The sequence below is a fragment of the Macrotis lagotis genome, chromosome 6, assembly GCF_037893015.1.
Source record: "Macrotis lagotis isolate mMagLag1 chromosome 6, bilby.v1.9.chrom.fasta, whole genome shotgun sequence".
Taxonomy (NCBI): domain Eukaryota; kingdom Metazoa; phylum Chordata; class Mammalia; order Peramelemorphia; family Peramelidae; genus Macrotis; species Macrotis lagotis.
In genome coordinates this window covers 196,339,522-196,627,879 of record NC_133663.1, presented here as the reverse complement: position 1 = coordinate 196,627,879, position 288,358 = coordinate 196,339,522, and the positions used below count along the sequence as shown (strand labels likewise).

General features: G+C 34.6%; 3 protein-coding genes, 1 long non-coding RNA gene and 1 other non-coding gene across 8 annotated transcripts in view; 2 read left to right on the top strand and 3 right to left on the bottom strand.

Annotated features, from left to right (window-relative positions):
• Positions 1-87,053, top strand: part of SLC9A2 (solute carrier family 9 member A2) — a 143,056-nt gene extending 56,003 nt beyond the window's left edge. The window contains exons 4-12 of the mRNA XM_074192203.1: positions 24,351-24,568; positions 32,063-32,265; positions 50,725-50,814; positions 51,389-51,459; positions 62,590-62,751; positions 71,747-71,843; positions 74,396-74,527; positions 75,954-76,044; positions 78,630-87,053. Of these exons, the coding sequence (XP_074048304.1) occupies positions 24,351-24,568; positions 32,063-32,265; positions 50,725-50,814; positions 51,389-51,459; positions 62,590-62,751; positions 71,747-71,843; positions 74,396-74,527; positions 75,954-76,044; positions 78,630-78,997 (1,432 nt within the window). The 3' untranslated portion in view covers positions 78,998-87,053. The remainder of the gene's footprint in view (positions 1-24,350; positions 24,569-32,062; positions 32,266-50,724; positions 50,815-51,388; positions 51,460-62,589; positions 62,752-71,746; positions 71,844-74,395; positions 74,528-75,953; positions 76,045-78,629) is intronic.
• Positions 10,180-10,286, bottom strand: LOC141492452 (U6 spliceosomal RNA). Its single transcript, XR_012469918.1, has one exon. It is a non-coding gene; the product is annotated as a U6 spliceosomal RNA (small nuclear RNA).
• Positions 87,054-97,384: 10,331 nt separating the features above from the next.
• Positions 97,385-120,455, bottom strand: MFSD9 (major facilitator superfamily domain containing 9). The gene is made up of 6 exons (XM_074192204.1): positions 120,293-120,455; positions 117,243-117,330; positions 110,832-110,875; positions 105,719-105,848; positions 101,999-102,208; positions 97,385-100,360 (listed from the first exon to the last, which is right to left on the bottom strand). Exons 1-6 carry the CDS (start codon positions 120,410-120,412, stop codon positions 99,564-99,566), a joined length of 1,389 nt encoding a protein of 462 aa, XP_074048305.1. The 5' UTR covers positions 120,413-120,455; the 3' UTR covers positions 97,385-99,563.
• Positions 120,292-230,037, top strand: TMEM182 (transmembrane protein 182). 4 transcript variants are annotated; one of them, XM_074192205.1, is made up of 7 exons: positions 120,292-120,307; positions 138,406-138,669; positions 139,585-139,740; positions 139,998-140,097; positions 143,456-143,554; positions 177,597-177,734; positions 225,139-230,037. In XM_074192205.1, the coding sequence occupies exons 3-7, from the start codon at positions 139,609-139,611 to the stop codon at positions 225,357-225,359; spliced, it is 690 nt and encodes a 229-aa protein (XP_074048306.1). In that variant the 5' UTR covers positions 120,292-120,307; positions 138,406-138,669; positions 139,585-139,608; the 3' UTR covers positions 225,360-230,037. The 4 variants fall into 4 exon arrangements, with proteins under 4 accessions (XP_074048306.1, XP_074048307.1, XP_074048308.1 ...); XM_074192206.1 differs by lacking the exon at positions 120,292-120,307 and adding an exon at positions 124,261-124,877; XM_074192207.1 differs by lacking the exons at positions 120,292-120,307; positions 138,406-138,669 and adding an exon at positions 139,257-139,471.
• LOC141491349 (uncharacterized) lies at positions 163,909-250,179 on the bottom strand. The gene is made up of 3 exons (XR_012469570.1): positions 250,094-250,179; positions 220,377-220,435; positions 163,909-163,987 (listed from the first exon to the last, which is right to left on the bottom strand). It is a non-coding gene; the product is annotated as an uncharacterized LOC141491349 (long non-coding RNA).
• Between the last annotated feature and the right edge of the window lie 38,179 nt (positions 250,180-288,358).

Sequence of the window (288,358 nt, the reverse complement as noted above, 5' to 3'; positions counted from 1 at the left end):
AAAATGCATGTATGCAAACTTCATGTAAGATGTTATATCTTATAAGTTTAAATTTTTTCTGAGTTTCAAGATTCTTAAAACTTGTTTTTGGGGAAGGAGACAAGATGTCATTGGCATAAAGAATTTCTAGTAACATGACTCCCTCTACCAATGCAGATCGAAGCAAGCTCTGAAGCTTTTTAGTCCCATAAAGTTGCCTGAGGTATCAAGAGATTAAGTTACTTGTCCAATGTGGACAAGGAGAGAGGGAGAAGTGTGCTGATAAATGGTTTAAGAATTGAATTTCTGTAAAAGAGGAAATTCCCTTGGTATTAATATTATTTTGTTTACTCTACATTATTAACATTTTCCCATCATTACTTAATTCTAGACATTTAAGAAAACAAATCAAGTCCTTATTTGTAGTATTTTGCTAGTTTCTTTTTTTTTTGTTTGTTATTTTTCAAGGCAATGGGTTTAACTGATTTGCCCAAAGTCACACAGCTAAGTAAGTATTATGTGTTTGAGGCTGGATTTAAACTCATGTCCTCCTACCTCCAGGGCTGATATTCTATTCACTGTACCATCTAACTGGCCCCATCAACTTCTTTTTGTTAGATAATAATTAACCCCCCCCAATTACATGTAAAGAAAACTTTAAGCATTCATATTTTAAAGATTCAGAGTTTGAAATTTTTCTTCCTTCTTCCCTTTCTTTTCTTCTGAAAATAGAAAGTAATTTGAAATAGGTTATATATGTGCTATCATGTAAAATATATTTCTATATTAGTCACAATTGTGAAAGAATAAAGATCAAAGGGAAAATAACATGAAAAAGAATAAGTTAACTGAAAAAAATGCTTTGATATACATTGAGTCCTTCAATTCTATATCTGATGTGGAAAGCATTTTTCTTTATGAACCCTTTGTACTTATCTTGTATTATTGTGTTGCTGAAAAGAGCTGAGTCATTCCTATTTGACTGATAACCATACAATGTTGCTGAAGTCTTCATAGGTTTTTTCTGAAATTTGCCTGTTCATTATTTCTTATTGCACAGTTGTATTTCATTACATTACTATATCATGGCTTGTTCAAGTATTGCCCAACTGATTGGCAACTCCTCAATTTCTTCCACAAAAAATATAAATATTTTGCATGACATTTTTATGATTTCTTGGTGATACAGACCTGTATATTGCTGTATCAAAGGATATATACACAATTTGGTTACTCTTTGGGTATAGTTCCAAATTACTCTCCAAAGTAGTTGGATCTGTTCACAACTCCATCAACAACATAGCAATGTTCCCATTTTTCCACATTCTCTCCATCATTTATCATTTCCTTTTTTGTCATTATCTAACATCATAGGTATGAAGTGATACCTGAGAGTTGCTTTAATTTGCATTTCTCTAATCAAACTGATTTAGAGCATTTCTTCATATGCCTATAGATAACTTTGATTTCTTCATCTCAAAACTGCAAGTTCATTTCCTTTGATCATTCATCAATTGAGGAATGATTTGTATTCTTATAAATTTGACTCAATTCTCAACATATTTGAGAAATGAGATCTTTATCAGAAATGCTTTTGGTAAATGTTTAAGAATCCAAATCCAGTTTTCTGCTTTCCCCTTTTTTTTTTTTTAGTTTTTGCTAGGTAATGGGGTTAAGTGGCTTTCCCAAGGCCATACAACTAGGTAATTATTAAGTATCTGAGGCCAGATTTGAACTGAGGTACTCCTAACTCCAGGGCCTTTGCCTATCTAGCTGCCCCTCTGCTTTCCTTTTAATCTTGGTTTCATTGATTTTATTCATACAAAACCTTTTAATTTAATGTAGTCAAAATTATTTATTAATCTATTAATAAAATTAATAATTTATTAATACATTTCACAATGCTCTCTATCTTTTTGGACCATGAATTCTTCCCTTCCACATAGATCTGCCAGGTAGACTATTCCTTGCTCTTCTGTTTTGCTCATGGTATCACCCTTTATGTCTAAATCATTTTGATCTTATCCTATGTAGGATGTGAGATGTTGGTTTAAATGTAGTTTGCATCCTATTGTTTTCTAGTTTTCCAAGTAGTTTTGCTCAAATAAAGAGTTCTTATTTCAAAAGCTGGGGTTGGTTCTTTGGTTTCTGAGAGAGACCACTGACCATCAATTTTTTAATTATTTGCTAGCATAATTCTTAATGATTATCAATTATTCAGAAACCCTGTCTCTCAAACTTTTCAGTTATCTATCAAAAGAAAGTCAATGTTTTGGAAGATTTTTCACCTTTCAATTTGCAAATGTAGTATTCATTCAAGCACAAATATTTAAACTTGAAAACTCCTTTCTCTCCTCTTCAGGAAAATCTTTAGTTGCTGACTGACAGGTCTATTAATTTCAGGTGTGTTCTTTCCCTACTCTCACAAGATATATCTAAGTTCACATCAATAAACAATTCTTGGTACAAACCTCTTATTCAGGGAGGTGTCTTCACAAGTGCCACCCATGCTCACATTCCCCAAATCCCTACTAGAATTAGAGATGAAGAGCTCCCAGAGACTCTGAGAAAGAAAGAAAGGAAAGGAAGAAAGAAGGAAAGGAAGGAAAGGAAGGAAGGAAGGAAGGAAGGAAGGAAGGAAGGAAGGAAGGAAGGAAGGAAGGAAGGAAGGAAGGAAGGAAAGAAAGGAAGGAAGGAAGGAAGGAAGGAAGGAAGAAGGGAGAGAGAGAGAGAGAGAGAGAGAGAGAGAGAGAGAGAGAGAGAGAGAGAGAGAGAGAGAAGGTCTCCAATTAAGAATCCAAATTACACTACCAAACAGAATTCAGGGCAAAATATAGTCAAATATATGGGAAAGGATAGCTTAGATCAAACTGTGAATCTCTCATTCTTGGTCAAATTCAGATGCAGGTAGAGTCCAGATGGTGGTGTGAAGCTAACATGCTCCTGGAACTTTTCCCTACCAAAGATAAATGAAACCTCTACTCTGACATTCACACTACAGATCCCACCAAAAAAAAGTCAGGGTTCACAGAAGTTTTCAATGGTAGACTTTGTGGATGATCTTCAGTGAAGGTCTGTCTCTCTCTTTGAGGGGAGAAAAGGGGTAGTAAAGTCCAGGAGGCAGGAAAGTGGGAAAGCCACAGGAGGCTCTTAGCCACAATGCAGTCCAGGTTCATACAAACAGCAGAGGTTCTGACAGCTAGATAGCAAGCCAGCAGGGAGGATCCCAACTCCAAACAAAATCTGAACCCTGAAAACACCGGGGTAAAAGACAGTATTGGATTGGGAACAAACCACTGTTATATCAGAACCTGGACATAAAGGAGCAACAAAACCTCTGCAAAGGCAAGACCTGGACTGCATAGGCAACATGTCGGCCAACAACAAGCCAGGGATCAGACCCCAGCCCCAGCAAAAAAAAAAAGAGCTTGGATCTTTATTCCGTATACTCCAGGAGCAGAGCAAAAATAATAAAGATGAACAAAAAAACTAAAAGAGCACTCACTAGAGAAACTACTTTACAGACAAAGATAATAACAATGCCACATCTGAAGAAGAAAGCAGTGGAAAATCACTCACAAGGGAAGTGTCAAAACAGTGTATAAATTGGACTCAAATATAAAAGCTCATTGAAGAGCTTAAAAAGAATTTAAAATGGTAAAAAGAAATGAAAGTTATGCAGGAAAATTATGAAAAATTGACCAAAGAAATCAATTCCTTTAAAAGTAAAAATAACCAACTGGAAAAGGAATCACAGAAGCTAATTGAAGAAAATAAAACCCTGAAAATCAGAATTGAATGAATAGAAACCAATGAATCTACAAGACTCCATAAAGCAAAACAAAAAGGTGAAAAAAATGAAAATGTAAAATACCATTTATGGCAAAGGAATGACCTGTAAAATAGATCCAAGAGAGACAATTTACAAATCATTGGACTACTAGAAAGCCTGGACCAAAAAAATAACCTGGAAAACATCACGGAGAAAATTATAAGGGAAAACTTCTCCAATCTACTAGAACAAGAACCCCTCTAAAAAAGACCCCAGGATAAAAACTAAAAGGGCTATAATAGCCAAATTCTAGAACCCTCAAATAAAGGAGAGAATATTACAAGCAGCAAAAAGAAAATAATTCAAATACAAAGGAAATACAATCAGACTCACACAGGAGAGGACCTGAAAAAAAAAAGGTGGGGTCATTGAGTTTATCAAACTCTGGGTTACTGTGGTCATTGTCTTCTGTATTTTGTGTGCTAATCTATTCCATTGATCCAATACGATTTCTTAGCCTAAACCCAGATTCTTTTGATGACTACTGCTTTATAATATGAAACCAGATGTTGCTAGGTCATCTTTCTTTGTATTTCCCCCCATAAATTTTCTTGATATTTTTGATCTTTTTGCTCTTCCAGATGAATTTTATAATTTTTTTCTAGCTCTGTCTAATAATTTTTTGGTAGTTTGATTTCTAAGGTACTGAATAATAATATGACAAAAAAAGAAAAATGATAAATTTTGGAGAGGATGTGGAAAAACTGGGATACAGACTATTTGTGGAATCAAACTGATTCTGGAGAGAAATTGGAGCTGTGTGCAAAGGGAAACTAAACTGCATGACTGTAATTTTTATTATATTAACTCAGCCTATCCATAAATAATCGATATTTTTCCATTTGTTTAGATCTGATTTTATTTGTGTGGAAAGTATTTTGTAATTGTGTTCATATAATTCCTGGGTTTGTCTTGGCAAGTGGACTTCCAAATATTTTGTTGTTTACAATTATTTTAAATGGAATTTCTCTGTATGTCTTGATGCTGGACTTTGTTGTTCATGTAAAGAAATCTGATGATCTGTATGGATTTGTTTCATAATCTACAACATTTCTAAAGTTGTATTGAGTAGTTTTTTAGTTGATTCTCTAGGGTTCTCTAAACGTACCATTATATCATTTGCAAAGAATGATAGTTTTGTTTCCTCATTGCCCATTCTAATGCCTTTAATTTCTAGCTAGCATTTCCAGAATTATTAATATAATAGTGGTGATAATAGTCATTCTTGCTTCACGATCTTATTGGGAAGACTTTGAGGTTTATTCTCATTACAGATGTTTGCTGGTGACTTTTGATAGATATTGCTTATCATTTTCAGGAGTGTTTATCATTTTCAGGAGTTCTCTTTTTATTCCTGTGATTTATATTGTTTTTATAGGAGTGGGTACTACATTTTGTCAAGATTTTTTTTTAGGCTTTTTCAAGGCAAATGGGGTTAAGTGGCTTAACCAAGTCCACACAGCTAGGTAATTATTGTCTGAGGCCAAAATTGAACTCAGGTACTCCTGACTTCAGGGCCGGTGCTCTATCCACTGCACCACCTAGCCACCCCATGCCACCTAGCCACCACTTTGTCAAGATTTTTTTAGCATCTCTTGTTGTTTTGTTATTTGATATGGACAATTATATTGACAGCTTTCCTAATATTGAACAAATTCTGCATTCCTAATCATAGTGTATAATCTTTGTGATATATTACTGTAACCACCTTGCTAGTATTTTGTTCAAAATATTTGCATAAGGATTCATTAGGGAAGTTAGTTTATAATTTTCTGTATTGGCTCTACCTGATTTAGGAATCAGTCCCGTATTTGTATCATAAAAGGAATTTGGTAAGATTCTTTCTCTGACTGTGTAGTTTATATAGTATTGGAATTAATTGTTCTTTTTATGTTTTTAGAATTAATTCATGAACCTGTTGGTCCTGGGGATTTTTTCCCTAGGGAGTTAATTAATGACTTGTTCTATTTCTTTTTCTAAGATGAAGTTATTTAAGCATTCCATTTCCTAAGCTTTATACTCTTTCTGTTGTTTCAGAACTTGCTTTGCTGTGCTAATCAGTTTTTGCCAGTATAATCTAGATCAAGCCCCTCATTGGCTACACAAGAAGTCATCTTGACTTTGAGTTCTCCATCATGCAATTTTTCTTCTCTTATATACCTAACTACAACTGCAATGTGCTTTTTGACTTTTAAAAACAAATGTTAAGACTAATGAAGTTTTATATATATATATATATATATATATATATATATATATATATGTATATATACAGAGTATGTCTTATGTGTTTACTGATGTCTCTTCCTTAAGGTAGGTAGGGAACAAGTGTAACAAAAACCTATGAATAAACAGGAATTTTCAAATCAGTTAAAAATAGATAATACATTCATTCTGAATTTCCCTTTATTCTTTCCCTCCCCCACTCCATCTTTTCCTTTCTTCTCTTTCTCTTCCTGTCCTCCCTCTTTTTCCTCCTTTCCTTTTTCCCTTCCTCCCTCCCTTCTTCCTTCCTTCCTTCCTTCCTTCCTTCCTTCCTTCCTTCCTTCCTTCCTTCCTTCCTTCCTTCCTTCCTTTCTTTCTTCCTTCCTTCCTTCCTTCCATCTCCTCTCCTTTTTTTGCAAGCCTTTTTGAGCACATAATCTTTGGTTTAGATTTACTCAATTTTTTATTCAGCATATACTATTTAGTTTACTCAGTAAGAATGCAGTTTAATAGGAGTCATTCCAATGAAGCCTATCTGCATGAATAGTACAAAACTTAGGTTTAAGTTAGATCAGTGTCTCAGGTAGAAAGCACTGAGCAAGGGGTGGCTAGGTGGTGTAGTGGATAAAGCACTTACCCTGGAGTCAGGAGTACCTGGGTTCAAATCTGGTCTCAGACACTTAATAATTACCTAGCTGTGTGGCCTTAGGCAAGCCACTTAACCCCATTTGCCTTGCAAAAAAAAAAAAAAAAAAAAAAGAAAGCTCTGGGCATGATTTCATTGCATGGATGCCAAGAGCAGTACACACCTTGTATTTACAAAGTCTGCTGTTTCTGCCTTAGTCATTTGTTTTCCCCTTGTGAAACTGATTTCTATTGATTGTACATTGGATTATATCTGTTCCTCCAGGCTATAATATATGCTGTTTAGGAAGAGATATTTGAGATCTATTTTCAACAGGAAAACAAGATTGATTATTTTCAAAATGATCCTTGGTAACAAAGTAAATTCCTTTAAACATATTTCAAAAGTTGTAAGATAATTTATACTTAAATCTCTTGTCTGAATTCAGGAAAACTTTATAACCTTCAAGCCACATAAGGGAGATGAATGATTGAATGAAAAAATATTTACTAAATTCTTACTCTGTGTCAATCATGGTCCTAACTGCTGAAGACAGATGAGGAAAGTGATAGTCCCTGCTCTTGAGGAGCTAATAGGGTTAGAAAAAAATGTAGGAGGGAAAACTGAATGCAGATTAGTCAGGATGAAGTAACTTCTTCCTTTTTTTACGCTATACTCTGTTCCCCATTGAAACTATAGCAGGATAGGTTGTTGTATCATGGAAGCTTGTTTATGTGTGTATGTATATACACATTGGGTATCCTAAAAGTCACATATACGCATTATTTTTCTCCCATTTCTTTTTTTTTTTTAGGTTTTTGCAAGGCAAATGGGGTTAAGTGGCTTGCCCAGGGCCACACAGCTAGGTAATTATTAAGTGTCTGAGGCCAGATTTGAACCCAGGTACTCCTGACTCTAGGGCCGGTGCTCTATCCACTGCACCACAAAACTCTATAAATGTTTAGATATAAATATGTAGATATAGATATATCTCTGTGTATGCTTATATGTATTTATGTGTGTATGTTTATGTATACAGTAGACATCAACACATACTAGCTAGATAAAAAATGTCTTAACTACACTTAAATTAATTTTCCTGGCAATTTTATCAATAGTAATAATCAACCTCACTGAACAATGTAGGAAGATATATCTCCTTGTGCCCTGTCACCCAAGAAAACAGAGACAGTATATTTTGTGGCTCATAATAAAGTTAGTGTTTAAATTTATACTACATTTGCACTCTTTTCTAGGCAATTAGGAGGTGCTGAGCATGATGTCAGGAAGAGTCATCTTTGGGAGTTCATATTTGATCTCAGACACTTAATAATTTTGCAACCTTGGGCAAGTCACTTAACCTTGTTTGCCTCAGTGAAATTAGTAAAATCAGTAAAATGAGCTGGAGAAGGAAATGGCAAACTAATATCTTTACCAAGATAAACCCCAAATGGGGCCAAGAAAAATCAGACATGACTGAAAAACAACAAGAGCAATATATATCTTATTGTATACATGAGAGGTATTTTATACCACCATATGAATATATAATCAGAATAAGGATATGATTTAATAGTAATTGAGAAACACAATGGTTCGTGTTCTTTGATTGAGTCAAGAAGGGAATAACTTGATGGCTAACCAAATAAGCTAATACTGTCTCTAGGGACTTTTAATAGAGAAATTTCTTCTTTTGGGGGGGGAGGGGCAGCAAGAAAAGATCTAGATTTTAATTCACATGTTGCAAAAAAGTTTTACAGGTTACTACAAAAAGTTCATAAGTTACTACATAAAGTTCCTAGGTGACTTAAAAAAGTTCACAGGTCAAGTTCTTTGGAGAAGCAACAACGTAGTGAGATTTAATAGAAGTAGTGAAGTTAAGTTTGAAATAACCACAAGCTGGGCTGGTGAGAATATCAAGGACTGCTAAGTAAGAGGAAAGAATGTGAAATTATTTAGGGGATCACATTGGAAGACAAGCAAGCAGGGGATAAATAGTAGAGAAGAGCAAGGGAGTGAGGGATCATGCTCTCCCAGAGTAGGTTGCCTGCTAAAGACAGAGGAGCACTAATAGAGAAATTTCGACAGAAATCCTAGCAGTGGTCTGTTGAGTGGTAGAAAATCCTGTGATGATAGACTTCTGAGAAGATATTGTTCTCAGGCAGAAAGGAGCAGGTTCTTTTCCCTCCTATCTCCATTGACCAAGTAATGACCTTGTAAACTTCCAAAAGTCAAAAGATCTGGAATTTATTTTGGAGCAGTACAGTCAGAGCATCAGCAACTGATAGCAACATTTACATTAGAAGCAGAAAGAGAAACTAAATACAAAGTAGATACACTGAAAGAAAGACAACATTAGGGCTCTACAAGAGCACTGACCCCAAGACCCCAGTTAAGAACTGCAACTAAGAGAAACTTCATGAAGACTCTATAAAGGGAGAAAATGATTTACAGGAGCTGTTTTCCTTTTGGCTACTTATACTCTTGAAATTTGATACCACTCCTCAGAGATGTTGTGTGTGTATAAGGGGAGAATATTCCCCCAGTTTGGGATGATTCCCCCCCCCCCATATTGGGAAGATAACAATTGCTTTGTTAAATTGCATAGAAAATCTTCTTTCTAAAAATTAATTAATTTGATAATATAGAGCAATCTGGTAGAGTATCAAGAACAAGAATATTATAGCAAAGGCCTCATTTCTCAAATATAAGGGGAACTGAGCCAAATTTATAAGAATACAAGCCATTCACCCAATTGGTAAATGCTCAAAGGCAATTTTGAGAAGATATCAAAACTAGTTATAGTCGTATGAAGAAGTGCTGTAAATCACTTTTGATTATTTGACAAAATGCAAATTAAAATACCTTTGAAATACCTCCTCACACCTATCAGATTGGACAATATGACAAAAAAGGAAGATGATAAATGTTGGAGAAGATGTGGGAATATTGGTACACTAATGCATTGTTGGTGGAGTTGTGAACCTGTCCAATCATTCTGTAAGAGCAATTTGGAACTACACCCAAAGGTATAAACTAACCCAAATTGTATACCCTGTGATTTAGCAATACTGCTATTAATTCTCTATCCTAAAGAGATCACAAAAAAAGGAAAAATGAACTACATGAGCAAAAATATTTATAGCAGCTCTTTTTGTGATTGCAAAATATTGGAAGGTAAGGAGATGCCTATTAGTTGAAAAATGGCAAAACAAGCAGTAGTATATGAATGCAATGAAATGCTATTGTGCAATAAGAAGTGATAAGCAGGCGATACCTGGAAAGACCTGTCCAAACTGAAGCCAAGTGAAATGAACAGAACCTGAAAAATAATGTACACAGTATCAACAACATTTGTGTGGTAATCAACTATTTTAGCACTTCTTAGAAATATAATGGAATTTGATTGCAAATCAAACTATATTTTTAAATTTATTTTATTTACTTTGGTTTTTTCTTTTGATTTCTTTGTTCTACAACTGAGACTTACATGAAAATATATTTTATATGAGATTGCATATATAAACTATATCAAACTACCTACCATTTTTGCTTCACGAATTTACATGTCATCCTTGTGCAGGGGCCATGCTAATCTTCTCTATATTATTGCAATTTTAGTAAAGGTGCTGCCAAAGTGAGCACTACCTATCATTTTCAGAGGGGGAGGGAAAGAGAAAAATTGGGAATTTGAAATCTTGTAAAAATTAATGCTAAAAATTTTCTTGACATGTAATTCAAAGAAAATAAAATGCTATTAAAAGAGAAAAATTTAAAAACAAACTTAAAAAAGTACTAGAAACCCCAGTTCTTCACAGTTACTCCTAGAACTCTATAAATTAGGAAAGTAAGCCCAAGAAAGATAAATTTAAGCATATCTATTTGGAAGTTGAACTCCATTTCTATTTTTTAAAACAATGCCAAATATATTGTCACAAAGATGATATAAAGAAATTTCTTAGATGAAAGATTGTAAAAGAAAGCCCTTTATATTCTGTCATACATGTGAATGATTTTAAATGACAGTTCCAAGTGATTAACCAATTTCTTGTCAGATTAAAGTAAGATCCTTCAAATTGCCTTTATTCTTTACTCACAAGAAGTCTTCAGTTATTTAGAACAAGGATGCTATTTGCAATTTTCCAAAATAACTTGGTATTGCATGTTTTTGAGTCATGACAGTGTTGAATTCTAGAAGCACAAGATATGTAGCCAGAGCAAACTAACTTTGTGATGTATTTGTCACTATCTTAGTCTCTCTGAGCCTCACAGAATCATATAATTTCAGACAAGAATTCCATATATGAAAAGTGGCCATACTATTTTTGCCTAAAAGTATCAAATGATGTCTATATCTAACCTGTTTCACTAATTGTTGGGAAATTTTGCCTTATATGAAGCCTGTTTTAGCCTTCAATTTTCAATCTTTTCTATCCTATTTGCTTATTTTCTTTAAGTCAACTGAAAGCTAGTTCTTATTCCACATGATAGACTTAAGTATATTTAAAGACAGCTGTTATGTTCCAACTTATAAGTTATTGCTTCTCCTGTTAAACAGTTCTCATTCGTTCAACTGATCCATGAAGGGTGTGAATTCAAGGCTCTCCTGATCACTCTTTTCTTGACAAACTCTAGTTTATCATTTTCTTTTCTAAAATGCAACAACCAGAACTGAAGAGAAGGCCCTAAGTCTGACCAAGGTGGAATACAGAGAGACTACACCTCTTTTAATTTAGATTGACTTTTTCTTCTCTGAAATATCACATTGTTGATTCATGAAATATACACTATCCTAAAACTACTGCATCTTTTTCAGACAAAATAGTGTCTAGTCAAGCTTACCACTCTTGTATTTGTGAAGGTAACTTTTTAAACCCAAATATAATACTCTGCTAATCCTTAATAAATTTCATTAAATTTTAGGTTCATTAAAATATTACAAACTTGCAAGATTACTTTGAATCCGGACTGCCATTTTCTGTTATTTGCAAATATGATAAACATTCTGGACATTACCAAATAGATACTTTGACAAATGATGTTAAATAGCATGAAAATATAAATATCCCCTCATCTCCCCCCAATTGGGAGTTATATTGAAGAGTTTCTTCCAGATTCACATAAGACCAATGGTATCAATCCATTGAAATGTACTAACTTCTAATCTTTATCTTATATTTATCTTTTCCATACAGATATTTAACAAGAGTTTTGATGAAATCTAAGTAAATTATATATACAACATTCACTTGACTAATAACTTTGTCAGAAAAATAAAATTAGATTAACTTGACCTGTTTTTTATGTTTCTATGCTGATGTTTGTATTTTTTTAACTAGGTGTTCATTTACCATATCCCTTTACTAATGCATTATATAGTTTTGCCAGTAATCAAATTCAACATCATTTATTTACTCATTGGTATAGACTCTCTAGACTGCTGCTCTTTGTGAGAAACAAGACATTTGCCCTTGTCATGTTCTATGGTAGCTCTCATTCTAGCTAGACTGCCTTTTAGGAATTATTGACAGGTGCTCAATTATCACATCTGATTATTTTTTCATTTTTTATTGATATAGTTCATTGAGGCTATGTGACCTGAATCCATCAAGATTGGTTAGGTGCTTTCTTGCTTTCCTTATCTTGATTATCAATTTTCTGTTGACTATATTTGCTCTTTCCCTTCTGATCCAAAGACCATTCTCCTTGCCAGAGAAAATGGAAGGAAAATTAGAACATAGTGGCCTTCTGTCTGTAATCAGTTAGCATTGCTTCATTCAATCCAAATAGTAATCCTATCCCTTCTTTGATCCTCTTCTTTTCAGTATAGCCAGAAAAAATCCTTTTTCCATTTATGCTTCAGTTCATTCTAATCATTTGAATTCCTAACACTAATTTTATAGGAATTTTCTAACCTTTTTTAATATTCTTCTTTTATATTGATTTCTATACATTTCTTCAGAAAACCGAGATAGTTGCTGAGTTCCCAGACGTCCAGATGCTTCTCTTTATAGACAACTTCTTTTTTCACTCCTTCTCATCAGAATTAAAAAAGAAAATGTCTTTAAAATTTCCTTACTGAGAGATTCCACTATCTCCTGGTCTGATTTCTCCTGAAGAATTTCAGTCTGTGAAATTATACTTCTCCTTTTTCCTAATCTATAGAAGTCTGCTTTTCCAAAGTCTGTTCTCTATGTCAAATGATTCCCAGTTTCTGTCTCCTAATCCATTACACATTCTGTATAGAGTACTCATTTCATTAGGGCAGGCAGGTGGCATGGTGGCTAGAATGGGTCTGGAGTCAGGATAACCCATCTTTCTCAGTTCAGATCTGACTTCAGACATGTAATAGATGTGTGACCCAGAACAAGTCATTTAATTATATTTGCTTCAGTTTCCTCATTTATAAAATGAACTGGAGAAGGAAATAGCAAATTATTTCAGTTTCTTTGCCAAGCAATATCCTATGAGTCATGGAGAATCGAACACAACTGAAAAAAATGACTAAGCAATGAAATTCATTTAAATGTACAGTTCCTACCATCTCTTTGTTTAAAAATAAACAAAAAAGGGGCAGCTAGGTGGAGCAGTGGATAGAGCACCAGACCTGGAGTCAGGAGGACCTGAGTTCAAATCCAGCCTCAGAAACTGTGTGACCTTGGGCAAGTCACTTAGCCCCATTGGCTTGTTTAAAAAAAGTCAATAAAAGTGAACAAAAAGTTTGATGCATTTTTATGACTTTTTTCCAGTGTATTTCCTCTTGTCATTAATGTCTCCTTTGTGATAAAGAAAGTGTTCATAAAACCAATCAGCAAAATAACTTCAACTCACAGCATATATGCACCATTCTGTCCCTGTGGACCCACTCAGTTGAGTGGAAGAAAATGTTTTTCAGCATCTGACCTCAAGGACCAAAATTATTCATTGAAATTAATCTGAATTTAGCTTCTTTTTGGTGTTTTCTTGTCTTTGAAGTTTTCCCATATTTTTCTATTGCCTCTTAGTAATTGTTCCTCTCAGTACAATGTAATTAGATAGATGGTACCAATGAGTTGTTTAATAAAGTCTCTAAGAACCCAAGTTTATTTCCCTAAAACAATTATGCATCAGAGTAATGCTTTTTTGGTAATATTACTTTTGTTTACCCTCAACAAATAGTTAATTATTGACTCATCAATATGTGATCTTTGTCTAATGATTAAGATCATATTTTAAGATCCAGAAGGAGCCTTAGAGGTCATCTAGTCTTCTTTCATTTTATAGATAAACAAACTAAGGAACAGAGAGTTAAAGTGATTTGACCAAATAAACAGCAGAGGCTGGATGTGAACTGATTCCAAATTCAGTACTCTGAATTATATATACTCACACCTCCCCAGTGAGTAGATCTAATACTATCTCTAATGAATAGATGTATTACTAGCGGAAACTTCTGTGAGTAAATATGTTAACTGAAGAAATCACATCTGATTGAATTTCTTGGCATAAACGAAACTGCATAAAAAATAAAGAAAAACTGTAGTTAAATAAAGAGATGGTTTTCTGGTTTCCCTTGAAGAGGTAAATAAAGGAGTCAGAGGAGTTGGTTTGATTGTGTACCCAAAGGAAACAAGAAACATCATTTCATGGAACACTTGATCGTCTTGCCTTGCAGTACTCATGAAAGACATAAACAAACAGAAACCACAGATTCTGCCAACTTCTGTTACAGAGGATAAAGAAGTGAAGAAATTCTATGAAATACATATAACCTGATACTCAGTGACTTAAATGTGAAGATGTACAGGAAGTGCAATGAAAATTATGTTAGAAATAAAATTTGGTACTCATAACTTAAATTAATCAGAATTTTGTAAACTGAATTGTAAAATTTACAGAAGTTTCATACTACCTTCTCACCCCTAAATATTTTTGTGAAGAGAAGAGGCACCAAAACTGATGAGCACAGAATAGCAGAAAATTAATGTTACTTAACAAACAGGAAAATTTCTGATGGTCACTCAGAATAGACTAGAGGATAGGAACCTGTCTATAAGCAGGAAATGGCTTTGGTAGAGTCTAGTGTCAGTACTATAAGAAAGTGATGAAAGTAAGAATTGATGGCACTATAATTCTAAAAAATATTAAAAGAAGCCAAATTATGAGAATATAGCTGTATCTTTGGCCTGTATTTGATTGTTGCAAATAGGTAATTGAGCAAGGGTCAGTGAACTCAGAGTAGGAGTGAGTAAAATGTGTGCCAGGAAGAGAGCAGGTGAATCTGAAAGTCAGGGAATAACTCTGGCATATATATTGCTCAATTTCTGTCTGTTGTGGCATATTACAGTGTTGCTGATGTCTGTGACCCAAAAAAGTGACTTTTAACTTGACAGTCTCATTTTATGTTAAAACTCAAAGAATTTGTATTGATTTTTAATTTATGAAACAAATTACCAAAATAATTTCCATAACAATGCCATTTGCATTGTTTGCTCATTAACTGGAAAATTTACTTTCCATCACATTTATGTGTTTAATTTCATTTTTGACTTAAGATAATGAAAAAGAAAGTCATTTCACTCATTTCTATTCTAACAGCAATGTTGCTTCATATTTGTATCATTTTTCTAATCCACTTTTAATCCACTGGCACAGTATCTTAGGAGCCCAATAAACATGAAAAACTCTTACTTTTCATGAAGAAAGTGAAACAGAGAAGCTAAATGCTTGCTCAAGGTTATACAGCAAATTAAATCAGAGTTAGGTAAGAACACTGTATTATAGAATCCTCTGTGGCCAGACCACTTTGTGTTATTTAAAAATGATCATCACCTAATTGCTATTAGGTAATAATGCTATAACTGTCTAGAAAAGTCAATGGGACATAGAAAAATGAAACATTCATCCAGATAATTGAATTAAAGCCTCATATTTGTCCCCAATTTTCTGGATACCATATGAAAAAGACTTTCACCTTTAAGATTTTTGTTATTATTTTGTTTCTATTATTTAGATCATTACCTTAGTTCTCTCTGGTTCATATCCCATTTCTGACACACCAACCTCTGTGACCTTGGGCAAGTCATTTAACCTCAGGTTCTTCATGAATAAAATGAGGCAGTAGTAATAAATGGCTTCTAAAATTTCTTCTGGCTCTAGATCTATCATTCTATGTTATATTCTTTGCTTTGTTTCTTGAGGTTTGCCAAACTGCATTGTGTTGAGTGGAAAAGAATTTATCTACATCTAATTCTATTTTAAATTTAATGATTCATGAAAGCAGGTGCAAATGGTTATTGTGAGATTGTTCTCCTCAGGCAAATGTTGGGTACAAGCTCTTTGATCAAAGACTTCCAACATGAGCATATACTTGATTCCTTACAATTAAGGACTTGAGGCCATGAGTGATGATACTTGAGTTAAATTAGAAGACACCTCATTTTAATCTGACTATCTTTCATTACTCATTTATGCCCTGGGGATTGAAAAATTTCCTGAAAAGTATATTTGCCTTCTTTTTCACTACTTCAAAATGAACTGTGATTTCACCTGTATATTACTCCCTTTATTTATGTAGCACAAAACCATTCCATGTTTTAGATTAATAAATTTGTTTTGGGGAAAAAATATAGTCTTAATTTTTTGGCCAACATTCTGGTCTCTAATTTTGGCTAGACAAGTTCTCCAATAACAATTCATCTCCTGAGCCTTTGTTTTAAAGTATTTTTCTATTTTTTAAAGATATAACAGAGATTAAAGTCTGTTGGAACAGCCTTTAAGAACAAAGAGTGACTTCCATTCAATGATTAGACATTAGAGGAAAATGTAGTGGAGATTTTCCCCCCTTGTGACAAATTAAAAGAAATATTTGAACACCAAAACTAATGTGAAATGGATAAATGGGAGAGGGGAGGAAACTTCTTTTGAAAAGGATTGATTATTGCATTGGAAATGAGGATCAGTGTTTAAATTCTGGATCTCTTTGATCTTGGACAAATCACTCAAAGTCTCCTGGTCTCATTTTTTTTTAATTGGTGAAATGAGGAGTTTAGACAAGATGGCCTCCATAGTTTCTTCTATTTCTGAATGTTGTTGATGTAGTAGATAAAGTATAAGTCCTGAATTCAGATTTTCTCTCAGAGACTTGAAATCCTGGATAAATCAGTTAAACTCCTTCAGCCTTGGTTTCTTCATTTTCTTTTACCTTAATGGATATTTCTTTGGGTTCTGGAGAAGTTTAAAAAAAAGGTGATAGACAACAGAAAGAAGGGGAAGACAGAAAGGTGGCATCAGATTTCCTTATGCTAACTTGGAAATTTGAGAGTGGTTTTAAAGCTGATCAAGAGAAACAGAAAAACTATTGCCTTATATTCTCCCTATCAAGTGCCCTTTGACATGTAATCTTTTTTTTAATTTCTTTTAGGTTTTTTTTTTGCAAGGCAATGGGGTTAAGTGGCTTGCCCAAGGCCACGCACAGCTAGGCAATTACTAAGTGTTTGAGGCCGGATTTGAACTCAGGTAGTCCTGACTCTGGGACCGGTGCTCTATCCACTGTGCCACCTAGCCACCCCTTGACATGTAATCTTACAAAACTTTACTGAGTCCTGAAAATCTGCCCAAGGATGCCTTTGAATCCCAGTGGTCTACAGATTGGCAAAATAAACAAATGTGAAGTAGATAAAGTTATAAGTATAGTTTTTTTTACTGAGTTGAGATTTTTTTTTACCTTTGTATCATTTTTTACAAGGCAAAAATACCATTATATTGTCTCTGCTCCTGCCCCTTTGGTTTATTAGGTGTTTATTCTAAAAGTTTCATATTCAAATGCAAAGTACATACTATATAATCCTCTTCTTATAGAATCCTGATTTAGAATTGCACATAAGTTTTATATTACAGAAATTATGTATGTCTTAAATTTACTATGTATAATTATGTATTTTGGGGTGTACTAAATGTGTTGAACCTTAGAAATATTGTTTTAAAAACAAAAAATAACTATCATAATAAATGCTACTATAATTTGGTTTCACGGAACACACTTTTAAAGAAGCTTTATAGCAGTTAGCAGTAAAGTTGTAATTATTATGCTTCCTGCCTCAATCATTGTGGCTGCTTCTTAGGTGTGTCATTCCCAAGGAATTTTATACTAGCAGCTACCAGCAAGTGTTCAAATTTATACATACACATATACATATATGGGACATGCAACTATAAATATATATATATATACACACACACATGCTTATATGTGTAAACCTTTAACATAAATTTAATGTAAGTCTTTAGCAATATAATTGCCACTCAATTATCTGAATTGGAATTATATGGTTTTCAGATTTTCTAGAGCAATATTTTAAAAATCTCAAACTTGTTGCTGCCTAGCATGTTTATGTATAAGCTCCCCTGTTCTTTACCTCCATAAACTGGGGTCTGCAAAAGAAATGCCTATGCACTTTAATTTTAGCACAAGAAAAACATAATTAAGAAAATAAGTTTCTTGGGAAGAAAATTACAGGGAGCACCAAAGCCCAAAGATCTAGCTAAATGATGTGGCATTGGTTCATCAAGATCTATCAGTTTAAGGTTGGGAGTGAAAAATTAGAATGAATACCAATTTTGGTTTGTTTGTTGTATACGATTATCCACCACTGATTCTCTCAGTATAGCTATTTTAGGACTTTTTTAAGTAAAATTTTTCTGTAGTTCCTTTGAGAAAGAAATTCACTGAGAAACTTAAATGCATCTTTTTCAATATTTAGTTTTTTTTCCCTTTAATTTTCTTTACCTTTTGTTTCAGTTTAAGTTTCTATTTCTCTCCCTTCCACCATGGACTGGAGAGGCCACTATCTGTTAGATAGATCTTTAAATGGATCTAGATAAAATCATCCAATGCACACATCATTTCTTAGAAGTTAATGATTCAAATCCAGTCTCAAACACTTAATAATTACCTAGCTGTGTGGCCTTGGGCAAGCCACTTAACCCCCTTTGCCTTGCAAAAACCTAAAAAAAAAAAAGAATTTAATGAAAGATTAGGAATTTATCAGAATAGGAAAATCCCAATTCTGTTCTTAATCGCTTTGAAGCATGGCAAGTGCCTCAGTGACCTGATAACTAATGACCTGATGAAGGTCTGAAATTTAATAACACTTTGAAGGACAAAACTTTTAATTGATGGAGTGTATATATTTTAATCAATAAAGCAAAGAAAAAATAGAGGATGAAAATAATAGCATGCAATTTTTTAAATAAATTAATAATATTGTAAATTACTTATCTGCTTAGAGTGATGAGAGATCATTTGGGTCATGTGATTATTTTTGCCTAAACATTTCCTTAGTTCCCACTAATCCCCCCCCAAAAATAAAAGAATTTTGTGCCAGAACAATTTCAAAGGAATCCAAAGAATCCAAACTAAGCAAAATTCACTAATTATGAATTAATATTAGAAATACAGATGGAGAATGAACTGGGCTCAGAGTTTTAAAAAGAGTAGAAAAGATTTTGGGAAAATTACAATATACTCAGATCCAGAATTTCTCATTTTTTTGCTATTTTACTGATGTTGCTGTTTGTAAGAAAGACCAGGAATGCCATTGCCTCTGACACTGCACACAGAGGACAATAAAGCAAGGGGATTGGGAAACCTGTAACAAATAACCAATGAAGTACTCTCAAAAGAACAGGAGTAAAAGATGTCATCAATAAATTACATAGAAGAAAGAGAAGATGAACAGCTCCCATAGTAACAGTGAGGAGTAACAGCTGAAGAGTATTCCACTGACACCTTTGTGATGTTGGGAGAAAGTGAGGAAGACTGATGTTATGTCATATAATCTTGTCATAAATGTTTGGGATCCTATGGATGAGAACCACATAGAATAGGCAGAACTAAGTAGTATGGAATTTGTTGTGAATTTTAGTTTCATGTGGAGGAACAGCAAGTGGGTTAATGTTCCTGGATTGTAGAAGAGTTTTAAAAGCCAAATAGATGATTATATTTGATCTCATAGGCAATAGGCAGTCACTGGTATTTATACAATAGGGATATGATGTGGTTAGACTTGTACTTTATGAAAATGGTTTTGGAGGTTGAGTGGAGGATGGATTGGAGTGGGAAGGGACTTGAGGCAGGGAGATAAATCAGGAGACCATTATATTGGGTCAGACATGAGCTTATGAAGACCCGTATGGGGTTGGTAGCTGGTTTGGATGAATAGAAGAGGTAGTTTTAAAGTATAATTGAAAAAGTTGATAATGAATTGATGTTTGAGAGAGGGAAGGGTCAAGGATGACATTGGGGTTGTGAATCCTTGATAATTGGGATGTTGCATTCCTTAACTATAATAGGAAAATTCTGAAGAGAGGAGGACTTGGGAGGAAAGACTTGTGTTTTGCATATATTGAGTTTCAGATATCAATGAGACATCTATTATGAGATAGTCAAAAGAAAGTTGGAGATGCCAGCCTGGTAATAAGTTTAGAGGTTAGGGCTGCATATGCAGATTTGAAAATTATCTCATAAAGATAGTAACTGAACCTATGGAAGCTGATAATCACCAAGTGAATAATATAGGGGGAGAAAAGAGAAGAGGAAACAGGACAGAGCCTTGATGGAAATTCTTGGTTACGGGGCATTACCTGAAAGAAGATCTAGCAAAGGAGACCGAGAAGAAACAATCAGGTGGCAGAACTATGAAAAAAAGTATCTAGGAGAGAAGATGTTAGAGATGCTAGAGATGTTGCAGAAGGAATTGCAAATGAAGGCATTTGATAGGAGGTTGGACTAGATAATCCCTAAGGTGTATCCCAGGTTACAGACTCAAAATATTCTTGTTGTTTCTTAAAGAAGATTATTTATTCCATTCCCTATTCTTTTTTTTTCAAGGCAATGGAGTTGAGTGGCTTGCCCAAGGCCACACACAGCTAGGTAATTACTAAGTGTCTTAGGTCAAATTTGAACTCAGGTACTCCTGACTCCAGGGCCGGTGCTCTATCCACTGCGCCACTTAGCTGCCCTTCTATTCTATTACCTATTGCACACAACATCAGAGTTACACAGAACTCTCCTCAAGGAGGGAGTAGAAACTTGAGATCAAGCTATTTAAAAAAACAAACAAACTTCTAAATAGTGAATATGGTCATAAAATGGATTAACTGTAATATAACTCCATAACTACAGGTATCTAACTAACTGTAGAAAGAATGACTGTTTGAAAGTCATGGCAAAAAAATGTGCCTTGTGACCTATAATCCTACTTCATCCCTGTGCTCCATCTGTATGAAGGGTACTATATCATTTGTATATTGATTGACTTTCCATTTAGGCATAGCTTTAGAAGAACAGACATTTAAATAAGAAGCCTATAGTAGTTGTTAATGAGCTTGCTATTTGTTAGATGAAAAATTTTAAATTATTTTTATTAAAGTCATATATGAGATAGAATGTTGAATTTGTAAATATGAAAACCTGAGCTTATCATAGACCTAGTGGATAGTGTCAGAGAAATCTGAACTCAGATCTGATCTCATATATGTACTAGTTGTGTGACCTTGGGCAAGTCACTTAACCTCTGCAGGTTTTAATTTCATCATCTATCAAATGGAAATAATAATGGCACTTCCATGCCAAGATTAATTTGAAGGTCAAATGAGAAATTTGTAAAGTGCTTAGGACAGTGCCCAGCACCCTAGAGGTACTATATAAATCTAAATGCTCTCTTAATTCAGAACCTTTCCTCTGTTAATTTTCTCCATTTATTCTCTATATAGCTACCCTTGTATATATTTACTTGTATGTTGTATCCCTCATTAGAGTATAAGCTCCTTAAGGGCAAAAACACATTGGGGAGTTTTATTGAATATTGTTTGTTTGCTATTATTATAGTATTGTTTTACCCTGGAGAAGTCACTTAACCTTGATTTGTTCCTTTTGTGAAATAAATCAATAGTAACATCTAATTCTCAGGATTGGCATAAGCATTAAGTGAAATTGTTTGCTTTTCAAAACTTGAAGTGTAATATAAATTTCCATGTTGTTGTAAAATTGATAATTATGGAAACTATAGATAGAGGAAATCTTTTTTTTCTCCAATGGAATTTGAAAGTACTATGAATTGCAGGAATTATGCCTTAGTTTTTACGGCATTAAGAACATTATGATTATTAGTCTTAGCAATTTTAATCAATATATATTAAATATATAAAATATTTTATAATTTTTCATTTAGGGACCCCAGATTAATGACATGAGCTTTTCTTGTTTTTTTTTTTAATCCAACCCTAGGAGTCATGATTTTTTAATGTACCAAATGTACATATAAAGACAATTAGTCTAAAAGTCATCAACCCACTCTAGTCAAGGTCTGAAAATATAGCGTAGACAGCAATAAGCCATGGATGACCTGGGTGTCCTCCTGAAATAAACGTTCTTGAAGGAGCCACCAAATCAATGTTGTATGAAGGATAAAAGCTTTGCTTATATTGAGGACTTTGAAGAAAGAAGCTTTTCATTGGCCTGGTTTTGGTGAAGAGGTGAAAAAGTCTTTCTCTCTTCTTTTTCCATCCCCTATTTGTCCATGGGCAGATATCAGGGATTTACTAATCCAGTCTGTTGCAGAATTTAGCCAGAAATTTCCATTTCTAGTTAAGTTGACAATATTATTGGTCTATCTCAGCTCTTTTTAATAATCCTAGGCTCATCTTTTTACCATTCTGAATTATATACCTTGTCATATAAGGGTAAGTTACTATTGTTACTATTCCCCCAAAAAATTTGTCATTTTTGTTGTGGGGTCAAAGGGTATGCACATTTTTTGTTGCCCTTTGGGCATAATCCCAAATTGCTCTTCAGAAAGGCTGGATAAGTTCACAGCTCCACCAACAATGTATTAGTACCACATCTGTTCTACACTGCACTGTTAATATGTGTCCAAGTCTTTTAATCCATCCCCATATTTCCCAACATAGACTGAAATTTTCTTTTAGGGTTCTCCTGCTCTTTTAAGTCTTAATTGATATCTTGGCTTTTTCAGCATCCATATTTCCTTACATTTTTCCTCTTTCCTTTACCATTTCCAGTGAGTTATATCTTAAAACAAAGAATAAAATGGAGGGAAGGAAAGCTTTTCAGTTAAAACTAACCAATACTGTGAAAAAGTCCAAAATTACATATTCATTGTTATATACCTGAAGTCCATCACCAAAAAGGAAGCAAGGACAGTGCCTTCTATATTATCTTTTCCTTAAGACTGAGCTTAGTTATTATAATTTCAAAGCATTTAAATATAATTGCTTAGTGGTTGTTGTTTCCATTGATATTGTTTTACCTTCTCTGCTTCTTGTCTGTCTTCTATTTTACCATTTCATACCCTACAATATTCAAAACAGTGCTTTACCCATTGATGGATACTCAATAGAGCAAAAACACCCATGGAACATTAGAGTTAAAAAAAACCCATTTAGATTGGCCTTGTTTTTAGATGAGGAAGCCCAGGTTCAGAGAAATAAGTGAGCTGAAAATTATCTATCCAAGGTCATGAACTTTTCTCCCTTAAATTCCAATCCAGTGCACTTCTTGCTACACTGAATTACTCTTTATTGAATTTAGTCAACTCATGATATCAAGCAAAATGCATGAACTTTGTATTCATTATTGCAATCTTTCTAGATAGATGTAATTGCTCATTGTGGATGAGTGGGTTGATGACTTTTTGACTGTCTTTATATATACATTTACTACATTAAAAAATTATGATTTTTAGGGTTGGATTAAAAAAACAGAAGAGTTCATGTCATTAATCTTGGGTTCCTAAATGAAAGATTATAAAATATTTTACATATTTAATATATAAATGTCGTCATATAGCCAGGATGACATGTTTTCAGCTGGAATCCAAGGAAAAAACCTCTTAGTAGAAGTTGGGTCACCTGGATGTTACTCAAAGATTAGATCAGGAAGTCAGTGAGGAATATTAAAAGAATATGGCTTAGAACTTTGCTTATCTATGAATCATATATTACTGTGTAATTAATAGAATGAGTAAGTTACTTGGGAACCTCACTGTACTACTTTATAATGCTAACAACAGGTTATTTTCATAACTAGTCAGAAACTTATAGTCTCTTTTGAACAGGTTTTAAGATCGAGTCTTACATCAAATTCTGCTATTTTAAAAACTACAGTGTGGTCATCTCATTCTGTGTATTTATAGGCTACCTTTGAATGAGAACACATTGAAATGAGGGACTTTTTTTGTCTTTGTTTCACTAATTTCTAATTCAGTGCCTGGCACACAGATTTTAATATATTCTTATTTCCTTGCTTGATTGAGGTAAGTTCAAGGCTCAATTTAACATACTGCTCCTGAAGTTTTTAAATCAAAGTATTATTTAGAAAAAGATGATAATTCTTATGAAAAATATAAAAGTGCTTAGTAAATTCAAGAAGATTTGAATATGGAATCAGGGATCTCTGTTCCTTACATTTAAAATATGAATCTAGAATAAACATTTTTAAGAAAGTCAATCTAAAATTTATTGTGTCATGTCACTAAGAAAACCTTTTAAAGACATTAATAATGGAAAGATAAAACTGGATCCTCTAATAAATGAGTGATTAATTCCTCGATATTTTTGAATGTATATCTGCTAATCAGAAATAAAGGATTGAATGACTTCATGACTATTATTATCGTTTTCAAACCTAAGGTTTATTTCCTCTTTTAGGATAACAGCTTGTGCTATGACCATGAATAAATATGTGGAAGAAAATGTATCTCAAAAATCCTATACAACAATCAAGTATTTCATGAAGATGCTGAGCAGTGTCAGTGAGACCTTGATCTTTATCTTCATGGGAGTGTCAACAGTTGGAAAAAACCATGAGTGGAACTGGGCCTTTGTCTGCTTCACCCTAATCTTCTGCCTAATCTGGCGTGCCCTAGGTAATGAGCTCCTGATAGCCTAGATCAGGGGTGGGGAAACTTTTTTTCTGCCAAGGGCCATTTGGATATTTACAACATCATTCAAGGGCCATAAAGAATTATCAGCTTAAAATTTAGCCTGCTGTGTTTTGTCAAACATTTAATTGATTAACCCTTAAAAAGCTCCTGGGTTTAATGAGTTTCAAGTCCCACCTGCAGATGCCTTGGCAGTACTAGACCAAATGATTTCTTGAACCACATATGGCCTTCCCTACTCCTGGCCTAGATCATGCTACAGAATCATTTACCAGGAAAATTTCTTTTAAATTTTTATTGTGAAAAATGAAGTTCAAAAAAAATATTTAGTGACTAAAAGGAATGAACATAGGAAGGTGATATTTTCATGAATTCTAACTTAAAAGAAATCAAAATATCCTATTAATTTACTAGGGAATTAGGAGGCACAGTGGAAAGAGTGCCAGACCTGGAATCAGGAAGACTCATCTTGCTGAGTTCAAATCCAGCCTCAGACACTTCCTAGCTGTGTCACTGTGGGCAATTATTTAACCCTGTTTGCCTCAGTTTCTTCTTTTATGAAATGTGCTAAAGAAGGAAATGGTAAACCTATCCTTTCTCTTTGCCAAGCAAACCTCAAAATGGAGTTTAGAAGAGTTGAATGTTTCTCAAATTGACTGAACAATTTTTCAGTTTAATGTAACTGAAATCCTTTTGTTTGTCTTCTGTGATCATTAAGTATTTGTTTCATTAAGAATTCAGTCCCTATTTGTGACTGTGAAGAGAATATGATGTGTCATGATGCTCATTTTTTATGGTATAATCTTTAATATTTGGGTAACATTTTGAATTTATTTTATTAAATAGTATATGTTGATCTAAACAAACAACATTGTCAAATTGGTTGTGCTTTTCCAGATAATTTTTGTCTTTGAGTTTATTGAAAACGAAGTTTTTGGTTTTAGTTATTTTATCTATTTTATACAGAGCTACAAAGTATTTCTTTGTAATAGCATTGTATGTAACTTAATTTTCATGGTATTATACTTTAACTTTTTATGTTTCTGTTGTTTGGATGTTTACAGGTTGCATATTCTGCTTATGTCTAGGACTTGGAATCTGGTTTCTTTTTTTCTATCATTTCATTGATCAGAATTCTTAATTCTTTTGAAATTATTTTTATTATAATATTGTTGTCATTGTATAAATTTATTTCTTGGTTTTGTTCATTCCACTGTTCATTAGTTCTTATGACCTAGGATTTTCTGCAATCATCTTTGATCATTTTTTACATTGCAGTAATATTTTATTGCATTGATATAATTTAATTTATTCAGTCATTCTACAATTGCCTAAGAGGAAATATGAGGTACAATCTAGATTCTACTTCTTTGTTTTTTTTTCCATTTTTAATTCTCTCTTTAGGATCTGGAAGCTTGTTCATTTGCCCCCATCTTCAATGTTCTCTTTGATTTTGTTGTTTTCCTAGACATAATTCCATTTGTATACATGTGTTTAAGTGTATGTGTGTTTTAAGGTAAGATTGAAGATCTTTAATGACCTCTTCCTCCAGTGAGGAATGAAATCACTTCCTCTATTCTTACATATCCCAATTAGGTATGTATAATATTTTTACCCTCCCTTCTTTTTATTCTTTTCAAAACCTTAAAGAACAGAACCAATCTAACCTAAATAGAGTCTCTGTTTTTCTTTAACTCTTTGAAGACATTACATCTCTGAATCAACACTTTTTTCTTTTTTCCCTGTTAAAATGTTAACATAAGATCATCATATTGTTTGCTCAAAAATTTACCTTTCTGAGTTTTTCTCAACTTTTCTCTTTCTATTTTAAAATTCTTATTCAGCTTTGTATTTTTTTTTTAACATAAATGCTTAACAATCCTCTATTTCATCAAAGATCCATTTGAATATATTTAACTTTTTAGGGCAAGTTGTTATCAGTTATGAGCCTCTATTTGCTTTTTGGAATAAAAATAAAACAATAAAATCTCTTCCTACTTATAGTAGAAGCTATTACATCTTAACTGTAGCTCCTTGGTATTTGAATTTACTTTCTCAACATGGGAGTCATTCATTATTTTTTGTTCTAGTCTAGATTTTAGGGATTCCATTTTTAGTTAAGGTTTATCACTTTTAACTTTTAAAGTCTTTGTGGTAACTCTACCTTTTCATTTATGGTTTTTCTTCCAGTTGTTATGAAACCACTCTCTTCTCATTTGAATGGCAGATTTATAACAATTTTTGGTCTGGGGTGCTTGCCATGAACAGTGTCAGTGTGCCTGCATAAAGCTTCCCAACTCTCCACTGTAGGGCTTTCTGACCATACTAGGACATCCTGATAGGAACCTTCTGCTCTTTTTTTCCTCAATTGATATTTTGTTTTAATTTTCTAATTACATATTATGAAAATTTTTAACATTCATCCACATATGCATATTTATATTACATAATTTCCTTTTACTGTCCCTTGCCACCCCCTCTCCCCTCTCCCCTCAGTGGAAAACAGTCTGGTAAACAGTGTACATATTTGTGTTTAACATGTTTACAGATTAGTCATTTTCTATAAGAGAATTAGGACTAAGGGGAAAAGAAAGAAAACCATAGGACAGGAAAGAAAAACATGAGAAATTCTTAAAAAGTAAATGTAGTACTCATTCTTATTCTGTAGGTTTTTCTTTGTTTTGTTTTATTTTTCTTCCTCTGGATGTAGATGACATTGCCCATAATAGATCTCTCAGGGCTGTTTATAGCTCTCTGGACAGCAGAGAGAAGCTACATCAAGTTCGATCAACTTAAAGTTGTTGTTGTTGTTGTTGTTGTTAATTTTCTCTTAGTTCTTCTCTCTTCTCTCAGTATCAGTTACTGTAATTTGTTTCTTGCTTCTTTAGTCTGACCATCGATGGTTTCTTATAGAATAATAGTACTCCGTAATATTTATATACCATAACTTGTTCAGTAATTCCTTTATTGATGAGCATCCCCTCAATTTCCTATTCTTTGCCTCTAAAAAAAAGAGCTGTTCTGAATATATTGGAACATGTAGGATTTTGACCATGTTTAAGATTTCTTCTGGACATGACTAGTATTAGTATTGCTGAGTCAAAGAGTTTGATAAGTTTTATTGCTTTTTGGACATAATTCCATAGTGCTCTCCAGAATGATTGGATCAGTTCACAACTCCACTAACAGGGCAATCCTCCCACAACTTCAATATTGATAGCTTTCCCTTTTTGCCTTCTTAGCCAATCTGATAGGTGTGAAGTGATACCTCATTATTGTTTTAATTTCCATTTCTCTAATCAGTAGTGATTTGGAACATTTTTCATATGATCATTTATATATATATATATATATATATATATATATATATATATATATATCTTTAATTTCTTCATTTGATAAACACCTATTCATGTCCTTTGACTGAACCCTCTGCTCTTGATATTATGGCATTCTTTGTAGCCCTTCTTTTGTCAGACTGGCATGTTATCCTTCATTGGTACTAACTTTGCTTTATGACATTTCTTATGGAATTCTGTGATGGAAGAAACAACTTACTTTTATTAAATTTTTAAATTATTATTTGGTTTGATGTTAACTTCATGTTTTGCTGAAGTAAACATTTGGGAAGTGGGTGGTCTGTGTCCATTCAAGCAGGCAGTGTACAGTTGAAGGTATTAAAAAAAATTACTTTCAACTTAATAGAAATCACATTAAATTAAACAATTTTTTAAATGTAAATTTAAATTACTTCATTTTAATATATAACATCATAACATTTCAGTGACTGACCATTTCTTTCAGTAGTTTTATCCATTCATTCTTATTCACTTTTCTCATGTGGTAGTAGTGTAAATCAATTATTTTTTATGTATTATGTTTCTTTTGCTTTGCATTATTTTTAAAAGATCTTTCCATACCTCTTTGCATTCATCATACTTCAGTATATTTGTGTCATAATTTATTTAATTTATTATTGAACTACAATTTAAATGTCTTCCTTTTCCCTGACCAAGTACAAGTAGTGTTATTTTGAAAATGTCAGAATAAATATATTTTGCTTTTCCTAACACTCAGAAGATGATTACAAACATGGAATTGGATCAAAAAGTATTATTGTTATTACTGTACCTTTTAATGTGCATTGAAAAAAATCATCTCAGAAAATATTCTACAAGTTTACCACAGTTCCACTCAAATTATTTACTTTTTTTAGCCAATTTTATGGGTATAAATTTATTTTTTGTTTGAAATTTTGTATTGTCCCATACTGGTTTAATTTATTTATTACTTTTTTGAGATTGAGCATATTTTAAAGTGGATATTAGCAATTTTTATGACTTTTTTTTTGAAAATAGATTTTCATTGGGGCAGCTAGGTGGCACAATGGATAGAGCACCGGCCTTGGAGTCAGGAGTACCTGGGTTCAAATACACTCCAGATACTTAATAATTACCTAGCTGTGTGGCCTTGGGCAAGCCACTTAACCCCATTGCCTTGCAAAATCTTTTTTAAAAAAATAGATTTTCATGTGCTTTGTGCCAACACTGTTCTGAGTGCTAAGAATAAAAAGACAAAACAAAATTGTCTTTTCTGCAAAGGTATTTATATTGTTAGTAAGAGAAGCATTCAGCAAAAATTCACTGAGGTAGATGATATGAGAATTAAATATTAATTCATTTTCTACTAAATTGACAACCAGTTTCCATTTGTTAAATAATTTATCCTTTCCCCACTTTTTTCTTGTAAGTTATATTAGTATTTCTATTACATTCTATAGACCTGTTTCTTTATCCTTTTCCCACTACCAGATAGGTTTGGTGGGTTTAAAAATATATGATCCTATAATAAATACATTTTTTCCATTTCTATAAATAAACTTCTAGTTTTTTTTAATGGATTTCCAATAATTATATAAATCTAATCAGAAAATTTTGCCATTTTCATTATATTAATTTGACTGATTCATGATATCAGGCAGTTAGGTTGCAGAGTGGATTGAACACCAGTCCTGGAGTCAGGAAAATTTGAGTTCAAATCTGACTTCAGACAGTTATTACTTGTGTGAACCCGAGCAAGTCTCTTGCTTCAGTTTCCTCATCTGTAAAATGTTCTGGATAGAGAAATAGCAAATAACTCCAGTATCTTTGCCAAAAGAATCAAATGGGATCAGTCATGAAGAGTTGGATGTGGCTGAAACATTTGAAGAACAATAACATCCATGATAAAGAAATGTTCTTCCAATTAGTTATGTCTTCCTTTCTTTCATTGATTATTAGTCATCTGTATAGCCTATGTATTTCTAGATAGGTTAATTTCTAAATATTTTATGGGTTTTTATCCATCAGATTCTATACCTTTTACATTACGTATCTCCTTGAAATAATGTAGAAATTTCTCTTTTACATTGCTCCAGTTGAAATGAAAATGAAGAAGAGAGATTGCTACAATTGAATTGTATTTTGATTAGTTTTATGATTATCTTTACTAAATCTTTACTATCTTTACTAAAATTAAGTGCATCTTCTCTGTGAGAAAAAATTTTAAAATAAGAAATCTCTTAAATTCATGACATTATCCTCATTATTTATTTTGTTAATAGTTCATTACTGATATTGCATGAATGACATTTGGGGGATTCATGCCAGTAGATGGTGCTGACATTGCACCATAGAACACCACCAATTATCAGTGACGAGTTAGTAGTAGGGGTACCATGAAAGATAATTATCAATTTTCCTTTACTGACAGTTTTGATCTCAAGATAAAACTACCATGAAACTACCATAAACTGACTTAAACCATAAACCATAAACTGACTTACTCTCAAAAATACTATAAAGCATATAGGCAGTCCTGGCAGTTCTCTTCCCAATAACTAGCACTTCCTTACTAGATGTTTTGATGTCTAGTCTCTCTCTTCCTTTGTCTTCTCTCTGGGCGGGGGGAAGCTACGGGGTATTGGATTCAGTTAGGGTTGTTATATTAGTGCTATCTGGGGCCACATAGCTAATATATTTCTGAGAAGGATTTGAATTAGAATTTGAAATACTCTTGTCTACTGTGATAAATGTTTCATTCATTTTAGTTAGGTGCCAGTTTTCCATGACTTGATTTGGCATTTTCTTGGCAAAGATACTAGAGGGTTTGTCATTTCCTTCTCCAGCTCATTTTAAGAAGAAGATGAAGAAAATGAGGCACACAAGGTTAAATGACTTGCCCAGGTTATATAGTAGTTAGTGTCTATGATAGGTTTGAACTTAGGAAGATGAGTTTTCTTGCTTCTAGGTCTGACATTCCATTCACTGAACCATCTAACTGCCACTGTGATAACGGGGAATGGTTAAACAAATTGTGGCATATAAATGAAATGAAATATTATTGAGTCAGAAGCTAAATTGAAATAAACAATCTTGCAGGAAACTAGGGAGAATTCCATGAACTGATGTAGAATGAATTGAGCAAAAAAATTTATAAAATTTTAACAATATTATAGAGGAAAAACAATTTCAAAGATTTCAATACAATGGTAAACCACAAATCAAGAATGAAAATGAAACATACCACTTAATTCTTCACAAAGAGGTAATGAATTGAAGATACAGAGAGACATTCATTTTTTTGCCAGAGAATGAATCTATGTATTGAGGACTTTGATTTTAATGGTTATTTGTTCATTTTTTAAAAATGTGTTCACTGTTGGGTTTTGGGAGAGGGTAGTAGGAGGGAGAGATTCATTTGAAAAATTCTTTTTAAATTGAAAAAAAATGAAAGTAAAAATATTTATTTCATAAATACTATACTTGGAGTTAGAAGAACTTGGGTACAAATCCCATCTTTGACATTAAGTGGCATAGAGCAAGTAACTTAATCTTTCTAAATTGCTATTTCCTCAATTGTTAAATGGAAATAATAATAGCATCCTCTCACAGTGTTGTGAGAATCAAGAGAAATAGTTTATGCAAAACAGTTCTACCTGTTATTGCTTCAGCATGACACAGTGATATGGAATTAGATTTGGAGTCAGGAGGACCTCCATTGAAGCCCAAAATTCTCAGTTAACTGCCCTCAGCCTCTGACTACTCATTTGTAAAACAGGTATAAATATAGGTAGATCTTTTCCCTTACAAGGTGCTCTGAGGATCAAATATGATAATATATGTAGAACACTTTGGAGACAATAAAGCACTATAGGAATGTCAGTTATTATTATTATTACTTTCCCATTCAGGCAGATGTCATCAGTGTTTGATTTAGGGAAATCTTAGGGATTGCCTGAGGCATTTAGAGGTTAAATGATTTGCCCAGGTTGACATATGTCAGAAGCCACATTTGAACTTGGGTCTATCTGATTCTAATCCATTATTCTAACCACTGCCTGTCACTATCACTTTAGTTACTATACATTTTGATTCTTCCTGGGTACATGTCAGAATATTAAGCAATATGACTTAATTTTGATTTTATCATCTTCCTCAGGTGTCTTTGTTTTGACTCAGATCATTAACTGGTTCCGGACAATACCTCTGACTTTCAAAGATCAGTTCATCATTGCCTATGGAGGATTACGAGGAGCCATATGTTTTGCGTTGGTTTTCCTTCTTCCTGCTGCAGTGTTTCCTAGGAAAAAACTGTTCATTACAGCTGCCATTGTGGTCATATTCTTTACAGTCTTCATTCAGGTGAGTACAGTTCTCATACCTTGGAGATACTCTTGCCCCACCACTACACTCTAAAGAAACAAGATTTTTTTGGCACATTCAAGAAAACCACTTTCATAGAAGATAGAATGAACTTGTATTCTCAGTACACTGTGACCTTAATGTGACAAAGATATGTTGAACATTTGTGAAGTACTTAAAGATACAAGGAAATCAATAATGAATTTAGAGCATTTTTTCATATGACTAGAGAAAGCTTTAATTTCTTTGTTCTGGAAACTACCTGATCATTTGCTTTGGTAGTTTATCAATTGGGAAATGACTTGTATTCTTATAAATTTGACTCAGTTGTCTATGTATTTTAGAAATGAGTCCTATATCAGAAACAACTAGCTGTGAAAATTGTTTCCCACCCTTCCCTTTTAATATTGGTTGCATTGGTTTTATTTGTGTAGAATCATTTTACTTTAATGGATTTAAAATTATCCATTTTTTTATAATGTTCTCTATCTCTTGTTTGGTCATAAACTCTTTTCTTCTTCATAGATCTGATAGATAAACTATTCTTTGTTCTCTTAATTGACTTTTAGTACATCTTTTATGTCTAAATCCTGTACCCATTTCAATCTTATCTTGGTAGAGGGTGTGAGATATTAGTCTATGCCTAGTTTGTACCATATTGTTTTCTAGTTTTCTCAGCAGTTTTTGTAAAATAGTGAGTTATTAGCCCAGAAACTGGAGACTTTGAGTTATCAAATAGTAGATTACTATAGCTATTTACTATAGTTTCTTTTGTACCTAATCTGTTCCACTGACCTATCACTCTGTTTCTTTGTCAGTAAAAAAAAATTTTGATGACTGCTGCTTTATAATATAATTTTAGCCCTGGTATGACTAGGGCAACTTAATTTGCATTTTTTCATTAATTCATTTGATATTCCCCTCAAGATAATTTTAATTACTTTTTCCAATTGGTATTTTATTTTATTTTTCCAATCATTCATTCACATGCATATGCATATTTTTAAGTTACATAATTTCCTTCATCCTTCTTTCCTACTCCCCTCCCCTCAGTGGTGAATAGTCTGGTGAATATTGTAATATACACACTTATGTTTAACATGTTTACAGATCAGTCATTTTTCTGTATGAGGTATTAGGATTAAGGCAACAGAAATAAAAACATAAAATAAGAAAGTAAAACATAAGAGAAAATTTTTAAAAAGTGAATGTAGGGTTCATTCAGATTCTGTAGGCTTTTTTGGTTTGGTTTTGTTCTGTTTTTCTTTCTCTGAATGTCAACAGCATTGTCCATAGCAGGTCTCCTAGGGTTGTCTTAGCTCTGAACTGCTGAGAGGAAACTGCATCCATCAAGGTTGATCGGCTCACAATGTGTACAATGTTCTCTTGGTTCTTTTCTCCTTTCTCTCAGGATCTTCTTAAAAGACACCATAGGCAATGAAGCTATATCGTTATTGAACATTTTTGCACCAAGTGGGATAGTGTCCAGTTTTGCTAGAGGAGAAGCTGAATGAATTACAAGGAGATATAGCAAAACTTTTATGATGAAGGACGTCAACCTCCCTCTCTCAAAACTAGATAAATCTATCCACAAAATAAATAAGAAGGAAGTTAAGAAGATGAATATAATCTTAGAAAACTTAGATATGATTAATCTCTGGAGGAAACAATGGGAATAGAAAAGAATATACTTTTTTTTTTTTTGCAGTACATGACACCGATACCAAAATTGACTATATACTAAGGCATCAAAACCTTACAATCAAATGCAGAAATAAATGCAGATTTTTGAGATCATGATGTAATAAAAATAATTACTATTTTTATAGTGCTATAAAATAATTTTGTAGCAGTTAGATTGTATGGCACTAAATAAGTAATTTAATTTAGGTAGAATTGTCATTTTTTATTAGATTAGCTTGATTTACCAACAAGCAATTGACATTTTCCCAATTATTTAGGTCAGATTTTATTAGTGTGAAAAGTGTTTTATAATTCTTTTCATCTAGTTTCTTGGTTTGTCTTGGTAGACAGATTCCCAATTATTTTTTGTTGTCTACAGTTACTTTAAATGAAATTTCTCTGTCTCTTCCTGCTGTACTTTGTCGGTAATATATAGAAACGCTGATGATTTCTGTGGGTTTATTTTATATCCTTCAACTTTGCCAAAGTTGTTCATTGGTTCAGGTAGTTTTTTTTTAGTTGATTTTATAGGATTTTCTAATTATACCATCATATCATCTACAAAGAATGAGAATTTTCTTTTCTTATTGTCTAATTCCTTCAATTTCTTTTTCCTTCTATTACAGCTAAACCTAACATTTCTAATACTGAATAACAGTGGTGATAAATGGCATCAGTGTTCCACCACTGATCTTATTGGGAATGCTTCTACCTTATCCCTATTAGGTAATGCTGGCTGATGGTTTTAGATAGATTCTATTTATCATTTTAAGGGAAATTCATTCAATCCTAGGCTCTAATTTTTTTAATAGGAATACTTATTGTATTATGTCAAAATGTTTTTCAGTATCTATTGAGATAATCATAAGATTTCATTTAGTTTTGTAATTGATATGGTCAGTTATGCTGATAGATTTCCTAATATTGAATCAACCCTACATTCCTTGAATAAATCCTACCTCATTATAGTGATTATTGCAGTAATTATTTAATAGAATCTCTTTGCTAATATTTTATTTATATTTTTTGTATCAAGATTCATTGAGGAAATTGATCTAAAATTTTCCTTCTTTGTTTTGACTCTTCTTAGTTTAGGTATCAGCACCATATTGGTATCATAAAAGGAATTTGGTAGAACTTCTTTGCCTGTTTTTCCAAAACTTTACATAGAATTGGAATTAATTGTTCTTTAGTTTTTGGTAGAATGCAGTTTTAAATCCATCTGGCCCTGGAGATTTTTTCATAGGGAATTCATTGATGAATTGTTTGATTTCTTTTTTGAAATAGAGTTATTTAAGTATTTTATTTCTTCTTCTGTTGATCTGAGCAATTTAAAATTTTGTGAATATTTATGCATTTCCCTCTAATTGCCAAATTTATTGGCCTACAGTTGGTCAAAACAACTCGAATTATTACTTTAGTTTTCTCTATTTAGTGGGAAATTTACCTTTTCATTTTTGATACTGGTAATTTGATTTTTTTCTTTCTTTTTTTAATCAAATTAACCAAATGTTTATCTGTTTTGTTGGTTATTTTTCATAGTTTTATTTTTTAGTTCAATAATTTCTTACTTTATAATGTCACCTTTGATTTTCAGAATTTATAATTTGGTATTTAATTTTGTTCCTTTTTTAACTATTTTAGTTGTATACCCAGTTCATTGATCTCCTCTTTCTCTATTTTATTCATGTAAGAATTTAGAAATATAAAATTTCCTCTATTAATGGCTTTGGCTACATCCCACAAGTTTTGATAGATTGTCTCATTATTGTCATTGCCTTGATTGAAATTATTTCTGTGATTTGCTTTTTTGATCTATTAATTATTTAAAATTAGGTTGTTTAATTTACAATTAATTTTTAATTTATCTTTCCATGTGATTTTTATTGCACATGATTTTTATTGCATTATGATTTGAAAAGGGTGTATTTAATTTCTACCTTTCTGTATTTAATTGTGAGGTTTTTATGCCCCAATATATATATATACCATAGAGAAGAAAGTTTATTCCTTTTTTCTCCCCATTCAGTTTTCTCCAGAAATCTACAATGTCTAATTTTTCTAAAATTCTATTCATCTCCTTAATTTCTTCTTGTTTATTTTGTGGTTAAATTTATCTAATTCTGAGAGAGGGTAGTTACTGTATATGTCTAATTGTAACTCATTGTTTCTTTAAAAATTTGGTGCTATGCCACTTGGTGAAGGTATAATTAGTATTGATATTACTCCATTGTCTATGGTAACTTTTAAGAAGATGTAATTTCCTTCTCTATCCCTTTTAATCAGATTTATTTTTGCTTTTGCTTTGTCTGAGCATATTCCTCTCTATCATTTTCTCTTTACTGTCTGTGTGTCTCTGCTTTTTTTTTTTTATAAACAACATATTGTAAGATTCTGATTTTAAATTCATCATGGTATTTGCTTCCATTTTATGGGAGAGTTCATCCCATTCATACGGATATTTATGATTACTAAGTCTGCTTTACCTTTCTTCCTATTTCCCATCCATTTTTTACTTTTCTCTCTCCTTTGATGTTTTTCCTCCTTACAATTTTTCCAATTGCATGCTTTGGTAATTTTTGAACAATCATTCATTTACTCATTTAAAATTTTATAATTTAAAATTATTTATTTTTCTACCTTCCTTCTTTCCTCATTACTTTATCAGTGAACAGTCTGGTAAATATTTTATATCTACATATAGATACTACATATACATTTGTGTTTAACCTATTTATATATTAGTCATTTTGAATAAACAGAATTAGGACTAAGGTAAAAGAAAGAAAAATCAAGAGAGGAATGAAAAACATAAGGGAAGTTTTAAAAAGGTGGACAAAGTATATAAATTCATACACCATGGTTTTGTTTTTGTTTTTTTGATTTTTTCCTCTGCATCATAGCTGATTAATTCACAATGTTGTTAATGTGTACAATGTTCTCTTGGTTCTGCTTCCCTAGCTCAGCCTCATTTCATGTAATTCTTTCCATGCTTCTTCAAAGTCTGGTTTCTTGTAGAACAATACTTCTCTATAATATTCATATACCATAATTTGTTCCACTATTCCCCAATTGATGGATATCCCCTCAATTTCCAGTCCTTTGCTACTACAAAAAGAACTACTATAAATATTTTTGAAGATAAATTTCTTTTTTTGTTTTTTAGGTTTTTGCAAGGCAAATGGGGTTAAGTGGCTTGCCCAAGGCCACACAACTAGGTAATTATTAAGTGTCTGAGACCAGATTTGAACCCAGGTATTCCTGACTCCAGGGCCAGTGCTTTATCCACTATGCCACCTAGCTGCCCCGAAGATAAATTTCTAAACTCAATTAAGTGTATGCATTATTTCCTCTTTGAGATGAACATAAGATTCAAGAATTTTCACTCCCTCCCTTCTTTTTTCTCTACTGTAATAAGTCTTTTGCACTTCTTCGTATTTTACTCCATCTTGCCATCTCCTTCCTCGTATCACAGTACTATCCCCTTTTTTAATGTCCTAATTTTTATATCATCCTAGCTAAATCAACTTATGCCATAGCTTCTGTTCAAATGAACTTCCTCTGATAGAGAGTTCTGAAGAGTTAGGAGACTAATCCATACAGAGATTATTCTTATTGAATAACTTTCTTTTTCTTTTTCCCGTTTATCTTTTTGTGTATCTTTTGAGGCGCATGTTTGAAGATCGAATTTTTTTATTTTCAGTTCTCATATTTTCATCAGGAAAATTTGAAAGTAACCTATTTTGTTAAATGTCCATCTTTTCCCCTGAAAGAGCATGCTTAATTTTGCTATATGATTGATTTTTGGTTGTAATTTTGCCCTCCAGAATATCATTTTCTAGGTCCTTTGAGCCTTTATGATTGATACCTGTGCAATCCTGACTGTGACTCCATGGTATTTGAATTGTTTTTTCTAGCTACTAAGTCTTTTCTTCTTACCCTGATGATTCTGAAACTTGACTTAAATATTCCTTGGCATTTTCATTTGGAGATTCCTTTCAAATGCTCTTCTATTGGTTATCTCTCATCAACTGTTTTACCCCTCTGCTTCTAGGGTATCAAGGAAATTTTCCTTGATGATTTCTTTTTCTTTTTTTCTTTTTTTAGTTTTTGCAAGGCAATGGGGTTAAGTGACTTGCCAAAGGCACACAGCTAGGTAATTATTAAGTTTCTGAGGTCATATTTGAACTCAGGTCCTCCTGACTCCCAGGCCAGTACTCTATCCACTTTGCCACCTAGCTGCACCCCCCCCCCGCCCTTGGTGATTTCTTGGCAGATGTTGTCCATGCTCTGTTTTTAATCATGGCTTTCAGGTAGTCTAATAATTCATAAAATATCTCTACTAGATCTTTTTCCAGTTGTTTTTCCAATGAGATAGTTCACATTTTCACTTTTGTTTGATTGATTCTTGATGTCCCATAGAGACATTAGCTTCTATTGCCCAATTCTATTTTTCAAAGAATTATTTTCAGTTAGCTTTTGAATCTCTTTTTCCATTTGGTCAGTTCTATTTTTAAAAATACTTCCTAAAAGTTACAAAAAACCTGAAAAAGCCCCTTCCTTTTTCCATTTGACCAATTTTATGACTACTTACAGTAGATTATTCAATTCAGGTAATGTTTATTGTGCAGCAGTGATATGCTAGGCAGAGTACTAGAGATTGGAGTTAGAGAGACAAAAATGAAAACAATTCTTGTCCTCAAATAGCATATATTCCATTGGAGGGCAACAGTATGTAAATGTTTGTAAAAATGAAATGAATAATTATGTAGGGTTAGGGGTTCAACAACTGAGATCAAGAAAGACTTTATTGGTGATGGGACTTGAACTGAATCATGCAGAGTTAATAGGGAGCCACTGAAACTTCTTGAGCAGGAAGGTGACATGGTTAGACATGTGCTTTAGGAACATCAATTTGGCAGTTATTTAGAAAATGAGTTAGAAGGGGTGTAGGTTTGGACCTGAGATATAGAAAGGTATTCCAATAGTCTTAAGAGGGAATTGATAAGATTATGACCCAGATTTGTGAATGGAAAGATGGGGAAAGAAGTGAGGAAGTTATAGAAGTACATTCACGAAGACTTAACAATTGGTTGGATAGGTAGGGGTTGAGTAAAAGTGATATCTAGATGACTACAGGGATGTTGGATTCTTGTCAGAAATTAGGAGGAGGAGTAAGTGAGGTCTGTAATGTTTCATTTGATCTCATTCAAACCTTACCTTCTACCTTCTGCCTCCTCCCACAAACAGCTAACGTGATAAATGAACACTTTTCATAGTAGTCTGCTATATTAATGGGAAGGCCAGTTCTAAGTAAATGGGGCCAAGGAAAGATAAAGGTCACTGCTAGGGGTAACTAAGTGGCACAGTGTATAGAGCACTGTCCTTGGAGTCAGGAGGACCTGTGTTCAAATTGAGCCACAGACACTTAATAATTGCCTAGCTGTGTGACCTTGGGCAAATCACTTAACCCTACTGCCTTGCAAAAACAAAAACAATATAAAACCCCCCAAAAACAAATAGAGGTCACTGATAACATATTAGGGACTATAATAGTAAAAATTTCAAAGTAGTTAGAAGAAGACGGCAGAACTAAGAAGTCAAGTGAAGATGTGTTTTTATATCCATAAGTCATAAAATAGGGAAAATCATAATTAGTAATTTTTACACATAAGTAAAGTAGCAAAACATACATTTTGAGGGAGAATGGTAGAGGAGAAAGTAAGAGGAAGTAGGCCTGGGAAGAAGTAAGCCTGGGTATGGCTCAGGAGAAAGTGTCTTTGGCCATTGATAGCTTCATTTTTAACTATTTAATCTTGTTAACTAAAGTCTAAACTAACTTGTTTCTAGTTGTTTATTTAGGAAAAAGACTTGGCAGAGTTTGTCTTTCTAATATCCATATTCCTAGATTTACTCTTCTCAGTGCTCTGGATAAAACAACAAAAACATTTATGAAAATCTGCAGAAAAAATTTTCATAGATTACAATTTTATATATATATATATGTTCATGTATATGCACATATATATATATATATATATACATACAGAAATATATTTTTTCTAATAGCAGCAATATGGTGTCATGAATTGAATATTAGCTCTGCAGTCAGGAAAGCCTGGGTTTTGATTCTACTTCTTATAATGGCTGTGTGACCCCAGAGCAATCATTTAACCTCTCTAGATCTTGATTGGTTCATCTGTCAAATGAGAGGGATGGTCCAAATAAGCTCTAAAGTCCTTTTCAATTCTAAATTTATGATATTGTGAGTTCTTCAAAGAGCATCTGAATTGAGTCAACTTGAGAAAAAGACTCAATTACTCTATGCTGGTGATAGCTCTATAAACAGAGAGTTATCTACCTAAAATAAATCTAACTTGTTGTAAGGGTGAAGAATGTACTTTGCAAAGCAATATTGCCTGAAGTTCATGAGAGCTGATTGATCACACTACTGAGTTTTCCTTACTTCCTTTCAGTGCGAATTAAAATCCTTTTTTCTACAGGAAGCCTTCCCTTAACTCTCTTAATAGCAATGCTTATTTCCTATTTTTCCTGTATATAGCTTTCTTTGGTCTATTTGTATGTTGTCTCCCTCACTGAATTTTAAGTTCCTCGATCAGGGATTGTCTTTTGCCTCTTTTTTTATCCCAGCATTTAGCATGGTTCTTGGCACATAGTAGGGCTTAATTACTGATTGATTGTAACTTTCTTCCCCAAGGCATATCATTTTTGTGAACTAGAGTGAGACAAATACTCTTACTTATATTCCTTGCTATGGCAGTTTTTAGCACCTCCTTCTGTTTTTTTTTTAACCTTACCCTCCTGCTTCTTTATAAAACTTGTGTGGGAGGGAAACTTTGGACTTATATGCATATTCTTTGGGAAAGATCTCTTCCTGTCAGTAGAAATAAATAATTGAGGGACATAGAGGAGGCAGTCTGCCAGAAAGTACTTAATGGATTACAAATATACTAGAAATTATGAATTATATATCTATGCATACAATTCTGTCTTCTGTGCAGTAATGCTACCTACTCTTATTTGAGTGGCTCCTTTTATACAGATGAAGCTTTTATAATCATTTCTTTTTTATTCTTTGCTTCAGTTCAGTGTTTTGAGTGGAGCAAATTGCTTTATCTCAAATACTGAGTTAGTAATGTTTTCTGAAAAGAACCCCATGTGAAACATGTTTATTCCTGATACCAAAAAGCTCTAATGAAGAATTTAATATAGGATTGTGTTGAATATGAGAGAAGATAATCTTTTCTTGATGGGACATAAAGCCCATTATATCAAAAATAGATATTGATGACTAGTCAAACCAGATTCCCTCTGACTTGCACATTTCCTTTCCTTTAAATAGTGATGACTGGTAATATAACGTAGTGGTCTTAAATATTACATTGATTATGGCATAAAATAATCTTGACAGAAGTTTTTTTTATTACATTTAAAGTTTTAGCTACTATTGGTTAAAGTTCCATATTAAATAAAAATACATTATAGAAAAGAAAGAGTCAAAAGAGTAGTCTTCAAACATGGTCTTCTGGTTGACTGAGAGGAAAGGTGAAGTAGTTTACATATATTCATTAGTCATTAAGTATTTGTAGATAGAAGTTGCAAAACTAAGAGCAGGAAATAAGAACAGAGCAAGAAAAGGTATATTTCATTGAAACTTATTAATATGGATCTTAGAGGTCATTCAGTATACTCTTTGAACCAATGAAGAAATCTCCTTAGTAATGTCCCTGAGATGATCATTCTTTTTGAACAGCTACAGCAAAAAAGAACTCAATTTTTTTCTTTTTTCTCATGAATTTTTTTCTTTATTTTATTTTATTTTTTATTCTCATTTTATACAAATGGTTTTTTTACATTAATAAAATATTCTTGTTTAAGAGTAAATGAAATACCCCCTCCCCCCATGAATATAGACTTGCTTGAGCGATAAAGTAAAGGGGAGAGAAAAAAAATAAATTAAAAAAAATAATAATTGTAGGTATGGCCAGGTGGCACAATGGACAAAGCACCAGCCCTGGAGCCACGAGCACCTGAGCCCACATCTAGCCCCGTAGATGCAACAATCACCCAGCCGTGTGACATGCAAGCCACCCGATCCCCACTGCCCTGCAAAAATCAAAAAGAAGAAAAAAAAAGACCCAAAATAAAATAAAATAGTAATAATAGTAGGGGTGGCTGGGTGGCGGACAGAGCATTGGCCCTTGAGCCATGAGCACCTGGGTCCAAATCTGGCCTCAGATACCCAAAGATCACCCTGCTACATGGCCCTAGGCAGGCCACCCAGCCCCATTTGCCCTGCACCCTCCCCCAAATAATAATAATAAAAAATGTGCTTCAGTATTTGTTCCAACACCAACAGCTCTGTCATGGGTGGATCACATTCTTTATGGTTAGTCCATCGCAAAAGTTACTTCCATATTTTTCCACTGTTGCCATTGCTGATCGCAACTCCCTCCTTTCGTATTTCTCCACTACCATGTACTATATTTTCTCTATCCTTTCACTCTGACTCTGCTGTAGGGTAGCTGAGTGGCACAGCAGACAGATCCCTGGCCTTGGGGCCAAGAGGCCCTCAGCCCCCATACCACCTCTTAGGCCCAGCATCCACCTGGCCCTATGGTCCCGGACAGGCCATCCAATCCCAGCTCCTTGCAAGAAGTAAAAATGAAAATGTGTTATATCTGACCACTCTCCCCTCATGGTCCATCCTCTCCTCCATCACTAACATCTCCCCCTTCCCCCTGTCCCCCCCTTCTTACTCCAGATGTCTATACTCCATTGAGTATATATACTGTTTCCTCTCAGCCAGAGTGAAGATTCCCTCATTCCCCCTTTCCTTCCCCCCTTCCATATCATTGCAATAGCTCATTGTAATAAAGAAAAATCTTATTATATTAAATATCTTGGCCTATTCCCCCCTCTCCTTTTCCTTTCTTTCTCCCATTCCATTTCCCTTTTTTCTATTGACTCCATTTTTACACCATATTTTATCTTCGAATTCAACTTTCTCCTGTGCTTCAACTATAAAAGCTCCCTCTACCTGCTCTGTTAACTGAGAAGGTTCATATGAGTATTACCAGTGTCATTTTTCTATGCAGGAATACATGCAGTTCATCATCATTAAGTCCCTCATATTTTCCCCTTCTCCTCTAATCTCCATGCTTCACCTGAGTCCTGTATATGAAGATCAAACCTTCTCTTCAGCTCTGGCTATTCCAAAAGGAACATTTGAAATTGCCCTGGTTCATTGAAAGTCCATCTTTTTCCCTGGAAGAGGACATTCAACTTTGCTGGGTAGTTCATTCTTGACTGCATTCTAAGCTCTTTTGCCTTTTGGTATATTATATTCCAAGACCTACTAGCTTCCAGTGTAGTTGCTGCTAAGTCCTGTGTGATCCTGACTGCAGCTCCACTATATTTGAACTGTGTCCTTCTGGCTGCTTGTAATATTTTCTCTTTGACTTGGGAGTTCTGGAACTTAGCTATAATATTCCTGGGGGTTGGTTTTTTGGGATCTCTTTCTTGGGGGGATCTGTGGATTCTCTCCATTTCTATTTTGCCCTCTGCTTCTAGAATATCAGGGCAATTTCCCTGTAGTAATTCTTTGAAAATGATGTCAAGGCTCTTTTCCTGATCATGCCTTTCAGGTATTCCAATAATTTTCAAATTATCTTTCCTAAGTCTGTTTTCCATATCAGTTGTTTTTTCAATGAGATGTTTCACATTTTCTTCTAATTTTTCATTTTTTTGGTTTTGAAGTATTGATTCTTGATTTCTGGTAAATTCTTCAATCTCCCTGAATTCTGTTCTTTGTCTGAAGGATTTGTTCTCCTCAGAGAGTTTCCTTATCTCTTTTTCCATCTGGCCAATTTTGCTTTTTAAAGCATTCTTCTCCTCAATAACTTTTTGAACTGTTTTATCCATTTGACCTAAGCTGGTTTTTAGCGTGCTGTTTTCTTCAGCATTTCTTTTGGATTTCCTTGACTAAGCTGCTGACTTCATTTTCATGTTTTTCCTGCATCTCTCTCCTTTCTTTTCCCAGTTTTTCTTCCAACTCCCTCATTTTATTTTCAAAAGTCTTTTTTGAGCTCTGTCATAGCCTGAGCCCAATTTCTGTTTTGCTTGGAGTCTTTAGATGCAGGATCTTGTGCTTCCTCATCTTCAGACTGAGTATTTTGATCCTTCTTGGGCTCATATGCAAAATATTTCTCAATGGTTTTCCTTTTGTTTCTCTGCTTGCTCGTTTTCCCAGCCTCGGCCTGGTTTTGGGGTGCTTCCTGAGCTTTTGGACACTCCCACAAGGATCTTAGTATGTGAGGCTCTGTCCTCCTTCCTGGTCTGTGAATGACCATATGAGCCCCTGTTCTGCCACGGGGCTGAGGTGGAGGGGGCCCTGCTGTTCTATGGGGATTGCCTAAACTGTGATCAGGATCCGAATGTGGTCAGAGCCCCAGAGTCCTGTTCCAGAGGCAGAGGACAGAGCTCCACAGTCTCTCTTCACTCCCCTCCCTAGGTTCAATGGGCTCATGCCCTGGAGGCTCCTGCTTATGGGATCTGCCTGCTTCTCTTTCCAGATCTGGGCTGCTGAAGACCATGCTGCTGGCTGTGTGTCCTGAGGGCTGGGCTCCACGTGCTCGCTCTGGCAGAGGTCCCCGCTGTTCCCCCACTTTGTGCCTCGTGCTCCCCCTGGGGTGTAGCTCAGGAGACTCCCCCGCTGTTGTGAACTGGGGCTCCCAGCACCCTGGGGCTGCCTCTGGGGGGCTGAAGTTCTTTTTCTCTGGTGAGCCACCCCTCTGGCGAGCCACCCCTTCGACCACGGGGAGCAGAGCCTTTCTGCTCTTTTCCAGGTTACCTTGAGTAGGAGAATTGCCTCTCTGGGTCCCTTTGTGGGTTCTGTCTCTCGAAAGTTTAGTTAGAGTCCTTAGTTTCTAAGTTTTTATCAGAGCGCGCCTAATACTCTATCCTTTCTTGTCACCATCTTGGCTCTGCCCTGAACTCAATTTTTTTCAAAGAATTCTATTCTATTTAGAAGCAATTTTGAATGTTACATAATTATTCCTTATTTTGAACTGAAATCTGTTGTAGTTACTTTTCATTGATCCTAGTTTGATCCACTGTAAAAACCTTTACTCTTTTCCCATGGCAAATGTTCAAGTATTGGAAGATGATGGTTATTATGCCTTTGCTTTTCCTACTATGCATCCACATCTTTTCTTCTAGTTTAATAACTCAAGTTTCTTCAACTATTTTTCACATGACACAGGATTTTGATTGATAAATCTCTCAGCATCTTATTTGCTCCTCTGTACACACTTCAGAGGATGAGTCAACACCTAAACCTTAGAACTGAATGCACTTTGATAGAAGTAATCCATTTGTACTCAATAGTTCAAATCTTGGCTCAGCCATTTAAAACCAATTCAAGCATGGTTAAACTATTTAACCTCCTTGAGCCACAGCTGGCTCATCTGATAAATGAGAAGATTGAATTGGATGACCTCTGAGGTCCCTTCTGCCTCTAAATCTGTCTCTAATTGTCTCTAATAATGGTCCTTGAGCTGGACATTTTACGCAACTTCTTTTGTTGTTTTTTTTTGGGGGGGGCAAAGCAATGGGAGTTAAGTGACTTGCCCAAAGTCACAGTTAAATAATTATTAAGTGTCTGAGGTCGGATTTGAACTCAGTTCCTCTTGACTCCAGGCCCGGTGCTCAGGCCCGGTGCTCTGTCCACTGTGCCATCTAGCTGCCCCTCAAAATTTCTTTTAACATGGTCTGAAAGTATAATAGCTGTTAAAATAGTACTATCCACATTATTGACTTATATTGAGCTTATAGGCAAAGAATAATCAAATTATCAATAAATTAATAAATGTTTATTAAGAACCTGCAATATGCAGACACTGTGTTAAGTGCTGAGGATACAAAAAGAGGTAAAGGACAATTGTTTCCCTCAAGGAATTTACATTGTAATAGAGGAACATATAAAATCTAATATGCTTGCATCTTGTTTCTCACATGATATTGTGATATTCTATGTAGACATTTTATCAATTACAGTTTTATCCTGCTATTAGCATAAAAGTTTTTAAAAGTTTAAAGTTTTTAAAAGTTTAAAAATTTTGTTGTTGCTGGTGTCAACAAAAGTGTTCATTTCACATTCTTTCAACCACTCAATTTTTTGAGCAATCTGATTTTAAAAGAGCATATGGGGCAGCTAGGTGGTGCAGTGAGTGGATAAAGAACTGGTCCTGATGTCAGGAGGCCCTGAGTTCAAATCCAGTCTCAGAAACATAATAATTGCCTAGCTGAGTGACCTTGGGTAAGTCACTTAACCCCATTGCCTTAAATAATTTTTTTAAAGAGCATATTCATTTTTATTATTGTTGTTAATTATTTGTTTAATTTGTGAACCCCTCTGGATTTTCATGACAAAGGCACTGGTTTGTCATTTCCTTTTCCAGTGGATTAAGGCAGAGAGATGATTAAGGGACTTTCCCAGGGTCAAACAGGTAGTAGTTGTCTGAGGTCAGATTTGTAATTATGTCTTTCATTCCACCCACCAATCCACCCAGCTGCCTTTAAAATCTCCTTTCTTACCAAAATCTGGAACTGAACCAGGAACTTTTAGATCTTCAACTCTCCCAACTGAACCATTTTGGTAATATGGACCAGATATTCTGCAAATGCCTAATTCATAATTGTTTTCAGGAGTTGAAATTAGTTGCATTTTTAATCAATGGATAGTTACTCCTGCCAATGGAAGAGAAAATGCCATTGACAATTTCTTTTATTAATCCAGATATTTCAAATTCTTTAACATATCACATATAACCATGTATTATGTGATTGTGGACTCATATCTGCTTCATTAATTGTGTTTTCCACAAACTAATATTATGACTTCTTTCTGTTAAGAATTGTCAGACATTTACATTACATTTTTCTATAACTTTCATATACCAATTCTGATGATATGTGAACAATTAGAACATATATATATATATATATATATTTATACCCATTCGAACCGTCATCAGCTGCTATTTTGTTTCCATTAAAATCCTAACTTCATTGATGATATTTGAAGGCTAAATAAGTAGAGCAGAACAGAAATTCTGAGGTCAGTGAAAAACTGTACCTAACATATGAAGGTCATAATAAGTAGTTATTAAAAAAATGAATTTTTTTTCACCACAACAAATGAGGGGGAATGAAATAATAAATATTTTGAAATATTAAAGAAGTTGTCAGCCTAAAATAAAGATAGAATAGATGGTTCCTCTTAAATCAGATCTTATCAAAGTCCATCAGTTCCTTTGGAAGGTTTTCTGAGACTGACAAATGCCAAAGTTAGAGTAGTTGAGTTGAAAGAGACCTTTATATTTTTAGATAATTACTTTGCATCCCCAGGGATGTATGCCTCATGAGGTACTATTGGTGGTGGTGGAGAGAGAGAGAGAGAGAGAGAGAGAGCTCAGAAACTTGCTAGTAGGCAAGGGTAAATTCCCTAAGATGAAAAACTTGCCATGCATATCATACCAAGTTAAAAATATATTTTTGATTGTACATTGTTGGTGTTTACCAATTTCCCAGTGATTTGTCTTCCCCTAGCAATAAAATTAATTTTTTTATTATATATACACATGAGGTTGGCAATATTAAAGGAAAAATGGCACCACAAGAAGGCCATTTAAATTCAGTTTACTTTACAAAGGGAATCGATATTTCATAATGGGAAAAAAGGGCTTTTGTGGACTTAAAAACATAAAACTAAAATGATGAAAGTAGGTTTATTGTCCTTTTTAAAAATTGTTTTAATTATATTCATATGTTGATTTTTTAGAAAGGACACTGAAATGAATCATGTTAACTGTCTCAAGGTTAATTTAATAAAATTATATGGTAGTATAACATAATGTCTTTCCCTTTTTGATTTGACTTTTACATGATCATAAAGATGATCTTTGTTGCAAAAGTATTTTCTTTTTTTTTCCATTTCTTCATCTATTTTTCCAACTAACTTGTAGTTTTCAACAATCATTCTTTTACATTTTCCTCTCAAATTCCCTTTCCTATTCCTTTGACAGAAAACAATGTAATATAGGCTCTACATCTATAACTATGCTAAACATAGCTCCATATTAATCATGTTGTGAAAGAAGAATCACATCCAAATGGAAGAAAAAAATCAGAGAAAGAAAATGACAAGATTCATAAGACAACAATATGTTCCATCACATTCATTTATTACAGTTTTTTCAGTCATTCCCCAGTTGATGGGTATTCTTCAATTTCTAATTCTTTGCTACTAAAAAATAGCTGCTAAAAGTATTTTTATAAATGTGAGTCTTTTTAACCCTTTTTTGTGATCTCTTGGGGATACAGGCCTAGGTAGTGGTATTTCTGGATCAAAGGGTAAGGATAGTTTTATTGCCCTAGAAGCATAATTCCAAATTTGCTCTCCAGAAATGCTGGATGAGTTCACAACTCCACCAATAATGCATTAGTTTTTCTACCTCCCCTCCAATTTTTATATTTTCCTTTTTTGTTATATTGACCAATCTGATAGATGTAAGGTAGTACCTCAGAGTTGCTTTAATTTGCATTTCTCTAATTAATAATGATTTTGAGCATTATTTCCTAAGTCAGTATATAACCATCATTTCCTCATCTGAGAACTGCCTTTGACTATCAATTGGGTAATTACTTGCATTCTTATAAATTTAACTCAGTTCTCTATATATTTTGGAAATGAGTCCTTCACCAGTGATTTCACCTTTTATGTCTAAATCCTTTACCCATTTTGATGTTATCTTGGTATAGGATGTGAGATGTTGGCTTATGCCATATTATCTTCTGTTTTTTTCCTATTTATTTCCCTATTCTTATATCAAAAGTGGGGATTTTTGGGTCTATTAAACAGCAGGTTATTATAGTCATATGTTACTATTTCTTTTGCACATAATCTAGTCCATTGATCCACTACTCTATTTCTTAGCCAATACCAAACAATTTTAATGACTGATGTTTTATAATTATAATTTTAGGTCTGGTACAGCTAGGGCACCTTAGATTGCATTTTTTCATTAATATAAAAAGAATTAATGAAAAAATTCAATTTAAGGTTGCATTTTTTCAGTTATTTCCTAAAGTTGATCTTGGTTGTAGAATTATTTTCTTTATCCATTGATATTAAAGTCATTTTGTTTTGAAGCACTTATTGAAGAGATACTTGCTGACAAGGAAAAAAAGACACTGAAAAAACTCTAAAGTCCTTGATGTGGGATGGTTAGAGATGGTATAGATAGATGTTAATGTTAAGCACAGAACTACTTGAGTGAGGACTAATTTTATAAAGTGTTAGTGATTATTTTTATATTATGATTTGCCATGGTTCTGCATACAACTTAACAGGGAAGTCAGATAGCACAATTTGTCAGCCTTGAAGTCTCTTGTCTCTGAAACAGTGATGGTTGAGTCATTTTAGTTGTGCTTGATGCTTCATGATCCCATTTGGTGTTTTCTTTGCAAAGATACTAGAGTGATTTGTTATTTCTTCAGCTTATTTTACAGATAAGGAAACTTATGTGAGCAGGGTGATTTGTCCAGGGTTCCACAGTTAGTAAATACCTGAGGCTGGATTTGACCTCAGGATGATGAATCTTCCTGACTTCAGGCCTGGAAAACTTAGCATCTTCAGGAAACTCAATAAATTGAAGAAGAGTTACTGATCTACATTTGGTAAAGGGAGTTTCTTTTACAGGAATTCCCTATACCCCAAGACTGGACCAAAACCCAATTATAACCTATAATTCAATAAACTCCAGGCACTGGGCCAAGTGCCCAGTGCCCAGTAAGGAGACAAAGATCTCTGAAGATTATATTTACTTGTTGGTTTATATGTTGTATCCCAAAGCCTCTTGGTAGAAGGGAAATTCTTTGAGGGCATGTGCAATTCCCATGTGACTTTGTGTCTCAGGGGCCTAGAGTAGTGCTTTCTTTTAACTCTGTAAGCTCATTAGCTCCTATCAGTTTAATTATCATCTCTATCATCTGATTCACAGTATATCCAGCCCAATTTCTCAGCTGAGCTCCAATCTTGAATTATCAGCTGCTGATTGAACATTTTTAAACTGAGCCCAGAGGCATCTCTAAATTAACTTGTGAAAAGCAAAATGCATTATATTTTTTCTCCAAACTAACCTTCCCCTCAACTTTTCTTTTTCTATTAAGGGTACCACTATTCTTCTAGTTTCCCATGTTTGCAATCTTGGCATGATCCTCCACTCTATCATTCTCACTCTACTTATCAAAATAAGTTGCCAAATTTTGCCATTTTTACTCATATGGCTACCACCTTAATTCATACCCTTATCACCCCTCACCTGGATTTTTTCAGTTACTTCCTAATTGATTTTCCTTATTCAGGTCTTCCCTACCTTCCCCACCCCAAGTTCTCACATCTGCTAAAGTGATTTCCTTAAACATAGATCTGACCATAGTACTTCAATAAACTCTAGTTCCCTCTAAGGAAAAAGTATAAATTATGTTAAGACTTTTTTTTCCAATTATATATTTTTTATTTTTCATTTTCCTTTGGAGAATTTTATTTTTCATTTTCCTCCTTGGAGGAAAAAAATTACAAAACTCTTTTAACAATGACCATGCCTCAAAATATGTTTTATTCTGTATATTAGTACCTCTACTACCTCTCTGTCTTTTTCATGAGACAATAATCTATTGCTTCCTGTGCAGGGAATAACTATTCGACCCCTAGTGGAGTTCCTTGATGTGAAGAGGTCAAATAAAAAGCAACCAGCTGTTAGTGAAGAAATTCATTGCCGGGTATGTTTTTTTTTTTTTACTTTACATTTACAATTTAAATGAGAAATAAAGTTTTAAAAAAATTAATTCCTAGCCTAACTTGGGCACCTATCTGCTGTTCATCCCTTTTCTTTACTGAAGAAAAAGTGGAACAGTCATGGGGAGAAAGGAGTCAGCATGGATATAGGTTTTTACTGAAGGGTAGAGTAATCGTTAAAGCTACAATGTTGCTCAGCTCAGCTTGATAAATTCCAAAGTGAGAATAGAGGAGCTAGAAATTACATTATGTTTCTGGTATTTGTTATCATGTTCTGTGCAGACTAGTTTGTTTGAATATCAAATTTAAGATACTTATTAATATATTTAATATTTCCCCACAGTGCTTTTTAAACTATGATATTAAACACAAAAGTCTGATGACAGTTTGTAAAATGTTTATTTAAAAAATCTCATGAATACTAATATTAATTATAGTTATTTAAATTTTTTTGATAAAATAAATTGTCAGAAAACTATATAAGTTTAAGACTTGATATTAAGTGACTAAAGATACCTGATATCTACTGACATATTATCAGTGTCCTTTTTCTTTTAGTTTTTTGATCATGTGAAGACCGGTATTGAAGATGTATGTGGACATTGGGGTCATAATTTTTGGAGAGATAGGTAAGACTTTTTATGAAACTGTCTTATTTAATTAATTGGACCTGAAGAACTCAGAAAATAACTTTGAACATTTTTATTGGATGACTTTTTAGGACACAGAACTTCAGCAGGGATAAAGCTATAGTTTTGGCTAAATATCTATATCTACATAGCTCTCTAAACATCTGTCCATAGATCTATATATTTAATGTGAAAATTGTTTTCAAATCTATAGAATACTTATGCTTCTATGTTATCTTATATTTGCACATGTTTATTTATACATGTGTATATGAATATAGAGTCAGACATTTATTTTTACTTCTCATGAATGACATGATGCTAGATATGTGGACTGGGAAAGCCTTCATATAGTTCATAGTCAAATAAATAATTAATTCTTGGATATTTACTTTGTGCCAGCAATGTCTTAGATACTGTGGGAAATATACAGTATTGTCATATTGGAAGTTATATAGAATAATAAAGGAGAAACTGATGTTTTAAATTTGATCAGTGGTATAAAGAAAGAAAAATAGAAACAATGAAAGAAAGAAAGAAAGAAAGAAAGGAAGGAAGGAAGGAAGGAAGAAAGAAAGAAGACAAAGCTATTACTGTGGCAGAGAAATCCTATATTAAACTTAGAAGAAGAATTTTTTAAAAAGCACAAAGCCTTAAAGAAAAATACTAATTTTTCTTTCAAACCAATAAGAATTCCTGAACGAACTAAAGAAAGAAAAGATAAGAATAGAAAGAGTGGTAGAGGGAAAACTGGGAAAAGGAAAGTGATGCAAGAAAATTATGAAAAGAGAATATTCATCTTGGTAAAAGAGATATAAAAACATTGAAGAGAATAATACCTTAAAAAACAGATATTGCTTAATGGTAAAATTGGTTTAAAAAAATCACTGAAGGAAAGAATTCTTTAAAAAGAAAAATAGGTCAAATGAAAAGGGGGGTATAAAAAATTCACTAAAAAAAAACAAGAATTCCTTTAAAAAGAGAATTGGTTAATGAAAAAAGAGATACAAAAATCTCACTGAAGAACATAATTCCTTAAAAATTAGAATTGGGAATGGGAAGCTAATGAATGACTGCATGAGAAGTAAAGAAAGAATAAAATAAAGTTAAAAGAATGAAAAAAATAGAAGAAAATGTGAACTCTCGTCACAAAAACAATCTGAAAAATAGATCTAGAATTCAAAAATTATTGTTCTACTTGAAACTCATTATCAAAGAAAGAGCTTTGACATGATATTTTAAGAAATTATTGAGGAAAAACTTTATCTTAGATTTAGAGAGTAAAATAGAAATTGAGAGAATCTACTAATCATTTCATTAAAAAGATCCCCAAATGCAAACCTCTGAGAATATTATAGCCAAATTCCATAGCTCTCTGGTAAAAGAGAAAATACTTCAATGAACTAGAAAAACCAATTCAGATATTATGGAGCCATAATCAGGATAATATAAGCTATAACAACTTTCACATTAAAAGGAGAAAATGTTATATTCTAGAAGCAAAGGAATCACTTTCCCTGCAATAGATATTTAACAAAATAAAAGATTTTCCAGCATTTTTATTGTATTTTCCCAATTTCATGTAAAGATAATTTTCAATGTTATCCAATTTGATATAGTTTTCATATATATATATATATATATATATATATATATATATATATACGTGTGTGTGTGTGTGTGTATAAAACACACACACATAAACCTATTTGAAATAGATTATATAGTACAGTCATATTATTCATGTTGTGAAAGCATTTTTTATTTTGAGTCTTTTGGAATTTTCTTGCTGGGAATAGCCAAGTCATTCACAGTTGATCAAAATACAATATTGCTGTTTCTGTATACAATGTTCTACTGATTCTACTGATTCTATTCATTTTACATCAGTTTGCATGTTTCAGGTTTTTCTGAAATCAGCCTGTTCATTATTTCTTTTTTTTTCTTTCTTTCTTTCTTTTTTTTTTTTTTAGATTTTGGCAAGGCAAATGGGGTTAAGTGGCTTGCCCAAGGCCACACAGCTAGGTAATTATTAAGTGTCTGAGGCCGGATTTGAACCCAGGTACTCCTGACTCCAGGGCCAGAGCTTTATCTACTGTGCCCCCTAGCCACCCCCTGTTCATTATTTCTTAATCATTTCCTCATAATCATACACCATCTTGTATTCAGTCAATCCTCAATTGCTGGGCATCTCCTCAATTTCCATTTCTTTACCATCACAAAAAGACTTCTTATGAAATTTGTGTACAAATAGGTCCTTACCCCTCCCCTGGTCTAGTTTTATCTTTTTGAAATATTTTTAAGCATTCCTAATGAAAAGACCAGAACTGAATAGAAAATTTGATATTCAAACAAACTAGACTCACAGGATAAAAGGGTAAATATTAAAGAATAATGAAAAGGGTTTCTTATTTATTTATTTATTTATTTATTTTTGTTTTGTTGGGTTTTTTTGCAAGGCAGTGGGGTTAAGTGAAATGCCCAAGGTCACACAGCTGGGTAATTAAGTGTCTCAGGCTGCATTTGAACTCCTGACTTCAGGGCTGGTGCTCTATCCATTTTGCCACCTGGCTGCTCTGAAATGGGTTTCAATAAAATTAAACCAGTTACATTCCTATATGGAAAAATAAGACATAGCTTCTAAGAATGTTATCATTATTAGACCAATTAAAAGAACTTCAGTAGAGTGGACTGGTTTGAGTAGGGGAGAGAAAGAGGGTTATACTTGGAGAAGTAGGAAGAGAGAGTTAGAATGAGGAAAATTTTCTCACATAAAAAGGATGTAGAAGGAAATGATTTTACAGTGGGGGAAAATTGGAATGGTGTGACTAAAGCTGAAGCCCCACTTTCATTGGAAATCATTCAAAGAGGGAGGAATATATATGCATATATGTATATTTAAATATATATTTGTGTGTACATACATGCACATACATTCATACATACATATATATACATAAACTCTCAGTTTTGTATAGAAATGTAATGTATCCAACAGGGAAGTAGAAGAATTTTTGAAAACGGGAGATGGATGATAAAAAGGAGGGTAGATTAAGAGAAGCACTGGTTAGAAGCAAAATAGATTTGAGGAGGGAAGGATAAAATGAGAGATAAGAAATAGAAGGAAATGCACTATTAATTATTATAACTTATGGATGTGAATGAGATGAGTTCACACATAAAATGGAAGCAAAGAACGGAATGGATCAGCAACCTGCATTGCATCCAAGAGACATACTTAAAATAGAAAGGCACAAACAGAGTTAAAATAAAGAACTGGAGAGAAATCTAATGCTTCAACTAAAGTAAAAGAAGTAATTATCAGGGGGTGGCGAGGTGGCACAGTGGGTAGAGCACTGGCCTTGGAGTCAGGAGTACCTGAGTTCAAATCCGGCCCCAGACACTTAATAATTACTTAGCCGTGTGGCCTTGGGCAAGTCACTTAACCCCATTGCCTTGAAAAAACTAAAAAAAAACAAAAAAAAGTAATTATGATGTCAGACAAAGCAAAAGCAAAAATAGACCTAATTAAAATGAATAATCAGGGAAAATACATTTTGTTAGAAGGGTATCAAAGCTAATGAAAAAATATCAAAAATTTTATAGCAACTTTCTCCAATAAAGATTTCATTTCTTGAAAGTTTTGAGTACAGAACAGAATCATATTTATAAAAATAAGAGCCATTTCCCAATTGATAAATGGTCAAAGGATATAAACAGGCAGTTTTTTCAAAAGAAGAAATAAAAACTATCTATAGGCATGTGAAAAAAAAACGCTCTAATTCACTCTTGTTTTCAGAATAGCAAATTAAAACAACTCTGAGTTACTACCTCTTACCTATCTGAAATGATATTTGCAGGATGGAGTGATAGATTCACTAATGAATTGTTGGTGGAGTTGTGAACTGGTCTAACCAATCTGAGAAACAATTTGAAATATGCCCAAAGATCTATAAAACTGTGCATTCCCTTTGACTACACTACTACTAGGTTTATATTCTAAAGAGTTAAAAGAAAAAGGTCCTTTATGCACAGAAAATATTTGTAACAGCTTTTTTTATGGTGGCAAAGAATTAGAAATAGGGAAGGTGCTTATCAATTGGGGAATGATTGACCAAGCTGTAGCATATTATTGTGATGGAGTTCTATTACAAGAAATGGCAAAGGCAGGTAGGTTCAGAAAAACATGAGAAGACCTATATGAACTGAGGTAAAATGAAATGAAAAAAATCAGGAGATGATTGGGCAGGGGAATAGCAATGTTGTAATGGTGATCAACTGTGAAATATTTGACTACAATGTTCCAAAACAATTCCAAAGAACTCATGATGAAAAAAATGCTATCCATTTCCAGGGAGAGAATTGTTGAATTATTGAGAGAATTGTTGAGTACAAATTGAAATATAATTTTATCATTTTAGTTTTCTTGTTTCTTTTTTTTAAAAATGTGGTTAGTATGGTCATATATTTTGCATATGTTTAATGTATTTATGAAATTCAAAATTTAAAAATAAAGGGTCAAATTTAAATAATAAATTAGATTTCTTAAAAAAGAATTATTGTAGAAAAAAGGGTCAAATATCTTAGGGGAACTAGTAAGAAATGTAAGAAGGATGGGTGGCACAGAGCACCAGACCTGGAGTTAGGAAAACCTGCATTCAAATCCTGCCTCAGACACTTGCTAACACTATAACTAGGGGAAAGCCACTTAACCCTATTTGCTTAGGTTTCTTCATTTGTAAAATGAATTGGAGAAGGAAATAACAAACCACTCCACTATCTTTGCTAAGAAAAAAATAAATGAGGTCACAAAGAGTCATTTGACTGGAATGTTTGAATAACAACAAAAAGATGGGTCACTATCCTTAGCAGATTTCAACCTGTACTATGTCAGTAATTAGCAAAATTATATGGTATTGGTTTAAAAATAGAAAAGTTAATAAGTATAAAAAGCAAACAAAAAGCAATAAAACACAGCATTACTCCAATGGACATGAAATTACATGATAAAAACTCTTCTTCTAAATATTTATTGGAAAATCAGAAAGCAGTTTGACAGAAAGTAAGTTTAGATCAACAACTTTCACTGTATAATCCAGTAAGCTCTAAATCTACACATGATCTAGTTATAAACAGTCATATCATAAAAACCAAATCAGAGGAGAATGGTATAAGATACCTTTCACAATTAAGGTTAGCAGAAGAAGTCTTAATTAGGTATACTAGGGGTTATCATGGAAGAATGGACATTCTCAATTATATAAAGTCAAAAAGGGTTTGAATATACACAAGCAATATACCTAGACTTAGAAGATAACCCTTTAATTGGGAACAAATCTTTGCAGCAAATATGTATTCAAATAAAGATATGAAAGATATATAGAGAATTAATACAAATATAAAATAATAAGAGCCATTCCTTAGTGGATAAATGCCAATGGACATAAACAAGGAGGTTTTTTGGAAGAAATGCAGGTTAGCAATATTGCTAGGGAAGTTGAATATTTTAAATAACTAAAAGTAAGAGAAATATATATTAAAGTAATTAAGGTTTTATAATTTCTCAATCAGATAAATGCCAAAGCATGAAAATCATTAATATTATACAAGTTTAGAATTGTGGAGTACAGGTCTATTGTCCTTTAATCGAATGAACTGCATTTTTTCCATCAGTTCTAGAAAAGTTTTGAAATTATTAAAATTTCTGTTGCCATTGATCAAGTTAATAGACATATTCCAGGAAGATATCAAAGATAGAGGGAAAGGATGAACATGAACAAAACTGTAGTTGTGCTTTCTTGTAGATGGGAATGGCTAAACAAATTGTTATATGTGAATGTAATAGAATATTATTGCAACACAAAAAAATAATGGACAAACATGAGCTTTCCAAAGAAACTTGGAAAGACATCTGTAAAATAGTGTACAATGAAATAAGCAGAACAAGAAAAAAGTTTATATAGTAAATATATTTAGAGAAAACAACTTTAAAAGACATCCAAATTTATGTCAGGGTAGTAATCAATTTTGACTTCATAGGATTGATGATAAAATATTTCCTACCTATCAATGAAGAGATGATGGAATAGAGGATTATTTTTTTGGGTTTGGGGTTGTTGTTGTTGTTGTTGCAAAGCAGTGGGGTTGAGCAACTTGCCCAGGGTCACACAGCTAGGTAATTTTTAAGTGTCTGAGACTGGATTTGAACTCAGGTCCTCCTGACTTCAGGGCTGGTACTCCATCCACTAAGCCCTACCTAGCTACCCCGGTGGATGAGAAGATTGGAATGAATTTTTCATTTCTTCATTTTTCTTCTAATTGCTCAACTATATTTATTTGTTATAATATAAGATTATAAGATTTTGTTGGAAGGGAGGAGCTAGTTATTGGGAAGTGAAAGAAATACAAAAAAAGAGGAAAACATAATAAAAAACATTCAAGTCATTCATGGAAACTAGACAAGTTTTGTTAATAATTTGTTATATTTAACATGAACTTTTAAAAATAAGATATATGTAAATAAAACAAATTCATATTTCAATCATGGATCAAAGGATCTTAGAATTCATTGAATCCAATAACCGTTGTTTACTCACATATAACTATTAAGTGTCTGAAATGGGATTTGAACCCATGTCTTTCTGATTTTTAAGTCTTGTACTTCATTCATTACCCCTCAATACCCTATCTTTTTTGTTTTCTTTGTATTTTGAACACATTTCTTAACTACTGTCAAAAATGTTTAATAATTTTTAAATGATTTGGTAGAGCAAATTTTAAAAAAAGGATTTTCAAACCACATATCAAAATTATTCCAGATTATTTGAAACATATGACAATAGGGATAATTTTGTTCTGTAACCCTGTGATAATAAACATTAGGTAAGGTATATAAGGGTAATATTTGCTAAAGGTGTAATGGAGAAGAACTAGTGCAGAGTCCAAGTTCAATAAGGGTTACCTGTAGTTGGTGAAGGCTTCCAGATGATATCATTTCAGTTGCATTAAGCCCAGGGATACTGCAGTCTCCTGGAAGAGATTTACAACCATGAGAAATATATTGTCTAATTCCTCATGCAGTAAAGTTCAAATGGATGAAAAACATGGCTTAGCACAAGGGTCCTAAATCTTTCTTTGTCATAGACTCCTTTGACATTCTGGTGAAACCTAATGCTACTATTGTTTAAAGGAAATGTTAAGAAGTTAGTGAAAATAAAAATGAATTTTTTCTCATTTATTTTCAAGTACTATATGAAATTCATCCACTAATCCAGCGTGAGTTTATGCACCTCAGGCTAAAAAAACCTCTGGTCCAGATTATTTAATGCAATTGACTAAACAATTAAAGAGTTTTTCTATCAGTTTGTTTCCGGAACAGATAATATGAATTGATAATGAGATAAGCCTGAAGTTAAAAAAGAGAAAGAACAAAAAACTAGAATTATTCTCTCCACATTGTAAGGGTTAGAGAAATAAAATACCAGAGAATAAGTTTGATTTTTTTCCATTTCTTTTAGGTAGTGGTATATTATTACAAAATTTGGGTTAAAATATTACATAAAGGGGCAGCTAGGTACGCAGTGGATAGAATACTGGCCCTGGAGTCAGGAGTACCTGAGTTCAAATGTGGCCTCAGACACTTAATAATTACCTAGCTGTGTGGCCTTGGGCAAGCCACTTAACTTTACCATTTGCTTTGCAAAAAAACCCCCTAAAAATTAAAAAGAAAATACTACTTATATATTTTATGCACCTCTGAGTTTCTCAGCTTTTTCTGTATTGTCTGCTGGCTTTTGTGTGATTTTTGCAGCTTCTGAAAAACTTCCCCAATATTTTCATTTGATTTCATATGCTGACTCACAATATATTGAAATTGGGTTGGGGCAAGCCATGATGTAGAAAGGATAACTGCATTGCCTTCAGAAAAATGACAAAACTCCATTTAATGACCCCTAAGTTCTCCCAGAAACAAAAGTCCATAGTTTTGATACATTATTCTTTTGTTATTACAAGGCTTTGAGACAGAGCACAATAGTCTGAAAAGAACTGAAAATTAGTATCATATACAGGGCAGAGTGGAAATTTAGTGCATGATGGGTATAAACAGGATGTTACATAAAACTAAAAAAAGAATTTTGGGAAGGGTAGTAAATAATGTCATCAGGGAGAAAAGTATTATTGAAAAAATAGGATGACTAGTTGCACGATGAGTTTGAAGGATGAGGAGAGAACAAATGTTATATTGGTCTTATAATATCTGGAGCAAGTGAGGAAGGTTAGGTAAATTTGCTATGTAAACAAATGCGAGGATACGATCTGGAGTTATACAACATGGACAGGTATAAATCAGTTATGATATGCTTCACTGGAGGGAAAATCTAAGTTGAGATAACAAGTAAATTTGAACATTGAGATTTTAAAACAGTCTTTTGTTTAAAATAGTGAATTGGAACTTGGAAAGCAAAAAAGTAGGTATATATAAGTCACGCTAAAATTACTTCATTGTTCATTTTAGACAATGTTACTAAGGTTACCAGATAGAACAAAGAAATGTTACCGATATAATTACCTGGATTTCAACAATGCATTCCTTTTGCAAAGAGCTTCCCAATATAGTGAGGGACAAGACTGAGATGTTGGGCATATGATTTTGGAATAAGTTAGATGCAAAACAGATTTAATTACAAGATCCAATGTAAATTAATTGAGAGTAAAGATAATTTTATTTTTTATTTATGTCCCTAGTAGTCAGAACAGTAGGATATAGTAGGTGCTTAATAAATGCTTGCGGACTGATTGATGAGTGAATGGTGTCATCCTGGAAGGTGTTCTGTATTGGAAAATTTAAGGATGTATTATTGGCTATATACCATTCAAAAACTTTATCAATGTCTTGGTTATAGGAATAGATAGGAAACTTATCAAACTTGGAAATGAAAAAGAGAATAGCTGATACATTGGATAATAGTTATCCATCAAAACACAATGAGTCAAATCTAATAAAATGAAAGTTGACTTGTTTTTACTAAGAAGACAATTTATTTTTTGAGAAGACCTTGAACTAAAGTCTGAATTTATTTACCCTATTCTTTTGAAATTAACTTTTTTTACTTAACTGTTTTTTCTCCCTCTCAATTCTTCCCCTCTCCCATTGTAGCAAACAAAAAAGGAACAAAGAAACAAAAAACTCCCTTTTAACAATATGTATAGTAGTCAGGCAAAACAGTTCCCAACATTGTCCATGTCAATGCATTCATGCATTTGCAAATACATAAATACATATTTCATATTGCATTCCAAATTCATCACTTCTTTGCTAATAGGGGATAGAGTATTTCCTGGATTTTCTGAAATGGTGGTTGGTCAGTGCCTTTATCAGTATTCTTGTCTTTCCTAGCTATTTGTCTTAGTAATATTTTAGTTTTAATTTTTGTCCTTGTTCTTCTCAATTCATTCTGTTTAGTTCATAAACTTTCAGGTTTCTGTCTTCCTTTTCATTATTTCTTACAACAATGTTCCATTACTATTCTCCATTAATGAGTACTGACATGGATAAATGTAAAAGTTCCCTGAGGTTAAAAAACCCATTGTATAATATATTAGACACAGAGGCAGTTCTTATGAAAAAGATCTGAAAGTTTGAGATGATTGAAAATGTCCATAACAAAAGAGATTATAGTTCCATTGTGCTCTGACATTGTCAGGCCAAACTAGAATATTTTCTGTCATTATTGGCACCCAACTTTAGGAAGAGCAATTACAGATTGGAGCAGAACCAACCAGGATGGTGAAAGGATCATAAGCCAAAGAATATGAGGATCAGTTAAATAAATGAATAATTGTTCAGTCTGGAAAAGAGAAGACTCAGGGGTGGGGCTTGGGCGAGGGAGGGAAGGTGATTCAGGAATGATAGCTATCTTCAAGCGTTTGAATGATTGTTTAGTCAAAAAGAGGATAGATTTCTTTTTTCTTTGCCCTTGTGGAAAATATGATGAAAAACTTCCTAATAATTAGTTGTCCAAAAGGGTAGTAGACTACATTGGAAGATAGTGATCCCTTTCACTGGACATCTTCAAAAGATAATGGATACTCAGGACGGGATTCCTGTGCTGGACTTATGAAGTTCCTTTCAGATCTTAGATTCTAACATGTTATGTGATACTTAATGTGGACATGTGCCATTATTTTGTCATACAACCAAGATCAGTTGTCTGATATATATTGGGTCCTTTTGTTGCTTTTAGAAGATGAAATGGGAGAAGAATAGTTGCCTTAGGTGTGGTAGGTTGCTATTTACTTTAGCTGAAGCTCTTAATATTGTTTTTCTGATATGCCACATCTTGATTTGGTCTCTAGAGGATGATATGAAAGGGAATATTGTAGTTTTTTAGAGTAGTGAAAGATTCTGATGTTGAGAATAAGAAAGTGTCTGTATGGTTTGGCAAATAGATGGAAGGTGTGACAAAAAAGCAACAACAAATAAAACTCAAGAATCTATATTAAGTAGATTGGATGTCATTGTTTTATAGCTCTTAATATGGGTTCATCATTTTGCTTATTTTTTATTTAAAAAAAACTTAAAATGGATGATGTGTTATTGCCAAGAACTCTGATTCAGTGAATCAAAAATTAAATACAAGTCAGAACAAATGTAAAAAAAAGGAAAAATTTACATGAATTCCTTTCTTTACTGCCCAAACCCATTTGCTGTGTTGTATCATCAATAATATATTCCTTAAGAAATGGTTCTCTTTTCCCTCATTGTCCTCAGCACTTGCTGTAAAGCACTGTGACCATAATCAGGAATTTTTAGTTTCATTCCAAAAAGAGCTTAGTATAAAATACACATATATATATGTTTGTGGATGTTTATACATATGTGCATATGTATATGTGTATCTATCTATCTATCATCTATCTATCATCTATCCATCTCTCTCTCTCTCTCTCTCTCTCTCTCTCTCTCTCTCTCTCTCTCTCTCTCTCTAGCTATATATTTGACTTGGTTAATAAGATGAATTGCTCTCTGGAAATTGGGAATTGCCTGTGATTTTCATTTTACTGCTTTCATTATTTTTTTCCTAGCCAGTGACAATAACTGATTACAGTGTTGGTTTTCTTTACTTCCAGGTTCAAAAAATTTGATGATAAATACTTGAGGAAGCTTCTAATTAGGGAAAATCAACCCAAGTCGAGCATTGTTTCATTATATAAGAAGCTGGAAATAAAGCATGCCATAGAGATGGCAGAGACTGGAATGATAAGCACAGTGCCATCTATTGCTTCATTAAAGTAAGTATAATTTGGCTGAGATAAATTCATCAATACTGAATGTGAATTTTTGTAACAGTCTTTAAAACCCAAGAAGAATAAGTGATCCCAAGGGAGCTGATGTTGGAAAACATGGCAATGAGAAGTCATTGCAGAGGGTGAGTTCTTAAGAGATTTTTCTGGTTGAAATATTGATGTGCTGATTTTTAGAGGTTAACTTGGGGAAGGGGGAGGGGCAGTCTGATAAAATGCATTTTTCCTTTAAAAGTATTTGCTTTTAGAAATTGCTTGAAAGTAAATTAAAATATCCTTATCTCAAGCTTTGTAATTGAATATTTTGAAAGCATTATATTTGCTAGTATAAGCTAGAAAATAATTATGTAGCTGTTTTACTACAGATTATTGACATAGGAGACCTCATTACTTCCTGGGGTAAAGGCAAAGAATTCTAAATTCACAGGTCACTATCATCACACGCCATAAGGACTTTTCCTTTAATTCACTTTAAATGAAAAAAATGGGATTTTTTTTTTAGATATTTTCAAGGCAATGGGGTTAAGTGGCTTGTTCAAGACCATACGACTAGGTAATTATTAAGTGTCTGGGGTCAGATTTGAACCCAGGTACTCCTGACTCCAAGGCCAGTGCTCTATCCACTGCACCACCTAGTCACCCCTGGAATTTTTTTCCTGCTTAAAAAAAGTATACATGAAATAAAGTACCTTGAAGATGGATAAAGATATCTACTGGTTTTATATAAAAATTAGGGGTAATTTTGTCACCAAAATAATTGTGAATTTTTTGTTCCTAATATATTGTATTGTATACATCAGGATTTAATGAGTAGAAAACAGGTCTCACATCTAGGAAAACCTGATGTCCCTCATTTTAACACTTATTGGCTCTGCTCTTACAGTGTTCTTAGGCAGTTCTAAGATTAAGTTTTGAGAAGATGCTGCCCTTCATTGGTAGATTTCTCTTTTGGAGGTTCCCTATACCTCCCCCCCCCAAAAAAAAATCACAGTTCCAATCCTAATCCTTTCTATTTCCAGAGCAGACTGCTGCCTACACTAAATACTTAGTGCCATATGGGTAGAATTTATAGAATCTAGAATTGGAAGGAATCTCAGAGACCAATCAGGTGTGTCCAACCTGCAGCCCATTAGCAGCAGTGCCTTTTTTCATTTTACCTGCATCACAGAAGAACTAAAAGGTTGAATATTCTTAAAAGATGTATCCCTAAAACTGAAGCCCAGGCATCTTAAATAACTTTCTAAAGTTGCATAGATAATTAGTACCAGAGGCAAGATTTGAACCTGAGAGTAGGAAGATCTGAGTTCAAATTTAGCCTCAGACACTTAGTAGCAGTGTGACTCTGAGCAAGTCACTTAAGCTGGTTTGCCTAAGTTTTTTTTTTTGATATGGGACAGAATTTATTTTTACATGTAGAAAGATAAGACTAGAAGATGGCTGCAAATTAATCATTTTACACTTTATCTCTCACTAGTAATGTCCAATTTAACAATGAAGCACAATTTTCTCTAATGACAACTTCCATCTTGTTTTGATTTTATTAATATTTTGTTTTCCAATTATATACATTTTTGTAAGTTTTTGACTTTTACAATTTTCCCCCACCCTCTCATCCCTCCCCATCCCCCCACAGAAAGCATAATCTTTGCATTGTTTCCATGCTATTCATTGATCAAAATTGAATCTGTTGAGAGCGAAATCATATCCTTGAGGAGAAAATAAAATATTGGAGATAGCAAAATTATGTGGTACCAAGACACTTAAAAAAAATTAAAGGTAATAGCCCTTGGACTTTGTTTAAACTCCACTGGTTCTTTCTCTGAATACAGATGGTATTCTCTGTCATGGGTACTCTGAAATTGTCCCTGATTATTACATTGATGGAATGAGCAAGTCCATTAAGATTGATCATCACTTCCATGTTGCCTGAAAAAAAGAGATGGCAAGCCATTCCTTTGCTAAGAAAATCCCAAAAAAGGATCATAAAGAGTCAGACTTAACTGAAAAACAACTAAATACTACTACCAGCAGTAACCTCTGACCCCAGACACTGATCTACATTGCCTCTAGTTATAGTTCCTGTATGACAAATTGGATTGATTCATTCCTCCAGTTTTTACACTTTGGAGAACCTATTATTTTGAGAAGAAATATCTATAACTATGCTGACTCAAGGGTCATGTGCTATTTTTAATATAATTAAAATGCAAGGTCAATTTTTGTTTTAGGTACCTTTTCATCTCATACTCTGCCTTGTAGACTACCAAGCCAATTCCCTTTGCCTTGCTCCCCTCTTCCACATAGGGTCACAATCTTCTGTTTTATTTCCACTAAACCTTGCTCTAACATCTTTAATAATAATTTCCTTGTATAAAATGCTAGTAAAGTGAGTTATTTTGGGATTTCACATTATCTCAAAGTAACCATGGAAATAAGTCCTAAAGTATGATCTCAGGCAAGGTAGAGAATAAAAGGCAATTAATAATCAGATATATTGATCAAATGCTTTTTCAAGTTTTTTTTTAAACTCACATTTAGATAATAAAATTTACCAAATGCTTTTCATATGACAACTATCTAATGGTAGGTTTGCAAGCATTATTATCTCCATTTTAATGACTGGGTAAATAAAGCTTGGAGAAATTAAAAAAATTTACTAGGATTTTATAGCTAGTAAATGTAGGAGCTGGGATTTGTACCCATGTTTGTATTATTACTAATCAGCATTCAGCACTGGAACATAACAACTCTCTGACTTTCTGATATTGGATACTATCTCCTTTGGTATTTTTCTTCTATACTGTGTTTAGGGATACCACACACTCCTAATTCTCTTCTAACAAACTACCATTAATGCATTTATAAAATTTTTCCTTCAAAAAAATATAAATTTACCAAATTTTATTTTTTGTTCACAAGCATTCAAAACAAAACAGAACACCTAACTTTATACATGATGTATGAAAGTAATTCTTCTTAGTAACAATTTTTTTTTTAACTTTTGGCATGTTCAGAAAATATACTTTTTTAAGTTCCTATGGATATTATGAGTTTTGCTTCCTCTCCTTTTCTCCTCTCTTCTCTTCTCATGTCCACTCCCCATTTCATTTCATGGCTTCAGTTCTACATTGGTGACTCTCAATTTTCTATGTACAGCTATAATCTTTCCTCTAAAGTCTATTGATCTCAAAGCTCTATCAGCACCTCATAGTCCATGTTTTCAAAGTGAAATCTAGTATCTTTCTTTCCAAACTGGTCTTTCCTCTGACTTGAATATTTGGTGGCATCACCATTTACTTAGGTATCCCTTATTTTTGGATCTTTGGTAATCTTGCTTCTCCTTGACTCTCATATTATTAGTTACCAATATTTTTTCTTTATAATAAGTTGGGAATCTTCACTCCTCTTTATTCCCATTTTCACTTCCCCTACCCTAGTGGTTCTTATTACCATAGACCTGGTCCTACAGTAACCTACTCCTTGACTTTCCTCACCATTTTGCCTCTTCAATACATCATTCACATTACTGCCAGACATGTTCCTTTCATATAGATTTGATTGTCACTAATTAACTACAAAATTTTAATTATTTCATGTTTTTTTTCCTGAAGAAAGTTCAAACTCTTTTATAAGCATCCAAGACCCTTTACGATTTGGCACTGCCATACCTTTATTTCCTCCTTTATGTTTCCTTTTCTTTTTTTTTTCCTTTTAGAGAAAAAGTGAAACACTTGTAATTTCTACCTGTTTGCCTTCCCAGACTACATTTGTACAGTTGGTATTTACCCATATACTTGGTTTTCTATGGCAAGCACTTAGGCTTAGCAGTTATTTTTGTCTTTCGGGTCTCTTCCATTTTGTAGACAATTTTTCTTCTACCATTTTACTATCTATTGTTTGTTTTTTCCTTTACTCTTGGCACTTAATAGCATTTTATTTTTTTTCTAATTACATGTAAAGATAGTTTTCAACATTCATTTTTTTGTAAAATTTTGAGTTTCAGATTTTTCTTCCTTCCTCTCTTCCTTCTTTCTTCCTCAAGTAAGCAAGCAATTGAATATAGGCTTATACCCATATGATCATGTTAAATAGATTTCCACATTAGTCATATTGTGACAAAAGAATCAGAATTAAGGCAAAAACCAAGCAAAAGAAAAAAAGCCAGAAAAAGTCCTCAGAGTGAAAAATGTATGTATTCTTCAATTTACACTGAGACTTTGTAGTTCTAAGCTATCCATAGTCATAGGAAAAATTGCTTTAAATCATTACTGATTAAAGAAATGCAAACTAAAGCATCTCTGAGGTACTACCTCACACCTCTCATATTGGCCAATATGACAAAGGACAATGATCAGTGTTGGAAGGGATGTGGGCAATCTGGGACACTGATACATTGATGGTGGAGCTGTGAACTGGTCCAGCTTTTCTGGAGAGCAATTTGGAATTATGTCCAAAGGGCAATAAAAAATGTGCATATCCTTTGATTCAGCAATACTACTACTAGGTCTATATCCTGAAGAGATCATGAAAGGGGATAAAAATATCACTTGTACAAAAATATTCACTGCAGCTCTGTTTGTGGTAGCAAAGATTTGGAAATTGAGGTGATGTCCACCAATTATGGAATGGCTGAACAAATTGTAGTACATGTATATGGTGGAATACTTTTGTTCTGTTAGAAACCAGGAGGGATGGGACTTCAGAGAAGCCTGGAAAGACTTGCCTGGAATTGATGCTGAGCAAGATGAGCAGAACCAGAGCACTGTATACCCTAACAGATACTACTTGGGGGTGGTGATGAATTTTAATGAACTTGCTCATTCTATCAGTACAATAATCAGGGACAATTTTAGGGCATCTGTGACAGAGAATGCCATCTGTATCCAGAGAAAGAGCTGTGGAGTTTAAATAAAGATCAAAGACTATTATCTAAAGGTTTTTAAAAAAAAGTTGTTTCATGTACTACATGATTTTATCTCCAATATTTTATTTCTTCCTTAAGGATATGTTTTTTCTCTCAACATATTCAATTTTTTTTTTAGGTTTTTGCAAGGCAATGGGGTTAAGTGGCTTGCCCTAGGCCACACAACTAGGTAATTATTAAGTGTCTGAGGCCACATTTGAACTCAGGTACTCCTGACTCCAGGGCCGGCGCTCTATCCACTGCATCACCTAGCTGCCCCAACATATTCAAGATCAATGCCTAACATGGAAACAATGTAAAGATTATCAGATTGCCTTTTGTGGGGGGGGGAGGGGAGAGGAAAAGGAGGATAGGGGAAAACTGTAAAATTCAAAACCTTACAAAAAATGATAGGTAAAGACTCCATAGTTCTTTCTCTGGATGTTGGGAGCTTTTTACATAGCAAGTCTTTTACAATTGCTTGGATCATTTTATTGCTAAGAAAAACTAAGTCTATCATAGTTGATCATTTTATAATGTTGCTGCTACTCTGTACAATGTTCTGGTTTTGCTCACTTTACCATCATTAGTTCAAATAAGTCTTCCCAGGTTTTTCAGATATCCTGCTGTTTATCACTACTTATAGTACAGTAGTATTCCATTATAGTGTTCCATTACATTCATATACCACAACTTGTTCAGCCATGATCAATTGATGGCCATCTGCACAATTTTCAATTCTTTGTCACCACAAAAAAGAGCTGCTACACATAATTTTGTACATGTGGGTCCTTTTCCCTTTTTATGACTTTTTTTGGGGATACAGACAATAGCAATATTGCTGAATCAAAGGATTTGCACAGTTTTATTGCTTTTTAGGTGGCTGGATCAGTTCACAACTCCATGAATAGTGAATTTTAGTGTTCTAGTTTTTCCACATCCCCTCAACTTTTATCATTTTCTTTTTTCTGTTATATTAGCCTCTTTGATATGTGAGGTGGAACCTCAGAGTTTTTAAATTTTTGCATGTCTCTAAGTAATAGATAACTTTAATTTCTAAATAGTTTAGATAGTATTGCAATTAATTTTTCTTTAAATATACACGTGAATTCATGTGTCTCTGGGGACTTTTTCCTAGGGAATTAATTAATGACTTCTTTAATTTATTTTTCTAAGATGGAGTTATTTAGGCAGTCTAATTCCTGATCTGTTAGTCCAAGTGATTCATATTTTCTTTAATATTCAATGATTTTTCTCAGATTATCAGATTTATTGGCATATGGATAAAACATTTCATAATGATTGCTTTAATTTCTTTTTCATTGGCAGTGACTTCACCTGTTTCATTTTTGATACTGAATATTTGTTTTTTTTTAAATCAAATTAACCAATGAATTATCTTATTTTTTTCATAGAATCAGTTCCTAGATTCATTTATTAGCCCAGTAATTTTTTGTTTTTGTTTTTACTTTCAATTTTATTAATCTCACCTTTGATTCTCAGAATTTCCAATTTAGTGTTCAATTTGGGACGATTTTTTAAAAATTTTAATTAAATTAAATTAATTTAATTAAATTAATTTAATTAATTAAATTAAATTAAATTAAAATTTTAATTAAATCTGCCTTTTTACATTTGATAGTGAGATTTTTATGGCCTATTAAATGGTCAGTTTTTATGTATGTGCCCTGTGCTGCTGAGAAAAAAAGGGTTTATTCCTTTCTTTTCCCATTTGATTTTCTCCAAAGATTTATCATATGTAACTTTTCTAATATTCTATTTAGCTTCTTATTTTCTTTCTTACTTATTTTTTATTGGATTTATTTGAGAGGGAAGTTAAGGTCCCCTACTAGTTCCTCTGGTTCTATTAAGGCATATGGGGTGTCCTGTTGTAGGCATTTCCCTGCTCCACCACACTGGGGCTCAAGATCTGCTTTGGATTTCTGAGTTGGGACTTGCTACTGGCTTGATGAGATCCTTCTTCTCCTGAACTGTACTTCTCTGTGGTTCCTCCATATTTCACCCTGTCTGCTTACTGGTTCTGCTGTCCCAGGATTTATTCTGAAATACTATTTTATAGTTACTTAGAGGAGACAGTGGGAGGATGCTTACTCCACTAAATTGGTTCCTAGAAATAGACTGGCTACTATTTTCTATGATTATTTTCTAAAATACTTATTTCTCGTTCTCTTATTTCTTTGGTAATTTTTTCAAGACTTCAACTTTTTGAGACATGTCTTTGTTCTGCAGCATCTAGTGTCATCCTTTTTCTAAGGAAACATCTTTTGAGGGAGAGAAGAACTTTGACACTGCTTCTCCTATCAGAGACACAGTTGTCTGGGGCTTTCACCTGGATATCAGAAGGCAAAATGTTGGATTTTATACTCTAGTCAATCAACCTGATGGGGAAAAGTTTACTTAGACTGAACAAGACTCTGTAGTGCCCTGTCTTTCTAAGTTTATTTCATATTTTTCATTTCCACTTACTCCATACTTCAAAACTAAACTGAATCTACATGTACTCCTTAAACATATCCTGTGCCTTCTTACTGCCATGTCTTTGCTCACCTATGTCTATTCTCCTTAATCCTTTTTCCCATCTAGCTTGTTGCAATCTTATTAATATTGCAAAGCTAAATTTAAATACTATTAGGAAATCTTCTTTAGTCAATCATGTGGCCTTTTTTATCACTCAGTTTTCCAATATATAATATATAAAATAAGGATCTTGAGTTGGATGATCTTTATGGCCTCTTACAGAGGTATAATTAAAAAACAAAACAAAACAGGGGTGGCTAGTTGGTGCAGTGGATAGAGCACCGGCCCTGGAGTCAGGAGTACCTGAGTCCAAATCCGGCCTCAGACACTTAGTAATTACTTAGCTGTGTAACCCCATTTGCCTTGCAAAAACTTTAAAAAAAAAACCAAAACAAAAAACAAAGATAATATGTTAGAATAGGAAGAGCCCCTGACCAGGAGACCTAGTATAGAGTCTGGCTCTGCATTTGCTCTCTGTGTGACCTTGGATAAGTCATATAACTTCTTTGAACTTCAGTTTTTTTATATATATATATATATATATAAAAGGAGGATAATAATTTTTTGGAATCCTTCTTACAGAGCTATTTTGATGAAGATAATTATAAAACTTGAATTGTTTAACAAATTTGTTATAATTATTATCTACTCACTCATTAATGACTTTTCTTTCCTTGGACCTAGCATAAGCTTTGTTTGGACCTCAATTATGTGTTTTTTTGTGATATATAATTTGCATAAACTCTGGAGTGTAAGCCCTCCAAGGGCAGAAATAATCTTTCTAAAGTTTTGTATCTCAGCATGTATCAAGCACACCTTGGCACAAACAGAAGGTGCTTAGTAAATGTTTGCTGAATTACAAACACCCTTTTTCCTTAAATAATATTGCATAAACTCAGATAAACTCTTACACTTAAATATTTCTTGTTTTAAGCTATGTAGAATCTACTGTTATATATATATATTAATAATATCTTGAACATGTTAAAATATAATTGAATATAGTAACAATTTAAAAAATATTTGTTCTTTTCAAAGAATAATGACTCCTTGATAAGTTTTTGAGACACATTACAATCTTAGAGACACGTTACAGCTTACTTGATTGAATCTGAAATAGACTCTTGCTTTTGTAGGACTTTTCATAGTGTGAGTTACTTCTGAATCTGACATAGCCCCTTCATTTTGTATTGAACTGGGTCCCTTTTCCAGGAGGCCAAATTCTATAGGTATAATTAATTTGATTATAAAAATTACAGGATGGTTTAGGATATCTATTTTAGTTTATTCATTTTACTGGTGATGAAGCTAAGATAAAGAAAGGTGAAGTAATTTGTCCAAATTCACACAGTAAGAATGACTCAAAATCTAATGTTCTTGTTAAATCCTTATCCTATTTTAAAATTTTTAATTAAATAGTTTTTAGAAATACTCTGTTTTCAAAGATTTTCTTTGCAGGTCATTGTCACTTGGAAGATGAGAATTTATCATTCCAATATTTATCAAATGCTAAACATTATGTTTTTTAATAAACCTTTACAGTGATTATCGTGAGGAAAAAATACGAAAGCTGACCCCTGGTGAAATGGATGAGATACGACAAATATTGTCAAGGAATCTCTATCAAATTCGACAGCGTGTAAGAATTTTAATACATTTACATCTTTGAATAAAAAAAATCAGTTAGGTGAGATTTAATAGGATATCCTACCATCTCCTCAAATTCAGTTCAATTCATCAATATACCCCTAGCCAGGCTTCCCCTGGAACTTCCCTTTTTTTTCTGACATTGATGCCATGATTTTCTCATACCTTCAGTATCAGAACTTAATGCCTTTCCTGTATATCTGATAGTTATTTAGGATAGCTGGGTGCTGAAGTGGATAGAGCACTGACCTTGGAGTTAGGAGGACTGGAGTTCAAATCTAGTCTCAGACATTTGACTCTTAGTAGCTGTGAGATCTTGGGCAAGTCACTTAACCCTGATTACCTCGCATCCAGGGCCATCTCTAGTCATCCTGATTCATATCTGGCGACTGGATCCAGATATCTCTGGAGAAGAAAGCAAGACTGGTGAACTTAGCACAGTATCTTCCTCACTCAAATCCAATCCACTTGCTTATCATGGTATCATCTTCCTGATGTCATGGTCTTCTTTGAAAATGAAGGACAAACATTATTCAAAGTTCCATTAGTTCTCCCTTCAAAATTGCTCCCATATCCCCTTCTCCTGTAACTCCACTCAGGTTGGCAGTTGTGCCTTAGGCACTTTCAATAGTCTCCTACCAGTCTCTCCATATATCAGGATCAATTCCCTTGGGGAAGGAATTCACTCCCTCTAAGCCTCAATTTCCTCCTCTTTGAAATGACTTTAATTATCTTTGCAAAACCTGCTACCATAGAGTTGTTGTGAGGATCAATATGTATTTATGTATATGTATTTGTGTGCATATGTACATATATTATACATATGTATGATTCACTTTTTAAACCCTAAAATCAATTAATAAGCTTATATTAAATATATTCTTATAATGAGGAAGGGATGATAAATAGTTGGCTGCCGTGTCTCCTCTGGCTGGAGTATAACCCCCAGGACCACTGAGCCTGTGCCCTGGCAACTTCCAAGTAAAATTCAGTGCTTCTGTATAATGACAGAGCTTGTGGTCATTTCCCCACCTTTTTCTACAACATGACATTGGACAAACTAAAGCTTATCATAGACCTGTTGTTTACTACTACCAGACATCAGTGATAGAAATACAAAAGTGAGATATTCTGGTGCATGAAACTAAAGAATGGTATAAATATCAACTATGTTTATTATTATTATTACTGTTTTTACTTTTATTATTATCGCCTCTAATGTAGCTATCAGACAAATATTTCTAAAGTCCTACTCCCTTCATGTCACCTTGCTGTTAAAAATCTATAGTGGTTATCTATATGAAGTCTACAGTTCTTTTGCTTGGCTTTTTCAGTCTGTTAATATGCATTATCAATGAATTCTGCTTAATTCAAGTAATATCTATTCATTCATTGATTCTTACAACTGATGAAAAATATGCTAGGTATTAGGGATACAAAAATAAAAAATGGCACAGTCTTTGACTTAAAAGAACTTATAATTTGTAAGAAGGACAAAGCTATATACATAGAAAATCAATCAACAAACATGTATTAATCACTTACTATGTGCCAGATGCTATGCTAAATGCTAGGGGTGAAAAAGGAGGCAAAAGAGAGCCTCTGTTTAAGAAGTACACAGGAGCAGACTCTGCCATGTCTATTCATTCTTTGTTGCCCCCGCTTACTCTTTCCCGTGGCACAATAGAAAAAATACTAGATTTGGGATCAGAGAACCTGAGGTCAAATTCTGACCCTTTGACTTATTACCCGGATAACCCTAGGACAAGTCAGTTTTCTCAACTGAAACATCAGGGACTAGATGACCTCAAAGATCTTATTAAATCCTTTATATCTGAAGAAATGAAAAACCAGTAATTGTAATTCATTTTAGGAAACTCCTATCTTTTACATAACAAACTTATCTGAGTAACATAAAATGATATTAAAAAATGTTAACTCTAAGCAAAAAAAAAAGACAGAAAATAGTTGGAGAGTTCTGAAAGATCTTAATTATGGGCATTATACTTCTATAGCCCCATTTTAAGACTCTATTGATTTTTTTATTCTGAGTGGAGGTAGAAATGACAGGATTTCTTCCATAGAAGTTGAAAATAGACCCTGAAACAGCTGAGTAGGAGATATAATCAAAAGACCATGGCACCCCCCTGTGGCTAAAATGGTACAGGTTCAACTGTCTAACAGAAATATTAAAAAATGCATGACTTCCAGGAGATAAAAAGATTTTTTTCCCTAAGTCCACTGTTAATAATACTTTTAAACATATTCTCCAAGGTTTCTTGAGAAGAACGTGTTAATCTTTTAAAATAGACTGGTTTTTACTTAAGCTGCTTTTTTCCTTTGCAAAAATAATTAGTTTATAGAAAAGAAGACCAAATTATAGAAAAATTAACAGATACATGACTATTATAAAAGTACTCTTTGTTTCATTGAGACTTTGAATACTCTTTAAAAACCAGGGATATTTGAGATATACTTCTGGCTTTTCTCAGGCCTGATCAGCCAGTGTTTTTGTTAAATATCCCCTATTTGCTTCTCTTTCAGACTCTCTCCTACAATAGACACAATCTGACCACAGATACAAGTGAAAGGCAAGCCAAAGAGATTCTGATCCGACGTCGGCATAGCCTGAGAGAAAGCATAAGGAAAGACAACAGTTTGAACTGGGAAAGACGGGTAACTTAACTTTGTATCTTAAGAATTAATCATAAAATCATTTGAGCCCAGAACTTCAAAGAAAGTTTTTCTGGTAGTGAATGAGGAACAAACTCCTATTGCATATCATTAGTTTTGCTAATTCATGAAAATAAAAAGACTTGGACAGCTTTCACCTTTAGTTTTTCAATATATTTCTCACAAGGAAAGTTTCTTTTAAAATGTCCTTTGTAAAGTTACATAGTAGAGTGGTTACAAACCTAATTTGTTTTTTAAAAAGAAAGGATTCTTTCACAGAATGACTAATGGTTTACATGATTGCATATATATATATATAACCTGAATCAAATTGCTTACCCTCTTCAGAGAAAAGCTGAGATTGAGGGAGGGAGAAAATTTGAATCTCAATTTTTTTTTAAATGAAGGTTAAAATTTGTCTTTACAGGTAATTGAAAAAATATTATTAAAAAAATTAAATAGAATAGAAACAACATATTCAAATAGGAACCAGTAAAATAAATATTGCAAGGTTTAAGAACAGGAATAATTTTTTCTTTAAATGAGAAAAATTGTAATGGTATTTATAGTAGATAATATAAGAAATTTTTTTGAAGTTAAAAATATAGTCCAATGGATCTAGTCAAAGTAGCTAGAATTCTGGAACAGGTACTAAAATTTTAAAAGGAACTAATGGTTCTGATATTTGGAATATGAATTATTTTGCTACTGTAATGCTCTGATTGTGGGCAACTTTCTAAGACTTAAATTGCAGAACAGTTCTTGTTTGGCATTAATAGAGGAAGCTTCTTCACTGGGTATGAATAACACTGATGAAATCATAGGTTCAAAACAAAACAACAACAAAAATATTATGCCATCACTTTCATTTAACTATCAAAACTGAGCTTTTTTAGAACTAAATCACGATTTCTTTTTTTTTTAATGTGCTGTACACTTTTTAACATTCATTTTAAATTTTGAGTTATAGTTTCTCTCCCTCCCTTCAATTCCTCTTCCTTTTGCTGAAAGGCAAGCAATATATCTCTTTTACATTCCTTAAAAACAAAACAACTATATTTATAATTTTTGTGAATCAAATGTTTCAGTTGTTTTTCTTTAAGAAAATATAGAACATTTGCTCTTTATACAAATGTGGACAGACACATATACACAATCACAGATTTTTTTCTGGTGTTCTCATGATTTCACAACTATTTTATAGTGCTAATCTCCATTCTATCTTGGGTGATGGTCAGATATTTCAAATACGAGTTATTCTTGGAATATTAAAGTAGTATGTGATTTAGAGTTTAAGGACTAGAATTTGAATTTTGAACACTGATTCAGCTTACGGAGTGAAATTATGAATTATTAACCTGAAAGATGCAATTATATACAAAATAAAATGGGATTTTCATGTTGGTTTTTTTTTTAAATCTGTATACAGGCATCTACTTCAACGTCCCGGTATTTGTCACTACCTAAGAACACTAAACTTCCAGAGATGTTAAAAAGGAGACATAATGTATCTAAAGCAGGTAATGAATTAATTAATTTAATTAGTATTGTAATTAAGAGAGAATAGCCCAAATTGTCATTTCTCATTAAGGTTCACACAATCATGAAATTCTTGAATTGGAAGGGACATTAGTGGCCATTTAATTTATCCCATTCCCCCCACCACCATTTTTCTCTCCTCTTTGGTATGTTTCAACAAGTATTTATTAAGTTTCTACTCTGAGGCATTGTAGATGCTGGAGATATAGAAAAAAACATTAAACATTATCTGCTCTCAAGGTCAAGAGGGAGATACATCAGTACTCAGATAAAGAAATCCAAAATATCTACAAGTATATCAGGATAAGATCTCATTGCCTAACATCTCCTTTTCTTTACACAGTTTGCCTCTATACTTGGAATGCTCCCATTCCCTAGCTGTCTTCAAAACATTAGCTTCTACAATGTAACTGAGAATTAGTTGTCCAAAATTTATTTGAAGGCTTCCCAAGAGAGGGAACTCCATTATTTCTAGAGGCCTTCTTTTCCATATTTGGATAAATCATTATTAGGAAGTTTGTTTGGCTTGTTTTCTTTTTCCTTCTTACATCATCTAAATTAGTTCAACTCCTAATTCATAAATCAAACATTTCATAAATCTAGTCACTGCCATTTATTAATAATGTGATTATCACAATACAGTCTACAAATAATTAAATAAGTTAATTTCCACAAGATTCCATTAATGAGATGGTGGGAAACACTGTTATCCTTTAGTCAATGAAAAGATAATGAATGTGGAAAATTTGCAAAAGAATAAATATTTATCATCTTAACAGTTATTCTGAAAAACCAATATAGTTTTAAGAAAGCCAACAATGCATTTTACAAGCTGGAGTATTTGTTCAGTCTGAACCAATAGATTTCTCTCACTTTGTAGACTGATGATATTCCTAGTAAATGCAGTTCCCCCAAAGACATCCTTTTCCACTCCAAAGAGAAATGGGACAGTATTCCAATGCTGTTGAAAAGTGGAGAGAGATAGTAACCCAGTTTCTTTATTTATATAAAGACTGGAAAAACTAAGAGAGTTGATCAAGGAAAGAAATTCAGGTTAAAGGAATCAGCAAAATAATAGTTAATAGCACTTTGAGATTATGCATATATTGTCTCATTGGATCCTTATGACAACCCTGTGAGGTAGGTGATATACTCATTGGAAAGATGCTCTCCCTCTGTTGATTATCTCCAGTTTTATCTTGTTTGCATACAGTTGTTGGCATGTTTTCTCCCTCAGATTGTGAGCTCCTTGAACGAATTTTTATGATATTATCACACTTAACACAGAACTGGTGAATATTGGCATATTTTGAATGATGAGAAAATTGAATTGCCAAAGGTCATATAGCTAGTAAGCACTTGAGGTAGGAGAACTCAAGCCTTCCTGACTCCAAATATAGTGAATTATTCTCTATGCCATCATCCAGGAGAATGGACAAATCAGCACTATGAAAGTTTATGACCAGACACTGAGATATAATCATCTGGTGTTTGCCTTTGCATTTCCCATACAATTCTCATAACTTCAGTTTAAGATTTGATTCACATCAATATCATTCTTTTAATTTTGCAAATGGAGGTATTATGAGATATCTTATTCCCTTCACAAATCTCGACAGACAGCTATAGTGGATGACTTGCTGTCCCTATAGAGATTATTTATCATTCAATTTTGTCCACATTTCTTCACCATTGTTCAGCCTCTTGATACTTGCTGTTCTGATTTCCAAGATGCCCCCAAACTGAATTCTGAGATCCATTTTATTGTTGGGTGGTTTATAAATACATATATGTGTTTATATGTATACACATGTATGTGTTTACATTTATGTATATATTTTTCTATACAAACTATACAGCAATAAAGTTTATATCAAAATTTGAGTTTGGGGCTTCTTGGGAGACAAAATACAAACACATATGCATGCATATTTTCATTTTTGTATGGCTACTCATAGGTACATGGTGTGCCTAAGCAGAACCATACACACATGTATATCTATACACAGATACACATATATACATCACACACAAACATATGTGTATACAGATGCATGCATGCATGCATGTGTGTGTATGTGTGTATGTACACAAACTCCTCAGAGTTGCATTTCCCTATTTGGCATGTATAGGATAGAAGATATAACCACATGAACTTAAGAATACTGAGTAAGCTAGGTGGTACAGCTGACTAAATTGAGAATCAGGAAAACCTGAATTCAAATCCTGCTCCAAACTCTGACTAGCTATGCGATCCCAAACAAGTCACATCAACCCTCAGCTTCAGCTTCTTCATATATGCAAGGTGGGTTTTATAATAGCACCTGTATCATTAGATTCTTATGAAGATTATATACAATTTAATAAGCATATGTACAAAGACATACAGGTGTGTGTGTGTGCATACCCATGTGGACATTTACATATGCACATACATATATATGTATATATATGTGTATATGTATTTGTATGTATGAAGCAAATGTCCAGATTCAGTTATAATCTTGCTCTATGGCACGTTAATCAAGTTCCAAGTCTGACCTTCCTTCCTTTGCTCCCATGATAGATGGCAACAGCAGTGACTCTGATCCAGACACTGGGACCACAGTGCTCAATCTGCAACCAAGGGCAAGACGCTTCTTGATGGACCAGCATCAGAAGGCCCAGCAGCAATACCGCATGGAATGGAAAAATGAAGTTCAGGGAGAAGCCGGTAGAGGGCAGTCCTCCGTCGCTTCAGCGGCCCCCCGCTCAGCAGACCAAGCTCAGGCGCCAGGTGTGCTCCGGCAGCCTTTGCTCTCCAAAGCCAAATTTGGCACAGTGAGAGAAGAAGGTTTGACTGAAGGCAGAAGACCGGTGCCTCCCCCCAGGCTAGTCAGGCGGGCCTCAGAGCCTGGAAACCAGAAAAACAGATATGGAAGTGATAACCCTTAGTGGAAACAGCCAAAACAGGACTGGGGGGGTAACTTGCCTAACACATCTGTAGCTTATTATCCTGAAATCTGACAGAACAATTGAATCCATTTTAAACTCACTATGGATCTAAATATTTTCTGTGGGAGGCAGGGCCAAACCATCGCTTTAATAGGATGAAATTAAAAGCCCAGAAGGAAGAAAACAAAACAAAGAAAAAAAACATAAAGCATCTTTTATGATTAGCTTCTAGCAATTGCATTCTTTCCAGGCTTGAAAAAAATAAAAGTGTGCCTTTACTGGTTCTGGGATTGAATAACAGAACTAAAATATTTTAGCAAACACTATTGATGCTGAAAACACATATATCTATGCCTCATTCAAGCTTTTATTTATTAAACTTTCTTTTTATCTATAACCAATGGCTAAATGAAAAAAATACCACCCCAATTAAAAAAAATACATGGAGCTTTTTCTTGAAAGAGAAGGCAAATATGGGGCTGTTTTTCTGAAGGATTACAAGTCTATCGGCAGAGTTTGGGGGTGTTTCCCATACCGCAATGGGGCAGCCAAGAGGATTTTTCAGAACAAAGTATTCAGCTACAGCATCATATGTTTCAAACAGGAAAATCATCAGAAAAACTATAAAGACAAAGAAGTGACCTGGCTGTCATCAGGTGGCCTTAGGGCCATGTGGCCCCACCCCCACATATTAATGAGTAATTTGTTCTCTCTATCTTATATTTAGCTGCGATGTGAAAACGGAATCTCCACTTCTTGTTTACCTGGTGCAACGGACTTACTGGGCAGTGTAGGTGAGAACTGACACATGGTAGGTTGCAGACTTACCTAACTGCAACTCTGTATGAAGTTCCATCCACACCACTTGTAAGCAGTGTGGGGAGCAATAGGGCATCTTGGAGTTCCATGTGTTTACATTGTATCGGTTGATAACTTATACTGTGCAATATTAGGGAGGATACAGGCAGTTCTGGATCCATGCCCACCTTAACTACCACCTCTTCAAGTAGAATTTTCCTTTTGGGGAGTTTAGGACAATGAATCCAGGTCATTAGCTTCAAGCTGAGAAGGATCAAAGGTGGTATGCTAGGTTCCACAATTTTAAAACAATGATAGAATTCTCATTGTAGATTTACCCAAGAGACACTTTCACATGAGAATTTAAAATAATCTGCTATACCTACTTTAAAAAGACAAAAACAAAAAGTACCAGACTAGAAATGGTTACATAAAAAGCAAATGAAATTATAACATTTTTCCATCTAAATTGAACCCTAGATACATGAGTAGTTTATGGTGTAGCATAAATTTAAATATATGTGAAATTTAAGTATATCTAATTGCTATTTTATTGATTGTTCTCTGTAATCTCATTTTGTCTTGGCCTTCCCTTTTTTCCACTAAATAATACCCCTTTAATACTTGATTGGTACTAAGATTTATACTATTTAAATATACACACATATGTGTATATATGAAATTCTGACAAACACTCCACAGATGGCATATAGGTAAAAACTGGAAGGGCTAGAAAGACCTGACTTGTATTAGTGAGAAAAAAATGTGAAAACGGGTATGATTTAATTGAGTAATTAGAAGGTTTAAGCCAAGATTTTCACCTTTAATTGGCTTATGGAAACCTTCATTATTTCTCATGTGTTGGACTCTGAATCCCTGGAACATCATTGGGTATAGGACTGAAGGCAATGTGACCAACCCAGAACAAATATATCTGGCAGGACCACACTTTGTTTTAGAACCTTTAGAGATGCCTTGTTAGATACTCAGGTTATGTAAAAAATAGGTTTTAAACCACTTTGGACTTTGTGCCAAAAATAAAAACCAAAAATCCCTATCTAAAAACCAACATGAAAAAAAATCCCACCAGAACTTTAAACATAGAATAGGTATTTATAGATTTTTGGGCAAAGAGAAAAAATAGAGATGATTTATAGATTTTTGATGAAGGCGTATTGAGTTTAAGATATTTGTGATATATTTTAACAAAGCCAAGAGTTAGTTATGGTTTTCAGATTAGTATAGGTAAAGCCATAATTTAAAATGTATAAAAAGTGAGAAAGTTTCCTGAGTTTTTTGACTTCACGATTTTCACATTTTGCAAGGAGGTAAAAGGGAAATCTTTATAACTTCTTAAAAGAAGACAAAATTCTACTTTCACTTATGGATCTTCATATGATAAACTTGTGTGTCATTTGTAAGTTTATTTTTACAAAGAAAGGGCAAACATCAAGTGTTTTAATCTGTAATTTGATCTGTAATTTGAAAAAAATCAGTGCCTTGCACATAGTAAATATCTATTTAATTGAATTGAATTAATATAAATATTATTTTTTTCCCCTTTGAAACAAAGCAAGTAAGAGATAGTCATCAAAGCTTGCCTTTTTTTGTTTGTTTGTTTAGCAGTTGTTTTTGGTGATCATATGGGAATTAACACTTACCTTTATGCAACTATCATTATAACAGAATATCTGCATAATGAAAAGACTGCCAAACCTCAGCTAATGACTCATTCATTTCAAGCATTATAAGACAACAAAATTCTAGTGAAACAATTACAATTTGACTGTTCTTTGGATGTTGTTGTAAACAAGAGCTTGTATTACATACAGGCCTCTTCTCACATCATGCTGAGGACTCATTCTGAGGTATTTTCTAACTGAAAACAGGTATAAATTTGATTTTTTTTTTATTCTGGAAGTATTCATTCAAAGATGCCACATTGAGATGGCTTTCTTTAGATCTTGCAGATTTGTGTATTTCATATTAGTAGAGCTTTGGTAATTGCAGGATTGCCCCTGGCTGTTTGAGATGACTTTTTCTTTTAGCTTAGATTATGCTTTGTAGTGAGACTGGACAATAGTAACTAACTGGGTGAGGGAGGGGGATTATTAATTTATATTTATTAAATCTTGAATAAAAATGTATAGAATCACATTAATTTATTAAATACTTAAGCACATTTTGCATTTGTTGCACTACCCAAGTTATGTTTATATTGGATTTGGAATTTCAATATCAAATGTAAAAAATCACCATGTTTTTGTTGATTAGAAAATGAAGTTTGTCCATATTCTGTAAGGAATGATTAAAGAGTTTGCTTTATTCAATAAGTGGAAATGCCAGTTGACATTGTCAACTTGGTCAAAATTAGGATTCCAACTATCACTGTAGGCAAGAATGAATCAGAGCATACCAGATTTCCTAGACTGTTGGATTTTTTTTATCTTTTTTTAAAATTCCTATGACATTCTCTCCCAACTCTAACCTCTTATGATTTTGCATTTCATTACCAATGAAAGCTGGATATTCACTGTGATAATAGTTCACTTTGCTTAATATTGAACTTTAGTTTCTAGATTACTTTAAATTTTGTCTGAAAGATATCTAGGCAATTCATTCATTTAAATGGATTATTTAACATTATGAAACTAAACATCTATAAGGTTCATTGGGAATGTTAGTTGTTTGATATCATTCATTTTTCTTCTTATACCCTAGGATTTTTTTTTATTAAGAGTTCTGTTTTCCATAACTATGTATATATAATAAATTATAGTTCACCATTTTTATTTTAATGGTGAGTGAATGGTTGTGTTGGGTTGCCAAGTTGCTGCTATACCTATCTGAAATGAAGCATAGCATAGCAGAGAGTGGAACCCAGCCTCAGGTTAGATGCAAGTCCTTGCCTCTGATACAAATTGGTGATGTGTCCATTTAATCCCTCCATGGCTCAGGAAACTCTTCAAGACAGGTAGGTGACTCAGTGGATGGAATGCAGAGCCTGAAGTCAGGAGAACAGTCATCTTTGTGAGCTCAAATCTATCCTCAGATATTTTCTAGTTATATGACCCTGGGCAAGTCATTTAACCCTGTTTGCCTTGGTTCCTCATCTATTAAATGAGCTGGAGAAGGAAATGGCAAATGATTCTATTATCTTTGTCAAGAAAACCTCAAATAGTATCACAGAGAGTTTGATACAACTGAAATAAATGATCAACAACAACAGAGTTTTTCTTGCAACTTGCATTAATGAAATCCTAGGTCTTGGCCAAAATAAACAAAATAAAGACCATATTCAGCACACAAAAAAATGCTCAGTATTCACAAGTAGATCACAAAAAATGCATTTTTGCATAAAACTATGCAGATTATTTCATCTTTTCTTGATGATTCATAAATTCAGAAAAGATAATTCTTATCTGACTTGTGTCCTTTTATAGGCATATAAGCTATCATTGTTCTGTAGCTATATGGACATTCTAAATAATAGATTTTTGTAATTGACAGATTCTTTAATAGACCACCTCTTATTTCACTGACTCTTTTTTTTTTCATGGATTTTTCATTTCTGCAGCAAAATAATTCAAATGTTAAATTTAATTGAATTCCAGGCACAATGAAGGTTGTGACTGTAATTGTTAATGATTTCTCATTTTGACATGGCATTTACAAATGATAAATCTTACTATAGGATAGCGAGTCCCAGCCTGAATTCATGAAAAGTCTGAGGAATATTTTTTAAATGATAGAGCTTTGTTATTTTAAAGTACAGAAAGTAATTTAAACTGGAGCAATAAAATATTGTCAGAGGAGAGTGTTAGAGGGTCTACTTTAAGGAATAAAATGTTTCTAGTTAATATACCAGTTTCTATCTAAATGAATACTTAACAAATACTCAGAAATAGTTTGTACAATAAGGTGTCTTAAATTTGTGTTTACAATATTAGTTTATTTTAAAAAATTCCTTTCCCCCCCACCAAGGGTTACTTTGGTCCAAATCTTAGTTTAATATGGGAATTTAAACATTTTTAAATAACAAGATTTAAATTATTGAGTTTGGAGAGTACACCAGAACAATAAGTAAAGTATAGCGAATGAGATTTTTGCTCAGGTTACCAAAATTTAGAGGACATTAATTGCACTCCTTCAATTATGGTAAAAACAACCGTTTTTGCAAGATAATACCAATAATTAACTAGTTAAAATAAGAAGGTACCAAATGATCTTCTTGCACCTTCCATGGTGTAGCTCTTCACTACTTTTTTTCTCCTAGTGACCTCCAAAGCTGTGGCCTCACAGTATCTCTGTTTTTTCTATCTCTATCTGTTTGAATGTCTGTCTGTCAGTCTGTCTATCTCTCTTTCTTTTCTCCCTTCTCCTTCCTGCACCAATAGCTATTTATAACATATTGTTCAATCTTTCCTCTAGATTTCCAAAGAAATGCAATTTGAGGGTATATTTCCTACTCTTTTCTGGAAATGCTAGTTATGGTTCTGTGCCATACTAAATAAAATGATCATCCCAGGATGACTTCCTTGATTGAACGGCCTGACAGGTTCTTCTTATTTGCATTGGCATTTCCATTCTCTTCTTCCTTATGGTAGTTAATTTCAGATGGGATTTGAACTTCTGTATCCAGTTTCTTGTTTTATCAGTTTGATCCCAGGACCTGATCAATGTAAAGATGTGAGGATGAAACCTCTGAGGCTTCCTTCCTTATGATTCTCCATTAACTTCTTTGGGTCCTAACTGATTTTTCAACCCTCCCTTCATTCCAGAGTTTCCACTCTCTTTTTGATAAGCTTTTCAAGTCTTCCTAAGTTGATTTTTCCCTTGAAAAAAGGGTGAATCTTATCTGATTCCTTTGTGTGGTCTTTGGCAACTAACTGTTTAAGTGAAACTTTTCCTGCACTTTTCCTACCCCTACCAATAGGGGTATTGGAAAGAGAAGCATTGAGGACCCTTTGATTGTTTGTTTTCCATTGTTTTTGGCATAAACACCTTCAGCAAACCTTCAGAATCATGTGTGTATGTTTTCGGAGACAGGAGAATAGCAAAGAAATGGAGATTACTTATTCCAAGGAAGAAGGAGAACAAGAGAAAAAACCGTACTCAAAGCAGTTGAAAAGCAACTCCTTGAATTCAATGAGAAGAAACAAATAGAGATGCTTAGACATCAAGTCTGGGACCAAAAAGTTTTTCTGAGGATTATACACCTCTAGCTCCTAACTCCTAAATTCCTGGGTGCCCTATCCTATTTATACAACTTTCCCTTCCTATGCCTCACCCAGAGCCTTCATCTCTACCCATCAAGCCTTCTATAAACCACAAAACCACAGAATAACAGAAATGCAGAATTGTAAGAGACCTCAGAAGCCAGCTAATACAATTCAATCCCAAAAGAAATTTCAGCTAAATGGTCATTTCTGAAAACTTAAGCGGAAGGGAAACAAATCACTAGAACCAGCCCGTTCTACTTTGATACATTTCTAATTGTTAGAGAGGGAGAATAAGCATAGATTCTTAGTCAACTACTACACATTCTTCCTAGCTCTGCCTGCTTGGGCCAAACAGAAAAAAATCTAATCCCTTTTTCATGATAGCCCTTCAAATATTTGAAGACAGTTATTAATGTCTCTCCTGATTCTTTTCTCTTGGCTAAATATGTCCATGTTCTTCAACTAATCTTCTTATAACATAGATGCCAGACCCTTCATCAACCTGATTGTCCCTTTCAGAACACTCTTGTCAGTGTACTTTTTAAACTGTGACAGTCCAATGGTAGTATTCTAGATGAGATTTGAGTAAGATAGTTCAGTAGAACTTTCACCTTATTCCTGGAAGCTAGCTATGCCTCAGGGATGAAAACTTCTGCCTCAGCTGCATCTACAGCTTAGAGCTGATAGAATCCTTTTCTTGCTCTTTGGCAGATAGTGAGAGTATAGGGAAGGAGTGTCAGAACTTTCAAGAGACAGGGAAGATATAATTCCTGTCTCCTGATTTAGAATTTTGAATTCATTTGTACAAAGCAGTATCACTCATAGTAGTTAGCTGTGCCTTAGTGGAAAAAATTCCTCAAATTATGAAGCTAGAGACCTGCGTTCTAGCTCTGTCTGCCTCTGACTTGGCAGGGTGACCTTGGACACTCAACTTCCTTTTTCTGGGCCACAATTTCCTTACCTCAAATGGGAATTAATTGAGTAACCTCTATGGTCTCATCTAGCTGAAAATGGTTGTCCATTGGTATTTTTTGTCTCTTCAGATTCTAAATACAATGATTAGATATAACACAAATCCTATGATCTCATACATCTTGAGTTCTCTGTGGGTCAGATGGGCTTTTAGCCTGGGAATCTGACCACCATATATAACATTGCTTCTGTGGAAACATACAGTCTGCATTATAAGGAATCAACTTTTAAGCACAAACTTAAGAGTTTTGAGTGTCCTTTACTTTTTTTCATAACAAATTCATCAGCTTTAATATTAGATGTTTAATTGAATTCTTTCACTTTACTCAGAAAATTAAACCTTAAAATATAGTGAATGAATTATGGTTGTATATAAACCTCTCATGTTCAGGTCAGTCTTTAATACTGCTAAAATGAACACTTATCCCAAAGAGATAGGAAAATGATATTGCCTTAATTTTAGTGATAGATCAAAAGCTTAGATTTGCTGAAGGTGCCACAATAAAGTATTATTAGAGGAGGTATAAAAATAAAAATTTATAGAATTCAAGATCAATGCAATATCTGTATTATAAGTTGTGAAAGGCTCCAAATACCAAGATATCAAGTCAGGAAAAGATGTATTTGTTGCACTAGTAATTAGGGTTTTTCTTGCTAAGGGTAAGGTTTTATCTAACTAGCAAAGTCAGAATTGTCAATGCATAGGTTAGTATGCTAAAAAAAAGGGCGCTGGTATGCTGAATTCCAAAGTTCATTACTTAATTAAGCTTTTATGAGACCCATTCATTAAAAGAAGAGTTATTTTGAAAAAGATGTGGTCTAAAAAATATCACTTCCCATTTAGTCAGATTTCCTAACTTTTAGTTGTCATTATGAATCAATCACCTTTCTCTATAACATAGATTGTTTTGGAACGAGATATTCATGTCGATCAAAGGAGTATATATGTATCAATCAGTTCAAGACATTAAAATAAAATTCTTTGTTGAAACAAGTTTCCTCTATTCTTCTTATGCATTGTACTATATATCTATCATTAATAAATAACAACACTCTCTTCCTAATGTTTATAAGTGTTGTTTTTTTCCTTTGAGGGGCAACATAGGATATCAAGAGTCTTTCTAAAGGACAAATCAATAATCAGTATTCAAGAGGTATTATACAACAGTACTTGTATAGATCTGTTATCATCAATATAGGTGTTTTCTTCAACATGGCAGATCACAACTCATCTATGCTTTTTTCATCCTCTGTAACTCTTGTAAATCCTCCCATACATTTTCTATAATCATGCTGGGTTCTGAGCCTTTTCTGGATCTCTTGAAATTGGAAGGATACCAATTAGACAAGTTAACCATTCGTTTCTGATAAATCACCAACCTACCTTTTCTGGTCGTACATTTGCTTAATGACATCTCCCTTGCATAATTCTTCATTGCCAATGTATTGCAGCCTACTCATATCCATCATATTGAATGCATAAATGAAAAAATTAAGATAACTATATGCAAAGTGTTATATGTTATAGGATAGAACTAGAAAATAAGGCAGTTTCTGCTCTCAAGGAGTTCACATTTTGATGGGGGGTGAAACACAGAAAGGAGGTCTCACTTGCAAACCTAAAAGGCCCCATGGTCCTTGGAAAACAACAGATAAAAAGAATAATGCATTTTTAATATTATTTCCACTAGTAAGATATATCAGTTTCTGATGCTGAAACATTTGTTAATGCCATGGACTTTGGTTGTGAGAATTGTGTTTTCGGTCTTCAGTAGTTATGGCTGCTTGGATAAAGCACTTGCAGATGTTGCCAGTCTCATTTCTTCAGGGGTTGATACCCAGGATGACAATTATATGGAAACAGTGCCAGTAGTCTGAGGGACACACATATTACCTTGGGCTCTCTCTATATAGGTTTAAGAGGATATGGTGGTCAAGGTAGTGGTAATGATTTGACTTTCCTGGTCTATCTATGCTACTTTGTGTGGCTTCATCTAGGCTTGTTTGCCCTGTTGTTTGCAATTGGTTAAAAACTGCTGGTGTTGACTGGTATCTTCTTCAGAGGAGTTTCTCCTCTGGATGATGGCTGGGGTTGTTGGCTTGGATCAGGGTTAGTGGCCTGATGCATATTGCTGTTTTCACAGCTTTTGGGCACAGAATCTTGGGCTGTTTCGATTGGTTTCTGAGGAGAAGCAGTGGTGCCAATGGTTTGACTCACTTGACACATGTTACTTCTTGTCTCCCTCAGGGTTCCTTGCTGTTTGGGCAGTAAGACTTGCTATTTCCCTTATTTAACCTATCTTTAAGTTTAATTCTTCAGAGATGGTACCATTCAAGGACCTCGTGCCTTATAGTATTGCTGAGAAAAAACATAGACATTGAAAAGCTGGATGCTTGTTTCTGGGAACAGTACAGAGTCATCAAAAACATTGCCCAATTTTCCAAAACCAACCCATAATCCTCTTGTTCAGTTAGTGGGTCCAACTCATTATCCATCTGCAGTGTCTGTCCAGGACAATGTACAAATTGACCAGGTCTGTGGGCTCTATTTGGACAATAATCATTCTTTAACCTGCCTAATATTTTACTGAGAGAAAGTTGGGCTACATATTTTTGAGTGACTTTGGATCTTATTTAAGAGACTCTGAAATGTGTTGGAATTTGATATAACCTAATGAGGTCTCCAAATAGGAACATCTGGAGGATCAAGCCATCAATTTGTTGTTCAGTCATTTCAATTGTGCCTGACTCTTTTCTTGCCAACTGTAGATAGGCTTGCAGAACATAAAAGTGAATGAGGTGAGAACATAAATTGTGTGAATTCCTTCTTTACTCTCAGCAGTAATTTTCACTCACTAAACCTGTAGCACTAATAAACTCCCTATGGATTCAATATGGGAACTCGGTACTCTGTTGGTCTCTATAGAGGAAAATATGGTTCTATCTCTAATCCTGGTGGGTGCCTTTAATTTTCTTATTTTTTTTCCCTACTGACTAGGTTTCATGGGGAAGCACACAGCATGAAGTGTTTGGGTATCCGAGTCCTGTCCATGTATAAAATACAGGATAGAAGAAAAGAGAGGATAAAAACACAGCTCTACTACAAGACCATCATTTTCTCTAAAATTTTTTCACTTGGGGCAGCTAGGTGGTGCAGTGGTTAGAACACTGGTGCTGGAGACAGGAGGACCTGAGTTCAAATTCAGCCTCAGATACTTAATAATTATGTAGCTGTGTGACCTTGGGCAAGTCACTCTGCCTTGCAAAAGCCAAAATAAAATAAAATTCTTTTCACCTTCATAACTCCCTGCTATTTTCCCTCTGACATCACTTCCTTTCCTCTACTGTCCATCCAAGCATATGTAAACGCTATGTAAATCAGGTAAATGAAGCTAGAACAGAATATCAATATACTAGCAGGAGCTAACCAGTTTTTGCATTTCCTATTTCTTTAGGTCAAGAGTTACTAAGCTTTTTTTTTTGCACGAAACCTATAATTTCATCATCAGAATATCTTTTAAAAATTCATTTTGAGGAAATAGATGATTTCATTTAAAGGTTGTGAAAATTAAGACGTCATGCATTTCCTCCTCGGTTTCATGAATCCTCTTTCCAAATCTATCTACAGACCCCTTAGTGCCCCATGGACTCCAGGTATTCAAACCACTAGTTTGCCCTTTTGGAATTTTTAAAAATTTGCAAATGTCACATATCTTTTAAATATTTAAGAAATTTTCCCCAAAATAAAATATATTCATGTCAATAATGTATGTCCAAAGACAAAATGAGAAATCATGAGGTGATTTTGCTCTTCCATTAGATGTATTTTCTGCTTTAGATGCACAATAAAACAAACACCATCAACTCCTTTGTCTCTCAAAATGGTGACCATGAGTAATCTTTAAATTTTGTTGCTACTTTTTCAGTATCTTTTTTAGTCTTTTGATTTCATGGGTTCTAAGATGTCAACATCAGTGATTCCAATTCTCTACTTAGTTGATCCATTTATTCATGTGGGACAAGTATCTCACCTATAAATTACCACCAGCAGTTAAATCAATTTATAGAAATCATTTAAAAACTCTTTGATGTTAAACATCCTATGTCTCCTTTCCTATCATGAAAAAGTATAAGGAGGTCATGCTAAATTGTGTTATTGATTCATCAATTGTCATGGCTAAAAATTCATTCAGAGTGGTAATCAGAAAATAAAGATAGTGAGTTTCTGAGACTATCAATGATAAAATTTGTTAGAGCTTGGGCTCCATGAGCACAAGCCAAGGTGACCTCTATGAGGCACCAAAGTAGTACTCAATACATTGAATATTACTTAGTCTAGACATTACATGATTTTTTTGTTGTTTTATTTTTTTTATTTTTTATTGTTTTATTTTTTAAATTTATTTTTGTTCTCATTTTGTACAAAATTTTTTTACATTCATAAAATATTCTTGTTTACAAGTAAACAAAATACCCCTTCCCCCATGAATATAGACAGACTTGCTTGGGCGAAAAAAGTAAAGGGGAGAGGAAAAAAAATTAAAATTAAAAAAATAATAGTAATAATTGTAGGTATGGCCAGGTGGTGCAATGGACAAAGCACTAGCCCTGGAGCCACGAGCACCCGAGTCCATATCCAGCCTCATAAACCCAATAATCACCCAGCCATGTGACATGCAAGCCACCCAATCCCCACTGCCCTGCAAAAACCAAAAAGAAGAAAAAAAAGACCCAAAATAAAATAAAATAGTAATAATAGTAGGGGTGGCTGGGTGGCAGACAGAGCATTGGCCCTTGAGCCAGGAGCATCTGGGTTCAAATCCGGCCCCAGACACCCAAAGATCACCTTGCTATGTGGCCCCAGGCAGGCCACCCAGCCCCACTTGCCCTGCACCCTCCCCCAAATAATAATAACAAAAGATGTGCTTCAGTCTTTGTTCCAACACCATCAACTCTGTCTTGGGTGAGTCACATTCTTTATAAGTCCATTACAAAAGTTACTTCCATATTTTTCCAAGGTTGCCATTGCTGATTGCAACTCCCTCCTTTCTTATTTCTCCACTACCATGTACTCTATTTTCTATCTCCTTTCACTCTGACTCTGCTGTAGGGTTGCAGAGTGGCACAGCAGACAGATCCCTGGTCCTGGGGCCAAGAAGCCCTGAGCCCCCATACTACCTCTTAGGTCCAGAATCCACCTGGCCCTATGGTCCTGGGCAGGCCATCAAATCCCAGCCCCTTGCAAGAAGTAAAAAAGAAAATGTGTTATATCTGACCACCCTCCCCCCACGGTCCATCCTCTCCTCCTTTATTCACATCCCCTCCCCTTCCCCCTGCTCCCCCTTCCTTCTTACTCCAGTTGTCTATACCCCATTGAGTATATTTGCTGTTTCCTCTCCTAGCCATCTCTGATGAGAGAAAAGGTTCCCTCATTCCCCCTTGCCTCCCCCCTTCCATATCATTGCAATAGCTCATTGTAATAAAAAAAAATCTTATGATGTGAGATGTCTTGGACTATTCCCCCTCTCCTTTTTCTTTCTCCCATTCCATTTCCCTTTTTTTTCTATTGACTCCATTTTTACACCCTATTTTATCTTTGGATTCAGCTTTCTCCCGTGCTTCAACTATAAAAGCTCCCTCTACCTGCTCTATTAACTGAGATGGTTCATATGAATATTATCAGTATCATTTTTCTATACATGCAGTTCATCCTCATTAAGTCCCTCATATTCCCCCCCCCCTCCTCCAATCTCCATGCTTCACCTGAGTCCTGTATCTGTAGATCAAACCTTGTGTTCAGCTCTGGCCATTCCAAAAGGAACCTTTAAAATTCCCCTGGTTCATTGAAAGTCCATCTTTTTCCCTGGAAGAGGACATTCAGCCTTGCTGGGTAGTTCATTCTTGGCTGCATTCTAAGCTCTTTTGCCTTCAGGTATATTGTATTCCAAGCCCTATGAGCTTCCAATGTAGTTGCTGTTAAGTCCTGTGTGATCCTGACTGCAGCTCCACTATATTTGAACTGTGTCCTTCTGGCTGCTTGTAATATTTTCTCTTTGACTTGGGAGTTCTGGAACTTGGCTATAATATTCCTAGGCATTGATTTTTTGGGATCTCTTTCTCGGGGGGATCTGTGGATTCTCTCCATTTCTATTTTGCCCTCTGCTTCTAGAATATCAGGGCAATTTTCCTGTAGTAATTCTTTGAAAATGATGTCAAGACTCTTTTCCTGATCATGACTTTCAGGTATTCCAAAAATTTTCAAATTATCTTTCCTAAGTCTGTTTTCCATATCAGTTGTTTTTTAATGAGATATTTCATATTTTCTTCTAATTTTTCATTTTTTTTGGTTTTGAAGTATTGATTCCTGATTTCTGATAAATTCATCAATCTCCCTGAATTCTATTCTTTGTCTGAAGGATTTGTTCTCCTCACAGAGTTTTCTTATCTCTTTTTCCATCTGGCCAATTTTTCTTTTTAAAGCATTCTTCTCCTCAATAACTTTTTGAACTGTTTTATCCATTTGACCTAAGCTGGTTTTTAGCATGCTATTTTCTTCAGCATTTTTTTGGATTTCCTTGACTAAGCTGCTGACTTCATTTTCATGTTTTTCCTGCATCTCTCTCTCTCTCTCCTTTCTTTTCCCAGTTTTTCTTCCAACTCCCTCATTTGATTTTCAAAGTTTTTTTTTGAGCTCTATCATAGCCTGAGTCCAATTTCTGTTTTTCTTGGGAGTCTTTAGATGCAGGAGCTTGTGCTTCCTCATCTTCAGACTGAGTATTTTGATCCTTCTTGGGCTCATTTGCAAAATATTTCTCAATGGTCTTCCTCTTTTTTCTCTGCTTGCTCATTTTCCCAGCCTTAGCCTGTTTTCGGGGTGTTTCCTGAGCTTTTGGGACACTCCCACAAGGATCTCAGTATGTGAGGCTCTGTCCTCCCTCCTGGTCTGTGAATGACCATATGTTCCCCGCTCTGCCACGGGGCCAAGGTGGGGGGGAGCCTGTTGTTCTATGGAGGGGGCCTAGACTGGGATCAGAATCTGAATGTGGTCAGAGCCCCACAGTCCTGTTCCGGGGGCAGAGGACAGAGCTCAGCAGTCTCTCTCTTCACTCCCCTCCCTCAGCTCAATGGGCTCATGCCCTGGAGGCTCCTGCTTACAGGCTCCGCCTGCTTCCATTTCCTGGTCTGGGCTGCAGAAAGACCAAGCTGCTTGCTGTGTGCCCTGAGGGCTGGGCTCCATAAGCTCGCTCTGGCAGAGGTCCCCCGCTGTTCCCCCACTTTGTGCCAGTGCTCCCCGGAGTGCAGCTCAGGAGACGCCCCAGCTGCTGTGAACCTCGGCTCCCAGTGCCCTGGGGCTGCCTCCGGGAGGCTGAAGTTCTTTGGCTCTGGCAGGCCACCCCTCTGGCTGGCTGCCCCTCCAACCCCAGGGAGCAGAGCCTTTCTGCTCTTTTCCAGGTTACCTTGAGTAGGAGAACGGCCTCACTGGGTCCCTTTGTGGGTTCTGTCTCTCAAAAGTTTAGTTAGAGTCCTTAGTTTATGAGTTTTTATCAGAGAGCTCCTAAGACTCGATCCCTTCATGTTGCCATCTTGGCTCCGCCCCCCATTAAATGGTTTTTTAGAAAGAAATTCCATTTAGCAAACTCTTCTGTTTCATTTATATAATTAATTATGTAAACTTCCTAAAAAACTGAATTAAAAATAACAAAAGCAAATCTGAGGAAATTGGAATACATTTCCTTAAAGATGGTTATAAAGAAAAGAATGAGTGGAAACATCTCTATAAAGAAAAGGAAAATATCCTTTTCTGGAATTACGAGGAAACTTGCCTACTTCTTCAGTGCTGAGGTAATGCCTGTTGCATTCAAATCATCAGTTTACCTTTTGGGAATTAAAAAAATATGCAAAAGTTACATATTTTTAAAAGGTTTATGAAAAATTCCCCTCAAAATAAAAAAAATATTTATGCCAATACTTTATATCCAAAAACAAAATAAGAAATCATGAGATGATTTTGTTTTTTCATTAGAGGCATCTTTTCCAGTTATTACTTGATTTTATTTTATCTTTATTCCAACTTTTTAGCTGTCACAGAATTCAGCAGATCAACTCAAGACAGCAAACATCTGTTTTTGATGGGATCTGCTATTTGTATGGTAGTTGATTAGCTGGTGATTCACTAGCACAAAATAGTCAGTCTCTCAGATGAAGAAGTTCCTTGAGGGAAAAGAGGAGAGAGAAGTTTCACATGCTGTCTGTGAAACACCAGTGGATATTTTTGCAAGCATCCTTTAGGTCAGTTTACACTGAGGGCTTTAAAAAAGGAATTGCATTTTTATGCTTCTGATTAAAAATTAAACCATTCAAAGCATGTGATAATGGATTCCAAAACAACTTCCTTTCTACAATTACAATAATTGGTATTTTAAGTATATTTTTTGCAGTTGGTTTGGATTTAAAATTCAAAGTTTTAGCTTGTTTTAAAAATATCTTCTTAATGAATTATATTAGTGCCTTGCTTCCTCTCCTGCTTCAGAAAAAAAAAATGTCATATGCCATTCTAGATAATTAGACCTCTACTATAGTCTCACAATGTGATATGCCAGGTCTTAGAAAATCAGATTTATGCACTTACATGTGTTTTAAATGAAAATTCCGAAGAATGTGATGAACACCCAGATTTCAGATTTGTTTAAATGATTGACATTTCCTGTAATCACATCTGAAGGTATTTTTTTTTTAAATTGAGAACTGGCATATATCTGTAATTAGCTACAGGAGAGAATTCCAAGATATCATTCAATAGCATGAAACAAACCAATTTCCCATGATAATGGCACTGTCATAAACTCTCAGTGAAGTGTTAATATGGGGTGGTTGTAAGGATGAAAATAAGTCACAGCCTTTCTCTCTGAACCTGTCCTCCACACCCCCATATCCCCATTACTCTGCCTTCCTTCAATTGTTCATTTATTTCCTAATTTCTACTAGCATCAGCTCAGCCCCAGGAAAAACTATAAATTAAATGAAGTTTGGCATCTAAATGTAAATGGCAATTGTTGGGCCTAGAATCAAGAAGACCCAAGTTCAAATACAGTCCCAGGCACTCACTAGTTGTACAATCCTGGCAAGCTACTTAAACTCACTTAGTTTTCTTGTTGGTAAAATGGGGATGATAATAGGATTTATTTCACAGGATTACTGTGAAGATCAAATGATTTGCATATGCAAAGTGCTTTTTAAGTATTAAATTGCTATATAAATATTAGTTGGCCATCTTTGTATTTTCCAACTCCCAATTCTCCCTCTTACTTCACCCATTCCCCTCAGGCAGTCATTACTTTCATATCCATTCCTTTTTACATTTGATATACATTAAAGGATAGAAATTTATTCTCACTAAAATATGTGATTAGTAAAGATTTAAGGTCATTTGTGTTGTGACAGGAATGAAAACTTAAAGCAACTTGATATGACGAGGTTTTAGACATTAGTGATCAAATAATGAGAGCTATCTCTGAGGGAGAGAGATTGACTCAGCACACCTAGAACCTTACAATAATAGTCGTCTCCTACCTACGTCTACTCATCTCTAAATGAGACTCTTATTGTCCACTGGCACAAGTCATAGGGGAGCTGCATTCCCATAGGCTTGGAGTGACAATGCTTATGGATCTGTGAAACACACACACATACAATCTTTGCCTTCCTTTAAGCTACTACATACAACCTATTAATTTTTAATGAGTTTTACTTTTTCTTTAATCATTTCATTCATTCCTCTGAGTAAAAACATCTGATGGCATTTTCCAAAATGTATAAAATCCAAACTATCTAAGAAAGGCATCACAATTTGTATACACTCGATTTCCTCAATTTTATCATCCATTGATTGTTTATGAAAACTTCCATTCATATTCTATGGATTATTAGCCAAGTTGGCTGCTTGCTATCCTCTTGCTATTCACATTCCTCTCTTCTTTTAATAATGCCCTTCACACTAATTTCAACTAGTCTAAAATTTTCCTATACTCCAAAGTCAAGTTCAAATCCCACCTTCTCCCTAAAGCCTTCTTTTACCACCCCCATTCCAAGGTTTTCTCTTAAGCCTCTAAGGGAATTATTGATAGGGCTGTTTTGGACCTTCTTTCGTATGGCACCGTTCTGTTCTTTTTATCTGTGTACATTGTTTACCAATATAAAAATTTATAGTATAGTGGATTCAATACTGCACATACATAAAATCAATAAGACCTAATGTCTCAGATTCTAACTGGATAAGCCATTTAATACTTTACAGGGATGTTGTGATCAAATGAGAGAATATTAAATGCTTTGCGAGCCTTTATAGCAAGATGTAAATGTTACTTAGCTCCAGAGCAACAAGGTGGTTCAGTGGATAGAGTGCCAGATCTGAAATCATGAAGACTACGCTTCATATACTTAAACTGTGTCCCTGGGCAAGTCACTTAAATTTTTATTTCTAAAGGTCTCCATCAGTAAAAATAGACTGAAGAAAAAATAGGAAACTATTACATTGACTTAAAATGACTAAAATGATTAATTATACTACTATAGCCATATTTCCAGATACTGTACTGTAATCATGCTTTGGTTAGAGTGGAAAGTTATCATAGGAGTAAATGGCCTGTTCTGGATTGGAAGGAGGGTTATTGGAAATACAAGAAACTAGAGCTATAGTAAAATTTTAAGAAAATAAAATGGTGAAGGGAAGGATGACACTTTCTTTAGATTTTTTCATATTAATAATTTATTGCATTTTAAGATTTCAATATTAATTCATTCAGAAGAAAAAACCAATAAAAACTTTAATAGTCAGTTGTATCCATTAACTCCCTGAGAACATATACCATAAGCCCTCTAAATCTTTAATGGTTGACCATATAAAAAATATCTAAAGAAAATATTCATCTAAAAATCAAGTAAAATCCGTTAATTAAAAAGGAAAAATATTGCAGGGGTGTATTGAAGAAATATTTCACTTTTATCTAAAGAACAAAGAATGCTAGTCTTGGGCAAGTCACTTATTTCCTTATCTGTAAAAAGTATATAATGGCAACACCACAAGATTGAAGTTAGGATGAAATTAGGTAATATATGGAAAGTGATTTATAAACATTAAAATGTCTAAATGTTTTTATCTATAAACAAAATGTAAAAACTTCTGGATCTCTCTGCTCAGACTCATTACATAATTTTGCTTTTATGCATCACATTAGTCATATATATATTTGTATATGGTGCTGATTTCAGGTAAGGTGAGTCAATTGCTACACATAAAAAAGTATGCCTAAATTTGAAATTGGAAAAATTGTATTTTTGTGTGGAGAAAGAATATAAACATGCAGTGTATTCAGTAGCACTATTTCAAAGTTTCTTCCCCTTAACCTTTCTATTATATCTCATCTCTCCAACCTTTACTGTATGTAATGCCCTCTTTCACATGAATCTTAGAATTATAAATTTGGAACTGGAAATGACCTTAGAGATATATTTTGTCTAATTTCCTCATTTTTACAGATGAGAAAGGTGAGGTCCAGAGAGAATAAGTCATAAAGAAAATAAATGATAGAGTTGAGATTTAAAATTAGAGCTCATGATTATAAATTGTGCATTTTCTCCACTGTGCCACATTGTTTCCCATTTAGTGCTGTTTTCTCAACTGTAAAATGGTGGGGTTGAATTAGTGATACCTGAGGTCCTCTCCAGCGCTAAATCCCAGATACTATGCTCTCTTCTTCCAGTAAGAATATAAGTAACTTAAAATAGTTTCTATCTTTTACAGAGAACCAAATAATCCTATCTATTTAGAAGGTACTTCATAAATACTTACAGAATTTAATTATTTCATTTTAACTTGTTCTTTCAATCACAAATGATTGAGTCAATAGTATTCTTACAGTAGAAAATGAAAAAAGATCCAACTTAGAAAATATTGTTTGTATTTTCAGCATGTTTCATTTGCCTTTCTGAAAAGAAATCCCATACTTATTTTTTTTAGCAAAATGCACTTTATATATGCTCCTCCTGGTGAATGTTTTCTCTGAACCATGAGTATCAACATTCCTTTTTTGACATCTGATTTTGAAGCAGCCATATCTGAAGAATCCTAGGGGTTTTATCAAGAACCCAATAGGAACGCTTCTGATACAACTAAAGATCTTCTTACCTTGATGGGAAGTGCCTATTGTAGGAAAAAAAAGTCTATCAATCTATCTGTTTATCTATCTTTAAACTAAACTGGGGAATTTATCACCATAAAAATCTTCATCTCCCATTGAAAATAGGCACATTTATAATCTTAGGAATTGTTAGACACCAATGGCTTACTCTAGGTTACAGTATCTCTCAAAAATTTTCCATCCATGAATCTGAACACATACTTTAGTAAGTGTGCATGAGTGTTTGCTACAATATTTCTTGGCATGCCTCAGTCTTGGGCCTAAGCAGTACATAGAAAAGTATGCAAAAATTATGCAATACAATATTAGGGCTAGGGGAGGTTTATTATTTTCCCTTGAAAAATATCGAAAATTTGTCTTGGTCCCACATAAAGGGGCTCATGTTTAACAGTCTTAAGTTTCGTTTATACTACTCAATTTCATATATATATATATATAATGGAACATCTCACGTGATGACATTACTTTGTTATTAATAAAGTTTCTTTAACTTATTTTAGGTGATGTTCTATTTCCCAAGTAATGCTGTAATACAGGAATATAGAATTTCAGGTACGATTCACCTTGACTAACCATCAGTCCCCTTAGTCTACTCCTGAGGGAATCTTCTGGCAGTAATGGTGTGGATAAAACCTAATCCATAGGGGGCTGGATCAAATAATCTAAATAACCTTCCACATTTCAAGAGTAGGGAGCTAACAAAATTCTAAATACCACTTAGTGCAAATACAATTTTTTAAAAATATCTGAAATCAAGGATAAGAAGTCAGTCTATTTAAAAGATGACAAATGGAAGTTGTCTCCAAGTTTTTTAAAATTTACATGGAGGGGACTTGTATAAATACTCTACTAGTATTAAGGAAATCATTGCTACCTACCCGATTTTGGTTAGTGCAATTTTCTTAAAGTGCAATTTTATTTTCATTTAATGGGAAAGTCTAGGTGCTTTCTTCCTTTCCTCCAAGTAGACTGCTTTGGCAATCTACTCAAAGAGTCCACTTATATGCATTTTGCCAACATACTCTCAGGCTCAACAGCTGCTATCTTATTTCCTTTAAAAATATTAAACCCAGATAAAATCTCTAGGTACACAATTCATATCTTCCTTGTGGTGAATATTTTCTCTGAACTATGAGTATCAACATTCCTTTTTTGACATCTGATTTTGGAGCAGACATGTCTAAAGAATCCAAGGGGTTTTATCACGAACTCAGCAGCGATGCTTCTATACAACTGAAGATCATCTTATCTTGTTTTCACATCACCTTTTTCTTTAAAGGCATGTTAGTTATTCTTCTATGATACACCCTTAATAATTATTGCATTTGCCCCTGGCCCATTAAGTAGATATTTCATTTCTTGGTTATGGAAATAATCCTATTGGCTTTTCAGTTTAGTACTCTGATTATTACTGTAACGAGGTTTGTTTAAAATCATTATGAGGACAGCCACTAAAGCTAATGCTGCTCCGAGACTTGGGGGACCACAGGGACTCAACTCTTGGATGACTCCGGAGAGGAGAGGGGCAATGATCCGACCCACAGCTGTCACAGACTGCCCTAGGCCTATGAGAGTTCCACTAGCTTGAGTCCCACCCACAGTTAGCAGAAGATCTGTGATACAAATCCTGCCTATAGAAGTAGAAAAGGATAAACAAGTGGAGCAGAAAATAACGACCCATATGCTGAGTGTTGTGGAGTAAAGCAGCAACAGCACACAGGTGAGGACACTTGAATGTAACAGAATGATGTAGGTGCTGTGTTTGTAGAGTTTCATTATTGGTCCAAGGACAAAACCTGCCAACACTCCCAGGGCACTGCTGTAGCTTATAATATACCCAGTTAGCCTGGGTTTCATGCCAAAGCGCTCCTCAATTGCCAGAACAAAGTTACTGTGATAGAGTATGACAGCCAAAGCCATTAGGAAGCGCACTGAAAAAATGTCCCACATTTCAGAGAATATCACATTCTTGATATCCCTTAACACAGACACAATTTGCATCCATAGCTGCCAAGTCATTGCCTGAGGTGTGATGGCACCATAAGTCATTGGGGTCTCCTGCAACTTGTTTTTTGTCTTTTTCAGAAGGTCTGAAGGAAATCTGTTGCTGGATTGCTGATTATTTTTCATCCTACTCAGGTTTGTGTCATTCCAAGGAAATATCCAGACCAGACCTGTTAATACAGGGCAAAAGTATGAGTGTACTTTATGGGTTATCCTCATGCTAAAAAGTTATTTCTCTAATTGCATTTGTCAAATGGTTGAGATAATTTCTAAAATCCTTTTTTTCTACTCAATGTCAAGAACACCTACTTCACATATCTGGTTCAATTCATTTCCTATTCAGACTTCTTCAAACAAAATGTTCACCATTTGCTCCCCTGCTTGAGAACTTCCAATGGTTTTCTGTTTCCTATTATTTCAAATCTAAATTGTGCTCTTTGTTCAAGGCTTTTCATTAACAAATTGATTTCCTTTCTCTTCAGCTCTCCTACAAAAAAATTATTTTCTTTGCCTCTTCAATCAATTTAATTTAACAAGCTATTCCATGCTGATTCTGGTTGGTTATGTATTCCATTCATAGCTCCTGAACTTAACCAATCTCCTCTTCAACTGTTCATAGATTGTTCCACAATCCACAACAAACTCACTCTGGGAATCTAACTGTTGTGTCTTTGCTGGTATTTGATATTGCTATATGTTATTCCCATAATTTCACACATATATGTTGTTTTTCCAGCTATATCATAAGCAACTCAAGGTAAGGGATATCATCTATTTTTTAATATTTTCCCATAGTGTTATGCACACAGTACCTTTGAAATAAAATAAATGTTTTTATTTTGTTTGGGAAAGACATTAGGATCCAAAGTCATGTGAAGGCAATATAGAAAGTATAAATGAAAATATGGTGGCCACAACTTAAGACATTGATTGCAAAATTCTAACAGAAAACTCACCATATAAGAAAGTGGTAAGAGGCCCTCTTGAGTTTTTCCATTTATTTATATTTTTAAGAGGTTCTCCAAGACTTTCATGGAATGAAGATTTCAGTAGGAATGTGAAGGAACTCTGCATGATCATTGATGGACTAAAAGGAAAAGATCATTCCAGGCACTTGGGCCATGGTAAAAGACATAGGCATAGATATAAGTGAAAGGAAAAAAATCTAAATAGGATATTTAAGCAATAAGGCTGATTACAGCAAAGGATATTATTAGTAGACTAAATGAAAATATAATATAGCTGGGGAAGGATGATAGTATAGCTGGGGAAGTTGAATCAAAGACATGTAGCATATCATATTAGACAGTAGTAGAAATGTGTTGTACTTAAAAAAGTGTCAGGCAGGCAAAAAATATACAGAAGAACTTAGTTTGGAAAAAGAAAAAATGCACAGCACACAATTTAAAGAAAAAAATTAAAACTAGGGCCCCCAAATCAATCTTTTCTATCAAATTTTTCTGATACTATTCCTTTCCTATATCATGGATATGTGATATCCTATAGAAGATATGTGATATCTTATAGACTGAGATTCCATAAATTAAGTATATGCTTGAAGTCAGTTTTTCTGGCCACAGTGATGGATTTGTCCTGATGCATTTACACTCTTTCTTGGTTTCCCATGCAACATGCATGTGTTTAAGGGTTATATTTCTGGCTATAAACCACACAACAAAGTTAGCTAGTTCATGCAGGGATCATACTCATGATCTTGGGCTCATGAGAGTTAGAATTCTCACAACGTAAAGTGGACCAATATTAATTAGAAATAAACTGACTTATCTTGAGATCAAATCCCAACTTACCAGCATTTAGTGTGAAGATAGAGAAACAGATGAAGGATGTTATATAAAATCCACCTTCTAACTCAGTAAAATATCCACCGACCATAGGACCCAAGATAAAACCCACATTCGATGCTGTATTCAATTTCCCTATTACCAGCGGGCGCTCTTTCTCTAAAACCAGATCTGAAAGAAGAGCTCTTGAGATTGAGAACGTGTGCTTGAATATACCTACAGGTTGAGATGGAGAATGGTTTTAGTAACATTTCCCAAATGAAAGCCTTTTATTTCCTGTCCTGTATTTAATCTCAATTACCACAAATTATTCTACTTTCAAATAGCAAATTATATATATATATATATATATGTATATATATATATATACATATATATATATATATATATATATATTTATATATGGCTAAGAATTTCTGGCTAGGTTTCATTTCCATGAACACAGTATCTGTATTTAATTAGAAAAAATGAAATATTCATGAAAAAGGATAGAAAACCTTCTTCTACCATCTGAGTGAAGTATGCTAATTTAACAATACATAATAAAATACAGGTGTACTTTTAACACTAATGTTTACCAGAACAATTTCTGGCAAGACTTTAAAGCATTTAGAATGTACAAATTTAAAAACTACAATGAACTTTTGCTGAAAAGTTTCTTACATGGAAAAGGCAAGGCTATAGAAGATTTGCAACTTCCTTTTCAAAAGAGAACGTGGGTTTTAGAAAAGCCTTTGGTAATTCTAGCTACCCTTCCTTGGTTCTAACTAGGACTGGAGGGAACCCACCATCTCCCAAACTGCTGAAATTACTCCCCTGAATGCTCTGATGGTTGGAATATTGCTTATTCCTTGTCAAGAAGAAAAAAGTACCCAAAATGTTTGGAAATAAATGAAACTTAATTCTACTGCTTACTACTTAAGTTACACTTTTATTAAATTTCTTATCTCTCTGCAGTTTCCCTCTTTCATCTATCTTTCAGTTTTCCTCATCTGTAAAAATAAGGGTTTTGAACCTCCAAGATCCTTTCCAGTTCTAAATCCCATGATTTTCCTAAAACATTAGTTATGTCACTAAAAACACTGGTTATGTCACCTCCCAACTTGATAAATTCAATAAACATTTCAGGATTAAGTATAAAAACTTATAGTGGGCTTTTAAAGTCTTTCATAACCTGACCCCAAATATTTTAGTCTTCTTAAACTTTATTATCCTCCATGCATTACTCTGTGGCTCACTGATACTAGTCTCCTTTCTATTCCTTGCACACATTACCTCTCCTGACTCCATGTATTTTCCTTGTTGTCCCACATGCCTAGAATGCTCTGTTCCTCTTTCTCTCTTCCTTGGCCTACCTGGTCTTCTTTTAACTATGAGGTAAAATCCTACTTTCTGCAACAATCCTTTTAACTACTGCCTAACTTTTTAAGAAAACCTCCAATGGTTACCCTGTACAAATCCTACATGTACATAGCTGTTTGCAGGTGGTATCCCCCCATTAGAATGTAAGCTAATTAAGGCAGGGGTAGTTTTTATTTTTCTTGATATCCTCAGCCACAAGATGCTATGCAAACAATTATTTTTCCAGACCAGTTGCCCATTAATCCCTCTTCATTCCAAACAAATAGGCCTATTTTCTTTTCCCTGAATAAAACAAATTTTCCCCACGCCTGAAAGTCTCCCTCTTACCTCTGTCTCAGCACCTTTAATCCATTGAACTCAAGTGTTTCCTACAAAGGTCTTTCCTAATTTCCTTAGTGAACCCCTCCATTTCCACAAGGAGGGGCAGCTAGGTGGTGCTTAGAGTACTGGCCTAGATCCAAGGAAACTCTTCTTCCTGAGTTCAAATCAGCCTCTGACATTTACAAACTATGTGACCCTGGGCAAGTCACTTAACCCTCTTTGTCTCAGTTTCTTCATCTGTAAAATGAGTTGGATAAAGAAATGCAAACCATTTCACTATCTTTGCCATGAAAACTCCAAATGGAGTCATGAAAAGTTAGATTCAACTGAAAGACTCTAAAACAACAAAACAACCATTCCCACAAATAATCTTGCAACTTATATTTACTTATTTGTGTATATATTGTTTTCTTCCCCATAATCTCTTCATCTCCTGTTCATACAAAGAATTTCAGATTTTTGAAGACAGAGATTAGTTTGCTCTTTTCTTGCAGCCCTAGAGACTAGACTAATGTCTAAAATAACAGCAGGATTTAAAGAATGCTTGGTAATTAAACCAAATTGAATTAAAGAGATGAATTACTCCTATATCTGGAAGAGCTAGGTTATAAAAAGAAACATGTGCAAGCAAACAGGGTGGGACATCACTTTTCTTATATTGTCTGTCTATAGCGGAGTGGAAAGAGGAAAAGGGTAAGTAGCCTATATTTAAAATGCAATACCAGAAGTAAAACTTTGCAAAGTAATTCCCTATACAATATTTGGAGTACCCTTGCCCTGTACCTTGTTTTCATATGATGCCAAGTTATGAAGTATAGTTATTAAAGGACATTTATCTAGCAGTCCCAATATAAGGTCATGATATTATTTCTATGTACAATACATTGATTTCACACTTATAAATGAAATCATGAACAAAAAAAAAGAATATTCTCTATGGGGACTTGAGGTAGGAACCTAGTCCCAGGCTTCTGCTGTACTTCTATTTACTTAGAGTAATATCAAAAATTTCCTTCAGAATGATGGGGAAAGGTTGTTTCACACAAATATTATAAACTTAACCAGTATGCAGAGATAATGGATACATGATAAAAATAAAAAGAAATGAACTCAATTTGTTTTTTTTATTACCATTAGTTGTCTTTAGTGTCATATATTGCTACAATAACTGTTCCATTCCCACATGTAAACACAATTTTTTTCTTAAGTAAATGGGATTTCAACATAAAGACAAAATATATTTATGGAAGGTGAAAATTCACTTTTGGCTTAATATATTTTATCTCTGTTACAGAATGTTAAAACTGCTCAGAGCTACATTCATTGTTTAATGAGTGAAACTGAAATCTGATGACTCTAAAGAAATGTAATTTTTGCTCCATTTAATCCAGGTTGTAACTAGAAAAAAATCAGTTTTCCAAATATAACACAAAAAAGGAAACCTTGAATTTCAGAATCAAAATATATCTCAATGAAATTAAAAAAAACAAAAACAAAACATCTTTACCTTGAGGCAAAGTTTGCTCTAAGACAGGGGTATAAACATATGTGTCTGCTTCACTGATCCATTTCCAGTCAGGTTTGCCTAAGAAACTAATTTTTAATGCTCTACATCCATGTTCAACAATAGCAATTAGGAATAGTTGAGCTTTACAGCTGAAGAGAAGTCATACCAAGTGGACCTATGCTTGAAGTTATTTGGTCTAGCTGGAAACCAAGAAACTAAAGGGGAGGTTTATCTTCTACAGATGAATAGGACAAGGTGGCACATATCAGATGTTGAGCCAATTTCATTGAAATCCTTGGCAATAGCAGCAGAAGACAGATAGGTGTAATATAATAATTTGAGACTGAATTGACTCTCTTCAAAGAGAAGTACATGGTTTATGAGGCAACGAGGCCAAAACAAAGATGAGAGCCAGTAGGATTAAGACCTATGGGAATACAAACTATATAGACAGAAGAGAATTCTCAGCATCATCATCTGGGGTGGGGGAGGGCATGGAGGGAAGAGAGACAATATGGAAAATATAAGAAACTCACCAACAGGAATTCTAGCGATGGCAACTAAGAGGATGCTGGTAGATGTGCTCAGGAGGAGATAACCTAGAGCACTGAGCAGAATACACACAAGCAGTGAATACTGTCTTCCTACTACATCACTCCAGCAGCCCTGCAAAAGGTAAGAGGCTTACAAATTTTAAATAAAAACACATGTACAAATTTGCACACATATAAATATGCATATGTAAATGTTTTATAAGCATTTATTATCTCTCCCCTACTCCCAGACATTCTGAACAATTAAAAGACAACCAATCCTCACTGCCCCCACTCCACAAAAAATAAGCAAAACTCTCCTGTAACAAATATGCATAATCAAAATTTCTAGATTGTCCATATCCATAAATTTGTTTGTCTTTCTATATCTTAAATTCATCAGCTCTCTCGTAGGAGGTGGCTGGTATGATTAATTTTCAGTCTTCTGGATTTATAATTTATCTTTGCATTTATCAGTTTCAAAGTTGTTTTTCACTATTATGTTGCTATTGTATAAATTGTTCCCTTACTTCTGATCACTTGTATCAGTTGATGAGCTCCTTTGAAACTATTTTGTCAGTTCTTACAATTCACAAAATAATATTCTGTGGCATTCATATAATATTTACTTAGCCATTTCCTAAAGGATGGCATATTCTTAGTTTGGGGCTGCCTATGAAATGAATTGCTATAAATATTTTTGTATAAATACATATATATATATATATATATGTCCCTTTTTTCCTTTTTATTTGATCTCTAGGATATAAGCTTAATGGCATAGATGGGACAAAGGATATAGACAGTTTAGTAACTTGGGAAGCAGTTCAAATTTTTTTGCTTTTCAGAATGGATGAACCAATTCACAACTCCATCAACAGTGCATAAATGTGAGGTAGACACACTTTACCCGATTTAAACAAATGATAACTTGGACATATTTTGTCCCTGGAAATTGTGTTGATATTGTTCTTTTGGTATAAAGAAAAGCACAATGTTCCTTCTATATAAAGAAGCACATGTGTCTTGTGGTTGAGTAATATCAAGAAAAGCTTAGGAAAACAGATTCAAAATCCTAAGACCCTCAGTTCATCCGTAGAAGAAACTTTATAACGTTGTCTTTGTGCTTTCATGTAAAGATATACTTTACTAATAGAATAAAGTTTCACTTGTGACACATAAGTGTATAATAATGGGCAAATCCTTTAACCTCACAGTAGCCCAGGCAACTAAGACTATGAATTTCAGAAAAGTCATTATATATCTGTTCTGGAAATGGGAGTTAAAAGCCTAGATCTTACCTGGCACTTTCAAATAATATTCTTGAAGTAATTTGTTGGTTTAAAAATAAATTAGTAATTTCTATAAACATGGCATTCTCAAAGAAAAAATACTCAATAATTAGAGTAAATTCTTCAAGGATATTGATTAGTGGAAATTTCTAAAACAATATTTTAATTGTGAGAAGCCCATTTTTAAGAAAGTAAAAGATACTTGTTATTCTTACTTTTTTTTTTTTTTGAACTAGCTGTGTAACCTGAGCAGGTCATTAAACTTCTCTCCCCTCAGTTTTCTCATTGATCTGACAATTTATGATTCTAAATACAACCATTAAAAAAGGAACTCAGGCCAATAAAACACAGGGTCAAATCTGGAGAAATTTAAAAAGAAGGGGTCAGATTTAAGATGATTCATTGTTAATATTCAGTCATTTCCAGTTACATCCAACTCCTCTTTATGACCCCATTTGGATTTTTCTTGGTAAAGATACTAGAGTGATTTACCATTTCCTTCTCCAACTCATTTTACAGATGAGAAAACTGAGGCAAATGGGGTAAAGTGATGCTCAAGGTCACTCAGCTAGTAATGTTGGAGATCAGATTAGAACTCAGAAAGATGAGTCTTCCTGGCTCTAGGCCCAGCACTTTTTATCTACTACACCACCTACTTGTTCATTTATACTAAACTATGATTCAAATTCCTGTCTCACATGGAATCCTTGAAGGGAGAACATTGTTTTCCCATTAACAGTTTGACACTTTAATATCTCTGTTTTTCAGAACACTAAGAATCTCTTAATTGAATGAATTCTTATATCATTACATTTCATTTAAATTCTATAATATATAGAAATTAATATTTATTAACACATAAAATTAAATTAGGGATTATTAGATTTGTATTATAAAATGATTAATAAAGATTCTTTCAATAACATACTTTCCATATATTGATACTCATATAATTTAAAGAACACATCTATTGCTTATAGCTATTTAATAAACATTTATCCACCAGATTGACCACTTTAATTGAACTCAGTGATCAAACGAGTGGCAAGTATGACTTTCTTACTCAAAATGACCAACCATGTGAATAAACTGACTGGTTATTTAGGCAGCATGTGGGTTGAATTTAAAAGAGGAATGCCTAAAATATGGATCTTACATAGAACTTTGTATCAGAAAATATTCCTGTGAAGTAAGAATGTTAGAACTTAATAATAGGTAGGTAATAGAAACTCTCTGTATTTAAAAAATACTTGGTTTCAAACCCACAAAAGTAAGGTTTGTGATTTAAATGAGAAAGTGATATTAAAATGATTAAATGAGAAAGTCTTTTCTTTAGACCATGTTCCACATCCAGATATTTTGAAATCTGCTTGTCTTTCTTTAGGGAGATACTGTCCTACTTTCACAATAATAGCCATTGCTAGTATCTTAAGATATAGGAGTTTAAAATCCCATTAGAAGTAGGCATGTTTATTTCATTATTTTACCACATCAGTTGGATTGTCAAAGAATTCAGAATGTGCTTCATGCACGAATATTTTAAAAGACCCGATTTCATTCCCATGGATACTTCCTCCAATGATGCAAAACATCTTTTTAGATGATCTTTATCAGTTTCAGCTGGTGGCCAATCCTCTGGTAGTATGTCTTTCTGAATTTATCTGGGTTGGTCCTCAGTTCATTGAGACAGTATCTGTCACAGGCCATTACCTGAAGCTTTTTCAGGTTGGTATGGCCTGACAGAGCTTATGTGCTCTGCTGATATATCCTTCAACAATCTCCTTCATCAAGTTTATTTGTTAAAGTTGTAGAATTATATTAGAAAACCAAAGGTCACCTCTATGCTATAATGAGACAGAAAAGGCTTTAGTTATGTATATTTTAGGCATATCTAATTTTTCTTATCAAATTAATCTAAATTTCCTTTTTTAAAAATACTAATCTTTACACTTTCTTCAATTTCTAAGGAAAAGTCACAGTTAGGTAAGAATTATGAACCTGAGGCCATATTTGAACTCAGGTCCTCTTGATTCCAGGGTGGGTACTCTATCCACTGAGCCATCTAGCTGCTCTTAGTAACTATTCTTTAAATCTATTCTGAGCATCATGAGCCACCAGAAGTTTTTATATTTCATATATATAGATATAGATAGATATAGCTATATATAGATATGTATATAAATATCTATCTATGTATATGTAACTTTTTTCACTAGCTCAAACTCCATATCTATGCCCTTGATTCCATTCTCTCTAGTCTCTTATAACAATGTTACTTCAGCAGTCTTTCTTTTTTTCTCTTTCATCTTTAATCAGTTACAAATTACACTTCTCTATAGATTGACTCTTAAAATTGTTTTTTAAATCTTTCACTTTCCTTTTACATGTTCATATTTTCCTTGATAGACAGTTTCTGTCCATTTTCCCAGTTTATGAAAAACTTAATCAGAGATGTTAAAATGCAAATCTCTAGTGGGAAAAATGAACATATCTAAAACAGGTTGTAGTGTTAAATTCTGACATAATGAAGATAACTATGGATTATGGGACTAGGCAATTTGAAAAGTACCCTTCCAATAATGTGTCCAGTATACTAATCATGAGCACTAATGCTTCCATGGGACTTGGAGATCATAATACATACCTGAATGAATTGGTGTGTGAGGTCAAAGAAGAGAGTTAGATACAGCTTTGCTCAAACTATTCCTTTAACCAGTTCAACAATGATTATGGTTAATAAAAATCCCAGATATCATATCTTCAGGGACTTGATTCATGAGCAAAGGTTCTTTACTGGAGTTATGTAACAGAATCAATCAATCAAACCACAAGCATTTATTAAGTGCCTACTGTGGGCAAGGTACTATATTAGGGAAGCAAAAGCAAAAATTTAGTAATCTCAACCCTCAAGGAGCTTAAATTAGATTGTTTTTGAGTTGTTTTTGAGTTGTTTATGACTCTGTGAGCTCATTTAGGTTTTTTTTTTTTGGTAAAGATATTGAGTGGTTTTTCCCTTTCTTTCTCCAGTCTCCTAAGGCAAAAAGGGTTAAGTGACCTGCCCAGGGTCAAACTAAGTGTCTGAGGGTAGATTTGAACTCAGAAAAGTTTTCCTGGCTATAGGTCTGTCGCTCTATTCACCTGGTCACCTAGTTGACCTCTAAACAAATGTATGTTTACATGTGCATGTATATCTATCCACCTATCTATTTATCCATGTGGTTATACATATACATATATATATATATATAAAATATATATATAACATATATGTATGTGTGTATGTGTGTGTATATATAATGTCTAGAGGGAGATAGAAATGTAAATATAGGAATAATGCAAACATATAGGTGACTTTAAAAACCAAACAGAACAGCCTTTGACCAGAGAGAGCAACTAGAAGAGAAACCTACATATTAATATATGTATATATATATATATATATATATAGATATATACACACACACATAGACACATATACATGCTAGAATATGTTTTTGTATACATGCATATTACACACTACATGAATATCACAGAATTATGTTTAATACTACAGTCATTATTATAAGCAAGATTTTGATTCTAAAGATATAGTTCAGAGTACTCAATTTTAACCCATCCTAATATTGCAAGAAGATTTGATGATTTCTTATTTAGAATTAAAAAAGAAAAGTAACAATTTATATTATACACTAAACTAATTTCTTTTTATGTATGTGAATGATTTTTTAAAAAGTTTTATAGATGGTCATCAGTGTTACTAAACTTGTCAATAATTACACCATCGTGTTTTAAAGATGCAATGATAGAAATGAAGGTAAACTTACCACAACTGTACTAGAAAAGAGCTGTAGAATACCATAGAGAGATCCTGAAATAAAAATAATAGTATAAATCAAGGAAGACCATATTCATCAGAGATATCATAACTAATTCCAGAAATCAATAGGAAGTGTGCCAGCAAAAGGGTGTGGTTACTATATATAATTTAGAACAAGCAGAAGGAAAACTAAAGAGGGTAGGGCTCAGATTATGAAAATGGAAGGGTCATGACATGAACAGTGAGACAGAGAAATCTTGAATTATGTATTAAAGAAATACAGCAAAGAGTAAAAATTTCTCAATTTGAAAATAGTTTTAGAATGTTGGAAAACATACTCTTCTACATTTATTTTAGAGTTGCTGGGTTTTGTTTAAAAATTCCTGCTTGAGAGATCAACTTAAAGATAATTTTTTTAACAGACACTTTTTCCCTTACTGTGAATTTAAATCATGGCAAAGCATGAAGTTTGAAATTATTTAAGAATTTTCTATACTATCACAGTAGTCATTATTGACACTATCATTCTTTTATTTCTATTTGTAGGTTTATTCCCCTTTGTAAGATTATTGCTCTATTAATCTATTTTTTTAAATTGTTAAATGAATAACTGTTTTTTGCTGGGGCAGGGGGTGTGGGGTAAAGATGAGAATCTATATTACTTTATAGTTAGAGGGTTTCCTCTTCCAACTTACATCCCCTCATTAATTGTGAGTTATTTGCATAAGATAACTTCTCTACATAAAGAGCTATAGATTTTAGGATAAAACAAACTGGAGTTTGAATAAGGATCTGGCAAAGGAAGAGCTGAGAAAGACTTTCTGGGTGGGATAAACTTGATAAATATTCTGTATCAATATGCCTTAAGTATCACATTTGGGAAGCAGACAACCTGATCTGACATATTTTAATCATTTCCTACCCTTTTACCCCACTATTATAATATTATCAATACATATGTTTCTACGGATAACATCCATAGCTTGTCTCCTATATTAGATTGTAAACCTCTATAGTAACTACTCTTTTTGTTTGTTTGTTTGTTTTGTTTTTGCAAGGCAATGGGTTAAGTGATTTGTCTAAGTTACACAGTTAAGTAAGTATTATGAATCTGAGGTCATATTTGAACTCGGGTCCTCCTGATTCCAGGGTGGGTACTCTATCCACTGAGCCATCTAGCTGCCCTTAGTAACTATTCTTTAAATCTGTTCTGAGCATCATGAGCCACTAGAAGTTTAAATATATATATATATATATATAAATATATATATATACACATATATGTATATATATATGTATATAAATATCTATCTACATATATGTAACTTTTTCACTAGCTCAAACTCCATCTCTATGCCCTTGATTCCATTCTCTCTAGTCTCCTATAACAATGTTACTTCAGCAGTCTTTCCTTTTTTCTCCTTCATCTTTAATCAGTCCCATTCCACAGGTTCTTTCCTGATTCTTTGCAAATAAACTCAATTCTTCAGATAAAAAAAACCAAAACCAAAACCAAAATTCATTTTTCATCTACTCCATGACTATCCCACTTCTCTTCAAACCTTCCCTGGCAAACTTTTTTTTAAAGCATTTATACTAGCACCTTCTCATCTTTACTACTTGCCTTCTCCTTGAAATTTGACTTTTGCATACAAATGAGCTAATGATACTGTCCTTTAAAATGACCTATCTTAATTACCACAAGCATTTCACATTCTTCTTGACTGGTCCCATTTAATTCTGTTGACCATCCCTCTACCTGTATCCTTCATATTTTAGATTCAGAGATTCTTTTTGTTCTTCTATCTCTCTGGTACCTCATGACATCTTTTAATTTAAACCTAACAAATTATCTCTGAACCTTCTGAGTGGGCAGTTAAATGGAAATATACCTTTATACCAAGTCTCAACAGTTCTATCTGAAGCATAAATTTCCACATTTCTTTCACTTTCTAGTCTGATTACCAGTTCTTCCTGCCTCTATTTTTCTCCTCCTTCTTCACAATCATCATCATCATATCATCATATTCCACTACCACTATCACAATCACAATCCTGTGTCTTTTCATGTCACTGCTCAGAAATCTTTAGTAGATTCCTACTAATTACTGAGTAAAGCACAGTTCTTTTGCCTGGCATTCAAGAGTTTCCTCTATTACCATTTGTTATTTACCATACAATTTATATTTTTAATAGACTTTCATTGATAGTTAGCTGTTCCATCACCTGGATTTCCTGCTCTATCCCCCCCCCCCCACCCTCTTCCTAAGAGTCACTGCTTATAGAACAATTTTTTTTGTTTTTTTTTAGAGGAAGGAAAAAAATCATCAAAACTGAATCAATATTTTAAAGACAACTGATGTTATATTCAATGTTCTATGCCTATAGACCTCCACCTCTGCAAAGGAGAGATGGAAAGCACCCAGGCAACTTCTATTATTCCTTTTTAGGTTCCTCATACTACACCCTAATTGGAGTAATCTCTGTTTCTCAAATGTGTCATTTGATTCCCAAGACCTAAAATTTACTCCAGCCTTCCCTCCTTTTACCTCTGGAAATCCTATTCAATTCTCAAGCTCAACTCAAATGCCACTTCTTTCAAGACTTTCTTGACTCAAGGAGATCCAAAAAAATGCTGAAGAAAATAACATGTTAAAAACCATCATAAGTCAAGGATAAAACAGTTCAAAAAGTTACTGAGGAGAAGAATGCTTTAAAAAGCAGAATTGGCCAGATGGAAAAAGAGATAAAAAAGCTCTCTGAGAAAAACAAATCTTTCAGAAGTAGAATGGAACTAAAGGAAGCTGCTGACTTTACGAGAAGTCAAGACACAATATTTCCAAACCAAAAGAATGAAAAATTAGAAGAATATGTGAAACAACTCATTGAAAAAACAACTGATCTGGAAAACAGATTCAGGAAAGACAGTTTAAAAATTATTGGGATACCTGAAAGTTATGATCAGGAAAAGAGCCTTGACATCATTTTTAAAGAATTCCTACAGGAAAATTGCTCAGATATCCTAGAAGCAGAGGGCAAAATAGAAATCGAGAGAATCCATCGATCTCCCCTGGAAAGAGATCCAAAAAAGACAACCCCCAGGAATATTATAGCCAAGTTCCAGAACTCCCAAGTCAAAGAGAAAATATTACAAGCAGCCAGAAGGACACAATTCAAATATCATGGAGCTGCAGTCAGGATCACACATGACTTAGCAGCAATTACATTAAAGGCTTGTAGGGCTTGGAATGTAATATTCCAGAAGGGAAAAGAGCTCAGCATGCAACCGAGAATCAACTACCCAGCAAAACTGAATGTCCTCTTCCAGGGAAAAAGATGAATTTTCAATGAACCAGGGGAAGCTTGATCTTCAAATAGAGGATTCAGGTGAAGCATAGAGAGTGGAAGAGAAGGGGAAAATATAAGGGACTTAATGATGATGAAGTACATGTATTCCTGCATAGAAAAATGATACTGATAATACTCATAAGAAACTTCTCATTTAATAGAGCAATTAGAAAGAGCTTTTATAGATGAAGCACAGGAGAGAGGTGAATTTGAAGATATAATATATTGTAAAAAAGGAGTCAATGGCTAAAAGGAAAATGTAATGGGAATGAGAGAAAGGACAGGTGGAATAGGCTAAGATGTTTCACATAATAAGATTTTTTTTTATTACAGTGAGCTATTGCAATGATATGGAAGGGGGAAGGTGAGGGGGAATGAGGAAGACTTCGCTCTCATCAGAGGTGGCTTGTGGAGGAAAACATGTATACTCAGTGGGGTACAGACACCTAGAGTAAGAAGGAGAGAAAGAGGACGGGGGAAGAGGAGGGATGTGAGTGGTGGAGGAGAGGGTGGATCATGTGGGAGAGTGGTCAGATATAACACATTTTCTTTTTTACTTCTTGCAAGGGGCTGGGATTGGATGGCCTGTCTGGGACCCCAGGACTGGGTGTTTGCTGGGTCTTAGGGGTGGTATGTGGGCTCGGGGCCTCTTGGCCCCTGGGTTGGTGATCAGACTGCTGTGCCACTCAGCTACCCTACAGCACATTTAAGAAGAGGGAAAGAGTGAAAGGAGAGAGAAAATATAGTATATGGTAGTGGGAAAGTACGAATGGAAGGAGTTGCCATCAGCAATGGCAACAGCGGAAAAATATGGAAGTAGCTTTTGTGATGGACTTGTCATAAAGAATGTGATCCATCTGCGACAGAGCTAGTGGTGTTGGAATATAGTCTGAAGCACATTTATTATTATTATTTTTTTTGGGGGGGGTTGCAGGGCAAATGGGGTTGGGTGGCTTACCCAGGGCTGCACAGCTGGGTGGTTGTTGGGTATCTGAGGCCAGATTTGAGCCCAGGTGCTCCAGACTCTAGGGCTGGTGCTCTGTCCACTGCACCACTATTATCATTGTTTTATTTTATTTTAATTTGTTTTTTTCAGGGCAATGGGGTTGGGGTGGCTTGCCCAGGGTCACACAGCTGGGTGATTGTTGGGTATCTGGGGTCGGATTTGAGCTCGGATGCTCCTGACTCCAGGGCCAGTGCTCTGTCGACTGTGCTACCTAGCTGCCCCTATTATTATTTTTTTAATTTTAATTTTGTTTCTTTAATTTATTGCTCATGAGAATCTTTATTTTCTAGGGGAGGGGGTATTATAATTACTCTTAAAAAAGAATATTTTAGTAATATATGAAAAAACATAATTTGTACAAAAAATAAAAATAAATATAAAAAAGACTTCTTTGACTCTCTGCTATCAAAAAAGAAACTCAGGTAGCTCAGATCACTTAAAGCTCCGTTTTTTCAGCTCTAATATAATACTTGAATTAAATATATCCATGTCTGAATACTGCACAGTATAAAAGACAAAATGTCTCTGACTCAGGAACAGGGTTCAAATCTTGAGTCTGACACATACATTTTGTGTAAACCTGTGCACAGCATCCTAGGCAACTCTTTTAAGACTAGACATTGCAGAGAAGCTGCTAGCCTGAATTGATAGAAGAAATTACCTCAATTGGAAGCAGCTATGATAAGGTTAAGTACAATATCATAAGTACTTAGCTTGGACTTTGTGTAATAGACAGCTGTTAAATTTTGTGCCTTTCTGAAGTAAACATGCTGACCTTGTGAACAACAGACTATAGAAAAAGTATGTTATTCCCATGGGAAGAGCTTTTCTAACACCCCTGAGAAACTGCCTGCCTGAAGCAGATAACCAACATTTGGACATCCTGTGTCCTGTTGACTGGTCAGGGGGATAGATAAGCGATTACCTTTGATATTATAAGAACTTGTCTTGAATTGTGTGAGGAAAGAAGGACTTCAGGGGGGAGAATTGCTAACATAGGCATGAGTGCAAGCTGACCTCAGTATGGGAAATTGATAGCATACATCACTTTCCCCTTATCTGTAGAACCCAGCATGAAAAAAACCTTAAGACAGGGCTAATCCTATCTGTAAGACCTAGTGTATTCCTCCCTCACCTGAGAAACAGGAATTCTACTTGCCTGTCCTTGCCTCGCTTTCTCTTGGATCCTAACCATCAGAAGCTTGCTATATTCCCAAAATTCTCATATTTATAAGCGCTCCCTTTAGCTTCAGTAGTCAGTCAATTAGTTTGATCCACTAATTGACTTCTCAAGTCAATAAAATCCTGACAAAAATAGGATCTTTTTTCTCCTTGTGTGTTCTCTCATGAAACCTACACTGAATCAGGATAACCAGAGACTCTGGGGTGGGGCTTCCCAGAGCCCCTCTGGGTGCCTCTCTAGAGTTTTTTTTAGGATTTTCAAACAATTAGGTGGCATGGTAGATAGAATGCTGGGAACAGAGTCAGTAAGATGAGTAAAAAATTGGCTTCAGACATTTACTAGACAAATGATCCCGGTTCAAGTAATTTAATCACTTTCTGCCTTAGTTTCCTCAACTACAAAATAGGATGTTCTGGGTATTAAATGAGGTAGTTGTGAAGCTCTGTGACTGGCATATAAATGCTTGTTCCTTTTGGTTACCCAGGCTCTTAGAGAATTCTCTATTTCAGTGAAATCTTAAGTATAATTTCTATCCTTGTCCATATATGTACCTCAATCCTCTCCTCAAATGAAAGCCCTAGGAGAATAAAAATCAGATCTTATCTAAACTTTCTAACTTCCTCAAGTTCTAGCACAATGCTTTATCTACAATTCAATATATGTTGGGCTGAATTGTTGAACTGAATATACCTAAATTCTACAAATTGTATGTATTCAACAAACACTTGCCAAATAATTTAGCCAACCAAACTAGAGAAAGATAGAACAAATTTACTCCAGGATCTTTAAACATCTCTGAGAAATGATCTTTTTTTATTGTTTTGCAGTTGAATAGCAATGCTTTATAATCTACATTTGTTTTATTAACTTAAATCACTTACCTATGATTCCTGCAGTCCTTGAGCTTGCTCCAAGGGATTTGATATGAACACTTAATAAAGGAACTACCATGCTTACACCAAAAAAATCCTAAAAGAAAACAGCTAATTAGATGAATGTTAGAATCTGAGAGGTTTTGGAATTGTGGATCCTATACTATTATAGGTAAAATCTATTTCCTTTTGATTTCATTATTAACATCTGGAGTTTCTAACAAAATGCCAATTTCACATTACTCATCAAATTTGCAAGTTGTAAATAATAGATTTACCATGTCCTATAATTCATATATTCACTTTCAGCTCCTAGCTTTTTCACAAAGAACACTATTATCATTCACTGGGAATGAATTCAAAAAATATCTCCAAAAGAGAACTTAAATGAGGTACTATTGTGAGGAATGGGAGAATGGAGTCATAATAAGAAGGCAACAGATGGAACAAGGAAAATGCTCTAAATAGCAAATTTTCAGACCAGATATGGGATTATGCTATGGCAAGAAGCCCCCAGGGCTACCTAACTCCAGGTCACAAGTTACTAAATGGGAAGTAGAGAGAAAAACAATAGCCTTTTTCCTAACCCTCTTCCAGCACTGTTTACAACAATTTCCATACATAAAAAGAGAGAAAACCATAAACAGAGCTGACAAAAGGCATCCTGAGGGAGATTGCTATCTGTCTCCAATCTAATCTGCAAATTTCAAGTAAATTCCTTGAAGACAAGAACAGTATCTTACTTATCTTTGTGTTATAGAAATGAGGCATTCAATAAACATTTCTTAAAAGGAAGTAGTTTTTACCCAAACAAAAAAAAATTAAATTTCCCCAAGACAAGCTTTGTTGGTCAGTTGTTTTCCAGTTGTATTTGACCCTTTGAAACCCCATTTGGAGTTTTCTTGGCAAAGAAATGATTTGGCATTTTCTTTTCTAGATCATTTTACAGTTGAAAAAACTAAGGCAAACAGTTAAGTGACTTGTGTAGAGCCTTGCTAGTGTCTGAGGTCAGATTTAAATTTAGGAAGATTTCCTAAATCCAGGCCCAGTACTGTATATACAAGATCACCAGGCACCAATGGCTACTAAATACTAAATACCAATTTACCTTTTTCAGGCCAGTTTTCAAGAGAATTATTGCTACTAATGGTCATAAAAATAAAAAAAAAACTGTTATTCTGTTAGGAAATTACATCCAGGTATTCACATATTATGCATTAATTTAAGTACATATGGTTTTCTAATTGGTGAACAAGTTGGAATTTATGGATATGAAAGTTATCAAGCTTGTACTTGTATAGCGTGACTCCACTGATGGTGGAGTCAAAAGATGGGTTCAAATATGTAGTGTAGGGGCAGCTAGGTGGTGCAGTGGATAGAGCACCAGCCCTGGAGTCAGGAGTACATGAGTTCAAATCTGACCTCAAGACACTTAATAATTACCTAACTGTTGGCTCTGGGCAAGCCACTTAACCCCATTTGCCTTGCAAAAACCTAAAAAAAAAATTAAAATAAAAAAACCCCAAATGTGTAGTGTGCTAATTACCTTTGTCAAGTCAATCAAGTAATTAATAATCAGTACCTAGTTTTAGCATGACATTGTGCTAGTACTGGAGATAATAACAAGTACAAAAAAAAATGAAATAGTTTCTATTTGGAATGATCTTTTAGTCCAACAAGGGAGACAAGTACTTATAAAATAGAGTATAAATAGGAAGAGAATAAATATAATTATATAAAGCACTACTACCAGCTAAAGGGATAAGGAAAGGCTTCATGCAGAAGATAATTCCTGAGTTTTGTCTTAAAGAGAAAAGTGATTTTATAAGGAAGATTAAGGAGAAAATATATTTCACATTGGGGAAAACCAGGACAAAGGCTTGGAAGGAGGAAATTTGAGTATCCTTTATGAAGAACAAAGAGAACTGTCTGGTTGTACTGAATACTGTAGGAGGAGTTATATTTAATAAAGTTCCTAAGATATGTTCTGCCCGGGTTGTGTTGGAATTTAAAAACTAAATAAAGTTTATACTTTATCTTAGGGCACATTTTTTTAATTCGGACCTTTAATTTTTTTTTTTGGACCGCTATTTCTGTATAACTACTTTCCTCTGTAGTTTTACTTTATTTAAACACATTCTGAGAAGGGAGCCAAAGTTTTACCAATCTGCCAAAGAGATCTATGGCACACAAAAAAAGGAAGATTCTATCTAGGAAGCTAGTAGAGTTTATTGAGCTGAAGAGTCACATGGTTTTATAACTGTGCTTCAGGAAAAGCACTGTGGTGGTAGCATGTAGGACAGACTTAAGAACTAGAGAACAATGATGAAATTTTCAGAGACTTGACTGGAGAAAGGTCTTGAAGGCATTTTCTGGCACAATCCAGAGGGAGGGCACTGAGCAGGGGGCACCTCCTGCATGATCTTCAGCATCCTGATTTCTTCCAAGGATCGGGGAGGGGGGGTGATGGTGATGATGATGATGATGATGATGATGATGCCCTGGCCCAAGGAGGCAGGAAGAAGACTTGAATGGAGGGCAGAGTGATGAAAGGTGCAAACCAAGAAGTGGGCCTCCTCATGGAACTCAGTGAACTAAGATGAGTTCAGCCTGTCAAACTCAAATAGAAAGGGATTTCTGCCCACACAAATGAACACTATCCAGGTTGTTATATACTTTTATTTACTTTGGTAAACAGGTCCCAATGACGTTTCGATCAGGGTTCAGTGTCATTTCGGAGTTTTGCTGACTACGCCTTTGGACGGCTTCAAGGCCTGGCTCTTGGCCCGAGGTCCCGGACCTCTGACGTGGAGGCGACTAAGGCGGGGCACGGCTCTCCACCACGCGGCGGGGTCCAGTCTGGCCTATGACTTTCCCTTACTCCGTTCGGGGATTTTCTTGGCAAAGTCGGCGGCGCGGCTTTGTCATTATTTTACGGATGAGGAGACTGAGGCAAGCGGGGTGACGCGCCCGGGACCCCGGGCTGGCAGTCTGGGGCAGGGCTCGCCCCTCCTCCAGGCCGCCGCCCCGCCCCCCTCCCCGGCCCCTCTCCGACTCACCAGGAAGCCCACCAGGTAGAGCAGAAGCAAGAACCCGCGGGGCCGGGCCCGGGCGCCCGCCTCCTCCCGCTGCGGGTCCTCCGCGGGCCGCGGCTCCACGCCGGGCGCAGCCGCCCCCATCGGCCCTCCGGAGAGGCCCCGGCCCGCAGTGGGCGGCCCGGGGCGGGAGGGAGCGGCGCCTCGGCCCGAGGGAGGCTCCTTCCGGCCGGCCCAGTCTGCAGCGGAAGACTGGGCGGAGGCGCCTGCGCACTGGCGTCCCGCCGGCCAGGCTCGAACGAGGCGGGGACCCAGGCCGGGCGGGGCCGGGCGGGGCCGGGCGGGGCCGGGCCGGGCCGGGCCAGGCCGCCCCGGGCCGCCCCGGGGAGGCCCCGTTGGAAGCGCCTCCTCATTGCGCCATCCACTTGGGCCCCGCAGCAACCCCGGCAGGCAGCCGCGGAGATCTCGGGCTCCACCGTGGCGGAGGGAAGCGGCCCTTAAGTGACCCCCGATTGGTTTGTCATTGTGTTTCGAGTTTTAGTTCCAAATACTCGCCCACCTCCCTTTAAGGAGGCAACAATCACAACATCTGTAAACCAGAAGGGCGGGAGAAACAGCGCTGCAGTTTGCACCCCGAAGTCTGGAGGGGACCAGCATTTTCCATTCATAGGCCCTTGGAATTATTGTCGATTATTTATTGACCAAGTGAGAAAGTCCTTCACAGTAGCCAACAATATTGCTGTGACAGTACGCAATGTTCCCTTAAGTCCACTCACTTTGCTTTTTGTTCGTGTCTCCCCAAGTTTTCCTGAAACCTTCCTTTCAACATTTTTTCCTTTTGCAAGGCAGTGGTGGGGTTCAAGGTCAGCGATCCATCCACCGTGCCACCTAGTTGCATAACTACTCCCCTTCAACATTTTTTTTAATTTTTTATTTATTTAAGGCAATAGGGTTAAGAGTGACTTGCCCAAGGTCACACCCCTAGCATTAAGTGTATGAGGTTGGATTTGAAGTCAGGTCCTCCTGAATCCACAACATTTTTTTGCAGCACAAAAGTGTTCCATCACATTTCAGTATCATAACCAAATCGATCAATCCCCAATTAATTGGCATTCCCTGAGTTTCCAAATTTTTGCTACCATCAAAAAAATATGTTACACCTATATGAATGGATCCCTTTTCACCTTTTTTTTTTCCTTTGATATTTTTTGAGGTGTAGATCTAGTAGTTGCTATTGCTGGGCCACAGAATGTGTATGGGATTAACTCTAAATTGTTCTCCAGAAAACTGGCTAGTTACAACAAAGCTACCAAATGGCACCCCATCCTATCCCTTTGGCTCTCTTTCTGACCAGGTGTTCACTTCCCGTAGTCTCCCTGGTCTCTCTTGCTTTGTGCCAACCAGGTGTCTGTGTCCTTAAACTAAATTGGTCTGGAAAAATGATGCACTGTAATGTTTTTAATTTTGACTTTCTTAAAATTTAGTCCATTTTTTAGATTATTGTGGAGTTATGTGTTGGGAGAGTTCAGAAAAAAGTGCTTTCATTCAGTTCAGTTTGGCTCTATCCCTCAGGGTCAACAATGCTAATAAATTTCTGAGGACAGATTTGGATTTAGGTTTTCCCGATTCTAGAGCCAGTACCTTTTCTCCTATAAAACTTAGGAGGGGAAACATTTTAACCCAAGTTGTGAATGTAGTGAAGGCTTTAAATCATAAAACTTTAACAGCAATATTGACCAGAATTATGATTTCACTGATACAATTATCATTTATATTGTCTGGGTTAAGCGGCTGCTTACAAACCAGAGGACAGCAAGTGGCCCAATAGATGGAATGCTGGAATCCCACAGACAGGCATATGTGTTAGGTACCCAGCTATTCAGTAACATGGGAAAGTTCCAGTGCTGGGGAGGACTCATGGTGGGTTGCTCAGACCTCTGCCTACTTAATATCTGATTGCTTCTGCTGGGCATGACAAAATCTCCCAAATATAATCCATTCCTTCTGATTTTCCATTCTAGAGTAAAAATCTAGTTCTTATTTTCTCTTTCTCTCACACACATATGTATCTACAATGCCAGAGCATATATGTAGGTTGTTACTTTCATCATGTCCAACTTTTTATTACCCTATTTAGGATTTTCTTGGCAGAGATACTAGAGTGGTTTGCCATTTCCTTCTCCAGTTCATTTTACAGATAAGAAACTGAGGCAAACAGGAAAATGAGTCTTCCTGATTTCAAGCCCAGAGCTCCATCTATTTTGCCATCTAGGTGCCCTAATTATTCCCTCATACACACACACTCACATACACATATATGCCTATATGCATATATATTTGTATAATAATCTGTTTATGTTTATGTATATTATATATAGTATACATATATAGACATACACATACATGCACATTAATTTAATGGAAAATTTCAATCAGAAATTCAAAGGATTAATTCAATGCATATCATGATAGATTTTTTTTTTAGTTTCTTTTTTTTTTGCAAGGCAAATGGGGTTACATGGCTTGTCCAAGGCCACACAGCTAGGTAATTAAGTGTCTAAGGTCACATTTGAAGTAAGGTACTCCTGACTCCAGGGGTGCTCTATTCACTATGCCACCTAGCCACCCCTAATGCTAGATTTTTTTAACCTTTTTTTGCAATATTTAGGCAGTTGCTTTTTTTTTTTTTAATAATAATGTGTCTCACAGAAGAGATCCCCTTAAATGTTCTGGAACTTGATGCAAACAGCACAATGACATTGAGAGGTATGTTGGTTAAGAGTATTGGATCTGGGGGCAGCTAGGTGGCACTGTAGAAAGAGCAACACCAGCCCTGGAGTTAGAAGGACCTGAGTTCAAATGTGTCCTCAGACATGTAATAATTACCTAGCTGTGTGACCTTGGGCAAATCACTATTGCCTTGCAAAAAAAAACCCAAAAAAGTGTTGGACCTGGAGTCAAGAAACCTGGGATTTATCTCCCCTCTCTAACTTACCTAAGAGGTGTGATTATGGGCAAGTAAGTGACTTAACATTTCTAAGCCTGTTTCCTTAGCTGTAAAATGAAGTTAATAATACCTTTAATACTTTCATGAAGGTATTGTTATGATGATCAAATGAGATAATTTATGTAAACTTTGCAAGCTATAAGGTACCATATAAATGTAAGTAATTACCTTTTTCAGGAGCAGCTAAAGGTATCATCGTCCATTGACTCCCTATAATGAACATCTTCCTAGACGGAAATGAATACTTTTGTCAAATATGTATTTCCTTATTTTGTGGCTAGCTAGACATTAATTTTATACGATTATTGAATAACCTGTATATCAAAGACCTCCTCCAAATTCATGGAAGTTGTGGTTACTATTACTCACAGGCTTAGATATTCTCAAGTCATTTTTTACCTCTACCCACTTAGTAGCTCCTTATCTAGTTCAATTTTTAATAACAAATAATTTTGGTTGATGTTGCAATAAAAATAAAATAAAATGATTTAATTAGTAAAAGCATGATCATATCAGTAGTAGCAGCCCAAGTAAGCAAAAAATGCATCCAATCTCAATCCCCACCCCTAAGGGCAAAACTCACTAGCCATATAAACTTTAATGCCATTTACAAGCCAACATGGAGAGAAATCTTGAAGTTCACTTGCTTGATATAAGCTTCTGATTTATGATTCTAATGGAAGGAATTACATATTAGCCAGGATGCATGAAAAGGAAGAGATTAATTAGATAGAAGTACAAGGGATGATCATAGACTTCATATCCTGGCTAATACATCTCAGAAACATTGATGAGTATCAGCACTGATGACTAAACTACATCATTGACAGGACAGGAAGAATAACTTAATAAGCCACAGGATGATAATATAATAATTATAAAAACCAGCATTTTATAGAGCAGTTAATATGTGCCAAGGGATTTACAAACATTAGTACACTATCTCACAAGTACCTTAGGAGAATTATTGTTGTGTCCTTTCAAATGGGTCAGATTCCTTGACCCCATATAGAGTTTTCTTGCTAGAGATACTAGAGTAGGTTGTCATTTCCTGCTCCAGCTCATTTTATGGATGAGAAACTCAGGCAAACAGAGTTAAATAATTTGCTCAATATCATATAATTAAGAAGTGTCTGAAATCAGATCTGAATTCTTCTTCCTGACTCCACAGCTAGTGCTCTAGTCACTGTGCCACATAGCTACCTACCCTGGGAGGAAGCTGCTATTATTATTTCCATTTTACAGTTGAGGAAATGGAAGCAAACAGTGATTAGATAACTTGCCCAGAGTCATATAATTAGTAAGTGCCTGAGGTAAGAGTTAATTTGACCATATCATAACCCCACCCACTCTGTCAATAAACTCCAGTGGTTATGTAGAATCTCTAATATTGAAAACTTTTTATAACCTAACCCATTCTCATCTAGTCTTCTTATACACTGTTCACCTGCATTCATTCTATGTTTCAGACATATTGGACTATCTAAAGTTCTTCCCACATGACCCTTTGCCTCTGTGCTTTTGAACTGGCTGCCCCCAGGCTTGGATTTTTCCTTCCTCAGAATACCCTGGTTTCCTTACGATTCAGCTCCACCATTTTTGGTAGGAGATCTTTTTTATTTCCTCCACAATTATTGACTTACATTATTTATACCTAGATATATACTGCCTGGTAAAATATATCCTTCTTGAGAACAGTGACTGTTTTTTCTTTTCTTTTTGGTTGTATCATCATTTCTTATCAAAGTACCTGACATACAGAAGAAATGCTTTTAAAAAAATTATTTCTGTCAATGGGGTTAAGTGACTTGCCCAAGGTCACACAGCTAGGCAATTATTAAGTGTCTGAGGTAGGATTTGAACTCAGGGACTCCTGATTCCAGGACCAGTGCTCTATCCACTGCACCTCCTAGCTGCCCCCAGAAATGCTTTTTGATTGATTGAATGTTATTATGTTGCTAGGAACGTTTTGGTCTTCTACCTCTTAATTCTTTTCAACAAATGGTACCTATGTTGGAAATTTCATCATGGCAGTCTTTTTTATTCATCAAAAGCAATGTAACAGAAGATGAAATGTCGCATGAAATATTTCTTATTGTTTTTGAATTCATTATGAAATGAACTCAGTATTTATATTTCCCATGTCCCTTCATCCACTGAATTGCAACTTCATTTTTGTCTTCTTGTTTCATTTATTGTTAAAATGTCAATTTTTATGATTACATTCTTCCAAAGGGGGAAAATGATTCCCTTTTAGAATTCTTACAATTATATTAATGCTTATAGTCTAAAAAGTGTTGTATTCTTAATATCTTCAGCTATCCCACTGTTGTTACTGTGAAAAGGAAGGAGTCCACAAAGGTCTGAGGAGGGTTTTTCCATTTATGTTTTATTTTCATGAATTGGTTGTATTACTAAAGTTTTCATCATCTAGCGAATCACTATTATCCAGTGGTTTATCCTGTGATAAATTAGTCCTTAGACAGTACATTTAATCTGGCTTTCTGCTTTCTGTCAGAGTTCATAGTTCATGCTTTGCAGGCATGAGTCAGTGGAATAGGACTTTTGGAAGTGGTCATTTGACCACTTAACTATATATGTGTGTGTGTGTGTGTGTGTGTGTGTGTGTGTGTGTGTGTGTGTGTCTATGTGTGTGTGTGTGTGTGTGTATACACACATATATATTTCTCTTTCATTTCTATCTTTTCCATGAACATGCCATGAGACTTTAACAACTGCTTTGCTAAAACTGGATATTCTAGAATATTGCTATGATCTCTAGTCATCTTTCAGAAAAGAAAATTTAGTCTGCCATCTCTGTTTCTTGATGAAGCCGTGTTTATTTTAGCAGTCACTATCTTTTTTTTTCTAAATGCTTACAATTCATCCTTTTAGTAAGAATATATTCTAGGATTTTAGAAGGAATCAAAGTCAAATTCACTTGACTTTTAGAATTTACAATTTTCTATTTTTTTCAAAATTTGGACATTTGTGACATTTGTCCTTCTATAATCCCATGGTATCTCTCATTTTCCAAAATATTTCATAGATCATCTAAAGCAATTCATCGATCATATCTTCCTATATTTTTAGCATTGTACTATATAATTCGTCTGGACCTGATTTAAAATGATTAAGTGTTTCTAGATACTTTATTTTTTAGTTGGGTTTTTTTTTTTTTTTGCAAGGCAATGGGGTTAAGTGGCTTGCCCAAGGCCACACAGCTAGGTAATTATTAAGTGTCTGAGGCTAAATTTGAACTCAGGTACTCCTGACTCCAGGGCCAGTGCTCTATCCACTGCACCACCTAGTGGCCCCTAGATACTCTTTTGACTTTCCAAATGGAAATTCCCTTAGAACCTCGGCCTTCTGATCCTTTGGTAATGCTAACCCTCTTCCTCTCACTGGTGAGTTCCTTTCTGGACCTCTATTTTGGTGACAAACTTTAGTTTAGTTTCATTCCCCTCCTGGTTGTACTTCTGATAATGAAGTTTGTCACAGGACTCAACAATCCTCTCACCTTGGATATTCCCTCCTTCCCTGGGGTCTTTTCATCCTTCATCTCTGCTATATTGGTCCCCTCCTCCCATTGATAGATTCCTTTCAGGGACTTCGAGGGGTCAAGTCAACCATGCTTCATTCCTCTTTCAGCTATGCTTCTTTCTCTCAGGACTTATCTACCAAACCCTACATCCAATGGTACCCATTGCTCCCTCTCATCTTTTCTAAAAGAAATTATTCATTTATTATCTTCCCCTATTAAAATGGAACCTGCTTGAGAGCAGAGATTGTCATTTTTCTTCTGTTTGTATCTCTAGCATAGCACCTGGTCCATAGCAAGGGCTTAATAAGTACTTGCTACATGCTGACCTTTTCAGTGATTCCTTTCTTTCTCAGAAGCTTCTCTAGGAAATGGTGATTAAAAAATGAAAATATATTATAAACCATTTGTGTAATCCTTGTGACAGAGATTCATGTCAAAAAGATTCAAGATATCTTCAGAGGTTTCTTGCTCTCTTGGTTTATAACCCCTACCCTGAAAACCTGGGAAAACATATTAGCATCTCACCCCTTTTGAAGCACACAGTGATGTTAAGAAAAGTATAGATTTTTTTGAAAGACCCAAGAAAACATTAACACCAACATCAAAGCTCTTAGAAAAAGAAAAGAGACAGTTCTGAGAAAAGCCTTCCTAAAGGTCTTTCTCCCCTTAGTCAATCACTAAGTCCCACTAGTTAGGACTTTTGACAGCAGCGCCAGGGACAGGTGGTGTTTCCCGTGTGGACTCCTGCAGACCTGGGCAATTCCCAGCAGGTGCACCAAGTGTCAGTTTCAGCTGCAACCAGGTCCTCTTTCTAAGCATATCTTTGTCACCCCCTGCTTGGAATATTCCCTGTCTTATGGATGAAAGAGCTCCTTGTATTCTAGTGATCCACTGTCAGATGAGGGTTCTATTCCTAATCCTTTGTTACTACCCCTACAAACTCATGCTAGAATGCAGAATCATCTAATTCAAAAACTGTCATCAATATCAAGAGGAGACCTCAAATGTCATTATATTTTTCCTCAAAGAACCCTAATTTTTTCTTGTCTCAAAACTCATAAAATATGAGGAAAATTAGACTGAATTATTTATATCATGTAGAATATAATTTCACTTTCTTAGGGTGGAAAGGAGGGAAAGAGAAACTGTACCTAGAGTTGACAAAAATAACTGTGTAAAAAAGTTAGTCTTGTAAATGCATTGGGATTTCTAGATGCAGAGGTTCACAAATATAGAAATTTCCTCTACCTATTTGCTTTTTGTTTCTTTTAGCCCTTTTTTCTCCCACAAATAAAACTAATTATAAGTAAAATTCAGTTTTCCCTGAACACATATTACAACTTAGTCCCCAAGAGGGCTCCCTTTAGCTCTTTTATTTAAGTGAATCTTAAATTACCTCCTCAGTTACCAGACTTTGGTCTTCAGATATTCCTAGCTTTTAACAATGAGAAAAGGATTTTAAACAATATAAATTTTCAGTATGTTTTATAGATCTTAGACAATTTTTGAAATTTATTTCAGTAAATGGAAGTCTGAATTCTATATTTCAAAGTACATATTTCAGTTCTCTAACACTAAACAATTACCCTGAATTTTAGGACATTTCACTCTGATTATTTTTCATTTTGGTTTACAACCTAATGAGAAGCAGGAACTTTACCTATAACCTAAAACAATTTGTAACAATCCCAATTATTCATATAATTAATCCACTGCTCTTCTATTTATATCACCTCTTGATAATGGACTTACTTTCAGAATTCTATCCTGGTTTCCAAAAAGTTAAGTGAAACCAGTAGTATTATACTAAGTAGAAAAGCAGAATATACTAACAATAGAAGATTAAGTCCACTATTGCATTCCTGCTTGTTAAATTCTAATTTTAAATAAACTATTTTAATGAAAAGCTTAATACTTTGCCTACAAAAATCACAGAACATTTCATATTTATCTACTATAGTCTCATTTGGGGACATGATCCTATTATTTCCTTCCTTCTTCCCCCTTTCCTATTCCCATTTTTCACCTGTGATTTCAGAAGCATCAGGAGCTCCCCAGGAGAAAACTTCTGTAGATGTCAGTCTACAATCGCCTGTAATCTATAGTCTGATTTAGGGTAGTGCATGGGAGATGCCAAGAGATTAAATGATTAGCCTAAAATCCATCATATACTATCAAGCAGTATTGAACCCAACTTTTCAAGGTCAGCCCTCAATACAGGTATACCTCAGAGATTGCAGGTTTGGTCCCAGGACACTATAATAAAACAATTATTGCAAAAAAAGTGAATATCAATAAATCAAAGCATGTATTTTTTTGGTTCCCTTTGCAATATAAAAGTCATGTCTATAAAGTGAGTGATAGTATTATGTACAAAAAAGGTACCTTAATTAAAAAGACTTTATTGCTTAAAAAAAATTAGTGTGTGAGCCTTCCGTAAGTAATTCTTTTACTGCTGGAGGTTCTTGCCTTGATATTGATAATTGCTGACTTATTAGGGTGGTGGTTATTGAAAATTGTGCTGAAGAAGGCTGTAGAAAACAATGAAATTTGCCACACTGACTCTTCCTTCAACTTCCTCATTGTAGATTTATCAATTCCCCCAATTTCAATATTGTTGTTCTTCAGGGAATAGGGAGGCCATAGAAAAAAGAGAGAACTGAAAACTGTCAGTTAGTGAAGCAGTCAGAACATACACATTTATTAATTAAATTTACCATCTTTATATAGGTATAGTTTGTGACACACCCAAGAAATTACAATAGTGACACCAAAGATCACTAATCACAGACTGCCAAAACAGATAAAATGATAAGGAAAAGTTTTGAAAAATTTAAGATTCAGAGATGTGATGTGAGCACATGCTACTGGAAAAATGGCACCCAATAGACTTGCTTTTTTTACAGGTTGAAGTTGACAGGAACCTTCAACCTGTAAAAAAAATGCAATATCCACAAAGTGCAATAAATAAAAGCATAATAAAATGAGATTTGCCTATACACTATTTTTTCCCTTGTAAATCTCTAATGGGTGATTTCCTCCACAATTGACATTTTAAGGAAGAACCCAACCAGGTCTTCATTACCCCATTTGGGATTTTCTTGGCAAAGATACTGGAGTAGTTTCCAATTTCTTTCTCCAGCTCATTTTATGGATAAGTAAACTGATGCAAATAGGGTTAAGTGACTTGTCTAGGATTACACAGCTGGTAAATGTCTAAAGTTGTATTTGAACTCAGGTCTTCCTTTTATCTCCCTTTTGTATATTGTTTTCCCTCATTAGAATGTAGGCTCCCTAAGGGTAACTTTAAGCTGACTTTTTGCTTGCATTTGTTACCTTAGTTCTTAATAGGATCAAGAATTTAGTAAGCCCTTAATAAATGTTGACCAGGAAATTTTATTTGACTAGATAAATGATCTTCCTTGGAAGGTAAAAAAAATTCCAAGAGTACATGTCACACTTTTTTTTAATGTCTTTTTCAGTTAGTTAAAAATTCATTTTTTCTTTTTACTTCCCCTGCCCTTGAGAACAAAAGCAAAACAAAACCTATTACAAACATGTATACTCTACCAGAACAAATTTCTGCATTGACCATGTCCCAAAAAAACCTATCTCATTCTACTCTGAGTCTGTTCTTTTCTATAAGCAAGTAAGTAGCATGTTTTGTTACTGGCCCTCTGCAATCCTGGCTGGCCATTTCATAATTAAGAGTTCCTGATCATATTTTTTTCTCCTTTCACTGATATGTTCAGATAATCTCTAATCCCTCCTGTATAATTTACCTGCTGTAATGTTGTTTTGAGTTTGAGAGAAAACTGTGTGTTCCTATGTTGAGAGGGTTGGAAGTCCATGATGAAGCCTTCCTGTTTTTTGAGAGCTGTGTATGGACTGAAAAAAAAAAAAACAACCTACGATTGATTTAGCCCATTGATTTTATTTTATTTTTTTATTTTTTATTTTTAGATTTTTTTCAAGGCAATGGGGCTAAGTGGCTTGCCCAAGGCCACACAGCTAGGTAATTATTAAGTGTTTGAGGTCGGATTTGAACCCAGGTACTCCTGACTCCAAGGCCAGTGCTCTATTCACTGTACCACCTAGCCGCCCCCTGCCCATTGATTTTATGAAGATTCTGGTTTGAGAGGATTTGCGTGTGCATCCCATTCCTTCCTACCCATAGCAAGTTGGTTGTTGTCAGGGCTCATTACAAGTGCTGTAATTTTAAGAGGGTTAATCCTTCAAGTGTGTACTTAAACTTAAGTAGACCTGCTTTGAATATGACTGAAGACAAAGTAAAACAGAACTGAAGGGATTGCCAGTCAAGCTACAGTGACTGGTTGATCCAGCAGCTGTATGACAGATACAGTTGGGTACAGTTTCACTGGGAAAGTATCATATCTATTTTCATTTCATAGATATCTGGTCTATATGTGGTAACCATAGAAAGAACACTGGGTTTAGAACCAGAAGACCCAAGTCTTATTATCATAGATTCATATTATCATATATTTAAAACTGGAAGGGATTTTGTAGGTCATTGAGGACAAATCCTTCCTACAGATAAAGTCCAGAAAGGTGAAGTGATGGACCTAGTGATGTCTAGCTATTATCTGATTTGGTCTTCCATATTGCCTCTCTTTTTGGATAATTCTTTGTCGCAATTTTTAAACAGATACTCATTTGCTATGTGACACCAGCAAGTCACTTAACCCTGTTTGCCTCAGTTCCTCCACCTGTTAAATGAACTGGAGAAGGAAATGGTAAACTACTCCAGTATCTTTGACAAGAAAGCCCCAAATGAGGTCAGGAAGAATCAGACATGACTGAAAAATGACTGAATCACTAAACAGTTTTTAAACATGGAAATTTTACTTGATCAGGTGACCTTGGAAGTCTGAAAAAAAAAAATTCAGATCCAGCTTTGACTCTCTACTACATTTTCCTCATTTGTAAAATGAGGGATTTGAATTAGATAGATTTTCCTTTCCAGTTCATGATCTTTGGTTCTAATGAACACAAACTGGCTTTTCTTCCCTGTAGGAACACTTAATACTTAATGTGTCTGTTGCACAGATGCATAGGATGAACTGGACTGGAAAGGAATAGATTGAATCAGGATAGGCCAGAGGTGATTGGGGAATGGGGCAGGGAAGAGATGGTTATATTATAGAGAAACTGAAATTTTCAACCCATATGCAGAGGAAACCAATACTAAAGTTGCTTAATATTGCAGAAACAAATATCAGTTAGTTTAAATTACATGCCAAAATTAAATTACATGCTGGCTACATTTAAAAAAAATTATTTATGATTTAAAAGCCTGAGTACAGAATCTCTTTATTCACCTAGTTTTTTTGAATAGGAATCCTTTGACTCCTTTATTTAGGAGGGAACTCTTGTTGTTCCATTTAGACTAAACACTTCCTTGCATTATATAGAAACTAAATAAAATAGAATAAAAATTGCACCCATTTGTAATATATTAATATAGAAGTGTGTTTCCTTTAATTCAACAAATACATTGCTAAAAAATGATTTACTAAGTTTCTTTTTTTCCTAAATCAAATTATTTCTCCCTTGGACCTCCAGATCACAATCTTTACAATGTTTAATTTTTTGATTATCTTAACTGAAAGTGACTGAAGATATTAAGGTTAAGGGTTTTGTGTTTTGTTTTTGTTTTGGTCTTCACTGTACTTTCAGATAATGATAATTATCAGTAAGGACAATCAAGTATTAGAATCCTGATAGGTAGGTCACATCAGATCCTGGAAGGGCTGTGCTAGTAAATCTTTTAACAACTGACTATCTGAAAACACTTTAAACCACATCTGGATTTTTAACATTTTCTTTTCTTTCATAAGTCTAGACAAAGACCACTAAAATAAATCTAGCCCTGATTTATATTTTGCTGATTTTCAAGATATAAATGCCCATAACAGAACACGTAACAATTAGCCCTAGGACTCTGCTGAATCCTGGAACTCCACTTATAGCTAAGATCAAGTTCAAAACTCTCTTTAGATATTAGCTGTGTGACCCTGAACAAATTATTGAACTCTGAGCATCTGACTGCTCAATCTATAAAATGAGGAGATTGTACTTGATCCCTTCTGGCTTCAAATCTGTAATCTTTAATTTCTTTTATAATGTAAATGTATTGGAACTAGTCACTTTTTAATGACTCATTGAAATTTCCAGAACTCTTAAAATATTTGTTTTTGAGGCTAAAGGTTACTGTGATGTTATAAGATGTTATAAGGGATATATATGGATAATTTGGTAGTGAAGTGGTTAGAGTGCTGGACCTGAAATTGGAAGGATTTTAATTCAGATCTTTCCTGCTTGTGTAACCTTGGGTAGGTCACTTAACCTTGTTTGACTTAAGTTCCTTATCTGTAAAATGAACTGGAGAAGGAAATGACAAAGTACTCCAGAGTTTTTGTCAAGAAAACCTCATATGGAGTCACAGAATTAGCTAATAATCATTAATTTAAGCAAAGTAATCCCATTTTTTATATTTTATATTAAATGCTTAAAAATAACAGAATTTCTAAATTTTAAAATAAAGCCCAAGCTAGTGATGCTTTTAAATCCTACCTGTGGCCACCAGATGTCACTGTTATAGAGAACAATTTTTTTCTGTTTGAAAGAATATAGTTTTATAGAAATATAGCATTTAAAGTTGGAAGGTCCATGGGTAGGTTTCAGAAGGGCCACGAATTTAGATGGATGGAAAATTACGACTCCATTTCAATTTGATTGGTTTCCTATCTAAATCTATTTCCTTTCTAAAATCTATTGATTTTATTTTATGCATTTTAAGACATTCTTTTGAGAAGTGGTGGACAAGACTTCACCAGCTTGCCAAATGTTTCCTTGATTTAAAAAAAAATGTTAAGAACTTTAGGTTTAAAGGAATCCTGAGGAAACTTCTCTAATTTCTTCCTTAAGTACCTGCTCAAGAACATGTGCTACAATTTAAAGGCTAACTTCATCTGTAGGCAAGATGGTTATTGATACTCCCCCCCCCCGCAAATTAGCATATATATTAAATCAGTGGAGAAATGTTCACTGTAGAAAGTTAATATTGAGGGTTTGGAGAGACAATAATATCACATTTATCTATATTTTTACAATTTACAAAATAGTTTTTACATAACAGTAGTGTGAAGTAAAATAGCATGAGTATTTACAGAAGGTAGAACTGGGATTTTTAAGAGCCTCATAATCAAAAGTAACAGAACTTGAGCCCGGATTTCTAATCAAAGATCATTCAACACTCTTTCCACAATGTTGCCCCTGAATAACCTCCAGAGGGTACCTTTTTCATAATCATTCTAATGAGAAGAGTGATTCCCAATTTTTTCAGAGTTGTGACTCTTTAGGACTGTGTTTGATCTCTCAGCTCTTCTCCCTTCTTTCTTCTTCTAAGGAGACTAGATGGAGATTGAGTACCATATGACACATATATTTTTCCTATAAGCATAAAATAAAATCAACTTTGTCCTGAAAACTTCATTCCATATTGTAGAAATTATAAAAACCAGAATCAAATTTATTCAGAATTTAAGAAATAAAACAAGTATTTTATAATATAGATTAGAAAAAAGATGTTTATACATGAAATTATAAATCTCTGATGTATTACTTTCTATTCCTTTTAACTATATTATAAAATTATATTCTTTTTATTTTTTCTTCCTATTTCTGCCCTCCCCCTCAAACACAGGTGAATGTGTATATGTATGTATTTGCACACACACACACACACACACACACACACACACATATATATATGCATATATTTAGGTGTCCCATCATATCATCTTCAAAGAATAATAGTTTTGTTTCCTTGTTGCTTATTCTAATTTTTTCTTATTTCTAATTCTAATTTCCTTTCTTATTGTTCTAACAAGCATTTCTAGTTCAATGTTGAGTAATAGTGATGATAATAGGCATCCATGATCTCCCCCTGATCTTTTTGGGAAGGCTTTTAGTTCATTTCCATTATACATAATGGTATAGTGGGTAGAGAGCCAGTCCTGAAGTCAGGAGGAACTGAGTTCAAATCTTTATTGTTGTTGGGGGTTCTTTTTTGGCTTTAGCAAGGCAATGGGGTTAAGTGAATTGCCCAAGGTCACACAGCTAGGTAATTATTAAATGTCTAAGGTCAGCTTTGAACTTGGGTTGCACTGCTTCCTGGGCAGGTGCTCTATCTACTGCATTACCTAGCTGCCCCCAAGTTCATATCCTGCCTCAGATACTTACTAGCTTGGGCAGGTCACTTAACCCTGATGGCATCCTATCCAGGGCCATCTACAGTCATCCTGATATATCTGGCCACTAGACCCAGATGTGTCTGGAGCAGAAAAGTGAGATTGGTGACTTAGTGCAGCACCCCCCCTCACTCATACCAATTTATGTACATGTCATGCTATCACCTCTCTGATGCCATGTTTTTTTTCAAGAACAGGTGATAAACATTTTCATTCTCATATATATGTGTTTATGCATGCCTCTGCATATATTTATGTAAACCCATTCTATAAATACTATTTATTAATTCTTTTTCCATTTCTTAGCCAGCTCATTTTACAGATGAGGAAACTGAGGCAAATAGGGTTAAATGACTTTCCCAGAGTCATACCGCCCAGTAAGTTTCTGAAGCTAGATTTGAACTCAGATCTTCCTAACTGCAGACCTAGGGCTCTATCCTCTGTGCCATCTTAGCTTCCCTTACCATTGAAGGGAGTAACCAACTACTCCAATATCTTCATCAAGAAAGCCACAAATGGGGCACAAAGAGGCAAACACAAAGAAACAACCGAACCATACCTAACTGATATGGAGAGACATCATGTGGTTTCAGATAGTCAGTCACTAAATATTTATACATGACTAAGTGCTGGGGATATACATTGGAAGATAAAAGATAGTTCCTGATCTCAAGGAACTCATAATCTGATAGAGGAGACAACATGTAAACAAGTATGGTCAAGCAAGCTATATTCTGGGTAAATTGGAAGTGATCAATAGAGGGAGGGAGGCACTAGAATTGAAGGGGATAAGGACAGGCTTTCTGGGGTGCAATGTGTTGGTCAGATCAGACAAAGATGGGACAACTTATATGAATGCACAGAGGTAAGAGATTGTAGGACATGATAAGGAAACAGCTAAATGGATTGTTCGGATAGAATATAGCCTATATGGAGGAAAACAACATGAAATTGAAATGAAGCTGAGGTTGGAATGAAATTGTGAGAAGCCTTAAATTCTCTGCTAAAGAGTGTTTTAACTAAAGGTAATCAGGTTTTAAAAATAGATGATAACATGGAATATTATTTTTTGCAGTTTTGTGAAAGATTGCAGAGCAGACAAACTAGATAGTGAGACTGGAAGAGAGACTCTTCTAAGAATATTCATGTTAAGGATTTGAACCAGGTGGTGACAGTGAATGTGCAGGAAAGGTGCTAGATATGAATAGGAAGAATTAATAGGTTTTGGCTACTTTCAAAGAGAGAAGCAAAAGCCAAAGATGACTCTGAGATTTAATGTTTGAGTGATGATAGTCAGTGGTTCCAAAAATTGAAATAGGAAAGTTTGAAGAAGTATCAGGTTTAAGGGGAAAAATTATGAGCTCAACTTTGTACACATTGAATTTGAGGTGACAATAATACCACAATAATACAGCAAGTAGTTGAAGATTTATATAGCTGGAACTCAAAGGAGAATTTTGAGTAGAAATCAGATAACTGAATCCATATGTAATGATTCTTATAGAATGTTTTATGAATTAAAAACCAGCTTAAAAGGTTTAAGCCATGTCGCAGGGTCTCATGTTTACCATTGTTAAAACCCATATCAGGTCAAAGAATTAGTGAAGTATTACTTTCATATTGTTGTTCAGTTGTATCCAATGCTTCATGATCCCATGACAAAGATACAATGCTTTGCCATTTCTTTCTCCAGCTCATTTTATAGATGAGGAAACTGAGGCAAATAGGGTTAAGAGACTTGCCAAGGTCACAGAACTAATTAAGTGTCTGAGGCTGAGTTTTAAGTCAGGAAGAGAAGTCTTTTTGACTCCAGACTTGCATTTTTATCCACTGCCTAATGCCCATCACTTTCATACATTCCAACAATGTGGATGGTTTAATGATGGTTTAATGTTGTCCCGTATGTGACCAACAGAACTGATTATACATCATGACTCAAGTAATAGTTGTTGATCTGATCTTTTAACAACATCAACTGAAGTCTCACCCCCACCCCACTTTCAAGATATGGACAGTAAAGCCCTCTTGTCCTTCATGATTTATGTTTGTCCTAGTAATTATTCTATAGCTGTCCTATATCAGACATGGAGCTCACTCAGACAACTTTAAAAAAAACCCTAAGAAAAGAAAGATCAGCTTCAGCTTCCTCCAGGTAGTAGGTTATATTTCCCAGTTGATGGGAAGTCCCTGCATAGTTCATGATTGAGAAGTTTGATGATTGTGTGATTGGTAGCCTGAATCTCTTGTCTACCTTTTCTCCGCTATTGCAATTCTTTTTCGACAAATAATCAAAGATTGTGATCAACTCATCTAAGGTAAAAGAGAGGATGAAATCACCAAGGAAGTGGGCTAAACAGTTAATGTAAGAAGAGGAGAGAAGAAAGGGAAGAGAATGGCGAAGAGAGCTTAGTTTTGGGAGACATCTACATTTAGTGTTGGGAGGCAGCCAAGTATAGGCTGAACATCCTTCCCCTTCCCAGAAAGTTTTGTTACAAGTTATGTTCTGGGAGTGTAAAATGCTTTTAGTGGTCTTACTAGTTTTATGTCCTGGGACAATTTTTACTCTATGATACACCTCTTCATTTACAGAAGTCATTCCACCTTAAGACTATTTCTAAATTGGCAAGTCACTTTAACTCCTGAAGCCCTTCTTTCCTTTTCTGTCTGCTCATATTTTCCTCCCTTCTCTGACTGCTTGACATGAACGTTCTCTGTTCCAATGACACCAGCTTCTCAACTCTTCCATGAACAAGACCTTCCTTCTGACTTAGGGCATTTTCTCCAGCTGACCTTCTTCCCTGGCTTCCTTTCAGTTTCAACTAGAAGTACACCAGCTAATCTACAACAAGCCGTTCCCAACCCCTGTTAAATGCAAATGTCTTCCCTCTGAATTACTTCCTATTGATACTTTATATATATTTGTTCATAAATTGTCTCCCCCATTTTGTAAGCTACTTGAGGACAGGGACTTCTTTTTTTTGCCTTTTTTTAAAAAAATCTAAAGTTCTTGGTGCATACTCAGCATTTAATAAATGTTTATTGATTGACTGACTTAAAAAAATTACAGAGGAGCTGTGACCTGTTCTCTTGGATCACTTCATATTTTCTAGGTATTTCTCTTCATTACCCTCAAAGGACAAGAACTCTTTTCAGAAGACAGTCACTTTATTTTTTGGTGCTTCCTATATAAGGTTTTACCTAACCTTTTTATAAATTGTTTAAAAGCAGCACCTTTTTTTTTTTAAACCAGAAAGCTCTGCTGCCTAATTAAGAGTTTTTACTTTTAAAATATATATTTGTCTTTTTATAGTGGCAAAGAATTGGAACTTGAGGGGTTACCCATCAATTGGGGAATAGCTAAACAAGTTATGGTACACGAATCCTATGGAATATTATTATTTTATGATGAATGATTGGACTCTAGAGAAGCATGGAATGATTTACCGGATCTGATGCTGAGTGAAGGGAGTAGAGTCAAGAGAACAATGTACATATCAAGAACATTATGAGATGAACAACCTTGAAGGACACAACTCTTCACAGTCCAGAGAGCTTGGACAACTGTATTAGACTGGTAATGGATTATATTATCCCCAACTATATATCTCTTTCCCTTAATCCTAATTCTTCATTTGTAAATATGTTTAACAAAATATGAATGTAAAATACTAACCTGACTTTTCCCTACTGAGGGGAGGGGTGGGAAGGAAGAGTGGAGGGAAATTTTGTGACTTGGAAATATGCATGTATAAATAATGGAAATAAAGATGGAAATAAAAAATAAATTATATATCTGAACTTATATTGAGCATATCTAAAACTCTACAGAGCAACCAGTAGTATCTCTTTCTAGAACTGTCTGCTTTTCTTACAAATGAATGTAGCTAAATAAGTAAGTAATTATAATCGAGTTTATTGTAGATCTTATATAGCAAGAGATATTCATTGCAATTTATAACTATGATTTATACTCCTTAGATGAGCTTCTCAAATAACTTCTGTACTACCATTCTGTTCATATTGACTATCTTAAAATAAATGTTTGTTGAGGTGAGACTTTTTTTTTTAAGATAGTCACACCTATTGCTTTGCTGCTATTTCATCTTCTTTCCATGTTTTATGGATGAATCAACTTCAATGATAATTTGAGACAGTGCCTGACACTAGTTAGTCAGGGGAAGGTCAACTATTTTTGATTGCTTACGATCCTGATCCTTGCTGTCCCCCCCTCCTCCCCCGAGATGTTCCTCAATTAATGTCTTAAAATAGCAGGTCATTCTCAGCTGCCAGAGTGGAGTCTGCCCAGGAGAGGAAAACATCGACTGATAAAGTAAAGGAGAAAAGTGACTAAAGACAAGGAAAGACATACTCCTCAAGTAGATTGTGCTTACTTGGGAAATCTTTCTTCTATATGAGTGTGTTGCTCCTGTGTTATTAAGCATCAGGCTTTTGCAAAGAAATTTTAAAAACTTTTTTATTTTGTTTTTAGAAAACTGAAACCAGTAGCTTAAGGATGAAACGGAACATTGCAGTCTTTTTTGGAGCTCTTTTTGGTGCCCTTGGAGTTCTGCTCTTTTTGGTGGCTTTTGGGTCAGATTATTGGCTGCTTGTGACTGAAGTTGGGAAATGTTCAGGTGAACATAATGTGCGTTTTCTTCTTCAGATTATGATTTATTTGGTACTCCCTAGTATATGTTTCCCCCCTCTTGTGGGAAAAGAATTCATGGAAATCAAAGAATAATGTGCCTAATGTTTGAATTCTTACCTTCAAGAGATGTGATGTATCAAAGAGAAGTTTTGTCAGTCAGCATTAAAAATATTTTTCTTTCTTTTTCTAAATGACTGAATGTGACTAGATTGGTTGCACACTATCCAATAATATGGTTTTTGTGTTTTGGACAGGTAGAGAATGTCACTTTCCATCATGAAGGTTTCTTTTGGAGATGTTGGTTTAACGGTGTTGCTGAGGAAAACACAGTCAACATTTGGAAATTCTGGTATAGTAAGTGAGATTTAACTTCATTTTTCCTCTTTTTTTTAAAAGAACAACTTCATATGGTGCAACATAAATTATTCACTGGGTTATTATAGCATCTGAATTAATTGCATTTCCAGTCTTTGGGAGTATAATTTCTTTCACCTTTTAGCTAGAAAAGAATTTAGTGAGTGTGTGTGTGTATGTGTGTGTGTGTGTGTGTGTGTGTGTGTGTTTGTGTGTGTGTTTGTAAAAGGTAACTGGTAGTAGTTAATGTGATACTAAATACCTTGGAGTCACCATCCAGCCAGGGACAATTTAACTTTCCTCTTTCTATCACCATCCCCAAGTTATCTATTATTAACATTATCTTGAAAATCAAACTTCTTTTGACTATAGCTCTTTAAAATCTATAACTCTGGACATTTTAGAAGGGATGTTTACATTTTTATATCTAGATCTCTGACATTTTAAAGTATATATAGTAAAATCTCATAAGCAATGGTAGTAGAGACATGAAAACTGGTTTGGACTATATTGCATGATCTGTCAATGGATAAATTTCCTTCTATGTAAACATAATTTTGAAAATTACATATTTTCATAGCCATAACCCTTTTTCTCAGATGTATTTCATATGTTTTATTTAAGATCAGAAATTGATTTGTTTAAAAAATTTTGCTTTATGGTCAGTTAGCATCACAGTAAAAAACACTCAAAGAAAGTTTTTTTTCCCTCAATAATGATTGAGAACTTCTCTTTCTTTCTGTGTCTATAATGATAAACCTGTGAGGCACAGAAAGGGAAGTTATTTCCATACCAAGAACACTTGTGGAATCTATAATTAAGGGAAAGATCACTGAACACATTAGTAAACTAACTTGTTGGGTAAAGGTAATATGGTTTCCATAAGAATATAATTGATTTTAATAGACTTTTGGATTCAGATTTTTTTAGTCCTGTCTGACTCTTCATGAGTTTTCTTGGCAGAGATACTGGAATAGTTGGTTATTTTCTTTCTACAACTCATTTTAAAAGTGAGGGAACTGAGGCAAACAGAGTTAAGTGGCTTGTCTAGGGTCACATAGCTAGTAAGAGTCTAAGACCAGATTTGAACTCAAGAAAAGGAATTTTCATGACTCTAGACCTGAGCTCTATCTGCTATGCCTCTAGCTGCCCTTTAAGGAAGTACTTTAAAGGGATAATATGGATAAAGGTGAATCAGTTAATGTATTATTTTGGATTTCCAAAGGCCTTTGACAAAGTTGAGTAGAATTTGGGAACAGCTATGCTGTCTTGTACTTAGAGACAAAAATAAAATTATATTTTACATTTATAACATGGAGAATAATTGATAAACAATGATATTTCCTGCTATAGTGAATGTCGGTACCATTTTCTGTATTTTTGAAGTGAATTTTTAGACAGAAGATCCAGTGAAATTTCTAGGTTTTCAGATCATAACTTCTTTGTAAGTTGTTTCTCCAAACAAATATAAACACCTGATAGAAGCTAATTTACTTTTCAACATTATCTTCTCTCTACAAATAGAAATCAAAAAAGGCATATAAGTGATGGTTCTGGTTAGCTGATCTGCATAGTCAAGGTTTTATTCTAATGTTGATAGTAATAGAAAGATCCATCACCATTTTGAAGACTGTGCCTTCAAAACAATTTCCTAGCTGATTGAAATTATAATCTAGAATTTATTGAAACATTAATTCATCTAGCATGCCTTTTATGTGCTAGACTCTGTGCTAAACTCTGAGGATATGAAGAAAGAAAGGGGAAAAAAATCAAGCAAATAGCAATGTATAAATAAGACAATGTTTATCCTTCCTTCTTAAAGAAGGTCATGACATCAGGAAAATGATACCATGATATGCATGTGAATTGGAGTTGAGTGAGGAGGCTGTGCTAAGTCATAACCTCATGGGAACCATCTGGGTCCAGTGGCCAGATATGAATCAGGACAACTGGTGATGGCCCTAGATGTGAAGCAGTCAGGGTTAAGTGATTTGCCCAAGGTCACATGCTAGTAAATATCGAGTGTCTAAGGTTGGATTTGAACTCAGATCCTCCTCAGTCCAGATTTGATGCTCTATCCACTGAACTACCTAGCTTCCCTATTGGAAAAAAAAAGAAAAAAGAAACCAAGATATAGATGCAGGTTAAATTGGGGGTTACTTCAGAGGGAAGGCATTAAAATTAAAGAAGACTGGGAAATGTTTCATGAAGTTGAGATTTTAGTTGAGACTCAAAGGAAGCTAAAGAAACTGAAGTAAGGAGGGACTTCATTCTAGATATGATTGACAGGGTAAATTCTCAGTCAGGAGATTAGGACAGTAAGAAAGCCAGTGTCTCTGGAAAGAATTAAAATAAAAGAAGACTGGAGAGGTAGGAAGGGGCCAGAGAATGAAGCACTTTGAAAACAAAGCAGAGGATTTCACATTTGGTCCTGATAGTTATAGGGAAAATTATAGACTCCACAAGTTCGCCTTCAGTTTATTGAATGAAGGGTAGGGGTGGAGTAACTTGCTCAGATCTGTATTTTAGGAAAATCAACTTAATAGTTTAGTGGAGGATGAATCTTGAGACAGGGGAATCAATCAGCAGGGTATTGCATTGGTCCAGGTGCCAAGTGGTGAGGGCCAGGGCCAGTATAATAGTAGGATCAGAAGAGAAAGAGTTGTATAAGAGAACTATCAGAATGAGAAAATCCACAGGCCCTGACAACTTCCCAGACTTGGGCTGGTGGTGGAGAAAGAGAATGAGGAGTTAAGGATAAAACCTCGGTTGTTATTACTGTTGACCCGGAGGCTGATGGTGCCCTTGAAGGTAACAGGAAAGTTAGAAAGGATCAAGGGGGCAGCTAACTAATAGAATGTTAGTCCTGGAGGCAGGAGGACCTGAATTCAAATTCAATTTCAGAGACATACTAAGCTGTGTGGACTTGGGACAAGTCATTTAAACCCAATTACCCTCCTCTAAAAATAAATAAGCAAACAAAAAAAAAGATTTGAGGAAACTGATATTCAGTTTTGGGCATGTTGAATTTAAAATATCTATAGGAGCAGATAGTGTTGAGCAAACAATCTAGATGAAACAATTCTTCCAAACCCTTTCCCCTCATTCAAATAATAGTAGTTCAGAAAAAAAAATCACATAATAGTAGAGGGGTGTGTGTGTGGTTTGTGTGTGTGTGTGTGTGTGTGTGTGTGTGTGTGTGTGTGTGTCTAGAATTTCTTGGACAATTTCTTTAATTCTCTGTACCTTCTGTAATCCCCAATTTTTATGTCCCCCAAAACCCTCCCTTTCTTATAAACAAGAATGTCTCCTTTTCTCAATAACAAAAGTTTTTTTTTAAAATTCTGATTATTTCTAGCAAATCAGTCACCATCCAAGAACTGTACACATGCTTACCTCTCCCCATATCCCTTCCTGAGAGATGAGCACAATTCAACCTCCTATGACTCTGCAGTCAGTAAGTACTTCACTGTCTTGGAAATATTGCTTTAAAGAATAATTACCTGGACTAATGTTGGATCAAAAAGATTGTGATTCATTTTTAAAAAATTATTTAATGAGCTGCAGCTAAATATTTTCTCCCCCCCCCCATAAATAAATCACAAGCTTAGAGATATAACCCTGGAATGATATCTAATAGATTCTTGGATCTTCTAATATTGCTATGGGAGGGTTTCAGGATATGGGATCAGAGGACCTTGGCTTAAAACCTACTTGAACAGCTTGCTGTCTCTCTAACTTGGACAGATACCTTGATGAACTTCGATTTCCTCAACTGTAAAATGGGGAGGTTAGAATAGATAATCCAGAGATCCATCTTGAAAGTTAATAAAACTCTTCTACTATTTTCTATGATCAAAATTCTTTTAAAATGTTTTGACAGTAGGCAAAATAGCTTCTCTAAAAATTTTTAAAAGAAAACCTTAAAATTCAGCTCCAAATTAAGATGGCTCATTTAATAAAAAGGTCAAGTTTTAAAATTTATTTTACAATTGATTATTTGACTACTCATAAAAATGATATTTTTCTGTCTTATTGCTAAAAGATTGGTACAAATGGTATAACTTATCCAACTTGATTCTCAGAATAATTGTCTAGAAGACATACTTATGTAGCTTCCTTTGTGTATGAATAGTCTCCTTTGGTGAGTTTTAGAGAAAGTATAGTAACTTTCTAGTTCTCCTATATTGTCAGCCTGATGCAACCAATGCATAAATCATGACTGGTCAGCCTGACCAAGGGTAGGAGTCAGAATTCACTAATGTCATCAATGAAGGCCACAATATTTTTTTAAAATTTTAGTGCCTAATTCACTCTTATATTTAATAGGCTTGACAAATGTTTATATTATCCATCCATTTATTCATTTGTATGTAAAATCAGTTTTATCTCCACACTATGATATCACTTTAGGTCTTTCAAAGAACACAGTACTGCATTTAATGATAACATCAATACAATACTTAATGTCAAGTCTTTTTTTTCTCATGCTTGCTTCAGTCACTGCCCACAAAGTTCTGAAGAATCACAAGCCATTGACCCTTGGCATAAATTAATCTCCAGATAGGTCAAAGTATCAATAATTACTCATCTAAGTTAGTTTTGCAGCCTGAATCATTTGAGTAATGTGTAGAGACCTGACCAGAAAGTGAGATACACAACTCCAAGGCCAATTGTATTAAATAAATCAACATGGAAGAATTTATTATCAAAATCTCATTTGTTTGCCATGCCACACTGGGCATTGTACAAAGATAATTGTACAGATTTCTTTTCTTTTCTCAGTATAAAATTGATACTTTGTGCTTTAAAAGAGTTGTATATCCCAGTGGCACATTTTAAAGGTCCTTTGCAAGGATTTCTAATTCTAGTCATCCCATTCTGGTTCAGAGAGAACAACAGGATTTATGTTCAGGGAACAAGAATCATAAGGTTAGTACAAATAATAATAAAGTAGGGACTCATGAAACTGGCAAATACTTTGTCATGAAAACCAGGGAAACATTTTTTTTTAAATTTAGACTCTCATCTTTTTTTTTCTTTCAATATTATTATTATTATCCTTGAACAAAGAGGCATCTCTGTTCTAATCCTTGCTTGCCAAAATAGTGCATGTTCTTTAGTAGTTTCTGATTCTTCATGACCATATTTGGTGTTTTCTTGGCAAGGATACTGGAGTGGTTGACCATTCTATTCTCTAACTCATTTTAAAGTTAAGGAAACTGAGGCAAACAGAGTTAAGTGATTTGACCAGTGTCAAACAGCTAATCAGTGTTCTGAGACTGAATTTGAACTTAGGAAGGTGAGTCTTTCTGACTTAAGGCCCTGGACTCTACCTATTTTATCATCTAGCTGAATATATATTTATTTATAAATTAGGTGATTTTATCAGATCGTACAATCAATCAGCATTCATTTATCAAGTGTTTACTTTAGTAATAGGCTCTGTGCTAAATTCTGTTAATAAAAAGAAAATCAATAACCCTGTCCTCAAGTAGTTCATGTTATAATGAAGAAGAGAAACATATAAATAATTATATATAATGTGTAAACATATATATATATATTATATATGTATTTATATCCCTTTCATAGCTTGAAGGTATTATCAGAGAGAAACTCACTAAAATTAAAAGAAAAAAGTCTATAGTAGAAGGTCAAATTTGATCTGAGACTTGAATTCAGGGAAGCTAAGAGGTGAAAGTGAGGAGAGTTTGCTAGACATGGGGTGAGGACAGAGAGATGAAATGAAGAGTGTGACGAACAACAGATAGGCCTGTGTGGTTGTATTGTAACAGTTTGTGGTTGGGAGTAAAGTATAAAAAGACTATAAAGATTGAGCAGGGTTAGATTATGAAGACTTCTGAATGCCAAACAGAAGTATTTTTAAAAGGAAATAATATATTTGAGGTTTCTGAATGAGGGAGGGTAGCAGTGTTGCTGCTGTATTCTGAGTGATGGATAAATTGGAGTGGGGAAGAGACAAAGATGGGCAGTCAATTAGAATTTATGGCCTTACGAGCAAGAGGAGTAGTGGTATGTATAGAGAGAAGGGGGAAACATGAGAAATGTTGTGAAAATAGACATAATGCAAGTAAAAATAGTGCTGCTGGGTGGGGGTGTGTGCAAAATTTGAACCTAGGTCCTCTGACTCCAAATCCAGTTCATTTTTGCCTTGGATTATTCCAGTTTTTCTTTGTCTCATCTTGTCCTACAAAAAAACCCCACAAAAGGTCACTGAAAACATTTTTTATGCCTTAGAATAACATATAAAATCACACAATTTTCAAAAACTGCTATACCACAATATAGGGCAACTGGTTAGGCAGTAGTTAGAGGACTGAGCCTAGAGTCAGGAAAACTCCTCTGATTGAATTCAAATCTGGTCTCAAACACTTTCTAGCTGGGTACCTTGGGCAAGTCACTTTAACTCTTTTGGTCTCAGTTTTCTCATCTATAAAATGAGCTGGAGAAGGAGATGGCAGACCATTCTAGCATCTCTGCCAAGAAAACCCTTAATGGGTTCATAAAGAGTTGGACACAACTGAAAACAACTGAACAACAACAGAATAATAAAGATGTCTTATATTCTCTACCACTTTGTGGTTTTGTATACATGATCTCATTCAGTTGCCACAACAATCCTTGTGAGATAGTTAGATCTTGTTTCACAGCTGAGGGTATTGTGGTTAAGATAAATTAAAGGATTTACCAAATGTCACATAATTATTGATTCCTCCCTCCTTTCCTCCCTCCCTTCCTTCTTTCCTTCCTTCCTTCCTTCCTTCCTTCCTTCCTTCCTTCCTTCCTTCCTTCCTTCCTTCCTTCCTTCCTTCCTTCCTACCTCCATTTATTTTTTAGTACTCTTTATACTATCCTTTGTTTTCTCTCTAGGATATTAGCTCTTCTCCATATTGGGTGGGAAAATTTCACTCCCAAATAAAAAGACTTTTATGTCACCAGATTAACAGAGTTTAGTAGACTCTCACCTATCTGATCCCTGTCCTTATGATTTTTCAGAACACTGGACTTGAAAACCAAAGCTCCTGATTTAGATCAACCATATCCTGTTTCCCTTAAGTCTTTAGCTCTAACCCAAATGGTAGCTTCATTTCAGAAAACTCCTTGAATCTTACTCTTAGCCCAACACAAGTCCTTCATGACAGCCTCTTTTCTATGCTCACTCTTCCAAGATTTCTGACTCTACCTTAATCCCTGGTCCTCATCCTCTGGTCAAATTAATTGACCCCCAGTCCCTACCCTGCCTCCATTCTCACCTTATTTGTCTATATTACACTTTCCTGTCAGGCTTCTATGACAAAGTGAAAAGCAGAGAAAATGTACCAGCTAAAGAAATTGTTCAACCATTCAGCATTTATTGGGAATCTACTATGTGCAAGTGATGATATCTACTACTTCCATACCCAGGAATAGGGTTAGTCAGCAAGTCCAGAGAAGGTCTTCTATGGTGAAGGTCTAGATGGTGAAGGTGATGGTAACTCTCTAGGTAAATAATTGGAAAACAGGCCTGGATTGCCAAGATAATCACCTGAACTTAGTAATGAAGAACACAAGGAAGTACAATTTTATTTTAGAAATCCTAATAGCCTTATCTGGTTCTCTTTTTATATCAGTATATTTTTACAAAAAATAAAACAATTTGTTCTCACTACAAAATGCCTCCTTTTATTTTCTCTGTTCTCAAACAATCTCCCTACCAAAATGTTTTTCTCTAAGTTAAATGTGATTTAATTTTACTAGAAAAGACAAAAGGTTATATTAAAGGAAGGGTCAGCTGTATAACTCTCAGTGATGAGAAAGGGGAGAGACAATTTAGCTAGACAATTCAGTGGATGGAATGCTTCTATGGAGTCAGAAGGATCTAGGTTCAAATCAAGCCTCAGACTCTTATTAGCTGTTTGACTCTGGAAAAGTTGATTAATTCTGTTTGCCTTAGTTTCCTTAACTTTAAATTAATCTAGAGAAGGAAATAGCAAATCTTTCCAGTATTGATATTTGTCCTTTCTTCTCAAAGAAGGCCATGACATCAAAGAGGTGAATTGGATTTGAGTGAGGGGGTGCTGTGCTAAGTGTCCAGTCTCACTTTCTCCTCCAGAGCCATGGTTAGATATGAATCTGGAAACTGGAAATGGCACTGGATGTGAGGCAGAGTTAAGTGATTTGCCCAAGGTCATGCAGCTAGTAAGAGGCCTGAGGCTGGATTTAAACTCCGGTCCTTTTGACTCCAAGGTCAATGTTCTATCCACTTCAACTGCCCTTAAAGCACTCTAGTATCTGTGCCAATAAAACCCCAAATGGGGTCTCAAAGAGTCAGACACAACTGACTCAACAATTTCATCCACACTTAACTATTCCTTAGCCTTCTCTCATCCTCTCAAATTCTTTCTCACTTTCTCTGGTGTAGAATTCAGGTTGTTACACACTGGATAGGAAATATCAGGAGTGAGCCCATGCTACAGAAGCATTGTAATCCTCTTTTCCTTCCAAAGAAAAATACTTAATCTGAAACTTAGATGGGACTTAGAAATCTAGACATCAACTTTTATTCACTGGAGAATTGTTTTCACCTTCCCTTTTCATCTGGCAGAGGAGCACTTATCCTTTACTGAGATAGTCAGATCATGTGCTCTTTTCACCTCAACACTGATAAATAAGACATATTTTCTGATCTCACGAGTAGGAGATAAGATTTTTGATGATGTTGATCAGTTTTTTTAGTCATTTCTTATTCTTTGTGATGCCATTTGAAGTCTTCTTGGCAAAGATACTAGAGTGGTTTGCTAATTCCATCTTCAACTAGTATATACATGAGGAAACTGAGTCAAATAGGATTAAGTGAGTTACTCAGGATCACATAGCTAGTAAGTGTGTGAGACTGAATTTGAACTCAGTCTTTCTGACTCCAGGCCTTGAACTCTATCTACCATGCCACTCAGTGGCTCAAAATGGAATCATAGGAACAGACTAAAAGAGAAAAAAAAAAAAAGAAACAGACTAAAAGGAAGAAAAAATGATGTATAAGTTTGGAGACTATTTATTTGCCTCATCACAGAATTCTGTTTTTTTTTCTTTTCCTGCCACTGTGACCTTGGTATATATAAGCTATATATACATGGCTTTCAAATATATGGAGGATGTTTCCTCACCCTATTATGAGAGCACATGAAATTTCCTTATATACCCTAATTAGAACCTATTTCCATGAATGTGGATATGGTGTGAACTCTCTCACTAATGAGAAGAAGAATGTCTTGGGGAAGAATAGGACAAATGCTTTCCTATTATTAAAAAAAGACACCATTTGCTTGCCAGTCTTCCTTTTAAAAGCAACATCTAAAGTAATGAAGGGTTGCAGCCCTAGAGAGTTGGCAATGCACGCTATTATTATTATTATGTTATTATTATTAATATTGTAATTAATTTGTTAAGGTCCATGTACAGGAGAGGTAGAGTTTACAGTTAGAATGGAAGTCTCAATATTGGGGGGAAAAAACCCTTTACCTAAAAGGAATAGTGGAGAGCGTGAAAAAACAAGGTAACATAATCCATGCATAATAATTATAGTGTAGATGGATAGTAAATACATGTCAGAAGAAATTGCACTGCAATTATACTTAGAATTATTATGTAGCTCCACGTATAATTACTATGTCATTTTTTGGATCTAATGACAAAACTATATTCCACATTTTTTATAATCAGACCCATCTCTGGCACACACATAAGTAACTCCTTCATCACTTACAGCAACTTCATCAAATCCATATTCAAAACTCTCAGGAATGCTGGAAAGGGTGAAGAATATTTTGTTGTGACAACAGAACTCTACCTGAGAAATAATTGCATGGGATGACTTTATTCTTTTTGTCACTGTGTACCCAGACATCTGACCTTATGTTTTGGTCATGTGTGATTTGTTTTTCTTTTTAGCTGTGAAGAGCATATACATGCCATTCCAAAATTCTACTGTCTAATTGGAATTGTTTTGAGATCCTTATTAATTCTTAAATATGTCACAATGTGAATAATCTTGCACTGTATTACTTAGCTACAGATTCACTTTGTGAGTTTGATGTTCTTTTTTGGAGAACATTATGTATGGACTGACTTATCATTGGCAAAGCAAAAGGGATTATTTGCAAAAATGAGAGTACATAAGCATGGCAAATTATTTGCAGAATGCCATTGTGTCCTCCCTAGTTTGTGCAAATAATATGCTTCAGTTTGCTAGTACTGAAACAGGCTAAAAATAACAGTATCCTACTCTATTCTGAAACAATTATTTTGGAATGAATCATAGCGTTTTAGAGCTGGAAGGTATCTTAGAGATCTAGTCCAATTTCCTCAATTTACAGAGGAGGAGACTGAGGCACAGAAAAATTAAGTACTACATCCACTGTAACAGCTAATTAGTGGCAAAGCCACAAGAAACCAAGTCCTCTTTCTTTTTTTTTCATTTTTTTGGCTGTGTCAAACCTCTCTTTCCCTTTCTCTCTGCCCCCCATCTCTCTGTCTCTCTGTCTCTCTCTCATCTGTCTGTCTGCCTCTCCCTCTCTGTCTTTCTTTTTTCCTCTGTCTCTCTATTTCTCTCTTTTTCTTTCTCTATGTCTATGTCTCTCTTGCTTCTCTCTGTCTTTCTGTCTCTGTCTCTCTGTCTCTGTCTCTGTCTCTGTCTCTCTCTTTCTCTGTCTCTCTCTCTCTCTCTCTCTCTCTCTCTGTCTCTCTCTCTCTCTCTCTCTCTCTGTTTTTCTCCATCTCTCCTTATCATATGGAACAATTTGTTTATGTGTTGCTACATTAGAATATGAATTTCTTGAAGGCAGGGACTATTTTTGCCTTTCTTCTTATCCCTAGTGTCCAACACCTAGTAAACATTTAATAAATGCTTGTTAACTGTCTATAAAGGCAAGATGAGAATGACATGACTCAAATGGTAAAATGAAAAGAGTATTAGATTTCATCTTGGAGGACATGGTCTCCATCCATGGCTCTGCCCTGCGTGACCATAGCTAAGTTATTTAACAGCTTTTCAGTTAGATGGCAAAGTGGACAGAATGCTTGGCCTGGAGTCAGGAAGACTTGAGTTGAAATTCAGCCTTAGACATTAAGAATGTGAAAAAAATCACTTAACCTCTATTTGCCTCTGTTTACTCAACTATAAAGTGGGGATAATGATAACACCTACCTCATAGAGTTGCTTTAAGGATTAAAAGAGAGAATATTTGTAAAGAGTTTAGCATATGCCTGACATTAGGTGCTATATAAAATACCAGCTATTTATGTTATTATAATTATTATTGTTAATTATCATTATTATTATGTGGCTGATAATATTGGACTAATAAATAGAAATTACAGAGAGACATTGCTCAGTATATAAGGAGTGCCTTCTTGACAATTATAATTATCCTAAAGTTGAATAGGTTATTTTTAGAGGGTTATTTCTTCAAAATTTAAATAGTGACTGTCTGCTGCTCAGGGATGCTATAGGAAGCATTTATGCTTTAGGTACAGATTGGACTAGGTGAGGTCTGAGGTATCTTTTAATTCTATGTTCAATTAGTAAAACAGTTATTCAAGAAACAAGTTATTTTTCTCTACCAATTAAAGAAACTCAAGCAAAATGTTATGTATGGGGAGAAGCACCGATGAATATGACAGTTTTAAGTAACTAAAAAGCAATTAAAATTTGATTCCAAATATAATGCATTTTTAGTTATTAATCTGTGAATTAGTGGATAGAAATGAATCAGGAAGACCTAGTTCCAATGATGACCTAGTTCCATCCATGATACATACTTTGGGTAAGTTGTTTAATATTTCAGTGTTTGACACAATTCTTTAAGATTAAGAGTTACTGAACTGCATTCATAAGAGGGAACTCATTCTACTAAGTAAATCACAGTTTCAATCCAAATAGAAAGTGACGCATCAAATAGTTTGCAGTTTTACATCAGAAGGTTGGTGAACTTGGAGATGTCTTTCTGAGAAAATCAAATAATATTGGGGAAAGCTGGTTTTTATTTATGCAGATCATATGTGGATATGTACTGAATTCAGTATGTACGTTCCTTAAATTCACAGGACATTTTAGCAACCTTTTGTTATGCTTTGACTGTAGAAACAAATTGTGTATACACAACACTGAAATGCTCAGATAGAAAGTGAAACATTCAGTCAGTCATCCAGATGTTTTGTTTACAGAACATCAAATATCTGGGCGGTTAGAAACATCTGGATGATTGACTGAAATGTTTGCTGTTTATCCAGATGTTTGGCATTATATAGATGTTGTCATACTTGCAGGCTTATACAACAGCAGTATCAGTTCTTGGTTGTTCACTGGCTTGTTATATATGTTTCTAGCCTGGGCTTAATTTCAGCGTTCAATTTTGTGTGTCACTCACAGAGTGGCATTCGAAGTTTTCTCACATCATCACTCATGCTGGCGTGATCAACTTTTTACAGTTATAGGTTGCAGCTTCAAAACTGTAATTTCATAAACTCCTTTTTACAGTTGCTGTTATTTTATGTTCTCTGCACGTTCATTCCTGAAAGCACCATGTGCCTCTAAGGATTGATTGGCAGTTTACAATAACAGTGCCTGCTAATGGTAGGCAAATGCTTCCCTTGAAAGACAGGGGTATGTGCCTCTTCTCACTGATTTCAAGAAGTTTCTCTGGGTCTGTGTGGGAAGATTCTAAGAGTTGTGAGGGCAGTTAGGTGGCATAGTGGATAGGGTTCTTGTCCTGAAGACAGGAAGACTTCTGTTCCCGAATTAAAATCTGCCCTCAGATTCTTACTAGCTGTTTGACCCTGGACAAGTCACTTCAGTTCCTCATCTGTAAAATTGAGTTTGAGAAGGAAATGGCAAATCATTCTAGTATCTTTACCAAGAAAGCCCTAAATGAGGTCAGGAAGAGTCAGACATGACTGAAAGGACAGTACAATAAACAAGAACTATGGAAGAGGAAGGGAAGACCTCAGATACCAAGAGTCAACATCACAGTCAATGGAAAATAGAAGTATGGGTGATAAAAACCCATCAATGACTGTAAAACCAGAAAGTGTGCCCTCCCCACACACAAGTGGGCATCCTATATTCTCCTGATATTCATCTCTCTCCCTCTTTTTTGAACTGTATTTACATGATTAACACTACTTTACACCATCTGTAGACTTGCTACTATTTGTTTATTATGTCACTTTGGAATAAAATATCCTAAAATATCCCAATGCATATTTTTTGATTCTGTGAAACTAGCTTCTTGACTATTCCACAAGCAAGACATTTCATCTCTCAATTCTGGGCATTTATTTTGATTTTCCGTATGCTTGTAATGTTCTTCCTTCTCTACTTCGACCACTGACCACCACTGACTACCACTGACCACCCTTGCTTCTTTGGTGTTCCTTCTATGGGAAGCCTTCCCCAAACTCTCTTGATTCCAGTGCCTGCTCCCATCTATCATGTCTTATGTAACCTGTATATAGCTTGCTTGTATATCTTTGTTGCATATTTTTGCTTCTCGTATCCTTAGAACATGGCACAGTGCTTGGTCAATAGTAGGCACTGTGTACCTGGGTTCAAATCCAACCTCAGACACTTAATAATTACCTAGCTGTGGGCAAGCCACTTAACCTCATTGCCTTGAAAAATCTTTAAAAGAAAAAGAGCATGGTGCTGTTCTGAGAGTTATAAAACAAGTCATTTAATCTTCTTGCCTAAAATTCTTCATTTCTAAAATGAAGGATTTGGGTTAAATTGTCCCCAAGGTTCTTTTCAGGTTCAGATTTGTGATCCTATGATTTTAGTCTTAAGCCTGAGCACTACTGTCTTTAAGACCCTGAGCAAGCCACTTGAACTCTACTTTGATTTTTAACATCCGTAAAATATAATTCTACAGATCTAGAACCAGAATGAACCTCAGAAGCTATACAGTCCACTGCCCTCCTTTATTTTAAAGAGAAAGTGAATGGTTTAATTGAACAAAAGTTAATTGACTTGTCCGATGTCACAAAGTTATTGGGAAAATAACTCCAATTCTAAAACTATTAATATTTTCATAATTACCTTATAAGGTTGTTGATGGTATTTTAAAAACCTTTAAAGTGTTACATAAATATGAATTATTAAAATGCAAAGTGTTCTTTAACTTTTCTTTTTAGATATTCAGAATCAAAATAATTTGTAGGGACAATTTTGAAGGTGAGGGTGATGTAATAGTCATCCAGTACATAATAATGGGGTCCCCAAGTAATAGGCAGGTAATTTACAAATGAATGTTCACTTCCTTCTCTATCAAGCCATCATTTAATATCCTTGCTCTCATTAAAGGACAAGGCTATGTGATTGAGAGGACTGTCCAACCCCGTCCCTTCACCTTACCAAATGCCTCTTGCCAACTCTCATCTCAGGAGAATCCTGAATATGCTTTGCTTCCAGTTTCTTCTATATGCTGATCTTTTACTTCAGGAAATCTTTCTCATTTAAGGAAGAAAGAGAGAAAGTGAAGGATTTTTCTGAAATAACTGGCCAGGAATGGGAAGAGAGAAAGGGGAAGGAAGATGAAAATTAAATTACATTTATTCAATCCCCCAAAATGACCCTAGACTTTACTGATCAACATGAGAGAGTGTTGTGCTAGTGATATCTGAAAGAAGAAAAGAATAGCTATATATTTTGATCAGAACACAGATATAATAAGAACTAGAATGATCTACTTTTACAATCCTTGAAAATGTCCCAATCTAAGTGGCTCTACATAAGATTTTATCTTTCTTTTCATTTTCTCCTAATTAAACCTGTTTTTCACCAAATATTGGCATTAAAACAGAGATTAGATTAGGTAAAGAATTTATTAAGCTTTACCATGTAACAGACCCTGTGCTAAGAAAGACAATTCCTGTTTTAAAGGAGTTTAGGGGCTGAAAAGGAGTTGCCAAAATGGAGGCAGAAACATGAGATTCCTCATATCAAAGGAAAAACTTACAAAAGTGAGCCATCTCTAGCATGAGGCAGCTTCTGGGGCTGAGCTGAAGAAATCCAGAGAATCAGAAGCTAATTCAAACTCTCTCTCTCTCTCTCTCTTTTTTTAGTTTTTTTTTTGCAAGGCAATGAGGTTAAGTGACTTGCCCAAGGCCACACAGCTAGGTAATTATTAAGTGTCTGAGGCTGGATTTGAACCCAGGTACTCCTGACTCCAGGGCCGGTGCTTTATCCACTGTGCCACCTAGCTGCCCCTGATTCAAACTCTCAAAACACTCTTCATTTCATTTTCAATATTTTAAAATGTTTATTGTCATATCTTTTGTTGCTATTTTAATGTAAAATCCCAGAATTTCAGTCACATTAATAATGATTAGCTTGGAAACTCAATCACTTTATATAACCAGGTTAATATAAAGATATTCTGAGTTACAAATAACCACTTGCAAATGGGAGAGAGTATAATAGCTCTAATTATAATGAGTTTGAAATAAGAGGACCTGGGTTTGATTCTCATCTTTGTGATTTATTATCTCTATCTATCTATCTATCATCTATCTACCTATCTATCTATCTATCTATCTATCTATCTATCTATATCTATATAAGACAGATCTTATAATCTTCCTTGACTTTTCAGTTCCCTCATTTGTATTATGAGAGAATTGTATTAGATGGCCTCTAAAGTTGATTCTAATGACAAGCTTTTTTAGAAAGTCACTTACTTGTAAATTACATGTTGTTTAGAAGCACATTATTTTTCAGATTAAATTTAGTTTACACATAGGAAACAGATAAATAAAAACCCTTTGACTTATTTATTTAAATAATTTCTCATCTCTTTAGTTCTCTCTCTCTCTCTCTCTCTCTCTCTCTCTCTCTTTTTGGTCAAGGCCTGTTATTAGGAGAGATACTTTAAAATAAACAAGACATTTCAGCAGTCTTAACCAAGTGGTATAGTGGATATAATGCTGGAACTAGAATCAGTTTTGAGTTCAAAACCAGTCACAGACACCTATTAACTGGTGTTACCCTAGACAAATCACTAAACCATTGCCTGCCTCATCTTCCTCAACTGCAAAATAATGATAATGATGATGATGATGATATTAATAATAATAATAAAATAATAATATTTTTCAGGATTGATGTGAGGAGAAAATGAAATAATATTTGTAAAGGGCTATATAAATGCTAGCTATTATTATTGAATCTAGTGACTTTCTTAGGAAATTTATCTAATCTCAAATTTAAGTTGCTTTCTTCTATGCTTAATGTAAAAAGTTTGGCTATTTAGATATATGACTCATGTAACTATCACTATATATTACCTCCTACTGGTATAAAACTGAAGGAGAGACTAATTGATTGATGAAGTATCATTTTATAAGAGAAATCAAAAGGTAAGAAGTGATGAATTTATGAGTACTATGAAGTCTAGCCTATGAGGGAAATCCAGTTTTATTTTGGGAAGCATGGAGTTAACTTATTTCCAGAGCAACAGCTGTTGTTATATAATATAGAGACATATTTACATGCAACAGCTTGCATGTATCTAGTAAAGGGAAATTTTCCAACTTGCATCCTCTCCTTACAAAATACACGAAATGAAGGAATGTATCAGTTATAGATATACTATAGTTTTCCCATGCAAAGATTTTAAGTTAGAAAATGTTAACTAGCAGAAATGAGTAGAATTCAACACTTCATTCTGGCACCTTGATATCCCCCCCCCCCCAATTTTCATCAGTTCTTAATCCAGGGAGGTTATTATATCTTACATAATTCTTCAGTATTCCCAATGTGGGATTTTATAAGAGAACTTTCAGAGTCACATTTAAATTTTAGATAAATGTGAAAGAAGTTTTGAAAAGTAGTGAGCTACACAACAGTAGAGGTCTTTCAGAGAAGTCTATATAATTCCTTTTGGATATGTTGTAGGATTGAAAATGAAGTAGATGGAATTGAAAGCTTCCTTCTATGCATTTTCACAAAAGGTCCTAATTCTTTACATCCCCAAGAGATATAAGAATGGCTTTAACTACTATATTTAATAAACCAGAACTTTGAAAATATCAATGATCATATTTCCTGTAAAGTGCAGGAAGAGTGACTCATTAGTCTGCTAGGGCCTCTTCATTGGTAAGGAAAGTATCTGGAGGTATTCTTTTTTTTTTTTTTTTTTTTTTAGGTTTTTTGCAAGGCAAATGGGGTTAAGTGGCTTGCCCAAGGCCACACAGCTAAGGTAATTATCAAGTGTCTGAGACTAGATTTGAACTCAGGTACTCCTGACTCCAGGGCCAGTGCTTTATCCACTGTGCCATCTAGCCACCCCATGTGAGGAGGAATTCTTGCCTCATCAGAATTTCCTGCTATGTAATGCCCTTAGCTATCTTGTCTGTCCCTGAGAAATATTTATCTTGCAGCATCTAAACTATGAGTTGCTTTTGCACTTGGAATGGATTCTAAATTATACAAGTTTTGAATTTCTAAAAGGAAAAATACTTCTCAAATCTCTTGCAACATCTACTCTTTGGTCTTACCCCTAACAATACACAGACATATACACACACACACACACACACACACACACACACACACACACACACACACACACATAGATGCAAGCATATATACTCATACACATGTAAATATATACCACAAATATATCACATCTTCTAATGGGTACTTTCGGTTCTGTATCTTTATTGGACCACTCTTATAACTCAGCAGAGACCCCAGCATCAAATTGTGGGACTTCATCTTAAGACACTCTATCTGGGAAAAAAGTCCTAAATTTTCATCCTGGTTCTGCTATTTAAGTTTGGTCTGGTGGAGTCTCACCTTTTCCTTTTCCTTTTCCTTTTCCTTGTTGAGACGCAGTTTGATTATCTCTATAGGATGAGGAACCTGAGCCAGATGACTTCTAAAGGTTTACCCTAACTCTAAATCTTTTGGTTCTCTCATAATTCAAAAGACAACCTTACTGCTATGTTGTTTCTGTAATAATACAATTATTAATTTGCTTGAAGAATAACATAATCCAGTTTACAAAGCACCTTCAGAGATATCCATCACAAATATCATTATCTTCATTATATGAATGAAGATGTAGATGATCAGAGAAATGGTTTTTCCATGTTTGCACATTTAGTAATTCACTGGGTTTCAAATCTAAATAGGTTTTCCAAGCATGAGAATGCTTCCCAATGCACTATGATACCTCTTCTCCAATGTAACTGTAGGATGTGTGCTCCCTATATAAAATACTTATGTCTCTGTGGAATCTATGAACATTTAGACTCAAAGAGAGGGGAAGCATTGACATATATTTCTGGAATCTTGTGCACTCCTCTCTAGAGAATATTGAGATTATTACATTGAAATGGGTCAGGAGAAGGGGCTATGGGGCTAATAGTCTGCCCTTTCAAAATGGGATTAAAATTATACCCATCTGTTTCCCTAAATATTTCTGGATACAATTGATTCAGAACAAAAAAATGCTTTTTCAGTTACTATCACTTAAAGCTTATATTCATTTGCTTGACTCCTTCTCACCAAATGCTAATTACATAAAAGGTCAAAATAAATAGTGAATGGTAATCAAATCCATTTATCCAAGCAAATGGAAAATAAAAATCAAGAGAAATTCTATAGTTCAGTTTATCAGAAAATGCACAAGGGAGAATGTCTCTTTAGATAGTCATGAAATGAGATTTGTAGTCTCCTGAGAGAGGTGCCAATAATATCACCTGAAGCCTATAGAGAGGCAGTGCTGAACATGAGCTAACTTCTCCTACATGTCTTAAAGAGATTGCTTTTCCCCACCTTGTTCCCAAAGAGAGTCTGTATCCACATGGATGTCTTTCTCTTAAAAGGCTGAACAATGTCTCCCCTTTTCAAAGCTATCATATCAACTCTATCACTCAGGTTGATAGACAGTGTTTTTCAGACAGCATTCTCTCCATTGTTTCTTAAGTTCTCATATAAAATGCTCCAGAATATACAATATATATATATATATATATTGTATATACAATATATCTTCTATCATATAAGGGGGTGCAATAGATCAGAGTACTGAATTTGGAATCAGGAAGACTCATCTTCCTGAGTTCAAATACAGGCTCAGACACTTACTAGCTGTCTAAGACTAAGTCATTTAAGCTGGTGTGCCTCAGTTTCATATCTGAACAATGAGCTGAAGAAGGAAATGCAAACCAGTCTAGTTAGTACCTTGGTCAGGAAAATATCAAATGAGGTTAGAGTCAGACAGGACTAAAAAACTAATTTTACAATAAAAACAACTTGAGGAAGAAAAAAAAAGGATGCAGGCAACACAAAGGATTATAGAAAAGGGAATTCCTTCTGTGGTGTTTAGAAATTATCTGAATATAAAGCAGATTTATATAAGACATAGAACCCTCATTTTGGACAATTCTTTAATGATTAGTGGTTATAGATAGGATGAGGCAATGTGTATGTGGACAAAAGGTCAGTTTTCTTCAGATAGTTTGTTAAAATTTTCTAAATATTTACAGTAAAAATTCCATATGTAAATTGGTTTTATTCACTAATACTCCCATCATATCTTTAGAAAGTAGAATTTTCCATTATCTATCACTCGCTTTGTTACATTCTTTATAGTCAAAATGTGTTTCTTTGTTTCTTGTTCTTTTTTGCACTATGATATAGAAATAGTGTGATATAGAAAAGAACACTTCAATAAAAATGAAAATCAATGAATCTAGGGAGGAAATAGAACATAGAAAGGCATGTACATGGAGGATTTTTTTTTTAAGAAAAGAAGGGAATTATAACAGAAACATTGCTTGAAGGTATATGCAAATAGAATCTCAAAGGTGTAGGTGTAGACACAACTAGTTAAGGAAAACAATTGCTGGAGCTGCATTCTATTTTCTGGGCAAAATAAAATTATAAAGGGACAGATTTCATGAATAGATAGTAATGCTTAAAAAGTCATCACTTTTTTCATTGAGAAGGACAGAAAGAAAATAATTATCAGAATTATTGACATTTATGTAATATGTTAAAATTTACAAAGCACTTTGCATTTATTACTTCTCTTCATAGAAAAAGTATGTAAAATTAGGTGAAATAAGGTGAAGATATGTGTGTGTGTGTGTGTGTGTGTGTGTGTGTGAAAAAGTTTGTCTCTGAACATTCACAATTATTGAAAAAGAGACAACCTTTTCTGTGAACTCCGGTCTCAACTGTCATTTCATTTTTATGTGGTGGGTAGATATTTAGGTGGAATGATGTAGTGTGATAAAATACAGGAAAAAAGATAACTCTTATAATGTTCAAGTATTAATACTCTAAAGAACATTTGGGTATTTAACCTTCTACTATTTAAATACTCTGCAAAGTATTTGTAGAGATATTTCAAGGAGTAAGCTCTTTCTGTTCAACTTCAATTATTAGGATCAAAATTAGGAACAGTGAGTGAAAGTTGGAAAGAGTTATGTTTAGGGTAGAAGTCAGGAAAATCTTCCTAAGCATTAGAGCATTTCAAAAGTGAGTTGGTCTGTATGGAGAGATCTTCAAACAAGGACTGGATAAGTATTTATTGTTTTTGTTTTAGAGGAGTATGGTTTTCAGAGATAAATTAGTCTAAGTAGTCTTTTGTTCCCTTGCAACAATGAAATTCTGTGATTTCTCTCATTTTATCCTTGGAATCTTTTCTAAGTACCTTAGTACCTCGGTAGTGATTTGTATATGGTGGTAATGATTTCAGAGTTGTGCATTTAATTCCTATAGAAATTCACTCTCTGCTATAGTTACAGGCTTCATCTAATTTCATCCCAGATATTCTTACAGGTGTATTTAACAACAAATATATAGGTGAATTATTTTCAATATATAACCACAAATGGAAAAAATAAGTCAAAGGTGGCTAAGCAGAATAATTTTTATCTTTAGTCTCATTCATTGCTATTGTTATTGCTATTATTAGTAGTAGTAGCTGTAGTGGTAGTTGCACTGATAGCAGAAATAGTAGTAGTAGTAGTAGTAGTAGTAGTAGTAGTAGTAGTAGTGTAATATAGTAGTAGCAGCAGTGGCAGTAGTAGTAGTAAGGGCAACTCAAATTTATATAGCATTTTATGATTTAGAGATTAATTACTCATAATAGTTCTTAGAAGTATTATTATCTCCATGCTACAGATAAGTAAACTAAGGCTCAGATAGGGAGAAAGTGATAAGGCTGAGAGGCAATGTTTTTTGTTGTTTTTTTCTCTTCTAGGTAGTTAAGTGTTTAGGACACTTAGAGTTTACAGTTTAGACATTTAATTTAGAGTCTAGAGTCAGACATTTAATAATTGTGTGACCCTGGGCTAGTCATTTAACCATACTCATCTTTAGTTTTTCTCTTCTTGACGGCTTTTAAGGTCTTGACCAATTCTAAAACTGTCTCAAAAGACTATTTTAAGGAAGTACACTTACTTTTTTAGTCTTCTTAACACTCATTTCTTAACCTGAAAAGAAAAAAAAAGTTTATCAATGTCCAAAGGTACCCAACCAGAGAGTGACTCTTACAGCAGAGAATTTGACTCACTCTTTGAATAACTGTAGAATTCAGAAGCTGACATACTGTACAGCATGTCCTTCTGTTTTGATCCAAGCATTACTGTATTTTTAGGTTCTCATGACATTGCCAAGACAAGTGGTATACTGAGATGAAGGAAAAGCTTGCTGGCCTGCATAGCAGACATGTTCTGTTTAAAGTGATTGCAACATATGCTGATGACTGTGACTTGGGGAGCTGTTTTTGGGGGGGGGGGGCGTTGTTTTGTTTTGGCCAAATTTAGAATGTGTTATAGTGTATTTCACTCTCGACATTCTTAGGAATGTGTAGAAACATAGGCCTGGATTTCTGAATTAGCTTGGGAGTTGTCTAAAGCAAATTAGAAGAAAAAATTTAAATAGATAACCCTAAATTTGTTTTCAATTATAAATAAAATATTTACCCAATTTAACAGAAAATCATGAATTCTGAACTTACTCATTTGGAACCTATTCTTATTAGGACTGACCTTTACTTCTCCACTGTTTATTAAAGGATAATTTGCTATGTAAATTGTACAGATGAACTTGAAGGGAACTATTTGACCTCCCTAAGGGATGAGACTATTTTTGAAATCCTTTCCCACTTCCAGTTGCCTTCAGACAATTAATGTTCTAATTATAATGGCATATTCATCAAAGCAGGCCTAAGAAGACCCTGAAAGGTAACATTCTGTTAGTAGGGAATTGGCGTTAATATCTGTATATCTGAAAATGCCTTTAACCTGAACTTATTTTTAAAAAGTGTTCCATAATTCAGACTTTGATTATCCTAAATTAACCCAAGTCCAAGAGGTATTATTACTGAATTGTAATTATATTCTTCCCAATAAATGAAATGACAACAGTGACAATACATGTGATTAATTATGGAGTTTTGCTTTTTTTCCTCCAAACTGGAATTCAGAAGAAAATTATCTTCTCATTTTATCATCCAGCTTGTATGGGTCTGTGTTCTAGATTATAACAGAAGTAGTAATAATAATAAGAGTAAAACAAAAGACATTTATATAGGGGTAAAGCATCTTTCACATACCCATTAAGGAGATTATAGTTCAAATTTGAGAAAGAACATGATCAATGAATTGAGAATGTAATTAAAAACAGTAGAAAACCAGAAAAATTAAAAGTTCCAATTAAACAAAATAGAAATTCTGAAAATTAAAGATGAAATTAACAAAATTTTAATGATATATTGAATAAAATTAGGAGCAAAGAAAGCAAAACAATGACAGATAAGTCATAAGCTAATTTGAATAAAAAGAGAAAAAATTATCAATTTAAAAAATGAAAAAGAAAATACATAATAAATAAAGAAAACTTAATAGATACTATTAGAAACAATTTTTGCCCAGGTATATGTCACTAAACCAACAATTAATTTTTTTTTTTAGGTTTATTTATTTATTTATTTTTTGCAAGGCATATGGGCTTAAGTGGCTTGCCCAGGCCACACAGCTAGTAATTATTAAGTGTCTGAGACCGGATTTGAACCCAGGTACTCCTGACTCCAAGGCTGGTACTTTATCCACTATGCCACCTAGCCACCCCTAAACCAACAATTTAAATGAAATACACGAAATTTTCACAAATGTAAAATACTCAACATAATAGGAAATAGAAAGTTTGAACAATGACATTTTCAGAAAAAGAAATTAACCAAGCCGTAAATAAATTTCCTAAGGAGGAGGGAAAAAAGCCCAGTACCAGGTGGATTTACAAATAAATGCTATCAAACTTTCAACGAACAATTAATTACAATATTATATAGTTTGCAAAAATAGAAAAAGTGATCTTACCAAAATCTTTCTGTGACAAACACAGAATTTTAACTTGTCAGAATAAGTTAAAAGCAAAAAAAGAAATATTCAAACTAATATCCTTAATGAGCCTCGATGCAAAATATTAAGTAATTTAAATATTAACTAGAGGGGTTATAAAAATATTTTGCAAAATTTTGCATTTCTGCCAGATTAGTTATAGTTAAGAGTTAATATATCAAAAATGATTTAATATGACTAAAACATTAAAGTAGTAATCACATTAACAAATTAACAAAATTCATATGATTAAAGAAATGATTCAGAAAAAAAGCTTTTGACAAAATACAACATACATTTCTGTCAAAACCCCCAGAGAACAGGAATAAAAAAAGTTGTCTTACAATAGGAAGTATCTAAAATAACTATCATTATATGTAATAAGATAGATTTACCATCAAGTCCATAGATGAAAAAGGATGTCCATCATCACCATTTCTCTTGTGTCACAATCCTAGAAATGTTCTCTATGGCACTAAGATTATGAAAAGAGATTGAAAGAATAACTATAGATAACTAGGAAGTAAAATTATCACTCTTCCTAAATACTATTATGATATACTTATATAATTTTAATGAGTCATCTAAAAATCTATTTAAAGGAGTTAATTAATAACTTTAGTTGATTTGGAGAATATAAAATAAGCCCACACAAGTCATCAGTTTTTTCACATAATCCCAATAAAAAATAGAAAAAAAGAGAAATTCCATTTAAAAACTACATAATATGTAAAATACCTTTCTAAGGTATACACAAGAACCTTATAGATACACATGGCAAATAGTTGATGCAATAGATAGAACATGGGCTTGGAGTTACAAAGACTTTTTTCTGAGTTCATAGCTGGGCTTAGCCACTTATTGGCAAGTAATTTAACCCTGTTTGCCAGTTTTCTTATGTGTAAAATGAACTGGAGAAGAAAATTGCTAACCATTCCAATAAAAAAAAAGACTCCAAAAAGGATCACAAAGAATCAGACGCAACTGAGAAACAACTATAAAACAAATTTAATTTCAAAAGGGTCACAAAAAGAAGTTAGATAAACCTGAATAACTACAGTATCAACAAATATAAATACAAACAACTGTTTACCTAAATAAAACCAGAGTTAAACAATTGGAAATATACTGTTTATTGGTAGAAGGAGCCAATATGAACATAATATTTCCTAAATTAATTTACTCATTCAATGCCACATCAATCAAAATTCAATTTAATATGATAACCAATTATTAAGCAAACAGCATGTACTACACCCTGAACTATTTTGTAAGTATATTATTGTTTGTCCTTTGTTCTTGAAGAGGATTAGGACATCAGGTACTGTTTCAGAAAGTACACTCCATGACTTGCAAGTGAATTAAGTGAGTGAGGTTTGTGCAGTCACCACTAGCACTCTCTTCTCTTTAGCCATCAGGTCTACTGGCAAGATAAAGATCAGGTTGACTGGAGATGACCTTTCTAGGGATCAGTTTGACTTTGGCAAAGACCAATTCAACGATTTAAAAGTAGGTAAGAAGTGAGGCAAAGAATGGTTTTTTTTACCTAGTTAAAAAAAGCAATCTGGCAGAGGAAAACTCTAAGGGCTTCTGGCTAAAATAAAAATAATTGCTATGTATACTCATTCTGAGTCATCAGAACCCAAACAATGACCTGAGGCTTAGATTGGCACCTATTATTGGCTAATCAATAAGAATCAGAGTGGTTTGGGTTTAAAGAATAGTCCAGAAAAAAGAAATCTAACCTGTAAACCCCAAAATATCTCATGAGGTTTCAGATATCAAAACTGACATTCCTTTGAGCAGAGCATGCACAGGTGTGCTCTGTATGTCCACCTTATGTGAACAGAGGGAGAGGAAATGGGGAGAAAGGAGAGGGATGGAAGGAAGGAATGAAGGAGTGAGCTAACTATCCAATTGGAACTGGCCACTTGGTGGGGCAGCTCTACTCTTCTACTCACTGTTTTTTTTTTATCCTTCTTTCTCAAATAGTACCTTAATTTCAGGAAGGTGAGTATACAAAGGAAAACAACAACAAAATCATACCCAATCCTCAAGAGAACACTTTCATCAAAACAACCCTATGAAGCAGGCTTTGCAAATGTTGTCCACAGTTAACAATGAGGACCCTGAAAATGGGAGAATCTGTGATTTAAAGGCATGACCTAGAATTGAAAGGGAGTACAGAAATAAAATGGCAGATTGAGAACTGGAAGGGACATTAGAGACCAACTAGTCTAATCTCCAAAGGGAGGCCCAAGTGATTTGCCCAAAGTCACATAAATAATAATTGACAAAGGAAGAATTTGAATTCAGGTTCTCTAATAACAGAGTCAAGTCCTCTTTTGGTGTTACACTAGTCTGGACCCCTAATTTTTATGGCCTAGAGATAGGAAGAGAACCACACTAGTAGAGGACAATGCTCCTTGAGGGTAGAGACTGTTCTATTGTCTTATTCTCGGTCTCTGGAATCCTGCCTTTGAATAGGGTGGGTTTTTTTTTTGGGGGGGGTGGATCTGGACTTATGATTTTATATATAAATAACTCCTAGAGAGGAAATTCCCTTTAACAATGTAGATTGCAACTACTTTGAAGTTTCTAGAGAGTTATCCAGAAGTGTTAAGAAGTTAAATGATGGACTGTCCCTGGACTTTTAACTAGTATTCATAATAAATGGCACTAGAACCAGGTCTTCTCCTTTCAGAGGATGGCTTTTATCCTTATACCTCTCTGAAATGAGGGAATTCAAGAAAGAATAGAAATTCTGAAGGAATTTTGGCCTCCAATCTGGTCAGTATAGAAAGACAAATTTAGGAGATAATTGCCAATCATTAACAAAGTGAACTTGGATCTGCTAATGCCCAATCCAGTGGTCTTTTGAAAATGGTAACGCAACTTGACAGGGGTAAGAGCTGGAAATCTGAATCTTTATTCCATCATTCAATAAGTATGTCATTCAGTGGCAGGTACTGTTAGATGTGGGGCATTATAAAACCAAAAACAAAATTCCCACTCTAATAAAGATTACAATCTATTGATGGGGGAAATGGGGAACACTGTGTACCTATATAAATATAGTGTACATTTTTTGGGGAAAGGGGATAGAGTTTATAAGATTAAGGGCACTGCTTATTTTGCCTTACCCCATTACTTCTGTCATATCTTTCATGTGTTTCAGAATTTTTTTTCTTTTTTTTCACCTCAGATACAGCATTAACTGTCAGTTTTGCAGTTTACTTATCTGGAAAATTCATAACAGATGGCTTCCCTACTACGCTTAAAAAATTATTTTGGGGTTTAACCTCTTTTTTAAAAATATCAATGATTTTGCATTTTATTTGTGTTTGAATCTGAGCATTCTATTTGCATAATCTTGACATCAGGCACTTTCTAGTGAATAAAACTGGGAAATAATGGAATCACAGGAAGTTTTTCATTACCAATGTGCTGTTGGAACCCACAAATGCACAAGACTTGAAAATGAAAACAGGAAAGTGACATAAGGTAGTTCAATAAAATTTTATTACTTCTGCCTTCCTAATTCAGAATTTGTAAAATTATAAACAGGTCTTGAACTGAAATTTACTTATCTTTTCTTCAGAGAAAGAACCTATTAAGGCAAATTAGTCATGTGAGCAAAATCGAGAAGAGGCTTAAAAGAGTTTTTCAAGTACTTCAGGAGAACCAAACCAAATATTTATATAACAAACTACTGCTCAAAATTCATTGAAACCACCAAATTACAGAATGTTAAGACTGGAATGGACCCCTATATTTTTCAGAGAAAGAAAGTGATAGGTGGTGAGATTTGCTTGGGTTCTTTGCTGCAGAAAGAGAGAATGGAAATCAGGTCTTCTGGTCACTTTCTAGTAATGACAGTGTCTCAAAAAAATCTCAATGAGGCAAGATTTTCTTCATTCAAGTTTCTTAGTTCAAATACATGAAAGTATTTTTTTTTTTAATTCACCTTCTTTGAAAATATTATAAGCCAGGGGAAGCTAGGTGGCGCAGTGGATAGAGCACTGGCTCTGGAGTCAGGAGTACCTGAGTTCAAATCTGGCCTCAGCTACCCAGCTGTATGGCCTTGGGCAAGTCACTTAACCCCATTGCCTTGCAAAAAGCTAAAAAACAATATTGTAAGCTAGCTATTTTATAAATTCAAAGGACCATTTCACTCCACCAATATTTACTTGTGCAGTTTGCTTAGGCCATGTTGTAAATTTTGCTTTATGCTTTGAAGACTTAATAGAAGTACAACTTAGGTTATTATAACATTTTGAATTATATCACATAATACAAACACATTTTAGCAATATATTTGTATTTAGTGTGATACTATATAATGCGATAGTCATTCTACATGCTTAGTGTACAGTCAACTGTCAAGAATGCTTTTATGGAATGTGAGAATATATTGTATTAGAGTAAGGATCTTAAATATTTTTGATGTTTTAGCAGAAAGGAGAGACCTATGGATCTCTTCTCACCCAGCCCCCCTCCCACTTCCCGCAGAATAATATTTTTTAAAATTTGAAGGAAGTGTGAAAGTTCAATTACAGGTTAGTTGAAAATAGATGTAACTGTTTTCCCATCCAAGTTCATGGACCCCATGCAATCTTTTCATGAAACCCATACCCTAGGTTGTATTAGATGTACTGCATTATTCTTAATATATTCCTATGAATAAAGAGAAGTGAAGCATGAAATTCAGTCTGAATTTCATAGTGAAGATATTTTGCTAAGTCCTTTTTAATGACCAAACCAAAAAAATCAAATGGTAAATTTTAGTGATAGTAGGAATCTCAAAATTTGACTTAGTGTCATTACTTTAGAATGGGAAAATATTATATCTAGGTTATAGATGAGGCCCAGAGGCCCAGAAATGCTCAATGACTTGGATAATTATAAAGCTAGTAAGTGGTAGAAATAGAACTGGGTATTTACATGATATGCTTATTTAATTGACTTCAGAATTGTTGTGTATTCCATTTAGACTTGCTCCTCATATGGCTATGCACATTTTTCAAGAAATATTGAAGAGAAGACATTTTAACTTAACTGTAGTGCCTATATAGGGTAGTCATGATAACCAAGTTTCTAAAGGAATGATTCAGTTGAATTTGTAAGACTGAGTTTGAAAAAAAAAGGAGGACTTCCTAAAATTCTATATTTAAAATTTTAATTTCATCATAAAGGATTGTCCAGTCTCTGAACTTTTCTTTCTAATATTATTTAATTCCTCACAGAAAGATCTTTGTTGATATTCTATACAATTTTTTTTGTTTTGGGAGTAAAGAAGTATATAGGAGGGGCAGCTAGGTGGTGCAGTGGATAGAGCATCTAGCCCTGGAATCAGAAGGACCTGAGTTCAAATCTGACCTCACACTTAATAATTGCCTAGATGTGTGACCTTGGGCAAGTCACTTGACTCCATTGCCTTAAATTTAAAAAAAAGAAAAAGAAAAAAGAAGTATATATAGATCAATCAATCAACAAACACTTATTAAATAAACTCTTACTATTTTCCAGATACTGTACAAAGATGAGAATATAAAAAAAAGTAAAAAAGATAATGCCTGCCCTCAAGGAACATGCCAACATACATACATGTACATAGTGTAAAGGCATTGAATTTGAAGATAGAGTGCTGTATAAAATGAAGAAAAGAAGTCAATTGCTTCTGAATTATAAAATACAGGAAGAAGAAATAGGTGTAAGAAGACTGAAAAGGTAGGAAGAGACCAGATTATGAAGGACTTTAAAGGTCAAACAAGATTTTCTTTTTTGCTAGATGCTGAGGGTGCTAGGGAGCCATTGGAATTTATTGGGGGATGAGTATTTGACAGAGTCAGAATTTTAAGAATTTAAGAATATCTCATTCACAGCTAAGTAGGTGATGGATTGGAGTAGAGAGTAGAGTAGAGAGAAACTTCAGGCAGAAAGAAAAATCTCAATTAAGTAATGAAGGTGTGAGGTGTTGGCAGTGTGAGGTAGAAAAAGAGAGGTTTATAAGAAGACTTGTCAAGAGACTGGATATGCTGAGGGAGTACAACAGAGTTGAAGATACTGGAGTTGGAGATTGCCAACCTAATTGGAAAGATGATGATGGTAGTAATAGGGAAGTTTGGAAGATGTGGATAAAGATGTTCTGGACATGGTGAGGTTGAGATGCATAGGAGATATCCAATTTGAGATGCACATAAGGCAACTGGTGATGTTAGACTAGAGCTCAGGATTAGAGATGGATATATACATCTGGGAATCATCTGAGTGATCATTGAACCTCTGGGGACTGATGAGCTCACTAAAAATAAAGGGCAACTAGGTGGCACAGTGGATAGAGCACTGGCCTTGGAGTCAGGAGGACAGCAGTTCAAATCCAACCTCAGATACTTGCCACTTACTTGTTATGTGCTTGGGCGAGTCACTTAACCCTGACTGCCACATCCAAGGTCATCTCTAGTTGTCCAGACTTATATATGGCCACTGGATCCAGAGGACTCTGGAGGAGAAAGTGAACTAGTGATTTAGCACAGCACTCCCTTATTCAAACCCAATTCATGTGCTTGTCATGGCATTACCTCCCTGATTTCATGGTCTTCTTCTAGAACAAAGGACAAACATCATCATCATCATCATCATCATCATCATCATCATCATCATCATCACCATCATCACCATCAAAAATATTTCAAGACCTGAAGAGGGCCCAGGATACACCTTTGGAGAACACTCACAATTAGTGGGCATGACCTGGCTAAAGAACTAGCAAAGAAAACAGAAAGAATGTTTAGACAGATAAAGAGGAGAATAAGGGGAGAGGGGGGAGAGAAGAGGGTGACCAACAATTTTAATGGTTACAGAGAAGTAAGAAAGTATGAAGATTTAGAGAAGATTAGGTGATTAAGGGAGATCAGCGATGATTTTTGAAAGAACACTTTGAAATGAATGATGAGGTCTGAAGCCAGATTACAGAAGGATTACAGTAAAGTGAGTAGGTAGCAGAGACAGTGATTATAGACAGTTTTCTCAAGAAGTTTGAAAACTAGCAAGTGAAGGACACCTGCTGGAAATCTATTCACACCTAAGGAAAAAAGAAAAAACATTGCAGACTTCAAATACACGCACACACACACATATACACTTATTATTTCTTCGTGAAACTTAAAGTGCTTCATAAATATATCCTTATAATCCTACCTGTGAAAAAATTAGAGAACAAGTTTCTTTTTAAAAACTTAAATGTTATTCACTATCTAGCTTAGTCAAAATCTCAGAGTACTTTCATTGATCTGTAATCAATCCTAATTTCACTTCACTTATGCAAGACCCCAGACTATCTGTGTCTTTTTTATTTATAATGGTTAGCTCTTGATCTGCCTTTAAACCCACCCCCCAGTTTCCTTCAAAGTACAGCTTAACTGCTACCTCTTTCAGAAATCTATCCCTAATCACCTCAGATTTTAGTGCTTTCTGTATTTTACAGTTATGATGTGTTATTTTGTGAGATAATTTTTATGTATAGATTACATTTGTATTGTTATCCTAAAATATTGGTTTTCAATATTTTTTGTTCTACTACCCCTTTTCAATCACAAAAAAAGTGTTTTGAATCCTCAGGCTAATTTTATTTACTACTCATAATATCCTTTATAGGCACCATTGGATTGGGTACATTAAATGGAAACCACTTCTCTATCCCTGCATCAGGAATATTTTGTAGTATAAAGTGAAATGCAAGTAAAATCTTAAAAGAATTTCAAGATATCCCAGTTATGCCAATATACGAATCATGTAACTGTGGAAATTGTAACACAAGGATCCCAGATTGAAATAATCCCAGATTGAGTTTTGAGCATGACAGAGTAGTTTGTGGCAGAAAGAAATGCTGATTTCTTCCAAATAACTAACAAACAAATTGAAAGCTTGTTATACTTTTGCTGCAGGGAAATCTTGGTAGGAGGGTAAGTCCCTTTTTCAAGACAAATAGTCACACCTTCTTAGTAGTTTATGGTCTTACTTGGAACTGTTGTTTATTCTTTTTCTTTTCTTGTTTTGTTTTGTAAATTTATTTTCCAATTACATGCAAAGATAGTTTTCAACATTCATTGTTTTTCAAGCTTTTGAGTTTCACATTTTTCTAGCATCCCTTTTACCCCCTCCCATGGCAGCAAACAATTTGATATAAATTGTACATGTACAATTGTGTTTAACATAGTTCCATATTAGTCATGTCATGAGAGAATTAGAACTAAAGGGAAAATAAATTTTAAAAAAATCAACTGGAGAAGGAAAGAAGTTTTAAAAAGTGAATATAGTGTGCTTTGTTCTGTATTCAGAATCCATAATTTCTTCTCTGGATATGGATGGCATTTTTCTTAACAGGTCTCTCAGAATTGTCCTTCGCTGAACTAAGAGAAGTTGCTTTCATCATAGTTGATCTTCTCACAATGTTGCTGTTAACATGTACAGTGTTTTCCTGATTCTGCTCACTTTACTCAGCATCAGTTCATGCAAGTCTTTCCAGGCTTTTGTGAAATCAGTCCATTCATTTTTTTTATGGATAATACTACTCCATAACATTCATATACCATAATTGGTTCAGCCATTCCCCAAATTGAGGAACATTATAAGAAGTATTTCATAAAATTTCACAAATACATATTTTATTTAACCTTAAGTTTTACAATGTCTTTCTCTTCCTTATTCCTTTTAATTAGATCTATTTTTGCTTTTGCTTTGGCTGAGATCAGGATTGCTACCCATGCTTTTTTTTCTTCATTTGAAATATAATTTATTCTGCTCCATGTTTTTACCTTAGCCTTATGTGTGTGTCTCTGTTTCAAAAGTGTATTTATATAGATATATTATAGGATTCTAGTTTTTAATTTGCTTCTGTTAAGATTACTAATTCTGTATTTCCCTCCATTCTATCTTTCTCTTTTTGTACTTTTCTTTCTCCTTTCTCCTTATTCCTTTTCACCAATGTTTTGCTTATAACTACTGCATCCTTCAATTTGTCCTCCCTTCTACCTGCATTTTTTCTCTTTTCTTCTCCCTTTCTCCTTTTACTTTACTTTTCCTTTTTTAGGTTTTTGCAAGGCAAATGGGGTTAAGTGGCTTGCCCAAGGCCACACAGCTAGGTAATTATTAAGTGTCTGAGACCGGATTTGAACCCAGGTACTCCTGACTCCAGGGCCGGTGCTTTATCCACTGTGCCACCTAGCTGCCCCTAGATTATATATTGACAGCTTATCAGTATGGTTGAAGAAATGCTGCTTTAGTGGATAAATTTGTCAACATTTTTCTTTCTGAATTTGAGCATACCTGACTATCTTTTGATAAGAAATGCTGTGCTGGGATGTTATTTTCAGTATGTTTATGTTGTTGAATACACACATTTATGAACACTTTTATACGATTTCCTAGGGAATCCCACTCAAATTAGAGCATATCTATTTTTTTCAATAATTTTTTTTTAGGTTTTTGCAAGGCAAATGGTGTTAAATGGCTTGTCCAAGGCCACACAGCTAGGTAATTAAGTGTCTGAGGTCAGATTTGAACTCAGGTACTCCTGACTCCAGGGCCGGTGCTTTATCCACTGTGCCACCTAGCCGCCCCTAGATTATATATTGACAGTTTATCATTATGGTTGAAGAAATGCTGCTTTAGTGGATAAATTTGTCAACATTTTTCTTTCTGAATTTGAGCATACCTGACTAACTTTTGATAAGAAATGCTGCGCTGGGATGTTATTTTCAGTATGTTTATGTTGTTGAATACACACATTTATGAACACTTTTATACGATTTCCTAGGGAATCCCACTCAAATTAGAGCATATCTATTTTTTTCAATAATTTTTTTTTTTAGGTTTTTGCAAGGCAAATGGTGTTAAGTGGCTTGTCCAAGGCCACACAGCTAGGTAATTAAGTGTCTGAGGTCAGATTTGAACTCAGGTACTCCTGACTCCAGGGCCAGTGCTTTATCCACTGTGCCACCTAGCTGCCCCACTTTGCTTTTTTCTTAACTTTAACTTAATCTTTACTTTTACTTCTCCCTTCCCTTTTATCATCCTTATCTTCTCTTTTCTTTCTCCTTCCCCATTCCCTGAAAGGTAGGATAAATTTCTAAACTATTTGAGAATGTCATGTTATTCCCAATTTGAACCAAATCTATTGAGAGTAAGATTTAATCATTGTCCCTTCTTCCCCTTCACTATAATAGGTTCTTTAGGTCTCATCATATGGTGCTATTTATCCTTTAATGACTTCTTCTCCTGATATAATCCTCTTTTTCATGTCTTAATTTTTTTTATACTTTCTTGTACCCTCTCCTTTCAACTATGCTGATATTAAGTACAGTTCTCAAGAGCCGTTAGGATCCTTACATCATAATTTAAATTCACATTCTCTTTTCAAGAACAACCCCTCTAATTTTCCTAATATAAATGCAACCCTCAAGAACCAAGAGTTTGATCATATACTCTGTCTAAATATATTCCTTTCACTTGTCCTAAGAGAAAAACAATTCTTAAGAGTTAACTAACATTTCTCCCCCCCCTTCCATTTACCTTTTTATACATTTCTTGAGTCTCATATTTGAAGATCAAATTTTCTGTTCACTTCTGATCTTTTTACCAGGTAAGTTTGAAAGCCCTATATTTCATTGAAAATCCAACTTTTCCCCTGAAGAAATATACTTGATTGAAATCCAAGCTCTTTTGCCCTCTGGAATATCATATTCTAGGCTCTCTGATCTTTTAATGTTGAGGCTTATAATCCTGTTGTTCCCTGGTATTTAAATTACTTCATTTTGCTGCTTGCAGTATTTTCTCCTTTAGCTGAGAATTCTGAAATTTGGCTATAATATCCTTGGCTTTTTTATTTTGGGATCTCTTTTACGGGTAAATTGAGATATTCTTTCAAGGACTATTTTTATCTCAGATATTAGGGCAGTTTTCTATGATAATTTCCTTCATGATAATGTCCAGGTTCTTTTTCTGATTGTGGCTTTCAGGTAGACCAATAATTTGTAAATTATCTTTAGTTTTCAAAAGTTTTCTTCAGTTAGCTTTTTTGTTTTCTTTTCCAGTTGGTTAATTTTAATTTTTTTTCAGCTGGTCAGTTTTGTTTTCTTCAATTAACTTTTCATAATTCTCCTGAATGACTCTCATTTCTTTTTTCCATTTTTCTTCTTCCTCTCTTTTTTTCTTTTTTAAAATCTTTTTTTTCAAATACGGTCTCAGACACTTAATAATTACCTAGCTGTGTGGCCTTGGGCAAGCCACTTAACCCCATTTGCCTTGCAAAAACCTAAAAAAAATCCTTTTTTGTGCTCTTCCAAGATGTCTGCTTTGAAATTGAGACCCCTTAAGACATTTTACAAGTAAGCATTTTGTCGCTGCTTTCCTTTTTTAAAAAATGGCATTTTTATGACCCCTATTAGAATAGTAGCTAACAATAGGTAGCACTTTGTTTTTGTTTGTTTCTGTCGGTTGAGCTCTGTTCCTATGGTATAGGGTTTATAATCCCAAGATTATGTGTGTGTTTGTGTGTTTGCATTTGTGTGTGTGTGTGTGTGTGTGTGTGTGTGTGTGTGTGTGTGTGTGTTTTGTTTTGTTTTGCTGGGGCAGGGCTTTGGTCCCTGGCTTTTCACTCTGGCATTTCCAGTACTCCTGGGTAGCTCCCTGCACTAGGATAACCCTATGCAGCACCAGCTTCCCAGGGCTCAAAGCCTTGCTCTCGGAGCTCTGGGACCCTCACATCTGGCAGAGCTGTGCTGGGACCTTAGCACTGACTTCCCAGCTCTCCCGCCTACATTGGGCTCTACTCCCTTTATACCCAACACATCAGACCTTTTCCTGAAGTTCCTCCAAGTTATCTCACTGAAAAGTTGTTTCATTGTTTTTTTTTTTTTTGGTGGCTTCTGTTGTTTTAAGGATCTATTTAGAGGCTTCATTCAAAGTTGTTTTAGGAAAAGCTCCAGGAGCTTCCCAGCTTTGCATCACCATCTTGGTTCCATCCTGGAAGTCTTCGTCTTGTACTTTTTAAAGATAACTAACTCTATTACAATGTTGGGGGGTTCAGGGCACCATGGGTGATTGGCTGAACAGTCTAATACAAGATCAAGTAATCTGATAGAACATCTGGGATGGAAATGTCCCTGAATTTGTGCTGCTTACTACTTTATTTATGGAACCCAGCACTTTCTTTGATGTAGATACACCATGTTGGGTGGTTCTTTACCAGTCTCTTCAGTGTCTCACAATCAGTACCCAAGTTCTTCAGAGAAAACTTGAAAGTGTCCTACCAATTCTTCTGATAACCACATGTGAAAGTTCTCTATAAATAGTCCATTTGGAGGTTAAATGACTTGTTTTGGATTCTACAGTATGTAAGACTTGAACTTGAATTTCTTCCTGAGGTCATCTGGCTGTCCACCACTTATGCCAAGCTGAATATCTTTCAATTATATTAAGATAAGTAGTTTATTGAAATCTTTGTTTGGAAGAATGTTGTCATTCAGTTGTTTCAGTTGTGTATGACTCTGTGACCCCATTTGGGGTCTTGGAGTGGTTGGGCCATTTCCTTCTGCAGCTTATTTTACAGATGAGGAAACAGGGTGAAATGCCCTGCCCAGGGTCATACAGCTTGGGAGGATTTGAGTTCAAATTAGAACTCAGGATGCAGAGTCTTTTTGCTTTTAGACCCAGCACTCTAGTCACTGTGCCATCTGAAACATTAGGCTCAATCAATCTTATATGTTACACAAAGCTGACCAATTGCTAATTACTAATCAATACTAGAATAATTGAATAATTCAGGTGATGTATAAAGTTAAACCAGGTAATTCAGACCAAAGTTTTTGAGTCTTAATCATTCCAACATATATATTCACTTCCTGCTGTGCTTATTGATTGATTGACTGATGACTTTAGCTGCAATAGCAGAAGCAGTGTCACTTCTTTGCTTCTCTACATTGCTCCCCTTATCCTCCCTATTACCTCTCTCATTTGATAGGATTCCACTTGATTGACTTATTTCAGCTTTGCCAGGTGGACCTTTTAAAAAAAGAATTTTGCCTCCTTTCTCTCTGCACTTTCTGTTTTCCTATTCTGCAACACAGCAGATAAGAACTCATAATTTGACTAATAGGTTCCATTGAGGGCCCCCCACTTAAATTTACAAGAAGAATTTATTTCAGTGTTTTAGCCTTTGGAGAGTGATGAATTTGTTTAATAGATGTGCAATTAACCGGCTCAAAAATGATCATTAGAAACCCTTTTTATTTGGCTACTATATGTCGCTAAACCCTCAGTCCATTTATCACCAGCTGCATCCATTAATTCAGTATTGCTTGTCCTTGACTAAGAGCCTTCTGAAACTTCATATTTTGAATTTAACAAAGTACAAATATTAGGACAGAGTTTTTCTGCCTGAATGTATCTGATTTTAAAGCTCAATTATGCTTGGAAAACATTGTTTTGAGTTTTTCTTGCCATTTTTGTTGCTTTACAATATATTTAAAAGAAAAAAAAAAGATGGGCAATCCATAAAGTAAGACTGCAGTTGGTGAATATTACCAGCTTTCAAGTGAATGCTTTGCTGTTAGAAAAGAAATCATTTTATCAGGGTTGGGGTGTGTGGATGTGATTTTTTTTGAGTCCTAGTGCTAAGAATTTCAATGTCTTTTTATGTTTGACTACATTTGGGATAGAATACATCTCTGATCCAGCTGGGCAGTCGTTCAAAAGAATACTGCCTGCAGCTTTGGTACTCTTAACTTCTAAAATGTGAAATATGGTTGGGGAGAATTAATTCCCTAAGTATATTAAGTATGTGTGTGGTACAAATATCCCAAATCCAGGTTTGATTGTAGTGTACTATCATTTATTCCATGACTCTTGGATAAAATCTGAGTCCAACTTAATTGAATAAACATGGTATTAGCTGTATCCTAGGATCAGTCATAGAAGGGCTGCTGGTTTTGCAATTAGAAAAATGAAAGCAAGAAGGAAACTTTATTGTCTACTAAATATGTCCCCCCCGCCTTTTCTTCTCTTCTTTTCCTCTGGGTTTCCAGTTTATCGTGGTTTCTGGGCAGTGTTCCTTCTCCTTGGTGTTATGGCGGCGATAATTGCTACCTTCTTCATCATCTGTGCTGCTCCCTTTGCCAGCCACATTCTATTTAAAGCAGCTGGAGGAACCTTTATCACCGCTGGTAGGTACAGTAATACATTGTGCATAGTTTTCAGTCCAGAGTTTTTCATCCTTTTTTAATTTGGGGTGGGGGGAGCTCTAAGTTTGACTCCCAGCTTAGCTATTGATGCTCCACATGATGTTGAACAAGCATTTATCCTATCTAATTTATATAGAATTTTTCTTTCTGTTGGGCTGTAGAAATCACAACTCCAGAAATTTGGTGTCCACCATGTAGCTATGCACTTTATTATGGTGTCTGATAAGTGGTAGAAGATTAACCCACACTAAAATATCATAATAAAAATAGAGTTGGGTTGTATTGCCCTACTTGGTACTATTTCAATAGGGAGGGAACAATAATGACTAAAGGTGAATAAATTAGCTTTAAAACCAGAGTTTATAGCATATTTTCTTGCATACCTGAGCATATGTCATTAGGTGACATTTCAGAAATACATTTTCTTCAGTGTTGATATTTATTGAATAGATTCAGATGAGAAATCCTAATCCTTAAGGCTTGTATCCTTGGAATTATCTTTGAATCCTTCCTAACTTTTTTTGGCAAAATTCTGATTTTTCTATGAAAATTTTTCTTAAGAATTCACCTCACTTCACATAAGTACCTGTGTTATGGTTGGCCAGGAAACTGGCTGATATTGTTCATCTTTCTTAATAATGACACACAGGAACAGTTGCAATACATTATTGTCAGGTGTATGATACGTACACTTCTATATATAAATCTATTTATAATCATATACTTAGAAATGCTAGGTGGCACAATAGTTAGATTGATGGGCCTGAAGTCAGAAAGACTCTTCCTGAGTTCAAATTTGGCCTCAGATACTAATTAGCTCTAAGTTTCTGGGCAAGTTACTATTTGCCTTGTATTCCAAAAAGATATTTCACACTTTTATCTATTTTTTCAATCTTTTAGTTTTGTTTTATTGTTTCTTGATTTATCTTAAAGTCATTAACTTCTATTTGCTCAATTCCAATTTTTAAGGAATTATTTTCTTCAGTGAATTTTTCCATTTGGCCATTTACTTTGTAAGGCATACTTCTCACTATTTTTTTTTTAAAATTGCTTTTTACCATTTGGCTTAGTATGTTTTTTAAGGTATTTTCATCAGTATTTTTTGTTGTCTTTCACCAACCTGTTGACTCTTTTTTTAATGATTTTCTTGCATGACTTTCATTTCCCTTCCCAATTTTTTCCTCTACTTTTCTTACTTGATTTTAAAATACTTTTTCAGTTCTTCCGTGACCTGAAACCAATTCATATTTTTCTTGGAGACTTTGGATGTAGGAGCTTTGACTCTGTTAACTTGTTCCTAGAGTATGTTTTTATCTTCCTTGTCACCATAATAATTTCCTATGGTCAGATTTTTTTCTGTTGTTTGCTCATTTCCCCAGCCTTTTATTTGTTTGTTCTAGTAGGGCTCTGCTTCCAGGGTGGAGGGAATACTATCCTAAGGTTTTGTGCAGCTATTTGCTAGCATGATCTAAGGAAAGTATGTTTACTATTCTTCTATGCCTGTGCTTTGAGTCTGTGAGTTTTGCCCTGAACAGCAAAGAGGGTACTGGCTCCCTTCAGACAAGTTCTGATGCTATAGCTCCTCCTCATCTTGGGACCACCACCTGGGACAGCAACAGGATCCAAATATGGGCAAAGCAACAGAGTCCTGCTCCAGAGCTTTTTTTTTTTTTAGGTTTTTGTAGGGCAAATGGGGTTAAATGGTTTGCCCAAGGCCACACAGCTAAGTAATTATTAAGTGTCTGAGGCCGGATTTGAACTCAGGTACTCCTGACTCCAGGGCCAGTGCTCTATCCACTCTATCCACTGTGCCACGCCCCCTCCAGAGTGTTTTGCTGGCAGAGACCCCTGAAATCTCCTTCTGATCAGTTATTCGACCCCTTTAATGTCTAAAGGCTGAAAGCTCTGGCAGCAGCTGCTACAGCTAGTGATTCTGTGACTCCCAAGGCCTGTTTCTGGTGTGGTGGTGTTGGAGTTGCCCTGGCATGGCCTTGACTGGACTGTGGTCCTCTCTTACTCTGATGCAATAGACCTTTCCTGCCAAACAAAGTTGGCTTAGGCTGGAAAATTGTCTCATTCCATGTTTTTGTGGGCTGTATTACACTCAAATTTGTTTAGTCATTATTTAAAAGTTATTTGGAGGGGTTTAGGAGAGAGTTCAGATGAGTCCCTTCTTCTTCTTCTTCTTCTTCTTCTTCTTCTTCTTCTTCTTCTTCTTCTTCTTTTTAGGTTTTTGTAAGGCAAATGGGGTTAAGTGGCTTGCCCAGTTCCACACAGCTAGGTAATTATTAAATGTCTGAGGCCAGATTTGACCTCAAGTCCTCCTGACTCCAGGGCCAGTGCTCTATCCACTGTGCCCCCAGCTGCCCCAAGTCCCTTCTTTTATTCCACCATCTTGGCACCACCTCCTAATTTTCCTCAACTGTAAAATGGGGTCAGGAAGTGTCAGACACAGAGAAAGACACAACAAATTCATATAGCACATTATTTATATGTCAGATATGATTCATAAATAAATTTAAGAAGTGATTTACATATTAAGAAATATTTAATTTATATTTAAAATTTATAAATAGCAGCAGCCTAACAAGAGTGGATAGAGAGCCAGGAAGACCTGGGTTCAAGTCTTGCTCTAACAGATTCCTACTGTCTATACCTTATTCACTTTCCTTTAATTTTTGAGTTGCAGAGAAGGTGCTGATCTTTATGGACAGAGGGAGTTTCCTTAAAGGAAGGAGCCTATTCCAGTGAAATCCCAGGTCTTTTCTCTATCCTGATGTCTTTAAAATGCTTTTTGTCAAATCTGTGAGCTGTTTGCATTATCAAAAACCTAAATACAATTTAATAAACTAATAACACAAAGATAGACATATGAAGAAAGATGCTATATGTGTGCGTGTGTATGTTTATGTAATACCTATCTGTTTCTAATGGTAACCTTTTTTTGAGTCAGGAAGGTGAGGATGGAAAATTTTTTTGATAACTGTTGTATATTTGGAGGGAATGACAAGTTGTACATTGGAGATGTGCAATTTCATTGCAATCATCTTTTTTTCATTGTGCCATATTATTGGAAATGCTTGTTTTTTCCATGAATTGAAAATAAAATAAATTTGTTATACAAAAATCAGGAACTAACAAGTAGGTGCTTTGTGAAATGTAAAAGAATAGCAAAGAGGAAATAAGCATTCATATAACACCCATAAAATGAGCTGGAGAAGGAAATGGTAAATCATTCTTGTATCTTTACCAAGAAAAGCTCACAATGAGATCATGGAGAATCTAAATGACTAAATGAGCTGGCACATATAACAGAAGGATTAATTTTTGTGTAATTTCAGGTCAGTATTTTATTTTCATTTTTTGGTGTTAAGTTGAATCCTAGCTTGTACTTCCTTTTTTTCTTTTTTCCCTGAGGCACAGGAATTAGTTAGCAAAGGAACATTCATAAAGTACCATGGGTGTAGCACCAAATACTTGAACTTCCTGAGTATCCCAGAGTGAGTTTAGAATTGTAGACCACTTTAAATAAAAGCAGCAAGCTCAGCTGGGGCAAATTTCTAATTTGACTGGATACATCAGGGAGGAAAATACTTTTCTTGGACTCCATCCATTGTACCACCTAGCTGCTCCCAGGTACATGGTCTTCACCTATTAAATGTTTTTTGGAATTGACTTAAATTGAGCCGTCAGTGCCTTTGGAAAGATATTCAGGTTATCAAGTATTTATATACCTTTAGGGAAATAGCAAAAAAAAAATACAAGGATTCACACCTATTTTTCTTTCTTTTATATAACAAATTTAAAAAAATTGTTAAGTTTCTTAAAGTATAGACTTAGCCTGCATTTGTAAAAGGAGAGGATACTATTCTTAGAGTCATGAAAGCTTAGTGATGTTCCAGTTTTGCTGCTAATTTTTTTGTGTGAGCTTGGACAAGCTTGGTTAATCTCTCTGGACTTCAGTTGCTCTATGTAAAATGAGATTCTATTAGATAATCGTCTGGCTTTTGATAATCTCTGAGTTAAAGTTTATGTATTTGAAGTGTCTTTTTAGTTACTATATCCTATAAATACAAGACTCTTCTCTTTCCCCTACTAGCCTTTTCTTGCCTTTTCCTTAAATATTTATGAATAATGGGAGAATCTAACAAAACTTTTCAGTAATTAAATATTACATCAGATACTTTTAAACTCAGAAATTATTCTGGCTTCTCACTGATACTGGATTTTTCTTTTTTAAGGAGTTCTTTTGTCTTCTCTATTTATATAAAATGTGTGTTTTGAAGGGTTAAAAAAAGTCTTCAAAATATCCTCAAACTGAAAACACATTCTTACCTTTTTATGTTGCAGTCTTACTGTGGTTTAAATATTTTGGCTGAGCACTCTGTGGGCATATGAACAGCTGTTACCAATTCACAAGCCACTGACAGGTGGCCAGGGCTTTATGTAAGAATTTTGTACTGACAGGGCCTAGAAATACTTATGGGACAGATACAAATGTATGGAAGGGAACTTGAAGTTGGAACCTGGGTATCCTGAAATGGAGACATGCCTCCAAATATCTCAGTGTTGTTATATCCCTGCTATTGGCATTAGTGTAATCTATGTAAACTGTATCTACAAAAAAAAGGAAGAATTAAGTATTTATGGAATGGCATAACTAAAAAAACTCTCTTCTTAATGAGGCACTCACCTCTTTGGGGTGTCCATTTCCTCATCCTTAAAATCAGATGAATGAAAATACATAGTATAGTTGGATGGTTCATGAGAATAGAGTTAGGTAAAGCTTGTCCATTTTGAACATTTATTAGCTATATGACTTTAAGCATGTTGTGGCCTCAGTTTTTCTTCAGTTTCTTTTCTCTCTAAAATGAGGGTGCTAGACTAAGTCTCTAAGGCCTTTTCCAGTGCTTAATTTATGATCCTAAGATTTTTTTCATTATTATTTAGTCTATGCCAAGTACTGAGGGAATTGCTGAGGTCACAAATATTAAAAAAATGACTTTCTTCTTGCCTTCAAGAAACTTTTGGTGTAATAAAGAAAAAAGCACATATATATGAAGAGGTATAGATTCAATGTGAATGGCAAGCCTAATGTGAATGGTCCTTAGGTTTTGAAATAGGGAAGATTGCAAACCTGAGAATTATTAAGGGCATAGCCACAGGCAGATGCCAAAGATTGGTGAGATGGAGTGTGGGCTAAACATTGAGGGTAAGAAAGTTCTAGTTTTTGGAGAATAGCAGAATAGCGGGTGAAAGGCCTGGCAGATGGTACAGGGGTGACCATTATGAACTTTGAAGGTATTGGTTTCCATTCTGTCAATTGAACTGAATGCATAGAAGATGCTTTCAAAGTTTCATTTCAGCACAAAAATGGATGTTTCTTTTTCCATTTTGGTAATTAGTCTTAAAAATTTAGCAGTGCCTGCTATCTCTCATTTGTTTTATAGAAGACTTTTAGAAATGGTCTGCTTTGTGAGGTAAATTGATAACTCTATCCTCAAATTAGGGTGTCACTAGGATGATATATCTATTCTTACTTTCCATTCCCTTCTTGAAAGCAAATTATATAATCCAAAATGTATAATGGGGCACAGTGGATAGAACACCAGATCTAGGGTCTGGAAGATTCATCTTTACTGAGTTCAAATCTGGTTTTAGACACTTAGTAGCTGTGTGACTCTGGACAAGTCACTTATCTCTATTTATCTCAGCTGTAAAATGACTAGAGAAAGAATGGTAAACTACTCCAGTATCTTTGTCAAGAAAATCTCAAATGGGGTAACAAGGATTCAAACATAACTAAAAGGACTGAACAACATCAAAAATAGGTACAATAACCATAAAAGATATCTAGTCCAATATGCATGAATTAGAGCCTCCTCTAAGATATTTTGGACCAGTGTCCAACCCAAATTTTTTCTTAAAGACAATTTTCAAGCAATGAAATGAATCATTTGACATTCCGTCATATGTTTCACTAGAAAAAGATTTCAGTCAGTGTGTGGAGTGGGTGGGGTAGACCCTAAAAGGAGAACAGGGTTATTAATCAGAGAGAGAAAAATCTTCCTCTAGTTTCAAGTTTTGCTGAGGGTTAGTTCAGCAAATTGTATATAGATGATTATACAGTAGTAATTTATAACCAAGAAGCATCATGTTATATAAAGACTAGCTGACGGAACTAGATTTTTTTAGCCTAGAAAAGAGAAAACTTAGGAGAAACATGATAGTAAGTCTTCAATTTTTTAGAGGGGGGAAAAACAGATTAGACTTGTTTTGTCTCTTAGGGAAGAATTAGTAATAGAAAGTAGAATTTACTGACACATAATTAGATTTCTATAAGAAAAAACTCTTCAACAATTAGTTTTTTTAATCCTGAAATGGATCTCAATAGAGATATTTAACTAAAAGCCTAGATGACTCCTTGTTAAAGTTGTTGTTAGGGAAATTCTTGCTCAGATATACATTAAACTACATTGTCTCTGAAGTTCCTCCAAAGCTTGAAATACTGGATTCTGTGTTCAAAGGATGGAAGTAATGAGGATCCATATTTCAGCTAGATAGAAGGACAACCTTGATGTAAATGGAGCTATTCAAAAGAAGTGTAATTTTTTTTCTGATTGTAAATTCTAGTCACTGGTTGGACTAGATGACTACCATTCTAAGAATCAACTTTTAAGTCTTTCTTAAATGTTAATGAAGATTTATTAAAGCATTTACTTTATATTAAGCAATATACTAAATTCTAGGAATTTAGTAGGAAAATCTCAACAGTTCCTACTTCCAAGGAGCTCCCAAGAAGAAACTAGACCCCCAGAAAAGTGATATGATTTGTCAAAAATCATGCAGCTAGAAATTAGTGTAGTTATAGATAGGGTTTTTGACTCAAGTTAAGCATTTTTTTATTATGTCACATAGAGAGATGCATTCTAGGATTTATTTCCAATATTTGCCAGTTTGATACTTTCTCACTATCACTATAGTGTTTCTTAGCATATTTGTAGCTTAGGGTTCAAATATTGGCTCTTTTTTAAAACTACTTCATCCTTGATGGAAAAGCCACTTATAATTTCATGGCTCAGTTTCCTCATCTGTAAAATTTTATTTTATTAGATTTATTCAACAAACTTTTATTAAGTGCCTACTATGAGTCAGACTTTGTGCTAGGTGCCAAAGATATAAGGAAAAATGAAGTTACATATTTTCTTCTTTAAAAGCCTTACATTCTATTGGGCAAAAACATGTACACTGAAAATATAATACAACAAATTGTTTTAGGGGGAAGTGACTAGCAACTGAGGTATAAGGGGATTATTACATATTGCCTGTGTGGTGTGTTAATTGACTGAAATTTGAAGGTAGCTAGGAAACAAGGACAGGTGAGGAATATCTTGAGCTATACCAAATAAGGCCAGTTTGGCAAGAAGGTCCAGCGTATGAAGGAGAATAATGTTTAAGGAGACTAGAAAAGTAATCTGGAACCATACTGTAGGTGAATTTAAATGCCTTTAAAAATTATTTGTATTTTATCCAAAAGGTAATAGATAGCCACTGTAGTTTTTTGAGTTGAAATGAGTAACATGGTCAAAAGTGTGCTTTGGAAGCATCAACTACAAACTGTGTGGAGGATCATTGGGAACAGAGAAAAGACTAAATTTGGAGGTTGTTTTAAAAATTCTTTCTAGAGGTGATGAAGACCTGAACTTGGGTACTAGTTTTATGAGCGGAGAAAAGACAACAGATGCAAGTTATATTGTGGAGACAGAATCAAGATCTGGCAACTTGATTATTTATGAAGGATGAGGGAGAAGGAAAAATTGAGAATCATTCTGAGGGTGAAATTCTGGATGACTAGAAAGATATTAGCAATTTCAATTAACATAGGGAAACTTAAGATGAAGGAAGCGTTTAGGAAAAGAAACAATGAGCTCTGTTTTACATGTTAAGTGTGAGATGGCTAAGGGACAGCCAGTTGGAGACTAAAGTATAATAGAGAGAGTAGGCCTGGGTATATCTTTAGATAGATATAAATAGATAGAGCTCTATGAATCTAGATCTGGATCTTAAATACATATAAATAGGAATATGTATGTATGTATACACACACACACACACACACACACACACATATATATATATATTCATCCATAACTGAACTGGCTTTAAAAAGCTTTAGTTTTTTTGTTTTGTTGATTGTCTAAACATAAAGTAATAAGGAAAATGTTAATAATGCAGATTAAACTCAAAAGTGTGTCATTGATTTTATTTTTTTGGCCAAAGAAACAGTTAAACTCTTATCTTTGTACCTCTATGTTGAGGATTAAAAGAGGAGAGAAGATGGTCATGATAGAAGCCTGGTGTACATTGGAAATAGGGTACAGGACACGGATGACAAGTCCAGCAACAGTATGTGTTTTGTCAGGGCAAAGGTCTCTTGGATGTGAGGAGAAAAGAGGAGGAAAAAAAGAAAAAGAAATTTACATGATGATGTTATAAATATAATATATTTAAAGGGAATAGCAAGTTGTACAGTATAGATTTGCAATTTCATGTGCAATCATTTTAAAAATCATAATATGATATGGAAATTCTTGTTTCAATTCCATAAATTAAAAATAAATTTTTTAAAAAGGTGACTGGGATGGGGTGGCTGGGTGGTGCAGTGGATAGCACACTGGCCCTGGAGTCAGGAGTACCTGAGCTCAAACCCTGCCTCAGATAGAATAATTACCTAGCTGTGTGGCCTTGGGCAAACCACTTTAATCCCATTGCCTTGGAAAAAACCTAAAAAAATAAAAATAAAAAAATAAAAAGGCTACTGGGGCAGCTAGGTTGGCACAGTAGATAGAGCACCTGCCCTGGAGCCAGGAGGACCTGAGTTCAAATCCAGCCTTAGACACTTGATGATTACCAAGCTTGTGCAATGTTGGGCAAGTCACTTAACTCCATTGCCTTGGAAAAACATTTTTTTAAAAGGTGATGGGGGTGGGGTGGGGAATAGCTAGATATGTAGGAGGAAAAACTACAAAACAGCAATGTCAAAAAACCAAAGGAAGAAAATATATCAAGGAAGAGTGGGTGGTCACAATTCATCATTTTCAGAGAGGTTAAGAAGGTTAGCAGTTGAGAAAAGGTCATTATATTTTGTATAATATTAAGAGGTCATTGAAGAGAATAGTTTCAGTTAAGGAATTAGAATTAGAAGACATATTACAAGGAAGTCAGAAGGTGAGAAAGTGGAGGTAAGAGTATAGTTGATTCTTCTAGGAATTTGTGAAAAGCACAAAAGATATAGGACAAAGATGAGCTTACTAAGGTAATAATACTAATATAAATACTAGGGTGACATAGAATTTTGAGGTCTAAAAAGCTTTGCATATGTCAACCCAACTAATCATCACAACAACCTTATAAAGTAGATACTATTATTATATTCATCTTTCAGAGGAAGAAACTTAGACTGATTGAGTGACTTGCCTAGGTCACATAAAATAGTAAATGTCCCTACTCTCTCTACAATACTTTAGTTTCCTTGGCTGTCCCTTAGCCATCTCACACTTAACATGTAAAACAGAACTCATTGTTTCTTTTTACTAAACCCTTCCTTCATCTAAAGTTTCTCTATGTCTGTTGAAGTTGCTACTATCTTTCTAGTCATCCAGAATTTCAACCTCAGAATGAGTCTCAATTTTTCCTTCTCCCTCATCCTTCATAAAAAAATCAAGTTGCCAGGTCTTGATTCTGTCTCCACAATATAACTTGGATTTGTTGTCTTTTCTCCACTCATAAACTAGTACCCAAATTCAGGTCTTCATCACCTCTAGAGAGGAATTTGATAGTAGGAAGAGAGTTAGTGGTTAAGAAGAAATTGAAAATTAGGAAAAGGAGATGACTGAAGGAGCAATTTCATGAGAAGTCGATGGAATTAATGACATGAGTAAAAAAGTTAAGGGTTTCCTCAGCCTAGAACAGAGGAATAGACAGTGGAGAGAGGGGGATAAAGTAGAGGAAATTTGAAGTACAGAGTTGGGAAGAAGAAGGGACCCAGGAAGATTGACTCCAATTTTTTTCCAGTGAAATGAGGTCTTCTGCTTAGGAGGAGAAGGGAACTATGGACAGATTGAGGAAATTGGAAAGATGCTGTGAAGAGTAAATCAAGGAAGAGTGAAAGGATTGTTGTACAGCAGTGAGGATTCAGTTAAGATTATGTAGCATAAATCTGTAATACAGCTTGCCAGTCTAGTTGTGTGCCTTCTCTCTTGTGAGCAGAGCACACTGATAAGGAGGTATTATCCAGCATTGGATTTTGGAAAGTGGCAATAGGGAAAGAGAACAGATGACTCCAGGAGAGATGACACTGTAAAGTTGGCTTCTCTACCACAAGATCATGATTTTGAAGGTGACTTCAGAGGACCTTTATAGATCTAGATCAATGATGACTTTAGTTTCATTTTTTTTGCAAGGCAACAGGGTTAAGTGACTTGCCTAAGGTCACACATTTAGGTAATTAAGTGCCTGAGTTCAGATTTGAACTCAGATCCTCCTGACTCCAGAACCAGTGCTTTATTCCACTGTGACACCTACTTGCTCCACTTTGGTTTCATTCTTGACTTGGAAGTTTACTGGCTGTGTGATCCTGGTTTTCTCATCTGTAAAATTAGAATAATACTTTTATTACTTTGTAATTGCTTTGTAAACTTGAAAATGCTATATGAACATAACTATTATTGTGTTGTCTGTGAATTTGATTTTTCACTCATCCAGATTCTTTTCTGTCTCAACTCAGAATGATTCCTTGGAGCAGATACTGCTGAGGCTTAAAGTAGTCTGCTTTTCTGCCTTACTAATTCTGTATACAGAATTCAATTCCCTCTTTCATGTGATTATACTAAACTAGAAAAGGATAGAATATGGCTCTCCACTGGTGTATGAGAATATCATCACTATGTAAAGTCTGCAGAATTTGGGCCCTGACATACCCCCTTCTCAGAGGTATACTGATGTCATATCTCTGTGTCTTGAGAAAAGGAAGCCAGTAGTGTTTTGACTGTGTTCTACTAAGTAGATGGAACATCAGGTCAAGCTTAATGGAAGAATGTCTAAGTGTTCCCTAGAGAAATCCAACTCTGGCAATAAGGTCATTTAGGCCATTAGTATACTTCAATAGTTTATGAGTTCCATAATTTCATCAGTCTACATATTCTCTCAAGTAATACTGGTTATAACCTTTCCATATCTTTGTGGATGGTCTTCATGATTCATTATGCCCCCAAATATTTATCATCTAGTGACCAATTTTCTAAGTAATGAACTTCTCTAAAACTTAGGGAGGTTGGTCTTCAAAGGATAGGAACTCTTTGCTGTTTGTATATGTAAAATCTTTTCAACGTGTTATGATGCACTAGAATTTATATTCTACAGATCAAGGGTCATACACATGCTATATCAAGTTATTGGAGGAGAATTGTAGAGGAGCTTACTAAGGTAATAACACTAATGCTAATATAAATACTATGCTGACATAGTATTTTGAGGTCTAAAAAGCTTTGCATATGTCACCCCAATGAATCCTCCAACAAACTTATAAAGTAGGTTCTATTATTATACTCATCTTTCAGATGAAGAAATGTAGACAGAATGATTGTGTGATTTGCCTAGGGTCACATAGCTAGTAAATGTCTGAGAATTCTGGTTTTCTTAATTCCTAAGTACTGTGCTTTTCCAGCTGCTTTTCTTTTTGCTCATATGACCTCTATGGTCATTATCTTGGAATCATCACCTCTGTCCTTATTTGATCAACATAATCCATATCATGGGGGATGAGAATATAGGTGTGAGAGGTGAGCAGTAGCAAAGTAAAGGAATAATCAAGGGACTCTATGTATCCAGGAATTGTAGTGGGGATTATGTACAGTAATATTTTTTTTAGTTGAGACTTTGTGGTTTCTTTATCTTCTTAGCTTGTGAATTGACCTTTCCTGACCTCATTGTAGCTTTTTATGGTCAGGTTCCTTTTTTTGTTGTTTATACATAATTCTATCCTATATCTTGATTTGATATTTTTGTTAACAATATATAATTTCTGTTGACAATTTCCTGCTCCCAAACAATGTCATAAATTCTTCCATTTATGCAAACAAATCTTCATTAGTACTGTAATTTATTTAACACAGTGTTATTATTATGTATTATTATTGTTATTATTATCAGTTATTGTTGTTATTGTTGTTATTATCAGTCAAACTGTCCAGGGTTTCAAGGTTCATGTCAGAAATTCACAACAGCTCTATCATAGTAATGTTAGGATACACAGAAAAATAATTATAGCAACTAGGTGCTACAGTTATTTGGAGTCAGGAAGACTCTTCTTTCTGAGTTCAAATCTGATCTTTGATATTTAATAGTTGTGGTATCCTGGACAAGTCACTATTTATCTCAGTTTTCTCATCTGTAAAATGAGCTAGAGAAGGAAATGGCAAACCCTCCAAATGAGGTCACAGAAAGACACAACCAAAAAATACAAAACCCCCAAGTTTTATAACAATTCTTTTTCTTGTGGCAAAGAATTAGAAATTAAAAGGAGACCCATCAACTAGGGACTTAACAAGCTGTGGAATAAGATTGTGATGAAATACTATTGTGCTAAAGGAAATGGTGAGCAGGATGGTTTCAGAAAAACCTGGAAAGACTTACATAAATACTTCTGCAAAGTTAAATGAACAGAGTCAGGAGAATATTCTACACAGTAGTAACAATAAAGATGATAAACTGTGAAGGAGTTAGGTATTCTGATAAAGACAATCATCTAAGATCCAAAGGACCTGTGATGAAAAATGCTGTCCATCTCAAGAGGGAGAACTAATGAATTCTGATTTCCAATTTAAAAGCATACATTTTTTAACATTTTTCATTTTTATTATTTTATTGTATTTGTGTTTTCTTTTGTGGTGGTAAATATGGTGATATGTTTTACAAGACCTAACATGTATAGTTGAAAGTCAAAGAGATTGGGAAGGACCCAAGGAAAGAGGAGGAGTGGGAGGATAGAGAGGATTTGGGATTCAAAAGTTTAAAATATTTTTCTTCAATTTTTGTATATTAATAGGAAATATTTAGTGAAATAAATATTTAATTTAAAACTGTAAACCTATGATATCATGTCTCTATATTAAAAAGTATGAAGTATAAGGAGCAAGCAAAGATATCCAGATATTTTTAATACAAGAGTGATCCTAGATATGTGATCATAGATAATACCATAATTTGGTGGGACATGAGCCATGATTGAAATATGGTTCTGAATGGAAATAGAGATACATTCTTGATGAGATTTTATTACTATAGGGAATTCTCCATTAAGGAAATTGTTACCAAGGTATTTTTATTCATCTGAATTTTGAGAAGTCAATTGACTTGTCCAGGGTCACACAGACAATATGTGTCAGAGATTAGCTTTAAAAGTGGCTCCACCTTGCTGCATCTGAAGATTAATACCTGAAAATGAACCAGAGTAAAAGGGAAATGATGGAGGGGAGGAGGGTGGGAGGTGGTATAAGGTGGATAAAGATTAGCTTTGTACATTAAGTAAATACAAAACTCAAGGTGAGAAAACATGGTAAAGAATATTTGGATAAAGAGAAGTAGGAGTAAAGGGGATACCAAGGACTACCTAGACAAAAAAAAAGAAAAAGGAAAAGAAAATAGGTAAGGAATTTGAGTAAAGACATCACAAATATACTACTGAGACATGATATAATAGTAAAAAAAAATTCAACAATCCATAAATCTGCAATGATTCTCTCCCTTCCAAAAACAGAAGAGTTAAGAATTTCTTGGCTTGCTTTAATAGTAATTTTATCATTCAGAAGATGGGAACAGATCTTCTAGAGCTGTTTCTGATCCATTAGGAAGAAATGCTGTTGACAGAGGAATAATGGGTACCTTGGAAGGAAGTGACCATTCCATTTTAGAATTCACGATGAAGTAGAAGAGAAGAAAGCCAACTTGAGTTTGAATTTTTGGGAAATCAGATTTATAAGGTTCAGAGAAAAAAATTGGCATTAGCTTATTGCATGAAGTTCTACAGGGGAAGCCAACCCAGGAGGAAGATACTTTCAAAAATAAAATTCTGAATAAACAAAGAGTAAATTGCATTGAGTAGAAAAAGGGCAAGTTGCCTCTGAAACTGATATGGATGCCTCAGGAACTCATCTAACAACTTACATTTTAAAATCTGTTGTGTAATAAATGGAAGCAAAGACAGGTAATGAAAAATAACTGGAAAATTGTAACAATTTTACAAGAATACTAGGATGAAAGAAAAGAATATCTGATTCTGTTGAGGAATGTCACATACTTTTCTAAACATTAGATTGAGATTAGAGGAGGAGAAAAGAAGGTGTAAGGCTGTTAGACTTGGTTGAGGGGATGATAATAATGGGCAACAGAACAAAGGCAGAGCCACTCAACTTTCATTCTACTTCTAATATTTGTGCCAAGGAGGATGAACTTTGTACTGGAAGGAGTTAAATAAAAAATGTCTAATAGGGGCATTGAAACCTAAAGCAAAGAGGAAGATAGTAAATATTTAATTATTTTAAGTCTCTAGACTAAAATTAATTAAATACAAAAATCCATAAAGAACTGGCAGTTGTAACAGTCAAACAGTGTCAGGCATCTTTGAAATAACATGGAGTAAAAGAAGATACAACAGAACTGAAGAAAGAGAAATTTTTAAATATTCAAAAAAGTTTTTAAAAAGTGTGACATTTGGAAATTCAAGGTCAGTGAAATTGACTTTGATACTGGACAAAATTCTATATTTTTAAGGTTGTGATTAGTGAGCATCTAGAAAATAAAGCAGTCATCACAAGGAACTAGCATGACTTCACTAAGAAGGGGCCATTCTTCCCTTTTAGGCAGGAAAAGAGAAATATTAAAGATGTTGTTAATCCATGTTTCAACAAAGCATATGATTATTTTCCATGCTATCTTTTTGAGCAAGAAGCAGATGTGGGTAAGACAACAGTGAAGTTGGATTGTTTGACAAATAAATGGATAGAGTAGCCAAAACAAGGTTTGCAGGAAAAGAATCCTCTAATGGAGTGCCCTGGGAATCCATCTGATCTTGTGCTATTTATAAATGAAAAAAAAAATAAAACATTAGATATTATGCTTCTCAGATTTACAGATGATACCACACTAGAAGGGATAGTTTACACATTGGATTCAGTCTGATTCAGCAAACATTTGCAAAGTCCCTACTATGTGCCATAATAATGATAGAAGTTAGGGCTACGAAAACAAAACTGATAACAGTTCCTGATGACAAAGAATTCACTTTCTACTGGGAGACCAACAAGTACATGGATATATGAATATTAAAAAACAGAACTTTTGGGGGATGTACAAGTAACTGGATCAAATGAGATAACATTTATAAAGCAATTATTACAGTGCTTGGCACATAATAGGCACTATAGAAATGCTATCATCATTATCATCACCATCATCATTAATGAGTCCCCTGATTATGGATGGAGGATAACAGGAATATTATCATATAAGAAATGGTAGTTGAACTAAACTTTGATTGGAAACTAGGGATTTCAAGAGGGAGGTGAGAAAGAAAAACATTCTAGGCATAGGGGATAGCCAGCTTGTGTTAAAGTATCGATGTGGGAGACAGACTGTCATACATAAGGAGCAACAAGTAGGCCAGTTTGGCTAGAAAGAAGAAAAAAAATGGAAAATAAATCTGTAAAGAGGTTGGTGCCATCTTATGATGAGCTTTAAATGCCAAATGGATAGAGGATAGAGTTAGAATCTAAAAAGATCTCAACAGGCTAGGACATTGAGCCAAATGTAAACAGCTAACAGTATGGTATGGAATGGGATGGGGTGGGATGGGATGGGATGGGGTGGGATGAGATGGTAGCCATACAGTAAATCTGATTTCAGATTTCATGAAGAGAAGTCCTATTTCTAGAACTAAGGAGGTGATAGTCCTCTACACTGCTTTTATTACAATAGCATATTTGGAGCATTGTGCTCAGATCAGGGTGCCATATTTTGAGAAGATTTTGATAAGCTAGAGGATGTCCCAAGGACATCCAGAAGCAATAAGAGATTTCCATATGAAGACTGGTTAAATAAACTGGAAGTATTTAGCCTGGAGATGAGAAGACTCAGGGGGAATGTGATTTCTTGAAGGAATTCCTTGAAGGAATAAACTTGGAGCCTTGAGGTGAAAGTTGCAGTGACAATTTTAGATCTAATATAAAGGAAACATTATCTACCACATGGAGTTATCTTAAAGATTAGATGGGCCTTCTCAGAAGGGGATAAGTTCTCTTTCACTACAGGTATTTTAAGACAAGTTTGGATGAACCATTGTTGGTTATGAGAATGAATTCCTAAGCTGGTATGTACCATATAGTTTTGGACCATATAGAGTTGGACCATATAGTTTTTGAAATTCCTCTGTGATAGTAGGTATGGTGAAAGGTCTATATTCATAGATGTTGTAATTGTCATTTTCACTTGTGTCTGTCTCTTTACAATCCCATTTGGAGTTTTCTTGGCACAGATACCAGTGGTTTGGCATTTCCTTTTCCAGCTCATTTTATAGATGAGGAAACTAAGGCAAACAGGGTTTAGGGAATTGCCCAGTTACAGAGCTGGTAAGTGTCTAAGGCCATATTTGATCTTGAGAAGTTGAGCCTATTCTACTCCAATTCTGGTCTTTTATCCACTGCACCTCCTAGATTTCCTCTATACCTATAAGTGATAGCTTAATTCTGACAATATAAATGCTCATTTTATCAGTATAACTGGGTACAAGGACTTTCCTACTTTTTCTTGAAAACAAATTCAGAATTACATTTCATAAACAGTGATTTTGACTGGATAATCATTTTCCCCAGTGAATCTGGCACCTGAGAAAATGTGGCTTCTGTTGTTAACAGTTCTAATCTAATAATACTGTGTAAATATTTAGTAGATATATGCTATGTTTTTATTTCCTTTTGTGTATGCCCTTGTGTATGCTGATGCCAGCTGAAAGGGGTCTTTCTTTAGGTTTTTTAGTGCAATTTTATCATTTTCCTGTTTGTTAGAACATGGAGCTAAAGAGGTTAAGGTTAGGGATTATATCTCTGAAAGGGCTAGTTAACTTTGCTCACTTCCAAGGAAATGAACAATCTTCTTAACAATGCATAGTTGTTTTGCAAACACATACTGTTTATAACAAGGTGAACCAGGAGGGAGAGTGTGGTTTGAAGCAGTATAAATCCATCACCACTTCTCGAAAAAAAAATTCTCTTATTGACAGTACTTTGTTGAAGGTGCCTCTGCATTTGAGGGATAAGATATTTTTAATCCACTTTCCTGTAAGCTGGAGGAACAAATCAAAAAATAATACAAAGATGATACAAAATCCACATAACTACCAAGTAATAAATATATGATTTAGGAATAAAAAGGATTTCATAAGTAATTTCTCATATCCTTTTCCTTGAAGGAGAAAGCAAAACTAGGGAGAATTGATTTTGTGTCATTAGATGATCCTATAGGTTTACAACACATGACTCGAAGCTCCTGTAGTGGAATTGGTTAGTGTATGGTTCTTATAAAGCAGTGTGGCTTTTATAAGTGATTCCTGCCCATGGGGATTTAGGTATAAGGATAGTTTCACACAGGTTGAATTTGTGGCATTAAAACTGGGGGAGGGGGGGGAAAGTATCATGAGAACTGAATGGCACATCTGACAATTGCTTTTCTTTGTTCAAGAAGACTTTAGATACTTATAAAGAGGTGGCACTTCTCAATTTCTGTACTCTCTCGATCTTCCTCCAGATAAAGTAACCTCTGAGGGAAGTAAGAGAGCAAGGCGAACATGAAGTAAAGAGAGGAGGGGCAACAGAGAGGAAGGAAACAAACATTTCTTAGGCCAAGCTCAGGCATTCTAAACTTGCAGGCACACACATACACACCCACACCCACTCGCGACTCGTGTCACTCCTCCGCACCTGTTCTCTGCATCTCTGGATGGTGAAAGATCCAGGCTATAAACAGCCATCCAACAATTGACAAGTGAAAGGCACTGCAGACCGGAAAGAATATGTTTTGAAAAACCTATAGACTACTTCATGAAGCTAGAAGCGTTTTTAAAGGTCCTGCATTCTTTTTTCAATATTCAAGATCCAGGCATTTGAGAATAACTGGTCAATGACCTTAGGAAAATACATGTAATCACTTTGCACAGGACCCTGGTGCAGACTGAGGCTCTTGTAGGGCAGGGAGTAGGGAATGAAACGGAAGAATATCAAGAATATTTTTTATTAGTCACCAGATACATTCCTTACTGTAGAGTTAGTTCTTCACTTTTTGTGATTTATGGGACAGTAGTTTTTTCCTCCTTTTTTGTGCTCCCTAAAGTGTTTATGATACCTAGACTCTCAGTCTAAGCGTCAATAGAATATCTAGTCAGTCTTTTAGGTTCTGTTTGTTAAAGATTTGTCTGGAACTTTTTAGGTTCTGTTTGTAAAGATTTGTCTGTAAAATATTTCTTCAAAGAGACAGTAATCCTAAATAGCATGAAAGGAATTCTCTCTCTCTCTCTCTCTCTCTCTCTCTGCTTCCAAAGCCTTCCTTCTTCCCTCCTCCCTCCCTTCCTCCCTTCCTTCCTTCCTTTTTCTTTTCTGATATATATATATATATATATGTATATATATATATATATATATATATATATATTAGAAGTTTCACTGTTACACTGTTTTGAGTGTCTAAATCAAAACGACTCTTCCCTCTCCCCCAATATTTTTTGTCAAAGCAGATAATATTTCATTCCTAAAACAATCGACAACTTAAGAAATAAAATTGGGACTAGTCTTTATAGGAGCTCACAGCAATTGTGGTGATTGTTATTGTTGCTGTTTATCCTTTGTTTTTGAAAGGCGATGTCATGACACACAAGTGAAATGGATTTAAGTGATGGGGGCTGTGCAGAGTCACCGGCCTCATTTTCTCCTGGGTCCAGTGGTCAGACATAGATCAGAATGATGAGATGGTCCTGAATGCAGTGGGAGATCTTGGCCTAAATAGAGAGTGCTTTAATAACCCTTCTGGAGAAGGAAATGGCAAACTACTTGCCAAGAAAGACCCATGGACAGTATTTCTTCCTTGAAAAAAATATACTATTATACAAATCCAGAGAATTTGTCTTGGCTTTTCAAAAGAACCATTATCATGAGATCTGTGTAGCTTTTATGTTAATTTCAATCATTCATTTAAAAATATCTTTTGAATACCTACTTATGTCCTCTGTTCTATAAAAGTTGCAAGTAAGTATAAGCTATATCACTGAAGAACTTACTTGCTTTGGGATGATGGGTAAATTATTTTTTTCAATAAATCATGCAGGTATTAAAAGCCTAAAGAATATGTATTTTCTATGGGTAAAACATGTTAAGCAACAGTTCTTATGAAAAGATCTTTTTGTGGACTACAAACTCAATATACATTAATGTGATAATGTAATAACAAAACTAATGTTAACTTAGAAAATATGAAATAAGGCATAGTGTCCAGGAATAGGGAATTAGTAGACACATTTTGGTCCTGGTCAGGACTCCAGGTGCAGAATATGGTTCTGTTGTTAGCACCATATTTTAGGAAAGAAATTGATAAGCTTGAAGGGTACTCAGTCCAGCTCAGTAAATATGTATTAAGCACCAGCTAGGTGCTCAACACTATGCTGTTTCTGCAAATACAATAATAATAATAATAATAATAATACAATAATGATGATGATGATGATAATGATAAAGCAGTCTTTGTTTTTAACAATCTAATAGAAGACAATACATAAAAGGGAGCTAAAAGAAAGATTGATGTTCATGAAAACAAAATTAAGCAGATCTGCTGATAGAAAATGGAGAGTTACCTAGAGAATTCTGAGCCCTTATAAAGGAAAATTTTGGGGAGGAGTTTATTGCTCCTAGGGATAAGGAAACTAAGGCAGCTGAAGTGTTGAATATCAAAAGCTAGGTCAAACTGCAGAGTGATGAGATTTCACATGATCAATTTTTCCTGTAGAGGGTTGAAAGTAAGCAATGCTGCACATGGAAAATGAAGAGAAGAGGGATGTCAAGAGAGTGAAGACCAACTAAGGAATGCTTTGCCTAGAGAAAATAAGACTAATAAGTTATTATCTTCAGGCAATTTTTGCTTGGAACCAGATAACAAAAATAAGAGAAGTGACTAGAAGTTGCAGAGAAGCAGATTTAGGCTTGCTGGTAGGAAACTTTTCCTACAGTTAGAACTCTTCATAAGTATATAACTGCCTCAGGAAGTGATGGGTTTCCCTATAGTGGCCAACATCAAAGAAAAGTAAATTGTCTCTTGTTGGTCATGATGTAGTGGGTATACTTGTTCAAATAAAGGTTATACAACTCTGATTTTATGTTTCTTTTTTTTTCATGGAAAGAAAATCATATAAAATGTATTGAAGTGATTCAGTTGCATATGCTAAATAGATATTATATACAATCTAACTTTCTTATGGATTTTCCATATCATATAACTTGGACAACATATTATTATGTAAAAATATATTTTATTAGGATGGTGTGCCAGATTAAAAGATTCTTAATTTGATCTCTTCTCAAATCTTCAATAATAAAATATAAGATTACTGATGCCACCTTGTGGATAGCACCAATAAGGACCCACTGGAAACACTATATTAAACAAACTTAAAAATGCCAAATCCCCATCATAGTTTATAGCCCTAAAATCCATAGAGTTTTAGAACTAAAAATGATGTTGATAATTCAACCTTTCTTTTCCCCTGATATTCTAATACCACTACTCTGAAGTGAAGAAACTTTAGAGACTAGCCCCCCTATTCTACTTAGGAGTGATCGCTTTCAAGAAAATAAAGAAAAATTATGTCTAATCTAAACCACCATTCTTTACACTGGAACTATAATAACTTTTCCTCTCAGTATCACTATATTGTATAAAATGTAAATCTTGGGCAGAAATATAATAGAGCTATAAGACAGTAGAAATGTTGAATGTTCAGTCAAGAAAGACATAGACAAAATATACAGGACTTCCTAATCTTTTTTATATATGTCAGGGACCCCTTTAGAAGTTAGGTAAAGCCTACAGATCCCATTTCAGAATTACATTTTTGGTTTTTTTTAAATGTATGAGATAAAAATGTGTAGAATTACAGAAGAAATAAATTATTTAAAAGTAGTGATGTTTTTTTTTCCCCAATCCAAATTCATAGATTTCCTTAGCGGTCTGTGGATCCTAGGTTAAGAGTCTTTGACTGGACTCTTGTGTATATAGATTGGAGAGCTTGTGTATAAAGAAATATCATATTAATTAAGTAAAATTAAGGGAGAAAGGGAGATGATGAATTATTTAGGAATTAAAGTAATCTGATACATTTGTAAGAGTAAATATCTGAAATAAAATATAATTAATACATATTGGTTTTATAATCAGTTGTGAAATTATTAGAATATAAGGGAAAAGAGGGAAAAAATTTCCAAAGAAGAATGGAAAGAAAAGTCAAATCAATAAGCATTTATTAAGAATCTACAAGAAAAAAAGATCAAGGAGCTTAAATTCGAATGAAGCAAAACAATATGCAAAAGAGAGCTATAAGGGACATATCCTCATGGGGGGGGTAGAAGAGAAATTTAGAGAATGAAGGAAAAAAATGAATGAAACATGGAGTAAAGTTAGGAAAATTATGTTGAAGGGTATACTTTTATAGGCAATAGTTACTGAAGTTTATTGTGTAAAAATGAGTGTTACTTGAAATTTTATTGAAAAGAAAAACAATAACTTGATAATATAATGAGGCTTAAATGATTTTTTTACAATCAGTGGTATTTAAAATGATTTTCTTAAGAACTCTCAACTTGTTTGTCATCTGAGAGAAATATTTTATATTAAAAAATGGAATGGGGGGCAGCTAGGTGGCCCAGGAGTCAGGAGTACCTAGCTTATAGCTAGTTATTATAATAGCCAACAAAATGACAACAATTGAATTTTATATCTTTTAAACTTTTCAATTGTGACTTTAAAAATTTATTCTGCTATAGTGGATATTTATTTAAACAAAACAAATAATAACCAAATAATACTGCAAAAGTGAAATAGAACAGTCAGGAAAAAAAGAGTCTATACCATGGTTTTATATTGATATTGATCTGAATTGATTGTATGACATGGGAGACACTGGCACAGGACTGCCCAGCATAGTATGCCCTCATCAGAGAAGTTGCTGTGCTCTATGAGCAAAACATAATTGAAATAATTCAAAGAAAAAGTGATAAGCACAAGCTTAGAGAATCAACCCCAGGTGTTCCAATGATCTACTTGTGCCCAACCTGTGGTAGAGCATTCCAAGTTTGGATTGTTCTAATCAGAGTCAGACACACTGTAATATGACATTTTTATATTTTCATAAGTCTTTGACTTCTGTTTCTTACTAATGAGTTAAAATTTCTAATTCACACATATGTATATATGTATACAAATATTCTTATATATTATATTTGCCCATCTACTTCCCTTCACCTTTGCATTGAAGCCACCTTTATTAAAGTATATGTTGATTCATCTTGAAAAGTCTTATTTAGTTCTTTGTAGGGCTTCTCTATTTTCTCATCTTTTTTCTTTTTTTTATAGATTTTTCAAGGCAATGGGGTTGAGTGGCTTGCCCAAGGCCACGCGGCTAGGTAATTATTAAGTGTCTGAGGTCGGATTTGAACCCAGGTACACCTGACTCCAAGGCCGGTGCTGTATTCACTGCACCACCTAGCCACCCCTAATTGTCTCATCTTTTCTAAGAGATGTTGGTGCAAAAAAACTGTGTGCATGTATATGTGTATGCTTTTCTTGGTGCTCATTTTGCATATGCTTATCAAGCATACTGCATGATGAGATGACCAAATGCTCAAAGAAAGTATTTTTTTGCTGGACAGTGAGATAAAGCCAACTCAAACAACTCTCTCTTTCTTTCTTTAATATATATATATATATATATATATATATATATATATATATATCCTTATGTTGATTTCTAACTTCCTTTTTTACAGTTTCTTACATCACTCTGAGTTTTTATCTCTACAACCTGGGTCTTTGTAACTATATAAGAGGCATCAAGTAGAAGTTACATTAATTGTTTTTGTAAATCCAGTTTGAACCATTAACTAGAATTTGAATTTTGCAAATATTCTAGTCAGCACCTATTAGCAAACTAATACTTTTAAAATATTTTTAAAATGTTAGAAGAGCTAGTATTAGAGGCAAAATGTGTATACTACTTAACTCATAAACTCTGTAATAGATTTATATATTTAAAAGCTACATAGTAAGAAGGGACCTCAGAGGCCCAGGAGGAAACTGAAGAACAGAGAGAAGATGAAAATAGCTTGTCTCAGATTATATAAGCAATTATCATCTTTTAAACCAGTGTCAGTGTTTTTTTGGTAAATGTATTATTTCCCTTTAGATTATCATCTTGTTAAGGGCAGGGACTGTTGTTTTTTTATCTGTATATATCTCTATGGCCTAGTAGCATCTTTTTTTCTAAAATAGTCAATTAATAAAACATACTAAAATAAAATACTGAATAATAATTGTGTTTAAGTAAAATTAACTTCATACCATTAACTTGGATTAGAAAATTTGAGCTTTATTTTATAACAAAAATTTTCTATAAGACTTAATTGGTACTTTGGTTAAAAAAAGAGAAAGATATTAAAATGATGGTCATGGTTCTTATAAGGATTAACTAAATTACAACTTAATTAGAGTAAATTTTATTATTGCTAGCAAATTTATAGGATCTCGAATTTGAAAAAGAGCAAAGTTCACTATGATGTGAAAGTGAATAAGTCCAGAAATGCCATAACCATTCATTCATTGATTCGTTCCAGGGTCCTTCATTTATAGAAGATTCTGCTTATTCAATATTACTAGTGTCATGTTTGTCATGTTCTTTAATTCATTATACCATGACACTTGTAATTCTTTAAACAGACAAAGGACAATTCTATGTTGTATAAAACTTTAGGTCAGCTTGATTTTTTCCTTCAAATTTAGCTGTTAAAAAATTACAAATCTTACAAATTTGTGATTACAAAAAGGGGAATTGACTTGTTATATATATTATTTGGAACAACTTCCATAAATGTCAGTAAGGTCTCATGACATATAAGAATCTCCATACCAACACCTGTTTTTCCTCTGATCTCTTGTCAGGGTTATTTGACATTGCTATTTTCAACTGAATATCTAACTATATATCATGTTTGTGTGGAAACAACTGACCCAAAGTGGAATATGAATCTACAGTTAAGAACAGATTTGTATTGAGCTTATTGTGCTAAATTTTCAGTGTCAGCATTAAGTATACCTTAACTAAAGTTAGGTTTTAGAATTTCAGGCTTGGATTCAATTCAACAAGTATAGTTTATGACTAACCCGATCAACCAGGTGTTGATATTACAATTAAAAAAAATGACCCAATTTTGCTTTTAAGTGTTTTAAAAAAACTTCTGGAAAGAAGAGATAGGTACAGAAATGAGTAATTATAACACAATCAGAAATGGATTGAATATATAGTGTTATGTAGTGAAAAGAGCTCTGGATTTCACATCAAAGAACTTGGTTTCCTTTGGAACAGCAAGTTTCACTTTAGACAAATCTTACCTCCAAAAATGTCAGTTTCCTCAGGTATAAAAGGAGTTATTTTTGGGTTTAACTTCTTTTTTTTGTTTATTTGTTTTATATTATTAGAATAATCTTGTAGAGAGAGTAATAATAAACCCCCTCCCCCCAAAAAAGATGAGAAACCTCAAGAATAATGAGAAGGAAAAAAGTATACTTCAGTTTGTGTTCAGATTTCAATGGCTCTGTCTCTGGGATGAGTTGCCTTCCCCATCATAGCCACCAGAAAAGTTGCCTCAGTATTTTTCCCACCGTTGCTATCACTAGCTGTATTTCCCTCTACTCTATTCCTCCCCACTCTCACTTATTCCATTCTCTCTATCCTTTCATCCTGTACCTGTTCAGAAGTGTGTTGTACTCACTATCTGAGTACTCTCTCCCACCATCTTCCCTCTCATCTATTGCCTACTTCCCCCTTCCCCCTTCCCTCTCCCCATTCCCCCTAATCCCATTCCTTTCCTCTCATTTTTCTCTGGGGTAAGATAGATTTCTATACCCTATTAAGTGTGTATGTTATTTCCTCTCTGAGCCATTTCTGATAAGAATGAAGGTTCACTCATTCCCCCTCACCTCCCCATTCCACTCCATTGTAAAAGCTTTTTCTTGACTCTTATGTGAAATATATTAGCCTCTTCTTCTCCTTTCTCTTCCTCACAGTACTTTTCTTTATCACCCATTAACTCCATTTTTTTTACTATATTATACCATTACATTCAATTCCTTCCTGTTCCTTGTCTATATATGACCCTTCTAACTGCTCTTATAAATGAGAAAGTTCATATGAGTTATCAATATCTTCTTCCCATGCATGAATACAAGCAGTTCAACATCATTAAGCTCCTCATAATTAGTCCTTCTTATCCACTCCCTCTATGGTTTCCCCAAGTCCTGTACTTGGAGATCAAATTTCTGTTCAGCTCTGGTTGCTTCAGTAGGAAAGTTTGAAAATCCTCTGTTTAATTAAAAATCCATCATTTCCCCTGAAAGAGGATATTCAGTTTTGCTGGGTAATTGATTCTTGGTTGTAAACCAAGATCTTTTGCCTTCTGGAATATCATATTCCAAGTCCTACTAATGTAGATGCTGCCATATCCTGTCTAATTTTGACTATAGAGCCACAGTAGTTGAATTATTTGTTTCTGGCAGCTTTTAGTATTTTCTCTTTGACTTGGGAGTTTTGGAGTTTTGTTATAATATTTCTGGAAGTTTTTCTAGGATCTTAAGGCAATTTTGCTGTATTATTTCTTGCAAAATGAAGTCTAGGCTCTTTTCCTGGTCATGACTTTCAGGTAGCCCAATAATTTTTAAATTATCTCTTCTGGATCTGTTTTCAAGGTCAGTTGTTTTTTCAATGAGATATTTCACATTTTCTTCTAATTTTTTTTTGGTAAAGTTTTATTTCTTCCTGAGTTCTCACAAAGTCATCAGCTTCCTTTAGTTCCATTCTGCATTTGAAGGAGTTATTTTCTTCAGAGAGCTTTTTTATTTCCTTTTCCAGCTAGCCAGTTCAGCTTTTTTTAAGGCATTCTTCTCCTCATTTGCCTTTTGTGTTGCTTTTTCCATTTGGCCTAAACTGGTTTGTAATATGTTATTTTCTTCAGTATTATTTGTTTTTTCTTTCACTAATTTGCTGACTTGTTTTTCATGATTTGTTTGCATCACTCTCATTTCTCCTATCAATTTTTCGGCTACCTCCCTTAATTGCTTTTCAAAATCTTTTTTGAGCTCATTCATTTCATAGCCTGAGACCATTTTCCATTTCTCTTGGAGGTTTTGGATATAGAAGCTTCGATTTTGTCATCATCTAAGTATGTATTTGATCCTCCGTGGGATCAAAGTAATTTTCTATGGTCAGATTCTTCTTTTTCTGTTGTTTGCTCATTTCCTCAGCCTATGGTGTATTTACTGCATTTTCAAGGCTTTGGGGGATTTTGGGACAACCTACAGGGACCTTTATTCCTCCAAGGTCTTATGAGAGGCTCTCTTGTCTGTGTTCAGGCCCTCTCCTCTGCCCTGGAGCTGTGAGGATGGTCCCTGCTCTGCTATGGTGGTGTTGTGGGGAACTCAGATTGAAACCTGGATTTGGGTGTGGGCAAACAGTTGAGTCCTGCCCCAGGGAGAGCAGTCTCCCTCGAACCTCCTACCATCTATGGGATGAGAGCTCTAGAAGTGCTGGTGTGACTCTGTCAACTCACACTGCAGGTTTTCACCACAGGCCTGATCTGAAGCTGGAACTCTGCTCCACACTCACTGTTACTGCAGTGGTCTCTCATCACCCCTTCCAGCTATCCCTGAAGATCCCTAGGCCAAGTGGTCTGGAAACTGCCCCCTCTGCCATGGACCCAGGAGCCTGTCCTGGCTGTGCTGCACTGCAGCTGCAGCTGTGGCTGCGGCTGTGGCTACAACTGTTCTGCAGCTTTTTCCAGCCCCCTGTCCTGGTGTAACAGACCTTTTTTGCAGAACTTCTAAGTTGTCTTGGACTGGGAAATTCAGATATCTCAAAATGCTTTCATTTTTCAGCCAGAATCACTACTACTAACTGCAATTGCTTACTTCTCTTCATTTTTGGAAATACAACCCACTATGTAGGTCTCTTAGGATAATATTCAAACTCTCTTAAGAATCCTCTTCGTACTCCCTTATCCACACAAGATTTAGACAAATTTTTAGGACTGAATATGTCTCAAAGATGATATTTTAGCACCCTCAGTCTCTGAGAAAAGAAGTTCACTTCTTCCTCTCTTGTCATGACAGCTCTTTCTAGATAACAATTAAATTTCTGCTCTCCCAAGACTTTATTGTCTTTTAAAAACATATTAGCGCTAATGCCTTGTTGCCAACCTGACTACTGATCTAACCACTCTGGAAAGCAATTTAGAATAAATGAAAAGAATAACTAAAATGACCTTAGCCTATAACCCAGAGTTTCTATTGCTACAATTATAAATCAGGGAGGTCAATGAAAGACTCCAAATACATAAAAATATTTATAATAGCACCTTTTTTGTTATAGCAAATTGCTGGAACCAAAGTAGGTTTCCATTTGAGAAATGGCCAAACAAAATATACATCAATGTAGTGAGATATTATTGTTCTGTAAGAAATAATAAATATGATGAATGCAGAGAAAAATGGAAAGACAGGAACAAAAAAATCTGGAAACTAATATACACAATAACTACAATGATAAACAACAACAAATCAATCAAAGCCAAGTATTACAGAATTATGATGAGCCAGTATAACCCAAAAGAACAGATAAGACACCTACCACTCCTTTTTTTTTAAACCAAAGTAGAGGACTATATGATATGGAAGACTTCATTTAACATCCCACTTTTTTAATTGAAATTTGTTTTTCTTTCTTTAAAAAATTCTTTATTACAAGAGATAGGATTCTTTGGGGTAAGAGGAAAGGTCATGAGTGTTTTTAAAGAGATATGATTTCCTTCACTCTACTTCTCCCAGCTGAGGTGCATGTGGGTCTTGATGCTACTTCTGAAGTGGCCTCAATTTGCCCTGTGCTTCAGAGCTTAAAGAGTCTCTGGAGCCTTATTAGTCTCAGCTTGCTGTCTGTGGAAGAACTTGAGCTGCAAGAAGAGCTCTTCCCTGTTTCCACTTCTTTTCATCCCATCCCCTTTCTCATGGAGATCTAGCTGTCTGTAGAGCCTCTGCAGGAGAGTGGCTTGAGATTCCTTGTTAGTTCACCACTAGCTGCCAAATGTTCCCTTTTGATTTCTACAAAGCTTCCATAGACATTAATTTGAGTTTGAGCATATGAAAATATACCTTTCAAATTTATTTGGTGACAGGAAATCGGAGTTCTGAATATCTAGCTAGAGAAATACCCAGATCACAGTCTTTCATAGCATCCAGAGAGACAGATCTGCCTGCTGTTGAGCTCAATACAAGTAGACTTCTAGGCAAGATGACTTTGCCAATTAGAATGCATTGTCTGTGGGGCATTCAGTTATGATTATGTCCTGGAAGATCCCACACTGATACTTTATCTTTATCTGAAATATGCAGCAAAGTTCTGTGGGAAAAATTGGTCATCCCAAATCAGAAGAACCAAGAACTTTCCAAGGATGAAGAAAGAGAAAGTAGTTTTCTCCATTGCCCCCTCAACTTCTGGAGACCAAATAAATAAGGTCCTAATGATGAAGACCAAGGCTGCACATGTCATCATGAATTCTCTATTTACAAAAAAGACTCAAGAGAGCTTCCAACATTCTGTACAGCAGGCAGGTTTGAAGGACTTAGGATACACTCCTCAACATAGAGGAATTCCATAAATTGAAGATACAAAATGGAGAAATGACAAAAGAAGATAGCTGTTTCAACCTGGTCCACTCTAAGCAGTACATTCCATTCTTCTCCCAAGCAAAAGCCCAAAGTCTGGGTTACTCATTGATGTTCTATTTCCTTACCTGGCCTAGATGTCAGGAACATAGATGCTAGAGAAAGAGACAGAGACAGAGACAAACCAGCATCCGAAAAATGGAACCTTTTTGTATCAAGAACTCTACAGAAATCCAACTCTGTTTCAGTGATCAGTCCTACATTGCTTCTCAGAAGCCATCACCAGTGGAACTTATTCAGGTTCAGTCTCCTAGAATTGCAGAAGACCCAGCAGCCTTCAAGTCACCTAACATGAACCTTCCATTGATGAAAGGAAAAAAACAACCTCCACAGGTCCATTATGGAACCCATAACCTCAAACCAAGTGACATGGATTCCTACAGATTAAAAAAGTTTTCTTTTCATACGAGCAAACCTGGTGAACCACTGCTAAGTAGAGAAAGTATCTTAGATTTTTCTTTGTTCCCATTCACTTTGCACTTGACATAGGAAAGATGTCATCCATTTACAATTCTGCTGAGGATACTCTTCCTGGTGAAGTGGTGATTGCTTCTTTAAATATTTATAGCAAAGTTTGAATCTTTTTAAGGTAGGAAGTGCTATTCTGTAATATGTTAAAATTTGTCTGTATAACTTCTCAGAGTACAATTGACAAGTCGATTAGTGATCTATAGAACCTTGATTGCACGGGGCAAGGGAGATAATATAAATCTAATAGACTTTTTTCTGAATATTTATCCTAGATAAATATTTGTTTGGCAGTTCTTTTCATTGATAAAGAAAAAAAGTATATCTATAATTACAGTCTTTGTGGGAGGATATTATTGACTCAGGGGATACATATATATTTATATTTATTCAATATACATTTATGTTGTTTTGCTCCAGAGTATAGGGCTCCTTTAGGACAAGAGCTGTTTCCCTTTATCTTTATATTCCTATTACTTGGCATGTAGTTGATACTTAATAAAGATAGACTAAATTGAAGTGTACCAAATAGTTTAGATGAAATGATAAATGTAGGGTAATTTTTAGTTTCAACTCTAGTTTTGAATGTTAATTATTAAATTATTAAAACTAAAGCATTTCTCTAACCTCCAAGTTTGATATGTCAAATATGACCATTTGTGCCAAGGGCCAAAAATGATTCATTCATTCATTTCCTTATCTACAAAATGGATATAGTAGCATTCATATTACTAGCATTAGCACTGTCTTAAAAGAGAGATTAGGTTTGTTTTGCTTTCTAGAGCAGAGCTAGAAAAAAAATGTGTTCCTGTTGAAGATAGGCAGATTTTTTTTAAAGAATTGGGGGAGGGGCTATAACTTCCTAGCAAATAGTTAGGGGTCCTCAGGTGAAGTCTGGATGAAAACTTATTTGGTTTACTTTGGAAGGAATTTCTGTTCAATTAAGATTTGGAATTATGGACCTCTGAGGTCCCTTCCAACTAAGAGACTGCATTATAGGGTTTTAATGAGGAAATCATTTTGTGAAGTACCATATAAATAGGGAAACTTACTTCAGTCTGGTGCATGTAAGTCTATGGGTTTAAGAGCCCACACAAAGTGCTTGTGTATTTACACTGGGGATCAGTCATCCAAGATAACTGATGATGGTCAGAATCATCCTAGAATTGCCTCTCAGAATGTTACTATTGTTGAACTTTGTGTGGCAAAGTAGGAAGAGTGGTGGAAACCTGGAAGATATGGCTTTGACTTTTGCTTTAAATATAAACTAATTCCAAGACTAGCAGAATTGACTACTTTAAGCAATTGACTTTAAGTTTCAGATAATTGCTGAAGGGGACCTGAAGTTCTTCAAATCAATCAAATTATATAGGGAAAAAAGTGAATTCTTATTGTATCCCTATCCTAGAAATTCAAGTTTCCTTTTACTGTCATCCACACTTTCATATATTCTATAGTTCTTGTGGCATTTTAGGGATAGGATTCCATTTGCAATTCATTTTCTTTTTCCAGTCTTATTTCTGATGCCTCCAAGCAACTGCGGCTATTATCTTACTGATCTAGAATGTGTATACTACAGTAGGGTGCAATTTGCACTTTGATCTCTCCTTTTCTCTAAGGACAGACAGCTGTGAGGTTTCCATATATCCAAGGAAGGTCAAAGGAGTTGGCTCAAAAGACAAGTTGGACCTAAATAAAGACACCTGAAAATCTAATACTTGAGGAAGCTTTCCTTAGTTTTATTGAGCTGACTGGTCAACAACTTGCTGTAAATAGGTTTCAGAATTTTAATGTGTCTTTTATTTTAATATGCATTTTTAAATTTATATACGTTTTCCTCAGCTAGATGACTTAAATTCAGGTTGAATTTTGAAGAAAGGTTTTCATTTCTGAGATAAATGTTTGCTCCAAAAAAGTTTCAATCCAGTTATCCCCCTTAGAACTAAAGAATGTTACTTCTAACTTTTTAAAAGAATATCTTTCCTTTGCATTTTAGTGGACTATAGAGGGAATACAATTTGATTTCTCAGTCTGTTTATCTGCCCTGGGATGATCCTTTTCTTTGCTATTGTTTCAATATTATTAGTAATTGGTTACATAATGCTATTTTGTGAGTAAATGCAGGCAAAACTTTATGTGACATTTGTTTCAGGCAAAGTGCTCTTGAAATTGAATCTTCACTCTTTGGAGTTCAGGCTTTGGGGCTATGTGAGAACACTGAGCACTTTAAGACTGTAAGCTTGGAGGAACTTCTCACCCATAGGTATATACAGAGTCCTGTCACAATTATGATACTCAATTGTCATATATTCAATTTGATTGAAATCACAAAAAATCTCTTGGATTCTAAGCCTTTTTTGGATTGCATTTTGGTTTATTCATTTGTAGCTTATTTTTGATGAGTTTCAAAATCTAGTGCTCTCAACTTTAATAGATAAATTAATCATCTGGGATTTATTAAGTATCTAGTGTGGGCCAGGTTCTCTACTTTCTCTACTAAATGCTGGGAATACAAAAATAAAAATAAAATTATTCCTGACTTCAAGGAGCTTATATTCTATAGAAACTTGTATAATATATACAAAATTAATACATGATGCCTTCCAGATATAAATAATAACACAATTAAGTGCCTTTTAATTCATAAACAGATTTCTAGAACAATGTCAACCATACTAGTATGAGAAATAATTATAAAATTCAACTTGTAGAATCACAGAATCTCAAAGTTGGGAGTTCAAAGTGTGATGAAAATCTCACAAGATCTTAAGGATTCTGATTGTCTCTTAGGTTATTCATTTTCAGCTTATTTTTTTTTATTATTTTAAAATATAGTGCCCATAACTATAATCAACAAATAAACCAATCTAACCAATCTGTTCAACCTAAAATGGAATGCGAAATTCCCTTATATCACCCAGGCCAAGTGGTCATTAACTATTTCCTAGCTAGAAGACCACCAGAAAAGGGAACATAATACCTCCTGAAACAGCTCATTGCACAGACTATCTCTAATGTCAATAAGTTTTTCCTTATATAAAGCCTAAATTTGTCCAAGTTTTAGTTTTGACATTTGGGACTAGCAGAGCCGCTCAAACATCTTTCCCAAATGATAGCCTTACAGATATTTAAGGACAACTTCAGTTTTAAGGAATAATGATCTTTGTTTCTTCAAGCAACTTTTACATAATATCTGTTTTCACCCCCTTAGCTGTCATCTTTTAGTCAACCTGTCTACTCATGTCCTTTCTCAAATTTGGCAGCCAGAACTGAATACCAAGTATGATATGATTAGGACAGATTATAGTAGAATTTGTAATTTCCTAGTTGTCTTTCTTAAAACAATCTAAGGTCACAGTGGATTTTTGTTTGTTTGTTTGTTGACCTATTTTTGGCTGTGATATTTGACAGTTGCCTCATATTGAGCTTGTGATCTTTGTCAGATTAACTTGCTATATTTTGCATCTATATCATCCTATCTATATTAAAAATATAGAAATTTATTTTCTCTCTTTTCTTTTCCATACTTTATTAAAAATGAAATAAAAATAAATATAACAAGTTGAATATTCAAGCAAAACAAATTTCTTCAATTACTTTAGATCAAAATATATATGCCATATTCTGCAACAAAATTCATCATCTGTCATGGAACAGCTAACATATTTCATCATCAGCTCTTTGGAGTTATGGATGATCCTTGCTTTACCCATAGTTCTTATAGCTTTTAAAGTTGTTTGTCTTTAAGTTATTTCTTAGGTTCTGCTCATTATAACCCTCATCTGTTTAACTCAAGTGTTCTTAACTTTTTTTAAAATTATGTACCCTTTTGCAATGTGATAAATCCCTGGACCCCTTTTCAGAATAATATTTTTAAATACCTGAAATAAATTACATAGGAAATACAAAGGAAACCAATGATGTTGAAACAACAGTGATCAAAAAAAAATTACCAAAAATACAAGCTTATTTACAAAAAGTTCATGAACTCCAGATTAAGGACTTCCTTCCTGGTCTAACTATGCCTTACTCATACTGTACTTTTCTTTTTTTAAGAAAGATTTTATTTCTTTGAGTTTTACGATTTTCCCCCCATTCTTGCTTCCCTCCCCCCACCCCCACAGAAGTCATTCTGTTGTCTTTACATTGTTTCCATTGATCTCAGTTGAATGTGATAAGAAAGAAATCATATCCTTAAGGAATAAAAATAAAGTATGAAAGATAGCAAAATTATATAATAAGATAATTTTTCCCCTAAATTGAAGTCTTTGTTCAAACTCCACAATTCTTTCTCTAGATAAAGATGGTATTCTCCATTGCAGATAGGCCAAAATTGTCCCTGATTGTTGCACTGAAGGAATGAGGAAGTCCATCAAGGTTGATCATCACCCCCAAGTTGCTATTGGGGTGTACAATGTTTTTTTGGTTCTGCTCATCTTACTCAGCATCAGTTCATGCAAATACTTCCAGGCTTCCCTGAATTCCCATTCCTTGTGGTTTCTAATAGAACAATAGTGTTCCATGATGTACATATACCACAGTTTGTTAAGCCATTCCCCAATTGAAGGACATTCACTTAATTTCCAGTTCTTTGCCAACACAAATAGGGCTGCTATGAATATTTTTGTACAAGTGATGTTTTTACCCTTTTTCATCATCTCTTCAGGGTATAGACCCAGCAGTAGTATTGCTGGATCAGAGGGTATGCACATTTTTATTGCCTATTGGGTGTAATTCCAAACTGCTCTCCAGAAAGGTTGAATGAGTTCACAGTTCCACCACCAATGTAATAGTGTCCCAGATTTCCCATATCCCTTCCAACATTAATCATTGTCCTTTCTGGTCATATTGACTAGTCTGAGAGGTGTGAGGTGGTACCTCAGAGATGCTTTAATTTGCATTTCTCTAATAAGTAATGATTTAGAGCAATTTTTCATATGCTTTGATTGCTTTGATTTCCTCAGAAGTAAATTGTCTTTATATATCCTTTAACCATTTTCAATTGGGGGATGGCTTATTTTTTTGAAAATTTCACTCAGTTTTCTGTATATTTTAGAAATAAGCCCTTTGTCAGAAATACTAGTTGTAAAAATTGTTTCCCAATTTAATATTTTTCTTTTGATCTTGTTTACAGTGGTTTTGTCTGTGCAAAAGCTTTTTAATTTAATGTAATCATAATTATCTAGTTTGTTTTTAATGATGTTCTACATCTCTTCCTTGGTCATAAACTGCTTCCCTTTTCATAGATCTGACAGGTAAACTACTCCTTGATCTTCTAATTTGCTTATAATATTGTTTTTATCTAAATCCAGTAGCTACTTTGATCTTATTTTGGTATGGGGTGTGAGGTGTTGGTCTAGTCTAAGTTTCTTCCATAGTAACTTCTAATTTTCCCTATAGTTTTTATAGAAGAAAGAGTTTTTATCCCAATAGTTAGACTCTTTGGGTTTATCAAACAGCAGATTACTATACTCATTTCCTACTGTTGCACCTAGTCTATTCCACTGATCCACTGCTCTGTTTCTTAGCCAATACCAGACAGTTTTGATGACTGATGCTTTATAGTACAATTTTAGATCTGGTAAGGCTAAGCCACCTTCTTTTGCAATTTTTTTTCCACAGAATCCATGGAAATTCTTGACTTTTTATTTCTCCATATGAATTTACTTGCAATTTTTTGTAACTCATTAAAGTAATATTTTGGAATTTTGATTGGTAGGGCACTAAGCAAGTTTAGTTTTGGTAGAATTGTCATTTTTATTTTATTAGCTTGACCTATCCATGAGCAGTTGATGTTTTCCCAGTTATTTAAATCTGATTTTATTTGTGTGAGAAGTGTTTTGTAATTGTTTTCAGAAAGCTTTTGAGTCTGCCTTGGCAGGTAGATTTCCTGTATTTTATATTGTCTGAAGTTACTTTGAATGGAATTTCTCTTTCTAGCTCCTTCTGCTGTATCTTGCTAGTCATATATATAGAAGTGTTAAGGATTTATGAGGGTTTACTTTATATCCTGTGACTTTGCTAAAGTTAGTAATTATTTCTAGTAGTTTTTTAGATGATTTTTTTGGTATTCTCTAGGTATACCATCATTTCATCTTCAAAGAGTGAGAGTTTTGTCTCTTCTTTCCCAATTCTAATTCCTTCAATTTCTTTTTCTTCTCTTATTGCTGAAGTTAACATTTTTAATACAATATTGAATAGTAGTGGTGATAATGGGCATCCTTGTTTGACCCCTGATCTTATTGGGAATACTTCTAGCCTATCCCTGTTGCATATAATGCTTGTTTATTGTTTCAGATAGATACAGTTTATTATTCTGAGGAACAGTCCATTTATTCCTATGCTCTCTAGGGTTTTTAGTAGAAATGGATGCTGTATTTTGTCAAAAGCTTTTTCAGCATCTATTGATATGATCGTATGATTTCTGATAGGTTTGTTTTTGATATAATTAATTATACTAATAGTTTTCCTAATATTGAATAAACCCTGCATTCCTGTGACAAATCCTACTTGTTCATAATGCATTATCCTAGTGATAACTTGTAATCATTTTGCTAAGATTTTATTTAAGATCTGTGCATCTATATTCATCAGGGAGATAGGTCTTTTTCTTTCTCTGTTTTAACTCTTCTTAGTTTAGGTATCAGTACCATATGGGTGTCATAGAAAGAGTTAGGCAGAGTTCCATCTTCACCTATTTTTTCCAAAGAGTTTCTATAGAATTGGAACCAGTTGTTCCTTACATGTTTGATAGAATTCACTTGTGAATCCATCCATTTGACCCTGAGGATTTTTTCTTAGGGAGTTCAATAATGGCTTGTTAAATTTCTTTTTCTGAGATAGGGTTACTTAGGTATTTAATTTCCTCTTTATTTAACCTTGGCAACTTATATTTTTGTAAATATTCATCCATTTCTTTTAGATTATCAAATTTATTGTCATAGAGTTGGGCAAAATAATTCTGAATTACTTTAATTTCCTCCTCATTTGGTGGTGAGTTAGCTAGATTTTTCATTTATGCTGCTAGCAATTTGGTTTTCTCTTCTTTTTTTTAATCAACTTGATCAGAGGGTTACCAATTTTATTGTTTTTCTTCATAAAACCAGTTGTTTTATTTATTATTTCAATAGTTTTCTTGCTTTCAATTTTATTAATTTCTCCTTTGATTTTTAGAATTTCTAATTTGATATTTAATTGGGGGGTTTTAATTTGTTCTTTCTCTAATTTTTTAGTTGCATGTTTAGTTCATTGATTTCTTCTTTCTCTAATTTATTCATGTAAGCATTTAAAGATATATCCCCTGATAGTCACCTTGAGTGTATCCCATAGATTTTGGTATGTTGTATCATTATTGTCATTATTTAGGATGAAATAATTAACTCTTTCTGTAATTTGCTGCTTGATCCACTCTTTCTTTAAAATGAGGTTATTTAGTTTTCAATTAGTTCTGGGTCTATAGTTCCCTGGCCCAATATTGCATTTGATTTTTATTGCATTATGATTTGATAAAGATGTATTCACTATTTCTGCCTTTCTGTAATTGATCATTAGGTTTTTATGGCCTAGTACATGGTCAATTTTTGTGTGCCATGTGCTACAGAAAAAAAAGTATATTCCTTTCTATCCCCATTCACTTCCTCCATAAGTCTATCATATCTAGGTTTTCCAACAATCTATTTACCTCTTTAACTTCCTTCTTGTTTATTTTATGATTAGATTTATCTAAATCTGAGAGTAGGAGTATGAGATCTCCCAGTAGTAGAGTTTGCTCTCTATGTCTTCCTGTAGCTCTTTCAACTTCTCCTCTAAAAAATGGTAAAGAAAAAAACTGCTATCCAATAAGATGAAACTGGCTGTATACCCATTTGGGAAAAAAGATTTCCATAGCATGCACACATATTTAATATTGAAATTAATTTATTGTCTATGGTATCTTTTAGGAGGATATAGTTTCCTTCCTTATCTCTTTTTAACACTGTCTATTTTTGCAGCTGCTTTGTCTGAGATAAGGATTGCTACACACACACACACACACACACACACATACATATATATATATGTGTATATATATATATATATATATATATATATATATATATACACATATATATATGTATGTGTATGTATGAAAAATCTGCTTCGAATGAGTTTCTTGTAAGCAGCATATTGTAGGATTCTGGTTTTTCTCCACTCTGCTATTCACTTACGTTTTAAGGGAGATTTCATCCCATTCACATTCAAAGTTATAATTGCTAACTTTTTATTACCCTCCATACTATCTTCTTTCTGTTTGTATTTCCCCCCTTTTTTTCCTTTATCCACATTTCCCAGTGTTTTGTTTCTGAATTCTGCCACCTTCAGTGTGTTTGCCCTCCTATATCCTTCCCTCTCCCCTTTCTTTCCCATTTTCCTTTTCCCCTTCTTCCCTTCTTTCAGTTAGTTCCCCTTTCCCCCCTCCTGTCTCCCCCTCTCCTTTACCTCTTTTAATACTTGAAAGGTAAGATAAAGTTATTAACTTAACTGAGTGTATGTAAGTTAACTTTAAGCCAAGTCTGATGAGATGGAGATTCAGGGGGTTCTCACCTCCTCCCTTCTTCCCCTCTATTACAGTAGAACTTTCATACCTCTTGACATAATGAGATTTACCCCATTAAATCTCCTCCATCCTCCCATCTCCTTACTGTCCCCCCCCTTTTTAAGGAGGTATTGTTTTTAAATTATTCTATCTGAGTCACAGAAAAGTTATGAGTTTCCATCACTTCTGGCTAAGTATTTTCTCTCTAATAGAGTTATAATTCTCAAGAGTTATGAGAATCTTTCTCCCAAGTGGGTATACAGCCAGTTTCATTTTATTGGATAGCAGTTTTTTTCTTTACCATTTTTTAAAACCTTTTCATGTGTCTCTTGAGCCTCATGTTGGATGTCAAATTTTGTATTTAGCTCTGGTCTTTTCATCAGGAAATGTTGGAAGTCTCCCATTCTAGGCTACCTTGCTTTTCAGAATATCTCATTCCAGGCCCTTTGATCCCTTAATGTTGTTGCAGCCAGGTCCTGTGTAATCTTTACTGTGATTCCTTAGTATTTAAATCATTTCTTTCTGGTTGCTTGCAGGATTTTCTCTTTTATCTGATAGTTCTGGAATTTGGCCACAACATTCCTTGGTGTTTTCATTTTAGGATCTTTTCCTGGAGGGGATTGTTGTATTCTATCAATAACTATTTTGCCCTCTGGTTCCATGATATCAGGGCAATTTTCTATCACTAAATCCTGTAATATTAAGTCCAGGCTTTTTTTCTCTTCAATATTTTCAGGAAGGCCTATAATTCTCAGATTTGTCCCTTCTTCAACCATTCTCAAGGTCAGTGATTTTGCTGATGAGGTATTTTACATTTCCTTCTATCTTTTTTTGATCTCTTGGTTTTGTTTAACAGAATCTTGTTGTCTCATGAAGTCATTAGTTTCCACAGATTCCATTCTTTTTTTTAGAGATGAATTTTCTTCATTTACCTTTCGCAACTCTTTTTCTAGTTGATCAATTCTATTTTTGAAGGAGTTTTCCATTTGCTCAAGTGTGGTTTTGGTAGAATCATTTTCTTTTTGCATTTGCCCAATTGAAGATCTGAGAGAGTTATTCTCATTTTCTATTTATCCAATTGTATTTTCCAAGGATTTGTTTTCTTGTTGCAAGGTGTTACTTTTCTCTTGAGTTTCTTTTCCCAATTTTTCCAATTGATTTTAAATTCCTTCCTGATTTCTTCAAGGAAGTCTTTCTTCTCAGAAGTGCTAGATCTCTATGGGTTCAAATATATTTCTTCTAAGTATTTCTCCATGGGCTCCCCCTTTTTGCTAGCCTTTCTTCATCTTTCTAGTATCTTGTGTTGGGGGGGTGGCTCTCAGGGGTTTGCTTTCAAAGATCCTTGAGACTTTGTTCACTTGGCTGAGCAATTCCAAGAGCCCACCATTAGGGAGCACTGGTTGTTTTCTCTGGAGTGTTTGAGGTGCTCAGTAGCAGGGTCTGAGTTGACCTTGAACAATGTGCTGAGCCCTGGGGGAGGGAGTTAATCTCTCTTTAAGTCTCTGTTGACCACACCTGAGCCTGAGGGGTTGGGAAATTGTTTATTGTTTGTCCTGGGAAAAGGCCTCTTGGAAAGTATGGAGCTCAGGTCCCCAGATCAGCTGGTTGTTCTCTAGGTGTGCTCTGAAACTCTCCTGTGCTGGAACTCACCTTCCTATAACTCGTCTCTTCCCAGTCAAAGATTCCTTGGCTAAAGTTGAATCTCGCATCTCCAAAATGTAGCCTTTCAAATGAGGTAGGAATATCATAACTTTGGCTATGCCTGATATCTCACTGAAGATTGAACAAAGGGAGAGAATGCCTGGTAATGTTTAGCATGTACTTGCCTTGATGGGCCAGTAGTCTAGTTTAGGAGGAAAGAGATTATAAGTGGAGGAAGGATAGAATTTTGTATATGTGGTAATGTTAAAAACAAATATTATTGGCAGGCTCATATTTGACTCATTTTCTAACCCTTTAAGTGAATTATCACATACCCTTTAGGGAAAGGTCACATAATTTATTTGGAAGCCCATTACACCAAGAAGTCCTCAAGCAGAAGATGGATCACTTTTCAGGAATGTCATAAAGAAATACCAGTCACATGTGAACAAGATGATCTCTGAGGTGTGAGCTAATGTTGAATCTTTGAATGTTAGTGATTATAGCATCATAAGATTCAGAGGTGGAAAGTTAATAGTACTAGAAATAATTTAGACTGATACTTTCATTTCATAATTAAGAAATTTCTGGGGCAGCTAGGTGGCACAGTGGATAGAGCACTGGCCCCAGTATGAGGAGTACCTAAGTTCAAATCTGGCCTCAGACACTTAATAATTGCCTAGCTGTGTAGCCTTGGGCAAGCCACTTGACCCCATGTGCCTTGCAAAAACCTTAAAAAAATACCCTATAATTAAGAAATTTCTGAGGCACAAAATGGGGGCTTGCTGATTGATCATATTACTACCTAGTAAGTGGCAGACCCAGAACTCATACCCAGACCTTCTAAATTCTGTTTTAATATTTAAGTCCCAAGTGATATTTCCCATTCACAAATAGGTTAAAGATTATCATGTGGATGACAAACATTCCCAATAGAGTTTTCTCAGGAAAAATTCCTCTTTATACAATATTAATATTTATACCAGGGTTTATTTTATTACAGATGATGTTATATGCTACCTTGATGTTAAGAAGACAGTTGGGAACATGATTTATGGGCCTGACCATACCAGCAAGATAGCTATAATCCTTAATCTGAAGACCTAATAGACAGAATAATGGGTTTCTGGAAAATTTGTTTTAAAAAGTGGTGCATAAAAGTTTATTGATTATTTACAAAGGCAATTTTCTTTTGTAATAATCTGAAAAGACTATTTTCAGCAAATAAGATAAGAAGCATTATCAACAAAGGATAGCAAAGACTTAGAAAGGTGTTTCATAAGGTAAATTGTATTATGTAAATTGTCAAGTATAGCTTTTATATTAGTAAAGCAACACTGTCCATATGTTTTTCACATAAATTTAAATGCATATCCCTGCTATACAATACATGGTATTGCCATATTCTTGTCAACTTCTGAGGTATGACTTTGTGAAGGGTTTGCTGCCCAGCTATGACTGGTATTTCTCTGTGATAGAGCTGTTGCTTACTGGTTTGTTCTCTTCTGCTAGTTGTTTGCTCCTTATGACAATTTATATTTATATGGAGAGAGAGAGAGAGAGAGAGAGAGAGAGAGAGAGAGAGAGAGAGAGAGAGAGAGAGAGAGAGGAGAGAGAGAGAGAGAGATGCAACTGCATTCATTCAGTCTTGCTTCTTGATCTTGATTATATGTTTTGGTAAGTTTTACATAGTAGGGTCAGAATGTTGATTGCCTGGCCTTGTTTATTTGTTATTTCTCTTTTCTATCATGAGGAAGGCATCTCTTCTTTAAGTATAGAGGAATGCAGAGTTCTAATAGAAAAATGTTTTATCAGTGAAATGTAATTTTTTTTCCTGATTATTTGCTACTTTTAGTAGTCACCTATATTTTTCTGGGTATTTGTGGAAATCCAGAGATCAAATGATATTTATCCTTATAAACCTTGAAAATATAGTGGGCTGATATGATATACACAAGAAATTATCCAGTTATCCCTTCTACATCACAACTATCATGGATCAAAATAAGAAATTAAGTGGGAATTTTGGGAAAGTTTTGCAGTATCTATAGTCAATACATGAAAGTCAGCAGGTGACACAGAACCCATGACCAGATACTTAACCAAAATTTAACAATAGAGTACTGTAAATATTCCATAGAAAAAAAGGAAAAATTCAGATGTCTATTCTGGTTCAAAGGAGGGTCAAAAATTTGTTTGCAGATTTACCAGCCCATGGGGGCTCCATACCTCAAAAGACAGAAGGAAAGCATAAAAATAAAATTCAGCATTAAACAAATGTGAATGGTTCAAAGAGGCAATTCAGTTAACAAATATTTTCAAGTGCTTACTGTGTACAAATGTACTAGGAAAGTTAGGGATTGTACTGATGTTTCAAGTAACACTTTGATATCAGGAAGGGTGGGATAATATGACTACTTCCATGCATGAGAAAGATTTGTTTGATATTAATATGGAGAATTCCTTAGATGGAAGAGGAAGGAGAGAGGGGAAATATGTTAAAGGGCTATTGCAAGAGTTCAATTGAGTGCTAATCAGGGTTTCTACTTGATTTATGGCAATCAAAATAAAGGATGCAAGAGATAATGATTTGATAGAATCAGCAAGATTTGTCTACTGATTATATATGTAAGATCTACAATGACACAATGGTTTTAAGTATGGGAGATGATAAATGGTTGGTATGGCTGACAGTAACAGTGAAATCAGATTTTTTTTTTCAGGTAAAATAGTAAAAAAAAGTGTATATATGTGTGTGTCTGAACATGTATATGTATATGTATATGTGTATGTATACACACATATCTTACCTCTGATGCTTACTGCCCATGAAGTCTTCAGGCATTCAACTGGACCTCAGTTTCCAAATCTGTAAAATAAATGGGCTGAAATAGATGATCTCTGATCTCTTCTATCTGTAAATTTATTTTCTCATAATCCTATAATTTAGGTAAAGAGGTCTTAAAAAACAACTAGAGATGTTGATGGTGGGGAAATTGGTGATGCCATCATAAAGATGAGAGTTCTTTGTTGGTGAAAAACTCAGGACTAGCCCTGATGTTAGGAAAGTTCAGGATTTTTATTTTACAAACTCACAAGGATTAAACTTTTTCGGCTTGAAGACAGGTTGAATAACAAAGGTTTAGGTGAGAATGCTTGGTGGAGGAGGGGAGAGAAAGGAAAACAGGTATAAGACCTGGGTGGGTTTAAGACTTGAGTCCAACTAGGAGAGGATTTTTGATATATTGCTCCAGTGGCAAAGGCCACAAGCAAGTGATTCTAGCTTAGAGAGAGAAAGTGGCTATCCTACAAAGAATAGAGAGTAAAGGAGAGAGCTAGAGACTTCCACTCCAGAAGACCCTGCTTGAAAACATTTCCATAGTGGGCAATGCTTGGGGATTAGTTTAGCACCTGTCTCCAGGTATTCTCTAATATATCTGCTACAGGGGTGGCCTTCCAAGGAGTGGCTAAGATAATATTTACTGTGCATGGGTGGTGTTCTATGCACTAGTCTTTCTTGTCCAAAGGAAGAGACCTTAAAGTCCAACATGATCATTCTTTGTGCCCTGATTCAACATGAAATGAGAGCTCTGACAATAACCAGGATTAAATACTGCTCCTGGAAAAGTAAAAACTGAGGCTGTAGGTGTGACTGGTATTCCCAGGGGGAAGGACTAAGAGAAAAGAGGGTCCAGAAGTGAACCTTGGGCAATGCTCACTTTAGTGGCCAAGAAGAAAATGAGCAACAGGTAAAGAAAACACAGAAGGAGCAATTATAAGGGGAGTTTGGTATTTCAAAAGCCAAGATAAGTGAGTCACTGGAAGGATTCAAAGAGAATGAAGACCAAAGATAGGCTACTGAATTTCAAAATTAACTTTTAAAAAGGTATTTTGAATAGATAATTTTAATAAAAGGATAAAGGTATTGTGTAGATAGTTCTCCTTCCTCTACAAGAATTTAGAGAGGTCTATAGAAGGTGGAATGAAGCTAGATGGGATAAAAATGTTTGAGGAAAAGTGATCTGTTTAGGATTAGGAGAGGAGCACATTTAATTGTCAGGGGGAATGGGAATGGGATGTCTTGGAATTCAAAGTGAAAATACAGAAATCATCTCCTGCTATTGATGGTATATTCGCCTGGGATGTTCCTGCCTCAGAGGCTTCAGCAAAATGTACAAGTAAGTTGTGGTTATTTTAATTGATTTCTACTAGGAAGACTTTTTCATGGGAGGCAAATAATATCTGTATCTGTCAGAATGTTCTCTCAACCCCCAAGACACATTTTCAGTAAACTTCAATGACTCCCTACTACTCCAGGATCAAATATATTGTCTGGCATTTAATGACTTTGTAACCTGGTCCTTTCCTACCTTTCCAGTCCTTATAACGATCCAGCTACCACATACTCAGTGATTTGGTTACTCTGGTCTACTTGCTGTTCCATAAGCATCACCCCATCTCCCTACTCTCTATCTCTTATGTTTGGAATGTTCTTCCTTACTCTTGCTTCTTGGCTACCTCCTCTCCCATTTGTTTCAGAACTCAGCTAAAATCTTGCCATCTCTTATAAGCATTTTTTCAGTTCTCCTGATTATTAATATCTTTCCTCTGAAATCGTCTCACATCCAATTTTTTATAATTTTTCATATTTTCCTCCTTTCTTTTCTTTGAATTTCCAGCATTTAAGGCCTGGCCCATAGTAAATGAAAAAGCATCCATTAAGAATTTTCTATGTGTACCAGGTTTCTGGCAACTGAGAGTCATTTTAGACTGGAGGGTTAAACAAGAAGCTCTAAGCATCCCTACTGGACCACCCCACTCCTGAAAATGTGACAGGTCTGTGAAAATACACACTAGTGGAAAGTTAGCTGAGTGGCAAAGAATTCTGAGACCAGGTAGGTCTCTGGGAGTCAGCACTGAATGGCAGACTTCTTAGGGTTGGTGAGAGAGGACAATCCATGATCTCTGCACTTTAGCTGTGGAGCCCTGATCATGAGTATGGTAGTGTGGATTGTTCTGACCCAGAATGGAAAAAGCCTGATTGAAAGAACCAAGGCAATACACTTCTAAATAAAAGAGAGACCAAAATAGAGAGGTATGAGTTTGAGACCCTTCCCATAATTCTGCTATAGCAAGAGAACAATTCCATAGTTACCAGAGAGAAGTTGACAGTGTTGTCACAAAGGACCAAGATATAGTCTCCAAGTAGGATAAAAACTAACCAATGACTTCTAGCTACTCCTCTCCCCCCCAAAAAACCCCAGAAAAATTAGATTGTAATCTCCTTGACAGTAGACTTGTCACTTTTGACTTTGTATCCCCACCATTAGAATAGATATTTAATAAATGGTTGTTGACTGATTAACTGATTGAATAAGAAGCCTCCTCATTTGTGATGCTGATGATAAGACATTTGGATAGTTTGGATAGATAAGACTTTAATTTCAGGCTTATACTTCAGCCTAAGAAGAGCGAAGAGCAAAGGAGCAGGAACCATTTCATTAACCTTCTTGAATAAAGCTCTGAGGGTAGGAAAATGGCAAAGGAAATAATCAAACTCTATATCTGGTCCTCTGAGAAATGGTCAAGCAAGGAAAATTCCTTTGAAAGAAGGTTAAGAGAGAGCCAGACAGGGAAACACAGATATACTCTTGCAAAGAAAGGGAGGGAATGTTTTTGTGTGACAACTATTCTGTGATAGAAAGCTTCTTGAGATGACCTTGGGAGAGTATCTGGATTGTACTTGCACTGCTCTCCTGGGGTTTTCCACTTATTATACTCCTTTTACACCTGGACTGCCATAGTTAACTATAGGCTATTAATGTCTCTTTACACTGACATTAGTTTTAGGGGAACTAGATAATTAGGACACTGTTTTTTTATTTAGCCTATACATAGTGGTGAGGAAGATCATGGGGAGAGTTCATTGGGATTTGGAGGAAAGAAGTAACTTTAACCAGAATATTGAAATGCTGATGTTTTGATTTTTTTCTTTTATCTTCATTATGGAATATGTATAAATAATAAAAATTTAAAATAATAATAGTTTTCCTTGGATTTTGAAGATTACCATACCATTCAAATTAACTTGGCATGATTTGCTCAATTATGTTTATTATAGTAAGGTATTATAGAAGGACATGCAAGACATCCTTCTCACTTGTCTTTTCCAGAACCATTGTACCCAAATGGCCTGAACTGATAGGAAGCAGGACTATTGATGATGGTCTGAATGCTTTGGGAATATCTTGGCTTTTAAACGAGCTTCTTGTTCTCTCATATCAGCAAGGTACCTTGGCACACCATCAATGCTGGACAATGCTAGCATGTTATTTCTGGTGATAGAATGTGACAACTTGGTATATTCAAACCTTCAGCTATGCTGCCCCCCAAAACTTTGGTTACCCAGAAACTGCCTGGAAGGTCACCAGAATAAATTGCTGGATTTATCTGATCATCTTTGAACCTCTGACTTTCTTGATTAGTGGAAACATTCTTGTAAAATGCTTTCTCTCTGGTCCTTCTTGCTCCAGTCCAAGAATTTCATCTCTAGTGGCACAATATGAATATCCCTAGTAGCCATCTGTCTTAAATGGCCCCAATTCCAAAAATCAACGAAATAGAATCAGGTCCCCATTCCAGTTTAGAGTTATGTATCTTGCTGCTCTAACCTCATTGATTTACTTACTTCAGTACATCTTTTACCCAGCTGCCAATGAAATTTTCCCCAAATTTAATCTCCCTATTATCATCTCTAGAAGCTTCTCTGTTTGGCATTTCAAATCCTTTATAACATGGCCCCTTCCCTGGCTTTCTGATCTTCTCAGACTTCATTCCCTTCTATTCTTTCAATGACCCTGCTGCCTTTCTGTTCAAGTACATGATCCCCTGACTCTGTGATTTTTACTCTTTGCATCCTATGCCTGTAATTCTCTCCCTCTTTCCTGGCTTCCTTCAAGACCAGTTCCAAATCAATCTCCTTCTGTAAGAGGACTTTCAGGGTCTCTTATGTTAAGTCTTTATCTTCTGATAATATTTTCCATTTACACTATATCTTTTATGAACATAGTTATTTGGATATTTCATCTCTCATTAAAATGTGTGCTCTTATAAGTCAAGATCTTTGTACTTTAGCAATTGCATATAGTACTTATCCCATGTTGTTTAGGCATTTTCAGTTGTGTCCATCTCTCTGTGATCTAACTTGGTGTTTTCTTAGCCAAGATACTGGCCATTTTCTTCTCCAGCTCATTTTGCAAATGAAGAAACTGAGACTAACAGGTATAACCTTTGTAAAAACCTCTCACTTGCTCCTTATGAATACTAGTATCTGAGGGGGCAGCTAGGTGGTATAGTGGATAAAGCACCAGCCCTGGAGTCAGGAGGACCTGAGCTCAAATCTGACCCAGACACTTAACAGTTGCCTAGCTGTATGACCTTGGGAAAGTCACTTAACCCCATGCCTTAAATAAAATAAAAAAAGAATATGAGTATCTGGATATAAGTGAAATGCATATAGTGCTAGCATGCTTCCAAAATGTATTAAAGCCCCTCTAATGTGTCTTTTTTTAGGTATCCTCTTCTCTCTGGTGGTGGTATTATATGTCATCTGGGTCCAGGCTGTGGCAGACATGGAAAGCTACACGAACATGAAGAGGAAAGACTGTTCAGAATTTACACCCTATGTCATGTATGGCTGGTCATTTCTGCTGGCCCCGGCTGGGATATTTTTCTCACTGTTGTCTGGATTACTATTCCTCCTTGTGGGGAGGCATATTCACATATACTCCTAATCTTCTTTCTTCCACCAGATATCAAAGGATATTATAATCTTGTTGAAATATTTAACTGGAATGTAATCTTTCCATAGTATTTCAATGATCTCATTGTAGAGTTGTTTCATGTAATTCTATAGATGTTCTAAATGAATCATTTTATTTACAATTTCCTTCTGACAAGAAAGTACCCAGCTCCCTCCAGAAAGCAAAACCTTCAATTTTTATCCAGATGTAATTATGAATTTTTAATTCTTTAAAGAACTATCTCTCATGAGTCTCTTTTTAAATGACAAATAGAGTGCTAGATCTCTTGCTAATATGGGGGAATTGATAACATCACATGGGTCAAATAATGTTTTATTTTTGCTTTTTTAAAACTGCCTCTTGGCATTTAATTTTTTTTGCTATTGGAAAAGAAAAAGGTCTTTGGAGAATGCTTAAGAATGGCAAACAAATGCTGATAGAGTAACTTAATCTATCTCCCCTACTGCAGACATACATATCTGCAAACACGTTTATTGAATTCAATGAACAAAATTTTTTATTGTATAAAAATAGACCCAGTTGTTCCTAGGATACTGACTCTAAAAATTCATCAGTAAAATGTAAGAGGAAGCAGTGCTAATATGTACATATATAACTTGAAATAGAATATGTATTAATTTTTGTAAACTTTATTATCTTTATTAAAATTTTGCATGTTTATGTAAACTTTAATGCATATTAAGAGATGGTAAAGACAAATGTCAACATTAATATATCTCATGTTGAATGGATTAAAAAGAAACTAATACTGAGTTAAAACAATAAATATTATATGTTAAGATGTTTAAAATTACACAGAAACCAAAGACTTGAATTATAAGGCTTGGGGTATAATTCTATTTAATATTTTAAAATTCCAATTTTAAAAGTATATTGCTATGAGGATTTTCAGTGTGATAGATTTATTTAAGGGAGTTTTCTTTTAATATTCAAAAGCCATAAACATTCAAAATAATTCTAAGTATAAGACCAGGGTTGTTTTGTTAAATAAGATAATAAATTAACTTTTCCTACTCTCCTTTTGTGTACTTGAACTCCTTCTGAACATGTAACTCTTTTAATTATTATTCTTCAGTTTCACCATCTGGTAAATGGACTTTTAAAAATTTTCATGTTTTTAATCACTTTTGACACCCTGAGGGGGAAGGAAAGTAACTTTGTGATTTTGCAGTATGGGCATTTCTAATATCCAAGAGATTATTTTCATTTGACCCCAATTTTCATGAAAATCAAATCCATCTGAGATGCTTAGGTCTCATTTGCATATGGAAAGTTACCAAGTAGTTTGGTATTGGAGAGGAAAAAGCAGAGACAGACTATTGGCTTTGTTCAATTCAAAATACTTCATTCCACAGATGTTATAAATACTAAAGGCATCACTTAGAGACAAGGAAAGAGTGACCATCTAGAAGATGCAGTGAGATAGATTGACAGTTGCTTCCAAACTAACTGCCTTTGTAATTGAAAGACTGCCAGGATCTTCTCTGCTATTCATTTACTTTTCCATTAAGGCCTATTTCTGCAGTTGAGTGTGAAAAGGGTATGGAAGAATAACAAGAGTCAGAGATAGCAAACAGATCATGAGAGCATTTTAGTGACAGCTAGGGGCATGCCCACAATCAAAGAAGTCTCAGTAGCTTAAAAGGTCTCTCAAGTAATTTCAATTATGTTGATAAATGTTTTTTTTGTTGTTGAGAGTCCTAGATTTTTTCTTTTAACTTCCTTACTCCTTTATTTCCTTCTTAACTTTTGACTTGGTTATTAGAAAATTAATTATAGGTTCTGCTATACATATTGCCTGCAATATTAAGTTACAGTATGCTATTCTGTCTTCCAGACGATGCTAAATGCATTTGATTAGGATACGTCATCTGTAAATACAATTTCTTTTTGTAGAACTTTGGAATTCAGCCTTCCTCTGATGTAGTGTATGTCATTTAAATCTCATCTACAATCTGCTTTTAGTAAAGGTTTGAATATTTATAACTTTCAGATGGTTATCCTCACTTTCTAGAACACTTATGCTGGTACCATACATTCATTTCAAAGCAATTGGCTGAATGTTTGATATGTATGACACTTTCCCACAGGCCCACACTTTGGAAATATTTTACAGTTGTAATGCATCAATCACATTAATTTCAAACACATTTCTTAATCTAGTGGCAATGCCCAGAAGGAGCAATGTAAGTAACCTTTGCTAAGTAAATGAATAAATGCTGCCATATTTTCCCCTAGTTCAATCAACTTCAATTGAATCTATCTTATAGCTTGTTGCTGTAGCACTATGCCTGTTTCAGATGACCTTCATCTTACTCAGTGAAATTATCTTTGTTTAATCTCTAAGAAGAGGGCTAAAGTTCTTAGTAAGATAAGGGTAGAGTATACATTGGTAGGCAACCCAGGTAGTTCAGTGGATTGAGAACTGGACTTAAGAGTTCAATTACCAGAGTTTAAATCCAGCCTTAGACACTTATAAGCTATGTGACCCTGGGCAAATCAGTTAATCTCTCTCAGCCTCAGTTTCCTCAACAGTCAAATGGGAACCACACCTCATAGGGCTGTTATGATGATCAGATGAGATAATATTTGTAAAGTGTTTAGCACAAATCCTGGGTTGTAGTTGATGTTTAATTACTGCTTGATCCCTATCTACCCACTCCTACTCAGGAGAAATGAGTTGAAGTTGCAAAACATTAAATTTAACCTTGATGGCCCTATAGACATGTTGGATCAAAATCTTCTTTGGAATTCTGCAAGCAAAGAATGACTAACTACTTTTCAGGAATACTATAGTGGAGATTCCTTTAGTGCCATGATTTAGGCAATATGTCTGTGATTTCATGATGTATAAGTCAACTTAGAGCACTGGAAATTGAAACAGTTTTACTTGTAAAGATGTTTACTGTAAGATTGCCAAGATAATTATACAACATAATAATAGAGCATTTGCTAATATACTTCTTCATATATATGTCCATCTCTGTGATGATAATTTATTACAGAGAAAGAATTTGTTTTTTAGGTTTTTGCAAGGCAAATGGGGTTAAGTGGCTTGCCCAAGGCCATACAGCTAGGTAATTATTAAGTGTCTGAGACCGGATTTGAACCCAGGTACTCCTGACTCCAAGGCCGGTGCTTTATCCACTATGCCACCTAGCTGCCCCGAAAGAATTTTTAAAAACATTTCTCACTCCATTTAAAAAAATCAATAGTTTATGAGGAAGTAATTTTGATTTTTTTCCCTCAGGTAAGGAAAATCCCCAACATTTCTTAAGCACCTACTATGTACAAGGTGCTAAGACAAATACTTTATAAATATGGTCTCATTTGAATCTCACAATCACCTTGGGAGATAGATGATATTATAATCTCCAATTTAAGTGACTTGTTCATGGTCCTGTTAGTGTTTGAGACTGTATATGAACTCAGATCTTTCTGCCTCCAGTTCTGCTGCTCTAGCCAATGCTTCTTCTGGATGCTTCAAGGTAACCATTCAATTGCTTAACTGAATGAATGGGAGATCATTCAGTTAGGGTCAAGATTTACCCTGTACCTTTGCTGAAATTACCAAATTGAACAGAAGCTTAAGCATGACCTAGAAACTATTTTTGAGTCTAACACTTATGACAGAAGAATTAATAAATGGTCACAAACCAAATTTAGATAATGAAATTTGTAGTGTGAATCAGGAGTAAAATAATTAAATGTCATCAGGTTAGAGGCAGATTCAAGTCCCTTCTTTTCCCCTTCCTCTCAAAGAAGGAACAGGAAAGATCCTTGTTACTTGACCTTGGTGAGACACTTTAAATGTTGCCTCTAGTGTAGGGGACATACATAAAAATCAAAAGGTCAGAGAAGAAGAAAAGAAGGACTTAATTTCTGATGAGTGAGTAAAGGTGCTAAATATAGTAGGCACATGTCTGAGTGATGATCAAGTCTGGGAAGGAGAAGAGAAAATGACAAAACTTACTAATACAGTATGTGGAAAATGTTGAACACTAAAGAGGGAGGGGAAATATTTAGCATAGTACAGAATATAATAGGGTGAAACTCAGAGAGGAACATTTAGTTTGAATAACAGGGAAAAACATCCTATTAGAGTTTATGGTTTCTGAAATAGAGAACTTGTGCAGGCAAAAGAAGTTCCATTGTTGAGATACCTAAAATTAGCCTGGACAGTATCAGCAGGGAAGAAAGTACATGAGATAACAAACCTGAACATCTATTGGGATAGACTTGGTGGCTTGCTATGTCTTTAACAGATCACATTCTGTTTTTGTTTAAATAACAATAACTCTTATGAAAAGGGGGAAGCTGATGCCTTAGTGGATGGAGTGCTAGACCTGGACTCAAGAAGATTCATCTTTTTGAGTTTAAACCCAACCTTAGACATTTAGTGTGATCCTGGACTAGTCATTTAGCCCTATTTGTCTTCTGGAAAAGAGTCTGGAAAAGATATGGCAAACTACTTTAGTATCTTTGCCAAGAAAGATATGGGGGTCATAAAGAGTCAGATGTGACTGAGAGTAGCAGAACAACAACAATAAATTGTGAATAGATATATCTTTCAAGGACTCTTAATTTGGAAAGACTATACGTTATATTTAATAAGCCTACAGTATTTTATCTTCTGATGTTTATACATTTTCATGTACATAATTTTCCATATTTTCCTGTTAATCATATAGATTATGAATTCTACAAGTAATGATTATTTGAATATATTAAACAGGTGACAGTAATTATCTAAATTTGTTGTTTGAGTTGAAGTAATTGATATTTGTAAAAATGGTGAATAATATATGGATAATATAGTGAAGGACAAAAATATATTCATGTAAATATAGTTTATGGATCACAAAACAATCTACATAGTCTACATGCAATAGTTATTATAATATCATTTGCTGAAGATATAGTCCCTCTCCATTAACACCAACTCTTCCTCTTCCATTTTTCCTTAACTTTTCTTATATTCACGATAGAAATGAACTTCTCCTAATGTAGAACATTTACCATTTGCAGAAACTATCCCCAGTGACAGTTACCTAAGGGAAGAATCTTTTCAGACTATTTTTCTATGTCTCCAAGCTAACCACAACTTCCTGGATTCAGATACATTGGCTATCTTTGCACATTTGCCTGGGGCCAGGCATCTCCTTTGGTTGGATTCTACTTGTTCTTCATTTCCATTTAAAATTCTTAGCTTTCTTCAAGGTTCAACTCAGGTGCCAACTGCAAAGTGAAGCCTTTATTGCTCTCCCCAGTTATCAGGGCTCTCTCTGAGCTGAATTTACTTTGTATTTATTTATCAGAATTCTCAGGACTTGTGCCAAAGGAAGGCTTTGAACTTTACATTTTGGAACTTGGCACTGTATTATATAGAAATGAAACTAAGCTGTGAATCTAATCTCTTCCCCAAAGTAGGAAGTGGTATAGGAAATAATGTACTCACAAGTGGTGTATGTGGGGGGTGGGGATGAACGTTTATATATTCTTGCTATGACTTTGGAGTGGATATTCCCTTGTAAAAGACAATCATACTTTTATGTGGTAAGGTAGTAAGCTGGAATAAAAGACAGAGAGTCTGGGCATCTCCAATCCCCTTAAGGGTATTAGAGACATCTGAAGGAGGATAAAATGTGGAATAACTGACCTTAAGGTAATGGAATTAGGGTAGACTTTTACATTTATACATGTATATGGTATTTTCCTTATTAGATTATAAACTTTTTTGAGAACATGGATTTCTTTACTTAGTTCTTTGTATCCCCAGGGCTTAACATGGTATCTTGCATATAGTAAGTGGTTAATAGATTACTATTGATTGAATTATTGATTGACTGATCAATAAATTAATCAAGCAATAGGAAAAGTATTTTTCAAATGCCTACTATGCTTTATCCTTACTTGCAATGAGCTTATATTCCAATGGGAGAGATGACAAGATATATATATATATATATATATATATATACATATATATATATATACATATATATATATGCATACACACACATATATATGTACAAATACACAACACATAAATATAGAAAAATAATATATAGATATGTATATAGAATATACATATGCTGTATAGTATATAGATATGATAGCTATATTATATGTTATATGTTATATATTACATATCAAGTATTGCCTATCACATGTCACATATTACATATCACATATTATGTATTATATATTATATACCACATATTATATATTATATATTAATTATATATTATATATTTTATATATATATATTGGAATACAAATGAGTTAAAAGACAGTCTCTACTTTCAGGGACATATCTAATGAGGGACAATACTACTACTACTACTACTACTACTACTACTACTACTATTACTAATATTTGTTCTTCATTTTCAAAGAAGACTATATCAGGGAGGTGATGCCGTGACAAGCACATGAATTGGATTTGAGTGAGGGGGACTGTGCTAAGTCACCAGTATCACTTTCTCCTCCAGAGTCATCTGGGGCTAGTGACCAGATACAAATCAGTATATAATATATATATATATACATATATATATATATGTATATATATATAATAGCTATAAGTTAATAAATGCACCTATATACAAAGCTATCACATAAATACAGTTTTGGGAAAAGGGCATCAGTAATTGTGGTTATCAATAAAGTCTTCATATACTGAATAGAGCAGTGGAGGGGAAAGCCTCTTTATGTTATGTCTCAGATACAGGGGCATTTTTAATTGTTGGTGTTAAATTTTAGGCAGATTGTTGATTAGTTCAGGTGCTTTAGAAATCAAAGGAATATCCCATGAGGATTGGTTGAAAACACATCTTGATGTTATTTGGAGAATATACCAAGGGAAAAAACCATGTTGCTTTCTTCAGATATCTGAAAAGTTACTACTATATGCAGGAAGGATTAAACTTATTCTGCTCATCCCAAAAAGATTACATGTCAATATCCTTGTAAGGTGATTATCAATCAGTATGTTCTTACTTAACAATTCAGAGTATTCACACAACATTATCCATGATAATTAGGACCTGTAAGGGGAAACTGTGCAACTAGGTGGTGCAGTGAATAGAGTGGTGGAATTGGAGGCAGGAAAATACTTCTTCATGAGGTCAAACCTGGTCTCAGATACTCATTATCTGGGTGATTATCTTAGTGAGCAAGTCACTTAATTGTAAAACGAGTGGAGAAGGAAATGGCAAACCACTCCAATATCTGTGCCAAGAAATCCGCGAAAGGGATCATGAGGAGTCAGACACAACTGAAGAATGACTGAACAAGGTGTAAATGATGGGAAGTAGATTTCAGCAGATTGTAAGAAGAATTTTCCCAAGAATTAGAACTATCAAAAAAAAAGGAAACATATAACCACATGTTAAGAGGTATAATTATGGGGAATTACTACTAGAATTATTCTATTTTATAGGTGAAAAAACTGAGATGCCATTGTCCTTTTTTTGATCTAACTTTTTTTTAAAAAGCTTTGTAGGAAGTAGGATCTAATGAAATGTTCAGTTCCTTTCTTAAAGATAGAAAAGAGATGGAAATTTAATTTAACAAATATTTATTAGGTACCTGTTTTATGCAAGGTACCATGTTGCATACTGGAAATACAAATTTAAAAAATGATACTGGGGGCAGCTAGGTATGCAGTGGGTAGAGTACCGGCTCTGGAGTCAGGAGGACCTGAGTTCAAATTTGACCTCAGATCCTTAAATAATTACCTAGCCCTGTGTGACCTTGGGCAAGTCATTTAACCCCATTGCCTTAAAAAAAACAAAAAAAGATAGTCTTAACTTTAAGGAGTTTATAGCCTATTAAAGGAGATTTAACACTTATACAAATAGTGTCAAACTCAAGTAATAATGAAGCCACTAAACTATATAATACCATATGAACATAATCTGTGTTTAATTTTTTATCTATTTTTGTTAAATATTTCCAAATCATATTTAATCTGGTTTGGGGGCATTTAGAAATAAATGTTGTCAGGGCGGCTAGGTGGTGTAGTGGATAAAACACTGGGCTTGGAGTCAGGAGTATCTGGGTTCAAATCCGGTCTCAGACACTTAATAATTACCTAGCTGTGTGGCCTTGGGCAAGCCACTTAACACCATTTGCCTTGCAAAACCCTAAAAAAAAAGAAAAAAAGAAAAAACGAAATAAATGTCAGCACTGCAGGGCACAAATTTGACTCCTCTGGTATAGACAGTTACACATTTCTTGAAAAGACTATTTAACCTCCATCCCCTGACCTATAGCCATTTTAATATATCAGATTTGATGATAGAAAGAGCCTTTAAGTTAAAGTACAATTTATAAAAAGAGACATTAAAAAAACTTTACAAGATTTCTCTGGGACTTGAACTTTTTTTGCAAATTCTTTAGGAGTTTTTTTATATTAATAAAATCTGAAAAAAATTTTTAGAAGGAAAAACAAAAGGAACTGACATTTAACACTTGAATGTTATATAATGTTGGTCAAATCTTAGCATAAACTTTGTAAAATACCAAATTGCTAGGAGGATATAAACTCATCAAAGACAGGAGACATGTCCTACATTTTCCTTGTAATTATTATTAGATTATAACCTCCTCATGTTTCAATCAGGGCAGCTAAATGGCACAGTGGATAGAACAGTGATCTTGGAATCAGGAGGACAGGAGTTTGAATCCTGTCTCAGGCTTGATACTTACTAGCTGTATGACTCTGGGCAAGTCACTTAGCCCTGATTACCTCTCATCTCCAGTCATCCTGATTTATATCTGGTCACTGGACCCAGATGGCTCTGGAGGAGAAAGTGAGAGTGGTGACTTAGCATAGCACCTCCTCACTCAAATATAATTCATGTGCTTGTCATAGTATCACCTCCCTGATGTTGTGGTCTACTTTGAAAATGAAGGTCAGGGGGCGGATAGGTGGCACAGTGGATAAAGCACCGGCCCTGGAGTCAGGAGTACCTGGGTTCAAATCCAGTCTCAAACATTTAATAATGACCTAGCTGTGTGGCCTTGGGCAAGCCACTTAAACCCATTTGCCTTGCAAAAACCTAAAAAAGAAAAAAGAAAAAAAAAAAGGAAATGAAGGTCAAACATTATGATTATCTCTCATTATATATTAGTTCCCTGAAAGTAGAGACTCTTACTTCATTTTGTATTCTCAGTGCTTAACCCAATATCTTGCACATAGTGGACACAGTATATTTTTATTGATCAGTCAATCAGTTACTATAACTAACAATTTTGGCACCTGGGGCACATACCAGAAAACTTGGACTAAAAAATATAAATGGTACTGTTAAATCATCTGTTTAAGGCAAATTCAACTGGAGAGATGGTATGAGACTTTACAATTTGAATCCTCAATGAGGTAGACACTACAGGAATCCAGTTTCATGGAGGACAAACAAGGATCCTAAGATAAATTATGAGGCAAATGCTTTGCTATCATCACTTTTTTGAATTTGGTAACCCATGTCAAAGCACCCATTACCTAGCCAAGTTACTACTGTTCCAGTAGCACTGTTGCATAGTAGCTAACTGATAAATAGTTTTTGATAGATGTGTCTTCCTTTCCTTAAGTGGACCTAAAATTTTCAAACTTTCAATGGGAGCAGTTTAATGTCTTAATATAATAAAATACATATAAAGATAATAAAAACCAGAGCTAATCTTCCTGCCAAATGCTTCTTTCAGGTTGTTACTTCTCTTCTCTAGATTAAAGTAATTTGAAATAAAGATGTTAACTCACTGTGTATCTATGGGTGATTCAGTTCAACTCTTTAATCTACAACTTCCCTAACTGTAAAGTAAATTCTTCTAGAATATGGAATTGGCCCCCAACTTTTCTGTTTTGTTATTGTGTTTCTAAAAGTTTACATTGCTGCAGGGAGTATGAGTAGACTACATATTACCACCTTGAAGGTCCATATGAATAGGCTTTGGTTTATTAAGGATTGCATTATTTACTGTAATCCAGTACCATTAATATGTTATCTCCTCTTCAGAATGTTCTAATTAACCTGACCTTTCTCTCTAACTCTTAAACCTCAGCATTTGTACCTTGCATATTTCTATTAATCTTGTCTATTCTATGACCCTTTGTTGATTTTTTCCTTTGAAGAGGATAAAAATATTCACACATGTGCTTGAGGGAAAAAGTTCTCTATGTTTTCTGTGTTGAAAAGTTCTCATCCTTGTGGACATAAGGGTAAAGTTATATTGAATATTTTTGTGTTAAAAGTTCAATAAGTTAAGTTTGTTGATTGTTCTTTCCAATGTCTAAATGCTATATTATCTTTCTTGACCTTAGTAAACTAATTTGTAAAATGGGAATAGTAATACTTGACCTACCTCCTTTATAGGATTATTATGAGCTTTTCATAAAATATAAATTACTTAGCATAAATATGAGCTTTTATTACTTTAAAGAAAAAATACCTACCAAATGCTCTCCAATTTGAGTGATAGGATCATTGGATTCAAAAGTTAGAGGTCAAAGAGATCTCAGTGAGTATCCAATCTAATCCCCTTCATGTAAGATGAAGAACCTTAGGCCTTATTCTTTAAGGTTGTCTCTTTCTATTTCCCAGAGATGACAAAACTAAAAGGACAAGTTAGGAGGAGGTAACTTTCTTTGTAACATTAGACAAATCCATTAATCTATAAAGGTCTCAGTTTTTTCACTGGGAAGTTTATTAAATGGATAAGGACTAGACTGGATGATCTTGAAAATACTTTCCAGTATTCAGATTCTGCATTTCTTCTTCAAGGGCTTCATTTTCAACTGATATTTTCATGATAATAGTCAAAATGTCATAGAATAACTCAAAGGGCAACCTACAGCATGCTATCAAAAAACTGTAAACTCTACTCCCAGATTTTCCATGAATTAGTGACTATTTTCATTATTTACAACTTTTAGAGGTTGCATTAATGACTAATTTTTACAGTATCCATCAATTTACATGTATTTTTAAAGTACCTACTACATGCCAGTTGTGTGTGAAGGATAGAAACAAACATTTGTATTCTTTTATTGGAGGCAACACTTCCAACCACAGTTTTGTAAAAATCCATATTCTAAATAAAAGATCATTTTTAGCAGGGAACCATTAGCAGCTTGTGTCAGATGAGACGTGTTATAAGAGCTAGTACATGAGTTGAGATGTGTAGGAAAGGAAGGATCATTTCCTTTCTTTCCAGTAGTGACCTATATTGTGTTGTGAGGACAATTTTTTTTTTATTTCTGGAAAGTACAGTGGAAAAATCCCAAATGTCATATAAATGTCCCAAATGTCAGCAAAACATGATGAAAAGTTATCTTGAATACTTGACTAGAGAAGAAAGATATCCTTTGACATGTGAGTTAGCTCTGCATTCCTAAGATATTTCTCAGCTGTTACTGTAATTCTCAAAAATGACTCTCCATTCTTCATTTTGTTATTGTCCATAAGATTGGAGCACAATGAATTGAAAACAATTTGAATCAAGGCAAGGGTTTCTGGTATCATATCCTGCCTCTGACAATACCTACCTTACCTTTGAGTCACTGGATCTCCTTGTGCCATGTTTTCTTCACTGGGTTTAAAGAAATGGGTTTAAGATTATATGACCCCTCCTAGCTCTATATCTAATAATCCTATAATCCAAATCAGAAACATGGATATATTCCTTTTTAGAAATCTTTATTAGAAAACTTTGTATTTTTTTTAAATTTTTATTGGTTTTTGGAAATCATGGTTTCACAATGTTTATGGTGATGGGCACATACCTCAGTGAGAATCATTATAACTTAAAAGAGCCATGACACTTTTATCTCTCAAAAATTATTTTGAATTTCTTAACTTTTAATTCTTTTGAAAGCAAAAGGATAAGGAGTTGCCAGTAAGGGGGCAGCTAGATGGCACAGTAGATAGAGCACTGGCCATGGAATCAGGAGGATCTGAGTTCAAAAGTGACCTCAGACACTTAAAAATTAACTAGCTGTGTGACTTTGGGCAAGTCACTTAATCCCATTACTTTACAAAGAAACAAAGAAACAAAAAAAACCAGTTTCCAGTAGCAACTTTTTTCTTGTTCCCTCTTCTATACAATATAAGGATCATCACATAGTCTCCCATCAATTAAATGAATATTAATAGGGAAAAAGTGGTGTGTTGAGGAAAGCACTACCTTTGGAGTCTGAAGAACAGGGTTCATATTCCAGTTCTGTTACTAGTTTTGTCACCATTTTCTAGTGAGCTAACCTCCATAAGCTTCAGTTTCCTTTCTTGAAAAATTGACTTGAATGACATACTTTATAGGGTGGTGAGATAGGGAATGAGATATAGCCATAATGCACCAAATACATTTGAATTACTATTATTATTCAGACATTCCCTTCAAATTGGAAGGCCTGTAGCAATTAGAAAGATTAGAGCTAAGACATTTTCTGCTATGTGGTTCAAGAACTTGAAGAAATGTCAGGATTGGGAAAGCATAGTTATAACCTTTATGTCCACTTTAGTAAGAACAGACCACCTAGGAATACAAGTCCTCTCAGAAATATCTTGGGTGGGTTCTGAAACACAGACAAGCCAAGAAAAATATTCAAATTAAATTAGCATCCCTTTATAATAGAGAAATGATTTAAATATAAAAAGGGAAAACACAGAGATAATGAAAACCAGTTCTCCTTCTACATCAGCTCTGTGAATGTGGGTTTTCTTTGAAAGAGATCACTTTCATTGCGACACATAATGATGCTGCCAGTTCCAGCTCCAGTATGGTTATTTGGCAGCTATTTAAAGAACAGATCATGTTACTCTGTCTCACTGTAAGGCACCCATATTCGAACTGGTATACAACAGATTTAAACAAAAATCAGTTTTAGGTTTTATTCCCTGAAATTAAATTTGATAACATGATCCCTGTGATTACTACATTTCTTCTTCTTCTTCTTCTTCCTCCTCTTCTTCCTCTTCTCCCTCTTCCTCCTCCTCCTCTTCTTCTTCTTCTACTTATTAATTCTTCTTTCTTCTACTAATTCTGCTACTAATTCTTTCTTCTACTAATTTTCTTCCTTCTCTTCTTCTTCTACTAATTCTTCCTTCTTTCTTCTCTTCTTTGTTGTCTTCTTCTCCTTCTTCTTTCTTCTTTCTTCTTTTCCATTTTCTTTGAAACAGTGCCATGCCAATACCACAGAGGAAATTCAACTAGTTAGGTCAGTCTGATACTCTGCATTATCAGCTGTTTAAGTTTTTCCTGTCTCTTATTTTTGCTTAAGAGTTTATAAGCCATAAAGAATCAAAAGTGCTAAATAGAATAAAATGACCTATCAAGGGTAGATTACAGTATTTCTGAACAACTTCAAAAAGGTCTTTGGTTTCAAGAAAGTCTCCAGTTCACCCAAGTTTCTCTTCCATCTTGAAGTCTGGCCTCTGTTCCATTTAATTTTTGCCTTCACCAGCTCCCTCCAACTAGAGTACTTTGAGAGGCAAAGGATTTTGAAGCTTATCTTCTCTAATGGGAAAAAATGTATTAAAAATACTCTTCAAACTCTAAATGATATGTCTCCTGCTACTGCTACTGTGACTATGAGTGCTACTGAGGTAGATATAAAGCAGATTTCATGAAACAGAAATACTTGGGTTTGAGATTTGCATATGTCATATACTTAGTTATGAAACAAGGTGACACAATGCACTGGGTGCTGGGGCGGCAGTCAGGAAGAACTAGGTTCAAAACTTTGTGAACCTGGCCAAGTTAGCCTCAAATTGCCTCAGTTTCTTCAACTATAAAAATGGAGATGACAATCACACTTATTTCTATGAATTGTTATAAGGATCAAATGATATGATAATGGTAAAGTGCTTAGCAAAAGTGCCTGGCACAGAGTAATCATTATATAAATAGTGGTTATTTATTATATGACCATAGACAAGTTATCAAAATTCTTAGTTCCCAGTATATTCTTTAAATTCATAAGTTACAGATAAATTGCTGACTTCCATAAATGAAGGGAGATTGTTTCCACACATGAAATTCTTCATACCAATAAAAACCACAGGATTATGCCAAAGAGGTCATTGTATTATGATCCATGCTTGAATTTCAAAGAATGTTACATAAAGAAAAAATAAGAAATTTCCAATTATTAATGTTTATATTTTAAATCAAAGTTATTTTAAATCACAGTTTATATTTTAAATCAACAGATAGTTGAGTCCTGCTCCTGTTGCAAAAAGGGATTTGCATGAACTGATGCTGAGTGAGATGAGCAGAACCAGAAAAACACTGTACACCCTAACAGCAACATGGGGGCGATGATTAACCTTGATGGACTTGCTCATTCCAGGGACAATTTGGGGCTGTCTGTGATGGAGAATGCCATCTGTATCCAGATAAAGAATTGTGGAGTTTGAACAAAGACCAAGGACTATTATCTTTAATTTAGAAAAGAAACTGATGTCTTATTGTCTGATCTTGTTATCTCTTATACTTTATTTTCTTCCTTAAGGATATGTTTTCTTTCTCATCACATTCAATTTGGATCAATGTATACTATGGAAACAATGTAAAGACTGGTAAATTGCTTTCTGTAGGGGGTGGGGGGAGGGAAGTAAGATTAGGGGAAAAATTGTAAAACTCAAAATGAATAAAATCTTTTTAAAAATTTATTTAAAATTTTTACACCAATATTCATTAGTGAGATAAATCTATACTTTTGGTTTCAGAGTAAGCACTAAATTGATGTCATGAAAGGAATTCGTAGAACTCCACTTATTTTTTTCAAAGAGTTTATAAAAAATTGGAATTAATTGTTCTTTAAATATTTGGTTTTCACTTGTAAATTCATCTGACCTTAGAGATTTTTTAGGGAGTTTATAGATGATTTTTTTCAATTTTTTTTTCTGAAATAGGTTAAGAACTTATTTCCTCTAATGTTAGGCTGGGCAATTATATTTTTGTAAATATTCATCCATTTACTTATATTAGTTGGCATTCAGTTAGGTTAAAATAGCTCTGAATTTTAACTTTTATTTCCCTCCCATTAGTAGTGAGGTCAGTTTTTTTCATTTTTTTATGTAGTAATTTTGTTTTCATTACTTTTTAAATCAGATTAATTAAAGGTTTATTTATTTTAATGACTGTTTCATATAACCAACTCAATATTTATCAGTTCAATAATTTCCTTATTTACAATTTTATTTATTTCTCCTTTGAATTTCAGAATTTATTTGGTATTTATTTGGTGGTTTTTAATTTGTTCTTTCTCTGACTTTTTTTTAGTTGCATGTCCAATTCAATGATCTGTCTCTCCATTTTTATTCATGTAAGCATTTAGAGATATAAAATTTCCCCTAATAACTACTTTTTCTGCCTTTCACAGGTTTTCTGCCTTTCACGGGTTTTGTTATGATGTCTCATCATGGTTATTGTCTTGGATGAAATTGTTAATCATTTCTATTATTTGTTGTTTGATACACTCATCCTTTAAAATTAGGTTATTTGGTTTCCAGTTAATTTTTAGTTTGTCTTTCCATGGACCTTTATTTCACAAAATTTTTATTGCATCATGATTTGAAAAGGATGCATTTAATATTTGTTTTTTTTTGCATTTTGAGGTTTTTATGCCCTAATACATGGTCAGTTTTTGAGTGTCATGTATTGTAGAGAAGAAGGTGTATTCCTTTGTATCCATCAGTTTTTCCCAGAGGTTTAGCATCTAACTTCTACAGTTCCACTTACTTTCCTAACTTCCTTCTTTTTTATTTTGTGGTTAGATTTATCTAATTCTGAGAGAGGGAGGTTGAGGTCCCTCAGTAAATAGTTTTGACTCCCTATAATTTGTTTAGCTTCTCCTCTAAGTATTTGGATGATATTATTACTTCATTGACCATGATGCCTTTTAAGAAGATGTAGTTTCCTTCCTTATCTCTTTTAATGAGATTTATTTTTGCTTTTGCTTTGTCTTGAGATAAAGATTGCTATACCTTCTTTTTTCACATCAGCTTAAGCATAATATATTCTGGCCCAATATTTTACTTTTACTCTATGTGTTTCTCTCTCCTTCAAATGTGCTTCTTGTAAAAAAATATTTTGTAGTGTTCTGGTTTTTAATACACTCTTATCTGCTTCCATCTTTATGGGAGAGTTCATACTTTGAGCATTCACAGTTATGATTACTAAATCTTTTACCCCCTTCCATCCTAGCTTCCCTCCATTTGTTCTTTTTTTCTCTCCTTTCACCCTATTCCTCCCCATCAGTGTTTTGCTTCTGACTGCAGTCTCCCTCAATCTGACCTTTCTCATTTCCCTTCCTACTTCTCTGTAGGGTAGGATGAATTTCTAAACCCAATTCAGAATATCCTTTATTCCCTCTTTGAACCAAAACTGTTGAGAGTAAGTGTTCACTCTTTCCCTTTTTTCACTCTACTATAATAGGTCCTTTGTGCCTTTTCAGGTGGTGTTAATTATCCTCTAATGCCTCTACCTTTTCCCAACATAATCCTTTTTCTCGTGTCTTAATTCTTTTATACCTATCTTGTACTCATACCCTCTGTCAAAATATATTCCTTTCAACTGTCCTGATAAAAGTACAGTTCTCAAGAGTATCCTCCTACCAGCTGTCCCAAAAGAAATGCAACCCTATTGTTTTATAAGAAGCCAGGAATGGTAAGACTTTAGAGAAACATGAAAAGGATTACGTGAACTGATGCTGAGCAAAGGGAGCAGAATCAAGAGAACATTGTATATGGTATTAGCAATATTGTGATCACCTATGATGGACGCAGCTTCTCACAGCAGTTCAGAGAGCTAGGAAATCCTGGGAGACCTGTTAAGGATAATGCCATCTACATCCAGATAAAAATAAAACAAAACCAAAAAACCCCACAAAATCTGAATCAACACTATGTTTACTTTTTAAAAATTTGTCTTATGTTTTTCCTTTCTATCCTATAATTTTCTTTCTTATCCCTTAGTCCTGTTTCCTCATATACAAAATGACTAAAATATAAGCATGTTAAAACAAATGTACATGTGCAATGTTCACTAGACTGTTTGCCACAGGTGGGTAAGGGAGGGTGGAAGAAAATTGTGTAACATAAATATACAAGTGGATGAATGTTGGAAAACTTGTAATAGGAAAAAAATAAAATATCAATCAAAATAAATACATCAACAAAGAAAAATAAAGAAATGCAGCCCTCATTAACTAAAGTACTATTACATCATGATCAATTTGCACCCCTACCCTCTGTCTAATGTGCTTTCCACTATCCTAAGAGAAATACAATTCTCAAGAGTTATAAGCATTATTTTCCCATATTGGAATGTAACCAGTTTAGTCTTATTGACTAAACTTTTTCCCCTCATTCACCTTTTCATGCATCTCTTGAGTCTTGTATTTGAAGATCAAATTTTTGGTTCAGTTCTGATCTTTTTATTAGTTGAGTTTGAATGTTTCTCTTTTGTTGAAAATCCATCTTTCCCATGAAAATATGCTGAAGTTTACAGAAAGTTTGATTCTTGGTGTAATCGAAGGTCTCTTGTCCTTCAGAATATTATCTTCCAGGTCCTCCAATCCTTGAATGTTGAAGTCAATAAATCCTACATAATCCTGAGAGGGGTTTCCTCGAATTTAAAATGCTTCCTTTTGGCTGCTTGCAGTATTTTCTCCTTTAATTGAGAATTCTGATATTTAGCTTCAGTATTCCTTGGAGCTATTATTTTGGGATCTCTTTTGGAGATGACCAGTGAAATCTTCTAAGAACTTTTTATTTAATTGTTCTAGGATATTTGGGCAGTTTTCTATGATAACTTTTTGAAAGATATTGTTCAGGTTCTTTATTTGATCATGACTTTCAAGTAGACCAATAATCCATAAATTATCTTTTCTGAATCTATTTTCTAGGCTGGTCATTTTTCCTATGAGGACTTTACATTTTCCTTTTATTTTAATTCAGTCTTTTGGTTTTGATGGAATTTTGGAGTTTTATACAGCCATTATTTTCCAATTGTACAATTCTAATTTTTAGGTTTTGTTTTCTTCTATTAACTTCTGTGTTTCCTTTTTTTTTCCAGTTCATTATTTTTACATTTATTGAGTTGTTTTCTGTTTTCTTTTTCCAGTTGGACAGTTTTAGTTTCAAAGGAATTGATTTCCTTTTCCATTTTGGTCAATTTTACCTTTAAAGGTATTGTTTTTTTTTTTTCAGTTAATTTTTTCATTATTCTCCTGCATGGCTCTCATTTCTTTTCTCTGTGTTTCTTCTTCTTTCTTTGTTTTTTTATATCTTTTTTAAAACTCTTCCAAGAGCTCAAAGTCTTCCTAGAAGTCATTTTGGATTTAGAATCAATTCAGAACCTCTTTGAGACTTCTCTTATTGGTATTTTGGCCCCGCTTTCCTCTTCTGAAATGAGGTTTTTATCATCCTTATCAGAATAGTAGCTTTCTATGGCTATCACTCTTTTTGGATTTCTTTTTTTTTTTGCTCATTTGGATAGTTGAGCTCTACTCTTGGGGCAAAGGGGACACAATCCTAAACTTTATGTGCTAGGGCTGGGGGCTCTAGTCCTTGGCTTTGGGCTTTGGCATTTCACAAGCTAGCAGTTTTTTTCCTGCTTTCAGATTACCCAACCTAGTCCTGCTTGTTGCACCAGTGTTGCTGGGCTCAAATTTTGCTTTTTAGCTGGGTTGGAACCCACTCTGCTGATCTGATGGACTGCTGAGCTGTGCTGTGCCTTAGAACTTCCCACTGACTTTCCAGTTTTCCTGACTATGATAGACTTTACTCCTTTTATCCAAGTGAGACAGACCTTTTCTGAAGTTCCTCCACAGTCTCTTGAGTTGAGAACTTTCTCTCTCTCTCTCTTTTTTTTAGCATTATTTATTTATTTATTTATTTTCAGCAATGTGCACATGTATATTTTTAAGTTACAAAATTTCCTTCCACCCTCCCTTCCCACCTCCCTTCCACCCTCCCTTCCCACCTCCCTTCCCTCAGTGATGAACAGTCAGGTTAGCATAATACATACATATTTTTGATAAACATGTTTACATTTTAGTCATTTTTTTGGTATGAGGATTTAGGATTAAGGGAAAGAGATACATAAGAGGTAATTTTTATAAAGTGTTCATCAGATTCTGAAAGGTTGGTTTTTCTTTTTTTTGTTGTTGTTTTGTTTTGATCATCTTACAATGTTGTTGTTAATATGTCCATTGTTCTCAGTATCGGATGCTTCTCTAAAGTCCTACCATTTATGGTTTCTTATAGAACAATAATATTCCATAGTATTCATGTACCCTAACTTGTTTAGCCATTCCCCAGTTGATGGGCATCTCCTCAGTTTCCAGTTTGGAAGCAATGATTTTAATAGTGCAAAAACTTTTTAAATTTAATGTAGTCAAAAATCATTCATTTTGCATTTTAATATGAATTCTAATTCTTGTTTGGTCATAAATTTATCCCCTGTGTATAGATCTGATAATTTCTTGGTCTTTTAATTTATCTATGGTGTCATCCTTTATGTTTAAATCCTGTACCCGCATTTTGACCTTATTTTTGTATAGGATGGGTCTATGCCAAGTTTTTTTCTTATTCTTTTCCTTTTTCCCTAACAATTTTGGTCAAATAGTGAATTCATACCCCAGGAGCTGGTGTCTGGGTTTATCAAATAGTAAATTGCTGTAATCCTTTACTGCAGTTTCTTTTGAACCTATCCTAATCCAGTACTCCATTACTCTATTCCTTAACCAGTAATGCAGCAGTTTTGATGACTGCTGCTTTATAGTATAGTTTTAGATCTGGTAGAGCTATGTCACTTCCTCTACATTTTTTTTAGGTTTTTTGCAAGGCAAATGGGGTTAAGTGGCTTGCCCAAGGCCACACAGCTAGGTAATTATTAAGTGTCTGAGACCAGATTTGAACCCAGGTACTCCTGACTCCAGAGCTGGTGCTTTATCTACTGCTCCACCTAGCTGCCCCCTCTACATTTTTTTTTTTATCAGTTCCCTTGCTATTCTTGACCTTTTATTGCCCCAGGTAAATTTTGTTACTATTTTTTCTAACTCAGTAGAGTTATTATTTGGTAGTTTGATTGGTATGGCATTGAATAAATAATTTAATTTGGGCAGAATTATCATTTTTATTATATTAGCTTGGCCTAACCATGAACAACTGGCATTTTCCCAATTATTTAGATCTGACCTTATTTGGATGAGAAGTGCTTTACAATTGTGTTCACACAGTTTCTGGGTTTGTCTTGGCAAGTAGATTCCCAAGTATTTAATGTTGTATATAGTTACTTTAAATGGAATTTCTTTTTCTATTTCTTGCTCTTGTGCTTTGTTGATCATATACAGAAATGCTGATGATTTATGTCAGTTTATTTTATATCCTGCTTTTTTTTAGATTTTTTTCAAGGCAATGGAGTTAAGTGACTTGCCCAAGGCCACACAGCTAGGCAACTATTAAGTGTCTGAGGCCAGATTTGAACTCAGGTACTCCTGACCCCAGGGCCGGTGCTCTATCTACTGTGCCACCTAGCCACCCCCTTATCCTGCTATTTTACTGAATTTGTTAATTATTTCAAGGAGTTTTTTAGATGATTTTCTTGGGTTCCCTAAATTTACCATCATATCATCAGAAAAAGAGTGAAAGCTTTGCTTCCTTATTGCCAATTCTGATTCCTTCAATTTCTTTTTCTTCTCTTATTGCTACAGTTAGCATTTCTAATACTATTTTGAATAGAGATGGTGATTATGGGCATCCTTGTTTCACCCCTTATTTTATTAGAAATACTCCCATTCCAGGCAGTTAGGTGGTACAGTGGATAGAGCATCGGCCCTGGGGTCAGGAGGACCTGAGTTCAAATCCGGCCTCAGACACTTAATAGTTGCCTAGCTGTGTGGCCTTGGGCAAATCACTTAATCCAATTGCCTTAAATTTAACAAAAAGATTTTTGCATCAATATTCATTAGAGGGAATGGTCTATAATTTTCTTTGTCTGTTTTGGTTCTTCCTGGTTTAGGTATCAGCACTATGTTAGTGTCATAAAAGGAGTTTGAGACACCTCCTTCTCCTATTTTTAAAAATAGTTTATGTAGAATAGGAATTAATTGTTCCTTAACTGTTTGGTAGAATTCACTTGTAAATCCATCTGGACTTGGAGACTTTTTCTTAGGGAGTTTATTGATGGTTTCTTCAATTTCTTTTTTTCAGAAATGGGATTATTTCAATAATTTATTTCCTCTTCTGTTAATCTGGGCAGTTTGCATTTTTGTGAATATTCCTCCATTTCACTCAAGTTATCCAATTTATTGGCATACAGTTCAGCAAAGTAGCAATGAATTTCTCTTTAATTTCCTCCTTATTGGTGGTTAGTTCACTCTTCATTTTTGATACTGGTAATTTGATTATCTTTTTTCCTTTTTTAAAATCAGATTAACTAAAGGTTTGTCTATTTTATTGTTTTTTTTCATAAAACCAAATCTTAGTTTGATTTATGAGATCAATGGTTTTCTTGCTTTCTATTTTATTAATCTCTCCCTTGATTTTCAGAATTTCTAATTTGGTATTTCATTGGGGATCTTTAATTTGTTCTTTTTCTAGCTTTTTAAATTGCATATCCAATTCATTGATCTCCTCTTTATTTTATTCATATAGGAATTGAGAGATATAAAGTTTTCCCTCAAAACTACCTTTGGCTGCATTCCATAAATTTTGGTATGATGTCTCATTAGTATCATTTTCTTGGGTGTAATTATTGATTATTACTATTATTGCTGTTTGATCCACCCATTGTTTAAAATGAAGTTATTTAATTTCCAATTAGTTGTTGGTTTATCTTTCCATGACCTTTTATTGCGTAATTTTTACTGCATCATAGTCTGAGAAATGTATATTTATTATTTCTGTGCTCTTTTAGCTTTTCTGCTAATCTTTGTTGCTTTAGCTTTATTCCTGGGGTATAGGGAGTATGGATCCAAGCTTTTTTTTTTTTTTTTTTCTGGGGCTGGGTTCTGATACCTGGCTTGTTGTTTGCCAAGATATTGCCTATGTAGTCTAGCCTTTGCCTTTGAAGAGGTTTGTTTCCCCCTTTATGTCCAGGTTCTGACTTAGCAATGATTTGTTCCCAACCCTCCCTGTTGGCTTGCTCTCTAGCTGCCAGGACCTCTGTTGTTGTCAAGCTGTCGGGACCTTGATTGCACTGTGATTAAAAGTTTTTCTGCTAGTTTTCCCTTCTCTCTGACCTTCAGGACTTTACTTCTCCTTTTCCCTGAAAGAGACAGACCTTCATTGAAGATCCTCTATGATGCCAACTGCTGAAAATTTCTATGAATCTTCTCTTTTTCTTGGTCTTATCAGTAGCTTGAATGTCAGAATTGGGGCTTCATTTATCTTTGGTAGAGTAAAGCTCCAGGAGCATGTTAGCTTCATGCTGCTATTTTGACTCTGCCCCAAGAGTTGAGAACTTTCCTGCTGTTTTTTGGTGTATTCTGTCACTTTAGATTTTCTTTAGAGGCTTCATTTAAAGTTGTTTGGGGACCAGGAGATTCCTTATTTCATGCCACCATCTGGGGATAAGCTATTTGTTAAGTTCAATTGAGCTGTATTTTGGAGGAAGAGAGGGAGTCATTAAGACAGAAGTGAGGATCAAGTACATTCTAGGTATGGGAGATTGTACAGTGAGGAAAGAGAAATGATGCATAATGACACTGGAAATTTAGGCTGGAACCAGATGGTAAAGGATTTCAAATACCAAACAGAGAAATTTATATTTTTCCTAGAAACAATAGGTAGCTACTATAGTTTAAATAGTGATATCATCACTCCTAGAGTCAGAAAACCTGAGTCTGATCTCTGACACTTATTAGCTATGTGACCCTAGGTCAGTTACTGCTGTTTGCCCTAATTTTCTCATCCATAAAATGAGCTAGAGAAGGAAACACTCTGTTATCTTTGCCAAGAAAACTTCAAGAGTCAGAGTCAGATGCTATTGAAACCACCAAACATCAACAACAGCTAGCATGGTCACGTGGAAATTTAACAAAAATCACTTTAGCAGCTATGTGAAGTTCAAAGTGAAGAGAGACCTAAAGTAGGGAGATCAAGTAGGACTTTGAGTTAAATGTGTGTCTATCTCTTTGGGTTTGTGGGTCTTTCCTTCATGGGATTTAAGCTGCTTGAATTTTAACTCCATATTGTACATGTACTCTCAAAAGTTTGGTCAATATTTCTCCCACTTCTCTCCTCATGTTCAACCCTAATATTTTTCAGAAGTTCCTTTGCTGCACCTTTTTCCCCAATACTTCATCATTCTAGGAAGCCTCTTGGGTTTTACCTATCCCTTGGGCTGTGTGGGAGGGGCATGAGTTCTATGGTCATTAATTTTATCCTGTGAACCATAAATCGTTTTACTTCTAATGAAACATGCTAAGGTAGGGAGGATTAGAGATTTTCATTTCTAATCTTAAATCTTCACTTAGACGATTGTGGGGATCTTGATAAAGATAATTTCCTGTTCTGTCACTTATTGTTCTACACATGAAGTAGGATCACTTAGACAATTTGAAAAATAAAACTAAGCATAGGCAGCAGTTTACTGATGAAAACTGACCATCTCTTCTTAGAGTCAAGAAGTGGGCAAAATTTTGAAGGCTCATATGTTTTGGGGTAAGAAGTGGACTATTAGGCACTGGGCTAAACTCTTAATAAAAAGTTTCCTGACCCCCATCCCTGCTTCAGTTCTAATTCTACCCTTCACTACATCAACCCTACCACTTCCCTCATCTCAAACTATGGCCTGGATAAACCTTCACAGGATTTCTGGAGACACTTGAAAATTCTCATTAACATTATTTGTAGAACTTTTCTTGGTTCCTTTCTTGGATCCCTCTTCTATATATGTTTAATAGTTCATAGAAAAAATAAGGAAATGAAGAATTTAATGATTAGACTAAGGAAAGTAGGATTATTAGTATTCTACCTTGAAATTGCATGTGAACCACATTGTGTGATATGTTAGTTTATGTAAAATGTTAATGTATCATCAAGTCAGTTTCTTACCTACTATCTGACTCATAGTAACTTGTAAAGATTAATAGGTTCAATGAACTTGAGCTTCCATACCTAAAGAAGGGGGGACTGGAGAAGGATAAAAGGAAGCCCAATTAAAAAAAAAATGCTTTTAGGGTATACTTAATAGAGTAAAACCTTGTGATTACCATACTATTAATATATGATGAACATGCATATAAATTATGTTTGAATATACAACTTATCAAGGGATTATCATGGGAATCCATCATTTACATGTCTGCTAAAGATAAGCCAAATTTTATGTAATTCTTTTGCAAATATTCCTTCTTCTTGGATCACTTTTCTCCTAGACTGGTTTTATGAGTTCTTTGTGATTTAGCTCATTTAATTTTTATAAAGGTACCAAAATTGCCAAAAAAAGGTATACTCTCTAATATTTTCATTTTATCATTACCAAAGATCTAACATATTTGTTTTTTTCTAACATTTTCTTTTAATCTCAGTGTTACTGCTCATAAGTAGGATTTGTTATAGATCATAGGATTTGAAGGGGCTTACATGATCATCTAGTTCAAACTTGTCATTTTACATATGGAAACCAAAGATTTATCAGTAAAATTATTCCCCCCAAGTTCAAAGAGATAGTAAATTGCATACCTTAATATGAACACAGATCCCTTAGCACCAAGTCTTTCTAATATATGATCCTCTGGGACTGTGATTATTCATTGTGTTGATCAAAGTTCCTTAGTCTTTCAAAGTTGTTTGCTTTTACAATCTTATTACTATGGTTATTGTTGCTGTTGTCCTGGTTCTAAGTTTATATAAGTGTTCTGAAGTTTCCCAGAAACCATTCTTTTATCACATCTTACAACACAGTATTATTTATCACATTTATATAAAATAATCTGTTCAACCATTCTCCATTTTATAGGTACTCCATCAATTTAAAATTATTTGCTAAAAGAACTAATCTAAATATTTTTGTATATCTTTAATTCATTTATTTTACTTAGGCCTAATATCTTCTTTAATCTGCCCTTCTTTTTATTTACTCTCTCTCCTTTTACTTCTTTTTTCTTCTATTTCCCTCTTTGAGTGCTATGAACCAGAACAAAATTTGATTGCTACTCTATATGTCTGACTTGGGTTTAGTATGAGCAATAGGTCTGTGGGCTTATCTGTGTTTAGAGTTCCAGTAGAGTGCTCCTTCATACAATCATGATCAGCCAGATTGAAAGCTCTGTGATTTAGGGTTACAGTACTACAGACATCCCTTTAGTTTAGAATTTTTTTCCCTTGGTTATCCTGCTGCAAGCTTCAGATTGTGATGAAAACTATAGCAGAGATCTCTGATCTACTTTTCTGTTCATGTCAGGGCCATAGCTACTTGGCCCCTTGCCCAGTACTCATTCTAGGTTCCTTGACCACATGTCACCTTGGAATCCCCTCAAGCACAAGTCCCCTCCTCAATTCAAAGTGAATCTGTGATATAGAACTAGTAATGCATGACAGAATTGCTAGTGGGCAGTTATTCTTGTGCCATGAATAAGTTTAGATTGCTATTTGTTGGTATTGGTTACTCTTCTTACTCAGATGTATGGCCATTCCTTGTGCTTGCATGGTTATATCAGGTTATTCCTTGCTACATCTTATCTAGTGTCAAGAGACTTCTCTATTTGCTTTGCTAGGCTGACTTATGCTGGAAAAATTACATACTTTGATTTTTTTCAGAAATTAAATGTATATTTTTTTAGATCTTTATGGAGGTGTTGAGGTGGGGAGGAGTTTGGTTCTATTTCTTCCTTTTACTCAACCATTTTAGCTCCTAATTAGCATTCAGTACAGTTGTTTTCCATAGCTGTCTCTAAAAATTAAAGATTATATCCACCTAAATCCTGGGTGAATTTGTAATTCTTTTAATAAGTTGATGGTACTAAGAGAGTAGTGAGTCTATTTTGTTCTATTTTTGATACATGCTGAATATGCCTCCAATCTACTGCTGATGTTTTTTCCTCTTGGGCAAGTTACCTTGGGCAAGTTACTTAAAATGCTTGGATCTCTATAAAATGAGGGACTATATGATATCCAAAGTCCTTTTTCAGGGAATAATAATAGCACCTACCTTCCAGAATTGTGAGATTCAAATGAGATCTTTTTAAAGCGCTTTTAAAACCTTAACATTCTATGTAATGTTAGCTCTTATTTTTATTCACTATGCTACTTATATGCCTGCAAGGATGAAAGAAGAAAAACTAAGAATATTAAGTTATTTTTAATACTATCCTCTGTTGAGAAACTTGGTCTATTACAAATACATTTATAATCCAATATAAGGGACAAGTGGAAATTATTGCAGAATTTTAAATGATCATATTCAGAGAGGCAAAAACTGCATATCAATTTCTACCTCACCAAAAATATATAGCCTAAATAGGTTAGTAATTGTTTTTAGAAAGCTATTCAGTGATATATTTTTTCTTTGACCCTCAAGAAGTGCCAAGGATTCAAGCAAACCTTTTGAATATAATTTATACAATTGTGGTACTTTTTTGAATATTTTAGAATTTTTATAGTCTGATAACAGATCTGCCAAATTGCTCAGAACCATCCTGTGCTGGCAGGGAGATGTGCTGGATGACCTGCTAGGTCTTTTTAATCTCTAATATCTATGATTCTCTGAAATACATCCCAGAGCTTAATTATGACAGCAATCTCTCTTAAAAAAAAAATCTGGACTCCTAAAGTCATGTCAGGAGAACAATGTAAAATGATTGTTTTATACTAAGCTGTCACTTTTTAACTGCTTCTTTGGAGAATGTGCTTTGCTTAGGTTTCATGGAAGAGTTATCTCTTTTAGCACAGGATGGATGCATTTACATTTGGCCATGGTTACTTCCTTAAGGGTAGTCATGGGGACCATTAATAAAGAAAAATAACATCCTCTTGAGAAATGAAGCATCTTGGAGTTCCTCTCCCCTTGTTCACCTCTTCCAAAGACAGTGCTTACCAGAAGAAGAGGATCAACCCCAGCACATTTGAATGAGGGAATTTTGCAATGCTTGCTCTTTGCATAAGGCAATATGCTGTTGATTAGGGAAAAAAAATCATACTTCTGGACCTGTTCATAGAGAAAGAAGATATTGTCATTCTCCTTCCTCACAAAAGAACAAAAGTAGTTTTATAATTGCAATACAAATTGAACCAGTCAGCAAGCTAGTGTAACAAATTTGTGGCTGCATCCAGGCAGATAGCAGCTGAATCATGCATACATGGTGTTATAGGGAATAACACTCAGGACCTAGACTTCAAGACCATAGTGACAAGCTACTTTCCCAACAACTATTCTTACATGGAGGAGATGTCTGGGCTAGGCCAGTCAGATTAACTTTTCCATGCTTTTTTTGATTCTCTTAAAGACTGAAAAAGCTATTTAAAATATTATAAAAATGAGTTACATCAGGACTTACCAGATTTAATTCATTCTATTACTTTAAACAGGGCATAAGGAAACATGGTGCCTTGCTAAATATATGTTGATAACCAGGTTAGCAATCATTTAATTTTTAACAATATGCTAGAGCTTTAACCATAAATTAATTCTTTACATCAAGTAACAACCATGTGGGTCGCAGATATAAAGAAAGCTTCATTAGGATTAATTGGGATTCACCTTTGCACCTGTCTTATCTTTACTGTGAATATTCTCAGATGACTTAAATGTGCTGGAATGCATGTAAAAGACCAAATACTTAGTCCAGGCACAAGGCCAGACATTGCCTTTGTTCTGAAAATATATTGTATGATGTGTATATAGATTTAGCCTGGAGAAAAGAAGACTAGGGCTAAGAGGGGAAGCATGATAACAATCTTCAAATATTTGAAAGATTGTCCTGTGGAAAAAGGATTAGTCTCATTCTGCTTGGTCTCATAGGGTAGAAGAGGGAGGAATGGGGGAAAATTATAAGGAGGAAGTATTCAGCTAATACAAGGAGAGTTGAGATCCAAAAGTCTTGCAAACTAACAAGATGAAATCTATCAAAGAAAATGGAAAGTCTTGTACTTAGGTTCAATTTACTGTGCAAGAAATAAAATGGTAAATCTGGCTAGAAAGTATTTCACATGTAAATTATTGTTTAGAATTTAAATAACACTTTAAGGTTTGTAAAGCCCTTTATATAGGTTATCTCATTTGATCTTCATAAAACCTCTGTATATTATCATGTCCATTTTATAGATGATGAGGCCAAAGCTGGGAGAGGTTTACATGTATTGCCAGGTCACATACCTATTAAGTGACTGAGGCAAGTTTTGTTTTACTGACTGCAAGTTGCACAATCTACCCACTATTCCACCTAACGACCTGGTGAGATTCTATTTTCCTCACTAGAACTCAAATTCTAAATCTGTAAAATCAGAGTGTTTGACTAATTGACCTATGAATTCTCTTCTAGATAAGTATCTATGATTTTTATAATTCCATTACTAATGAGTTGGTTACAATTCTATTTTAAGCTATCCTAAATAGAAGCAGAGTGCTATCTGCAATAGGACAGTGGCAGTTTCATTGCACTGTTTTGATAAGGCTATATCTAGAATATCTTATTTACTTCTAGAGGTCATTTTTAAGGAAGAACATTTACTGACTGTTGGGGAGCTGTTAAAAGAAAACCAGAAGGGTAAAGAGACTCAAAGCCATGCCAGGTGAGGATATAACTAAGAAACTGAAGAGAATAATCTTTGAAGATAGAAGATTTGGGGGTAGGGTGGGAAATGGTGTTAATTTTCAAATATTTGAAAAAAATGTTCCATGGAAATGGTATAAGATTTTTCCCTACTTAATCTTGGAGGATATAATTAAGAGCAATGAAGGAAATTAAAATCTTCCTCAACACATTGCAGTCACATCCTTCCTTAAATCTCCCATTGTTTTCCCTCTTCCCACTCAGCAGAGAACCTTGATTTATATTTCACAGAAAAAAATTGAGGCCATTCGCCTAGAGCTTCCTTTTATCTTCTATTCCCCATTTCACAAGAATAAGGTGCTTTCTACCACCATATCCTTCACCTCTATCTCAAATAAAGTGTTGACCCTTCTCCCTGCCCAAATTCCTGTACCTTCACAAATGATTAGCAGATTTCCTCTTTTACTTTCTCATTTGTCTTCAATCTGCCTGCAACTATGACTGTGTCTCCCCCATCCCCCCAAACCTGGAATAGTCCTTCCCAGGTAACTATAGACCCGTGTCTCTCCTACCTGTGCTAGCTAAGCTCCTTAAGAACTTCTACATTTGATCCCTCTATGCCATTTCCTTTTACTCTTGATTTCTTATCTCATCATTCAACTAAACTTCTCTCTTCAAAGTTAGCAATGAATACTTAATGATTTTTTTCTCAATCTTTATCATTCTTAACTCATGGCAGCCTTTGACATTTTGAATCACCTTAATCTTGAATACTCCCTTCTCTGCTTTTTCTTCTACCTGACTGCTCCTTCTCAATATCCTTTTCTGGATCTTGATCTAGTTTATACTTAACTGATAATGGGTTTCCCCCAGTGCTCAGGATTGGACCCTTTTCTCCCTCTATACTATTTCACTTGATCTCATCAGTTTCCATGTTTAATTAACCTCTTCATATTGATGGTTCTCAAATTTCCTTGTCCAGTTATGATCTATCTCTCCTAAACTTCAGACTTTCTTTCCAGGGACTACTAGACATTTTAAACTGGAAATTCCACAGACATCATCTAAAACTGAATTTATTTTTTTTGCTCCAAGTCCTCTTTCCTTTTTAACTTTCTTTTTTAAAATTTAATTTAATTTTAATTTATGAATAAAATAAACATTGCCCTAACAATATAATAAAAATGGTTACATATAAAACTGCATTTTATAGTATAGTACAGTATATACAATAAGTACAACTTATTCCTTTTAAATATATAATAAATCATCATGCAAATTTTTTTTCTTTTTCCTCTCCCCCTTTTAAACATTTTATTAAACATCATTATTATAAATAAACATTTATTACAATAATTATTTTTTAAACATTTAATTGCATTTAAACATTATTATTAGAGTACACATTTGTTCCCAATCACCCCTGGTTCACAACCTTGACATCTTCCTCAGTCTCATTTTATTTATTTTTTAAATTAATCAATTAATTTATTGATTAATTATTCTAATTACATGTAAAGATAATTTTCAATATTCATTTTTGATAAGTTTTTTCCCTCCCACCCTTCCCTCCCCTAACCCTAAGATAGCAATAATGTGATATAGATTATACACATACAATTATACTACACATATCCCTATTTTTAGTTATACTGTGAAAGAAGAATCAGGACAAAAGCAAAAAGCTATGAAAAGGAAAAAAATCCAAAACAAATTTAAAAAGTGAAAATATCATGCTTTAATCTACTTTTCAGACTCTATAGCTCTTTCTCTGGAGGTGCATGAAATTTTCTATCACAAATCTTCGATCAAGCAAAGTCTATCATAGTTGATCACCCAACAATGTTGCTGTTAAGGTGTACAGAGTTCTGGTTCTGCTCACTGTGAGCATCAATTTTTGTATTTCTAGATTTTTATGAAATCTGCCTGCTTGACATGTCTTATGGAGCACAATTATATTCCATCACATTCGTACCACAACTTGTCCAACCATCCACCAATTGGTGGGCATCCACTCAATTTCCAGTTCTTTGCCATTTCAAAAAGAGCTTCTATAAATATTTTTTGTACATATAGGGTTTTCCCCTTTTTATGATCTCTTTGGGATACAGACTTAGTAATGGATTTTATAACTCTTTGGGCATAGTTCCAAATTGGTCTCCAGAGAGGGTGAATCAGTTCACAACTCCTCCAATGTGCATTAGTGTCCTAGTTTACCCACATCCTCTCCAACATTTATCATTTCTATTTTCTATTATATAAGCCAATCTGATAGGTATAAGGTTGGTGCCTCAGAGTTGTTTTAATTTACATTCCTCTAATAAATAGTGATTTAGAGAATTTTTTCATATGACCATTTTATACTTTAATTTCTTCATTTGAAAACTGACTATTCATATCCTTTGACCATTTATTAATTAAGGATTGACTTGTATGACTTGTATTCTTATTCATTCGACTCAGTTTTCTATGTTTTAGAAATTAGATCTTTATTAGAAACATTGCGGGCAAAAATTGTTTCTCAGTTTTCTACTTTTGTCCTATTTTTGGTTTGAATTGTGTTTGTGAAAAAAGTTTCAATTTAATGTAATTAAAATTATTCATTTGGTATTTCATAATGTTCTCTATTTTTTGTTATAAATTCTTCTCTCCATAGATCTGACAGGTAAATGATTCTTTGTTCTCCTAATTGACTTATCATATCACCCTTTATTTCTAAGTCATGTACCCATTTTGACCTTATGCCTAGTTTTTGACGCATACTATTTTCTGTTTTCCCAAGTTTTTATTAAATACTCACTCTTATGCCCATGTGTCTATTCTTTTGACAAATCCTGTTGATTCTCTATCCTCTCTTCTATTAAGCACCCCCCTTCCCTCCTATATTACTTGCCCTGATTCAGACCTTTATGACTTCATGCTTGGATTATTGCAATAGCCTGCTTGTTGGTCTGTCTTACCCATCATCTTCCACTCCACTTCAAACAGATCTTAAAGCAAAACCTGATCACATGTTACTCATTTACTTCTCCATGTAACAAACACCTGTGGCTCCTTGTTAGTTCCAGGATCAAATATAATATATGCTGTCCAACATTCAAAGTCCTTCTTGACATGACCCTTTCTTACCTTTTCAATCTTTAAAAAAAATTTTTTTAAGTTTTTTTAATTTTGCAAGGCAATGGGGTTAAGTGGCTTGCCCAAGGCCTCACAGCTAGGTAATTATTAAGTGTCAGAGGTCCTATTTGAACTCGGGTACTCCTGACTCCAGTGGCCAGTGCTCTATCCATTGCACCACCTAGCTGCCCCCCACTTTTCAATCTTTTTACACCCTTTTCACCCCGAGGAATTCCATGATCCAGCAAGTTGCTCTTCTCCTCACAAGTTATTTCATTTCCCTAAACTGGGCACTGTTTTCTGGCTATCTACCACCATTTGTGGATTTTTTTCTCTGTTCATCTCCAGTTCCTGACATGCTTTGCTTTCTTCAAGTCTTACCTACAATTTCACCTTCTAAAAGAAGCCTTTTCTTATTCAACTTAATGCTATCATGGTCGTCTTCAAGAAGGAAGGACAAACAACCTCTGTGAGTAATAGTAACAGCCCCATTGCTGGTAAGTTGGGCTACACAATTTTCCTTCCACCCCCCCCATTCCTTCCCCCCCTTTCCTTATCACTCCTTCCTTTCCCCTCCTTCCTTCCTTCCTTCCTTCCTTCCTTCCTTCCTTCCTTCCTTCCTTCCTTCCTTCCTTCCTTCCTTCCTTCCTTCCCTGATTGGTTCAGAGTGAATTCAAACAGCAATTGTTTCTATTTTGACCAGAAATCCTGAGGGTCTTCCCCTTCAAAATTGATTTTTTTTGGACTATGCAAAAGCGAATCTTGCTTCTTTTCTTACTTATTGCCTCAATCACTGAGTTTCTCTGAGGCTCTTACTCTCCCAACAATTTTTTTCTTGCTTTTTGAAAGTGATCATTCTTGACTTCTTCCTCTCATCTCTCTCTTCTCTAAACTCAATGATTGAATGGACATTGCCTCAAACTGTTCCCTGGGAGACACCTAGCTTTAAAAAACAAAAGTCTCCCACTACATCCAGAGCCACCTCCAGTCATCCTGATCCAAATCTAGCCAATTGACCCAGATGGCTCTGGAGGGGAAACTGAGGCTGATGACTTAGTACAGTGCTCCTTTATTAAATTCCAATTCACTTGCATGTCATGTTATCAACTGCCTGATTTCAGGGTCTTCTTTGAGAATGAAGGGCAAACAACAATATTGCTTGTATATTCCCACTGAGGATTATTTCCAATTTATCCTATATATTACTTGCTTGCTCATAGTTTAAATGTTGTCACTCCCATTAGACTGTGAGATCTTGGAAAGCCAGAATTATTTTTTCCCTTTTCTTTGTATCCCCAACACATAGCATATAGTGTGTAGTACATAGGTACTGTTGTTTGCTTGTTGATTAGCTGACCGACCAAAAAGTTTCTTTTTTTTTCAATATTTAAGAAAGAGAGAGAGAGAGAGAGAGAGAGAGAGAGAACTTCCTAGCAAAAAACATCCCAAAATGGAATGGATACTTCAGCAGGTAGTTGTATCCCCTAATACTGAGGGTCTTCAAGCAGAGTTTGAATGCTCATTTTTTCAAGAAGATGGTAAAAGGAATTCATAATTTTGACAAGATTTAATGTAGCCAAAGGAACAGGTATAGAGTGCTGACCCTGGAGTCAGGAAGACCTAAGTTCAAATTAGGTCTCAGACACTTACTGTGTGACCATGAGCAAATCACTTAACCAACCTTGCTTGCCTCAGTTCCTCATCTATAAAGTGAACTGGGGAAGGAAATGGAAAACCACTTCAGTATTTTTACCAAGAAATTCCTGAATTATGGACAGTTGGTGAAGACTAAAATGACTCACAACAGCAACAAAATATAGATCATACTTGAGATACTCTCTAGCTATAAGATTCTATTAGCTTATCTTAAAAATCACCCATCTTCCTTGTCAAATAGTTTAGGATTTTCCAAAGTAAGTAGAAATTTGGAAAGAAAATGAAATGTGCAGCAGATCCTAAAAGCTATGCTTTTGCTACTCTTGATGGTTTTTTATATGCTGAAGAAAAAAAAACTATTAATCCTGAAGAGAAATAACATGGCTCAAAAACCAAAGCACTATGAGCAAGGAGTACAATGTAACCCTGACTTCATCAACTTGTTCTGAAATCTCTGGAATTCAATCACTCTGGTCTCTCTGATGGTTGTTATTCATATACAAACTACTCCTGGGGCTTGCTACTAATTTAACACTGAGATGTAAATTGTGCTTCCAATGTTTCACCTGAGGAGTGAATTGTGTATAAATCATAACTGCAAAATAGGAACCCATTGTGTTTGTTTCCCCTTTTTAAAATAAAGGATAATAGTACCAATCTGTGGCATGCTAGGTTATTGTGCCAAAAAAGAAAAAAAATGAAAGATTACAAAGCTTTGGAATAACCAAGTATTATATGCATGCTTAAAGTAGCAGTAATAATTATGACATCTGGATAGATCAGCCACTAGAGGCCACAATAACACAAATACTTGTACAAGACTGATTTTTGTTAGGAAATATATTCTGGAAATATATAGCATAGAAATGTAAAGCTAAAGAAAACTTAAAAAAATCATCTAGGGCAATTTTCAGTTTGTGATCAAAGAAACTGCGAAATAAGAGAAATAGATGGGCTTGCCCAAAATCACAGTTAATTAGTTGTACAACTCTGATTATAACCCAGGATATTTTACTATGTTCCTGTCCACCCACTATATTGATTCTTAGCACAAGCATGGTATTAATGGATATTACCCCCCCATCCCAATCTGAGATTTGGTTAACTTCCTTATTTTAGATTAATGAATATTTAGTAATTGATAACTATTCAATCATTCAGTTGTGTCTGACTCTTTGTGTTCCTGTGAACTATTCATGTTAAGGCTATCTTTGGGGTTTCTGTGGCAAAGATCTTGGAGCCATTTCCTTTTTCAGTAAATTAAGGTGAACAGTTTAAGTGACTTGTCCAGGGTCACACCAGCTAGTAAGTGTCTGAGATCAGATATGAATTCAGGTCTTCCCAACTCCAAGTTCAGTGCTCTATATACTGAGTCACCTAGCTACCTCTTAAGGTTTTTAGGTCTGACATTTTATTGACAACATCTTTATTAACAATAATATCTCACATTTTCAAATCATTTTAAGATTTTCAAATCTATTTTCTCAAAAAAAATGATGAGAGAAATGGTCCAAATATTCTCATTTTGTATGTGTGTGTTTGTGTTATTTTTTGTAAGGCAATGAGGTTAAGTGACTTGCCCAAGGTCACACAGCTAGGTAATCATTAAATGACTGAGATCAGGTTTGAAATCAGGTCCTCTTGTCTCCAGTGCTGGTGCTTTATTCACTGCACCGCCTATTTGTCCCTGTCCTTATTTTGTAGATGAAGAACTGCACCTCAGAAAGGTAATTGGATTTTCTGTTAGTCACACAGCTAGTAAAATTGAAAGTTGGGGCGGCTAGGTGGCACAGTGGATAAAGCACCAGCCCTGGAATCAGGAGTACTTGAGTTCAAATCCGACCTCAGACACTTAATAATTACCTAGCTGTGTGGCCTTGGGCAAGCCACTTAACCCCATTGCCTTGAAAAAAACCTTAAAAAAAAAGAATGTTAAAAAAAGATTGAAAGTCAAGATTGAAACCTGAATCTTTTGTTTCTAAGCCCAAGGTCATCCTATCTTATAAGGCCCTTCATTTTCATCAATATGATGAAAGTGGAGGCCAAAAGAATATTCAAAATATGAGAAAAGATAAGTTATGTGTTCTTTTAATGTCATAAACATCTTTGGCAGTTTATGGAAGCCTATGAAACTCTTTTTTTAATGTCTAAAATCAGATGCATGGGATTACAAAAGAAATCATAATGAAAATCTTTCTATCCATTTAGCATCTAACTACCTATCATCTTTCTCTTTCTCTGTCTCTCTGTCTCTCTCTGTATCTCTCTCTCTCTCTGTCTCTGTCTCTCTGTCTCTGTCTCTGTCTCTCTCTCTGTCTCTCTCTCTCTCTCTCTGTCTCTCTCTCTCTCTCTCTCTCTGTCTCTCTCTCCCAGAAGTCTGCATCTAAAAATCAATGAAAGATGAGAGCTTTATATTATAATTAGAACTTTATGATACTGATAGTTTATCTAGAGTGGTTTTTCCACGAAGATTCTGTTCTTCATGAAGGCCAGGACAATTATTTTAAAGGACAAAGTGAAAAAGCAGAGTTTAAGGGGCAGCTAGGTGGCCTAGTGGATAGAGTACCAGTCCTGGAGTTGAAGGACCTGAGTTCAAATGCTACTGCAGACACTTAATAATTGCCTAGCTGTGTGGCCTTGGGCAAATCACTTAATCCCATTGCCTTAAATAAATTAACAGAAAAAGAAAAAGAAAAAGCAGAGTTTATTCTAGAGTGTTTAATTAAAATAAAATAAATAGTATAGGAATAATAGAAACATTCACCTTGTTGAGAGTAACTGCTAGATTTCAGTTTCAAGGACCAGAATCCTAATCTTGGCTCTTCTGCTTTCTATCTTTGTTTAGTCTTGGATAAATCATTTCCACTGCCAAGGCTTCTATATATGCAAAATGAATTCTATGACCTTCAAATCTATGATTCAGTGCTCTGTTTCTCATCTCGTATTATCTTATTTTTTACTTCATGAATGTATATTATATCCCCCAGTAAACTTTTGATTGTAGTTATTATTTTAGTTTCTTCTCTCTAAGTTCTTCTTTGTAACTTGCAAATAGCTTATGAAACTGAATTGGGTTACCTATTAACATGAGTAAGATGAGAATAATGTTTACTAAGTTAAAACTGTAGGAAAAACATTGCCACAAAATACAACATTCTAACTTGAATCCTTTCTCCTTCAAAAACTTAGTTCTGTTAAAAAATTTGAGTAATATTGAATCTCTAAGCATATTTCTTGAAATCTTAAAAAAATTAAAACTTTATCCAATATAATTATGGTATCTTAGTTTTCAAATGCTAATATTCCAAAAAGTTTGCCTTGTTGAAGTGAAAAGTCAATTGAATTAGGCACCAGAAGCCTAGAATCCAGGTTTTGCCTAGTTGATTTGAGAAAGTTTCTGATTCTCATTTCCTTCCTTTATAGAATTAGGTGTTATAGAATATCTTCTTTGTCTACTATGGGAGAATGGATATGAAACAGTTGTTTAAGATTGTATTATTATTTCAGTGAGATTGTGAGTACATGATCATTAATTTGATTCAACTTGATCACAAGGAACATCGGTTATCTATGAATACAAATAGAAGGGTGATGAAAAAAGAAAAAGGAAATAGTTCAGCTTTAGTTACTTGAGTCCTGAATGGGGTGAGAAATTAGAACTATTCACACTGCCAGAACTTCAAAGCTTAGCTTGCTTACTTCTCAGAATTCTAAGTACCACTCTTTTTTCTCCTCTTCTGTATAGAAGACTATCATGAGTTAATAGGAGTAAAGTAGCACAGGTTCATGGACCACATATATTCCATCTGTGAATATTTTAAAATTTATTGAAGAGACATGAAACTATGGTCAAATCAAAGTGACAACATCAACTTTTCTCCTTCCAATATATTATTGCACAAGCGTCTAATGTCCAACTACATTTGATCCAAATCCCTTCACTCTCTTGTTACTGTCAACCCCCCAATAAATTCATGTAATGATCAGCCTTTAGGATTAAATAGAAATTAATGTTCTTGGAAATGACATTTCCAATAATAATGAATGAATTTGTGTCAGCATTTAAAAGCAAATAAGCTGTTTTAAATTGTGTTCAAGATTTCATGTTCAAAACTACTGATTTGCTTGGATTTCCTAAACTTTGTGCTTTCAAATAGGAAACTTAGATTATACTTCTAGAACCTCACACTCCTGAGTTTAGAGTCTTTATTAAACTAACAAATAATTATCCTTTACAATTAAAGAGAAATGTTGCTGATTTTATCTCATAAGAATTCATAGTTAAAAGCAATCTTGCTTATATTTTTATGTTTCTGTGAATTGTATTCTCATGTAAATTAAATTAACATATGTCCTACCTCTTGTAATCAACTGGGAACAACCTGAAGATTAGTACTGGGTTCTACTTGCTTTGTAACTTCCCCCTGACCTTAAGCAAATACAGAGCTATATTCACAATTGATGCAAAAATCAATGATGCACTTGTTGATTGACTACATGATTACTATTACTATCTTCTTGGATATTATCAAATGATATTCAAGCACTTTATAAATAAACTTGATTGGAAAATTTGGAAAAAGGAGTTGAAGAAAAGAAGCAGTTTGCAACAATTTTTTCATAAATTTATGTCTTTCACTAGACTTTTTAGAGCTTTTAATTTTTAAAAAAGTACACTTCCCAACAACTCTCATTAAATGCCTATATTGACTACTGTGCAATTTGCTAAAAAGAGAATCATTATCATTATCTTAATTCATATTTATGCAGAATTTTGAATTTTATAATAGACACTCTTGACTCCTCCCTCTCCTTCATTCCATATAATTGATCAGTTGCCAGATCTTGCTTTTTCTACCTGTGAAATGTCATATTCAATCCCTTTTCTTTAGGTTTTTATGATATCTCACCCTGATTATTGCCACAAACTTCCTAATTGGTCTACTTGTTTAAAATCTTTCTCCCCTCCAGTCTATCCTCCACATGGTCTCCAAAGTGATTTTCCTTAAATGTTATATCATTTCCTTTCACATTCTCCTACTCAATAAACTTCAATGACTCCCCTACTGCCTCTAAGATCAAGTACAAACATCTTAAAACATAAGAGTTTTCAAGCCCTTCACAGTCTGAACCTGGCTTATCTTTACAGCTTTCCTCCACACTCTGTAATTCAGCTAAACTGTCCTTTTCTTTGTTCCTTTTTCATGGCATTCTACCTCCCAATTCTGTGCTTTTGTAGTGGTTAATTTTCATGCCTGGAATATGCTTCATTTTTACCTCTCTCTCTCTTAGAATCCCTGGTTTCCTCCAATTCAGCTCAAATCTTAACTATTCCATGAAGTCTTTTCTGATTCTACCCCCTCTCAACTACCAGTGCCCTCCCTCCCAAACTTTTTATTTATATTCCTCTATATTTTTTCTGTATTATATATATATATATATATTCATACATGCATGTAATATAAGCTATATGAGTATATAAGTGTATTGTCAATATATATGATATATATATAATATCTTTTCTATCTGCTTATTTTTCCAGTTAGAATATAAGTTTCTTGAGAGCAGGCCTGTTTCACTCTTTTATATTTGTATCTTTGGAGCATAGTCTAATGCCTGCCAAGCATAGTCTCTGCCTTTGTGGAAGTCATCTTCATGATATAGGTAGGTAACAATACTACAAAATAATACATAGACATTTATAAGAGAGATATTGTATCACGTGAGACCGAGGATAGAGAAATAATTTCTAATGGGAAATCAAGGAATGTTTTTTGTAAGGTATGAAATATGATTCTTGAAGTAGGGATAGAATTACTACTGGAATATAGGGCAAAGGGTATTATATGCGTAGTTGGGGATATTAAGAAAGGTAGTAAAATATGGATGGCTATGCCAAGCAGTCCATTTTAATTATAGTCATCTCAAAAGTTAACAAAATGTTGTTTATACTTTGAATTTGACACTTTGTTCTGTTTTAGGCTTTATTACTAGAAGAGACAGAATGTGATTTCTTGTGAAATAATAAAAAAATGACAAAGATAAATATATGTTGAAGCTAAACATCGTGATCTTTAGAGAGAAATACTTGTTGAGCAGGGGACCAGTTATTTACTTTTGCTGCATGATACATAAAATCAGAGGGGGCAGCAATTCCAGTGGAAAGGAAAGAGAGAGGTCAGCAGATTTGAGACTGATTCTTCTCCAGTCAGTTTTGTGGAGAATGAGTTGTATGAGTTATGATATTTAAAGCAAAAAAGATATTGATATCCATAAAGATATGGATTATGTGTGAGGAAGATAAGTCTTAGAGTCTTTGAAGAGGAGGGAAGCCATACCAGAGTAACTCAAGGGACATCATTTTACAATGAAAATCAGATTTGTCCCTTTCTCTTGAAGAGAGAAAGCAGAAGACTGAGGGACTCAAAATAGTCATAGAAGTATAGATTGTAAGTTTCCAGGGCACCACTAGAGGGCTTCATTTCATCTGGAAAGAAACATTGAACACCCAGGATTGACATCTATTTGGCCTTTAACCAAATCTCTAAAACAGTACAAAACAATTACTAAAATAATTTTTATAAATACATAAAATCTTTAGCCTTTGATAAAAACCAGGGCACATCTTTATTATTTTGGGGTTTTTTTTTGTTCTAGTGACCTTGACTCCTGCCAGCCCCAGCACAGTAAGTTCAGGGAGAAATCAAAGAATTAAAAATTATTAATCCTCATGTAACTTATGGAGAATTACAGTTTAAAGGACTAGTGAATGTGGCATTGTTTTTAAAGACGTCTGTGAACTTGGTAGCGTCTCTAGAAGAGGGCTGGCCACCCCCTAAATGTTAGATTATCTCCAGTTCAGACCAGGAATATGTAAACAACTTGAAGGTGCTGCTCTTTCCTCTCCATAAAGATAGGAGAGAACAAAGACGAGGAAGGAGTATGCCCTTACTAAATTCCTGGAAATACTCTTCCTGGGGGAAGCAAGGGAAAGAAAACAGGAAGAACAATATTTCTGAAGCCACCCTGAAAGGTTTCTGTTCTCCTGGGGAGCAGGATATTCCCTTCAAATTGGGGAGGGGCTGTGTGCATGAGCTATAGCTCAAATGAGAAAGTTCCAATTTTAGAAATTCATTGCGAGTAATCCCTCCTCGGTTTCTACATTTCCTCACTCTGACACCATATGAACTGCATAAGTGACAAATCTTCAATTCACATTATGTTTAAGTGGTTCCCCCCCATCATTCCTCACAGTTAAACATACATTACATAAATTACTATCCTGCCTAGTGCAATAGACTGCGACTCTGTTGTCTGTCGTTTATTTCTAAAACATTTTGTCACTTTCCTTTGAATTCTTCCTTTCCTCAGTTATATCAGGGGATTTTTTTTTTTCAATTCAGCTTTGTTATGACACATAACAGTGTGGCACTCCATACAGAGAAAAAGAGTGGTGTTTGGTCTGGGGTCTCAGGGATAGAATACTAGATGAAGGCAAAGATCCCCCCCCAAAAAAAAAACCCAAACAAACCCAACAACAATCAACAAACAGGACCGTGACTGGAATAAAAACCCTTCACAAAATCATAATGTTGGGCTGTCCTTTTCATTTGCCAGTTCTCCTATGGGACCCTGGCTGAAAGGCTAGCATGACTCCTGAGCCTCTGGAATTGTTTAACGAGTTTCTGGGTATTAATCATGCTGGCAGAGATCCGTTTTCCCCGTGATAAGAAAGCAGCTAAGTCTGGAAGGAAAAGAAGAGAATCAATCTGCCTGATTGCCTTAGACTCTTCATTTTGCTCTCTCTAGCCCCTTATGGAGCTAGTCAGCAGGGGACCCTGGAGAGTGATCAGCTCAATTCTTCCCAGCAGGTGTCACTGTGGAATGGAAAAAAAAAAGCTGAGCTCCAAATAAAAAGACCTTGAACCAAAACTGTGGACAGAACCTGAGCCAATGACATAAATGAATTTTAAGAACTTCCTTCACTTGAACTGATCATAGAAATGTATAATGCATGTTGCTTTTGCAGAAACAATGTTAAAGGTTAGCTTTGCTTTTTTTGTTATTTAGTCAAGGAGCTAAAGACAGACAATAATTGTTACTAAAATAATAAATAGATCACTAGATTTCACAAAGTACCAAAATGATTATTAAATAAAACACTAGTGTTGTTTTTCTATTTAAAAGACTGACAAGACTGATTATATATTCTAGAATTACTCTTCAAATAATGTCTAAACTCCACTCTATCTTTATTTAACTACATTGATTTCATTTTGAAAAACTTCTGTTTTTATGATAGAAGCAGCATTCATCTTTATTCAGATGACTTCTAAAACTTTGTCAGTAATTCTGATGTCTCTCTTAGTCCTGTGTCTCTACTTACCTAATGAACATGTCTGCTTGAGTATAACCAATACAAATTCAGAGCATAACATTCTCTCCTTTTTACCTCCTACCCCAAACCCCTGTGTCCCTCTTCCCCATCTATTTTTTATTCTCAATGATTCTATTATTCTCCCTATCACTATTTTTTGAAATCTTGGAATCACCTTCTCATGGCAGTAAACAAACATTTATTATGTGTTGATTATATACAAGGGATATAAAGAAAAAAATCCTCATGCTCAGGGAGCTCAGATTCTAATAGCTGAGCCAATATGTAAATAAGATGTATACAAAGAATATAGAAGGTAATCTCAGTAGGAAAGGCACTAACATAAGGGGAACTAGGAAAAGTCTGTTGAAAAAAGGTGGGATTTGAGTTGAATCTTAAAATAAGGAAGGAAAACTGAAAGGAGGTAAGGAGGGAGCAAATTGTAGTTACAGGAGACTGCCATTGCAGACACTGAGATGAGAGGTGGAGTGTTCTGTCTAAGGCACAGCAAACAGGCAAGTGAAGTGGGATTGCTGAGTTCATGAAGGGCTTTTAATATCATACTGAGTTTTTATTTTTGATACTGAAAATAATAGGGAGTTTATTGAGTAGGGGAGTAAAATGGTCAGAGATGTATTTACTTTGTATGTATGTACTTTGGCAGCTGTGTGGAGCATGCTGTGACTAAGGTCCTTCTACTTTCTGTTTCAATCCCTAAATACAACTAATAACTAAGTATTATCAATATTCTTTTAAAATCTCTTTCTCTCCCCCCTATCTCTTTCCCCTGTTTGTTTCCTCCATACTTTTATACTTTTCATACCATTTTCATGGCCATTCTCATAAATCAGACTCATAACTTCCTGCCTGGACGATTAAATTGCCTCCTGCTTAGATTCTTTGCTTTCCAATAACTCTTCCTTCCTGTCCATCCTATAGACCACCATGGAATCAATCTCAGAATACTGCTTTCATCATGTTATACTTCCTTTCCCACTTTAAAACATGCAGGGACTCCCTTACAGATAGTGGAATAAGGTTAGCATTCAAGGCTTTCCAGAGTCTGGCTTCAACCTATCTATTCAAAAAATAACATTTAATTACAAAAGACAAAGTCTGCTTCTTTTATATCAAGAGCAGCTAGGTGGTAAAGTGAATAGAGCTTTAGCCTTGAGATCAAATCTTGTCTCAAAAAAAATTTTTTTTTAGATTTTTTTTTTCAAGGCAATGGGGTTAAGTGGCTTGCCCAAGGCCACACGGCTAGGTAATTATTAAGTGTCTGAGGTCGGATTTGAACCCAGGTACTCCTGACTCCAAGGCCGGTACTCTATTCATTGAACCACCTTGCCGCCCTCTCCAAAATATTTTGACTGGATAGCTCTGGGCAAGTTGCTTGATCTCTGTCAGCCTCAACTTTTTTTCTACAATCTATAAAATAGGGATGGCAATGCCTTTTAGGGAAGTTGAGGATCTAATGATCTCATCATATATACATATATTTTTATATATATAGTAAATATATAATATGTTTTGTGAATATTAGCTGTTATGTTATTATTAATTTTAATACTTATTTTCTCAAAGTATTTCTTTCTACTTGAAATACCCTGTCCTCAGTTCCTTCCTCTCCACTACCCAAACCTATTGTTCAACTCATATCCCCACTTTCTTAATCATGCCAGGCCACATGATTTCACTCTCTTCTGAATTCCTTCCTCTTATTGTCTATACCATTCTAGGCACATATGTCTTGTTAAATTATTCCCTATCTCAATATCAATTTATAAGACTACCCACATAATCTCTAAGTTCCTTGACAAAGGTCATGTCCAGAGATCATGTCTTATGTTTGGTTGAATATTCTTTCAGATGCTACATCAGTATTATACTCATAGTGGACATATAATTATACCCAACAAATATTAATTAGGACCTATTATGAACTTGACACTACTCAGAGGTGGGTTTTTTTGATGGGAGTATGCAAATGAATTCAACACAGTCCTTGCCTCAAAGTGTTTACAGTAATAAGGATAGGGTCCCAGCAATTATGCAAACTACTATGTTAGAGGACAAAACATGATGAATTCTAAAAGAGAAAGAGATGATGCTGTGGGATTCATAGAAGGAACAGGTAACTTCTGATTGAGGAAATAGGTAAAGGAGGTAGCTTTTGCATTTTGCTTTGAAAATTAGGTAGAGATAATGTAGTATGTGACTTCCAAAAACAGCACATTCAAAAGAAGAAAAAAAGAATGATGGCATTAAACAATTGTAAGTAATCCAATTCGCCTAGATCTCTAGTATTTGTATGAGATGGTATGAAATAAGACTGGGGTAATATAATTATCATATTGATATCATTAATTTTAGAGCTGGGAGAGATTCTAATAAGTCATGCCAGGGCCAATTTATTAATTTTGCAGATGAGGAAACTGAGACCAAGAGAGAATAAGTGAGTTGACCAAGATCCCAGTAGATTAAGAAGACATTGGGAAGAGCTCTGAATGCCAGAATGAAAAGTTGAGATTCACTTAGCAAAAAATGGGACAATGTTAATGATTTTTCTGCAGGAGAAAGAAGTCATTTGTGTTACACTTGCAGGATCTTGCAATAATGGAAAATGAATTAGAAGATCAGGGATAGATCTTGCAAGCAGGAAGATTAGTTGCCATTCTATTGCTGTAGTCCTGGTGCAAGCAAGGTACTGTAACTTTTTCTCCTTTCCATGTTATTGCACAGTTTCTCCTCTTAGTGGTCAGTGTCCTTTTTTTTCTTTATCAGTTTTGCTCACTCTTCTTTCTCTACCTCTACTACCTAAATTCAGGCACATGCTCTTGTTCTTTTCTTCGGTCCTCTTCTATTTCCTTTCTTCCCTTATACCTTGTCCTGTATGGATTACTTCTAAATTATTATTGTGGCAGAATTCAATTATAACTGTATATATCTTCAATTTCTGGCTCTCTTTTGATTTCTTTCCCCCTTTTCTCTGCTATGACTCAAATCCTGTAGGCCCTAAAATAGTTTCTCTCAGCATTTCTGTCCTCCTTAGCCCAACCCTCTCCCTCCCATACTACCTCAAGCTGCCATCTCAATCAAACAATTGAATTTAGCAACAATTGTGGTAGTGAGAGTAAAATCAAGGATAAACATTTGAGAGGAAAATGTAGATTTGGAGGAATTGGTAATTTGTTAGATTTGGAAGATTAGGGAAAGAAAGCCAAAGACAATTTCAGCATCAAGTCTGGGGGACTTAAGAGTGGTGGATCCAAGAATGGAAATGAGAAAGTCAGGAGGCAAGGCTGATATGAAGGAAAAGATGATCATTTCAGTTTTTAATATATTTTAATATATTGAGTGAGACATGGAAGACACTGGCACAGGATCATTCAGCCTGGTGTGCCTGTATCAAAAATGGCACTGTGCTCTATGAGCAAAGTACAATTGTAATAGCTCAAAAGAAATGTGAGATGTGCAATTTTAGAAACATCTCCATACCAAATGTTCATACAGGATATTTGTGTCCAACGCATGCTAGAGCTTTCCAAACTCATATTAGTCTGATCAGCCACAGTTGAGCATTTTGTATATAGACTCATTTTGGTCTTCTTCAAGTACAAAGGACAACAACCAATACTGAGTTTGACATGCCAATGTGACACTCAATTAGATATTAATAGCAGATTATTTGTAGCTGGAAATGCAAGATTTAAGTAGGAATTGGAGTTATATTTGGGAATAGTAATTTTAACAGGTAAAAATTGATATTGTGAGAGTATATAGGAGTTTCGAGGGAAAGTGAACACAAAACAGAAGAGAGTAGCTGCATTTGGCCAAAGGGTAGAGTGGAGAAAGAAGAGCCAGTGGAGCAGATCAAGTTCATAGATCAAACCAAATTTTGATATAACTTTCCATAAGCCCTCATGACTGATGGTATCAAAGGCCTTTGTCAGGTCTACAAATGTTGTATGCTGACCTCTGTTCTGTTCCTGGCATTTTTCCTGGAGTTGTTGGGCAGCAAATACCATATCAACTATTCCTCTACCCTTTCTGAAGACACCTGGCTCTCAGGGAGGTGATCATTTTCCAGGTGAAGAATAAGCTTTTCAAGAAGGACTCTGACAAGAATCTTACCAGCAATGACAAGAAGAGAAATACTCCTGTGTTTGTCATAGGACAATCTTTTCCCTTTCTCTTTCTCTTTCCCTTTATAGAGATGGAGGCATCCTTGAATTCTTGGGAGATAACCTCTTCGTGCCATATAACCTGGAAAATTTCAGTCAGTTTTTGGATGCACATGCATACCCAGGTTCCAGATAATGGATGATACTCTCAAAATTTCCCAGTCACTAATGGAGTGAAACAAGGATGTTTCCTTGCTCCCATACTTTTTAATATGATGTTTTCAGTCATGTTACCAAATGCCTTCAATGAGCATGAGCATGGCCTCAAGGTCAGCTCCCACACTGATGGCAAATTCTTCAACTTGTAAAGGCTATACAAGCCAAGATCAAAGTGTAGGGAATGTTGGTGCATGAACTTCTATTTGCAGATAATTGTACACTCAATGAAGCCTCTGAAGCTGAGATGCAGCAAAGTATGGCTTGTGCTAATTTTGGCCTAACAATTAACACCAAGAAAGTTCAGGTGTTCCATCGGCCAGCACCACACCATCCATGTGTGAAACCATCGATTACATCAAATGGAGAAGTTTTAAGTGCTGTGGACAAATTCACCTATCTTTACGGTGTCCTTTCCAAGAAGGTAAACATTGACAATGAGGTTGACACACACTTTGCTGGAACTAACTCAATATTTGTTAGACTCTGAAAGAAAGTGTAAGAGAGAAGAAGTATTAGACTGACTACTAAACTGAAGGTCTATTATTGTATTGACATCATTCCAACATTACTACAGAGAGAGAAACTACAATGGGCTAGACATATTGTTTGAATGCCAGACATATGCTAGCCCCAAAAAACTATTTTATGGAGAACTCATACAGGGCAAGCACTCACAAGGAGGTCATAAGAAATGATACTGAGACACCCTGAAGGTCTCACTGAAGAACTTTAGAACTGATTGTACAGAATGGGAAATACTAGCACAGGACTACCCAGCATGACATGTCCTCATTAGTGAGGGTGCTGCACTCTATGATGAAGGCAGAATTGAAGCAACTCAAAGTAAACATGACATTTGTGGGTTTAGAGTACCCATCCCAAGTATTTACATGGGCTATTTGTGCCCAACTTGTGGTAGAGCATTCCAAGCTTGTACTGGTCTGATCAACCACAATCAGACACATTTTAATTCATCTCAACCATAGTGATGTCAGTTTGGTCTTTGATAGCAAAGGTCAAGAACCAAGTCTCAGAGAGGATTGATGACTTTAGGAGGGTGATATTTTGACTCATAAGTGAATTGGATTTAATTGAGCCAGTGCTGTGTAAAATCATTAACCTTACTTTCTTCTTACCTCCAAAGTCATCTGAGTCCAGTAGCTAGACATAGGTCAGAAAGACTGGAGAAAGGCCTAGATGTAGTAGAAGACCCTGCCTTGTTTAAGCTAAGGTCTCAGTCTCAGTTTATCAAAGTAACGTCCATTCAGGAATTTAAGTCTAGTTAAGAATTGAGGCAAAAGATGGACTAGTTTGACTCCACAAAGAATCACTTTGGGACGAGAGGACCTCCAGAGTTTCTGAGCAAAATGGAAGCAAATACTATTCACACTCACTCTGGACTATCAAATCCAACCAATGAGAAAATGAGGCTTAGACTAGGACCTGCTTTCATATATGTACATACAAACCTATATATATATATATATATATATATATATATATATATATATATATATATATATATATATATATATAAATATATAACAAACTGATGAATGAAGTGGTAGTTTGAGAAGGCATAATGGCATTTTTGAAAAAGATTATTTTAAGGTTTTTTAATACCTTTTAAGGTATTTGAATCAGCAGGGAAAAGGGGGATCACAATATAATAAGAAACTGAAGAAACATTCAATAATAATTTTTGAATGAATGAAAAGCTGCTAGTATATCTAATTTGAACTGAATTGAAAATTAGAGTGGTTGATCTTCAATGAATATTTTCAATAATCAGTTTCCTGATTACTTAATACACAGTATTGTTATAGTTAAGGAACTAGATTTAGAGAGAGACTTGATGTTTGCTGACTCATTCATTCTTACATTCAAGAATTTATTGAGGATGGCTAGGTGGCGCAGTGGATAATTACCTAGTTGTTTGGCCTTGGGCAAGCCACTTAACCCCATTTGCCTTGCAAAAACCTAACAAAAAAAAAGAATTTATTGATCACTTACTCTATGCATTCTAGGTGTTGGGAATGATCCAAAGAAATATGACAGGAGTTTACAACATGAGGGAGGAAATACACACATCAGAGCTAATGCAAGTTACTTTATGATGAAGGACCAGAATAAATGGCATCGACAGGAAGTGCTATGGTTTTACTAGAAGAGGGAGATTAGTGTGGGCTGGAGTAATCTGTTTGATCAAGAGAGAGTCTCATGGAGGAGATGATGCTTGAACTGAACCCTCAAGGAAACAGAATTGTGATGATTGAGAGGATGCAGGTCATTTAAGGTAGGGGAAGCAACATGAAGAATGGAAGGAATATTTGTAACTTATGTGGGAGACAGTAAGGAAACCAACATGTCTGGAGTGAAGGGTTCCTGTTGAGAATCATTCCGTATGGTATAGTTAAAAAGCAATTAAATGGAAAATAAGTAACTTTTAAAAATTTCCCTTAATATATCCAAAGTCACTTCATTCCTTTAGATTTGCTGATAAAGTTATATAAATCATCAAATTTGGTCTAATTTAGTGATTTAAAAATTCAGATGAAACCAGAAATTTTAGGAGAAAACACAATTTGGTCTACCTTTTCTTACTCTTGTTTCCCCTTTTCCCCCTTCCCTCCCACCCTACCTGCCATCTAAATCTATAATTTTTAATTATAAGTATACTGTATATTGAATAATATCCCTTTGACTTATTTTTCATTCCTTCTCCACTTGGAAGTCTATAAACTGAGAGAATTAAGTGGTAGACTTATATTATCATGAAGGTAATGAGGAACCAACTGATAATTATGATACCAGGAATCTCTTAACTATTCAGGTCGTAGACTCATAGCTCCAGAGTTGTAAAGGATATCACAGGTCATATGCCAACCCTTTCATTTTATAGAAAAAGAAACTGAGGCCAAAGAAGGTTAAGTGATAGGTGACTTTTCTTTTCTTCCCCCAACAGTGATATCACTACCTGGATTGTTAAGCCTATGATACCATTCTGTGTGAGCAAGTAGCCTCCCTAATTTGGTAAGAATTAATAAATAAAAAGGTGAAATTTAATCACATACCTCTTATATTCTCAGGGAAGAACATTTTCTTGGAAGAGCAAAAAGAAAGACAAGGTGAACATTGGTAAGGCTTTGAGCCAAGAAACATTATAGTAGCTCAAAAAAATATGAGATGAGCAAATGTAAAAATAGCTTCACTCCAAATATTCATATAGTCTATTTGTGCCTGACCTTTGATAGAGTCTTCCAAGTTCATATTGATATGATCAGCCATAGAGGAACACACTTCCTTGATTCAAACTTAGTGATGTCATTTTGGTCCTCTTTGAGAATGAAGGAAAGAAACCAACCAAAACCAACAACAGTTTTTAGAAATCTAGAGATTTTAAAATTCTACTGACTTTATTAAAGTCATTGACTGTGTTCTCTCTACTTCCTTCTTTTGTCATCTCTATTCTTTTCTGCAACCCTAATAGACAAACAGCATCATATCTACCAGCAGTATTTTAGTTCTCATAGATTATTGGAAATGATAAAAGACTTCAGAGATATGTGTTACTCCAGCTCCTTTTATTTTAGCCATAGCTTAACAGAGACCTAGAGAAGAGAAATGATTTGCCCACTGCCACACAACTAGCTAGTGTTAGAGCTAGTATTTAACAAGGGTCTCCTGGTACCTCATCTAGATTTTTTTTAACTAGACTGTGTTGCCTTCTATAGGGATCTATTTCCATAGAAAAACATATGAAAAAAGTTATAGTAGATTTAAATTCTTTGTGTCTGATTTCCATAGTGATTGCCCTCATTCATGTTATTCAAGACTGCAATCTTGTGTATGCTTTCTGTGATGGTAAAATATAGTACATTAACTTTACTTTTTTGGACAGCAGATTCTACCTGATTTCTACATATAATGCACTAATACAAAATGTGTAGTTGAACACGAAATATGTTAAACTAAGAGTTAAGAAATTGACTCATTCCCATATATTCATGGTACCAAAATCATTTTGTTGAGATTATTGTACTTCTACCAAGAAGTTGACATAAAGGGGATTTAAAAATCAATGTTTCACATATTTATTCTTTGTTCTTTTACATAAGAAAAATGTGCTTAATTCAAATTCTCATAGATCTCTGAACTGATCTATGTTAGTATTTCCTTCAGTAATGCAGTGGGCAACACAGAAATATACTCAGCCATATCAAAGTCCTTTAGTGTTTTTCATGACAATGGAAGCCAAAGTTATTAATGAAATAACTCTTGCTCTTTATATATTACCAAGCCATCTCTTTTTTTTGATTCACATACTTCTTTGACATCATCTATGTTACTTCTATGTAATTCCTCTTTGGAAAGTATTACAATCAACTAATACTCCTTATATGTCTCTCCATTCCCTTTGGGCAATGATTAATTTCATTGCTTCAGAGATATTAGTTAGTAGTCATACATTATCCGAAAAGAAAATACTATTTAAAAAATGAATCTTTACTTCGAGGAAAATCTAGGAGTCAGCAACAGAGAATAAAAACAGATTTTGGAGTTTTGTATGTTCAAAAAACCAGATCTACCTTTTATGTGAGAATCTATGCTCTTATCTTATTAGTGTGGGAATATCTTGAGAGGAAAAATTCCCCTTGCCTATTTAGACTGGCAACTGTCATCTGACTTGAAACCTTAGAGAGTTACCTGGGATGCTAAGATCTTAAGTGACTTGCCCATGGTCACATATGTAGTTATAATGAAAGTTATACATACTGTATGTATGTGTGTGTGTGTGTGTGTGTGAGAGAGAGAGAGAGAGAGAGAGAAAGAGAGAGAGAGAGAGAGAGAGAGAGAGAGAGAGACAGAGACAGAGGCAGAGACAGACAGAGATAGAGATTGAAGTTCATCTTATAATCACCATAGTATGCTCCCTCTACTTTTTAGATTTTCCAATTTCCTTTATAATTAAACTCATGAACCACTTTATTTCATACATAAAATCTTTCCTGATTTGCCACTAACTCTTAGTGCCCTTCTGCAAACTTGTGTTTATTTTTAATAAACTTACTTATGTACATTTTATCTCCCCCAAAAGAATGAGTTTTTTTTTTTACTTTTATCAAGTATGTTATCACAATGCCTGGCACATAATAGATCCATATTTAGTTAAAGAAGGATCTACATTAAAGTGAAGCAGAAAGTTTTCATGTAAAAGGTGGAATTTTTGCTAAGCTTTGAAGGAATCCAGCAGTGACAGAGAGTAGCAATTAGGGAGAAGAAAATTCCAAGAAAAGATGAAGGCAAATAAAAAATTCCAAGAGTTGAGAGATGAAGTATCTTGTGAAAGAAAAATGGAGGTCAATGTCTTTGGCTTGCAGAATATATTGAGATGAATAAAGTGTAAGAAGACCTAGAAAGGTAGGAAGGTGATAGGTTATGAAAAGCTTTGAACGCCAGAGGATTTTATATATGATCCTAAGGATCCTAGATTCTACCTAGTTTAATCTCCCTTAGTGAATATCAGAATATTAACTAGCCTCATATTCATTCTTTTTTTGGATTCCCTATGTTTTACCAGGGTCACAATAGAACACTGATATGTGTGTAAAATGAGCAGGTGGTGGCCAGTCCAGTCCAATAGGGATGGTATTTGCCATTAGGGAAAATTATTGTCCATTTGATTTAGCCACAACATATCAGGTTGATCCAAATTTTTAAAAAAGAAAGAAACAAAGACCTGAACTTATTAGTCCATGTTATTGTGTGACTTCCTAGCCACAAGCTTAAAATAACTTAACCTTGCTTCAGATTCTCTATCCATTGTGCTATATAATTGCCCCTCTTTTTCTTTTTTGTTTTATTTTGAGTTTTTAAGTAATAATTATATTTTGTTATTAATGGCATAATTATCTTCACTGATCTTTTTCTGACTTGTATTCCTTTTCCTCATGTAGACTGAATGTCCCTTGAGGACAGGCTTATAACATACATTTTGTGTACCAAGCATTTAGCCTGTATCTTACCTATAATAGGAGTTAAACAAGTTTTTTTCTTTGAATGACTATGATTAGGAAGTATAGAAGGATATTTTTGAAGAAGAGGACAATTAATGATTTATCTCCTGAGTCTGAATCTTAGAAAAATTTTTATTTTTACCCTAAAAGTTAAATGTGAGTGTGAGCATGGGCTGACTCGCCTTTTGTTGAATATTTGTTGCTTGGAGTGCTTCCGAATTAATATAAGAAGGTAAGAGTAATTTAGTAATATGTGGCTGCCCGTTCAAGCTCTAAACAGAAAATCAGGAATCTATTTGTTAAAGTCAAGGCTTAGTTCAGAGTTAAAATTGGGTAAGAACTATTTTACTTGGAGTAGTTTCCTCCTTTGTAATTTAAAATTAAACCTTCAACCAAAGTGAGTAACTATAATTTGAACGAATTTCAGACTCAACTCCCATCATTCTAATTCTGCTTTACATCTTGCTGCCTTTATAGTAACTGTACATTATAGCATCTTTGCTGACAAGGTCAGCCTGCTAAAGCTATTTATTTTTCTAACAATTTTGAGTGCATTATTTACAGCATTTAAACTGCTTTTAGGGAAATTACTGACATGCAGAATTTCAACTTAGGCTTGGTCCATTATAAAAGATGAGGTGTGGGGGGGGAGGAAATCTCCCCCCTCACAGCTGTAAGGGTACAATTTAAAGTTTGTTTTTGAATCAACATATGGTATAGCTGAATGTAATTAGATATTATGCTAATAAGAATCATTTTAAATGAAATTTTTGTTTTTAAAGAATCATGTTTAACCAATGAAAATATATTCAGTAATTAATATTTAAAATACATTTTTAGATTAATAATACAATGGAGATTTATAAAAAACAATGATATTGTTGAGGTACAGAGGTATAAAAGAAATAGAAGGAAACAGGGATATATATATATATATATATATATATATATATACATTTTGGATCTGGATTTGTGATTTTATCAATATTGGGGGAACTCATGGTGTGAAATTAACTCTGCACCAAGGTACCCTGTGATTTTACAGTTTTAGAAAATTGCCTGGTAGACTAAGAGATTTTAAGATTGCTACGACAGAGACAAGCCTTGAATCCAGACTTTTCTGATGAAAAAAGCTGCCTCTCTATTCACTGTGCCACATTGCTTCTGTTTGTGCATATGAAAGACAAATAATCTCCAAAGCAATTGAAAATTAGTATCACACAGAAACCAGTATAGAGGTGCATGGTGAGTTTGAGGAATTTACAACATAGGATAAATAACAAACTTCAAGAATTGAACTAAAGGATTTCATAAAGGAAATGTCTAATCAAACTAGAAGATGGACTGTTCTTGTGATGAGAATAAGGTTCACAATGTGGGCAGTTTGGCTACTCCATGGATATCCTCACAAGTCCAAGACAGAGGAAAACCCAGGGTATACTAAGTGGGATGGTACCTAGGAGAACTTAGGGGAGGACTTGAACAAGAGTAGCAAAGAATGGTGGGTGGGAATGCATGGCTAGAGATCTATATCTTGGGAGGGTATATCCACAACTGTGTGATCAAGATCCATGTGAGTCTTGAATATATTAAGCATTAAAAAACAAATTCTTCTTTGCATAAGCAGATCCCACAGCTTTGTAATGTGAATTCAACAGTAGGAACATAACTAAGGGCAGATTTTCAACCCATATTTAAATAATTTTAGTCAAACAAATTTCTTCAGCTGATGGAAATCACTTGCATTTCTCAAAGCCCATATAGTTTATTTCCAAGGGAAAATTGAAGTTAGAGAATGTGATGGTTATCTGTGGGCTCCTCTGGTGTTTCTTCCATAGATTTTTATTTTCCCTTTAGACTGTTACCAGACAAGATTCATTTCTTCACTATAATTTTTGGTTTATCCTAAATATAGATGCTGGATTTGAGCCATCCTAATTAAACTGTGAAGCTCTTTTGTAGTGAGCTCTGATGCAACTAAAATCAATTTCAAGGCTTATACCAGCAGCTTATGTTTTCTTGTTTTCCTTTTTAGTTTATGAATTTATCCAGTAAGGATAAATTCCAAATGATATTTTCAGCAGTAAATTTGGGATATCTGTTTTTCCTAAGCCTCTCATTCTTTTAGACTTACTAGCTTGAGATATACTATAGGAATGGGATTCCGAGTTTAAAAATTTTCCTGTCGGCGAGCATGTCCACATTTTTTGTGGAAAGCATGATCTCCTTCCTATAAATCAGGAAACTGAGATACTACGGTTTTGCCTAAGGCTACCAGGGAAGTCATGAAAGAAAATCTTTCCTTGTTACACACAACTCATGGGATAAATTCTGTCTTCCTTTTCTCAAATGCAACTGCTAAAGATAATGGCTTTTCTCACAGCAAAACTGGAAGGTAAGAATCAGATGGGGAGTTGTCACAACTAACCGACTGCAGGATCTGGTTAGAAATTATAAGGAGTATTTTGAAGCTCCTCTTTGTGTGGCACATGCTCAGGCAATTAGGTCCTGAGTCTTCCATGGGATGTAAAACATGAGAGAAGCTGAAACTGTAGTTTCTTTGCTAAAAGAGAGAGTACTCATAGCTTTCTTCCGCTGCCGTCTTCCTTAGGGAAAGTCAATGCTTTAGCCGGTGGAGTGTTATTATTTGAAACCAGGTTTGCTCAGGCTGCAGCTTGGAGCAGAGAATAAAAGAGGCAATAAAAGTGCCATAAGAACATTTCAAACCATTTAAAAAAAGGAACCAAAAGCCCTTTTGTCTATTTTTGACTGATTGAGGTGAAGTTTGAGGCTGTTAATTTAAAATGGGACCTTGATTTGTCCTCTGTATCCAACTGATAGAACAGAATTTTGGCAAGAGAACTAATTTTTTTTTTTGCCTTTGACAAGGTGAACTGTCTTTAATGCTCTATTTGAATAGGTGGGTGAGTGGGTGGGTGCATATAGTAGGGAAGGGGAGGGCAAGAAATAGTAGTACTATCAAGAATTCTGAGCACTGGTATTTCAACACTATGAGAGAGTCACCAAGGATCCCAAGGGGTGTTGCAATCCTTAGAACAAAATTAAATTTCAATTTACTTTAATGTTAAAGTTTCTATTTAGACATTTGGGTGAATATGGATATAATAGAGATAGAAATGGGAAGAGTAAGAAATAACAAATGTAATGATATACAATACCTAATATAAATAAAGGTCTGGTGTAGGAACAGATCCTATCCAATAATCAGCATCTTTCCAGAAGGAGAATACTAGGGAGTTAATGGTGGGAGAATCATGATGACAGAAAGTATTTTGGAGACACTGGACATTCTATACCTGGCTCTGGTTGACTAATCATGTGATCGAGAGGAGCCTTTTTCCATTGCCAGTGTAGCTAGTAATATTGGAATCTTTCTAAAAGCCTGAGTGAGCTCTGACCATCTTGTTTCTTAATTGTTTTTAGCCATTTCTAGTGCTGTGATAGTATCTGGTGAGAGATTATGTGGTAAGGAGAAAGACTTGAAAGTCTTGTTTACTGATATGAAACTCTATGACCTTCAAGAAATAGATCTAGGTCCTTGGCCTTTTTATTCTTTGTTTTGTTTTCTAGGTACAGAGAGTAGAGTCTCTGAATTTGATTATAAGCTCAAGCCACAGGTATCCAGGAGTCAGAATCTAGGTCAACTATTGCAGTCAACCTACAAGTGATACTCTGAGGAAAGATGACCAGTTTGGCAGGGGGAGACATTTAGACTCTAACTCCAAAAGGTTTTATCTGGAAGATAAACTCTATCTAGCCAAGAACTTGATGGGACAAATGAGTCTAATCTCATAGAAATCAAAGCGGTTTAAGGAAAAATACTACATGTATTGGGGTACTTCTTGTAATTGTTCTTTCTCTCTTTGGTTAAAAACTAATTGATATTAAATGACTAAAAGGAACAGGGTCTTAGTTACTAGTCCCTAACAAATGGAAGTAACAGAAAAAGTGGAACCTTGAAAGAACCGACATCTATAAACTACTTTGTGCTGATTAGAACTGCAGGAGGTATGTAGCCAACTGGACAGTGGAATCAGAGCAAACATACCACATTGCTTTTCCAATTGACCTTATTTCTTGAAAGGAATCTTGTAGTTTAATTGTTAAGTAGGTAGCATTATCATTGATTATTAAATGAATATCCTAAGAATCAATGTCTATTTGGGTATTGTCTGACAACTATCTTATTGTGGTCTTTTTTTCAGTCCTGCCATATTTTTCATGACCCCATTGAGAGTTTTCTTGGCAAAGATCCTGGAGTGTTTTGCCATTTTCTTCTCCAGCTCATTTTACAGATATGGAAACTGAGGCAAACAGGGTTCAGTTACTTCCACAGAGTCTAAGGTCAACTTTGAACAAGAAAGGTGAGTCTTCCTGACTCTAAACCTGGCACTTTGTCTACTGTTCCACCTAGCTGCCCTAATCTAACCTAAATTGAAAGGGAAATATGCCATCTGGTGATGAGTTCTTAGATTAAAACATTAGAGGAATATTTTATATAGAATAGATTGTTCCATGGTTATTCCCTCTCATTCTGTGTTACTTAGAACACATATCATCAGAAAGAGTACCATCAGTTAAGTAGCAGAATATCATAGTAAAATAGAGATCTTATTTCAAAATGAGTTTTATAAATGATTTTTTATTTTTACATTATAGTAATCCCTGTATATGCCACCTTCTCATTCTATTTTTTACCCTTCTTCATATTAAAGAAAAACAGTTAAGCAAAACCAACTTACTAAGTGATTGTGTCTGACATCATATCCAAAATTCATAGCTACACTTTTTTTTTATATCTGGAAGAGGTTTTAGAGGTCATTAGATCTAATAATTTCTTTCTATTAAAAGCTATGAAATGAAATCTCAGAGAAATTAAGTACTTTTCCCCAAGAACTTAAGTTCTCTGACTCTTAAGACTAGCACTCTTTGATCATGTTAAGTCATTATGATTAATTAGAGTCTTTAATTGGCTACTTCAATTGTTCTGAACATTTACTGTAGTTTGGATAGTATTGTATTAGGGCAGTTAAGTGGTGCAATGGATAGAGTATTGGACCTGAAGTAGAAAGACTCAACAATATTTTCTAGCTATGTGACCCTGGGAAAATCACTTAACCTTGTACCTTGTTTCCTTCAGTTTTCTCATTTGTAAGATGAGTTGAGAAGGAAATGGCTAATCACTCCAATATCTTTGCCAAAAGAACCACAAAAGGGTTTAGAGAAAGTAGGACTAGACTGAAATGAGTCAACAACAGATATTGTTCTGCTAGACATGTTTAGTTCTTCAAATCATTAAATCATGTTATGTGTTTCTGGATATTTCATATTAATAATTTCTTACAGTGCAATAATATTCTATCACATTAATAAAATACAATTTGTTAAGACCCTCATATATCCTAAGTTTGAACAATTTAGTAATTTTCTTTCACATGATGTCAAATTGTTTTTTGGAACTGTTGGACCAGTTCCTTGCTCCATGAACATTGCAGTAGTATATATAGATATATACATACTATATATATCTTCATAAATCACTTTCAATGTTTTATCCTCTGCCAATTTAATAGATATGTGGTAAAACTGCAGGGTTACTTTTAGTGATTTTGAATAATCTTTGTTTTTGGTAATTTGTGATTCTTTCAAAAACTACTTATTTAAATCTTTCAGTCTTTGCTCTTTTGAGACATGGTTTGTGGTCATATATTTGTGTCAATTCTCTGTGTAATATTTTGGCTATCAGAATTTTTTCAGAAATATTTTAAGCAAATATTTTCATCACTTAATAGATTTTTTTTATTCTAGTCACATTGACTCAGTTAAAAATAAACAAAAACCTTTTTCATTCCATGTGGGTGAAATTGTGGGCTTTAATGATAATTTTTATCTCTTGTTTGGATGAGAAATTCCTTGTTGCTATTGTATAGTCATATTTCAATCATGTCTGACTCTTCGTTACCTCATTTGGGGATTCATGAATGATTTGCCATTTTCTTCTCCTGTTCATTTTATAGACGAAGAATTGAAGCTAACAGGGTAAAGTTGGCTTGCCCAGGGTAACACAATCACTAATTGTCTGAAGCTGGATTTGAATTCAGGTTTTCTTGACTCTAGGCCAAGTATTCTATTCTCTGTGCCACTCTAATTAGACCTCTAGACCCTACTTAATGAAAAAAAATTATGTAGGCTTTTGCAAAGTTTCACAAGATTTAAATATAGATTTAGAAACATCTTTGTACATCATCTTTCAGAACAATTCATCTAGTTGAAATTAGAATTTTCTTCCATTATAAATATATACAACAAACTGAAGAAGTATTATCAATATTTTTCTTGAATAGTACAGTCTATTTTAATATCACAGGAGAGGTTTTACAGATATTTAGAAAAATATATTCATCATTACTTTGAAATCACTATAATTATTAGACCTTTTAACCTGTCTATATTTAAATATATCATTTTATTATTTAATGCATTAATAAAGCACATATATTAGTACAATTAAATTTTGTTTTTATTTAAAATATTAATATCTGTATTTCAATGCAATTGGTTTTATTTGTATTTGTATACATTTTATTGTATACTTTTAAAAACATTATTCTAATAAGCTTCATCAGAGAAATTTAGAACTTCTGGACCAGAAGATTTACTTCTCCAAACTATATCACTTTTTGCAATGTCTATTGTGTTTAAGACATTGTGAAGAATTACAAATTGTCACTACTTTCATCAAATTTACAATTTAATCGTGTACATGTCTTATACATGTATAGAAATTATGCTGATAGAAGAAAAATGTTATTGGGGCCATAGGAGAAATATAAATAAAGTTCAATAGGAGAAATTTCATTATAGTGATATAGGAGAAATTGTAGTCATTTTTAATCCATAGATTTTTGTCTTGGATTTTTTCTCCTTTTTATTAAAAAATGTTTGTTTATTTTTATCATTATTTTAAAAAATGAGTTCTAAAGTCTCTCTCCCTCCAGTTCCTCTCCCATCCATTGAGGAGTCAAGTGATATTATAGCCTGTGAAATTGTGCAAAAGATATGTCCACATTGATCATGTTGATAAAAAAGAAAAATAAGGAAAGTGAAAAAAATTATATTCAAATAATGCCCAGAGATCATTATTTCTCTCTGTCTGGAATTTTTTTCTCAGGAGTTTTTGTCTTGGATCAAAAGTATTGATCAGAATAGCTACGTCTTTCACATTTGATCACCAATACAATATTACTGTTACTATTTATAATGATTTTCTGGTTCTTCTTGTGCTATACTTTATGGAGGTCTTCCCGGGTTTTTCTGAAATCATTGTCCTCATTTCTCATAGATGAATAGTATTCCATCACAGTAATATACCATATGTTGTCCAACTTTCCTTCATTGACAGGCATCCCCTTAATTTCCAATTCTTTGCCACCACAAAGAACTACTATGAATATTTTTGTACATATAGATCCTTTCCTTTTCCTTTGATTTCTTTGGGATACAGACCTAGTAGTAGTGATATTGTTAGGTTCTAGTATATGCAAAATTCTAGATTGCTCTCCAGCATGATTGAATCAATTCACAACTTCACCAAAATATTAGTGTCCCAATATTCCTGCACTTCTCCAGAATTTGTCATTTTCCTTTACTTTCATGTTAGCCAATCTGATAGTTGTATATCTCAGAGTTCTTTTAATTTGTGTCTCTCTAAACAATAGGGATTGAGTATTTTTCATATAAATGTAGCTAGATAACTTTGATTTATTCTTCTGAAAAAGAAAGGAAATGAGAAATTATTTTGGGCTGGTGGATGGGAGTGGACTTTCAGGATAGTTTCATGAAGGAAGTAACATTTATCTTGAGCCTTAAAAAGTTGTATAGAATTTTGGCAGAGATGGAGGTGAGGTGGGAAGACTATTCTGGGGATAGAGGAAAAGCAAGATCAAAGGCACCCAATAATTTCTAATGGTTTATAAGTTCTCTTTCAGCTTTGGAAATCTATGAGGTTACTCCCACATCATGATTGAGAGAATGCATGGGATCACTTTATTTACTCAGAACAAAAAAATGAACTAATGGTACAGGAATGAGGCACCACCACTTATGTCATATGAAACAGATTTAATACAATATTTCAAGTATTTATTTGTGGCATTCTGACAGGTGCTTTCAATGCACCAACACCTAATGGCCTACAAAGATAGTGTACTAATACAATGGCTGTGTATGCAGTACACTAGTTTCTGCTTCTGTGATAAAAAAAAAAATTCGTTTTGATAGCAACTACTAAGATAGACAGAAGGTCTCTCAGAGTTCCTTCTCCATGAAGTAAGTCTTCAGGCAGGTATGCCTAGAGAAAACCTTTCTGCTATTATAATCAGATGAGAAGTCAAGTACAGGCAGTGTATGCATTTCAACAATTAAAAGTACTTTAAGAGAGTTAAAGGAGGTAAAAAAGGTTATATGTCTGAAATACATGGAGACTGGATTCACTCAAAGGTTAATTCATTTTGGATAGTGGAAATGAGAAGATATTCACTGATCCAAAATCAGTTGCTCCTCTTTATGTGCACATATTTTCTGAGTACAGCACATAAATAATCTGGATGTGACTCCATGTTTTCATCTTGATCTTAAGTTTGTGCCCTTCTTTGTATATTCCCTAGGATTCCCTACTGATAGTAAGTGTATTTGTAGGAAAGTGCATTACAGATTTGTGGGGGAAATATTCTATTGCTAACTATTTCTGCTTTGTCATGTTCTTAGAGTGAATATGAAAAGTAAACACAGCATTGAGGATTTATGAGCAATAGTTTTTTTCCCTTTATTTTTGCAAGATAATGAGGTTAAAGTGACTTGCCCAAGATCACATGCTGGGTAATTAAATGTCTGAAGTTGTATTTGAACTCAGGTCCTCTTGACTCCAGGGCTGGTGCTCTATCCACTAAATCACCTAACTCCCCTGAGTTATAGTTTTTTTTTTTTAATTTGTTTATGAACCATGGGGTACCCTGAATCTGGGAGGCTTTTGTGGTGATCTCATGTTTGAGAGGTCATTTGATCCAAGTGCTTTGTTAGAGACAAATAGTTAAGAAAATGTTAAAAAAATGATTGGATGTAATAGAAAAATGAATGAAAAAGTTAGCACAGAACGTAATAGAGTACTGGAAAGAGTAGCTAGAAGTGAACTTGGAGGTAAGAGATGTAGATTCCAGTTTAGACTTTGCCACTAAATTATCCAGCCTTGGTCAAATTACTACACAATCCCTATATAAAAAGAGCCTGGATCCTTATTGAATTGGTACAGGGAATTCTCAGGAAAAGAGATTTCATCAGTGCAGGATATATAGCTTCCAGTTTAGTAAATTACTTAGAGCACTAAGAAGTAAATGACTTGCTCAGGGTCATACAGTTACCATGTACCCTAACTATGATTTCAATCCAAATCTTTCTCTGCTTCTTTCTGTCTCCATTATCTTAGTCTTTTTCCTTTCCCTCTTCTTTATCTCCCACCCTCTCTGAAGATGCAACTTCCTGAGTAGTTCAGAAATTTAGTAATACTCAGAGGCTTCAACCAGACTTAAGTGGTTTTTATAATTCTTACCTCTATAATTTTTCAAAAAAAGGACATTTCTATTTTAAATTAGTTATCTTTTCCTTGTCTTTAGAAAACCTAATGGGATAACCTCATGCTTAATTTGCTTTTAAAAGATTTGTTTCCTCATTGTTTTAATGAGAAGATCAATTCTGTCCCAGTCTCACTGTGATTTGTCAAAAAGATATTTAGCAAAAGATCAATTTTACTAAATACCATTAAAAATGAAACATATGCTTTTATGTTAGAGATAGTATGAATAGAAAAAAGTAAGATAATTTTTACATTTCAAATTCAATCAAATACATGACCATTGCTATATAACTATTGAGTAATGGAATAAACAATGTTTGTCATTCCAGAAATACAAATTTGTACTGGCATGTGGCACAGAATGGTATAAATTATAGAAATAATTTTTAAATAAACACAAACATATTTGAAGTGGGACTAATCAAAGCCCATTGTTTTCTCAGCCTTGCTCTGCAGAGTAAGCTAATTCTAGATCCTTTTAGTACCTGTTGAACATAAGTGCTTATCCTTTTCTCCTATGTTTAGATCCTAACAAGGGAATGGGGTATATGGAAACAGAAAATATGTGTGTAGTGGACTATTTCAAGAATTTTGTATTTTTGGGTCCCAGAAACTGCATGGTGCATGTAGTTTAAAAATTAAAATTTTCATGTTTTGTGAACATGGACACTCCCTTTACACTCCCTTGCAACTATTCTTACCTCAGGAGAAAAGTATTTATGGGTGACTATGACTCCTCCCTTCTATCTCTTTTTTGCCTTTTAAAAAATATAATGAAAGTCCCAATCTCAATGTAAAAGTTATATGGCATCTATTTTCCCTACTCTCAGATTTATGCTTTAGGACTTCAAGACTAACTAGCTGAGGGAGCAAAAGGAGGGAGACTGGTTTTCTCGATGGCCTGGCTAAATTGGATTTTATTGGTTGTCTTCTCAGAGAGATCAAATCCTGTTCTCATTGCCATGGCTAGACTCTGAAGTATTTTAACAGAGTTCAGTGATTCCCCCAGAGAGACAGATATAGAAACAAGGAAGTTAGGAAGAATGGTGTTTCATCATCTGTCCTTTATAACTAATAT

Coding starts and splice junctions, on each gene's coding strand:
- MFSD9 (XM_074192204.1), bottom strand. CDS start 120,412: ATGGGGGCGGCTGCGCCCGGCGTGGAGCCGCGGCCCGCGGAGGACCCG. Junction 110,876..117,242: donor AAGGACTGCAGGAATCATAG/GTAAGTGATTTA, acceptor TTTTTATTTCAG/GATCTCTCTATGGTATTCTA. Junction 102,209..105,718: donor CATCGCTAGAATTCCTGTTG/GTGAGTTTCTTA, acceptor CTCAACCTGTAG/GTATATTCAAGCACACGTTC.
- TMEM182 (XM_074192205.1), top strand. CDS start 139,609: ATGAAACGGAACATTGCAGTCTTTTTTGGAGCTCTTTTTGGTGCCCTT. Junction 139,741..139,997: donor AATGTTCAGGTGAACATAAT/GTGCGTTTTCTT, acceptor TGTTTTGGACAG/GTAGAGAATGTCACTTTCCA. Junction 140,098..143,455: donor CATTTGGAAATTCTGGTATA/GTAAGTGAGATT, acceptor GATTATTTCTAG/CAAATCAGTCACCATCCAAG.